The sequence below is a fragment of the Passer domesticus genome, chromosome 15, assembly GCF_036417665.1.
Source record: "Passer domesticus isolate bPasDom1 chromosome 15, bPasDom1.hap1, whole genome shotgun sequence".
NCBI lineage: Eukaryota > Metazoa > Chordata > Aves > Passeriformes > Passeridae > Passer > Passer domesticus.
The window spans coordinates 542,192-793,800 of record NC_087488.1 but is presented as its reverse complement, the minus strand read 5'-3'; the positions used below and the strand labels follow the sequence as shown (position 1 = coordinate 793,800).

At 47.6% G+C, this 251,609-nt stretch overlaps 6 protein-coding genes and 5 long non-coding RNA genes across 49 annotated transcripts; 6 read left to right on the top strand and 5 right to left on the bottom strand.

The window, feature by feature from the left end:
* Nucleotides 1-8,061: 8,061 nt before the first annotated feature.
* Nucleotides 8,062-72,393, top strand: MAPK8IP3 (mitogen-activated protein kinase 8 interacting protein 3). 32 transcript variants are annotated; one of them, XM_064390146.1, is made up of 33 exons: nucleotides 8,063-8,753; nucleotides 20,413-20,533; nucleotides 21,258-21,328; nucleotides 22,065-22,156; nucleotides 24,084-24,107; nucleotides 27,909-28,050; nucleotides 33,281-33,530; nucleotides 36,159-36,261; nucleotides 38,975-39,093; nucleotides 43,332-43,343; nucleotides 44,947-44,964; nucleotides 47,657-47,714; nucleotides 48,675-48,827; nucleotides 50,122-50,203; nucleotides 51,936-52,087; nucleotides 52,685-52,741; nucleotides 53,259-53,429; nucleotides 55,049-55,175; nucleotides 55,982-56,077; nucleotides 57,940-58,101; nucleotides 59,008-59,173; nucleotides 59,624-59,809; nucleotides 60,434-60,617; nucleotides 61,388-61,507; nucleotides 61,778-61,858; nucleotides 62,548-62,615; nucleotides 63,701-63,849; nucleotides 64,617-64,788; nucleotides 64,889-65,002; nucleotides 66,266-66,304; nucleotides 67,899-68,078; nucleotides 68,328-68,471; nucleotides 69,491-72,393. In XM_064390146.1, the coding sequence occupies exons 1-33, from the start codon at nucleotides 8,436-8,438 to the stop codon at nucleotides 69,610-69,612; spliced, it is 4,053 nt and encodes a 1,350-aa protein (XP_064246216.1). In that variant the 5' UTR covers nucleotides 8,063-8,435; the 3' UTR covers nucleotides 69,613-72,393. The 32 variants fall into 32 exon arrangements, with proteins under 32 accessions (XP_064246226.1, XP_064246244.1, XP_064246216.1 ...); XM_064390153.1 differs by having other exon boundaries at nucleotides 27,906-28,050; nucleotides 50,122-50,176; XM_064390145.1 differs by having other exon boundaries at nucleotides 27,906-28,050; nucleotides 51,939-52,087.
* On the top strand, nucleotides 36,281-38,963 carry LOC135281370 (uncharacterized). Its single transcript, XR_010348028.1, has 3 exons — nucleotides 36,281-37,130; nucleotides 37,231-37,335; nucleotides 38,296-38,963. It is a non-coding gene; the product is annotated as an uncharacterized LOC135281370 (long non-coding RNA).
* On the bottom strand, nucleotides 53,589-57,978 carry LOC135281371 (uncharacterized). Its single transcript, XR_010348029.1, has 2 exons — nucleotides 57,860-57,978; nucleotides 53,589-56,825 (listed from the first exon to the last, which is right to left on the bottom strand). It is a non-coding gene; the product is annotated as an uncharacterized LOC135281371 (long non-coding RNA).
* Nucleotides 72,394-74,931: 2,538 nt separating the features above from the next.
* On the bottom strand, nucleotides 74,932-78,488 carry MRPS34 (mitochondrial ribosomal protein S34). 2 transcript variants are annotated; one of them, XM_064390183.1, is made up of 3 exons: nucleotides 76,597-78,488; nucleotides 76,406-76,499; nucleotides 74,932-75,613 (listed from the first exon to the last, which is right to left on the bottom strand). In XM_064390183.1, the coding sequence occupies exons 1-3, from the start codon at nucleotides 76,912-76,914 to the stop codon at nucleotides 75,336-75,338; spliced, it is 690 nt and encodes a 229-aa protein (XP_064246253.1). In that variant the 5' UTR covers nucleotides 76,915-78,488; the 3' UTR covers nucleotides 74,932-75,335. The 2 variants fall into 2 exon arrangements, with proteins under 2 accessions (XP_064246253.1, XP_064246254.1); XM_064390184.1 differs by having other exon boundaries at nucleotides 76,457-76,499.
* A 137-nt stretch (nucleotides 78,489-78,625) lies between these two features.
* Nucleotides 78,626-104,543, top strand: GLYR1 (glyoxylate reductase 1 homolog). 6 transcript variants are annotated; one of them, XM_064390180.1, is made up of 17 exons: nucleotides 78,645-78,772; nucleotides 80,583-80,697; nucleotides 80,801-80,837; nucleotides 81,769-81,848; nucleotides 88,672-88,810; nucleotides 89,382-89,624; nucleotides 92,631-92,717; nucleotides 93,587-93,643; nucleotides 94,716-94,766; nucleotides 94,914-94,987; nucleotides 96,765-96,864; nucleotides 98,099-98,209; nucleotides 98,510-98,611; nucleotides 99,588-99,750; nucleotides 100,162-100,341; nucleotides 100,792-100,916; nucleotides 101,255-104,543. In XM_064390180.1, exons 2-17 carry the CDS (start codon nucleotides 80,666-80,668, stop codon nucleotides 101,327-101,329), a joined length of 1,656 nt encoding a protein of 551 aa, XP_064246250.1. In that variant the 5' UTR covers nucleotides 78,645-78,772; nucleotides 80,583-80,665; the 3' UTR covers nucleotides 101,330-104,543. The 6 variants fall into 6 exon arrangements, with proteins under 6 accessions (XP_064246249.1, XP_064246250.1, XP_064246246.1 ...); XM_064390178.1 differs by lacking the exon at nucleotides 80,583-80,697 and adding an exon at nucleotides 79,897-80,018 and having other exon boundaries at nucleotides 78,718-78,772; XM_064390179.1 differs by lacking the exon at nucleotides 80,583-80,697 and having other exon boundaries at nucleotides 78,626-78,729.
* Nucleotides 94,620-98,207, bottom strand: LOC135281369 (uncharacterized). Its single transcript, XR_010348026.1, has 2 exons — nucleotides 98,076-98,207; nucleotides 94,620-94,828 (listed from the first exon to the last, which is right to left on the bottom strand). It is a non-coding gene; the product is annotated as an uncharacterized LOC135281369 (long non-coding RNA).
* A 1,027-nt stretch (nucleotides 104,544-105,570) lies between the features above and the next one.
* On the top strand, nucleotides 105,571-118,608 carry ROGDI (rogdi atypical leucine zipper). Its single transcript, XM_064390182.1, has 11 exons — nucleotides 105,571-105,657; nucleotides 108,093-108,164; nucleotides 109,462-109,544; nucleotides 110,816-110,870; nucleotides 111,381-111,461; nucleotides 113,776-113,871; nucleotides 115,097-115,195; nucleotides 115,674-115,787; nucleotides 116,532-116,581; nucleotides 117,071-117,197; nucleotides 117,685-118,608. Exons 1-11 carry the CDS (start codon nucleotides 105,619-105,621, stop codon nucleotides 117,724-117,726), a joined length of 858 nt encoding a protein of 285 aa, XP_064246252.1. The 5' UTR covers nucleotides 105,571-105,618; the 3' UTR covers nucleotides 117,727-118,608.
* A 6,643-nt stretch (nucleotides 118,609-125,251) lies between these two features.
* Nucleotides 125,252-144,919, bottom strand: LOC135281654 (olfactory receptor 14C36-like). The gene is made up of 4 exons (XM_064390703.1): nucleotides 144,008-144,919; nucleotides 127,294-127,449; nucleotides 125,705-125,844; nucleotides 125,252-125,411 (listed from the first exon to the last, which is right to left on the bottom strand). Exons 1-4 carry the CDS (start codon nucleotides 144,917-144,919, stop codon nucleotides 125,252-125,254), a joined length of 1,368 nt encoding a protein of 455 aa, XP_064246773.1.
* A 55,381-nt stretch (nucleotides 144,920-200,300) lies between these two features.
* Nucleotides 200,301-204,643, bottom strand: LOC135281391 (uncharacterized). 2 transcript variants are annotated; one of them, XR_010348056.1, is made up of 3 exons: nucleotides 204,507-204,643; nucleotides 204,217-204,394; nucleotides 200,301-200,550 (listed from the first exon to the last, which is right to left on the bottom strand). It is a non-coding gene; the product is annotated as an uncharacterized LOC135281391 (long non-coding RNA). The 2 variants fall into 2 exon arrangements; XR_010348055.1 differs by lacking the exon at nucleotides 200,301-200,550 and adding an exon at nucleotides 203,769-203,899.
* Nucleotides 204,644-204,779: 136 nt separating this feature from the next.
* LOC135281392 (uncharacterized) lies at nucleotides 204,780-206,844 on the top strand. Its single transcript, XR_010348057.1, has 2 exons — nucleotides 204,780-205,199; nucleotides 205,310-206,844. It is a non-coding gene; the product is annotated as an uncharacterized LOC135281392 (long non-coding RNA).
* A 2,651-nt stretch (nucleotides 206,845-209,495) lies between these two features.
* On the top strand, nucleotides 209,496-216,303 carry LOC135281653 (serine/threonine-protein kinase pim-1-like). Its single transcript, XM_064390701.1, has 5 exons — nucleotides 209,496-209,687; nucleotides 213,960-214,010; nucleotides 214,199-214,565; nucleotides 215,178-215,357; nucleotides 215,595-216,303. The coding sequence occupies exons 1-5, from the start codon at nucleotides 209,496-209,498 to the stop codon at nucleotides 215,699-215,701; spliced, it is 897 nt and encodes a 298-aa protein (XP_064246771.1). The 3' UTR covers nucleotides 215,702-216,303.
* The last annotated feature ends 35,306 nt before the right edge of the window (nucleotides 216,304-251,609 follow it).

Here is a 251,609-nt window from a genome sequence, read left to right as displayed (position 1 = left end):
CCAGCAGTGCTTTGAAGAACAGGGCCCCGTTCTGTGCCAAGCTTTGTAGAGCTTCTAGCCTATGTTTGTGCCACTGCTGGTGTTTGTGTCCACTTCAGGAATCTGTGTTCGAACCACAGTTCTTATAAAAAATATGCTGGCTAGAACTTACTGTGGTGCCAAAGGGATGAATAGGAAAAATGTATCAGCATCCTGCAATGTAAATAATGGCTTGGAGTTATTTACTGGTTTTATTTGCATATTCCGTCTGGACACACACTTCCAATTTTTTCCTCCAGAAACATTTTTCTATATATCTATATCTATTTTTTTCGAAATATTTTCTGTATATATTGTGTATGCATATGGGGGTATCTATCATTATATATATTGCATTATGTTCCATGTTACATCTATGTAAATATATGGAGTTTTTTTCACATTTATGACATATTGCCCCCTCCCTCCTTTCAATCCTTGGATAACAGGCTGTGTGAATTTCTTGTATAAAATTACCTTAGTTTTTGAATTTTACTCTTTTTCCCCCTTTTTAGCACTAGCTCCTAAGTGACCTGGAATATAGATTGGTAGTGAGTTTGATTTCTAAGCCCTTAGTTAGAATGAGGATACAGGTCTAGTGATGGAGAGGTCAGATACTCATGAGGGATTTGTAATGGTTACATGAATGTCTGTACAGATTCAGACTACCTCGTGTCTAGAAGAATCCCTAGGCTGTTTTTAGTGAGGAAAGGGACAGGCATAAAAATATTTCAGGTGCTTCATCCATTAATTTTGTGAAGATGGCCAGGTTTAATACTTCCTCCTCAATTCGCACGTCAGCAACTCTGGTATCTGTACTGTTGTGAGAACTTCCCAAGAGAAAATTGGATCGAATAGACATGACTTATTAAAAACCTATGATCCAGAAACCATTTGGGATGTCAGTCTGAACCTTGAACACATCAGAGTGTTGCTATTACCATCCTGTATGTAGTAACAAGCCTGATGGAGTAGATGAGGTGTGGGCTTTTGCATGGGAAATAGAGGAAGGAGAGCAAAAAAATTAAAACCGAAGAAGCAACAGTGCATCAGAAACCTCATCTACTTACAGCAATTATGGCACAAGAACCAGACCAAACTACATAAAGGACTAGCGTACTTCTTCCATTATTGCTTCAAGGAAGGAGACTAATATTTTATAAGAAAAATCAATTAGCTGACAAGTAAGACAGCGATTCTGAACACAATGTATGGAAACAATCCTTGAAGAAACCCTTTGAGGAGGAGGAGGATACATGATGGCTTGTAAATTCTGGAGCATGTTTGTCAGAAGCTGGTTTACTCAAGATTTACCTTAGGTTCTACCTTTGTCTTGGTTTGGAAAGACAGGTGTCTGCTAAGGAAGGCAGGAGCCTCCTCTGAAATGGAAAAATGTAAAGCCCCTCCCTCCAAATTGCTATAAATTTTAAATTAAGGGGCTCTCGAGCAAAAATATGGGAGCAGGAATAACAGTTCTTTATTAGGGAAGAAAATAAGAAGATAAAATAAACAATGCAGTAAAGCAAAACAACACTGACCGAGTCAGAACACAACCTGAAACCCAGGCTGCTGGTAGCAGTCCAATCGAAATGGTTGCTGCAGTCCTCCTGGAGTGTCAGGTGTGCTTATGTTGGAGCAGGGATACTGTAGAAAGATGCAGTCTTCCTTTAAAGACCCAGTGGAAGAAGAGGCAGCTGCTGTCAGTCTGGGAAATCCAGTGGAGAAACTGTGTTATTATTCCAGAATCTCCAGATTATATCTGGGTAGAATGCTTGGCACCTCCCTCTGGGCGGAGCATCTCACAAGGGGACGCTATAGTTCTTATCAGTGACATTCAATGGCCTGTTATCAGCAGATGTCTCCCCAGAGGAAGGAGTGGTTGTGGAAGAGATAAGGAAAACTTCCCACTTAACAGAAGACAACTGCTATACAGATGGCAAATAGAATTCAATTTGCTTGGCTATCCAGGGCAACCTTGTTAGGATATCTAGTTTAGTATTATCTCCTGGCTATTGGGCCTCTTATGTTCTGTCAAATCTCATTCATTTTAATAATTAACTTGAATTTATAGATGCTCAATCATTCTGATTTTCATTTGAACTATTACCTTGTTCCTTCACTTTTGCATCCATAAATGTATCATCCTAACATTGTGCCTTGGCTGTAAATTTATTGCAAAACAATAGCACTTTTGTTATTTTCCAGAACTCTTGGGAGTCCTGGGTTTAGTCCTCTCATAAAAACTTATGCAGATAATTGTAATTTTAATGTAAGTTTTACAGAAAGCTCACTAGAAGTAGTATTCTCCTGCTACTGACCTTCTTGTGCCATTTTTTTTTCTGATTTAATATATTTAATTTTCTATCTGAAAACAGGCAATCTCTCCTGGTATATGCTTCCTCTTGTTTATCTGGATTTTCTATCAACAAGATCTCAGTCTCAGGCGTTAGGATATAGTTAGTAATTCATGCCGATAAAATATAGACTTCTATAAAGTATATGAATCAAACTGCTTGTACGGGGCGGGGCTAGAGATTTAATTCTCAGGATGGTGAAACCGTGGCAGACTGGCAAGGGAATACCATGACATTTACATACAAAGGAAACCTCGGCTGCACAGGAGATGGTCGTTCACGGTGGCATGTATCCAGTGACACCCAAAGACAATGGCCCGCAAAGATACCCATCTGAGATAACCAGAGCCATCAGCACCTACCACCTGAATAGGGATTCTGGGAATCGGGGAGAAGCATTAATCTATTCCCGGACAAAGGCTTTGTGCAGCCCGGACTGAAGAAAAGAACCAACTTGAATATGAAGAACTCTAAAAGGAGACAAAGGGACTCTGCCGTGGGCGGAATAAAGAGTATAAATACTGTCCCCTCGGAGCAGCTGGTGTGGACAGAGGGGGATTTGGTGCGATAGAGGCCAAATCCATGTTCACCCAGCCTATCTCCCGAGGGTTTTGCGCTGTCAGTTTGATTGTTGGCTGTTGGGACTGTATCACGGTCACGAATAAATTATTTTTGTTTTTCTATTAGAATTGGGCCTATTTCATTTTTACTGATAACATCAGGGATTCCTCAAATCAAAGGACTGTTCTGAACAGTCCTTTAACATTTAACTTATTGAAGCATATATCATTACTTGCATTCTGTTCCCAAGTGATTGCTTTATGTGAGAGAAAACAGCAAGATTTGGTTTGTGACATGTATTAAACCTTTGTGAAAAGAAAAATTCTCTTCAGTCATGAATAGTCAGGTTAAAGTACAGTTGTAGTATAGATAACATTTTCAGGCAGGAGGGGGATTTTATTTTTTCAGGTGTTATACTTAATTTTGCAATAAAATATGTGTTCCCTCTGAAAACAGAGGCAGCAGGAGGATTATTATGTAGTAGTTCAACATACTTTGCCATCTCCTTCTAATGGCTGTGTGTTATTCTCACTGACCAGCCCATGTCTCCTTGCAGGGTCCCCAGGGGACACTCTGCTGCCAGATCTCTCTTCGCTGCTGCTGCTGTCAGAGGCTTGTCAGTGATATGTGCTGCTGACATCGAGGCAGAAAGGGAGGAAAATCCTAAAGCATGGAAGAAATAGCAGGAAGGAGAAGTGTTCACAGTGGCAGGAAACCCCCTGCCGGTGTGTGTTTGTGCACTTCAGTGTCTGAGGGATGAGCTGTTCTTTTTGTCCTGTAATGTCTTGCTGCTGGGAGAGCTCTCTTTCATGTAATTAATAAATCCCCTTCCCTGGCATTGCTGCTCCACTTGCTGTAGATCATCCTAGCTAGCTTAGAGACCATCCCTCCCACAGGTTCAGTGAAATAAAATGGGCAGATCTTTCTCCTTTTTAATGCCTTTATTAAAAAGAATCAGCTCAGGTGGGGAGAAATCGACGGGTCGCGCCCACGCCGCCATTGCTCCCAGGAGTGGCACGGAGGAGGAGGATGATGCAGCTTTGTCCGCTGGTCTGCAGGCAGAGCTGGGGATTCTGTCCTGAGGAGAGATTAGGAGATTCCGCCTTTTTGGTCCAACATCTCGGGTCGTCTCTCTAGTTAACATCTTTTCAGGTTAGGGTGAGAAGCAAAAAGGATCCAAGCAGGCACTGGACTACGTTCCCATCCTTAGACATCACTCTGGTCCCCTAGTTCTATGTTGGCTCGTTAATTTTAGGGGTTTTCCTGGAAAACTGCAAAAATTAGTGCAATGCGTTTCTCATCTGCATACTAGCTCTGATGCCACTCCCATTCTCCTGGTGCCTGCAGGATCTCTGACAAGCATCAATGGTTAATCACCAACCATTAACAGGTAATTGAAGAAGAACTCTTAACAATGAAGCTAACTTAACAGCACTGGGCCAATTTGTTTTAACTCTGCAACCTTAAAAAAAAATAGATAACTTTTTATTCATAACAACTAATACCTAATCTGACTGGAAAGGATCATCACCATCTACTTGGGCGCCGCCAGGGAAAACTCAGGACCCCAAACCCTTCCCTCCTTCCCGAGGGTGTGTCTCCTGAGTGTGTGGGCAGCTGCTATAGAGAAGCCCAGCTGCTGCTGCCCAGCTCCTGGCTTTCTGCCGCTGCCTTGGGCTTTCTTGCTGTACCCTAACCCAACACACCGCGTCCACCCAACGCTTGCAGCTCCTGCTAAGGCTGAAGTTTTTGACTACATTTTGTTTGTCACCCTGGGGGCCCACCTCTCCAGTTCCAGCCAGTGCTCCAAGATTCCTGCTACAGCCCACTTCTCCACCTGGAGGGGCACTGGGGCTGGCTGCCCCTGTAGGTTTGTAAATGAAGCCCCTTTTCTCCCTGCCCTGCCAGCTGAGCTGCTTACCGCGGGGAAGGGCGGCTGAGCTCGTGCCACAGCGCCCCCTGCAGCCGCGGGGAACCACAGCGCCCCTGCTGGCTGTGACCAGAAGGGGCCCCGAAGGGGAAGGTGCCTGAAGCTGAGACAAGGCTGTGGTTGGATTTCTGGTTTTTTGTTTGTTGTTGCTGCCATTGTTGATGTTTATTTGCCTTGCTATACATATATATATCTACTAGTAAAGGACCGTTCTTCCTTTTATCATGTATTTTCCTGAAAGCCCCACAATTTCAGAGTTATAACAATTTGGAGGGAAGGGAGTCACATTTTCTATTCCAAGGGAGGTTCTCACCTTCCTTGGCAGACACCTGTCTTTCAAACCAAGATGATGCTGCTGAGTCAGGGATGGAAAGAAGACTCCAGTCTTCAGGTGGATCAGAAGGCAAAATCCTTTAATGAAAGTAGCATGTCTTTATGTTATGAGTAAAAAAGTTATCCATGTTTTTTAAGGCTGCAAAGTTAAACAGGTTGGGCTAGTTGCTGTTGAGTTGAAGTTTTGACTATTTGTTGTTGATAGCTTCATGTTGCAATCACCCATTTTTAATAGTTTTTCTTCAATTACCTGTTAATGGTTAGAAATCAAGCGCTATTGTCCCCCTGCTGCTTCACGGGAGCCTGCAGGTGCAGGGTGGGCGGGGGGGAGGTGTGCATGTGACATCAATCAGAGCTGGTATGCAGATGAGAATGCATTTCAGCAAATTTTGCAATTTTCCAGGAAAAAAACCCTAAAAATAACGAGCCAACATAGAATTAAGAGACGTAAGTAATGTCTAAAGGTGAGGAACTTAATCCAGTATCTGCTAAGATAATTTTTACTTCTCACCCTGACCTCAAAGGATGTCAACTAGAAAGAGGGCCTGGAATGTTAGACCGAAAAAGCGGAATTCCCACTACTCCCTCGAGGACGGAAGCCCCAGCTCTGCCTGCATACCAGCGGGCACAGCTGCATCATCCTCCTCCTCCATGCCACTCCTGGGAGCAGCGGGGATGCAGGCGACCTGTCGTTTCTCCCCAGCCTGAACTGAATTTTTTTAAATAAAAGCATTAAAAAGGAGAAAGATCTGCTGCTCTTTTTATTTCATTTTTATAGTGTGACTCACTAAGGTGATACTTGATTGGTTTCAGAAACTTCTCACATTATTGATGAACCATGAATAGCCCACTCCGGAGAACCATATCTATAAACAATGGTTACAGAAAGAGAGAGAAAATACTTATTCTTTCACAAAGAAAAGTTCCACCTGTCTAAGGGAAAAAAAACCCCAATAGTTAATTGGAGATCATATGGTTATTACAAAAGAATCCTGATTTCCCTTGCATATTCTCAGTGTTTCTATCCATTTCTCACTCCTTGTGCCTTTACTTTTCCTACTTGGAAAGGCAAGCTCTTCAGCAAAGCGCCCTTGCAGCCATAACACAATGGCATATGTATAGCACAGTCAGTTTTTAGTTTGCTTTTAGTGCTAAGCAAATAACAACTTGAATCCTAGATAAACTCCTATGCTAGATGCAATAAAACCCCAAAAGGATAGAATAAGCAAATATTTTGCTTGCCAACTTTGATCTGGAAGTGGTATTTTTAATTCTTTCTCATGCATGGCAGCACCTAGCATTCCTGCCACTTCTTGACTGATCTCTAGACCTGAAATTATTTCTGAATCTATAAATATAGCTATGTATCTTTTAATGTACAATTTAACTTAGGCAATCACTGCCTTTCAGCAGGAGCTTTAACAATGTCACTGCACCTGAACCAGTTGTAGAAAGGAGGATGCATTTCAGAAGAGTGGGTAATGCCATGAGCTCATCAGTCTCTGTGGTTCAACAGGCTTTAGTTTGTGTCATGCCCATTGTTTCAGTTTCTTATGTATGTGGACAAAATGCAAGAAAACTTTATAAATGTTTTACATGCTCTCTAGATTACAGGAGATTAGAAGTTCAGTGAAATATGGAATTAGTGAATAAATCTTACCTCTCTCTTTGCCTGCCTTGCTTCTCTGTTCACCTGTGCATTTTTATTCATAATATGTTAAATGGAATCTTGCATTTAATAAAGCACACTCTTATGTTTGTTGTGAATAACAGTACAACTCTTGATCTATAAAGTTTCCCATACAAGACAGAATGAATCAAGGCCCAACATGGATGACTTATAGGGTTTTAAATTTTTGAGCAGGAGTTTATTCACATTTGTTTCTTGTGTCTATGCACTCAGTGGCTTTGATGCACTTGGCTGGGTCTGCTCTGTGTGGAAACATTTGAAAATCTGGTTGTTACATTCAGATGCCTCACAATCTACTGGTGATCCACCGCATATCTAATTACACCTTAGCCTCAATTATTTTAGGACCCTTCCAAGTGAGCTACACCTATTTCATACAGTATTATTCTCTTCTGTTCCATTCCATTCCTTTTTAAAGATACAAATAGGTTTTTGCTATAAAGGTAGCTGTCTAAAAGCTGCTAATGATGTAACATAGAACAAAACAGTCATAAAACTTAAAATTCTTAATTACCAGTGAGATGTGATATTCCCATTGCAATCAGGCTTTCTGGGTAGGGTTAAAGTTCTTTCCCTTTGTGCAATATGAAGATTTTAGGGTCATTGGTATTCATCACCTTGGAATTACGCTCTTCAGAGCTCTAAGCAAAATGAAGGTGTGGGGAGCCTTTTCTCAAATCGACCCCTTTTTTCTCTCTCCTGCCAGGCTGTTCTCAGTACAGAGAAGAATGATTCCTGTTGGTTTCTTCCAGCTCTACAGCCCAAACTCAGCTGAGCCCAGGATGTGGCAGACTCTGACTTCTGTGACACCTGCTGAGGGTGTTGGAGGCTACCACCTGTAATTTGCTGGAGCTTCTGCCTGTAATTTGGTGTGTGTTGCTGTTTCTTTGGGAAGTCTACTGATCAAATTCGGTGGTTGTGCTGAATTCTCTTTGAAGACTTGAGGCGGCCAATTTGGCCCTCTGGCTTTCAGTTCATCCCTGACTGAACAGGTTCTTGTCTGCTTTCTCTTTATTAACTACGGCTGCCTGATCTTGGAAATACAACTACCGCGGCTGTGACGGTCTCTAACGCGCCTCCCAGAGCCAGTGCGCGGCCGAGATGCGGCGCGACCTGGGCATGCGCTGGCTCCTGCTCGGTGTCCCTGCGCGTGACGCCGCAGCGCGGGGCCTGGAGCGCGCCCATCGCGCCTTGCGTGGAGCCCCGGTGCGCGGAGCTTTGTCTGCCGCGGGGCTCGGGGCCAGCCGCGGGCGGGCTCGCTCCCGGCGTGGTGTGCTGCGCGGGCGGCTCGCCGTCACAGCTGCCGCTCCTGCCTCCAGTGCCAGAAGCATTGCGGCGCCACACCTGCTCTCCGCACGAGCAGCCCTCACTCCCGATCTAGCGGCTCTGGGCGGTGCCGCCGCGCTCCGCCCCGACCGGTGCCCGCGGACCGTGACGCCGCGGGCGGGGCGGGGCGGGGCAGCACCCGGCGGCGGCGTCAGCGGAGGTCCGAGGCGGAGGCCCGAAGCGGAGGCGAGCAGAGCGCGGTCGAGAGCTGTCGGCCGGCAGGATGCTGGAGATCCAGCTAGACGATGGCGGCGTGGGGGGGTACCCGGGCGATGATTATTGCTCGGGCTCGGTGATGTCGGAGCGGGTCTCGGGCCTTGCCAACAGCATTTACCGCGAGTTCGAGCGACTGATCCACTGCTACGATGAGGAGGTGGTGAAGGAGCTGATGCCACTGGTGGTGACGGTGCTGGAGAACCTGGACTCGGTGCTCACCGACAACCAGGAGCACGAGGTGGAGCTGGAGCTGCTGCGGGAGGACAACGAGCAGCTGCTCACGCAGTACGAGCGGGAGAAGGCGCTGCGCAAGCAGGCCGAGGAGGTGAGTGCCGCCGCCCCGCGACTGTTTTGGCCACGGCCGGGCGGGGGCCCCAGTGCAGGGCACCGGCAGGGCCGAGGGGGTGGCCAGTGCGGCTCAGGGATGCTGCCTCGGCCACCTCTCACAGACCTTCGCTCCATCGTCCCGATCGCCACCACTGGCGGGTCCCTGCTACCCGAGCCCCCGCGGTGGGCCCAGTTCGAGGGAAGGCGGTGTGGGGGGTGGGCGCCCCGGGGTACCGACCGCCGGTACCTTCTAGAAGCGGAGTGCGGGGGCGGGCCCGGGTGAGGCGAGGCGCATCCCTTCCCGCGGGGGCGCGGGGCTCCTGCCCCCGGGACTCCTCCGGCCCCGGCAGGTCCGGTCCGGCCCGGCTCCTCCGCCGCACCGCGGGGCCTGGGCCACTGCGGCTGAGCTACCCCGTGGTGTCGGGAGGGAAAAAAACGGAACCACGATAGCTGCAATCCTGTGGAATTCCTGAGAAATTAGGAATTCAGTTTTGCAATGCCAACAGCATCCGGAGGGGTCAGCATAATTTGTGGTGTAAAAAATAGTTTTTAAAATGGGTAATTTGTGCAGTCATCCAGCATTCTCAATGTCAGCTGTAAGCTGTTTCGTTGGAGGAAGGAATTGCCTTTAGAGTATAACGTTTTATTTTTGAAACTTATTTGTCTCAAAACTATGCCTTGAGTTTTAATAAAGTCGTTCCCAAGTCAGCACCTGCCATTTCCTGGAGCGTATGGATGCGCTCTCGGGAGAGCGGGGGCAGGGTTGCCCAGCTGGTGGGGTTGTTTGGAAGTGGCTCATGAGAAATCCAACCCCTCTGATGGAGAGGAAGAAGAATGCTCCGGTTACAGGGACCCGGATGTAGACAAGACAGGGGGGAGGTGATCTGCACTCTGTCGTCTTGCTGCATCTGCACCTGTCCCTGCTGAAGCACAGAGCATCCTTTCAGTCTTGAAGGTTGGGACCCATAGGGATTGCTGTTCAGCCTCTTGGAATGACAGTCTGTGAGCTGGGATGGAGCTTTGGTGCTGAAAACAGTCCATCCTCACCACATCATCCCCCCCACATCATCTCCTTTAAACTTCTTCAAAAGTGGGGTTTTTCTGTCTTTAAGGAAGAGCAGATTTAAGATTCAGTTGCTTTTCTCAGAGTCAAGTTCTGATTTTATATGGGGTAATCAATAAAATAAAAGAAATGGTAGTAATGAAATAGTTGTTGAACTGGAGAATGGTGTAAAGCAGATGCGAGATTTTCATAGACATGTTCATGTTGCTTAATAATCATGGGTGAGAAGCTTGGTAACTCAGTGGGGAGGGCACTTGTGATCCATTACTGATACTGAAAGCAGTCAGTTAAAAGTTTTAGTCCTAAGTTCTAATTATTAATGTATTAATGGACTAATAAATGATCCTAAAATTATTTTGAATTCTTGTAGGAGTCGAAAAATTAGTCTCAGTACATGATGTTTAATTATGTTGTGTAGAGACAGCATTTTGCAGCTTCTGTGAAATAATTTTTAAAGTACACTATTTATGGGAAAAACGTGGAATTGCCAATGGGGGTTGGAACAGTCCAGTTGGAATCATCTCGCATCTTTGGATTGGGGTGGATTTCTCTTCTGGGCTTACTAGGTACAGGATGTGTTTTCTGGAAGCAAATGTACTGATGGCAGTTACACTCCCTGCAAGGAAATTTCGGAACCGTGGCAGAATACCATTTGCCAATGATATTTTTAGAAAGTGAGATTTAAAAAGTACCAGTGATGATGATGAAGAAAATAGTTTGTCATCCTTACACACAGTAAGTGGGAGAAGTGTCTGCAAGGAGACTTGTTATCAAAAAGGAATAGATAATGTGTTTCTTATGAGAATAAATGATCATTCTGCCTCTACAAGCCTCTTATTACAAGGCCATACATGTAATACACGGCTGCTGTTTCCCTCAGTATATAACAAAGTACATTATTTATCTGTGCCTGTTTCCCGTGCACTGCTTACTCTGCAGTAAATTGCATGTTGTGGGGGTGAATGTCTGTATATGACAAGGAATTCTGCTGGCTACCAAGTAATTGTACACAATCAAAAACCAGAAAATTTTTCTTCCCAGAATGTGCATTGCTGCTCTGAAACAGTGCCATAGTGACATGGGACTGTCCTTCCCACCTCTTCAACACCATCAGTTTCCTGGGCTGTGCCTCAGGTCTTGGGTGGGATCTTCACTTCTAACTGGGAAGATCCTCCCCTGGAAACAGGATTTGACCTCAGTCTTGATTCCTCTCTGTGTATAGAGTCCAGTTACTAGAATTAAATTGACACTGAGAGGTTGGAGATTACAAGTGGATCTGTTATCTTGCAATATCTTGTCAAAGAACCCTGAGTTATAGTTACTTTATATTAATTTATTAAATTCAAAGTAACTGAAACCACAGGTGGTCATTGTTCTGGCATTAAAATGTGCATTGTATTGGCTGATTACCACTGTGCAGAGCCATTGCACCTTGCTGTTCATCTTTATGCAGCAGTTGTGCACAAACAGACTGTATGGGTATGGTTTGTTAAATTAGGGTTAATCGTAGAATCATAGAAACATGGAATAGTTTGAGTTGGAAGGGACCTTAAAGATCATCTAGTTCCCACACGTGTGCCATACACAGAGAAACAACTTCCTTTTCGTTAAGCCATAAAGGAATGTTTCCTTTTCAAAATCACTGTCTTAAGACAATTCCATATATTGTCTTTTAAATCAATCTTTGCCAAAAGCAAATTAATGCTTTACCTTCTAAATGGTTAGGTTGTAGAGACTCCATGTTTTTCACTTGTCCTAAAATAGGGTGGCAGAAACATCCAGGCAAGTGGATTTAGAATAGAAGTTCCTTGGTATGAGGCAGTGGTGTCAGTTGCTGTCGTTATGGGGCTTAGTGCAGAATTTTGCAATTTTCCACGATCTCCCAGCTACTGAAGAGACGGGATTGCACCAGATTTTTGGTGATTTTGTTTTCTTCCATCTGTTTCATATTAACATAGAATACATATGTGTGAACGTAGGGTCATTATTGCTTGTGTGGTGTGGTGGTCTGTGGAATCACAGAGTCCTCTTGTGTGTCTTTGATCTCCTGAGATTGAGTCCCACACCCTTGCTCAGTCAGGGGCACTTGGAGCAGGTTGTCCAGGACCTGCTTAGAGTTTGAACATCTCCATGGATGGAGACTCTGCAACGTCTCTGGGCCACCTGTCCCAGTGTCTGACCTGTCACAGGAAAAATGTACGTCTTTGTGTTCAGATGGAATTCTGTGTGGTTTCCCTTGTGCTAATTCCCTCCTGTCCAGAGAAGAGTCTGGCCCCCTCATCCTTGCTTCCTCCCAGCAGGTACTTGAGCACACTGGTCAGGTCTCCCAGGACCTTCTTGAGCAGCCCCAGCCCTCTTGGCTCCTCCTCCTGTGCTAGATGCTCCAGTCCCTTTATCACTTTTGTGGCCCTGGTATTTGCACTGGTGCATAGGATATTACTTACTTTTACTGGCTATTTGGTTTAGCTTGATCTTTTAAGGAAATGAAGCTGTTGTGATTGCTCTCTTAGGAGCTGCCCCAAATAACTCAGGAAACTAGTGGCTGCTTTCAGATGTATTTGTTAAATAAAAAGGTTACTTAAATTTTTTGGGGTGTCTTTCTGGTGAATAGTGAAAGAGAAAGGTTAAATGAAGGTCCTGCGTGTTGAAGGGATAGACAGAGTTGCCAGTGTGCAAGTGATTGGTGGCAGCAGGACAGTGGGCACCTGGGTCTGGAGCAGGTGGGTCCAGCATGCACACACTGTTCCTTTCTGAGGTCTGCTCAGGGAGCATTTAGGTGTATAGTTGGGATGAGGAAAGGGCTAGGGATACCTGCAGAAATCCCCAGGGAAAATAGGCTTTATTTGGGTCCACTCTTAATAAGACATTTTGATTTATGCAAGCTGCTTTCCTAATGTTCTGTATTCTTTCTTTCTTGCGGCAAGCATCACTATGTGCCCTAAATGCTGATTTCTGCAGTGATTGTTCCTCACACTGGGCACTGATGTCAAGATGAGTGTGAACGTGTGAATGCACATAGAAGCTTTACAGGCATGTTTGTGGTACGTTAGCATGGTTTCTTGGAGTTAGGAAAGCTGGGATCAGATGTTCACTCTACAGGTACCATGACTGCGATCACTTGAAACAGGGTCTGCTGAAGATAAGCACTTTCCAGGAGAAAGGGTGGTACTGCTTGGAGCATCCCCAGACCACGGGTCTGTCACGTCGAGGCACTGAGGAGCAATATGAGTGATAATCAGGTGAAATGCAGGGAGCTCTTTTTTACCTGTAAATGACACTGCTCTCAAGGAGCCAGAATGTTCTAAAATTCATGTTAGGTACAGCATGATGGAAATGCAAGAATATTTTTATCATGGGGGGGACGACTAATGACCATTTTTCTATTTTCTGAGGGTCCATTTCAGCTCTTGAGACCAGTAACGGAGAGTAGCTTTAAATATTTTTAAACTCTCTGTTTTCCCAAGAGAAAAACTCAATATGTCTGTACTGCGTGAGTGTTCTCATGTAATAAAGTCAAGTTAATGTTGATGTAAAGTAGACAACTAAATTTCTTAATCTTCTGTTTCATCTTTGCTAAATAAATGCCTATAGGGATAAAAAGCTGAACATAGAATGACAGAATGGTTTGGATTGGAAGAGACCTTAAAGCCCATCTTGTCCTACTCCCTGCCATGGGCAAGGACACCTTCCACTAGCCCAGGTTGCTTCAAGTCCCACTCAGCCTGGCCTTGGAAACTTCCAGGGATGAGTCAACCACAGCTTATCTGAGCAACCTGTGCCAGGGCCTCCCCACCCTCACAGGGAAGAATTTCTTCCTAATATCCCATTTAACCCTGCCCTCTGGCAGTGGGAAGCTATCTGAGTGTGTCTGTGGCCTCCTCTGGACTCGCTCCAGTGGCTCTACATCCTTGTGGTGAGGACCCCTGAACTTGAGGCATCACTGCAGGTGGGGTCTCACCTGAATGAAGTCAGGGGAAGAATACCCTCCCTCACCCTGCTTCCCACACTAAAAGGAAACCACAGCTGCCTCAAGTGAGGGGTTTTCTCCCAACACAGCTTTCACCCACAGCCCTGCATCCCCACTCGGGTCTGGACTGAACCCTAGCACTCCCTTTGCTGGGCTCCCACTGCACACACTGTCAGCCACCACAAAATAAGGTCACATAATGAGATTCCTGCATCTCTGTGCGTATCTATCTCTGTTTGGTTTCTCACTGATGTGATGTGATCATTTCTGATGATATGTTACTATTTTTAGTCATTTGCTTCCTTTGCAAGAGACAGGAAAGCAGGAAACCAAGCAATCCACAGTGGCTGTACCACTGCTCTTCAGAGGCATAGTCATTCTTTGGCCTTGGGATGATTTTGTACTAGTTATTTTCCCTCTAAAGAGCAGTGTATGAGTCATTGTTGTTTGCCATAATCCTGGATTATTACAGATCAGTGATCCTACTTAAAATCTGGGGATAGACCGTAGCAGAAAAAAGAAATCCATGTGACATTTTATATATATATATAAGTTTCATATTCCAGTTCTCTTAAATGACGGAGGTGATTAACTGTTTAATTGTTCATATCCAGAAATTATTCTTTGGAATTACACATAGAGGCTCTGGAAGAAAAAGAGATAAAGTAATAAAATATTAATGCTTTGGTCAGCCTTGCTGTTGAGAGCTCCTGGGGCTGGGGGCTGTTTCTGCTTCCAGTGTACCCACTTCTTTGTCATGATGGGAGACCAAAAAAAATGTACTTAATTTCTTTACCATCAGTGGAATTCTTGTGTCCTTTTTATTTCTCTTTTCTGAAGGTCTTTATTGCATCTCCATAAAGCTAAAGTTGGAAGCTGTGAATTCTTGAGGTGAAGGTATGAACTGAGCTCTGTGCAGTGAAGCCATCAGGGAAAAGCAGTGGTAGCACTTGGCCCTGGGAATGAGAAACCTTTGAAATCAGGGGCAGCTGCAGTAGCCGGCTCAACATGGTTTCCTACACCACCACCAGATTTTTCTCTTGCCTCTTGGCACAAGTGGAAGAATGCAGTCAACAAATTTGCGATGTAGTGTTAAAACTCAGTAGCTTTGGCATTGGGATTGTGGCAGAGTGCTTTGTAAAGAGTGTATTGGGTTATTTTAAGATGTGTTTAAAAAGTCTGTGAGGCTGTGCTGTTTGGTTGTTTCTTTGGGGTTTTTTGGTTCCCTACTTGGTTTCAAACTGACAGAGATAAGGGTTAGATTAGCTGTTGGGAAGAAATTGTTCCCTGTGAGGGTGGGGAGGCCCTGGCTCGGGTTGCCCAGAGAAGCTGTAGCTTCCCCATCCCTGAAAATGTTCAAGGATAGGTTTGGATGAGGCTTGGAGCAACCTGGGCTAGTGGAAGGTGTCCCTGCCCATGGCAGGGTGCTAGGACAAGATGGTCTTTAAGGTCCCTTCCAAACCAAACCAGTTGTGTGATTCTGTTCTCCTGTTAAATGTTTATAATGAAAGAGCAGTATTTGTAGTGTCTGCTTTCAGAAGTCATTGCGACTGTACTGTTCTGAGGCCAGAATTGTGGATTTGATTCCTCTGAATATTCCTTGCCCTTAGGAAGATTTGCTGGTTAGTGTGAGTTAGCATCCACAGAACTTTGGAATTTCATCTTTGCGCATCAAACGTCTGTGCAGCATTTAGGGAGGATTGGCTGGGCATAGACTGAGATAAAAAACATGAAAAGCAGGAGAGTAAATAATAAGGATTATTTTTCTGTTATAACTGGGTTTGATGCTTTTTGTAAATATTACAGACAGAAAATGTACTGATGGGAAGGAGGCTTACAAATTAGTGTTCCCTCTGCCTGGTTATTTTTAGAAGGTTTAAAGAGTTGGGGTGATATACTGGATCCTCTTCAAGTTACTGAGAAAGTCCCACAGCTTCAACAGGGCCAGGATTGTATAGTCCCTCTGAAAGAAATGGAAGAAGGGAAATGCCGATTGATATTTGTTTATTGAGTTTTATTCACTCAGTAACATGTACGTGCAGTATGACTGCCTCTGGGAGCCTGGTTAATAAAAAAAAGTTAAAAAAAATTAAAACTCTTTATGCAGTTTGTGTTCTCTGTTTTTCCTGCCCTGTTGCAAATTTTCAGCACCATGGGAAGGCAGAGTTTGGTGTAGAGAGCACTGTGTGACTGAGGATTTCTTGTGTGCTGGGAAGACACTTGGTACATTGATTTTGGGCAGGAGAGATGCTGGAGCCAGTCTGGCTGCTCATCTGCGCCACCTGCAGCCACATGCCCTGGGCTGTGAGCCACAGCTTGAGGGCTGTGGTCTGGCATCATGCTGGAGATGAAGTGCTGCCTCTGCTGTCTGTCTCTGGAGGCTCTCATTCACAAGAGTAACTCATATGAAGGTCAAGTGCCTGTTTTCTCTGAACTTTTGGTGCAGCTTAGTTGTACTTGTGGGTGTGCTCAGACCTCTGGCTAAAGTTAGTTAAATATCTGCTGTTTCTAGTGGCTAGTGAGGTGTTTCACTGGATGCTGTATGGAATGTCTATTGTGGCTTACTGGGAAAAAAATAAAGCCTGCCTGGATATCCTGGTAAGAGCTCACTGGTGCCATGAAGGATGAGCAGCAGTGACATCTGGACATTAGAAGCATCTTCCTTGGGCAAAGACCTGGCAGCAATTATTGTGGGTAAACCAGGACTCCTAAACAACTGACCAATATGATCAAGCAGAAGCAGTTTATTGTTTACATTACACACACTTTTATAGGTTCTACAGACTACTAAGATTACACTTCTTGACTGGTGCCTTTGTCTTGTTCCCTTGTTCTCTGCCTCCATTTGTCAGTGTCCGTGGTTGGTTACCATGCAGGTGTTTTACAATCCTCTGTTATCTAGTTCTTGCGATCCTGGTATGCAGTCTCTCAGCTTCTTTGTTCTTATTTTAGCACAGTTTATGTCAAGTAACCTTGATGAATTCCACAGTGCCCTGAGAAAATTCTGATAAGAACAGTTATAGGTGATATGGCTGGTGCACACTGAAGTCTAAGTTGTTCAGATACATTGCTACAAGGAATCCTCTCCTTGTCCTGCTGTGTTAGCTGCTCACTTCACTCTGGATTTGGGAGTTTTCCTGCTGTCAGAGCTTGTGATGAGCATGGAGAAGCTTAGGTGAAATGAATTCTGATGTCAGAGCAGGTGCAAGGTGCTGCACTGTTGCTCTTGTGCCAAGAATTACACAGGAACAGGCGAGAGGCAGGATTGTAGAAAAGGCAAAGAAGAGAACTTTATTCAAGTTCTTTATTCAAGAGAACTGCGCAGTTTTTATAGAGTGATACGATAGGTTTTATTTGATTGGCTAACTAACAAAAACATCTTCCTCGCACACTGTCCTTGAAAGGAACAGGAAAACAAAGTAGAAGAACACTACCTGCAAATGGTTTATACTTAACAAGTTATCACATCTTTCCAACTCCCTAAAATTTCTCACAAGCCACTGTGAGAAACACTTGCTGTTTCTCTCTCTCTGTCCCATGGCATCCACACTGCACAGCCAGGAACTGGGTCAAGCCCTTGGGCCCCTGCACACAAATACCATAATTTGATCTCTTCAGTAATAGGATGGGCCATCCTGCACTGCTTTTATCCAAAATGCTGTTCTGCCCTATAAAAACTTAGGGCAATATTAATTTTTAATATCATTGTCTCCATGTCTCTTTTCCAGGTGCTTAATCGATTTCTAGTTTTATGTTTCTTTGATTACTTTTGGGTTGCAAAATAGACAGGTATGAGGAAAAAAAAGGAGCCATATTTGTAGAAGAGTTAAAGTTAAGAGTGGGGAGGAGAGGGTGTTGCATGTTCCTGGGTAGAGAAATGGGAGCAGGAAAGTCATGAAAGCTGAGCCTTTGCTATGTGATGGGGATTTAGTCCTTGGGTGTAATTAAAAGGGTTCATCAGTAAAGCTCCAGCACAGAGTGTTTCCAGCAAAATCCTATGAGATAGAGATTATACCAGAACACTCTTGGAATAATTTCCATCAGCCTCTAGATGGAGCAAGTGGAACTGCTGCTTCTCAGTTTTGTTGCTCATTGTCAGTGTCTGTTAGGACTTCTTTTCAGGTTTTAATAATTCTGAAATTATATTTTTGTTCTGAAAAAGCATTCAAAAATAAGTGCACAAGTTTACAAAGCAGGTTGTTTTATAAAGTTCTCAGAATCTATAAAACAGGTTGCTGGGTGAGTGACTAAGGGATTTCAGTGTTTAATTGACATCTCAGGAAGAATCACACTTAAATATCTAAACTCTTGAGCAATCAAAAAGATAATTAATAAGTAAATGTTTAGCCTCTGAGATGACTTCTTTGTAATGGAAGAAAGGCGTTGGCATTGCTGCTGTTTCTAGAAAATTCTCTGTAAAACAGCCATAAGTGTGGAAAAAACCCCAAGCCCTTATTCAGTAAATTTGGACAAGAAGAGGAATAAAGTAAAAAAAAGCTCAGTTAGAGGTTAAAGGCACTGCACTGAGTGCAGGGAAGCAAGAAATGGTTAATGTGTATTTGATTGTTATAAATACAGATATGTAGGAATGCAAACTTGAGTCACTGCTCCCAGGAATTAGCTGAGGAGTTTTAAAAGTTTGCAAGAATCATAAATACCATGGCTTTCAGTCATCTGCAGAGAGGATCCAATTTATAATGATGGTTCCAGTGTCTCTGCTAATAATTCCAGTAAAAGCAGTAGGGAATGGGCAGAGGGTTTGCCCTGAGAGTGCAGCAGTGCAGATTGGTTCATGTGCAGAATTTAACAAAATAATCTTACTGAGCATTTAATGTATTAGTTTCCCTGACAGTCTTTGCCAAAAAAAGATTCTTACCAGTATCTGTCATTTTGAAGTAAAACAAAGCTTTACTTTGTTAAATTTAAATTCTCATTCCCCTGAGCAATGATGTTGGTGGAGAGAGCACTTCCCCCATGCAGAGGACAGGAGGAGAGGGATTTTCCTCTCCATTATCCATGCTTTTAGACAGAGGAGGTTTCTTCAGCCAGTGTGCATATCCTGGTGAATCTAATGGGCCCGGACCTAAGGAGGATTTGGCAAACAGATGGAGAGAGAGAGAGGCAGGGTCAGGAGCAGAGTCTAGTGAGCTCTTCACAGACCTCTCTTACTTCCTGTGGGCTCCTCTTGGCCCATAAACATTTCTAAGGGTGGATTAAAGCCTGCTTAGTTTAATGTCCTTCTCACTGTCATCCTCAGCAGCTCCAGATCCAGGGCTACTCCTAAACCTAGCTGTGCTCATGCAGCTCAGCTAGGTGTTCTAGTTACTGGACTGGTTGGTGCAAATAATGCTGTACTTTTGGCTTTGTTGGGTGAAACTATTCAGCGGTAGTGTAACGAGACTTGAATTTTTGGGTTTATAAGCCAGGCCAGGATATGTACTGTAGCTGGTGGGATTGCTTTGCAGTACTGTGGCCTTGTGAGCCTGGTGGTAACATTCAGATTTGGTTTGCTGGAGAGAGGCATGTATTCTCTGAGCCTTAGAGACTTTAACACCAGTTTGTGTCTGGGATGGTACTAGAAGCAGCTGTTTCTAAATCTAGATGTGTGGGCTATGGGTCATTATTGCATTAGTGTATTCTGCAGAAAACCTCTGATAACCATGTATTACACAAGAACCAGGCTGGTCCTGCAGAGATGTGGAGTTGCATTCACTTCCCAGGGATCCTCTTAGTTTAAATATTTAATAATATTATATGATATGATATACTTTATTATATGATATGATGGTTTATTATATGATTTAATGATATTTCATTATATGGAGCCCCTGTGGCTCCAGTTTCTACCATGAGTTGTGTAATATCCCACAGTGGATTGAACAGAATGTTCCACATGTTTTACTCTGCTCACATGCTGGTGTCCACAGCAGGGAGTGACTTAAGCTCTCAAGCGAGAAGTGGCAGTTTACAGAAAGAACACTCTGAAATCAGGTATTTTCCTGTTGTGTTTTCAACGTGAAATGAGTGTATCTCTAAAACCTTTCTTTTGGGCCTGTGTCCTATGCAGGAGTCACCCTGCTGCATGCAGCTGCCTCTGTATTGGCGATAAAAGGGGTGAGCAGCACCAGAGTTGGAGCTTAGTTTTCCAAAAGACTTGCATATTTCTGCAAGACTTGTCCCTCCACTGGAATTTTGGGTGGAGCTCTCTACATGTGCATCATTAGAAGAGTTCATCTGAAGATTTTTGACATAGGTATTTTTAAATACATGATTGTAAATAAAACTTTTCTTCTGTGACATCAAATTAACAGGAATCAAAATTCAGCCTGAAGATGATAAAGTTGTGCTGGTTTATCAAACTCATGTTGGACCATAGTTTATATGTTTATTATGCATTAAAGATAACAATAAGTTTCTAATATAAAATAGGTTCTTCACGTTGATAAAGTGCTGCTGTGCTACCTACAGTACTTAAAAATTCTTATTTCTTATTTTGTACTTTATATTCCCTCACTTTATATTCCCTCAAATTTCCATATTTGTGAGGAGAGGAAGGGTCCTGGTAGGGCAAACCCATTTGCATGTAATCCTCATCTGTGCCTCCTTCTCCACTTCTTCCCTATGCAGAAATTCATAGAGTTTGAAGATGCACTGGAACAGGAGAAGAAAGAACTACAAATCCAAGTGGAACACCTTGAATTTCAGACTCGACAGCTGGAGCTGAAGACCAAAAACTATGCAGACCAGAGTAAGTAAAGCTGTGCACCAGACACCGTTATACACATGCCTTCCACACACATACAGTGCTACTTTAAAAATAATCTTCATAATTTTTTGGCTTAATGTAATTTGTGCAAAGCCCAAAATATCTGGTTGCCACTTACTTTGACGTAAAGTTCAGAGCTTTCCCAAGGGTGGGATGTACCCACAGTAATTCAGTAGAGGCTACATTTCTTCTCTTTTGTGGTCAGTCTCTTCAGATGAAAGGTGTAAGATTTGGGCCTTTGAAACCTGGTTTCCAGTTTCTCCTTGTAGAATCTTCCATTCTTATAAAAATCATCACATGACTTAATCAGTTAGTTACTTAGTGTATTTATTTTTACAAATACTTCCTTAATGTATGCAGCCTCTCAGAATTTGTTGGTGTTGGTGTTTTGTCCAGTACTTCCACTCCTCAAGTAGCCAGAAGAGCCAGTCCCAGAGGACAACAAATTGTTGCGAGAATAAGATGCTTACATGGCACCAGGCTACTGCTAAAAAACTTCTGCGGTTTTGTTGCATTTGTGGTGCTGGTATTGGGAACATGCAGGTACCTATGAACTAAGAGTGTAACAAAGACCAAATCCCACAATTCTGTTTGTTTTATTCAGTAGGTGTAAATTAATTTCTAAAAAAATAGGCTTAGTTTCTCAAGTAGTTTATTTTAAGAGCCAGGCATATGTTAGCTGATAGTTGGGATCTTCTCTTGGCAGTTTCTCGACTGGAAGAACGTGAATCGGAAATGAAGAAGGAGTATAATGCTCTGCATCAGCGTCACACAGAGGTAGGATATAATCTTTCTAAATAAATTAACTCTTTGTCTATATCTGCATGACTATATCATGTCAAAGAACTCAGCTCTACAGTCCTAGTGATGACTAGAGCTTCTGAACTTTAGGAGCATCAGAAATATCGGACTGGCGGGTGTAAAGAGGATGGAGACAGGCTGTGTTCACTGGTACCCAGTGGAGACAGGTGGCACAAACTAAGACACAGAAAGCTCACTCTGAACAAAGTAGTAAAAACTACTTTCCTGCAAGGGCAATTAGCCCTGGCATAGGTTGTTCAGAGGCGTGTTGGAGTCTCCTTCCCTGGAGATATTCGTAAGCCACCTGGATGTGGGCCTGTGGCTGGCTGCTCTGTGTGGCCCTATTTCAGCAGGGGATGGACCAATGGACCGTAGGACATTCCTTCCAATCTCAGCTGTTCTGTGATGCTGTGCACAGTGCTCCGCTACCTCATCTCCCATTACCAATGAGCCTCCAGGCTTACGTTGTTTTTTCTAGGGTCTTTGATTGTGAGATTCAGCTGAAGTGATTTTGGACACTACTTGCTGACAAATTTTCTATCAGATTAGATCATTCACTTACATAATCAGCTTAGAAGGCAACAGTAAACACAAAGAAGTCTGCAAAAAAACCCAGGGGATTGGAAATGGATACCATAGAAAATTAAACAAAAGCAGAAAATGAGCTTTTCCTTCTCATCTCTTTGCCTCATGGATTTTTCTCTTCTCACAGATGATCCAGACCTATGTGGAACACATAGAGCGATCTAAGATGCAGCAAGTTGGGGGAAATAACCAAACTGAGGGCAGTGTACCTGGGAGAAGGTAGGGCCATGACCTTTCCATGTGACACGTTTCACCTGGGAACTTACACACTGAGTGTGCATGTTTGAGAGAGAAAACAGAGCAGGACCTTTCCCTGGGGACATGGATTGTAGCTGAAGCTCTGTTTTAATGGGTCTGGGTGAGTTGTGGGTACTTGATGGTGAGGAGCTTTCCATGTTGTTTTACAAAGGTGAGGCTTTATCATGCTGCTGTTGATGGGGCCTCTGGAAAACATGTTCATATTCTTAGGTAGTGTGTAAATAAATAGACTAGAAATAAATTGTCTAAAATATAGGAATCAATTGAGAAAAACAGAACAAAAGCTAGATGTCAGCTTTCTTAGGCAGATGAGGGGTATGGAAAGCTTGAGAGGACATGGTGTGAAAAGAACCAGTAGCTTGTAAGTGCTCATCTGTTCAGAAAATTTCCCTTACCAGACTATTTTTCTTCCTTATTTTCTATCCCTCACAGTCTGGAAATCCAGAGCGGGCTCCCAGAACATGATCTGATCCTAGTGTTAGAGATGGAATGGGATAAGTGTGTTAGGCTTGTTTCTCTCCCAACTTACACTCCTGGAAGTAAGAATAAGTCTGTGGAAGTGCTTACAGTAAAATCTAAAAGTACTGTAGGCAAAGGCAAACTTAGAACATCTCTTTTAAAGGGTGAGTCCTGTGTGCACTTGCCAACTTTGAGTCATAGAATCATAGAATATCCTGAGTTGAAAGGGAACCACAAGCATCATTGCAGTTCAACTCCTGAGTTGGACTGGGTAGTAGAAATCGTTTTGAATTTCTTCCTTTCATAAAAGCTTAAAAGCTTTTACTTCCCTAACTCTTAAAGAAGCTGATATTAATTGTGGCTTTATGTTAACATTCCATTATAGAGTTGCCCAGTGAAAAGTGTTGCTGGTTGTATCTGCAAGACTGCCAGTCTCAGTTGGTGAAGGGCAAAATTTTCATCAAGAATTACCTTTTCATGTCAGAAAAATTAGTCTTTTATCTTTTAAGTGTGGCATATTGCTAGTGTCTTTGGAGAGAAACACTGTGTGTCTGTGAAGAGCCCATGATGGGACTGTGATCCAAGTCTGTTGGAACTACCAGTGGGAAATGGGAGTTTCTCCTTAATTTCCAGCTTTGTGTGTGTGTGTGTGTGTGTGTGTTTGCATGCGTGCGAGTGTAGCTCTGTTTGTTGTGCTTGTGCACAGCACCAGGGCCACATGTGTTTTGATGGAATTAAACAGCTGGGAGGAGCTCCAGTGTTTGTGGATCTTAGTGCACTGGGTGGGGGGACAGGCATAATTTCTCATGACCTGTGAAACAGATTTGGGTGCATTGATTTAAAATAAATGGGGCTAGGGAGAACTTTGTGCTGCAACTTTTGTGGGGGTGGTGTGTATCAGTGGCCATCCAAGAGGTGTAATGAGTTTGTACCTGTTGCTATTGAGTAAGAAATGACACAGACTCTCCAGAAGGCTGGTTTGCATAAAGCACGTGTCTTTACTTCAGATCCTCTTTTATACATTGTTCCAATATAGATAGACCTGGTTGATCAATTAATCAATGCATTTCACTTGATTGGCTAATTAACAGGACACCTTGCATATAAAGTCTTTGATAAAAACAAGAAAACAGAGAGTAGGAAAACACCACCTGCAGGTTGTTTATGAAAATAAGCTGTCATTGTTTATCTTCAACTCCCTGAAGTCTCTCAGACTGATTCTGGGAAAACATAATTAGTTTTCTCATTCTCTGACCAGGCTGTCACATCCACAGTACCCACTTCCACATGGCATGGGGGTTGCAGTCACGTGTACCTTGTGTCTGTGTTAGGTTGCATGTTTGCATGACATTTGCTCTCTAATGGTTGTTCTTTTTGTCTCGCTTTTTGTGGAATTGCTGCTGTTTGGCTGTTATGTTTGTCACTGCAGTCATCGCCAGTCCTGGAGGAAAAGGTAAATCCTATTGCTGCATCTGAATTTCATTAATCCAAGTGTTGGAGGTTGCTGTGGAGTGGTGACAGTGTGATGTTGGGAATGCATTGTACTGGCATATTTACTCTCTGTGTCTACTGGCACCTGTGCTGGACTTGCTGGTTCAGGGGGGTGCAGAGGGAACCATGGAGCTGGGATAACACAGCAGGGAGAAGCTTGTGCATGCAAATGCAGAAGACATGCAAGTTTGTTCCCAAGACAGGATCAGATGTCTGGGATGGGATGTTTACACTTCACATCCCCTAATGTTTTAAAAAGTCATAGAATCATAGATCCATGGAATCGTAGAATATCCTGAGTTGGGAGGGGCCCATAAGGATTATCAAATACAGCTCCTGTCCCTCCACAGACACTCCAGCAATCCCATCCTCTGCCTCAGAGCATTGTCCAAACGCTCCCGGAGCTCTGGCATCTTTGGGGTCATTACCATTCCCTGGGGAGCCTGTTCAGTGCCCACCACCATCTGGGGGAAGAACCTTTTCCTGAAATTCAGCCTAAAACTCCCCTGACAAAGCTTCATGCAATTCCCTCAGGTTCCAAGAAGTTCCTTCTCTCTTATTTTACACTAGAGAGCAAGCCATGCCTGATTTTTGAGTGGAAGTAGAAGAAGTGTCAGTGTCAGTAGGTTTCCAAAGGCACTTTTGCCTAATGGTTGGTCAGGGAGTGCTGTGCTGCACAGAGCCGTCAAAGAGACTAGTTCTCCTCTTTAAATGCTGGCAAACAAACTGTAGTTTTGTTATGTTTTGTAAATTTTAGGATGTTGCTTGTAGAACATCCTAATCCCAGGTTTCGGCTACTGCAAACCTTTATTAGAGAGTGTGCTGTTCACCTGGTAACTCAAGGTGGAACTATCAGGTGTTAAGACTCACCCTGGCTGATCCTGGAAAGATTTGGGTATATGAGAACAACTGCAGCACTCAAAATTTAGACCGGGATGAATCTCAATGAGGATACTTTAAATTTATTTGCATTTAAATTTGGTAGCCAACTTCAGGACTGCAAAACTAGAGTTAGCTCTTCCTTTGCCTTTCCTGGGAAGTTTTGAAGAGGCTTGAAGGTGTTTCCAAAGAAACTCATCAAGGAAATTTCCTAACAGTCTGTGCTGAAATTCTTTCCTGAAGATTCTAAGCTTCTCATGCTGCAGACACCCTGTACCTCTTTAACAGGGACTGTGAAATTCACACATTTCCTCTCCATTTTGTGGCTCCTGTATTTCCTTGTGTGTTAAGTATGTATGTGTTGCATATTATCAAAAAAGAAAAAGTATAATTTGATGTCTCTCAGCCTCCTTTGGGGGCAGCTTTTATGTCTCAGTGCTGTCAGTGGGTTACATCAAGTCATTCCAACATAGTCACTAGGATATTCTGGCTGCATCACTGGTTTAACAAGGACTGTTCTGCAGCTATGGGAAACTTTTCTCCTGCTCCATAGACCTGTGAAAGCAAGACTCTCTTAAAACTACAATTCAGTCCTAAAGAAAATGGAAGATACAAAACTAATGGTTAAAGCATCTCAAAAATTTGCCCAATGGCCCAATTTTATTTTCCCCATAAAAGGAAAGATTTTTTTTTTGAAGTAGACTCTTAGGGACCCTTGGGTTATTTCTTAAACTGTATTACTAAGGATTTTCTGATGTTGTAGCATAAAGTGACTGATTTCTAGTTTTGAATCCCTTTATGATCTCTTGCACATAATTAACTCTACTTTTTGTGGTGCTTGTATCAGTGCCAGGGTGAAGATTTCCTAGGAGGGGAAACGTTTGCCTAGTATGTTAGTTAGAAGCTTTTGTAGAAACTTGAAACCCAGCTGTTAGAAACTTTTCACTAAACCTACAGCGATTAATTAAAAGATGCCTTTGGTAGTGGAAAGGAAAAGCTACAAGGAAACTGACAATTCCTATCACATAGAAGTCTGGGTTTGAATCTGTGGAGAATGATAGAATCATTACAGTTGAAAAGACCTCAAAGGTTATCAAGTCTGACCTTCGACTGGATACCCTCATGCCCACTAAATCATATCATGAAGTGCCACATCCACCCACCTTTTAAATGCTTCTGGGGATTGTGACTCCACTACTGCCCTGGGGAACATGTTTCCATGTTTCTTCACTCTTTGAGTGAAGAAATTTTCTACAGTATCCAACCTGAACCCACCCTGGTGCAACTTGAGGGCATTTCCTCTTGTTCTGTTGCTTGTTGCGTGTGAAAAAGTTAATGATGTTTTATCAGTGATTTGTGTTCCTCCAAAATCCAGTTACATGCCTCCTTTCTAAGAGGGTTTGTGTGTGAAACTTCCATGTACAAGTCTGGTATCTTCGGGAGACGATTTTAGTGCAGATTCCTAGGAAAAGTGCATCCCAAGCAGGCCATGCTGGAAATACCTTTCTGCCCCATCTTGCCTAACCAGGACAGGCCACAGGAGGCCTTTTTGCCTATTTGAGGTAGGCACTGATACAGCAGTGCAGCATACTGTGGTGGCTGGGCAGTGCAGTACTTGGAGTGAGAAGGTTGGGCATTGTGGTTTCTCTTAGCAAACATTGTCTCCTCCGCTGGACACTCCATCTCTGTCCTTTGTAAAAGAGCTGGCTGGTGTACCACCCCCTGTGTTAGTGTGTTTGCTTTGTCCCAGGGGCCTTGTAGCAGTTGTTTGCTGTGGTCACAGGTGAGGGAGGTGGCTGCGCTTGTTTCCCAGCCTAGGCATGACACCCAATGGTGATGATCATTACAGAAAGGCACGTGGAGGTCTGCTGTTACTAACAGTATGCTACAGAAGGGCAGGTTTCATCACACTTCCAAGATTAAGCAGAAGCCCTGTGCAGTAGATGAAGTAGGATTAAGTCCAAGTATGGGTGCACATCGCACAGAGAATCAATTTAGTTCAGCTCTGCAGGGACTGGAGATACCCTGAACCATTTTCTGATTCAATAAGCTGCTGCCACAGCCTTTCCGCCTCCACTGCTTGCTCTAGATTTTCTCCCACTGAAGCTTGGTCTCAAAATCTGTGCTAGCTTTTATGTTCAGAATCAAACCTGCAGCTAGTGAGTCACCTGCAGTTGCCAGAAAGGAGAGGATGAACAGAACACACTTAGAGACACCTAGCAATATGCATGATGCATTTATTTATATCTGTGTTTAGTTTTTGAATTGTGAGTGTGTTGTAATATGGGTATCAAGGGAGATCAAAGAATACAAATACTCTCTTCCTTGCTTAAAATTGAAAGTGATCCAAACCCTCGGGTTCTTGTTGTTGAAGCTCACCAGATTTGGGGTGGAATGTCATAAGTTTCATGTAGATGACACTTAAAAGCCTTATTCCTCACCCTGTGGTGACATCTCTAGTACCTACGAAGCTTTTATTTTTTTGCTGTGAGAGTTGTTTGCCGTGGCTTATTTTCCTCCAGTACCTTTGTTTCTCAGAAAGACTGACTTAAATTGGCTGGTGGTTCCCTGCACTTCCATGTTGCTCCAAATTTCTCGTACGGATTGAGCAGTCAGTTGTACCTGTTATGGCCACTGGCCCCCACCATCTTAGAGTTTCCCCAGGAGAAGTTACTACGCTAGCAGTAACACCATGGGACTGAGCAGCAGCACCAAGGAAGTGTGGGAGTTCAGAGTTCAGACAGCTGCCATGTGAGGGTAACAGTTGCAGTTCAGTTTCTAGTAACTAGTATTTCATATGCACTAGTGTGCTGTTGGTTTTCTATCAGAGCTTTGTACACAGCTAACACACTTTCCTCTCTCTCCCTGTTTGTCTCTTTAGCAGGAAGGAACGTCCCAACTCCCTGAATGTCTTCCCTCTCGCTGATGGCATGGTACGTGGGCAGATAGGGCCCAAGATCATCCCAACACTGGACCACTGGCACCTGAGTGACCTCGGCCAGCTGCAGTCCAACTCCAGCTACAAGGTTTTCTAGACCATCACAGAGCAAGGGTTTCCCACTCCTTCACTGTTGATAACATCTCACATTTTCATTAAGCTAGAGACAATCTGTGTCCGTAACCCTTTGCAGCCTCTCCCTTTGTGTTTGCTCCCATAGTAGCTGTGCTGGAGGTGGGAGGATATTCTTCTGCAGATCTGGCATACGGTGCAGGAAAGATTTGACGCAGCTCCTCATGCTGCTTTGTCTCAAGGATAATCTCCTTTACTTGGCTGGCCCCAAGTTGAGAGGGATGTGTGTGGAGGCAGTTGAGGGGGATTGAGTGAAGAGAAATCCTTCACTTCTTAATAGCTTGTTTGGGAGAGGGCATGGTAGAGCCTGTCCCTTCTCTCCTCTTTGGTAAGAGCAATGGTTCTGCAACTCAGGTGGGGCCAGGCATTGGGTTGCACTTGCCCTTAAGTGTTTGTCATTTTTGACTGATCTTCTGGCCTTCCTATATTCACTTAAAAGGGCTCCTTCTTATCCTGTCTGAACACCCAAGTCTTGCACTGTGCTTAAAGGTCGTACGTTCCTCCTATGCCTAGTCATTGCTCTAGACTTGCACTGTCTACCTTCAGTACATCTGTCACTATTACTGCTCTGCCTTCTGCACCAGGTCTTCCAAAATCCTCACAGCACTGCAGCTGCACTGGAGCAGCTCATGGGGCTTGCCTGATGCATCTTGTGCTCTGCTCTGCCGTTCAGGGGTCTCCTCTCCACTACTCAGAGATTGATCTGACAGATTAGGCTATGCATGGTGACCTGCATTTCCCAAGAGCTGTACATGTGAACTTGGCAAAGTCTTTGTGCTCAGGATCCCACCAAATTCTTGCCTTGAAATGATTTTCCACAAATTCCTGGTGATAGGTCTGAGAGCTACTGGTTTCTCTGCTGAGCACAGCTCAGTGTGTTCACTGGTATCTCACAGAGCTTCTGCTCTACTTCAAAAGTGTCTGATTAAATTTACCTTCACTTTGCTTGGAATTCATAGAACATCGGCTGTTTTATGTGTCACATGTAAAGACTGGCCTCCTTTTGAGAAGTTTTGAATCACTGATCCTGTAAACTGATCCTGTAAACTATCTCCTCTTTTGCCTCCGTAAAGGCAAAGAGGAGATAGAAAAGAAATCCCTAGCTTGTTCTACCCATTCTACATGTCTCCAGATTCTATGAATGGGCTTTCACATGAGGGACTCTACAGCAGTGGCCTTCTTGATGCATAGACAAATTGTCAATTTACTCAGAAAACAAAGTAGCAAGTTAATTTTTTTAAAGCTATGTCTGTAAAGCAGCCAGGCCTAGCACAGCACAAATGTCAGCACTTTGTCAGCTCTCTGCCATTGCGGAATTTGGAAATCCAAAATATCTTTGCCTAGGATGGAGGATTGGAATCCAGTCCTTACTGTAATGTTAGAGGCACAGAATTTTGGGAAATGTAGCAACTTGTAGAATGCCATTCAGATCCTAGTAATTTCTGGAAAGCTCTGCCTAGAATTAGGGAATAGCGGTGCCGCAGTACAATAACATAATAATGGATGGTGGAAATGAGGACAGAGCATGAATGTGTTTCTTCATACTAGTGCTGTGCCACCACAACCAAAATGTATGGAGCCCAGCCCACCTCTGGAATCAGTTATTCCTCAGGCTCCCCAGGCAGTGCTGCATACTTTAGTGTGAACAGACCTTCCAGTGATCAGGCTAGGCAGTGGGGGTTAGTTTTTGGAGAAGAGCTGGGTGGACACTGTGGTTAGATCCATCTTCCCCAGCCTTGCTAAGGTCTAATTCTTTCAGTGGTCCCACTGAGAACTTGCAAAAGAAGTAACCCAGCATCTGCATTGCAGGAGAATGCAGCAGCAACCCAGATAAGTGGGAAGCTTTGGTGTCCCAAGTTCAGGTAATAGAGGTTGTTCTTCTTTGGTCAGGGAAGACACCCTGCACAGGGGTTGGTACTAGGTGATGCTTAAGTTCCTTTCCAACCCAAACCATTCTGTGATTACTGACTGGATCTCTTAGTTATTTGGTGGTGATGGTGGTATCAGGCAAAAAAAATCTGGTTCCAAGAAAGCTTTCTGCAAAACTAGCAGGGATCTGCGCCAAAATGTATCGTGCTGGGATTCACGATGGTGCTTGTTAGGGAGATTCAGAGTGGGATGCTGGGATAAAGGAGGCAAGGATGGTACAGTGGACCTAAGGAGCTTGTGCTGTGGAAGACTTGGATGGGTAGTCTGTTATGGAGAATTTCCTGAGTATGGAGCAAATTAATGAATAATTAAAGGGTGCGATGGACTAATTTGCTAGTTCGGAATGGAGATTTTCCTTCCACAAGCTTCTTGCACACTTTGTGACTGAAATGCTATCTCTTAAATCCTCTGTATGACTGACTTCTCAAGAGGACATGGCTCATGCCTCCCTTGCCTCTTCTTCAAAATTCTGATATTTTGCTGACATCGCTCACACGTGACTCACCTTCCCAGTATGTACTTGACTATTCTCACTAGTTTTCCTTCTTCGTGGGGCCACGCTGTACTTACATTTTAAGTGTCCTTGTTTATTTTTTATTACTATTTTCTATTTTAGTTGTTATAATTATTTTATTTTTGCATTCAGTTTTACATTTATTTTATACAGTGTTTCGGAGATTAAAGTCCTTAACGTTTTTGTTTTTATGTACTATGCTTTCAGTGTTATAACCATACAATTGTGGCTTCTCATGGTGACATATGACTGCTATGAATGTTGGGCCTTCACAATGCATTTTGGAGGTCACTACTACACAATTGATGTTTAGGAGGTTTACAGGTATGGCCGTAGGTAAGTGGTGGCTGTGGAGATTATTCTTTGGGTGAGCTGTGGGTTTTGGAGAACACCTCCTGTGCTGGAGAGAAGTACAATATTTAGCATTAACAGAGCACTCAGACAATAGAAGGAAGATACCAGCTTCTGGGCTGTGAAGAGGAGCATGTTGGTAGTACATACATTTGGGAGGAATTTCTCCAGTGCAGGCTGGAAGGTTGATAAAGTGTGTTTTCTAGGGAAATACAAAACTCACATTTGTAACCAAAGAGTAGTGAAAGACTAGGGTAATTACTTAGTCATGTGTTCAGGGTAAGGGGCAGGTTATGTCAATAAGCAAGAAGTTACAGGATATTGCTGATACAAATATTACCCTATAGACATTGATGATCCAGGGCTTTTGAATGACATCTGGTTCATAAGAGCAAGGAATGATGGATGGAGTGGACGCACCTGAGTGTCTCTTACACAGCTAAGATGCTCCTGAACTTTGCTTATTCTCATAGAGTTAGAGTGGGTCCAAGAACATCCCTGAATTCTTTCATCCAACAGCAGTTTTGTTTGAGGAAAGGTTTTATGGTTGCACTTCACCCTTGATAATCTTTGTCCCTTTGTAAATCTGAAAGCACAGAAGACAAACTGCAGTTGAGGTTGTCTGAAGCTTACTGGAACCTGTTTATTATCAAAAATCTTATTTTACTCTTTTTTTTTTTTTCTTTACATACTGGGAAAGTAGCTCCTAAACCAGGAATATGAAGTAGAGGTGGGAAGTGTGGTTTTCACATGTAGCAGCCTAAGTGCGAAGTTCTCATCTCAGTCTTGTTGCTAAACCCAGCATATTTGAAGGGAGATGGTTTGGATATTCATGTGGGAATGTGGGTGCTATTTGGACTGACAATGCGGAAAATACACAAAATGTGGATTGCATTTAATGGTAGTGCCATTGTAAAAAAAACCTGAGTTTCCAATATAAGTGCGCAGGTGCAGTGTAAACCCTTAGACTTCCATAGTGCAGTGTGCAGCAAAGCATTCTAAGATAAGGATACAGAGGCCAGTCTAATTAAAGGAAGATCTTAATAAAATTCCAGATTTAACAAAAATAAGGCTGCAAAGGGTTAAGTCACCATTTTTTTCAGTCTTCTCACTCATCCCATGTTGGATTTTTTTTTGTCATGTTGTGAAGCTGTTCTTAGAACAAGAGAATGAGACTTCCAGATGAGCAAAGTGAAACTCTGTCACAGCTCCGAGGTTTGGGGGCTCAGAGCAGCCTCTGAGCACAACCAGGATCTCTCTAGTACTTGCACAGGAGGTGAGAGGCCAGTGGTGAAGATGAAAGCTGGGTCTGGATGTGCAGATGAATGCCACTGCACCCAATTGCAACTCACTGTCGCATATAACTCTCAGCATTAATTATGTCACCTCCCTGCAGGCAGTAATTAGAGCAGGCTGCTCTTAAGACTGGGGAAATCTTCTTTGAGTCTGAGAGAGGTCATGGTGCTGGTCAGGGCATTCCCTGTCTGATTGAAGTAGTGCTGCTTTAATTGACAAACACAGCTTCCAGTGTAAAACCCTGACAAAGCCTTGAAGCCTCCCTGTTCCTCAACAGGTGATGGTACAAGAAGTGGGGCTGTAATGTCTGTTAGAACCAAGAGCCATTTTGCACATTCTATACTGAGAATCCATCTCCTGTGTTCATTTCTCACCTTTCTGAATTCTTGGGTATTGTCATCCTGCCATTTGGAAGTGGGAGACCACACCTGTTTATGCTGTGTTCTCAAGCTGGAGCCATGTCTGCCTAGCTCTGCATAAGGTGGTTTAGGGACATAGGTCTGCTGTGTCACGACAAGCCAGAGCATCTGAGATCAGTGTCCACTCTGCTTCTGCAGTTCAGTGGCAAAACCAGTTTGCTGTTTTCTCATCCAGGTGTGTTGGTGGCTTACAGTAATGACATCAGCCAAGACTTCTAAGAGGCCACTTCAGATCCTTCCCAAGTGATATCCATGTTGCCTTCCAGCCTTGGGAAACACTGGCCTAGTTTGCTGCAAGTGCCAAAGCCCTTCAGCTTTCACTGTAGTCAGTGTGAGCTACAGGTGTTTTTCACTTGTGATAAGGCCACCTTCCTTGAGATCACATACCAGTGTGATTTGTGAAGATCAGTATTCAGTATTGAAGGGGTTATCAGCCTTATTGAAGAAGGTTATTAACCCTTTCTACAGGTGGGATTTGCTTGTTGAGCTCAGCATGAGAGCTTGCTGCTTCACTGTGGTGGTAGTGCCTGGTGTCACCAGCAAACAATGGGACATGTAACTGGTGCAATGAGCAAGAGCCATGCTCATAATGCTTTAAGGCAGACAGCAAATGAAACTTACTAAAATGTATAATTGTGCTTTTTCCTTTCTGTTCTGCCGCCCTGGAATTGCCACAGTGCCCCCAGGATGAAATGTCTGAATCTGGACAGTCCTCAGCAGCTGCTACGCCGAGCACCACGGGAACCAAGTCCAACACTCCCACATCATCTGTGCCCTCTGCTGCTGTCACCCCTCTGAACGAGGGCATCCAGCCCATCAGCGAGTATACCAATGGCACCACCAAGAGCAATAAGAGGGCACGAGAAAAGCGGAACAGCCGGAACATGGAAGTCCAGGTCACACAGGAGATGAGAAATGTCAGCATAGGTATGGCATCTGGAGCTCAGGTACTTGGTCACTAGCATAATCAACTTCCCAGTGTCTGTCTGTTACAGGGAGAGGCTAGGAGATTGCACTGTAAGTATAGAATTTGAGGAAGCCTGACTTGGAAAGATACATGAATGAGACAGGGTTAATTGGATGTTAGCAGTTTTATGCATAGTAAATTTTTGAAAACATCAGTTTATATGAGTAATTTCACAAGTTCACAGAATGGGAACAGGTGACTGAGTTCAGTTCCCTGCAGTGACATGCATTTGTGTCTTGGAACCTCTTTCATGAGCACTCAAGTCATGTCTTAGGCTGAGCTTTTGGGAAGCTGTTCCTGGATCTCATCAATATGAAAGTTAAAAGCTTATATTTAGTTTTCTCTCTGTATTTATTCATAAGTATTTTATATCCAGTTGTTCAAACGCCAAATTTGTCAGTGAGATTAAATAATTATTTTCCCTCTGTACTCTTATCCCACACACTGATTTGCTTAAAATAATTGTATCTAGCTGTTTTTCTCAGCTAAATGAGCTGATGTTTTTAGCTTCTTTCTCATATAAGAACACTCCCAAATCTGTGGAAGTTACAGTTGTTGTCTCTCAATTTTCCAGGGTCCTTTAGTAATTTGAATTCATGATTTCTTGTGAGGAAAGCCATTCTTTAAGCTTTAGCACCAGGCTGTTAAATAAATAAATGATTTAATAACATGATAAATCCCTTCAGCTGTGCCCATGTAGTGTCTGAGCAGGTCTGCCCTGGATTGTGAGACTTCCAGTGGCCATCAGAAATGAGAAGTGATCTGTTTTACAGGTCATGAACTTAAAATACAAAAGAACTGTAAGATATATCAAAGGTCATTAGGATAATCTGCAGGAGCACAGAGGTAAACTTAAGTCTATGAGGTTGGCATCTGAACCAGCTGATGATCTTCTTACCCAAGTTATTTCTTGGGAAGCAAAAATTATAACTAAGTTATTACTGAAGCAGAAATTCCTCTGCTAACATTCACAAGCTGGTTCCTAATGAAGTAAGACCATAAAGCAACATATGGCATTTTTTGCTGTAGCACTGAAGGAGAATTGCCATGACTGAGTCCCAGTATGTATTTTCCTGAGGGGGCCCTCAGGGTCACAGATGTCCATCTGTCAGAGACTAGGATAGTTGTCCATGGAAGCATATGAGTTCTGAACAGCCTGATGTTAGATTGTGGTCTGGCTGTGATCCTGGCCAAGGCAAGACCATGAAACACTTGTAACAGGAAAGCTAAACATGGATGTCAGTAGTTTGAATGCCCTATAAATACTGTGATTTTTACAGTTGCTGCTTTACAAGCTCATTAACTATCAACAGTTTTCTTGGGTCAAAATCATCTCTTTTTTGTATGTGTGCAATTGTGAAGTGGAAGCTTTTTTTTTTCCCACTTTCTTGGTGGAAGTGTGATATTGTGGAATTTGCTCAAAGCAGATAGTTATGGCTTCCTTATGTGGTCTTCATATTCAACCTTTCAGCTATTTCTCACCCCTAATATGAAATAAATTCTCCATGCTTAGAAGTAATACACATAGTTGAATTTTAATAATGTATTTTATGCATCTGTAATTAAAATGTCTGCCAGTGATGCATGTGCCTTAGAACTGAACTACCGAAAATGGTACTCAGAGGTATTTGTAGAAAAGCTTCCCAGCTTGGTAAAATAGAGCTGAGGAAGGCTGTGCTTGTGTTAGACCTGCTAGATGTGGATGTCTGCTTTCACAACAGATCCACATGACACTTTGTCTTCCAGCCTGAGTTTGCTGCCAGCTGGCACAATGCCAGCCTGAAAGAAATGAACACTTCAGTTGTCATGGACTTTGTATATTTGGCTACTGAGATCATCTGGAAAGGTCAAAAATGTCACATCTAAGTTCATTGAGGGACTAACGTAATTCACAAATTAGGTCATTAATCTTCCAGGAATTCCTTGTGTGAACAGGCACAATGTTCATGTTGCTTGTTCAGAATAGGTGCAAGTCTGAGCTTTTGAAAGTTTGGTATCCAATAAACAGGACTTGACAAGAGGAAGAAATTCCTTATTCTTTAAATATTGGCTTCAGGTTGTAGATTACACACAAACCAGATTTCATTTATTGGTTTTGAAGTCAAGTTTCACTGTAGTGGGTATCTAAACCAGTGCAGACTTGAAAATTTATATTGAAAACCTATTTCTGTTAAAACTAAATAGTGCCAGTTCCTAACAATAGTAATTTTTATGAAGCTGTACAGAAAATCGCTGTGTTACCTTCAACTCAGCTAATGCTATATAGGGATGGAGGAGTTTTTTATTGGCAGATAAAAAAGGAGTTTTAGAATTTATTTCAATGGATAAAATATTTCTGCTTATCCCATTTTAGTGAGTGTTCAGGGCAGTGACTTTAGTGATGCTTTGGAATGGGGGTGGGAAGGGGAATGCTTATGGTGTTCCTGTTCTGGAATTGAGAGACCATCTTCAACCGCTTGCTGTTCCGATTTTGAACATGGCACCATGAAGTTTTCAAATCTCAGTAGTCAAAGCTGTAAAAGTCCCTTGAAGAAATACTATTCTCTGGAAGTCCTGATCCTGTACATGGTATGTACTGTCTTACCTAGGGATGGGCAGCAGCGATGAGTGGTCCGATGTCCAGGACATCATTGATTCTACCCCAGAGCTGGATATGTGTCAGGACCCCCGCCTGGAACGCACGGGTAGCAGGTACTGATTGTGACTTTTCCCTGGGTGCTCTGTCACTTGGCTTCATGAGGAGTGACGAATGGATGCTCTGGCTCATAGTGAGCTCACAGTGCAGCTGTTTGAGACAGTCCATATATTCTGCCTAATATTAGAGGATCTGACCTGCTTTGGGTTCTCCAAAAGGCAGATGCCTGCTGGTGATCTGCAGGAGGATGTGTGCAGCTGACCCAGGACTGGGCTCATGTGCCTTACTGGTCAGGGGGTTTGGAGAGATGATAGAGCAGCAGAAGTTTTAAGACAAGAAAAGAGAACGTGGGCTTAAGCTGTCAGGAATAGGGAAAAGGTGCATTTGTCCAATAAGAGCTCAGTTATGAATTGCATTTTAAAACCTCAAGTTTCTTTAAGTTCTAATTTTTTCAGGTGTTTGAGGAGTAGAGGCAGGGCTGCCCCCCAGTAGAGGACAAACAGGTAACCTCAGTAATCCCAATCCAACAGGCACTGGGCAGGGAGGCTCAGATCACTGATAGTGAGCCCTGTCAGCAGCTCTAGACAAAGCAAGGGTGTGAATTCAGTCTCAGTGCTACCCATGAGCAGCAGGAGACAGGACTGAAGACAGGTGCATCTTAGCAAAGAACTGAAGGCATAGGCATGAGGTCAGAAGGAGCCCTGGGAGCAGTGGGTAGGTGTGGTTCCCAGGTGAGGCTGGTCAGAGCAATTATGACCCGTCAGTGCCCTGAGCAGTGGTTACAAATCCTCAACACAGTTTTCAGAAGAATCATCAGACTTTTACTAAACTATTCTGCTGCTCTGATCCCTACCCATCACCCATTTTGTTCTAAATAGGAGGCTTCCTAAAGACTATTAATTTTGGCACCACATTGTTGTGAGGTGTAGGTACCTTGATTTGTTTTTACTCAAGTTTACCTTTTACCCTTGTCCAGTGGGTATTTTGGCACTGTATCAGCAAAAAACCTCCCCAAAATGTTACAGACGTGCAGAAAATGCAGTACCCTGGCAGAGTGAAGGCAAGATTAATCTAATGGTCCCAGTCTGGACTGGATTTGCCCACCCTATTGAGCACCCCCCCTGAGAAGGGTAAGAGCAGCAATAACACCTGCATTTCTCAGCTGCGAAAGCACACACGGTTAAGCTCCCCTTGAGACATAGGATACCTGCACTATTTTTAGGGTCAGGAGGAATCTAGGGAGTTGAAACTGCTCTGTGTGGAGAAAACAAAAGCGACTGATGAGATCAGATTAAAATTTGGTCAAATCCAGGGGAAAGAAGGAAACAGAGAGTATTGATGCACTGGAGCTTTTCTCCAGGTGCACCTTTCTCCAGTTTTCTCTACTCCAGGTGGTCAGACTGGGAGCTACAGGAGACACACTGCTGACAGTGTGTGTGCTGCTCTGAAAGCAGAGTGCTTTCATGACACATGTAGCTCTGAAAGCTGGATGTTGAACAGGAAAGTTCAGTCTGAATTAGCTCTCCAGGTCAGACTGAGTGCTGGTTTCTCTTGTCATTTGTGCTGACCATTGGATTGTGTGAACTGATTAATTGCAGTGCCATCACAGCACCATTTGTACTTCCTCAGTGCTCTCAGATGTCGTAGCTACAATATCAGAGGCAGCTACTACACTCCATTTATAATCACTAGGATTGTTTATGTGATGATGAAACCATACAACTTGAGATCATCTCAGTTGATGCTGACCTTTCTGATAGGTTGCTGGAGAAATTGTACAGGTGCTGCTCATGCTGGTTGATGTTACTCACACAAGGCAGGGCACTGCAAAGTGTTTATAACCCATATTAAGACAGTTTTTTAGAGTAGACAGCTACAATCCCAGAAGTTCTCTCACCTGCACCTCCTGTAACAACTCTTTGCTGCTTTGAGCCATGAGGCTGTCAAGAAATACAAGATTCTTGATGGTATCAAAGACACTGAGAGGTGGAAATGTGCTGTCATCTGATAAGACTAAAAACTATTACCTTTGATTTACCTTTAATTAAATACATTTGGGGACATGTGAAGAAATGCTTTTCAATGCATAGGCTTACCCAAAGGGAAAACAGACTCTTCAGACTGATTGCACAAGAAGGACATGAAGCTGTTGGAGCAAGTCCAGAGGAGGCCATGGACATGCTGCAAGCCCCTCTGCTCTGGAGCCAGGCTGGCAGAGCTGGGGTGCTCACCCAGAGAGGAGAAGGCTCCAGGGACACCTCAGAGCCCCTTGCAGGGCCTAAAGGGGCTCCAGGAGAGCTGCAGAGGGACTGAGGACAAGGCATGGAGGGACAGGACACAGGGAATGGCTTCCCACTGCCGGAGGGCAGGGTTAGGTGAGATATTGGGAAAAAAATTCTTGTCCATGAGGGTGAGGAGGCCCTGACACCGGTTGCCCAGAGCAGCTTTGGCTGGAAGTGTCCAAGGCCAGGCTGGACAGAGCTTGGAGCAACTTGGGATAGTGGGAGGTGTCCCTACCCATGGCAGGGGGTTGAAACAAGGTGGTCTTTAAGGTCCCTTCCAACCCGAATCATTTAATAATTCTGTTATATGGGGAATAACACATGCTATTTTCTTTACTCAGTGTGCTTTCTGATTCAGTCAAGGGTGAACAGATGGGTTTTGATTGCAATAGTCTGAGATGCTCGGTATTTCAAAGATAAATATTTGAGCTTAAATGTTGCCAAGTAACAAGATTCCTCTGTTTTTTTTTTTTGCTTCCAACAATAGCCCAACACAGGGGATTGTGAACAAAGCATTTGGCATCAACACAGACTCCCTGTACCATGAACTTTCCACAGCAGGGTCTGAGGTCATTGGAGATGTTGATGAAGGAGCAGATCTGTTAGGTAAAATCTTGTTATTTTCTCTGGTACAATGACTCCATATTAAGCTTCTAGAAACATTTAAATTCTTTTTCTTTCAGAGCTTGGATGTTTTGGTTTTTTTAAGAATGCATGGAAATTGAGATACATGTGATAGAAGCATGTACCTACAGTACAGTAATGATTATTTAGAAAATAATCTCAGCTGTTAGATAACTTTTATTTGGGCTCTCTTTAGGGCATAAGTTATTTTTCTACAGGATTCTCCCACACAAATAATTTGAAGACAAAATTTGCTTCTTCTGCTTCTGGCTGAAAATTCCTCCCCCAATAATTATATACTGAGAGAAAAAATTTGTTTGAAATTTGTAAGAAAGTAACTTACTTGGTTAAGTTTTTGCCGTTTAAATGATGTGGAAATATTATGGTCTGTAATGCAATATTTACTGTTTTGCAGTCAGCCTAAGAGATGTAATAATTAACTTTTTAAGCTGATTTTGAAGGTGTTTGTAATGCCTGTAGCCAGGCTGTGTTCTGTGTTCCTCGCTGGGACCCTGCAGCAGTCAGAGGAGCAGCTTTGCCTCAGGGAGCACTCTGAGCCCTCTCCATACTTCTTCTATTGGATTCCTGAGTATCTAGATCTTGTTTGTTGACAGAATTTAAGCATGTTTTTAATTCTTGCTATTTTCCTGCATCAGGACGGTACAAGTGGTCTTTGAATACTCAGGTGACATGGGCAGCTGATAGAGTTTATAACAGTATAGCTCATTTTCCATGTTACTTCTTGCTTTAAGGAGCCTAAGGACACATGAGAACTCCAGAAACAAGGTGTTGTGTCTACTTAGTGGCAAGAGATCTGATCTGAAAGTGAACATTTCCTTTCTGTGATTACTGATATAGATCTGCTTATGGATAATCTTGTAAGTTTGGTTCTGTGTATGTGTCCAGAATAGAATGAGCTAAAATGTGTCATGCAGGCTTGCAGCAGCTCACCTTTGCCCAAATTACGAAGGTACTTGTATCGGCTTTGATATGTGTTGTATCAGGACCCTTAAAAAGCATATGTTTTTGCAGGGGGGATAGATTTTGCCCTATTAAACAAAAACTTAACCTTGAAGATGCAGACTGAAAACTGGAAAGGAGTTAATAAATTACTTCTTCTTTGACGAAAGACAAGTATCTGTGAAACTGTACTATTATAACCAGTAGTGTGACTGGAATTAAGAACATGAATCAGATCATCATGAGAATGCTCACGGTAGCTTTTTGATATGAGTAGGTCTGGGTTGTTTTTTTTTTTAAATCATGCAGCATGTATGAGAGCCCTCATGCCATTGCCTAAAGCATAAAATCATTTATTGTTTCACCTTCAACTCAAGATTGCCAGAATAAAAAAAATCTGCAGAATACTCAGGATGAGCGCACAGGCTTACTCTGTCTGCAATGGGAGCCAGTCTGTGCACATTTAGGAATTTTGAAGGAAAAGCAAGATTTCCAGGTTTGAGAATCCCCTGGATGCTAGTAGCCGTTTGCAGAAGGGCTGGGGCTCCTGCTTAAAGGGAAGTTTACAGTAGGAACTACGTGTGATAGTTAAAGCCGTGGAATGAATTTTAGTTAGCCAGCTTCATGCATTATCAGGAGCTCTCTTCCTGGCAGAATCAAAACACTAAAACCATGGATAATCTTGCCATTGACTATCTGCTTTATCTTGGTCCTCGTGTCCACTCATTCCTCATCAAGGAGTGTTCAGTTGATTCTGTGGCTCTGCTAATCACTTGGCCAACTGCTGCTTTCTTTCTCCCCCTGAAATGGCTGGGGTGTCAGGTATTATTGGCTTGGAAGAGTTACTATTCTGGAAAATTACTTACTCGGTATATGTACAGCTTCAGACAACGTGCTTCCCACTTTGGAAGCCTGCCTTCTGGAAATCCACTTCCCCTTGGGATTACCCTGTAGCCTGACCCAGCAATCAGTAAGAAATGCAGACTGTTGTCTTCAAAGGGCCAAAGCTTTTTTTTTGCCCAAATATTGCATGGTTGTTCACTACAGTCTCAGATGAAGTCAAACGTGCTTCACCTCTTCTTGCTATAAGGCTGCCCAACGACTTTGGTGTGGTGAGATGTCTGTTGTTAGGGAGTTACTGCTTGCAATAAAATATAAAAAGACCTTGTTGAACAGTGCCCATGTAAGTGTGGGCCCTGAAGATCACAGTATAGTTTCTGAGGACTGCAGCTTGGCTTATGAGGAGGACATTTCTGTGCTGGGACCATTTTCTAGCCTGAGCAGAGCTGCAGAACCCTTTCAGGTGATTCCATGGCAGGCCAGCAAAATAGGAAGACTGGTTCCTTTTCAAATCTGGGAGATGGACTGTGCCTTTTTTTTGTGATCAACATTGATTAATTAATCCTTTGGCTGAGTTCTGGCCACTGACTTTGGCACATAAGAGTGTTTTTAAAATGAATACAAAAGTTGCTAGTTGTACAAAGAGAGAAAGCACAGAGAGATCAGGGGTTGTGTCTCTCAACAACAAATGAGGCTGGTACTTTTTTTTGTCTTTGCACAATAGAAAGTACAAAAGAAAGTCTGGTAAAGATAGAAGCAAAGGGCTAGATCTTAGGGCTGACAAAAATCTGTCAACATAAACCAAAATTTAGCCTTCTTTGTTAGGTAGAATGTTCTCTCTTGTGCTATACCTTTGAGTCTGAAGAGACACAGAGGAAATAGTGCTTTATGAACATGATATAAGGAACAAGATCCACAAGCTGAAAGAGTCCTCTAGGTCATATTTAGAGCTCGCTTCTTTCTGTAAATCAAATTCATTAATGACTCTAAGCTCACTTAAGTGAAGACTTACTACTTCCTCCAGTCTCTCAAAACTTGGTAGTCAATCTGTAAAGAATATTCATTTTTTTTTGTCTCAGTTCCTTAAAGAAAGAGAAATTTAATTAAAGATGACCTTAAGAGCAGGACTTACAGAAATTACCCTTGAGCAATGGCTGGCAGTCAAGTCTGATTCTGAAGTGGAAAATCCCATTTATTCCTGGTACATAAATTGGCACTCTTCATGTTATATTATTTTGAATAAAACCCACAAAACATGTGGGTTTCCTCCTGCCTCTAATACTGCTTTACATACATGGGATTGTATAGGAAGTATTCTGGAGGAAAAAGGGGAGTGAGAACAATTATTTACTAATGAGCATTGAGGACCAAATTCCCTTATTTCTCCTACAGACGTGGGAGCACTAGTTGGCAGTTTTGCTGCATATTCACTTGTTAATCACAAGTGATCCTGGGTAGGTTCCTGTTCTCCAATCTCCCCTTTTGTCACCTTCCCCTTCTACCAGATCCCCCTACCTGCTCTTCCCTATCCCAGGTGTTTCCAGACACAAACAATCACAGCAGTTCAGGTGTGCTCAGTGGACAGGCCCTTTTACTGAGCGTGGTGACAGTGGTGAGCTGATTGCCCAGAGAAGCTGTGGCTGCCTCATCCCTGGAAATGTTCAAGGCCTGGTTAGAGGGGGCTTGGAGCACCCTGGGATAGTGGAAAGTGTTCCTGCCCATGGCAGGGGGTGAAATTGGATCATTCCAACCCAAACCGTTTTTTGATTCAGGTTTAGGATAACCAACTATATTTGCTTTGGAAATGAAAGAGCAGGGGGTCTCTTGTAAAGACAGTAATGCAGTGTTATTAGTGGTAAGTTATGTACAGTGTTGTGTACAGAAGTTGAAATGAGATTATCAAACTAAGTCCCAGTGTTACACTGTACGAAAAAAGGTTTTAAATGCAACCAGTTGTTTTTTGCAAGCTGAAGTGTCGCTGAAGAGCATAGTTATGGTCAGAGGATACAGCTGTTAAAATGGCAAGGTGAGGGGAAATGAGAGGTAGTGGGAATGAGCTGTACTGTATTTAGTGGTAAATGACTAAATAAAGACAAAATAAAGGTTTACCCAGTCCAGGAAGATCCGATTGCCTTAGATTCAAATCTGGAAATCTGGGGATAGCTGAGGTGTGTGGTTGCAGTTGTACTATGGGTTACCTTTCCTTGGTGTTTTTTTCTGTTCTAAATGTAGAGTCATGCCATCAACAGCTATGGCAGGTCCTGTCCTTACTATTTCATGCCTTTTGACATTGAAATGGCTGAATCATTGTTAATTTTTTTTGAACAAAATTTTGATTTTGTTGGTTTTAGTCACTGATGGATCCTTTTTCACTTCCTTTTTCCCTTGTCTCTCTGTGCTTCGCTGGACATGGCGTATAGGGGAGTTCTCAGGTGTGTATCTTCTGCTCAGTTCTCCTTGTTTCTTTTTTTCTTTTGAGGTTGGATAATATGGTATACACGTGTGATACTCCCCTGCTCTTGTCCAAACACAGTTGGCTTTGCAGATTTCTCCCACCTCGCCTTGCTTGGTTGCCTCACACTGGTGGGTCCCTGCAGCGGGAGATCCCTGCTCTGCTCACGTTCCTGCTGCCTTTCAGCCCACTTTCTCTGTTGTGGCTGTGGGCAGGTTTGCTCCACAGTGTCACACTAGCCTGTTACTCAAGGTCTTAGGGCTCAAAGGGCTTTTTTTCTGCCAGGAGGGGTATTTGTAGCAGAGGTTGGGTGGCACAGACTGAGTGAGGGTCCCACTGTCCTCTCCATGGCCTGTGCTGTGAGGAGTCCCTCCATGTGCCAGTGGCTGTGGGGGGTGTTACCTGGTGCAAACAACCCCCTTTGTGTATTGTAGCAACATTAAAGACACTTTTGTGATGGGTTAGAGTGGCAAAGCCTCTGTCTTTAGTGGAAACTTTGCCTTTCTGTCTCAGGAGTTGGGTGATGGCTCTGTCCTTTTTTGGGGGAGGCTGCTCGCTACCCTAGGGCCATGCTCTGCCATCAGGTTTGCACCTGCTTGAAAAATACACATGGGCCCTGATGCAATTTCAGTTGAAGTGAAGTCAAGGGAATCTCTCTTGATTACAATGCAAACTAGGTAAAATTTGCCCTGTAGTAAAGGTGGTGACGTGGCAGCTTTGTTAGCGTCATGTACCAACAAGCTCTGCCGTGTCCCTGTGCCCAGCACTGCTCAGTGTGGGCTCTGTGATGATACCAAGAAAGGGACAAGCATCATCCCTTCTTATTCAAACTGGTTTTACTGTAAGACACATTTTGTGTGAACATTCCTCAGAAAACCTCCCACTGAAGTTGGGTTGGAGTTTGTTGCAGTGTGGAGGTGGATTTGGGCCTTTCTAGCCCAGATGAAAGCTTTGATGCTCAGCCCCACTTTTGCTTTTTTCCCCCTGCTACTGTCCTTTCTTCACCCTCTTCATAATGTCTGTTGACCTGCCTTTGTTGTGGTGATGGGAAACTTGGGGATGTATCATACAAGGAAAATTGTGAAGATGAAGGAAGCAGATGAGATCATCTGTTGTGATGGTTTAAACAAAAGAGAAAAGATTTAGATTAAATAGAAGAAATTTTTTTTTTTGCAATTGGAGTGGTAGTGCCCTGGCAGAGGTTGCCCAGAGAAACTGGTACTGCTTTATCTCTGGGCCAGGGTTCAAGGCCAGGTTGGGTGGAGCTTAGAGAAGTGTGGTCTAGTGGGAGGTGTCCCTGCCCATGGCAGGGGACTGGAAATGGATGAATTTTAAAGGTCTCTTTCAACCCAAACCGTTCTGTGACACTCTAAAGTGAAGTCCCTGTTAGGTCAGGCTGCAGCAGAACAAGATAACTTTCTACCAAGCATCATGTGTACTGGCACCACACACTGTACAGCTGACGAGATGCTCTGTTTGCTGTTTACAGACTGGTACTTAATGGCTGATGTTTTTCTCTTCCTTTCTTCCCCTTTGTACCCATCTCTTTCTGTTCCCTTTCTCGTATGGGATGGCTCTCATAGTACGGGATGATTTCTTTGGTAAGGCAAAGGCCTCTTTTCTTTTCTTTTCTTTTCTTTTCTTTTCTTTTCTTTTCTTTTCTTTTCTTTTCTTTTCTTTTCTTTTCTTTTCTTTTCTTTTCTTTTCTTTTCTTTTCTTTTCTTTTCTTTTCTTTTCTTTTCTTTTCTTTTCTTTTCTTTTCTTTTCTTTTCTTTTCTTTTCTTTTCTTTTCTTTTCTTTTCTTTTCTCTTCTCTTCTCTTCTCTTCTCTTCTCTTCTCTTCTCTTCTCTTCTCTTCTCTTCTCTTCTCTTTTCTTTTCTTTTCTTTTCTTTTCTTTTCTTTTCTTTTCTTTTCTTTTCTTTTCTCTTCTCTTCTCTTCTCTTCTCTTCTCTTCTCTTCTCTTCTCTTCTCTTCTCTTCTCTTCTCTTCTCTTCTCTTCTCTTCTCTTCTCTTCTCTTCTCTTCTCTTCTCTTCTCTTCTCTTCTCTTCTCTTCTCTTCTCTTCTCTTTTCTCTTCTCTTCTCTTCTCTTCTCTTCTCTTCTCTTCTCTTCTCTTCTCTTCTCTTCTCTTCTCTTCTCTTCTCGCATTTTTTATGTATTCCTTTTATCCATCATCATCCATCCATATGTCTTGCATCACCTTAGTTTGTTTTGTTGTGGTGGTGGCAGCACCTCTCCAAGAAGCAGGATGCAGCTGTTCTGTAGAGGTGGTTTGGGGATTCTGGTCTGTTTCATTGTAGTTGATTATCCACTTTGATGCTTCACACTTTGCCTGGCTGTGGGAGGAATATGGTGTAAGTGCTCTGCTGGACAGGGCTTTGCCCAGACCTCACCTCCCTTTGCTCCACGCCCCAAAGAGTTGAAAACAGAAAGTTTTCTTCCCAAGAGCAGAGCTGTCCCATTACAGCCTGTGCAAGATGATCTTGTGGTGCCATTCCATGGCTCTGGGAGGCTTTCTCTAGTTCTTTATTGCCAGAGGAGCCTTTTTGACCTCTAGATTGTTAAGGCATTGGGCTGTCACTGCATCACACACAAGTAGAAGCTGTGGTGAAGGATACTGACAGAATGCTGTATGGCCTTTAGTTCTGGCATGGTAGCTCACCCTCTTCCTCAGAATTTTTCTCTCCCTAAAACAGCTGCAGAGAGGTATATGATTCAAGAATAATGCCTTACAGGCTAAATATTTAATTGCTTATTTGTAGAATCACTAAAAATAAGCAAGAAAAAAATTCAATAAACAGAAGACTTCTGAGTCTTCTGACTGATATGCGGCATGTCACAAAATTAAAAAAAAGAGCCATAGATCCTTCACCTTACCAACCCAAAATACACTGTAGTTTGCATTGATATTAGTGTTTCCCACTTTTGTGCTGTTGGAATATTCTCTGACACACACTGGCGTGAAACATCAAAGTGATTAATTATCTGCCACTAATTTTTGAAAAGTTTTTTGAAAATGCTGCTTCTTACTCATTCTTGCTGGGAATTCGCTTTTGTCATCATAAATTCATGCCATTTAACTGTGGGAAGAGGATCTGTGTGTTGGAGTGTTTTGATGTGTTCTCACTTTTCATGTGCTGCCATGTTCCTCTAACTTCCATTTAATTCAAGTTTGTGTTGATTTTATTTTCTGCAAATACTAATTAATCGCCAAATGACGTATCATGAAGACTGTTGATGTCTTTGCTATGAAGGAAGAGAGAGTTCAGAGGGCAGGACAAATACTGATAATGGGGAGACTTCTTCATACTCTGGGACCTGTGGTGAGATATGAGCTGCACCCCTCAGCACTGTCCTCCAACAGGAAGAGACCTCTCTGCCTTCAGAGAGAGATGGCCTCTGTTCCACATCCTCAGATGGCCTCTGTTCCACACTATAAGACAGAGACCCTGGGACTCAGCAAGTCCCTGGCAGCAGGAAACAATCCAGATGTGCTTTTGGTCCCTAAATTTCACTGGTTTTATGAAACACTGAATTCAACCTTCACTCTTGGCCCCAGATGTGTCTGTGTTCTTGTAAACCAGTCTGCAGACTGCAGCTGTACATTGATGCCCAAATTCAAGTGCAGAGTGTCTGCTGTAATGTTGAGTGGGGGTCTGAAGTGGTGGAACCGAGACTTCACATTTTAAACATCTGTGACAAAGCTGTTAGAGTTAGGTATAGCAAGGGACAATCTGAAGTCCTATTAAAATTGCTCTAGCAGAAGGTGGATAATGGGAAAGCCTTTCATGTGCATGAAACTTGTCACAACCATGATCCCAAATCATGCAAACAGAAAATTTGCATTATACTAAGAAAGGAAGAAAAATCACTAGTGTACAGGACAGCAACTTGGACAGTGTTCTGCTGTCCTCTGTGAAAAACCCATAAACTCTACCTTGATTCAGTGTGAGGAATGATAAAAAATGGTTGCAATAGCTCATGGCTGAACCAGGAGTTACTGCCTTGACTTCCCCTGATTTGTATTAGTGAAGCTCTCCCCTCTATCCCTCCCAAAGAGGTCTGTGAAGGTTGGGGTGAGAAGCTAGATCTGAGTTTGGATTCTCTGCAGGACACATGGGTATCTTTGCTGGTCCTGTTTGGTCATTCAGGTAGAGACACTCCACTTTGCACACAGGAGTCTAGGGAAGCCTAACAAAAGTGATTTCTTTTCCTCAAGCATAAGTTAGGCAATGCCACAAAAGCTCCATGTTTCTAGGAGAGCTGGTGAAAACTGCCTGGCCTTTCTTTTCAGGAATGGGCAAAGAAGTGGGCAATCTGCTGTTGGAGAACTCTCAGCTGCTGGAGACCAAGTAAGGAACTGTGCTTGCTCTGACTTACCTGCCTGGTTATAAACAAGATGTCACCTTGGAGAAGGTCTTGGCCAAAACTCCTGCCTACTTGTTTATCTAACTGGTTGTCCTGAATACTTGTTCCTTCTCTTGTAGAAGAAGAATTGCTCTCCTAAGCTGTTTCCTAGCTATTTCCTTTCTGCAGACACTTGGATAAAGCCTCTAGGCATGTGCTGGTAGGGCTTGCTGCCATCTGAGATCATTTGCAAGCTTTAAATTCAGTGGGAATCCATGTGTTGGTCTGAGCCTCTGTGAGGATGCTGCTGATAATAAGGTTTTATTTGCAAGATTTGTTATTAGGAAAAAAAGAATTCTCATTGTTGAGTTCTTAAATATTTTGTAGTTGATGGAGGAGAAGCAGATAATGTAATTAAGTTGGTTTTTGAGAAAAGCTGGCAAACCAGCTATTAAAGTTGAGGAGCTGGGAAGAGGAAGGCCGAGTACTCCCAGGGGTGAGCTGGAGAACCTACTATAATGGGAAGCTACCGATTTAATAAATTTAAGATGTTTTGGAGCTGATTGCAAATGCATATTTCAATTGCCATCATCTGCAGTTATCCTCAGTTGCAGATGACAGCAATTCTGAAGGGTGTATTTCAGACTTTCATTCTGCCAGAAATAGATAGATTGTTCTACACATGCCTTCTTCAGTGTTCTGTTGTCTTCCAAAGGAGAGGTTGGTTTGTTAGTCAGGATACAGGAATGGACAAACCTTGTCCTGAACAATTATGGTGACTTCTCTGTTCTTCTGGAGCTACATCTTCCCAAAGTTAATTTCCCTTGAGTCATAGCTGAACTGAATTGTTAAACACACTTGTTTCAACTCTCCTAGTAACATCTGTGACTTCAGTTAAAGGTCTCTTTTATGGACAGCTGCTAGTTGTGGGCATTTTTGCTTATTGTCCCTTTCACACCTTTAAGAAATGCTTTGAACGTTGTGAAGAATGATTTGATTGCCAAGGTGGACCAGCTGTCTGGGGAACAGGAGGTGCTGAAGGGAGAACTGGAAGCAACAAAGCAGGCCAAAGCCAAAATAGAAACCAGAGTCAAGGAGCTGGAGGAGGAGCTAAAGAGGTGAGTGATTACCCCCCTGCCCCAAGGAACTGGGAGTGAAGAGTGGTAAACCCGCCTCCTCTGTTTTACTCTGTTTCATTTCTGGGATTAGCATTAGCATTCAAAGGTACTTTAGAGAGCACAAGAAGGCAGGATTAGGATTCTGAAGCAGCAACTCCAAATCTAGGCTCCCTGGAGTGGAGCATTAAGGGTGTAAATTTGCAATTAAAAGCCAACCAACCAACAACAACCAAAACCACCCAAAGAAGGGGAGTTTCAAGACCAATAGTTTTGAAGGAAACTGCCAAGAACTTGGTCCTCCTAGCAGCCAGGATAGCTCTGAGAGAAGTGAATGCCGATTCATTTACTGAAAGAGCTCATACAGAGTTGCACAAGAAATATTTAAATGCCTATATCGGTAATTGTTTCATTGCTCATGTTAAGGGTGAGAAGAGGCAGAAGAGATTCTAAAGTCTGATACAGGAATATGCCACTTTTTATGTTCCTTTCAAACTAGAGAAACTAAAGCCCAACTGCCCAGTAAAGCCTGGGATGGTTTCACATCCATACACACAAAGCTGCCTCCTGGAGCTCAGAGCAGAACAGTTCCATTGTGGCTGGCTGTGCATAACTGCAGGTGCGCAGGGCAGAGGACAGGGCTTGTTCTCCAGCTGGAATCTAGAAGGTTCAGCAGTCTGAGCTCACAATCACCAAGAATAACACACACCGGTCTCTTTATTGTTCAGAATGTCTGAAATGAAAGTAGTCTTGCAAGCAGGGAGATTTTTTAAAATGTCTCTTGTAATGCCTCATAAAGTAGGAGTTCAAAGAAACTGAAAGCACTCAGTTAAATACTTCCAGTATTTTTTTATCAGGGTTTGGTGTTCTTTTTGGTAGACTTACCATTTTGGCAAACTGCTTTTCACGTTAGGGGCTTTTTTCACTGTATTGAATCACAGAGAATCAGAGAATCTACTGAAACCAGAAGCAGTCCAGAATTTTCCCTATTGAGAATGGTTCAGTTCTCGTGAAATATTTCAATGCAGATCCTGGTTCAGAAACAGAAACTGGCTGAATTCTTCCAGTGGTCAGTATTTTGATGCTCACAACAAATGTTTGAAAAAAAAGAGGTGAGGTCAGTGAAGCTGTTTGAATGTGCTGGAAGAGGGAGGTAAAATGCCAGAGAAGCCTCTCAGAATTTGTGCACTTGGTACACATGATGATAGATGCAGCCAGACTTCCCATAGCTGGTTCTCTCCCCAAAGCCAGCCATGGTATTGCTTGCTGTTTTTATCCCTTTCTTCCTGTTTCCTAGAGTGAAATCTGAAGCAATTGTTGCCCGACGAGAGCCCAAAGAGGAGGTGGAGGATGTAAGCAGCTATCTCTGTACAGAATTGGTATATGACATTACTAAAATGCCTGCGGGAAAAGGGGGTTGATTTATGTACTTGTAATGCTTCATGTGTATGAGTACTGATGCAGATTGATGTACCTTTGTTAGCAATGAGGGCAAGGGTGGTGAACGGGCTGTGGCTGATGGGCATGAAATCCCTTCATACAATTTTTAAACCAGAATCTGGCACAGAGGAGCAGCTGACCCAGTGGCAGTACCACTATGCAGGATGTAGTTTCTGTGGCTGGGTGCTAGAGCACTGCCCTGCTCAATACCATCCTAATTTAGAATCAAAATCTAGTGTGCAGTGTAGATTCTCTCAGGGTGTTATGACTGTCAGGCTTCTCCAGAAGAGCCTGTCCCATGTAGGCAGTGAAGATGTAGCTGTGAGGACATCATGCAGTGGAATCCAGTTTACACAGCTTTGCAAGAGTGACTACCACCATGTCTTAGTGCTGCGTTTTTCTTATTAATTCTTTTCCATAAGCCAGTACTGCTTGTTATAGTGTCCAAGCAGAGAAGGTTCGTGGGCTGTTCTGCTAGGACAGCTCTTGAAACTGTTTTGGCTGGGATAGAGGCTGTTCAACAAAGACCAACTGTAGCTGAAAAAAAAAAAAGCAAATCAAGCAGTAACAAGATTTTCCTTGTAAATCTTCCTGCTAGGACAGGGAATTCAATACATTTATTTATGTCATGTTATTGTTTTCCTTCTTACACAAAGTATCGGAGCAGGTTCAGTTTTAGCCTAGATCTCTTGATTTACTTGGAGTGAACTTGGTCTGTTGAGAATTTAGGTAGATGGAAACACTTTCAAGTTGTGCTCATGAGCTGCTGAAGAGAGTTGGATTTGTTTTCAGTTGAACGGACAGGAGTTCTGGTTCTTTTTATAATTTAAAAAATAATGATAAATTCCTTTTTGTTTATAGAGTTCTTGTTTTAAATAGTCATACAGATTCGATTCGAAGTCCAGGGAGGCTAGAGAGGGACTTGGTTAATTTGTGCTGTTCCAGCTCTCAGCAGCACTTACCAGACAGGCTGAGCTTGGGAATTGCCACAGTCTAGCACAACCATGTGCCACCTCCTAGTAATGAGTTCCCCAAACCCTTGCAGTCTTTATTTTGGCCAGATATGGTTTTAGTCATGTTGTTCTCATTTTCCACTTTTCAAAAGAGATAAAACAGACTTTTGACTTATTTTGTTCCCAACTCAAAGCTGCCTTATGCCCTCATTGGAAGGTAATTTGTGTCACCAAAGAGGAAAAGGTGTTTCCTTAGTTTCCTGTATCCTACCTTTATCCATGTGTACTAACAGAATACCTCCCGTAGCCCTCCTGAGGGGGCAGGTGGCATTATGTGGTGCTCCCTGCTGGTTGTGACTGGCTTTGCTACTGAATTGAATCTTTGGTTTCCGAATTTCTGGACCAACAGACCACTGTCAATTCTTACCATTCCTTGCAGACTATCAAGGCACCTTTCTGGCAATAGTCCCACACTGGGGTGTGTGTATGTGAGGGCTATGTGTTCAAGTTGGTGGTGGTTCTCGTTCTAGTTCCTGTGGGTTTGCTGAGCACCCAGAGGTCCATGGCTGTAGTTTGGAGCCCACTGTCTGAATTAGCTCCTCATATGGGGAAATGGGGGTGAAATCAAACAGGGCAGGAAAAGAACTAACAAATATGTGTCTGTCCCTGACGTGCCCAGTACTAACCTCAATCCCATTCCATCTTTTGTTGGCTGAAGCAGTGCTCCTCCCCTCTGCAGGACAACATTCCCATTGCCCAGCGCCGGCGCTTCACGCGTGTGGAGATGGCCCGGGTCCTGATGGAGCGCAACCAATACAAGGAGAGGCTGATGGAGCTCCAAGAGGCTGTCAGGTGGACAGAGATGATCAGGTGAGGCTGGGTGTTGGGTGACATTCCTGTTTAGGACAGAACCTGATCATGTTTTACCTTGTGGTCAATGCAACCCTTATCAACACAGAGTTGAGAAGCACTGGAAGTTTTCCAGATTGTAGATGCTTTTCTCCTAATACCAATTCTTTCTCTCTTGTTCCTGAACCTGGGCTGCAAATCTCATGTTGCCACCGTTACTTGGAGACACTGGACACTTGTTTGTCTTGCTTGTTTCTTGTGTGCTTATTAATCTGGGAGAAGCTCTAGGGAGGAGTATTGCTTCTGATTGATGAGTTCTAAAGGCTACGGCTTCAAGTGACTCTAATGCTAGGTTCTGTAGTTCCCACACTGTCTGTGCAGACAGTGTTACAGAGAGTTGATAATCATGTTAAACACACTTACTTGCCTTTCACTTTAGCCTTGATACTTAACGTGGTTGGGTGTGCTTGCATTGAAGACCAGGGCATATCTATTCCCCACTGTCTTTTGAAACACGTTGGAATGAATTCTGACTTTCAACAAGGCTTCCTTAATGGAATGACCTGATGCTTGGCAGAGATGCAGAAATTAACTTGGTTCTGCTGTGTTTGTCCATAGAGCTTCCCGTGAGCACCCATCCGTGCAGGAGAAGAAGAAATCCACCATTTGGCAGTTGTAAGTTCTTTGGTGATTTGTGCAAGATTAAGAAAACGGGGAGTGTTGCCATTTCTGCTTCAGAGGACAACTTAGTACTCTGACATTAATGTCACATACAAGTTGGCTTAACCCTTTTGCCTTCAACCCCCAGAAGGGTTGTTGGCCTTTTGCCTTCAAGAGCTTTCTTTGTCCTTAGTCAAGTTAAAATCAGATCTGACTATGCACATTGATTTTGTTTCACAAGCTGAAAAAGTTAATGAGTATCATGGAATGGAATCATTCCTGGTTTAGGAGGACACACTCACAGTCCTAAACACTCACAGTAATAAAGGGCTGTTTTCAGAAGGTACCTGTTTCTGGAAGCTAAAAACACCTTATGCCAGTCAAACCAAGGATGTAGGTCTGAGTTTGAAATAGTTTTTGTGACAGGCTTACAGCCTTTGATCCCAACCTCTTGCTTCCCCTTTTGTGTATCTATGGTGCCTGTATCCCCAGGCACCTTTTCTCTTACTTGTTGGCCTTTTTCTGTCATTAGCTTCAGCCGTCTGTTCAGCTCTTCCTCCAGTCCTCCCCCAGCAAAGAGGACCTACCCCTCTGTGAATATCCACTACAAGTCTCCCACCACGGCGGGCTTCAGCCAGCGGCGCAGCCACACCATGTGCCAGATCTCCTCCGGCAGCCGCACCCTCGAGTTCTTCCCTGATGAGTGAGTTACAGGGCTGTGTGCCAAGCCTGGCTCCCTGCAGCTCTCCCAAAGAACAGCAGTGTTTGAAATAAGCTGTTTTCCACTTTGGAAACAGTCTGTGTGATGTTAGCATGTTGTTGCAACATGACACGAAATGAACAACACTCACATGCTGAGATGTTTAAGGTGAAAAAAGCACGTTTATTTCTGGACTTTGATATTTATAGAATTCCAAAAGTGACTGTGGATTGGAGGATGAAATTGCCACTTTTCCAGCTACACTGGTCAAACCAACAGTCTGTCAATTCTCTCTTCTTCCAGAAAGGAATGCAAAACAATTGTTATTTACATGCAAAGTGCGTGAGAAACTCCATTACAAAAATGTAAACATTAGAAGGCTTACAAGAACTTTAGAAAAACAGGGCAACAGTATATCTCTGTTCTCTGAGGCTTATCTCCCTGAGTTTTCACTCATCAGTTACTATATGGATGGGTTCAGCAAACCTTGTCCTCCCAAACACAGTATCCATAGCTTTTCAGGCCATGATGGATCATCTCAGCAGGGACCACGGGAGCTCAAGGTGGCCCCTCTCTAGTTCTGCACTTGTATTTGCAGACCAGGATGAAATGAAGGAGGGTGTTTGTGGTGGAGTGTGATGGCAGTATCAGGACAAAGGGATGAAATGTCTGCACAACCCTTTTGACAAGGGGTGTAAGTGAAGATAAAAGTTGTCTCCACAGCACATTAAAGTTCCAGTACTTGGTTTTAATTTAAACCATGCTAAAATTGAGCCTCTGGGTATCACTACTACAGTCTTACCCAAATTCTTCATGTCGCAGACATGAAGGGAGAAAACTCTTCAGTGCTTTACATGACTTCACAATGTGTTCTGCCACTGCAAAGGTTGTTTGGTTTCACATGGGGGTGTGTTTTTATGGAAGGACTTTGCAGAACGTGGTGGTAACGTAGGTGTCTGGGTACTTCTCAGCAGTGTTTTACATAATGGGGCTGCTCACAGGATTAAATTTTTCAGCTGATGTTGTTTGTACCTCAGAATGATACCTCAAAAACGTTTTGAGAGCTGGAACTGACAAACAGCATTTGTTTATATTGAAACATGTCTAAAAGCTCACACATCAGTTTTTGGTTTAAGCTTTGCCAGCGCAAACCTGGAGTTGTTATATTGGAACCAGCAGTTGAGTGCATGTTTTCCTTGTCAGCAGACAAAGCTTAAAAAAGGACAGAAAAATCCATAGTTGACTATAATGAGGAGGGAAAGAACTGAAAATGCCTTTCTGATGGAGACTAGTACTAGACTAGACTAGTAAATTGTAACAGCTCAGCAAAAATTGGTGTGATCTCCTAGGTTTTAGAGAAGGATTATTCCCTGTTTTTGAAGGGCTCTTGGAACACCATAAGAGGTCATGACAATGACTTGTCTTGCCACATTGCTCAGGTGATGGGTCAGAACTGCCTGTGTCTGCTTCTCAACAGTTTTTCTGTCTCTGATTCCCTACATCTCTTTTCACAGCTGGATTTGGTTTGCTGTGTGTGCCCTCCCCGATACTGGCCACACTTCCTTCACCCTCAGCTCCTCTCTTTAACCTTCAGCTGGGTGATGCTGTGCTTCTCTCCTCAGTGACTGCACGTCCTCGGCACGCCGGGAGCAGAAGCGAGAGCAGTACCGGCAGGTCCGGGAGCATGTGCGCAACGATGATGGGCGGCTGCAGGCCTGTGGCTGGAGCCTTCCAGCCAAGTACAAGCAGGTAGGGACCATGCTCTGGACAGGCTGACTGGAAGGTGACTTTAGTCATTAACTATTTAATTTAGACATACCATGTGCATGTTTTGTTTGTATGATAATTGTAGGCACAGATCAAAATGATGTTCTGTATATCTCCACCAAAGTCACGGGAGGGACATTCCTCTGCAAGAAAGTACTGAAACTGAAAAATACCCTAAACCAAAAGTACCCTAAACCAGAATCCAGTTCTTTTAAAAATAAATATCCTTTGTTATAATTGGGCTGGAACGTTAGTTATTTCGTTTATCCTCTGAGAACTTTAACAGTCATCTAGTATGAAAAACAAATGCAGTTTATGCCCACTTCTTCCCATCAGTAACATGAAATCAAACAACATCAGCCTCATTTGTTGGCTTGTGACACATTTAACTGGTCAGAGACCTCCTGAAGGGGAGGAGCCTGGCAGCATGATTTGGAGTTTTTAAGCCTTAGAGTCATTAAGTTTGGAAAAGACTTTTAAGGTCATCAAGTCCAACTGTCAGGATGGAAAGGAATGCTAGTGTCCTGACTCTTTGCAGGGAGCATCTATTCTTTATCAGCACAGCAATGTGTAGCCTCTGTGGGCCATCACTGGGGCACTGATGATTGTGAGATGGTCTCTTGGGTGTGCTGCTCCTCTCCCCTTAAGGACTCTGTTTCATACAAGATGTGATAGGAAGCCTCAGCAGCAGCCACCTGTGGTTGGTTCTGTCACACTGATTCCTTCTCTCTTGCTGTATCCCGGTGTTTGCAGCTTTATACTGTCTTTTTTGTCTTCTCTACCCCTAGCTGAGTCCTAATGGTGGTCAGGAAGACACTCGCATGAAAAATGTCCCTGTGCCTGTATATTGTCGCCCGCTAGTAGAGAAGGACCCAACTATGAAGGTACGTTATTTCTGCTTACTCTGCAGTCCAGAAAGGGGACATGAAATAAGCAAAGGATTTGGGGCACTAAACCTGCCATTTTTACAACAGTCTATTCTTTTGACATTATATATTCCAAATTCTATCTTCCACTTCCTTTTTTTGAATGGTGGTTTGTAGTGAATGTAGGAAAAAGTATTTCAGGACAAAATACTCAGCTGGTTCTGGTTGCTAGTCCCCTGCTGCTCTCTGACATCTTTTGCTTTTTTGAGACAATTCATCAACAACAGCAACATTTTATGCTTCTAATGCTTTTGCTAAGACTCCTCAGGGTGTAATGAAAACTAATATAAAAATTCATGAAAATGACCAAGTGAAAGTAAAAATGCATTTCATCGCTCCTTAGATTCTACTGTTGACCAGAATTCATTGGTAACAGGCCAGTATTATCTGGAGTAGATTTTTGTGAAGCCATGTCTATTAATACTAGAATGTTTGAGTAGAATTGCAGTTGGGCATAAGCTGTGTAGGTGGCAGACTTACCTGCTGTGACTGGTTGTTTTGAAATAGTCAGTTTGTCATTACTTCATTCAGAGATGATTTTTAGAAGTCATCCTGATGGTTAAATTGTAAGAAAATTTTTTTGCTGTTGTTTCTAGAAGGTTCTAGGTGTGATCTTTAGATGTTCTGTGCAGCATTTTTTCTTTAAGGTTTTGGATAAATCTAGTATTTCTGTAGTCCTCTTCCAGGCATTCTCTTAAAAAGCTCCCTGGAAATAAATCATTGGAGGTTAGCTGGATTTGATTTCAGAAAATTGCTTATTTGGGAGCCAAACCAGCAGACTGTTTTTCCACACTTCCAGAGATGGGGTAGCCATCCCTGGGTAACCTCACCAGCCTCACACCCTCACAGGGAAGAATCTCTTTCTAGTATCTCATTTAACCTGTCTTCTGTCAGTTTGAACACATTAAACATCTGTCATGTCCTGGCTTGCATTGCTGCAGTGACTAAAAAGCAGTGATGTTGCTGGGTAGAGATCCTCTGCCTTACCTCTATCAATCCGGATGTCTTCTAGTAGAAATCATCAAGATCTGGCGTTTCCAACTAAATGTTTTAGATGTTTGACATTTGACAGTTCTCCACAAAGGTGCTTAAATTCAAAGAGACCACGGAACCTGCAGAATTCTGAGTTCAGATTTCTGCTTCTGTATTGGTATTACCAGTATTGTGGATGGGACGTGCCTTGGCTTGTCTAGCCCCTGTGACTAAACCAAATAGTGACAGCTGTGGTGCTTCACCCCAGAGACACTTTTGGCTAGCTGGATGTTGCAGCTGGGTGCGTGGAGAGAAGTCCAGACATGCTGGGGCTCTGGTGGCAGTGGGATGGAGCTTCCTTTCGTAAAGGGTCCGCTCCTCAGGTTTCCCTGTGCCAGAGAAGCTTTAAGGTGGTAGTGAAGGAAAGGAGTCAGTTCTGATGGAGGGTTTTAATCCAGAGCTTTTATTCTGGCCCACAGGCCTCTGAATCCAGCAACCCGTCCAACAGAACTGTGGTTACTTGAACCGTGTGGTTGCTCATCTTTTTACCAGGGGCAGGGGAGGAGGGAAGGGAGAGGGAGCCCACCAACCAGGTACAGGAGAGGAGGTCGCAAGGGACAAAGGACACCTGGATGGCCCAAAGACCCCCCAGGGCTAGAGGCCATCTTTTGAATCTGCTCAATCACTCGACACCCTTCTGGAATTCCAGGATTGACAGACAGTGCTTGGCAGGGGTCAGGGTGGGGAAAGGAAGGATGACTGACAGACCTGGGAGGGAACCTTCAGGGGAGAAACTCAGGGTTCTGGGGTAAACCATGAAGTCACACTGCAATACTTCTGTTTCTTAGCTGTGGTGTGCAGCTGGAGTAAATCTGTCAGGATGGAGACCTTTGGAACAGGAGCCTGGGAATGGGCAGAAACTAGATCCTGGGCATGATCCTCTTACCTGTGACAGGGAAGTGGAAAGTGAGAACAACAAAAGTAACCATACATCTCCTGAGAAAAAAAAGGTCAGAAAATAAAGTGGATTTTTTTCCCGATGATGTTTTTTGTCATTTCATCCCTACCATATCCCCTCTCTCAGCATCTTTGTACTATGCCATAAAATGCTCTTGTACTTGTGGGACTGTGCTGGCTCTTCTCTAGCTTTTGGTGTGATTTGGGACAAATCATCCAGTATAAAGTTTTCCAACTTTTGCTTTTGAAATGTTTGGAATTTTGAATAAAATCCTGATAATAAGGGCAATTAAATGCTTGATTGAAATTGTTGGGAAGATTTTATAGCCCTCGTCATTGTAAATTTATAAATACATTCAGGCAAAGCTTTGTTAAAAGAACATGGTCTGTGAGTCCATTTGGGCCTCTTGAGATTTAACCCAGTTGTGGTTTTTGGTAGTCTTAAGTGATTTTTTTGGGTTTTTTCCTGTTTAAAGAACCAAATTGTAATTTGCAGATAATCATACAATATTATATGCTGTCTGCTTTGTAGGGTTTTTCTCCACACCTGTCTTATACTGCTGCCTTATACTCTCCCGAGACCAGCTTGCTTAAGCTGATCAGTTGGGTGCATCCCAGACTCACAGCATTCTGGATGACTGAATATTCAGTGGTACATCTGTCAGATGTCTCAACAGAAAAATTAGTGGCCACATTGCTTTTGCCCTAAGGAGTCAGACAGGCTCTTTGGCCAGTGCTCTAGATACTAGTGCAGCAACATGAATGGAATCAAATTCATAAAAATAAAAATATAACTGATTAGACAACAATATAAAAAAGACAAGTTTCTTCTACTGTAGAATAGAATATATAATTTAAAATAAATTACACCATGTGTAAGTGTTGCCAAGCACTGTTAAGCTCAGGTTGATCCAAGAGAAATGGGCTGATCATGCCCATGTGTGTCTGCTTTCCCAAAGGCAAAGGAGCTCCATGAGATGGATGCCACATCCAGCCGTGTCTGGATCCTCACTAGCACGCTGTCAACCAGTAAAGTCGTGATAATTGATGCCAACCAGCCTGGCACAGTGGTGGACCAATTCACTGTCTGCAACGCTCACGTGCTCTGCATCTCCAGCATCCCCGGTGAGTGCAGCCCAGGCTGGAGTCTGCACAGGGTCACCTGCCCCACTGAGGAGTAATAGACATCCTCACTTGGGAGCTAACCCCTGGGCTGTGTTGTGTTCTGTAATTGTTCCCCAAAATCATAACCCAGATCTTGCCATCCTGTAGGACCTTTCTGTGGAGATCCCCCCTGTTCAGTGTTCAGTAAGTTTTTCCTTTGGTACACAACGAGTGTTTTTTGGAAGCAGGAGTGAGCTTTGTTGGGCGTGGAAGGGCTCTGTACCTGCATTGGATACTGATACTAAGGATGAGGGGATCTGCAGTGGATCAGACTGCTGATGGATGGTGTGGTGCTTCCCCAGGGTGTTGAACTCCGAAGGATCAGAATGTCCCATCATTAGGGTGACCTCAGGATACATTAAATTAGCAGCGATTGCTTGATTTACATGAGAACCTGTTCTTTGCCTTCAGCGGCCAGTGAGACTGACTATCCCCCAGGCGAGATCTTCCTGGAGGGGGATATGAATCCTGAAGAGTCAGCTGGAGCAGATGGTGTCTTGGCAGGGATCACGCTGGTGGGCTGTGCCACCCGCTGCAATGTGCCACGAAGCAACTGTTCCTCGCGTGGGGACACGCCTGTTCTGGACAAGGGACAGAGTAAGTTTTGGGATGTAAAATTTAGTGACATATCAATTTCAGCTAATCCTGTACGAGCTCATGGTGTTACATTCTCTGTGGTGTAGCCACATTCTCTTGTCCCAAAGTTAAGCACTTCAGAGGCCTCCAGAATTTTGTTACTACGTACAGGACTACCAAAGGCCCTTTTGGTACATTTCTTCTTAGAGCCCTCGTTTCTTCTCTGATTCACATGCTGCAGCCTGATTGCAGGAGTCATACAGCAGAGTATTTTGGGTATGTGAGATGTTTGCCCTGCTACCGGTGCTGCTGTTCTGATTTCTTTGTTCCCTGAGTGTTGGGAAGCCAATTAAGCTCCCATGCAAATCATACTGCTGCCCTTGCTGACTCCATACTGTAGTGACAGCCTTGGAGCCCTTCCAGTGCTGTGCTATGCTAGTCACAGATTATGCTTCACTTTAAAATAGTGTCTGTTTCCCATCCAGGCAGAAGATACCTGATGAGCTGCTGTGTCTGTGGCACAGGCTCAGGGCTTGATTGAGTTTGGCAAGGAAAGATAAATTAAAGAATTGACAGCCTGATATCTATATAGTTAACTCACCAACTGATTCTTCAGCATGTCTCACATTGTTCATTGCCCTCCAGGTGAGGTGGCTCCTGTCTGCAATGGGAAGATCAACCAGTCTCAGTCTACTGAGGAGGCAACAGAGGCTACAGAGGTACCGGAAAGCAGTGCCAGCGAGGCAGAGCTGACACAGGCCCGGCCTGGGCCCCTCACCGAGCATGTGTTCACAGACCCTATCCCAGCCCAGGCATCCAGGCAGAATGGGTAGGTGAGCTGAGGTCAGAGGAATGGTTCTGTTCTATTACTGATCCTTTTTCATAAGCTTTGTGATAAGAGAAGCAGCCTGATCTTCTGATAAAGTTCAGACCCCTATCAGTTTTGTGCCCAAGCAATTTTACAGATGGGATAGGAAAAAAATGTAATGAAAATGTACATGGTTCAGCCTGCAACTGGCTGGGTCAGCTGTTAAAATGCAAATGTTTGACCTCTCACTATGCACTTAGACCTGTGGTTAAGGCAGATCTCCCAAAGTATTTGTACACTTCCTGTTCTTACTGAGGGAGCTTACTGATATGTGTGTAGAAATGATGATTGATTTATTCTAGTAGTACCTCTGATGTGCTGTAAAAGTAACCAAGAAAGCATATTCACCACTCAAAAAGCTTAAGACAAACAAAGCTGATGTGATGGCCTGAAGAATAGGGTGGAAGTCTTGGATGCAGATTGTTCCTGAATGCCAAGGTTCTGAGTTGCTTCTGTTGAAGCTGCAGATGAACAGAGAAAATATTGTTAGTGTAATAGTCTTGCTAAACTCAGTCAGGGTCTGTAGATTTGAAGTGCTTGTTGTTTGTAAGGGGAGGAGAAAGGAAATACTGTAAATTGCAGATTTGCAGTTGAAAACTGCCAAAGAGAAGGAAGCAATTTGTGTCTTCAAGGGCTCATACCTGTCTGTGAATGCCAAGCTGTGGGCCTAGGTGGGCATTCTGTGCACTGCTGCTTGCTAAATTTCTAACACTGTTCTTTTGCCTCTTCAGGGAGAATGGGCAACTGAAGACAGAGCCCAGCACAACACTGCCAGATCAGGAGTCAACCAGAGATGCTGGGACCTGCACCAGTGCCGCCCCCACCATGTGGCTGGGAGCTCAGAACGGCTGGTGTGTCCCCCTTGGGATGGCATATCTCTGTGTCACCTCCCTGCTCTGTGCTCTATTTTTCAAGTCCACACATCTTTTGTTCACTGCTTGTTTCTGGAGAAAGTTTCCATTCCTCATTTCATTGCTCAGCTCACCATAGTCTCAGGGATTTAACATCACTTTCTTACCTTACCTCCACCTTTCCTACCAGAAGGGAAGACTCAAACCTGGGCAGGCTTGGAAGGTGTGGGGCTCTGCTGCTAACCCTCCCCAATTTGTCCTCTCTCACAGGCTTTATGTGCACTCGGCTGTGTCCAACTGGAAGAAGTGTCTGCACTCAATAAAGCTGAAGGACTCTGTGCTGAGCCTGGTGTAAGTGTGTGTTGCAAGGGACCTGAAGAAGAACGTTTAGGGCCTGAGTGATGCTTTAGACGGGGTTAGCAGCTCTTGGTTGTAGTTACAGAATCACAGAATGGTTTGGGTTGGAACAGACCTTAAAGATCCTCTTGTTTCAACTCCTTGCCATGAGCAAGTATACCTTCCACTAGACCAGGTTGCTCCAGGCCCCATCCAGATTCCCAGCCTTGAACACTTCCAAGGATGTGGCAGCCACAACTTTTTCTTTGCTTTCCTAAGTGCATTGTTTTGTGAGAGAAGTTTCCCAAGGTTTTTGTAATAGGAAAGCTTCATATAACCCATTTTTCTGCTCAGTTGTGGTCCTGACCTGATTCAGTGAATACATGTCTAGCAATACCAGGGGGAAGTAAGTGGGGAGGACAAAGGCAAAATCTCACTGAGGGGTAAATTAGGGGGAATTTGTTGAAATTGATAGTGTTTGTATTGTGAAGGAGAAGAATTCCCTCAACAGAAAACTCGCAGATGTGATGATCTTACTGCAATGAAGGCAAGAGGTGTGACCTCTTGAAGCATGTTCCTGCAATGCTAAACTGACTGGGAATCCTGGAGACTATGTAAAGGTGGTGTGTATGGATGGCAGGAAGAGCTTTTGAGTCCCTCATTTCTACTGCATTTTTAATGTATTTACTATTCTGTTACTTCAGGCATGTGAAAGGGAGGGTCCTGGTTGCTCTGGCAGATGGAACACTAGCCATATTCCATCGGGGAGAAGGTAAGAATCAATGTAATAGAGAAAACAAAATTTGGCTGAAAGTGTAGCAGCGGATTAAATGCTCTTCCAAGGTGAGAAAGTTGCTGGCTGCTGGGGTACAAACACAGAGTTAAAACACATGGCTATTTTACACAACATCACTATCCTAAACCATCTCAGGTGTACTCTAACACCACTTCTTGAGCTTTTCTGAACAAAAATGTGTGTATGTAGTGTGTAGTACATGTGGAGTAAATGTGACACTTTTAGGAATACATGTGCTGTGAAGTTGTTTGAGGTACACTTAGTAAAATCAATTTCTGGTCCTCTTCACTGCTGTGGGTTGTGTTTCCCTATGGCTTCAGCAGTCTTAGCTATGTTCACATCTGACAGCTAGCTCATGGGTATTTGCTAACTATGACTAATGTTGGCATATAAAGAACTTAGTTATTCATTGGGTAGCAGTTCATTCAGCAAGCAGAAATATAGGGCTTGTGCAATTCAGATTTTGATTCAGTCTTTGTCATGAGCTTAAGCCTGACTATTGACACATCAAAATTGTTCCCATTAGAAATAACATAAAGGTTAATGACATAGAGGCTTCCTGTCTGTGAAGGACACAATATCGGCCTGGTTATTAAAAATAAGAGTGAGAGAAGGGAGATCTGATTACTTTTCCTGGATTTAACACTTTATGGGAATTATGTCGTAGGTCTGTGATGTGAGGAAGCCTCACCACAAGGACTGTATGGCCCATTTCCTTTTATGTTTCTGCATAGTCTTGTTCAGCTGTCTTCCCTCTTCTCTCACTGTTTTTGTTGTACTTGTTAGAGAAGCCTGTTCACTTCATTCCAATAAAGGATGTTTAAATTGGCCTGATTTGAGAGCTGGCGGACATCAAACTAAACTTTATTGTTACATGTTTCATAAATGTAAGTCTGTGCCTGAAGCAGGAGGCATAGGAAGGTCACAGACCTAAGCAAATTGAGCATTTGAGTATCAGCTGAGCCTGTATACCAAGATATATGTAGAAAGCTAGAGGATTCTGTTGTATGTTCACTTGTCATGGAGAAGATGCATCTTTCCACACTTGTTTTTTAACTCAGATGGTCAGTGGGATCTCAGTAATTACCACCTGATGGATCTTGGCCACACTCACCACTCCATCCGTTGCATGGCTGTGGTCTATGATAGAGTCTGGTGTGGCTACAAGAACAAAATCCATGTTATCCAGCCGAAGACAATGCAGATTGAGGTAAGAGAGCACATACATGTCTATGTGTGCACACACTTGTGTTGTATTTATTCCTAACAGCTCTTGACCAAGATTGTCAGTCTGGGTCATATTATGATCAAATCTGCCATGGGTTAATTGTTCCTTCCTCCCTTTGCAGAGCATAATTCTATCAGTAAGTCTAAACTGACAATTTTCTTTGCCTTTGCTAGGGAGTTTGTGGGGCCATGTACTGTCCAAACATAGGTGTTTGTTTTACAGTGACTCTTCACATATAATCTGAGGCTTCTCCATCTTTAGGCATTATGGCACAAAGGAACAGTACAGTTAGCAAGCCCCTGGGATCCCATTAAGAGAAAACAATGTTTAGAGCCTTTTGGGTGAAAATCAGTACAGTGGTCTTGATACAAATCTGAGAGTGCTTGAAATAATTCTGTTTGAGGAGAGAAGAAGTGCTGGATCTGAAGTTCACATTAGTGAGCCAAAGCAGTTTGATCTTTGGAATTTATCCTAGAGTTGTGTGTTTTCCTTTTCTCACAAGTACATTGAAAGCTTTTGGCGTCTAAATGTTTTTGCTCCTGACCATCAACTCTGCAAAACTGCCAGACACCTACTCAAGCAAAGGATTTTTTTGTGTACAGTAATGAACTGCTGGGATCAGCTGACATTATACAACTTCTCCAAGATCTTTGGAACCCAAACAAGTGATCTCAGTTGAAAATTGAGTATATGTATATGTGGAGTATAGATAATGGCAAAACTTCTGTGAATTCACATTGGTATTTTAGAAATCCTTCGATGCCCATCCCCGTCGGGAGAGCCAGGTGCGACAGCTGGCATGGATTGGAGATGGCGTGTGGGTTTCCATCCGCCTGGACTCCACGCTGAGGCTCTACCATGCTCACAGCCATCAGCATCTGCAGGATGTCGACATTGAGCCTTACGTCAGCAAGATGCTAGGTGAGGGTCTGTTGCTTACTGAGCTCAAGGCAGAATTTGCCCAAAGCAGACCTTGGCCAAAGTCATCACTGACTGCCCAACTCTCTTTCATGCTTCCTAGGCACTGGAAAGCTGGGCTTCTCCTTTGTGCGGATCACAGCCTTACTCATTGCTGGCAACCGCCTTTGGGTGGGCACTGGGAACGGTGTTGTCATCTCCATTCCCCTGACTGAGAGTAAGTGACATTTATTCAAAGTATTCCTGTGTCTCCTAAAGAAAGGAAGCTTTTAGGTGTTATTTGTGCAGCATGGCAGGTGGTTCAGGCAGGCTGATGCTTTCCTGACATTTGACGTCCTTTAATCATAGCTATTTCAGGGAGGAGAGCCCAGAATATGAGCAGCCCTGGACCTTGACAGAACAGAGTGATGTGAACTGCTTCTGTGGCTACTGTGAAAAAGGAGAAACAAAGCTTTGGGAATTGTACTGAGTCTCCAAAAGGAGGTCATGGGATGACAAGTCACCAGGAAGATCTCCTTGGAAATTCCACTTTGGCCTAGTCATCTAAATGTTTCTGTAGCAGTATTTTCCAAAAACTGAGCTTAGAAAAGCTCCATTTACTCAGATTAGGGCTCAACTTTATCAGTCAAGTAGAAATAGGTATCCTACACCAAATCCAGCCTGCTGAGGGGATCCAGCAGTAAGAGTAAATAGGTGAATCTCTGGAGCTGAAAGTTTAGTTGAAGCTAAACTTTAGTTTAGTTGAAGCTAAACTTTAGTTTAGTTCCCACTGTTCTGAACCTGCCTGTCAGCATCGTATTTTGAAGGTCTTATCCAGATCACTATGGGGAAGTAGGATTTGAGACTGACTGCAATTGCTTTCAAGAGAAAGCAGCCAAATGTGTGTTTTTTCACCAGTGCTCACAGGAAAGCTGAGAAACAAATACCTCTTGTGTAAAAAGAGCAAACTTCTTGTAATCCTCCTGGAAGCCAGGCTTGGGATGGTCTCCTCTGAGGGCAATGAAGTTGGATGTGCCTGGGGTTAACACCAGGAGGGCAGTGACACAGTCCTGTTCATGCACTTTGGTCATTGCAGTTTTGGTCTTGTTTCTGAGTTCCTTTTGAAGCCCATTCTGTCTTAAGGCTGCTGTCCTTGTTCTGAGTTAAACTTTTTCCCTGCTGTAAACCAATTGCTTTATCTTTGTGTGTTCCTGTAAAAAATGTGGTAAGCAAGAAAATCTCACTAAAAATGTAGCAGTGGATCCTGGTGACATGTTCCCTCTCCCACCTCAGATACCACATATGTCCCTGTATGGTAAGAGCAAAGTGAGCAAGAACAGTGTTAGTATGAACTAATAGGAGCTTCTGTGGTGGTTTCTCTAGAATTTATACTATTCTTGTTGCCCTCAAATTATCTCCTAGTAACCACCTTTTTCTTCTCTCCCGTCCTACCCGTCACTTCCCATGCTCCTCTGTGTTCCCACTCCCTGCCTGTGTCTAGCTGTAGTCCTCCACCGCGGCCAACTCCTTGGGCTCCGGGGTAAGTCCATTGCCTCCCCTCCACAGCTGTCATTCCTTTTGCACCCATCTTCCTGTATAGTCATTCTCCCACCTTCCATTCTGCCATTCAACTTCTCTCCATCCATTTTTCCTCATCACTCTTTTGCTTTAAGTTGCATTAGAGAAAAGCAACCAGAGTCAGTCATGTAAATATCCTAATTTCCCACAGCCATAAACAATGTTTTCCATCCCATTGTTGATCCTTCTGGTTTTTTGTGTTAAGGATAATTATTCTTCAGCAGTGTGGTAGATCAGTTTGAGATGGGGACAGGAAAGGTTCATTCAGTCAGAAGCAGGAACCAGGAGTAGAGTATTCTTCCAAGGTCTCCCTTGGTCATCCTTTGTTTTCCAATGATGCTTCTTTCATCAGTTTCAGGCCAGTGGCAGGTGGTGCTATGGCACCTGTCAGCTGTAAGTTATCAAACGAGATGTTGAACCGAAGGGGACGTGATAAGCATGAAGAATTGTTTAGGTTTGTGCCAGTTAAGGTGGGATCTCAGTTCAAATTCATGCCTTTCCAGGGTCAGAAATTAAAGGGGCTTTTTTCTCTCTCAGAGACATTAATATAGCTGTCCAGACGCATTATCAACACGTGTCTCCTCCTTTTAAAGCATCTGATATTAGTTGCAGAAAAAAGCCAGATACTGTACACACATTGACTCTCATTCCTCTATCAAAGTATTTGTATTTGTCCCACTGTCCTGTCTTGAGCCTGATAGGGAAAAGTCTCTTTTGTCCAAGTCACATAACTGAAATTCATCCAAAGTTAAAACACAGAACTACAGATAATTAATGAATTCACAGAACTACAGATAATTAATGAATTCACTTTTTCACAGAAAAGTGAAAGCTGTCTCATTTAATATTGTTCCTGCTGTACTGATGTGGGTGCATGCAGAAGGAAAGCATTTCCCATCCTGAGCTGAGAGCACTGATCTCTGTTGCGTGGTTAGTGGAAATTGTCACATTCTCAGAGCCTGATCATGAAGGATACAGAGCCCTGAGCTTTCCTTGGAAGCTGTGGATGGTGAGCATCTGAAAGATGTTCATTGCTGGAGTAGCTGGCAGTCTGGTGTCATGGTTGAATCAAGAAATGAGGAAGGACATCCACTTCTGTAATGGCTCTGAGTGGGCTGAGAGGCTTCACCAGACCCAGACTGCTGTCAGCAGTATGGGTGCTCATTACTGGGCATGAGCAAAGGACTTGACTTGAAAGTTGAGTAACATCACTAATCCAGAGCAGTAACTGTCCTCCAGCTGCCTTCTGGGGACAGTAGACACTTCGGGTACCCTGCCAGCTACAAAAGACCAAGGTTGATCCTACACAGTGGCTTATTTCTGGAGGCTGGAGACGATCACTGCTGGTGACACCAGTCTAGCTTGCCCCAGGCTAAAAGAGAACGACTGTGTAATCTGCTGTGGTCTCCTCCATCACATCATTCATAAAAGACCTTAAAAGAGACCTGCACCTTTAAAGGTTTTCCTTCACAGCTCATGAGTTTTCTCTCTGATGGAGTCCCTTCTGTAAAGGGGACTCAAAGCTATCATTGATGGTGTTCTTGCTCTGTCTTTAGCCAACAAGACTTCACCGACCTCTGGAGAGGGCAGTCGCTCTGGTGGGGTCATCCACGTGTATGGTGATGACAACAGTGACAAATCTGCCAGCAGCTTCATTCCCTACTGCTCAATGGCTCAGGCACAACTCTGCTTCCATGGCCACCGTGATGCTGTCAAGTTTTTCGTCTCTGTGCCAGGTAAGCACAGCTCTCCCTCAGCAGGTGCTTGTCCTTCCATCCCTGTTGAGGCAGGGGCTGTAGCTGGTCTGCAGCAGATTAGGGTCCAGGCTGTGGCTGATACTTCCTGTGGTTCACACATCTGTATTTATACTGGAGTAACTGCCAGTTAGACTAGCAGAAAGAATTGGTCTGCACAATGTGTTTGTGTGCATGTGAACTGTGTGGGGGCTGAGCAGAGGTACCAACAGCACCTCTGTCCTCTCCTAGGCAATGTCCTTGCGACCCTGAACGGGAGTGTGTTGGACAGCCCTTCAGAGAACCCCAGCACAGCAGCCACTGAGACAGAGGGTCAGAAGCTAAAGAACGTTCTGGTGCTGAGTGGAGGAGAAGGGTATATTGATTTCCGGATTGGTAAGTCCCCTTGGTGGGAGGCATCTGGAAAGGTAGTGGGTGCATAGCTGTGGTCGTGGAGTGAGGTATTACTGTTGTGGAGAACCAAAGCAGAAAAGCCCCACACTGCTTCTCCTTCATCTGCCTGTGAGGGCAAATAAGGATGTTTCTTGCACAGCACAAGGCTGTCAACCTGTGCCCTGTGGCTGCAGTGTCACACGGCTGAAGTGATGCCTACAAAATCGGGAACAAAACAACACAGTTTTGAGATTATGTTAATATAGGAAGTAATATAAAAGAAGGTCTTTAACTGGAGGCCTCCAGGTGCAATATACGCACATGATACAGGACTTCTACACTTTTTTAAGTTAAACAAATTAGCATATTTAACAAATATTGTCCAATTAGAAGAGCAGTTGGTTAGGTAATTTCCCCCAGGTTCTACCCCACTGGAGTTGGTCCAAGAGCTTTGCCCACATTTATTACGTCTATGATGCATGGTAAAAAGCAAGATGTCCTTGGTTGACTAAAGAGGCAAGACTAAATAGTATTTCAGGAATATGTTAAAGTTAGCTTACTGTTCTAAAATGTAGGGGAAAAGGGTAGGAAAAGCACTGGGAGCTACAGCCATGCATTAGCAAACTACAAATATATTAAAACTATCATAAAATAGCATCAGTATGAATGGCTTTGGAAAGAACAAATGCATCTGTGCCACTGGGTCCAAACATTGCTGCCCTATTATGATTACCCAAGCTGCTGAGGGTGCTCTGTGTAAAAATCAGCTTCCCTGAAAGGAAGGGTAGTTTTTGTTGCTGCTGGAGCTAGTTTGTCCTGTCCGTGCAGTCCAGCTTCAGAAAAGAATGGGGTTGCTCTAAATGTTCTCCAGGCACAGAGAAAAGTCTCAGTTCACAGTGGTGATAACAGACAGTGGTGTCTGTTATCAGACTGCTGGGACTCTAAAAGGGGTATTGGCCTCTTTAGAGTATTGCAGAGCATTTTCTTTCCTGCTGTTTTTACTCTCTGTGTTCTCTTTTCAGGGGATGGGGAAGATGATGAGACAGAAGAGAATGCGGGAGATGCCACCCAGGTGAAGCCAGTACTTTCCAAGGCTGAACGGAGCCACATTATTGTGTGGCAGGTATCATACATCCCTGAGTGAGAATTCCTCTTTTCCCACAATCTAAGTGTCCCTCCTCCCACCTGAATGCCATGATGTACATACAGAACGCCTGCATTATAACTCCTGCTGGAAACTGACCCTGGACAACTGCAACGGTTCCTGCCTTGGACTGTGACCCCCTTGAACCTCTGAACTCGCAGCTTGCAACTCGGGCCCGTATGCTTTTGGCATGGTTAGGTTCTTGTTCTGCCCTGGAGCTGGCATCTGAAAGGAGAGAAATGGCAGTACACCATGGAGGGAGCTTGGAGCCAGGGCTGTGGGAAACCTTTGCCCAGTGTCTGGAGGGGCAGCTGGAGAGGCGTGGCTCAGGTTCTTGGGCAGGTTGCCTCACTCCCACCTGCATGAGAAAGAAGTGTGTCCCCAGGCATTCCCTACCAAAGCAGTGATGGTAAATCACTTCTGCAGCACCCCAGCAGAAATCCTTCTAGTTCACCAGTAGACTCTTCATCTTATCCTTATTCACCCTTAAGCACAGAATAACATCCTCTGGACTTGGAGCAACAAAGGGTCCAAGGAAGCCTCCAAAGAGCATCATGGTTTCAGCAGCACTTCAGATGTGAGGCTGGAGAAGGCAGCAGCACCCTTACTGTGGGGATCACATCCTCCATCTTTGCAGGGGGAAAGTCCCTTCCTCTGCTGCTGCTGTTGCCTCAGCAGTCATGTACTGGGTGCCTGCCTGTGTGTGTGCCAAGAGAATTGTTTGGTGAGCACAGATGGAAGATAGGTGTTTGATTGTCAAGGCCAAACAGCCATAGTAGCAAAAGGGTAACAGAATGTTGCTTTTTTAAGAAAAAGCAAGGCTTTTAACTCTCCCTTCCAAAAAAGCCATACAGAAAAGAATTCCTGAGTTCATTCTGAAAGGTTCATGTGGTGGTTATCTCTGCATTGCATTTGGTGGCTTTTAAAAGACAGATGAGGGCAGATGGTGTTGATCTGCTGTGAGTTCTGCATTAACACATTGAGATTGCCTCATCTCAAGGCTGTGTCTACTTTTTAGGACATGCTGGAAGGAGATCTCTTCTTACAGAGACTTGGAAAACAGAGACTTCCAGTTGGTTAGGACAAGTGCAGTCAAGGCTATGTCTCACCTGATGTCACACACAAAAAGAATTGAGGCTAGATTCCTGACATCTTTTACTTCATATCACAAGCACTGACTATGCTAGTAAGAAGTTTGAAAAGATGGAAATTTCTGACTCCTGGAAAAAAATGACAGCCCCCAAGAAAAGTGGTGATAGCCCTTTCTGTCCATGCAGTGCTGAGTGATTGCAGATATGAATCCTGCTTACAAAAGAAGCAGCAAAAATTGGGGCCAGGGAGAGTGGTTTTGAACTCAAAATGCAGAATATGAAAGTTCCAGGTGTAGAGGCAATAGTGTGCTCTCCCTTTCTGACACTGTCCCACAAGGACAAATTCTGTGTCCCTTGAAACATTCTTTTTTGCGTGTGCAGGAGTAGGGCAAGTAGTATTTGTTAGTGATGAATTTGGAAGCTCCTGGTCGTCCTCTTGTTTTTTTTTTTTTTTTGCCTGACCTGTACAGCACTTCAGGGTTCACAGAGATGTCCTCGTGACAGTATGGGGTCAACTGGGCAAGTCTCCATCTCTGGGAAAGCTCCCTGCTGTGTCCTGTGCTTGCTGCCATAGACCAGGCTTGCAGATCCCGGTGTGCTGCAGGGATGCCATATTCCCTGGGGATGCTCTAACATGTGGCATCTCTCTTGACACAGCAGCACCTAAACAATTTTTGTATCCACAATTCAGGAAAGGTTGTGGCATACATTTTCCCTGCAAGAAGGCAAGAGACATCTCTGGTGAACAGAGGTCTCAGCCAGCCACAGTGGTGCCCATGCTACATGTGAGCAGTGCTGGTGACATGCACCCATCACACCACTCCGCCCCAAGGCAGGAATCCAGGCAGAGGGCATCTTCCAGGCATATGCATACTGGACTCTGTGACTGGCACGAGGTTAAGGGATACATGGAACCACCACCTGCATGCTGGGGGACCTTTCACCAGGGACATTTTGCTGGGGCACTGCTGACCATGCCAGGCTTCTCATTCACTTTTGCCATATGCTTTCTGCTAGAAAGACCTCTTTGGATCCCAACACAGAGTGCTTTGAACTAAACATTATAACATTTAGAGCACAGATTCCACTGTCATGTAATAGTTCATCAGTTAGGGCCAGGCAAATTTCAGAATCTGGGCTAGTTGAAGGGAAAAAGAAGCCCTGGTAGGGTTCAGTTCCTTAACTCTGTCAGATCTTTTATAGGAAAGTCAGAATTGCAATATCTGTACCACCAACTGTTCTGTATCTGGTATGAGCAATTGAAGGGACAGCACTTGATCTCCTGTCACCCACTGGGCCCTAACAACCCATGGGAATCTCCCATCAGATTCCTTTCCAGCTCCATGCCATGTTCTCCTCCAAGAGAAGCACATGGCCCAGAGGGACAGCTGCAGGGGGGAGACCCAGCCTCTGCTGATAGCTCCTGTGTCCTTGGGTCGCTGCTGGGCATCAAGGTGAGAACTGGCTTCAGTACGCTTCTCTGTCATATCTCCACTGTGATGTATGTAAAGTATCTTGTATGTTACAAAATGATTTTTAAAAGTGTCTTAAGGCCTGTAAACTCCGCTGTTTGGTCTGAAGATGGCATTCTGTAAAGAGCCTGCTGTACTAATATGTTCCCGTGCTTTGTTCCCTATGCTGTCAACAACAAACCATATCTGTTCTGTATGTAATAAACATGTTAACATCACCTTGAGCAGCATGTTGTCTTCCTGTGAAGGCACTGGGATTGCTGCTCAGTCTTGGGAATGCAGCTCAAGTGTTCCCTGTTGAGCATTTCAGTGGCAGGAAATGAAATGTGGATGGCTTACAGGGTCGGAGCAGAAGGGGCTGGTCTAGCAAGCAACAGTGCAATCTGTAGCTTGTATCAGCAGTAAAAGTAAAAGGTGGAAATATAAGGTGGCACACTTCAGAAATAGAAGCTGGAGCAGAGAAGCTGCTGAGTTGCTGGAACTTTAGTCAGGGTGGCCCTTTCAGGTGAACCGCCAGGGATAACACATCAGGTCAGTTTTCAACACTGTACAGGTGGCACTTCACAGTCCCATAGGATTGGTGATATCAGCATAATTCGACTGCAGGGAGCCTCTCAGTCCCAGCAGCATATGGACACCTTAATAGTTATTTTGTAGAATTGCATTGATTCAGGGTCTAGACATGGCAATGAACCATGTCCTTAAGACTGGAGAGGAGCATCTTCTGCCCCAAGCAGGGAGCCCTAAGGCGAGTCACCTCTGTGATCAACACACACACTGTGGTGTGGCACAGGCCAGGGTGCAGTACAACTGGCAATGCTTCTGCAGTTAATGCAAGCACCTCAGCAATGAGATTTGGAAACGTGTGCTGTGATCCATCCTAAATCCCTGGGGCTGCACCCTTCGAAACAGCCAGGAGTAGTTTGAGCAGGGCCCTGGGTGTAGTACAGCCATGTCTGGTGGCTAAGGAAGCAGGTCACTGCCAATACCCTTCAAACAATCTGTGAGGAAATATACAAGTTTGGGAGGCTCATCAGAACTCACAGCATGTTCTGGGCATGGAATCCAACACATGGCAAACAGGCTGTGCAGCTTCCGAGAAGGGACCTTCACTATCATGATAAGGCTCCCAGGCTGCCTAGGGTTCTGTGAGAAGACACCCATTTCCCCATTTCATGACCCTGAGCTCACCAGCAGGTCCTAACTGTTGTGGTGCCACCTAGACCCCACCTGTACAGTAGCCCTTTCCTCCTATGGCCCAGGAGCATCATTGAAGCACAGCCTGAGGTCTGCAACATGTGACTGTGTAGATCTCCAGTCACTCCTGATCGACTCCTTGGACCCAGGGGGCTGGATTTTGACTACATCATCTTTCAGAGATCCTGCCTCACCCAAGCTGCTGAGTGAGTCTGTGCCTAATCAGCTCTATCTGCTTTTGCTGCTGGCTTGGCTCCCTGGTATACTTTGATCATGGGTCATTTCTTGCCTTTCTGGGGCTGCTGTGACCAGCACTTGGGTCTGCCCACTGTCATCATTGTGTGTGTCCCCTCAGGGAGACACTTCCTCTGCTGGTTCTACATTTAGATCACAGCCGTGCAGAGCAGAGGACTAAACTGTTCTACTCATCCCATCTGACTCACAACTACACCTCCCTTCAATCTCCCTTATTCTTGGTTTGTGTTCAGTAGTACCTCAATCATGGTGTTGCCAGGAAGGCAACATCTCACCTCAGTGCCCAGCAGTGGAGATTATAGGAATCAAACTACCTTTCAGCCACAGCAACTGCCATGGGAAGGCTCACAGCCTCAATCTGTGCCTTTAACACTACTCCTGATTCACCCTCTCCTTCTGAAGTCAGAGAACTAGATCTGGCGCATGCTCTGCAGTGCTCCTGCCACAAGGCAGGCTCAATTCTGCTCCTTATCACAGGACCAGCTTTTAACTCAAGAAAAGACTTCCTTCATATCTCATAGCATCTTAACCCTTCCGGAGCCTCTGGTGAGGAAACCCTATGGAAGGAAATACAGGTAGCCAATGTCAATCTCTGCACTCCTGCCTGAAGACAGTAATTTCCTGTTGGCTGGGGCCACATGATTCCAGCTTCATCTAGGCCACACACACTGGGTGGAGCAGAGTCCAGTTTGTGCTCTCCCTCACCAAATCCCTTCAGGCTATTTGTGATTTCAGGATGCTGCAGTAAATGGAACACCACCTCCTGACTACCTGTGGACACAGGAACTGAACAGCTACTTCCGCAGGGAATTGGTAATATATAAAGCTGAACAGCTCTTGTGCTCCCTCCACCTACACCCAGACCAGACCCTCCAACAGCCTTTGACACAGCAGCAGCATCCACAGCCACTGCAAGAGAAGATGAAATACCATGAATTGTGCCCAGGAACATGCATTCAAACTGCATGTTTTAATGTTCACAACATCCTACCGTGGAACAGGGGTAATTTACAATTGGCTTCAAATGGTAAGAGCCAATCCCACCTCCTTTGCATCACCAGAACTAAAATAATTTCCCCTATCTCCTGACAGCCATCTTTGGGAGTAAGAGATGGATAGCTTTGGATTATCTTAGTATTGAAGTCATGTTCCTCACTTCTTGTTCACTGCCTTCATATGCTAGTAACCCAGATCATTCTGCAGTGTTCAGAGAACCAGATGCTGTGCCTGAGCTAATGGCTCTCCATTTCGCTGTCAAGATGTCTCAGCATTGAAAAAAATAATGGGTTTTCTTAGAACTGGGCTGCAGAATTAAGAAAACATTTATTTCCATTTGAAGATACATTTTTTCACAGCTCTGTGAAATACTGTGATATTTACAGTAATTTTTCTGTGATTCATGCAGGACCCAAGTTATATAAAAAATGTTATGCTCCAAAGAACTGCAGCTGGCTGACTGAAGCTATGTATTTAGAGACTATCCAGGGAACCAAGAAGACCCCTCTGCTTACTGAAACCAAAGTTATGGAAGAAGAGTCTGAATACATCTGCATCTTCCCTTTCAGATGAGGTGACTGTACAGGGCTGAGGAGAAAGCTGGAAACATCCTAGGACAATGGTCACAGAGGGGCTCTGTAAGACCCTTTGTGCACTGAGCTTCTAACAGGCAGTGAGAGCACGTGGGATGCTTAAGACACTGAAGAAGTCTCTACACAGGTGTCCCAGTAGCTTTTTTCTTTGCCCACTCTTGGGGACAGGCCAGGACCTTCTCCAGATCAATAATTGGCTCTTCCATGATTGGTTTTCCCTCCTTCTGCCACTGTGCAAGGATCATGGCTCGGAGCAGTGGTGGGTATGGCAAGAACTGACCAGTCGCCTCAGGCACTGGGGTGAATTTCTTAAAGGCTTCCTCCTCATGTTTGGGCACTATACGCCAGTCATGGTACATGGCTTTGTCAATCTCCCTCACTTCGTCTTCAGTTTTGCCTGGGAAAAGACGATGAACACCAGTAGGTAACACCATCACATGAAACTGCCTCCAGACACAACAAATGTTGGCTCTTTGGTACCAAAAATGCTACAAAAGGCAAGAGTAAACAGAGTTTTCAAAGGGCTGGACAAATTATTCCCTGTGATACTATAGGATCTCACTTCTGTCCTTGAGAATCGAAACAGAAATAGAAACAGGTTCCAGCTGAGTGAGTGACTCCCCCTCTTAATTTAAAGTTTTGCTTTGTCTCTCTCAGGTTCCGTTTCCATGGTTAAGGAACAAGAGCAATTTCTCCCTACACTGATGAAAGCTTCCTGGAAAACTAAGTGTTAGAAGTAGTCAACAACTTAAAAACCTTTGAATGAGTCCTAGTTCAGTAATTCCAGTAAGGGAAAATTATATACTTAATACAAAGCAACTCTAAAAAGGAAAATTCACTCAGACAACTCCAATCATTAATTTAAAATTCCAGTAACACAACTTACTTGGCATTGCACTTTTTCCTTTTTAGCGACAATTTAAATTGGAATACCCTCATGCTCATACTGTGTCTTGCTTTGAAAGTCTCAGTCTGTCAGCTCATCTAATATGCTTTTAGTGCTGCTGTTCCCCCAGGTCATACTGCACTGGCTCTCCCACAGCATTCCCGGGAAAGACATTCTGAAGGGAAAGACATTCATAGATTCCCAGCCTTTGAAACGCAAGGAACTTCTTTTCCCATTAGAAGATGTGAGAAAAAGAAATTTCCCAGTCAGGGAGCCCGCGGTTTCTCTGCCACCCTCACGCACCCGATGCTCTCGAACTCTGCCCCCAGGTGTGGCAAAACGAGCCGGTTTTACCTTTGAAGGTCAGGTAGCCCCAGGCTCTTCCATGGTCCATGTTCTACAAAGGAAAGAAAAGAGGAACCTGTTGAGGGTGGGTCGCGGCGGGGTGGAGGACGGGAGCTCCGCCGGCGCGGCGGGCGGGATGGGGCAGGTACCTGGGCCGTGTGGTCCGCCTTCACCTTGGTGATGACCCAGTAGCAGGGCTCGCGGTGCGCCCACAGCCAGGACTTGCGGGTGACGGTGCGGCCCACGCCGAAGCGCGGCAGGCGGCAGAGCAGCGCCAGCAGGCGGTTCTCGTTCCGCACGTCCTCCCAGGCCCGCACGGGCAGCCGTTTCTGCGTCAGCGGCCGCCGCATGGTCTCGTAGTCCACGGCAAAGCGCTGAGAGTCCCGCGGCCGATCCTTCAGCGCCCGGTACTCGCGGATCTTCTTGGCCATGGCGGCGATGGGCCGGTGCAGCTTCTTGCGGCCCATGGCGGCGGCCGAGGGCACGGAACCGGCAGAACCGAGCGCCGCTCCTGCGCCCACTGCTCCCGCCTCTCCCGGAAGCCGCGCCGGGCCCGCGGAAGTCGCCCCTCCCGTCGGCAGGGACAAGCGCGGGCTCCGCGCGGCCAGCCGCCCGCAGCGGGTGCTGTCAAGCTGCTGCCGCGGAGCTCGCGGCGTGCCGCGACCCCTCGCTGTGGTACGAACCCGCCGGTGCCGCCTGACGGTACTATGTGCTAGGCGGTTTTCGGGGGAGCCGGGCTTGGTTGTTGAGATACATCTGAACAGTGTCTGGTTTAGAAAAATCTGAGCAGATTCAGCTATGTCAGGGAACGTTCAAAATCTGGGTAAACCAGGTTTCAGGAAGATTAAAGCAACAGGTCTGGCCCAGCTCTTCAGTCAGAGGCTGGGCCACAAGCAGCAGCCGGGTCATGGAACTCCGTAGCAGAATTAGACAAATCCTTCTGAGCTGCTCCAGCCATGGAATGTCAGCACAGTGAGGCTACACTTTTAATTACTCATTAAAGTAATTACTGAGACTTAGACTTTAAGTAAAAACTGCATAGATCAGTCCTTGGATTTTTGCTAAAGACTGCTAAATTAAATCTGACAGAAGGCTTTTTTTATTGAAATCCATATCTTAAATTAAAGGAAGCACAGCAATTCCAGTGCTGCTGCTAAGGCATTCAGGATACTGAGTGGATTTTTCCAGCAGCCAAGATCAATGTGTGAGGAGAAAGTGGTGTGTTCATGTGTGCTGCACACTAAAAAAGTAAACCATGCATTAAAAAGGCTGACAATGCTCTTAAGACTAATATGGTGCATCTCTTGAGAAAAGACCGGGTCATAGGAGTAAGCAGGAGGTACCTGATTAAGCTGAGAAACACTGGTTTAGAATAAAATACTTGATCTCAATCCACACAAATTTGAGGGAAATAGCAGAGCAGTTAAGCCACTTATTTCAGGGTACAGAGTTGGGAGCTTGTACCCAGGGGTTGTGCAGCACAAGGATCAAGCTCCTTTCCCTTTTCCCCGTCAGTTTCTGTGAGTCCACAGAGCAGAAGAGGTGACAAGAATGCTTGAAAAAATTTGGGTTTGGCTTTGTTGGATGGACAGAAATGAAAGACACCACCACACACTGCAAGTCATCAGGTAAACGACGCAGCTCCGCAACAGCCGACCACATGCGGCGTTTCCCCCTGCGCGGGAGAACGAGCGCAAATCTTGTTCCAAACCCGCCACTTCCCGGTGTGGGTCCGCGGGGCTAACGGGCGGTACGTATGCAGCCCGACGGCAGCGAGCAGCAACGGAGCCCTTCGGTTTCTGCTTCTTAAGAGGAATTCTATCAAGGGAACCGCTGTTAGAGGTGCTGCAGTGCCCTTCGGTGCCCCGGCCACACACACAGGCCCCGCCAGCGGCGGGGGCGGCAGCCACCACCAGAGCAGCCCAGCAGAGTAACGCCGCCACCTGCACTTCCAACGATGCACACGGCGCTCCTTCCGACACTTCCGACGATGCGCTCCACATCGAGCTCCCGCACAAAGGCCGCTTCAATCCACCGGCGGGGAAGCCCCGGGAGCATTCCACAGAACGCCCGGCCGAGCTCCGCTCCCGCGCGCCCCCGCCCCGCGCGCCCATGGCCCCCGGCGTCGCGGGGGGGAGGGGCGGCTGCCGCTGACAGCCCTCCCGCACACGTGACGGACCGCCTGCCCACGTGATGCGCCCGCCCAATGGGCACGGCCACCGCCCCCCTCCCTCCTGTTGGCGCTCCCGGCAGCCCCCGCGCGGCGCGGCCGGTCTGTGTCGGTAAGATGGCGGCCGTGAGTCTGAGGCTCGGAGATCTGGTGTGGTGAGTGGCGGCGCAGGCTGGGCGGCGGTCGCGGAGCATGGTGGGCCGGGCGCCTTTAGCGGAATCAGGCTGCGGCTGCGGAGACGCAGGTGGGGCTGTAGCCGGCCCCGGAGGCGACGCAGCGGGAGCCGAGCCGGGCTGGGCCGCGCTGGGCGCTGTCAGCCCGCGGTGACTTCGGAGAGCGGCTGCGGGCAGGGTGGGGCTTAGCAGGGCAGGGCAGCGCAGTGGTGGGGCTGCTGCCGGGTTGCGGGTATCGCCGCTGCCGTCCCTTGGGCGGTGTGGGAGGAGCGGCGAGAGGCAGCCAGGGCACCGGGCCGGCGGGAGGCGGGCTGGGCTGTGAGCTGGGCCGGCCCTGGGGAGGCTGGCGGGGGCGGTGCGTGACGGAAGCTGTGGCAGATGGAAGGATGAGGGAAGCGGGACGGAAGGACGAGCGCTGCGGGGTTCCCTTGTAAGCACGGGCTCACCTCCCGAGGGATGCGAGAAGGGTTAGAGATAGAAAGAGTTTAGGGAGAGCTACGCACCGTTTCTTGACAGTGCTTTAATGAAGCAACACAACAGTCCAGCGTTTTATTGCAGGTTGGGGTGTCCCTGTGGAAATCCTCAGAAGCCGTTTCCCCTTGTCACTGCGATCTTACCCTCAGATAGCCAGAGCTGTGATTTTGTGTTTCCTGGTGGAGAGAAGTGACAGCATTCCACCGTGCCCTGTAAACACCGATTAAGTGCATAGGTTTTGCTGTGCTCGATGGGCTAGGCTATCCTGCCAGAGCTCAAAGAAGTAGCTAATTTCCAACATGGGAATAAATGCATGCATTTATACTGATAACCCAGATAAAAAGAAGCCTGTGCTTCAGGCTGTGACAGCTGCAGCTCTCACCTGAAAAACTTACAGTGCTGGGAATTTGTCTAATTCATATAGCAAAGTAAGTAAAGATTAGTTACTTTTAGCATATTTATTTCAGTTGAGAGTTTGGGGAGTGTTCTGCTCTCAGTGCTGGAATGCAGATTATCCTGCTTTAGTTTTGTATGTGACAGCCAGATCCTGTTCCCAGAGCTGTCACAGGGAACTTTAACAATCAGACAGCAACAGCAGAAGGGGTTTGCTGATTTTTTTTTTCTCAGTACAGGAATGGGAGCATTGAATATGAGACATGGTCATGGTCACAGCTCTTGGCAGTGTTGCTGCCTGCCCCTGGCTTCTGAGTCCTCTGTGCAGCATTGCCATCTCAGCGGGCTGCAGTGCCACTTGGTGAGAAGTTTTGTGTCAGGAGCTGTTGGGCCCCACAGGTTCTTTGCCTGTCTCTTGCAAGACAGTTACTAATGGGGTTTTGTGAGTACTGCAGCACAAGTCAGTGACAAGGGTGAAACAAGGATAAAGCTCACCAGGAAAGCTGGTGAGCTGAGGGCTAAGACTAAGGTCTCTTCCTCCTCTGTGATTATTTCTAGTATTGCCTAGTTTTCATAATAGAAACAATTGAAAGTGTAGAAAGTAAGCTTTTTTGCCTTTCTTTTATGGCTCTTCATATCTTCAGTTAGTGCGGTGGTGAGCACCTGAAGAAAGCAATAATGGAGCACCTGTTGAGGGGATCCTGCTATTAATGCCTTCCTGCATGAATCAGAGCCTCAGCTTTCTGTGCTGGGAGTTGGTGGCTGCTCTGCTCACCACCTGCTCTAGATAGGTAGATAGAAGTTCTCAACATGAACTTTGGTCTGATTGCCTGAATCAGTGCTTTTTTCAGTTCCATGTGAAGTTCCATCAGTTCCAGCTCCAGACTTACAGTGCTGCAGTGCCTGTTACTCTTGTATCTTGCAGACAGTGTTGCTGCTGGTCTTCTCTTCAGTTCTGGCAGTCCAGCAAGGTCAAACAGACTGTCCGGAGACCTGAGTTAGGTGCAGATGTCAACTGTGTGTCCTGCCTTGAACAGAAGGTTTTGACTGCAAATTGTAACTCTTATTATGAAAAAACAGATATTGGGATAGTTAGTTTTTTCTCTAGTTCTAGTGCCTAATAATTTTTGTTTTTTCCTCTAGGGGGAAGCTGGGCCGTTACCCTCCATGGCCAGGGAAGGTGAGGTTTGTTTGTATTTATTGTTGCTTTCTTAGTTTTCAGTGGTTTTTTTTTTTTTGTTTGTTTGTTTGTTTGGGTGTGGGTTTTTTTTTGTGCTTTCCTTCTGTGTAGGGAAAGCTTTGCTTGAAAGTATTTAATTTTCTTGTTTGTTTATTTTTTTACACATCTACCCCACAAATCTGAAGTGTGAATTAGTTTAGGGCTTTATTTGTTAGATTGTCTCAGTCTGTCAGTAAGAGCTGGTTGTTCACGTGGAATGAAAAGCCAACAGAGAGCCAGTTCTGGAACTGATTGTGTTTCCCAAATTTAGTTGTTAATCCCTGCCACTTTCTGCAAGACATGTTTATTTTCTTCCATAGTAAGTTGGCTAACAGTACTGTGTTAAATGATGGAAATAAGGAGTCTGGTTCCTCAAGACACTGTTTTAGAGCTGTCATTTTTGAGAATTATCTGGGGTAGTTTGATCCTACTTCTGGTTTGGTTGGGGTTTTTCAGATGAAAGATTTTTAAAAAGCAATTTTATATTCCATTTCTATTCTTTCTATTTCTCAGAAAGACCTTTATTTTATCTTTATATGTGGATGAGGGCTAAGCATGCTGTGGTGACAGTATGAGTCAGGTAAAAGAATAGTCAACGTGGCTGACAACTATAAACATTTGGTAATTGGGTCAACACCAGGCTCCTCTACAGGTGTCACTTTGTAACTGAATGATAGTTTTTCTCCTTACTAACATTTTAAAGTTGATAAGCAATTTATTCTGTAAGTAATGACAAAGTTTAAATTCTTAAGGTTACCTAAGTGGAACAAATTTTTATTAATGCAAGTTATCCTCCTAATCAGATTTAAAAAAAATCTATAATAGCTGAACACTGGGTGGTAAAATCACAAAATTTGTCATTATGTGCTTTATGATTTCTAATCGCCTTTAGATTGTTAACCCACCTAAAGATCTGAAGAAACCTCGAGGAAAAAAGTGCTTCTTCGTGAAGTTTTTTGGAACAGAAGATCAGTATGTACCTCCTTGTTTTCATCTGGGGAAAATATTGTACCACATGATGTGGATCTTTTGTGGAAGAAATATGTACTAATATTGCAGTGCAGTGAAGCATTGTAAAGGATTCCCTTTGAACCACACGATAAAAGAAATTCAGCTATTATTGCTTGCTATAGCTGCTCACTGAGGTGTATGAAGAGTATAAAAACTTAGCTTTAGGATTTGAGTTGCTGTGATAATAGCTCACCACTTTTAGGTGTGACATGACTGTGTCAGATTTTAGCATGTAGTGAGAAGGGTACATCTTGGAGTAATTTTTTTTTTTTACTGCCAGAGAAATAAAAGTAACTATATAATAGTCATTTGTGGAAGAATATACTGTCTTACATGCTGATTGAAAACATTCTTGCTGTGCTTTTGGAAGACTTCACAGTATAAGAGAGCCAAAACTGTTTTAGACTTCCTTTTTGCAAAGCAGAATTTAATGATTTCAAATGTGAACAAAATCATAGTTGTCTTAACAGATTTAAATTATTACAAACTAGGTAAAAAAACCCAACCAAAAAAGCTCCTGAGAACTTGGATATTTCGTGAAACTGACAATGATTTTGATAATTTTTCAGTTTTCCTCTTTATTTTCTCCTATTAAGTCATTTAATAAAGAAGAAAATTGCAAATATCTGTTTAGACAGATATCTGAAAGAATATCTGAAAGACTAAAAAACCCTTTACTTTTAGGAAGAAAGGTGACAAGAACTGAGGCCATTTGATGAATGTCTCTTAAGGAAATTATTTTTCACTGCTCAATTATCTTTGCTTAATGCTAAAAAATATTTTTCCATTAAGAACTGAGGTCTAAACTTGATGGAGGAGTAGTGAATGCCACATAGTCATGGGAATGTTTGGATCCCTAATAATTTGAGGCAGGTGAAGGTTGATTTGAAGCTGAAGAACGTTTTTTGGTGGTGTTATTAAATATGATTATTTGAGCTAATAAATTCTGAGTTGAACTGGATTACTTCTGTCCTGATTATTTGTTCTCGATTATTGTATTTCACATTATTGAATCAAATACAGATTTTTTTTTTTGTATTAAGAAAAGTAGTCAAATATCTTGGCTACTGTAGCTGAGATTAATAACATGATTGCAAATGAAGAGTTCAGAGCTGCAAAATAATTGGGATTTATTACAAGATTCCAGAGCTCTGGTCAGGCCAAATTTGGTCATCTGGCACAGTGAGGTAGTATGGTTGTTGTAGTGTAGCCCCTTCCCCACATCTCCAGCTTGTGAAATTTAATAATGTCATGCTAGATAATCAATAATTAGAAATTTGCTTGCTTTGATTGGCACACTCTACCTGAAAATTGAATAGAAATAAATACTAACACCTTTCTTTCAAATAATGTTGATAGAGAGAAGAGAGAGAAGCTTGTGTGCCTCTTCTGTCCTGACTTGGAATGTCAGAAGGATGTACTGGTTAGAACCGTGCTGTTCAGTGTGTTGCCTGAGAAAGTTCTCATGTTTGAGCGTAATCAGCCAAATCAGGAAAAATAGAAATTATTTCACTTCAAATGTGAAGATGAAGAGGAAATCACTTTACTTCTTTTGTACAAGTAAACTAGTGGGTTTTGCAAATACTTTTTTCAGGTGTGTGTATAAACAGGACTTGGAAGGTAACTGAGAGTGTGTTACCACCTTATGAAAAGCCTGAGGAGCAGCGGAGTGCAGAGCTGTCACTGTTCAAGGAGAGATGAGGAGCACACTTCTCCATACCGATGGTCTAGTGCATATAGCTTCTTTTTTAGCGCCTCACTTCTTCTGCCATGTTCACACTGTGTCATGGCATTTCTGTACCATGGATCCATTGCTGCAGCTCTTGTATTACTGCCTTACCCTTTGAGATTGAACAGGAGAGGATCTGGTCATTGGCTGTTCGCCTCTTGTCCGGTGTGTATAAGGCAAAGGCCATGCTGATTACTGGGTACAGTCCCTCTTGTGAACTTCTGAGGGTTGTTGCCAGCCAGTTTGTTGAGAGGTAGGCAGTGTCAAACCCTATTTTAGTCTTACTTCCTTCTGAGGAATTCCTAGGTGCCTTCTGTGGCCAGAAATGCACCTGTTCCAGGCTGGGTACAAATTGTTCCCCACTGGCTCATGTGGCTTTGGTTTGTCATACTAAAGGTTAAGGAGAAAGATGTTTAGAATTAAAAATTGATGTATATGAGCAGAGCAGAAGGGTAAATAAAATCATACTGATGAGTTTGGCAGTGGTTTTGGTGTAGTGTATAAGTTTTGGTTATTTGTGAAATTCTGCCTAGCTTAGGATACAGCACAGGGGAAATGCATTTTCCTTTTTCTGCAAATTGATTATTACTGTGTTCTGGGCCTTTGCAATGCTGCAGTGACTAAGGAAATAAATTAACTGGAAAGCTGTGAGTACTTTTGGTCCAACATACAGAGGTGAGAGCATGAGTGCATTCAGACTGTTCTCTAAGTACTGGCTTTTGATAAATTTTCTAGAGAGCTCTGTACTCCATGTGTTGTGTTGGTGATGTTAGTTTCTCCTGTTACTTCCAAAGGGTTAGATAAGGATTCTCAACCCATGGAAGCAGATTTTGCTTATGTTTAAACTGTGAAATACATATATGCTTTACCACAGTGAAAGGCCACCTGATGTTCATAGTAGTGTGTAATATCCCTGTCCTATTCTAAGTGATTGTGTGCAATTAAGGCAATCATGTAATGTCTCTTTATTGCCTTGTTCTCCAAATTGAGAAGGAGGTTTTTCTAGTCTGCCTAGGAGTTGTTTTTCCAAGTGTCTCTTCTTAGAGTAAGTCACATTAAAAGGATTCTCTAGCTAAAATCAAGAACAGTTGATGTTTCCTGCCCATAGACCTGACAGCATGTAACAACACCCATTACAGGAATCTAAACAACAAATTTAATTTCGTTTAGAAGTGGAACTAGACCTCTTATCTATGTTTCTAACTGTGCTTCTCAGATAGTATTTAAAATCCTTTTTTTTTATTTCCGTACTACAGTTTTGTTGTAGGAAATCTTTGTAGATATTTCAGTAGTCAAGTAAGAACTTTTATTTTGCTATGTATGTACATTTATTGCTTTACTAGTTAAAACAAATAGACTGGCTGGCCCGCAAGTCTTTCTTTGTGTGTGTCATACAGTTAAAAATAGTTTTACATTTTTTGGCTTGCTTAGGAATTCATTATGGTATTTGTTAAAACTAAAAATATAATTGCTTTGAAGGTATCTTTCTACTGTGATTCTATAGAAATACTAGTGTCAGTCCTGCAGCCATCAGAGATGTGTGTACAAACACAGCCATTCACCTTTCTTCCCATTTGGTAATCCCTGATAGCCAAATGACTTGCAAGTCATGTATATCACAGTCTTAACAGGAAGCTGTGACAGCCCATTCTTCCTTACAAGCTTTTGTAGCATCAGTGTGAAACTAAATATGGTGGGGTCAAGGGGTACTTCCTGATTTTATATATTAAGGAAAAAAATGGAGGAAGCTTGCAATAAAAGATAAATGTAATAATTAGCAGCCTGTTTCCATCAGGCACAGTAATTTTAACACAGCGCTCATTACCTTTCCATCTTTCGTGTTCTGTTTGGATGAAAGCACCTACCCTTTTCTTTTGCCACTGTTTTCCCTGGTTTGAAAAAAAAGAGAGAGTAAATTCAGGATGTAGTCTTTCTGAAATGCTCTTTCAGGTCCTGACATCAGAAAACACTTGCTTTAAATTTGCGAACTGTTGGAAATACATCTTAAAAGTGTGAGGGTCTGGAGGGATAGGCTGAGCTGATGGAGTAGGTGAGCTTGTGTTCCTGGTAGTTCTCAGTGAGGCAGATTAACCCATGCAGAGCTCTATGTTGCTGTAACAGAGGCAGCTGGAATGTTGTTCAACAGGCCTGCAGGCACAGTACCATAGCTGAAAATCACTGCAGACAAAACTCTTCCATCTCTTACTGAGGAGGTATTTTATTGCACAAATTTGAAAAACCTAATACTTAATTTCCTTCAGTATTGCCCTGCTTCTGGGTTTCTCTAAATATCCCTTCTTTATTCTAGTCTGATATATTAATTTTTGTATTTTTTTTCTAGGAGTTTATGTACTATGTTGCCGAGTTTAGTTGAGTTACTTAATTGATGAGGGTTGGGATGTTCCCTTTTAACAAAGGAAATCTGTCTTGATTTGTCGTATGCTCGCACACATTGGCCTTGTAAATAACTAAGCAATTTTCTTTTGACTTTTAGAACTGGTTGTGTTAGCATTTAGTATGGGCATCTAAAGTGCTACAGTCTAAAGCGATAAATTTTTTCCCAGACTGCTAAACAGAAGTTTGGAGATACAGTGCTACTATTTTCAAAAAATGGTTTGCAAAAAGCGAAGATTGGTGGATATTCTTCCATCTAATTTCTGCAGCTTATCATTAGGACTTGGTATCTGTAGACAGGAAGAGAATGGCTGGAATGGTGAAGGTTTGAAGATCTCCTTGCTTGTGCCATGGATTTGAATCTGGTGTCTCTGCATCTCTCTGTGCCACTCTTTCCCTGTGGCTGCAGGTCACTTTCATACTTGTCTCTGCTTATTCTAAGTTTTGCTTGTTGTTCGTGTTTATAATGTGGATTTGACATGAGCAGTGGTTTTCTGAGAGTATTTTGGAGACGATGAGGAACAGTGTGGAGAAATGAAAAGAGAAAGTCATTGTTAATGGGTATTTTTATTACATCTTTTTGCTTTCCGTGCAGCCCATTCTTTACAGTTGCCTGGTGACTGTGCAGCAGTATGAATGCAATGTCATCTTAAATATGACATCTTCAGTGTCATTGCTGATGTTTTTCTCATGCATTGATTTATTGCTGAATCAGGAGAGAAACAGTACTTCATTTTATATGTTGAGTCCTTGAGACTGATCTAAATACTGGGCTTCATTGGCCTTGAGGATATTGAGATCTTGTGCATAAACATGAATAATTTTGTTTGGTGAAAAGTTATTTTGTTTTCAAGTGCTTGAAACAATGCATACAATTGGCTTGTGGACATTGGTGTCAAAAGATACTCATCTCTTACAGAAGGTTGTCCAGGTAGGTGATGCATAAACAAACTGGAAAGGAAAAGACCAATTTAATTTTTTTAGTGTTTTCTTAAAGTTTATTTTTAACTGAGGCAGCATTTAAGATTGTTTTTCACTTACTCGTTTGTCTCTGAGATATCTAGTTCTTTGTCCTGGTGGATCACATGTGCCAAGATGCACCTTTGAAGCCAGGAACCAGAAAGCTTTGTACTTCGGGCTTTCTTCATACCAAAGGAAAAGGAATGAGAAAGGAAGCTAATGAACATGTGCAGTGAGGAGTGATAGGATGTGCAGAAACCTAACAGAATGCCTTGAGGGAAAATAACTTATTTTTATTTAGACATTCAGTCCTGTAATGACATTTAACATGCTTTTTTATATTGTGGTCCAAAATTTTGTTTCCTTTATACATGTAATGAAAGGCTTCTCATGAGCTGGTGCTCTGTGGTACTCAGGGATGTTTGTCACTGTTTGTCATACAGGCAGGCTTTACAGTGTGAGATAATTTTAAGGTGTGTTTCACAGTACTGTCTGGGCAGCTGTGAGAGATTCCCTGAATAGCTGCTGGACTCAGACTCTAGTCTGAATGCAATGATTTGGCTTGTTATATAAAGTCAGTTCTTACAAAAATGATGTAAACAAAGTGAAAGGATTCAGCTTTGCATGCAGGAGCACTGGGTTCTTGGGAAAGGATGCTAGCATTTTCCAGTCAGTTCTAGCAGGTCTTGTCTCTGCAAGTGAGGCCCAAAATGTTTCATTCTACTTTCTTAAAGTTAATTCCTGATACAAGCAATTTACAAACAATTGCTGTTGCCAGTGAGGAGAAAGGTCTTATTATAGTTATAGAGTTTATTTTGTGAAGAGAGGAGAAACAATCAAGATTCAGCAAAACATTTCTATTATTTTTTGTTGTTTTAATCTTCATGTTCAGTTTAACTATATGACTTGGTGGTTACAGTGTCTGGAAATGCAGCCTTTAAATCACTTCATCTGCTTGCAGAAGCTAGACTGCACTGGAGAATATTTAAAACCTGTATTCATGGATAGTCTATGTAACATAGAAATACCTGGGGACAAGAGAATCTGATTGTCCCAGTCAGGGCAAAGGAAATAGTTTTTTTTTTCTCAAAACCAAAATTATTGTTTTCATACATAATACCTGGGTATGTCAGAAATAAGTTTAATAATGAGCTGTTGCTTTTGTATTCACTCAGTGTGGTCATCTCTGTAGTGAGAATACATAATTTTGGAGGTTTTTCCCTACAGTTTTTTAGACACCTGTGTGCTCAATATATTTGAACCAGCAATTGATAGCTGAGAATTGTTAGGTGAACTTTGCTTTCAGCAACCTCTTGAGTAGATTAGTGGTATTGCCTACTGTACCTGGAGGCGTGGGTCTATGGGTGTTCCTCGTGGTGAAACAAGTGCAGTCATTGGGCTGCCCTTGTTTTAAATGTGTCCTGTGATCACATCCAAAAGCTGTTTTGCCAATAGAGAATAATGCTTAGAGGGGGACAGTGCTAGGATGAGAGGACATAAAACAAGAAATAACAAAGCACCAGAAGAAAATTCTCAGTGAATTCAGTAATGGCAACCCTTCAATTTCTAGATAGGAAGTGAGTTTGGGCTGTTGTCATCAGTAGAGCTGGGGAAGAAAGTGTAGCTGTGTGTTTCTCAAAGCAGGAGGATTTAAAAGGCTGCAGTTTGGAGAATATAACTAGCTTCTTTTTTTGTTTCAAGTGCTTGGATCAAAGTGGAGCAGCTGAAGCCTTATCACCCTCACAAAGAGGAAATGATAAAGATTAACAAGGGTAAGCGCTTCCAGCAAGCTGTGGATGCTGTAGAGGAGTTTCTTAGAAAAACCAAAGGCAAGGACCAGGTGAGTAGGTTCTTTTTCACTGCGTGCATTGAAACAGGTTTTGGCATGAATGATGATTAGATGCCTTGTTATGTGGAAGCAGTTTGTTGTCTCTGGCAAGTTGAGGAGAATTGTGTTTTCCTTCCTGTGGTTTTTGAGGTTTATTTTCTATCCTTTATTCTTCCCCATTAAATCTTGTTTGGTGGGGAAAAGTCATTATTGGATTATTAAATGATGAAGAAACTGAAGAGGCTAATTGATCTACTTGTGATGATTTTACAGATCAGTCTTAAGAATTTGGTATCTATTAATCTTGTCTTTAGTATGTTGGAAGTGCACACAGTCCTGGCAAGTCTTCGGGTGGCCTGCTCTGTTACGTGCTTACTTAAACTGGTGTGTTTTTGCAGGAGAACTAACCAGGAACTTCACTCACCAACTCCAAAGGTCTAACAGATATGTAGTTTTCAAATTACTGTGCTGTTTTTTTACTTGGTAGTAATCAGCACAGGGTCCTTCACATCCTTGTTGTGCATGAAAATCATTCCATCTCTTCTCTTCTTTCCTTACCATCTTCTATTCTATAATCTCTCAGGCGTCTTCCCATAACTCCACTGAAGAGAAGAATCGGCGTAATTCCAGTGAAGAAAGAGGCAAGCAATCTGCTGGTGAAGAGAAACGCAAAGCCAGTTTGTCTGAAGGAAAGGTGAAGAAGGGCACAGGGGAAGGAAAAAAGAGGGTTTCTTCTGTCTCGTCAGAGAGAGGATCAAAATCACCCTTGAAAAGAGCCCAGGATCAGAGCCCCCGAAAGCGGGGGCGTCCACCCAAGGATGAGAAGGTTTGTGTTGTGCATGTCTGCCAGTGCCCCTGGACTTGGCAGCTGGACTTGAGGGCTGACTGGCACCTTGACTAACAGGCCAGCAGGAAGAATCAGTTCAGTATCCCTTTTTTTTTTTTTGGCTTTTCCATGTTGCTACTTATAGACCATTTGGCTGCCTGATACCGTTGGCAAGCACATTGTTGATTCTTCCTGTGATTTTTACCAGTTAGTTCCTGTGAGTGGCTTTGTTTGTATCTTTGAGTGGCTTTGAAAGCTCTATCAGGAGACTTCATTCTTTCGTCTTGTCATCCCTCGGGTTCAGTTTGTGAAGGATTAGCAAAGAGGTATGGGTCTTCATCTGGCTCCTGACTTCTCCCATCTCATCTACTTTGTATGATCAGGAGATAAGTAGCTGCTCAACTTCAACCTCAGTACTCACAAAGAGTGAGATATCTTTAAGGGATAGGGCTTAAAGAAGAAATTTGTAGCCTGGGGAATCCACCAGAAGAATTGTCTTCATTTCAGCTTCTGTGCTTTAGGATATGTTCCTATCATCCATTATAAAGGAGCCTTAATATTTTATTCATAGTACTTCCCTGATATTTCTCTATGTTGTGGCAGCACTTTGTCTACCCTCATATAGAGTTCCAGCCTTTTTATTATGGAGCTCACTGTTGTGGTCTAGATCTTCCTATTCCAAATGGATATTTATTTTGGTGGATTATTACAAGTCATATACTTCATCAGCGACTACACCTGAAGACAACTGGGAGACCTCAACTGAAACACCATACAGCAACGTGCTTGCTCACCTGTGCTTCAAGGGGATCACTATGTGCTTCAAAGTCTTTTCTTTCAGTCAGGATGCAAGTCAAGATGGTGGTCCTTGCTCTCTGGGATTGTGAATGGATTGGCCTTCGCTGGTTGAACAGCAGACTCTCTCTTGATGTAGTAAATGAAGCTGATCATCTCAGATTAGCTGTGGAGACATCATAGAATAGAGTCATAGAATATCCTGATTTGGAAGGGGCACATGAGGATCATCAAGTCCAACTCCTAAGGGGTTAAAGGAAATACTGGCTCTTTTTTAGCGGCAATGTCTGTGAAATTAGGCTGTGTAACAGATCCCATCAGTTTCTTCTTTTGAGGGAAGTTGGAGGAGGGGAGAAATGTATGCATATTTATGAATTAAAACTAATAATTACAGAACTTGTCTTGACTGATGCAGGAAAATGCTTCACTGGCAACATAGTTTTCACTTTTCTAAGTGTCTTCCTATAAGCATGTTGTGTCTCCACATATTTCTGTTTAAATAAGCCACAAGACTTTTTTTTTCACTTGCAAAGTGATTCTGTGTCTTTGAGCTAGATTAATTCCAAAATTAATCAAAACTAATGGCTGGGAGAATTCTGATTATGCTGACACATTGCATGCATAGGTTTTACTGTGTTATCTACCTCAGGACATCAGAGTGCTGTGAGTGAGCTAATTGTAGTAGTTGACATTATTTTACTGGCACATGGCAAGCAGACTGGTTTTAAAGTTGCCACACAGTGGTGGCCAGCTGTGTGATAACTGCCTGACCACAGACCAGGAAATTAAGCAGGATAAGGTAGGAAAGTAAGCCTTACAGCTTCTTGAAAGTGACAAATAAAATATAACATATTTTATAAAATATGAAAATATAACAATACTGCCTTAATACTGGTTTTCAGCCTATAAAATAAATTTAAAATCCTGTCTTCTTGCCTGGTTCTCATAAATTCCTCAAGTTCTTAACCCTAGAGTAGAAAACATTTATGTTGTTGTCCTGAATTAATATGATGCTAGGATTTGTGGTTTTTTTTTCCTCCATCCCAGTCCAAATTCTGGCTTCCAAGTAATAATGCATAAGAATCAAGAATCCAGTTTTTGCTGACATGTGCTCTGTCTAGAAAGGCTCTGTGGCCACACATGATCATTCACATACTCTGATTTTTAAGCTTATATGAATATATTTGAAGGAGCAGCAGAACTTTGTAGGTATCAAAGCAGGTTTTGTCCACACTTTACCAGCTGAAGTATGCAGGACTCTGCCTAGACACTACAAGGTTGGAGACTGATGTCTGCATTGTCCTGCTAACCCTCGGATCGTTCTGGGTTACCTCCAGGAGTCTTATTCTGGCCGTTTTTGCAAACAGTGTTCTTCTCTTGTGCTTCTGTATGGATACTAAGGTATATTGTACATTTTCAGGAAGTAATTTCGGAGGGGAGGTAATGTGACTTCATTTCTGAACCCTTATTTCAGAGGAAGACAGCACGTATTATGTAGAAGTCCTGTGCATTCTCTTCATGTAGCATAAAAACCTAGATGTCTATAGCATATATCTATGGCCTATAGCATAGAGACCTATTTTAACCTATGTGTTTTGAGGAAATAAAAGATAAAGTTTAATCTGCTCAACAGTAAAAGCCCCAGTATGTTAAGTACTATGATGATCCTACAAACTGTGGCCTGTGGAGCAGATGGAACAGCCCACATACCAGTTTGTCTCATGGATTCTGCAAACTTGAGCAGATGTGGCTATCAATCTTATGCTTTGAAGGTTCTCCTGATAACAGGTGGGCTATTCTATTGTTACAGGGTAGGATTAAAAGAGTTCAGACCTCTGCTTGTAATGATGTCCTTCACTCATTTGTTAAGTGTTTTGCATCCACCAGAGGAAAATACGTGATCAAGCATGTTTATTTTCTGCTCATTGCATAAGTGCACAAGTGCAATGATTCCTCTTAGGTATGAAGAATGGACTCTCCAGAAGCCATAAATCTGGTTGAAATCCTTAGCTGGCAGTTGATGCTTTCCTCACCTCACCTGTGTTGCTAATACTCTGTGTTTAAAGATGAATGCTCATGGAAAGGCCTATGAAATTGAAGGCTTTTGTAGTGCTTTCGGAGCTCTCTATGTGTGCTCGAATGATCATCGTGCTGTGACCCGCTTCTGAGACAGGTTTTAAGCTCTTTCTGATCCTCCTTCTGTCTCCTCAGGACCTCACAATTCCAGAGTCAAGTACAGTGAAGAGAGTGATGACTGGAACAGTGGCTGGATTTAAATGGCCACCGAGTGTGAGCGAGGTAAGAAGCTTTATAACATCTACATTCTGAGTTTGTGGCAACATATTTAGAGCCTTTTGTCGGGCTGTGAAACAATGAGATCTTACCTTGTGTGTGAACATACTGCAGTATAACAAAGTTGAACAATATCCCAGATAGTTCAGAAGTATGTTGGGAAAAGAGATTTGTCTCTGTGGAACTACTTGCAGATTCACACTAAACTTGCTGTACTAATGTTTACACTTCTTGTTTCAAAAGCATTTCTGTGATTGACTTCCCAGAAGTGGAGGTGATGTGGAAAGTCTCTCCCTGTCTAGATGCTATCACATGGGGTGTGATTTTCTTCACAAAGCAGCCTTTGAAAGCCTTTTGATTTTGTTGAATAAATGAGTGATCACTAAAGCAGTGTAAGAGCAATGTGATTCCAGGCTAGTATGTATGATGCTCACTGGGAAGATGAGGGATCTGGGCCTTCAGTCCTTGTTGCTATTAGGATGGGTTTGCTTGGCATGTGACAATCTCCAGTGAATTCCCAGAATGCTGTTTTATGGAATTACTTATAACCTGGAAAATAAGTGTTTTCATTTGCTTGGGAGAGGAAGAAGCAGATGAATTTTCTTTCTCCCATGCTAGTATTGCTTGTATACTTCTTTGGTTTTCCTACAGATGTCCAAAAATGAGGAATTTGGTTTCAATGGCTTTGGTTTTGAGAATGAAACAAAATGTTAACTACTTAATTGAAACAGGTTCCTTGTGACAGCTGATGCATTTTATGTTTTCCGCCTTATGCTATTGCTCTTGTGCAGCTTTAGGAGAGCAAGGGCATTGTGCTGTGGTAATTCAGTGACTCTCTGGATTTATTTCTGAGGTTGTACTTTCTCTCTTTGTAGCCTGTGAAGGACAGCGATCCACACTTTCATCACTTCCTGCTGAGCCAGACAGAGAAGGTAAGGGTTTGGCAGACAGCATCATGTTGCTGGGTGTCTTGGAGTCCTGCCCTTTGCTGGAACTGAATGCAAGGAGTATGCATAAAAAGCTCCAGAATTCTGTTCTTTAGGGGGTGGCAGTTAGATTAGTTGAAGTACTTCAACTAATCTAACTATCAAGCCTTAAGATTTAGAGTAATTTAGCATTAAGTACAGTGAATAGTTTTAAGTAATTCAAGATTATCTAGCACTAGTTTTTGACAAATCTGATGTATTAAATTGTATAGAATGAACAGGATGGACAGGAAAAGCTTTTTTTTGTGTTCAAAAATCCTGTTGTTTGATTGTTTTTGATGGTTGTCCTGTCAGTTTCTTCATCTGGATAGGCTTGCCAATTCACTGAATGTTGCAAGAGAACTTCCAGGACCAGAAAAGCTCCATGTAAAATACAGCCTGTTTATCTCCTGAGAGTCAGAAGTCTTGCAGGATTTTATATTCAGCAATGAACATCAGGAGGAAAAGGAAAAATCTAATTAAGCATAAAAGGATTTATATCTTGCTGAGGATCTGAGCAGAGCCAGAAGGATTAAGAGCTGCTAACAGTTTTATCTAAACAAGCTCACAGTAAGCAGCATGGGGAGGAGCAGTCTTTGCCTTAGCATTTGTAGAAAGCCTTCTACATGCCTTCTCATATTAACCAGAATGTTTGGTTCCACAGCTGCAGAGACGTAGTGAGCATAGATGTGAGGCTTCATGGCAGGCTTCAGAGAGCTAAGTGTGGGAGTAGGGATGGCCCAGGTTCTGGTGCCTCCAGAGGAGCCTTTTATAGGAACTGCAGAAGGGAGTTTGCAGGGAATTTCTTAGAAGACAGGCTGAATTTCTGGGGCGGGGTTGGAAAGAACGATCTTAATATCTTGCAATATATTTTAGGTTTTATTTTCTCCCCTTGAGGGAAGCCCCAGAGTTGTCCTGGTTTGAGGGTGGTGGTGGGTGGGTGAGCTGCATGCTTCTGTGGAATGAGGATATGGTCTGTTTGCTCGGCAGAGTAAATCAGCACTGTCCTTCCCCTGAACGCTTTGTCTTCTTCATACAGCCAGCTGTCTGCTATCAAGCCATCACAAAGAAGCTGAAGGTTTGTGAAGAGGTAAAGTAAATCTTCATTTTGATGGATGTTTGTTGTTAAGAGGCCTTGCAGTTCTTCCAGAGCTGTGCATTAAATTGTTTTTATTATTATTTTTCCCCTCTGTCTTCCCCACCTCCCCGCCCTTGTCCCCCCACCCCACTCCCTCAGGAGACAGGATCCACCTCCATCCAGGCAGCAGACAGCACAGCAGTCAATGGCAGCATTACACCTACAGACAAAAAGTAAGATCTGCAATACACTTCAGCCTTTCCTTCCCAGCTCACACATGCAGCCACTCTCCAGCCTGTCACTGAGAATGAATAAACCTAACATTTCCCTTTAACTGCATATTCCTTTTGTCCTTGTGTGAAACTGTTTGGGTAGCAAGGTGGGAGAGAAGCAGCTAAAAACAAAGGGGGCTGTGCAATACAAAATTTGAAGGGGACTTTACAATACAAAATTCAGAGTAAATTCTGTCCTGGATACATCTGCAATTTGGAATGTTTCTGCAGTTGCCTTTTTCAGTAGGTCCCACTGCAGGTTGTTAGCAGCAGTATTCCCAAGTGTTGCATGGGATTGGAAGATAAAAGGGGATCTGTCTCCAGTAGTGCCTGGTGGTTGACTGGGGTCATTTAATCACTCTCCTGAGCATGCAGAAGACAAGAGAAAGAGGGAGGTGTGTTGTCCCATCACAAAAACTTTGCTGTGTAGCATGTGAGCTTTCTGGTTTCTCCTAACACCTCTGTTCTCCTTTATACAGTGAGAGAAGGCTAACTTGAGCTTCCTGTAACTTCTGCTCTGTTCAGATTGAGTTCAGGCCACTCTTGCTGTTTGCTGTTGGGGCAGTTAAGATGGGATGTCAGTTCTCACTTGTACTGCAGGGGAACAAAAATAACATTAAAGCTGTTCATGTAAAACAGTCTCTCAGGAAAGTGCATCTCAGAGGTGGGTTGTGAAGGAAGGGATACCTCTGCTTGTTTTGAGACTTGAAAATAGGTAGACCTTCTTTGGCCCATGTCAGGAGCCTGTAGTGATTTGCTCTGCCCTGTCTAAGGGCAGAAGGAGAAGAGGCAGCATGGCTAGCTGGGGGAAGACAGGTGGCTTGTGAAAACCACAGTGCTGCTGTAGTGTGGCTAATTCTGCAGAATTAACTGCTGGATTTGCCAGGTATATTTTGTTGTGATGTTACCTTGGATATAACTGAATGCTTCAGAATCTCTTTGAAAACTGTGGGTTTTACGGAAAGCTGCATGATGGGTAAAAGGGTTCTTGCAGCAATACCTGCAAGAGGAATTTCTGTTGCAGGTGATTGTAGGGACTTGGTGGCATATTGTCTCTTTTTTGAATGGAGAGTGCAAAATTCTTTCCAGCTTGCAGGAGGAAGGGAAGGCTGTTTTCTGGGAATGATGGTGACCTGTACTAGCCTAATACTTTCTTTCTTCCTGTGTCTGAAATGGCAGCTGTAGAACAGGGACTAGGTCTTTATTCTGGCATGATGCTTAGCACAGTAGTCTTTGCTAGACTTTATTAAAACTAGGATACTAATGTGTCATTCAATTATACAAGCAAACATTGTATGTGTGACTTAGTTTTAAAGTCAGAAGATTAATAATTAGAGAAGCATGTGCTCATTTCTAAATGTTCCCTTTAAGGCAATGACTGTCAACAGAAAGCACACAAACAGCAATTTTAGTGAGCAAAAAATCACACACAAACAATCCACCCCAAACAAACAAAAAGAATCCAGACCATCCAAACATTTAATATTTAGATGATCTTCTGAAATAGGCCAAAGACTTTCTTCAGGAAATTGTTAGGGATGCTTGGTAAGCAAAATAAATTCTCGCTTACTTTTAAAGCTCAGTATTTGCCCATTGTAGCTGTGGTTGCAGTAGAACATGTTTGTTTGGGTATTTTTTTGTCCTGGTGATGCTCCAGTTTGCTCTTCATCATTTCCAGCATCATGAGAAACTAACACTGATTGCTTTCTCTTGCATTAATGTTTATCTATACCCTCAGGATAGGATTTCTGGGCCTTGGTCTGATGGGAAGTGGCATTGTCTCCAACTTGCTAAAGATGGGTCACACTGTCACTGTCTGGAACCGGACTGCCGAGAAGGTAAGCATGTGCTTAAACCTCTGCTAAACATTCAGTTACCCCCTGTATCCCATGGAATTGTCTGTCAATGGTATCTGGTAGGGGATGCCAAAGAAACACAAGGATATGCTTGCTTTGTTTTGTCCTGTTTCCTATGTGCTTTTTGGTGGGCATGACTAGGTGCAGCTGTGGTCTGTTCTAGTGTGGTCACTCTTGTGTCAGCAGTCTCACCCCACTGCCTTTTTCTGTGAGAGGAGAGAGTTGTCAGAAAAATTACACCCTTGTATATTACACCCTTATATGTGTTGAAGAATGGGATGTAACATGCCTCTGAAAATACTGCTGATGTGAATCACCATGGTCAGTGTATTGTGCATCTGTGAATAGCCATGAAAATGCTGCTGATGTGAATTGCATGCAGTGTATGGTGCCAGAAAGGCCAGGTGCAGGGAGTTAGCCAGGAGACTGAGGTATGGTAAGATGCACTGCTCAGCTGCAGGTTAGTCTGCATCTATTGTGCTAGTCATGTGGTAACAAGTGTTCTGTCAAAGACCTGCTGTGTCATGAGACCAGGATGGAGAAGGGCTTTTTAGGAGTATTCCAACTGAAAATGGAGCTTATATTGCACTGCACTTACATACTAGACAGTGTTACTCTTTGTAGTGGAGGAGGAAAAGTAGGTAGCTGGGGGAGATGTGGTAGTTTTAAGATGCTGTGGAATAGCAAAGCAGGAAGAGCACTGTGGTTACTTTGTTAAAAGGGGAGTAAAAGATTTATTTTTTTCAGGAACAAAACATGGCTGGTATGAGGGGGTGGGGTAAGAAGGAGCTAAGATTTTGAAGCAGCAGCCCTCTGAAACACACTCATCTCAGATGTGCATATTCCTGTTACTATCCAGTAACAAATTGCTATGTCCTTTAACCAATTTTTTCCCCTAAATCTTCCTTTTTTCCCCCTAATAATTTCTTGTCAAACCCGCAACATTCTTACCGCTTCACCTTAAGAGTTTTGTTTCTTTGTGTCTTTCTTTCAAAGTTCTTCACCTGTTCTTCAGAAAGGCTGCAAAAGAGCCCCGCACGCACACATATGTGTGTGTGTGTAGGCAAAGCAACAAAAGAAGACAAAGTTGTTGTGTAATTAACACACCTGTCTCCTTTGGAGTTGTGTCCAGCAGTGGAGATTTTACAGCAAAATGCAAAAAATCCATTTTCTCTGTATTTAATTTGTCTTACCTTTGGACTTGTGCCTTTTGCAGTGTGATTTGTTCATCCAGGAGGGTGCACGACTGGGAAGAACCCCTGCTGAAGTAGTCTCCACCTGTGACATCACGTTTGCCTGTGTATCAGATCCAAAAGCAGCCAAGGATGTAAGGATTAGCTCTTATTTTACCTCCACTGGTTAGACTTTGAGATGGCAGTCACTGAATGCCAGTTCTGATTCCTGTTAACTACAGTAGCTTGGGTTATTGTACATCCTGAGCAGTGCAGCTGTGTAAAAATAAATGTCCTAACAAAAATTAAGCATTTTAAAAATGAAGTCTTTGAGGGCAGGTTCTGATAACCCTCTGGGGGTCTGCCACTGTAGTGCCAGGCTCAGCTGGACTCCTGCAGAAGTGGAGTTTCTCTGCAGACACCCTATTGCTTTACCGCTCTTCTGTTCTCCACAGCTGGTGCTTGGTCCAAGTGGAGTGTTGCAGGGGATTCGCCCAGGGAAGTGTTATGTGGATATGTCCACAGTGGATGCAGATACAGTCACAGAGCTGGCCCAGGTAATCACTGAACTGAGCCTCTTAACAGCAGCAGGTGTTCATTCAGCAGCAGTTCTTCAGTTGCTGATGGTAATAAAACTGCTTCTAAAGGTCTTTGGGAGAGTCTCAGGTTCCAGGCAAACAAGACAACAAGTCTTAACCAGCAAACAGTGTTGGATGAGATGTTGCCTGGTGATACCAGCAGAGTTGTAGATTTGGCAGAGCTGTTACCTGACACCATTGCAAACAGCCAAATTTTGATCCCCTAAGAAATATTTGTAGACAGGTTGGTATTCTGTAGCAAACTGGAGAGTAAAACCCTGTCTGGATTTACAACTGATGAAATGCATAATCTGCCTAGTTTAAGTGCTCTGGTTGGGGAGAATTAATGCCTTCACATTTCATTCTATAGAAATATTATTATAGGATTTCTGTTCTGATTGCTTCTGCTGTGGTGTCTGTGATTTCTTTTTTGGCATCTTGCTTGTTCCCTATTGCCTTAAGGCAGCATGTGTGGTTTTACAAGGAAGGGGAACTGGTTTTGGTCAAGTTTTAAGTAGACATGTTGTTGATGCACTAGTGTGTAATATTAATTTGGAGAATGCAAATCACTTATATTAATAAACATCTGGCTGAAGAGATTTGTCAAAGGCCTTTCCCCTGTGGGAAAGAGGGGAAAATATAATGATCAGTCTTCTGGGATTCTTATGCAACATATACACCTTCAGCATTGATCCCTTGGCCAGTATAGGATGTCATGACTAAAGCATGTCAGTTCAGCTGCTTAGAACATGCACAGTAGTGATGGGTGCAGGAGGGTCTTGCCCGGACCCTTTTGGTCTTAATCACACTTTGCAGGATACATCACAACAGTGCTTTCCTCTCCTGTTGGAGCTATTTGTTATGCTTTAAATTTCTGTCATTAGTGGCAGATATGCCTTAAATTATGTTCCTGCTGCTGTTCATGCACAGCTGACCAGAGATGCTCTTCTCCCAGGTGATAGTGTCCCGAGGTGGTCGCTTTCTGGAAGCACCAGTCTCAGGAAACCAGCAGCTCTCTAATGATGGAATGCTTGTGATCCTGGCAGCTGGCGACAGGGGTTTATATGAAGACTGCAGCAGCTGTTTCCAAGCCATGGGGAAGACCTCTTTTTTCCTAGGTAATTGAAACATAGAGGGCCTGATAGCAGTTTCTTAGTGCAAGGACTGGGAATTTCAGCAAGGAGTCTGAGATGTATATGTCATCTTTTCTCTGTGGGCAGTGTCGGAAATTGCCGTGCTGCTCTGGAACTTGGCCAGTTTCAGAGCCTGCAGACTAAGGTTTATTTTTTGAATGCTGGCTCATTTTGGAGGATCTGTGATAATTTTGGTTTTAAATCTAATTTTCTTATTGTTTCTCCTTTCCTTTGAGTGCTTGGAAAATGAAAATACTTTCTGAAGTCCTTCAGGGCAAGGGAGAGATGCCAAGTGTTTGATGACAGGAGTTTAGCAGTGTTACTGCCATGTGGGCTGGGGAAGCAGGGCTGCTACTTCTCTTCTGGAGGAATCCCAATGGTGTGTCTTGCTCCCAGGTGAAGTAGGCAATGCTGCCAAGATGATGCTGATTGTGAACATGGTCCAAGGCAGCTTCATGGCAACAATAGCAGAAGGACTGACTTTGGCTCAAGTGACTGGCCAGTCCCAGCAGACCCTTCTGGATATCCTCAATCAGGGACAACTTGCCAGCATCTTCCTGGACCAGAAGTGCCAAAGTAAAGTTCTCTTACATTGTTTTCTTACGGGTCATTTTTACAATCTAGCAGCTTTTCAGATAGTGGCAGAAGGTAGAAAATAACAATCTCATCTTCATCAACCTGGGATGATGGTTATTTTAAGCATTCTGTAAATGAAGAACTGAGTTCCCATTCCTTCCTCTTCATAGCTGGGACTTTTGAGAATCTGAGTTAGAACTGCTTAGGGCTTAAGTCAGGATTTCATTGCAGCAGGGTAACAAGGTGCTTAGAAATCTGAGCTCACTTTGTCAGTGGGCAGTAGTGACATCAATCTGCTGTGGCCAGATGAAGATAGAGAATAGAAAAACAGGAGAGCTAAAAGTAGTGATCAGCAGTAGAAAGAGAGATTGGTGTTGAATTGCAGCCCCCTGCAGCATGGGCTTGGCTTACTTTTGTCATGCTTAATTTGGCATGGGTTCCTCTCTGCAGATATCTTGCAAGGAAACTTCAAACCTGATTTCTACCTGAAGTACATCCAGAAGGATCTTAGATTAGCTATTGCACTGGGCGATTCTGTCAACCATCCAACTCCCATGGCAGCTGCTGCCAACGAGGTAAGAGTTGTTCAGTGTTCAGATGTGTTCTTCAGCATTTATTCAACAGTGCCATTTGTCAATAAGAGACGCAGACCAAAGAATTATGTCATCTCTAAGACAAGGGAACAGTGATTGAAATATTTTTTACTAGGGTGGCATTGGATTTGTTTTGATTATAGAGACCCTTACAAGGTTACATCAGGAAACACAGAAAGACCTGGCATTTTCTGATCTGCACTTAGATTATTTGACATCCTGTGTGGTCCTCTGGTTGCAGTGGTCAGCAAGGGAGTTTTTCTGCTGGGAAGACGCTTCATACAAGAGCAGGCTCTGATCCTTTTTTGATTTCTCTTTAGGTCTATAAACGAGCAAAAGCATTGGACCAATCTGACAACGACATGTCTGCAGTGTACAGGGCCTACATCCATTAGGCTGCACCCTTCTTACTGTTCATACAATGATGATTGATTAATATTATTATGATACTGGGTTTTAACTCTGGACCAGTCCATCTCTTGTCTTTCCATTTCCTTTTATACACAAACTTTGAGACCTGCTGTGGTGAGCCTTCCACTGTGGCAGGAGGGGGGAGGAGGGGGCTCGGATTGTTGCAGTCTAATTAGAAAAATCCATGCCATGCACTGACAGTCATGAGACGAAACAGTGGCAATTGTTCAGAAGCTCTGAGGCAACTCTACCAGAAATCTGCTGCTTGGCTACTTTAATTTTCCTCCTTATTTGCTAGTCCAAAATGCTGTTTTTAACAATCCCTTTTCTTCTTTGCTGTGAAATAATGCAAGTGTTGGACTGTCTACATCAAGGGGACAGGGTGACATACATCCCATCCACCTGTGAATATCACTTGAGTCCTTGGTCCCAAGTAAGGTGAGGAGCATGCCTGCTAATTAGCCACTGTTAGAGAACAAAGCACCTCCCATGGAGGAGAAGGGCAGTTCCAGAGGGTAAGGGGAGCTGAGTGCAACACTGTCTTGATTCAGTTTCTTTTTAGACTTCCACTTCCCCACCTTGATGGAGGAATTCCTGTACTGTTAAAGACAACTCATTGCATCCATGTCTTCCCCTGTACAGACAACTACAGCTTAGGGAACACAAACTGTACTGAAAATAGGAGAATGCCTATGTCAGTGAGACTCCTGAAAGGCTTATCATAGCCCATCCAAAACATCACTGGAAAGTAATACATTTGCATAGAAAACTGCAAGACAAACATAGTGCCTATAAAACTGGGCTAGAGATTTTACTTGTTCCTGGCCTTAGCTTATGTTATGTTACTACTTGTTTGGTTTTTAACCCTTGTAGTCAGTAATTACAAAGATGTCTTGGATTGCAGCAGTGTCACAAGCAGAGTGGTGAGTGAAAAGGGAGAGAAGAATGATCCAAGAGATTGAGATTCCTGAGCTGCTTTCCACGCTCTCTGGCCTTTGCATGGTTGTCACATCTCTCAGCCTGTTTGCCCATCTATAAAGGTGGGTGATGGTTACCTACCTCACAGGGATACTTTGTGTACTGACTAGTGATCTTTATACATGTCAGATTTTCCATACATGTTCTTAGTGTTACTACCTTGGGTACAAGATAGCACAGCATAGGCCGTCTCCCTGTATCTGTGAACTCTGCTTGTGGCCAGATACCAACTTCTAGAGAGACCAGTAACTGAGACTGGGGAGGCTAAGACCACTGCTCAGCTTTAGTCTAGAGATGAGCGACATGAACTGCAGATGCCAAGGCTAGAGATCAGAGATACTTTCAGTGTAGATAGCAGAGCAACTCAGAGTCCAAAGGATGCCTGTCACAAAAAATACACGGAGTGTGGCTTGGTTTTTGGTTTGTTTGGATTTTTTTCCTCCAGTTCTCAGTATTAGCCTTTTGGGAGTGTTCTTGCATTTTAAATTTGAGTGTTAGGAAAATGCCAGTGAGAAACTTTGGCCAAAATCACTTCTCAAGTGGTACAATCTCCTTCCTCCCTTGGGCTGGGATTCTGAAAGCAAAGAAGACAGATTCAAAATAGGTTGTGTTCCTGACATCTGCCCCTGCCACCTTATTTTTTTTTTCTAGGAACTTAATGGCTGTGTAAGGAAATATTCCCTGGGTTAGGATTTCTTACCAGTCCTGCTTTGTGCAGCATGTGTGTATGGTTCAGGGACACCTTGTTAAGAAAGAAAGAAAGTGTCACATACTAATTTTGTCACATACTCATTGAATCACAACATCTAATGCCTTATGCTGTAAATGTTACTTTGAGTATTTCACCTCCTGTGATGACTGTTCCTTGTGGGCTAATGGTGTATTCTGCATTACTTATATCCTGTAGTGAACACCTGGCAACAGAGCTGTCAGACCTCACTGCCTGTTGGCCACTGTGTGTGGGCGATGGTAGTTCTACATCTGTGTTCCTTTGGCAATGCCACTGCCATTCTGTATGTAGGTATTCACATTAAAGGCATGGAAAATTGCCAGGATAGCTAGCCATTGACCTGCTTTGGCACACTGTTCTTCTCTACCCAGAACTCCACAATTAGCATCTGAAGTCCTTTGTTAAACATACTGTAGTAAAAAAAAATTCTCATAGAATTGTGCATTGTGGGCATCTGAGGGAAGTTGTAGGTTTGGAGGCAGGAAATGAGACTAAAAGGAAAAATCTTGTGGGAGGAAGAAGGAAGTACTGTCCCATGTGCAGAGCCAGTTCAGTGGCATCCCCCACCTGTCCCTGCCCTCTTGGGCCAGAGTGAACGTGAATGGTGTGAGCAAAGGTAATGGAGAATCTTTGTTAGTTTGTGGTGCCTCTGGATACAGAGAGAATGCCAAACGAGCTCTCAAATCCTATGACAGGTATTTCATAATGAATTCAAAGGACTGGTTCCAAGGCAGCTCACTGCTGCAGGGTTTGTTTCTAGAAATACTGTAGTTCCCAGAATGGAGATGGTTATTTCTATGGGAGTGGCAGATGTGGAGTAGTTGAACGCTGTAATTTATCCTGGAAGAGTCTGACTGCAGCACCCAGTTGTGGGTGGCTGTAGAGTGGCTGCAGTGCTGCCTGGACAGCTGTACAGTCACAGGTGTGCCCAGCAGGAGCAGGAGGAGACCAAAGAGCTCTGATGTAGCTCTGAGGAGGAGGGATGGAAATGGGGAATCCAGACTGTTCCAGATGCCAGTTGAGATTGCTGTCAGTCTCACTCAGATTCTTGTATTTATGTCTGTAGCCTCTGAACATGGATTTGAGTCTGTTCCTAGGCCTGAGATTTGAGGGTGGGAAGTGGGGGAAGCAGTGGATTGAAAGATGCTCTAATAAAACTGGCTAGTTAAATGTTGTCCTAATATTGTTGACAATTCTGTAAAGTTTCTTTTTATGAAGATTTGTTTTAGAAGTTTGCTTTTTTTGACTCCCTCCTTTTTAAAGAGAAAATGTGACACTTGTGAAAGCTTGTAAGAAAAGCAGTTTCATTTTTCCTCAATGATAGATCCCATAGTTCATTAAGGTTGTGAATTTTTATTTTCCTGCCTTGTTTTTAATTAACATTTGTCATTCAGAATAGGATGTGTGAAAATGTTTAAATGGCAAAGATTTTTTTTGTGCAATTAACAAAGCTACTGGCAAAAAGAATAAAACCTTTCTTGGTAACAGAATGTTCTTGTGGCATTTTCTAAAGCCTGTCAGAGCTGTCTTGAGGCATTAAGGAAGTATGTGTTCCTCTGAACACTAGAAACTTAGAGCTGCTGAAAACCAAGTAATCCTGAGAGCACTTCAGTCATTGCTCAAGCTTGGAGCTGTCAGTGAGGCATTACTGTGGATAAGTTTGGATAAATTCTATGCTCTGTGTGCAGAGGGATGAGAGGAGGATCCTTGGTTTTAATGTTCCGATGTTGATGACAACTTCTGTTAAGTTTTGGGCTGGGATATTCATCCTTCTGGCATTTGGGGTTTTTTTGAATCCAGTGGAGGATTCTTGTCCATCACAGGAGGGTGGAATGAGATGAGCATTAAGGATCCTCTCAACCCCAGCCATCCCATGATTCTGTGAACACTAACTCAGCAGTCAATTCGGTATTCTAAGATAGGATCCTTAACTGAAATGTTTACAAGCTCTGAATACTGCTTGTGGATAATCAGACAGTTGGACAGCTGTTCCTGCCCTGAGGATGAAATGTAGATACAGTGGTTTTCAGGTGCAGTGAATTACAGGTGCCCGAGGAAGCATTCTTTTTGAGCACTGTCATTAAAAGCAACAGACAGGAAGTCGAGAGCTGTGCTTACAGCAGGAACTGGAGCTGTTGGAAGCTTTCGCTACCCTGAAGCATCATTCCCATCTCCTACCCCTTCAGGGGCTAGTGTGGTGAAGACGCTATGCCCTCACCTCTCGTCTCGCTCGCAGTACAACCGTTGTGAAAAGGAACTCACCGACTTTTATAGAAAGGCCTCACTGCCAGGATAAATGTATTTAAGAAGTGATGAAACTTCCACGTCTTCACTCATTTGAGTATTGTGACACGCAGCTGGTTTCGAACCTGGCCGATGGGGGGCAGGCAGGTCAGAGCCGTCTCGCAGCGGGCACAGCTCGGGGGGGGCGGGCCAAGGTCCCGCCTTGCCTGACGGGTGCGCGGGGCCCCGCCCTCGGGGGCGGCGGAGGGAAATGACGCTGCCCAATCACGCGTTGCCGCGTCATGCGCATGGGGTGACGGGGGCGGGGCCGGCGGTGTCAGGATGGCGGCCATGGCGACCCAGGGGGAGCGGGCGGTGCTGGTGAGTCGGGCGGGCGCTCGGCGGGGCCAGGGCGAGCGGCAGCGGCTTCTGGCTGATGACAGCACTGCTAGACCCCCGCAGACTCGTTCTGTCTGGCCGCGCTCGGATGGGGGGGTCGCGGGATGGCGGCAAGGCCGTCCCCTGCGCCTGGGTCGAGCGCTGTGCAGGGGCTGCCCGGGCCCAGCCCTGGAGCAGCTGCCCTGACTGGAGGCGCTGCCGAAGTTCAGGCATGTTGTCGGGCCAGGCTATCGGACCGGTGCCCGACGCCCGTCGCCGTGTGGTTCGGAGGCCGCGGCCTCCTTCCGCCTCGCCCAGCGGCGGCGCCCAGGTGTCTCTGCCACCGGCGCCGCTCCTCCGATGGGCCAGATGGGGCTGGGTGGGGGGGCAAGGCCGGGGTCGTCCTGCTCCCGGCACACCGTGAATGTGCCCTTTGACCTCGGTGTCCTGCTGAAGCGCCCCTCGCATGGCGGGTGCCCGAGCCGCCCTGGTGAACTGGTAGCCTCGGCGACGGTGCAGTGCCGGCGTCACTGCGGCTTCCCTGGGACAGGATCTCCGATGAGGAATGAAATCTCCGGTATGGAGAAGGGGTTCAGAGATCTGTTGGTCTGGATGGAAAGCCACATAGGAAAACGGGTTTTTTTTATGTCATATGGTTTAGAAGAGTATGACTAGCATTCGCCAAAAACACAGATGTGCAAACTTTACTTAGTCCAAAATTAATGGGCAGGGGAAAGGAGATTTCTTGCTGTGACTAAAGGAAAGAATGATACCAATGGGCATTTTGAGTAGAAACACTTACTGGTGAGTGTTGGAGGTACTGAAGGTATTTGCTGCACCCATGGGATCACTGTTCCTTTGGGAACCTGGAGGAGGCCAAATATTACAGAGTGAAAGAATTGCATGTCCATCTTCTCTCTGGTGATTAGTGACAGGATCTGAGGGAACAGCATGGAGCTCTGTCAGGGGAGGTTTAGGCTGGATATTTGGAAAAGTTTTTTCATCCAGAGTGTGGTCAGGCACTGGAAGAGGCTCGCCAGGGCAGTGGTCACAGTACCCTGACAGATTTCAGAGAGGGTTATGACAGAACTCTCAAGGCACATGGTAGAATTCTTCGGACTGTCCTATGTAGAGCCCACTTGGACTTCATGATCCTTGTGGGTCCCTTCCAGTTAAGAATATTCTATGATCAGTATAATTCCTAGAAACGCAGAAGAGGATTAAAGTGTCAAAGTCAGTGGTCCTGCGCCCAAACTGCTTTGAAGGATAACAGGGAATCCTGCCTGGCTTTGTTGTGTGTGCCTGCCTTGGATAAATGTTTGCTGAAATAAACCTGACTTTGGCCTACTGGTTGTTGGGATGACTCTTGCATAAGGTGATGACACATCAGTGGGGGTTGTGTTCCTCATGGTAAACAGGAACCATCTAGCAGAGAAACCACAAGCTTAAAGATCTGACTTGACCCTAGCTTGCCTGTTTTTTTTTTTTGTTTGTTTGTTTTTTTGTTTGTTTTGTTTTTTTTTTTTTTTGTGGGCAACCTGCTCAGAACTCTCCCCATGGAAAATTTCTCTTTTCTTACAGGATGAAAAGTGGCAATCTTTTCTTTGTCCCATGCTTGCTTCTCTTCCCCACTTCTTTGATGACCTGCATGGGGACTCCATGGTTTAACAGGAACACTAGATGTGCTTTGAGGGTCTGCTTTATACAGGCTTCTCTGTGGCAGCAGCCAATGGAGGCTCAAGGCAGTGAGTCGTCAGATCCGAACTTGTTCATTACTGGATTTGCCCCAATGATTGGGAGTCCCCAGCCTGTGTCCCCCCCACACCCCCTTTTCAGTTTAATTGTTTTGGTTTTAGACTACTATTGCTTGGGGAAATGCTGGGGATGGGGGTGGGGAGGCTCATTTTAGTTCTTATCTTTGTTTCTCACCACTTAATTAGCAATGAATTTGTCTGCAAATTGATTCACTTTTGTCTGTGCCAGGAGTTGGTAATGGATGTCCCTAGCTTTACCTTGGCCCATGATTCCCCTTTGAGGAAGGGGCAGTGAGGGAGGCTGGTTATGTGTCTGGCAGCCAGGTAAGTCCATCTCAACAGCTTAAAAAGATGCCCCAGTTTTTGACGCAGTAGTATTTTTACTTTGCTCTGAGAGTTGCATTCAGTTCTAGGTTTTTTGGTACAGTGATTTGTGTACCAAATTGCTTTCTTAAACAAAGTCAGGGCAAGAATGAGGACAGTTTATTGGACTGGGGTGGAGAAGTGGAGATGTGGAGACTGAAGTGTTTCAACAAATCAGGAAGAAAACTTTTGTTGTCTTTTGTTTAAACAGCGCTGAAACAGCAGTACACTTAGAACTTAAATAATTTTGGCATGTGTCTGAGAGATTTGCTTGCAGTGTTTGATGTCTAGTGATTCCACTGCTATTTTTCCACGATGTAGGAAGAAGAATTTAAATGGCTTTTACAAGAAGAGGTCCATGCTGTTTTGAGACAGCTGCAGGATATTTTGAAGGTGAGGTTAATTTTGTCTGAGTTTTGTTTCACCTTTTGTGTAAGGAATGGTGATAAGTTGCCTCTGCAGGAAAAAATTCTTGGTAGAGGCTGCACAGAAAGGTATGTATGATCTGGTCACAGATCTGTCCTGTCCCTGGTGCTTGCTTGCCCTCTGCTCTTGAGGATTCACAGTAATTCTGATTTCCCCAAGATTTCTCTGTTCTTTACCCTCTGCTGAGAGCTGTTTTGAAAAGGTACATGAAGCCAGCCAGACCTATCTGCCAGGCATTTGCCTGAGATATGAATATTTTCTGGAACAGAGAATCTGAATCTGCCTGTAACTGATGTGTGCTGGTGGAAGCAAGCAACATGGCCTTTAGGTGACTGCTGCTACTTGTGCAGTAATTACTGGCATGTGCTCTCCTTGTTCAAAATCATGCTTTCCTCAACCTGCCCACTGCTCTGCTGGTACCTGCCCCTTTCAGAGCCCTGATGTGTCCAGCTGAAGCAAATGGGCAGCCCTTTTTTTGCCTTTCTCCAGCCTGAGCATGTGCTGCGGGGCTGACTCTTTCCAAGCAGCCAGTGGAGAACTGGCCAAAGGGACTTCTGTGCACCGCAAATGCACTGTGTGTCTGCTGGATCAATGTTCAACAGGCCCAGCCCCTTAACACTCTCTGGCTTTTGGAGGTTATGAAGTGATGGAAGAGCAAGGCCAAAAAAATGGAGGTGAGGGGCAAGTGCCAGAGCAGGTGCGAGTGCCATAGTGCTGATTCAGATCCCCAGGACTGGAGTCAATAGCAGGTGACAATAGACTGCAATATTTTTATATATAGTACCTGTTTTGAAGAATGTATTATGGTTTTGAGGGCGAAGTGTGTAAAGGGCAGTCACCAGCCAGTGTAACCAGATGGAGGGCTGGGAAGGGCTGATGTTCTCTCCACACTTTTTCATGTGTAAAGACCAGCTGTGATAAGGGGCAGGACCATGGTGCCTGAGGGTATTGCAGAGCTGAGCTGTCAGGTGCTACTCCTTCTGTGGGCAGCTTGGGGATCCTGCTGGCAGTGCCCAGCTCCAGGGTGTGGGATTTGAAAATGCCTTTTGCTATGGGTTGCATGTGCTGAGCCTCCTCCTGGGCTTCACCAGTCCTGCAGTAGGATGAAATCCAAGTGCTCTACTTGGTGGACTTTGGGAGGTTGGCAGAGCTGACCGCTACATGTTCAGCCACTTGATGGTGTCCACATTATCTTTGTTCCTGGCTCATGGTGTGCTGGGCCCAGGCAGATGCTCCAGCACTCACTGTGTCCTCTCTTGGGCAGGAGGCCTCCCACCGCTTTGCCTTGCCCACCAGTGGCTCAGGAGGAGCTGTCAAGCAAGAGAACTTTGTACTAAGCACATCAGGGTAAGTGGTGGTGGTCAGCAGGTAACTTCCCTCTGCAGCAAAGGGTGCAGATCCTGGAGGATCTGTGGTGAAGGGCTTTTACAGAAGCCCCGGAGTAGTGGGTTTTCCTTAACAGGAGATTCTGCCTTAAGGAAAACAAACTAGCTCTCATGGCAGGTGAAGGTAACGGTCTGTAGCTGTGCTCCAGGGCTGCATGAGCCAGCTTTGTGCCATTTTGTGCTGACACCTATAATGTAGTCACTGATTCCTGACCACATGCTTGTGTGTTGCCTCAGTGCTGCCGGCAGTTTGCCAAAGGGCATTTTTCTGATTATGACACAGGGAGTTGCAGTTACAAGACCTGAATTCTGCTCTTGGCTCAGTTCCTGACCCTGACTATGGAGAAATCTTAACCTTTTTCCTAATCTCCCTAAAGTAGCAATAGTAAATCTCCTTCACACAAAGCAAACTGAGGTTTGTGCAGAAGATGCTATAGGTGTGCAGTTCTTCTGAAATCGATATCCATTTTTTGATCCTCAGTGGTTTGAATACTAGCAGAGTTCACAAGCTTTTCACAAAGCAATTTACCTTAGTCATTTGGGCTGTCATATCATTGCAAGAAATCATGCAGTAATTCTGTACTAAATTTGAACATTATCTTCTTCAGGCCTTAGCTAATTTAGTTTTCATTTGTTGTTGTAAGGTGGATCTTGCAGTGTTGATCAAAAGAGTCTCTAATATAGTAAAATATAAGGTATGGCTCAACCACATGCTTCAGTCTTCTCCTCACACTGTTCGTTGTACATGTGAGTCATTTTGCAGGACCTTTCAAAGGGTTTGGGATGTGGGGTTTTTATTTTTTTAAGGTTGTGGGGTTTTACTTATTTAGGGTCTTTTTTCTTGGAATGGGGTGTGAGGAATCATCTGACTCTTCAATGTCAGTAATTAATTTATTGTCTTGTGCTTGTGCCTGCTAAAGCTGTTTGTAACAGCAGCCAAATTGTTGACAGGTGATAAATGGAATAAGAATGGGATCAGAAATGAAGGTAATGTTTTAGTCAGAGCAATTAGGGTGAGGTTGCTCATAAAGAATATGACTGGAGTTCACCACAGGCCAATGACTGCGGACTTGAAAGTATGTGTGGTGTTCAGCTGCTGGGCAGGAGCATTGTTCAGACCCTGGGCAGGAGGAGCTGTGCTGGCTACACAGGACGAGGAGGGGAGATGTTAGGCTGGCAATTGATAGGTGCCTCTTGTGACATGTGTTGCCCAGATGTTTCTTCTCATTCCAGCACAGACCAGGTGAAAGGTGTGATGACGCTGCAGGGAGATGCACTGTGTCAAGCTGTGAGTACTTGCAACACTTCTTGCTTTGTATGGCAAGGGGTAGTTGTCACCCTTATCAGCCTTTGATCACCTCAGGGAGGGAGGTCACCCTGGTTGTGTGTTACCAGTGATCAGTGTTCTTTGTCAGTTCTTCCTAATTGGCCTAGGTGTTTCAGCAGGCATTGAAATTTATCAAGATCCAGCATCTGACATCCCCTTCTACCACCACCATGTGGTGGTGAGTAGTTAACTTCCACTGGGATTCCTTGCCTTTACCACCTTTGTTGTGTAATAATAAGTTGTCTTGGGGACCTTCTGGGCTAAGGTCATGTGTCCTGCCAGGATCCTGATTCACTCATGCATTTCAGCCTATTCTTTGTATTAATATCATCCTGTGGAAGCACTGAGGTTCTGGCTGTGCCAGGACTGCAGATGGCAGTTTGCTAGGATGGTCTGGAAGAAGGGAATGTGACTGCAAGCCCCCATCTTCAGGCATTTCTTGCTCTCATGTGTTTGTTTCTTTTTTTCAAGGATGTTAATCTGAAAATGCCCAGAAACAATCAGCTCCTGCATTTTGCATTCCGGGAAGACAAGCAGTGGAAATTGCAGCAGGTACCTGTTGGCTCTAGATTCCCTCCCATCCACAGTCTCAGTGCTCTCTGAGCAGGAACTTCAGTCTTTTGACAGAGATTGTTATGTTTGTTATGTCCATTCCACATGAGCTACACTGGTAAAAGCTAAGGGAAGAAGCAGGTGCAATTAAATCAGTTAAATTGAGTTGGGGTGCCTGGGTGGGCTCATTCCAGACACACCAGCTGCTGATATGAAGGCTGTCTGCATAGCAGACAAGATCCTGTAAAGGACTGTCTGGAGCTGCCTGTGCAGGACTGTCCCATGTCACCGCAAGATAGCAGGGCAAAGAGCAGCTTCAGGGGCTTTGAGTAGCTTGTTCTCATTCTCGTACAGATGCATTTGTTTACACTGAGAACAAATTACTCTATTCAGTAGCATGTCTCAGTTTCCTCAGGTAAGGAGTTAAAATAATGCAGATATCCAGAACCAAAATCTTTTTCCCATCATTTTGCTGGGACATAGCCGATTTCAGGACCTGACCTAGTGTTTGAAGACATGGTTTTCCTCAGTTTGTCACAGCTGAGTAGGTTGGAGGAGAGTGGATTCAATGTATTTCCTCGTGCCATAGCTCAGGTTTTTCTAGGTGATAAGTGCATTTGGCATTAAGTGCAGTTCCCAACATCTGCTTTAGCAGTTTAAGCTCTACCTAGAAAATTTGTAGAAATCTAGAAAATTGTGTACTTAGGATATTAATGCCAAACTTGACTGTGTTTGTTTATGCCTTGCAACAAAGCAAGAAAATTTTTATGACAGAACTCAGCAGTGCCTCCTCTTTTGTGGCTATTTTGTACTGCTACCTGGTTGATAGAGTTCTACCAGCTTTTATGGAAAACTACTTCCTTTATTTACTTGCATTTTGTGTTCTAATGTTCAGATATGGAGTGTGAGTGCCTAAAGGACTGTGTGCAAAAGCATTTAAAGTGGTTATATGGTGATCTTTAGCCTGTCTGAATTAAAAATTAGCATCTCAAAGGAGTGTCTTCCCTTAATGAGTTGTGACTGTTGGAGTTTTGTTTGTCTGTACAAAGTGAAGTCATGGGTAAGAAGTTGTAGCATAGGCACGTTTTTGAGGAATACAAGTGCAGGCACATAAATTTTGAGGTAGTTGATTAGAAGACAAAGCAAAGTCAAGAGGGAATATGAATAGAGCAAATCATAACAGCAACAGCAAGCATTGCTTGGTTGGGTAGTTCTGCCAGGAGCAGTTAAGCTTGCTCAGAAGCCTCTAGGAGATTTAAAGGCTGGAGGTGGTGATATTTGGAAATGCCCAAGTACCTGCAGTCTCTGCAGTCCGACAGTGGACTTAGCATTCTCACTTTTCTCTCTGTGGCCTCCAGTGCAAGAGCTTTCTAAGAGCAGGGCTGTTCTGTATTGCCTGAGCTCTGCATTAGAAGCAACCAGAGCCAGGTCTGTACCAGGGAGGCTTCTGCAAGGGTGTAGAGCTGGGAGCTGTGACTACTGGAGGACATTTTAAATATATCAACTACAAGTACCTCATGCTGTGTAGCCTGTCTCCCAGCAGACAAGCTTCTCTGCTTAGCTGTTCTGTTTGCACCCTCTAATTTACTCCTTGGGCTTATTTTTCCATTTTCACACTGCTGCCTAAAATTGAACACAGTCAGCTTCTCCCAGGACCATTGTCTTCCTCTGGTTTGTCCTTGCTCCCATAAAAGCAAGGATACACCAATCAACCTTGCTTTTATGACTGTGTTCCTCTTGCTTGAGGGGAAGTCGAGCCAGATGTGTCCTGAGTCTGGTCTGGTCCCACACAATGGCACAACTTCTTGATGCTGGAGATTACTCTTAATCCAAACAATTTCACTTTAGAAGGTCTCAGGGATATTGGCAGAGACGTTGTATTAGAAATCAGTGCTTGGTGCTCTTTGGTGTCATTTGTTTTAGCTCTGATAGGATGAAATAATTGTTCATGGTGCTAGAGCTGACTGCTGTATGCCATTACCAGTGAGAATTCCTTCCAAGCCGTCATGGTCAGAGTGCTCCCAGGATGAGAATGTCTGATGTCACTTCAGGACAGGAGCAATATCTGTACTGACAGTCCAGGTTGTAGCTGTCAGACTGTTCTGTATCTCCAGTCCATGAGTGGAGAACCCAGTAACGCTTCAGGGGAACCAGTGGTAGGTTTGTGTTAGAGAGTATCTGACATTTAGATGTGGCATTACATTTGGGAAGACACCATTCTTAAGGTCAGTGAGATAGCTGGGGAAACCTTTACTTCCGAGTACATGTTATTACGGAGTGTTTCTTTCATAGGGCTGTATTTGTACCTTTGCAGATCCAGGATGCTAGAAACCATGTGAACCAAGCCATTTACCTGCTTATGAACAGAGATGTGAACTACCAGTTCAAAACAGGCTTGGAGGTGCTCAAGGTGAGGAGAAAGCTCTTGATGCTTGGGTAGGAACATGCATTTTTCTTCCCTCCATTTGTTGTTTTAAACACATTTAATGCAGATTACTCTCTGAGTTTCTTAGTGGAAACAGACTTAATAGTTGTACCCATACATACCATGTCAAGAAGTGTCCATATGACCTCATATTTTATATGAATCTGTACTAGTTTAGCATTAGTAACAGGGATGTACATTCTGGTGAACAGTAATCTGAGCAGTCAGTGCACTGTTACACACCGGTGACAATGTGGGAGGATATTCCTTGATCTTCTGTGGGTGATGCTGTTACATAACTTACTCTCTGTTGGTCAGTGCTGCAGGCAAGAGCAGCAGTGAGGCAGCCATCAGTAAACAGAAGATGACAGTACTTGTGATTTACTGAAAATCTGAAAGTGACTTCTCTCTTGCCAGTAGTATTTTCTGGGGTCTAATACAGAGCAGCTGCTGCATGGCAGTGAAGCTCAACCTTCTGCTTGAAAATGCTCTCTGAAGGCAACAGAATTTCGGCTTGCTCATTGGAATTCATCACAACATCAAACATGAGAAAACTCAAGTGGAAATAAGGGGAGATATTAGACGTTATACAAAGTGCCTTCATCTTAGCAGTCATGAGGTCTATTACAGACATGTTGTTTCCCGTTTTTTTCTGGAAGAGGAAGTCTGCCTGAAGAGCCTTTGAACTGTGGGTTCTGGCAGGATTGGCCTCACAATGAGCTGGATCTTTTTATCTCCTGCCTGTCATAGCTGGTTGTGAACAGAGGGAGCCCATGCAGCGGTTGTACCTGTGATGTGGGAGTGGGGAGACTGAGAATGCAGCTTGTTTTTTCCTTAAAAATAAAGGAAAAAACAAGCCTGTTCTTCTGAAGAGCTGATGATGAGTTTGTTGATGCCTCTGTAGCATCAGTCAGTGATCTTATATTGGCTTGGTATTCTTGTCATGAATAGCTATTCTCTTGTCACCTGCTGGTATTGAGCACTCCAGACCTGTCTCGTAAGTCTCTGATGGTGCGTTTATGCACCATCTTTATAAACTGCATTTATGTGGGAGCCACCCCTTCCCAATAAGTTCCTGAATTCCTGGAAGGATGGGGACTAGTGGCGTTTGTTGTTTTAACACTTGCAGAAGGCTGTAGGATTCTGCAGCACTCTATCCAGAGCTGTCCAGGAATCACACTCAGCAGTGGTTCTGTGCATTACCTTGTAGCTTATGGATGCTGTGATGTTGCAGCTCTCCAGAGCCCGAAATCGACTGACCACTCCTGCCACTCTGACACTACCAGAAATTGCCTCCAGTGGTCTCACAGTAAGTATGTGATGGTCTAGATCTCTATACAGGTTTGGCAGCACTGCAACAGTTCGGATACTGGGCTGCATCTTGGTGGGAGTGGGTTTCTGAAGTGTCTCCTGAGGCAGAACTGAAGCAAGTGCAAATCCTGATTGTTTTTGGCTGCTCTTTATCTTCCTGTGGGCATGCAGATGACTTGGGCATGAGGACTCTGGTTCTTTTGGGAGTAAGTTCTGTTCTCTGCTCAAGAGTCTTGTCCAGGGATGATTTGCCCTTGTGAAAACTGCTCCATCCTTCCTTGTCGCTGTCATGCACATATCATTTGATCAAGAGCAATGAGAGCAGCAGTCATTGCCTGCAGCTGCTCAGTCTTTGTTTCTCTCCTACTGTTTTTCTTTTGTCATAGGGTGATTGTAGTGTGGCTTGGGAAAAGGGAATGGTTTCCCAGCATTAGAAATTATCTTTTCACTGACAAAGAAACTAATTTTCTTGCCAGAAAATGTTCACCCCTGTGCTGCCTCCAGACATCCTTGTGAATTTCTATATTAACCTGAACAAGCTGTGCCTCACTGTCTACCAGCTCCATGTGATGCAGCCCAGCACAACCAAGGTGATGCCTGCTATCTCATGAGCCTTGTTTAGTTTCCTCTCCTTACATTCCACTGTGAGGAGGAGATCACACTGCTACCTGGTGCAATGTTATATTCATAAGATAATGCAGAAATAAGTTCAGCTGGTACTAAGTTTCTGTGTTTAGGTATGCTGTACACAGAACACTGGCTCTAAATCTAGTTTGGGGCATGGCTGCTTAGCCCAAAAGAACATACCAGTACTCTGGAGTAAGCCATTTTTTACCAAATACTTCAAATATAGTATGATAATTTTGTGTCATTTTGGAAGGGCATAGTTATATTAATCCAGTTTACATCTGAGTAGCATCTTGGGTTTCGTCATGGAGTTTTGACAGATACTTTTGTGCTTCACCTGTTGCATGGGTCAACTTGATGTCCTGTAAAAACAGCCTTAAACTCTTAAGCTTTATGAAATGCAGTCCTTCCATAAGGAAGATTTTCCTAAAAATCCGTATTTTGTTTTTCTTCTGGATCTTCTCATCTTATTTCTGTAGTGATAAAATTTGTAGCTACATTGAACTCAGCCAATGAAGGAATGAACTCCTTTCATGAAGGAGCAGGAAGGTTTCTAACAAAAGGGTTTCCATATTGATGGAGTGTCCAGGCTAATAGAGCATGGGTGTTTCTTGATGTCAATCTTCTGAAAGTGTAAGCTTTAAATGTCTTTCTCCTAAGTGATTTGTTTACTACATCAAAATCCTAATGACCTTTTCCTTCTCTAGAACTTCAAGCCTGCTGGAGGGTCTGTTTTGCACAACCCTGGGGCCATGTTGTAAGTACAGTCACTACAACGGCAGTGTACTTGGGTAACAGGTGTTGGTATGTCTTTAGGGTGAAATCCAAACAGCTGCGTGCAGTTTCTATTATAGCATCTCTGAAGTGGAGTAGCTGGACTGAGTCACTTGCTGTGCCTGTGAATGCTCTGTTGTGTCTCTTTAATGACTTGGTCCTAAAGGCCAGAATATATGAATTTCCAGGATTCAGCCCATCTAGACAGTACCATGAGTTTATCTAGAGATGACAGTTTACAACAAAAATTAGTGTTTGGATTTTGGCATTGCCATCTGCATTCCCTGCCTCTGTGCCTGTCTGGAATCAAGGGAAGTTCCTAACTTCACCCTTTAGTTTAACTGTAAATCTGGTCAGAGGTGGGTGCTGATTTAAATGTGATAGAAATAATCATATTCTCTCCTATGGGAATGTAGGACAGTTGAGTTCTATGCTGTTGTGTGTGAAGCTGTGCTCTTTTTCCCCCTTCCAGTGAATTTGGCAGCCAGCGATATGAAGTCAGCCATGTCCATAAAGTGGAATGTGTTGTCCCGTGGTTAAATGATGCCCTTGTCTTCTTCACAGTTTCACTGCAGCTTTGCCAGCAGCTGAAGGATAAGGTAATGGCCTTGAAAAAGGGGCTTTGTTTTTAACTCTGGATTTTGAGAGGACTTCAGATCTGATGTTATTCTGTTCAGCTTGCTGAAAATAAGGGATGAGTGAGTGTTCTGGAGCCAGGGAGCTGGCTGGCACTGCTTAGCAAGCAGCCATAGGCTAAGTGTAGTGGTGTGGCAGATGTCTCCTGAGCTGGTGACTAGATGGAAAGGAGCAAGCAGACATTTCTGTGTTCTCAGTCATGCAGTGGATGAGACAAAATAAGCAACCTAGATTCCAGTAGATCAATGCCCAGTTCCAGCTCTGCAAGTGTCACCTTGAGCAAGTAACTTTGTGCTCCTTGAGTGACGGCAGCAGGAAACCTGTCCTTCAGTAGTGCAGTGCTGAAGTGTGTAATGCTGTGAATCTAAGCCCTCCCTCACACATTATATGCTCCTTTTTTTGTGGTCCAAGGGGTATAGGAACTTACCTGCTTTTGTTCTTGCTTTCCAGATCTCCGTTTTCTCCAGTTACTGGAACTACAGGCCATATTAATTTTTTGTGGAATGGTCTAAGCCTTTACAGTACTTTGAGTGTCTCTCTCTGTTCTCTCATGCCAGCTGAGTCCAGGTCAGCCTGAGGAGTGCTGGGGTTCGCTGCCATATGCCCTGCACAGGGCAGGGTCAGTGTACCCAGAGACATAGCTTTAGTAGCCTTGTCTGGGACTGCTGCATAAGCAGGGCACCAAGTAGTGCTGTGTGTTTGGCAGGAGCTTCCATTGGTCCATCTTGTGCGTTCTGTGGCTGACACTTCCCAAGCCCCTGATAAGTTATGCAGGTCTTTTAAAAGGGATAGGTGCTCTGGACCACCCTCACTAACTAGATCTGTGCATTGTGCTGTAACTAACTCCTTGACTGTGAAGTGGCCAGGAAGGGGGCAAAACAGACTAACTTAACACACCTCTTAAAAGGTAGGACATGTGGCTCCCTGTAGTGAACTAAGTTTCTCTTGTCTGGTCCAGCTGTGCTTTTAACTAACCCTGAATGACTCCCTCTCCAGCCTGTTCTGCCATCCCCACGTTACTGATTCCTCTTTGGGGATGCTCTTACTTGCCGCTGTTTGAATTCTTTCCCCCCTCATCCAGCATCAATGTGATAATTATTATTTTTTTCCTAAGCCCTAGTTGGGCCAATTGGTCTTTTCCAGGTTTAGTATCTTGTTTTCACTACCAGCTTTTGGAGTTGCCCTGGTGTACCTTGTGCAGTCTTTCATCTTGTAATTAAATGCAAAGTGAGTACCATGTTGCTATTATGATTTGCTGCCTATGGATGTTACAATGTGTAACTCATACCTTTAGCCACTGCTAACTGTGAAATAAAGACACTCATACCTGCAGTGCTCACGTGGGCTGTGAAAGAATGAGTATCTTGAGATTCTGTGCTCTCTCACAATTGAGTGGCTGTTCTTGGTTATGCATGCTGAGTTGTCTTTTGTTTTACTGGGGAGGACAGTAGTGGAGGCACTGTTAGCTGGGCAGCTCTTCAAAGGCTGAGCCTGTTTGCATAGCCTCAGCCCAGTGCTGTCTGATACTTGAAATACTACCTGAAGTAGTTTTCCAAACATGTCTTGACAGTAGTGTTTGGAATAGGCTGTAGGCATTCAGACTGGGGTGGGTTGGCTCATAGAGTTCATTCAGAACATCTCTGGCAGAGTGGAAAGTCTGCAGGTCCTGTTCAGGATCTTCTCAGGAAGCTGCCACCTACCCACATGGCTCTGTTGCCCTTGGAAGTCTTATGCAACCTTCTCATACACCTTTTTGTGAACAGGTGTATGTAAATGCTCCCAAATTTCACTTGGTTCTGAATATCCTCGAGGAACACTGAAAGGGACAGCTGCTCTGACAGGAAGGATGATGGAGAGCATGGGCAGCTGGGTTCCTCTCCCACATCTGCTACTCAAGAGCTAGCAGGGGCAGAGACAATGTGATGAAAGAAGTAAAAATACTCAGGCATGAGATCCCAATCAGTTGCAAAGTTGGGGCTCAAGAGACCTGGTTTTGCTAATGAGAGTTCTGTAAGGGAATGGCCAAGAGAGTTGTTCCAAATATGTAGCTGGGGGGGTTAACAAAAAGCCCCAGACAGCCTTAGTAGTAGCAGGCAGCCTATCATGCATGGCAAGTATGGTGCAGGCCAGTACAGCCAAGCTCCTGAGGCAAGGGAAGGTCAAGAAAGGTGGTGTAAGGGGATAGACAGCAGTGCTGGGTGGGGACAACAGAGGCCCTGCTGATCTAACCGGAGAGCAGCAGGGAGAAGAGGGGGTGACAAGGAACAGGCAGTCTGTGCTCACTGGTGCTCCCAGGCCTAGTTCTGGTGCTGGTGGGGAGCAGAGTGCTTCTGATTTGAGCAGTAAAACCAGGTCAGTTGCTTTGCAGGGACATAGGGCAGAGTCCCCAAGCTGCTTGGGGACCTAGCTCCTGCTGAGCAGACCTGCATTGTGCTCAACCTGGGCAGCCCAAATATAGCTTCATCTTGCAGTGGGCGCAGATGTCGGGTCCTTCCTTCCTTTCTGCCTGCCTACCTGCCTCGTCGTGCTGCCAGCTTACACCAGATTGGGTGGTGTTGGCAAAGGGAATTTGCCAGCTTTTGGCTTTCTGTGCCAGCAAATTGCTGCACTTCGGCTGTGCCAGAACAGGGAAATTTCTGGATCTAGGTCCTGGCAGTGCCAGGAAACACCAGATCAGGGTGATGCTGGCACACGGTATTTGCTGGCTTTTAGCTTTCTTTGACAGCAAATTGCTGGACTTGGGCTCTATTGGCAGTGGGAAATTTGTGGATCTGGGCACTGGTTTTCCCAGCAAACACCAGCTCTGGGTGGTGCCTGTGCCAGCACCAAGAAGCTGCTGGGTTTTGGCTTTCTTTGCCATCAGATTGCTGCACTTGGGTTGGGTTGTGTTGGCACCAGGAAATTGCCAAATTGTTTTGCTTTCTATGCCCGCAAATTGCTAGAATTATGCTGTGCAGGCATCCACATAAGAGGAGAAATCCTGTAGATTGCCAGGGAATCATGAAAACATGTCCCATTCCCATCTTTTCCATCCTTGGACAGGTACATGAGCTAACTTTATTTCCTGTGTTATTTGCCTGACCACATTTCTGTTGCCATCTCTTTGCAAACAGCAGTCTGAATACTTTAATTTTCCACAAGCGCCTCTTTCTTCTGTTAATAGGTACTGTAATACTGTCAAATGTTAAAATATTGCCTTACTAATTTGGGTGGATTGGTCACCAGGAAGGTCAAGAGCTGTAGCTGTTTTGTTGGTTATTGTTTCAACAACAGCTTGTAACCCAGTTATCCTATTCAAATATCTGGCACCTGATACTAATTAGTAAGGATTCCAAGTGGCTGGTCTGTAGTGCAGTATAATTTTTTCCAGTGGCCATTCATCTTTTCCCCATTTTGGGGTACTCTCTCCAGCCAGTGCTTCATCAATTGATTGCTTTTCTCTAATTAAATGTAATAAAATCAAATAGATTTTGATTCCTAAGTGATTTCCCTGAACTTGTGGTAGGAAAAAGAACAACTGTCTATTATGTCCCATATAAAATATCCCTGAGTAGTCTGGAGGTAACCTGCAAAAAGCATGCTGGCCACAAATCCAATAATGTCCCTTCAAAGCTCATGTTCCATTAGCAAAGGGGCCTTCCTACCCTTTGTGATCAATTGGTGGGTCAAAATACAGCTTGTTTTGTGGCCTTCACCATCATCCAACAGTAGCTGCCCCACCATTAGTGTCCCAGTATTTGCATTTCCAGGCTCCCATGTGGAGTTCCCATCTACGTTTATATCTGAAAGCTGTTTGGTTGGATTTGGAGCAGAACTCACTAAAAAGGGTTCAAGTCCCATTCTGGTGTTGCCATTTCCACTGATAGTCACAAACAACATGCATTCTACTTGTGGAATTTTCTTGGGGCCAGCTTAAAAACAGGTGGTCAAAAAAACCCCTCGTCCCTTCCCACTGCTTTACAGCCTTTAAAATCTTTGCATCAAATATGGTAGGAACACCTCACCCAGCTAGCATTAGTGAGCTAAACAGGCATTTGGTTGCATTTGCATTTGCTTTGATATTTGGGACAATTTTAAGGAGGGTAATTGGGAATCCAAACCCAGTTGGTTTAACCCAAAGATAAATCAATTCACGAATGCTTTTCCTACATAGATCCCCCTGTCCTATTTAAGCTATATGTGCCTGTTTCAGAAGAATGAAGTCACCATGGACTTCCTTCTTCGTCCCCATATCCCATCCCATTAAGGACCTCACTTAGGGTGTTGACCCACCATTTAGGTTCAACTGATCTAGGCACTCATGGCCACTCTTCAGATCCTCCTGGCTCTCCCCAGACCCAGCAATAGCTGAGGTTAACAACTCTTGCTACTTCTTCTCCTAAAATTGAAAATTGATTCTACCCCTCCTGGTCTAAACTTAGCTGAGAATATAAAAGTAGAATTAGTAAGGAAAATATTCTAATATATTTATAATATTCTAATTGTCTAGTCTAATTTTCACCTTATCTTCTGCTCCACCTCTGGGGAATGATGGCACGGAAACCACTTAAGAGAAAGAAAACAGTGAAAGCAAGTAGTAGCATCCCAGTGAGTGGAGTTTCTAAAGGAGGGATATCCATACAGACTGTTTCAGCAGATGGTCTGTGGCTGGGCACAGGGGGCTTCCCCCAGTGTTGATTCACCAGTGGCTGCTCCGACCCACTCGTGCGGAGTGTCAGTCAGAGCCTGCTGTCCTTCTTTTCCAGCTGAGATGTCCAAATCTCTGAGGCCTTAGAGACCTTGACCCAAATGTGATGGGTCCACCTGTGTTCAGCTGTCTTTATGGCTGTTTCTGTGGTCAGTAACACTTGGAAAGGTCTTTGCCATCAGTGGTGCTTCTTTCCACTCCTTAACCAGAATGAAATCCCTTTGCTGGCTGTTACAAACAGCAAAGTCCAAAGGCAGGGGCTGTGCCAGCTGAATTTCCTATTGAAGGAGATTTCACAAGAGAGAGTATCCTGGAAACATATTGTTTTAAATATACATCACTTATCTCCACCCCCCACTAGGCTTAGAATTACCTGGGTAAGAATTCAAAAAAATCAATCAAAGAAAGATAGCTCATCTCTCTTCTGGGTCTGGCATTCATTCTTGCCAAAGCCAATGGCAAAAAGGGTTCCTGTGGCATCCTGTGGAAACCTGTGGCATCTTGGTTTCTGTTACCAGCTTCAAAAGGTATTTCTTTTTTTTGTTACTTTTTTTTTTCCCCTACTGAATACAAGAGATCTGGCAGTGTCAGGGGTATGGAGGATCCATTGTTCTCCTAAAGTAACCATAATCCCTTGAAGGATCTTTCCTGTAAAACAAGTTCCCCTATCTGAGTCTGTTGCTTCTACAGTCCTATGTCTTGGAATTATTTGTTCCAAAAAGACTTTAATAACTGATGCTGTAGTTGCTGAAGCTGTTGGAAATGATTCTGGCCACCTTGTTAGCTGGCATACTATTACCAGAAGATATTTAAACTTTCCCACTTGGGGCATCTCAGTAAAATCCACTTTGTATCTTTGAAAGGGACATACAGCCCAAGGTCTCCCTCCCCTGGCAGCTTTCTTTGTAGCCCTGTTACTGGCTTTAGGACAGATCAAGCAACCTTCAACAGCTGATTTTGCTAGACTAAAAAGACCCACAGCACCATACCTCTCAAGAATTGGCAGAAGAAGGCTTCTGCCAATCCTTGAGAACTCCAATGACTGCCTTCATGGAGTTGTTCCACTACTTGTAAGGCCAAAGCTTCTGGTATCTCTTCTTTGTCATCCCTTGTAAACCAGTTATCCCCTTTTTTCTTTGCCCCATAATTTTTAACTATCTCCAGTTCCTTTTGTGGAAAAGACAGTTTCTCTGGCAGTGATTGAGTCATTGGGAGCAAAGGGAGGATCTTGCAGAGTTCTGGCAAAAATGTTGCTTTCTGAATTTTATCTGCCAATTGATTACCTCTTGCCTCCTCCGAATACCCTACCTGATGTCCCCTAACGTACATTATTGCCACCATTCTGGTAAATTCACCACCTCCAGTAGACAAGTAATTAAGCTTTCATGAGCTAATGTGTGGTGTTACATTTTAGTTAAATGGTATGCTCTGTCTTACCCATTGAAAATGTACGGTTTATTCCAAGCCTGTGATCCTCCCCTGAAGTCTCATGTATCTGTAATCCCATTGGCCCAAGTCTCATTCTGTGCCCACTTTGAATCTCCCTGTTAAGATGTGCGAGGGACAAGAGCCCTCTTTTGGCCCCTTTTCTCCCTAGGCTCTCCCTCTCTCCCCCTCCCTTCCCCCCTTCTCCCTCAGAAACCATGCTTCTCCCGGGGATGGGACCCCCAGTAAACCGTCTGTAATCAGCACCCTCAGAAGCTGTGAGGAGTCTCCTTGCCTGATGGCTGTTACCAGTGAACACACAGCTTAGGGGGCCCTCTGGGGATTCCCTGGGTAGCAGCCTCAAACCAACTGCAACTGAAATCCAGCAAAGTTTCCAAATTTCTAGCTGGGCATCACATGGTCTGCCAGTGCAACTGGCTGCAAACAGAGGCCATATACAGGGGAAAAAGAAGTCATTTGCCCAGGGTCTGGGCATCAGATGAAAGCTGGTGTTTGGAGCTCTATGGACTTGCGGAATCCTAGTTTCTAGCAGCTTTAAATTTGGAGAAATCCAGCAAAATTTGGAAATTTCTAGCTTGGGTGGCCAGGGTCGGCCAGGGCGAGTGGCCGCAAAGAGAGGCCATTTTCCAGGGAAAAAGAAGTCATTTGCCCAGGCTCTGGGCATCAGATGAAAGCTGGCATTTGGGGCTCTAAGGACATGCATTGGCCTAGATTCTGAGCACTTGAGTTTTGGAGAAATCCAGCAAAATTTGGAAATTTCTAGCTTGGGTGGCCAGGGTGGGCCAGGGCGAGTGGCCGCAAATGAAATTGGGCTGCAGTGCCTCTCTCTGTCCCCAAGGCGGTAGCGCTGCAAGAAATCCCTGCTGGGGGAAGCTGCACCATTTCTCACTGTTTACAAGGGGGCGGCACTTCCACCGACATCTTTTAGGGGGAGGGACTGGGAGCGACTGGGAGGGACTTGGGGAGGTCACTTGGAGGGAATGGGAGGGATTGGGACAGACTGCACTTTGTTACTGGGAACACTGGGAGGGACTGGTGGGCACTGGGACAAAGGGTCTTTGTGCTGGGAGACACTGGGGGTCATTGGACAGAGCCTCTTTGTTACTGGGTGGGAGTGGGAGGGATTGGGAAGGACTGGGACAGAACAGGTTTGTACTGGGAGCACTGGGAGGGACTGAGACAAAGGGGCTTTCTACTGGGAGGGAACTGGGGGTCACTGGGGATTACTGGGATCAAGCCACTTTGTTACTGGGAGGGACCTGGACAGAACGGCTTTGTTACTGGGAGCACTGGGAGGGACTGGGATGTCACTCAGATGGACTGGGAGCACTGGGAAGGACTGGGAGCACTGGGATGGACTGGGAGCACTGGGAAGGACTGCGAGTTACTGGGATGAACTGGGAGCAGGGGTCGCCCCCTGCCGGTGTCCCTCGACAGGGATGGGGGTGGGGCCACTCTGGGGACACCTTGGGGACATCTTGGGGTGACCCTGGGGACATCCCACTGACACCTTGGGGACACGCAGGAGACACTGCAGGGCCATCCTCGGGGGACATTGTGGGGACACCTCAGGAACTCCCTGGGGACATTTTGGAGACACCTTGGGGACACCCTGGGGACATTTCAGAGCCACCTTGGGGACACTTTGGGGCCATCGTGGCCGCCCTGGGGATGCTTTGAGACACTTTGTGACGCTTTGTAACACTTTATGAGTCTTTGTGACACTTTATGATGCTTTGTGACATTTTGTGAAGTTTTGTGACACTTTGGGGACACTTTGGGACCCCCCATTGAGCTCAGACCAAGGCCACGCCCATTTCCCTGCCCCTTTTTATTCCCAACCAATCAGATCTTCTAGCGTGCCCGGGTGGGGGGTGGGGCCTCCTAGCCTGGCTCCTCCCCCTGCACCGTGGTGGGCGGGGCCTCCCCAATGGTGTGTGTGGCCTGCAGGCCATGGGCGGTGCTACACCAGCGCTGCAGCCAATGTGAGAAGGGGGTGTGCTCGGGGGGCGTGACCAGGGCCCACTGAGCCAGCGGGGCCCACCTGGGAAAGGGGTGGGGTTAAAAAAGGGGGCGGGGCTTGGGCTGGGAGGAGCCAGGCCCCCACCCCAGGCCCCTCCCCAGGATTGATCTTTAAGCCATGCCCCTCCCTTAGGCCCCACCCTGACCCGTCCCATTGTCACACCCCTTTGCCAAGGCTGCTCCCCCTTTCCCTCAAGCCCCACCCCCTTTCCCCTAAGCCACTCCCCCTGCAGGCCCCAACCTCACTCACCATTGGCTGACGAGCTCCTGGAGGCGGGGCCAGTCCCTGATTTGCTGCTGGCAGCTGGCACTGACCAATCGCAGATGGGGCAGCAGTTCGGCCACGCCCTGGGGGAGGCGCGGGGCTGGCTCTGGCCCCCCCCCCCCCCGGTGCGCATGCGGCACCCCCGGCGGAGCTGCTGCCGCAAGATGGCCGCCTGGGACAGCAGCGCCCCCTGCTGGAGGCGGGGCTGGTGTGAGGCCTGGCCACGCCCCCCACCCCACAGCCCAAGCCCACAATGGGCAGGACACTTCCCACCCCTCCCCCACCCTTTCAGTCCCCATTAAGCCCCTCTCCCACCCCGGGCTTTCTGCTCCACCCCCACGCTCCAAATCTCCCCCTTTTAGCCCCTCCCACTCCCCTCAGACTCCTCCCCCTCTTGAAGCCTTTCCCATTTAAGCCCCTCCTCCACTCCCAGGCCCCTCCCCCACTCCCTCTGCTTTAAAACCCTCCCCACCTTAAGCCCCTCCCCCTCATTAAGCTCCTCCCCTCTCATTAAACCCCCCACTTAAGCCCCTCCCCTTCACTAAGTCCCTCCCCCCCAAGTCCCTCTCCTTTTATTAAACCCCCAGTTAAGCCCCTCCCACTAATCCCCTCCCTCTTTTATTCATCCCCACCCCCACTCATTAAACCCCTCCTCCCCTTCAAGCCCCTCCCCCACCTTAAAGCCCCTCCCCCAGTTTAAGCTCCTCCCCTTTCAGCCCCCCATGTTTAGGCCCCAGCCCCTTTGGCCCCGCCCCCACCTGTGCTGCCCCAGCTCCCGGCCCATCCCCCAGAGAGGGGGTGGGGCTGCAGGCGGGGGGAGGGGCTCTCCCAGTGCTCCCAGCCCCGGCCCCTCCAGCGGGGGAGCGGCTGAGCCCGGCCCCGCCCAGGCCACACCCACCACCTGCGGCCAGTCAGAGAGCTTGGAGTGGGGGATTGGGAGGAACTGGGGGGAAATGGGGGGATACTGGGAGGGAACTGGGATCAAACTGGGAGTTACTAGGAGCACTGGGATCACAGCTGGAGTCATACTGGGAGCACTGGGAGGGAACTGGGGGATACTGGGAGGGACTGGGAGGGAACTGGGATGGGATTGGGGGGTGACTGGGAGCAACTGGGATAAACTGGGAAGGGACTGGAACAAACTGGGATGGACTGGCTTGTACTGGGAGGGACTGGGACAAACTGGGAGGGGACTGGGGGGGTTACTGGTCTGTACTGGTTTGTACTGGTGCAATCCCCACCTGCTCCTGCATGGGCACTGGGGGGTCTGTACTGGTTTGGACTGGGAGCACTGGGAGGTCACTGGTCTGTACTGGTCCACACTGGGCCGTACTGGTCCATACTGGTCTATCCTAGTCCCTACTGGTCTATATTAGTCCATACTGGTCCATACTGGTGCAGTCTCCACCTGCTCCTGCAGGGTCTATAAGGATCATTGGTCTGTACTGGTTTATACTGGTCCGTACTGGTGCAATCCCCACCTACTACTGCAGGGTCAATAGGGATCATTGGTCTGTACTAGTCTATACTGGTCTGTATTGGTTTATACTGGTCTGTACTGGTCTATCCCAGTCCATACTGGTCCATACTGATCCGTACTGGTCTATACTAGTCTATACTGGTCCATACTGGTCTATACTGGTCCATACTGCTCCATACTGGTCTGTACTGGTGTGTACTGGTCTGTACTGGTCCATACTGGTGCAGTCCCGACCTGCTCCTGCAGGGGGCGCGGTGCTGCCAGGCGCCCCCTGCTGGCCGTGCTCAGGAACCGCAGGCACTGCTGCAGCTGCAGCTGGGCAGGGAAACAGCAAAAATCACCAAATTTCACCCAAAATTCACCCAAATTAACACCAAAATCACCAAAACTGACCCATATGCACCCCAAATTAACCCCAAAACCACCCAAATTCACTCAAAACCAGCAAAAATCACACAAATTCACCCAAATTCACCCCAAAACCAGCCAAAATCACCCAAATTCACCCCCAAAACAGACCAGGGACCCCAAAAATGGACTCGGGGAGCCCTGAAAATCCAAAAAATGAACAAAAAAACCCCAAAATCCACCCCAAAAATGAACTCAGGGAGCCCCAAACCCCCAAAATCCACCCCAGAAGCCACAAAAACCACCCCAAAACCAAATCAAGGACCCCAAAAATGAACTCAGGGACCCCAAGTATTCCCCTCAGGATTTCTCAAAATTTTCCAAAAATCTCAAACCTTGACCACGAATCCCACCAAAATAGAAAATTTAGAGACCAAATCCCCCAAAATCCAAAATTTGGAGCCCAAATTGCCCAAAATACCAAATCTAGAGCCCAAATTGACCAAAATCCTAAATTTGGAGCCCAAATTACCCAAAATCCCTGTTCCCCTGCCCCCACAGCTGCAGGAGGCTCCTCAGGGTGGGCAGGGCCTCAGCTGAGGGGGTGGGGCCAGCCAGGAGATGCCTGTGATTGACAGGCACGGAGCCATGCCCCTTTTGCGATGGCTGTCACCATCCCTTTAGGCTCCTCCCACCCAGCCAGGCCACGCCCACCCCCTTAAGCCCCTCCCAGCCCCTTAGGCCCCACCCATCCCTTTCAACCTTTCTATGCCCCGCCCACTCCTTTCAGCCCCAGCCATGCATTTAGGCCACACCCACCCCACTAAGCTCCACCCACATTTTAGGCCACACCCCCTCCCCTGGCCTGCTTGCACCTTCAAGCACCACCCACCCCTTCAAGCCCCACCCCCCATTCCAGCCCCACCCACACCCCTGACTCACACCCACCTCTTTAAACTCCACCCACCCCCAATAAGCCCCACCTATTCCTTTCGGCCCCACCCACTGCTCTAAACCCCACCCATCCTCTTGAGCACCACCCATTGATTTAGGCCCCACCCACCCCTTCAGGCCCCTCCCATCCCTCCAAGCCCCACCCACCCCTTCAGGCCCCACCCCCCCACTCCCTCTACCCACACCCACTTCATTAAGCCCCACCCACCCCATCAAGCTCCAGACAACACTTTCCATCCCACCCGCCATTTTAAGCCCTACCCACCACCTTAGCCCCTGCCTAGTTAAGCCCCTCCGACCCCTCAAGCCCCACCCACCTCTCTAAGCCCCACACACCTCTTTAAGCCCCACACTCCTCCTTAAGCCCCACCCACCTCTTTAGGCCACACCCACCTCTCTAAGCCCCACCCACCTCCCGAAGCCCCACCCACCTCTTGAAGCCTTTCCCACCCCCTTAGGCCCCACCTACCTCCTCCTCTGATTGGCCAAGACCTCCAACGCCCACAGCACTGCCTCCGGGCTCTGGCCAATCAGCACGGCCTGCAGGGGCCGCCAAGTGTCAGGGGAGGAGGTGTGGCCTCGTTGGAGCCACGCCCCCTCCCCAAGGAAGCCACGCCCACCTGAGAAGGGTTTAGGGGGGCTGGAGGATTTTGGTGCCCCTGAGGGCATTTTGGCAGGCCTCAGCCGAGGGGGCGGGACTGGTCAAGAGATGCCTGTGATTGACAGGCACGGAGCCACACCCCTTTCGCCATGGCTGTCACCATCCCTTTAGGCTCCTCCCACCCACCCAGCCAGGCCACGCCCACCCCCTTAAGCCCCTCCCAGCCCCTTAGGCCCCACCCATCCTTTTCAACCCTTCTAAGCCCCGCCCACTCCTTTCAGCCCCAGCCATGCATTTAGGCCACACCCACCCCACTAAGCTCCACCCACCTTTTAGGCCACACCCCTTTCTGACCTGCTTGCACCTTCAAGCCCCACCCACCCCTTCAGGCCCCTCCCATCCCTCCAAGCCCCACCCACCACCTCAGGCCCCACCCACCCCTCACGCACTGTAGCCACACCCACTTCATTAAGCCCCACCCACCCCATCAAGCTCCACACAACCCTTTCCATCCCACCCGCCATTTTAAGCCCTACCCACCACCTTAGCTCCTGCCTACTTAAGCCCCTCCCACCCCTCTTTAAGCCCCACCCACCTCTCTAAGCCCCACACACCTCTTTAAGCCCCACCCTCCTCCTTAAGCCCCACCCACCTCTTTAGGCCACACCCACCTCGCTAAGCCCCACCCACCTCCCGGAGCCCCACCCACCTCCCGAAACCCCACCCAACTCCTGAAGCCCCTCCCACCCCCTTAGGCCCCACCCACCTCCTCCTCTGATTGGCCAAGACCTCCAACGCCCACAGCACTGCCTCCGGGCTCTGGCCAATCAGCACGGCCTGCAGGGGCCGCCAAGTGTCAGGGGAAGGGGTGTGGCCTCGTTGGAGCCACGCCCCCTCCCCCAGAAAGCCACGCCCACCTGAGAAGAGTTTAGGGGGGAATGGAGGATTTTGGTGCCTCTGAGGGCATTTTGGCGGGGCCTCAGCCGAGGGGGCGGGGCCAGTCAAGAGATGCCTGTGATTGACAGGCACGGAGCCACACCCCCTTCCCCATGGCTGTCACCATCCCTTTAGGCTCCTCCCATCCACGCAGCCAGGCCACGCCCACCCCCTTAAGCCCCTCCAGCCCCTTAGGCCCCACCCATCCCTTTCAAGCCTTCTAAGCCCCACCCACTCCTTTCAGCCCCAGCCATGCATTTAGGCCACACCCACCCCACTAAGCTCCACCCACATTTTAGCCCACACCCCTCCCCTGGCCTGCTTGCACCTTCAAGCCCCACCCACCCCTTCAGGCCTCTCCCATCCCTCCAAGCCCCACCCACCCCCTCAGGCCCCACCCACCCCTCACTCCCTGTGGCCACACCCACTTCATTAAGCCCCACCCACCCCATCAAGCTCCACACAACCCTTTCCATCCCACCCGCCATTTTAAGCCCTACCCACCACCTTAGCCCCTGCCTAGTTAAGCCCCTCCCACCCCTCAAGCCCCACCCACATCTATAAGCCCCACACACATCTCTAAGCCCCACACACCTCTTTAAGCCCCACCTTCCTCCTTAAGCCCCGCACACCTCTTTAGGCCACGCCCACCTCTCTGAGCCCCACCCACCTCCTGGAGCCCCACCCACCTCCCGAAGTCCCTCCCACCCCCTCAGGCCCCACCCACCTCCTGCTCTGATTGGCCAAGACCTCCAACGCCCACAGCACTGCCTCCGGGCTCTGGCCAATCAGCACGGCCTGCAGGGGCCGCCAAGTGTCAGGGGAAGGGGTGTGGCCTCGTTGGAGCCACGCCCCCTCCCCCAGAAAGCCACGCCCACCTGAGAAGACTTTAGGGGGGCTGGCGGATTTTGGTGCCCCTGAGGGCATTTTGGCAGGCCTCAGCCGAGGGGGCGGGACCAGTCAAGAGATGCCTGTGATTGACAGGCACGGAGCCACACCCCTTTCGCCATGGCTGTCACCATCCCTTTAGGCTCCTCCCACCCAGCCAGCCAGGCCACGCCCACCCCCTTAAGCCCCTCCCAGCCCCTTAGGCCCCACCCATCCCTTTCAACCCTTCTAAGCCCCGCCCACTCCTTTCAGCCCCAGCCATGCATTTAGGCCACACCCACCCCACTAAGCTCCACCCACATTTTAGGCCACACCCCCTCCCCAGCCTGCTTGCGCCTTCAAGCCCCACCCACCCCTTCAGGCCCCTCCCATCCCTCCAAGCCCCACCCACCCCCTCAGGCCCCACCCACCCCTCACTCCCTGTGGCCACACCCACTTCATTAAGCCCCACCCCCCATCAAGCTCCACCCACCCCTCACTCCCTCTAGCCACACCCAATTCATTAAGCCCCACCCACCCCATCAAGCTCCACACAACCCTTTCCATCCCACCCGCCATTTTAAGCCCCACCCACCACCTTAGCCCCTGCCTAGTTAAGCCCCTCCCACCCCTCTCTAAGCCCCACCCACCTCTCTAAGCCCCACACACCTCTTTAAGCCCCACTCTCCTCCTTAAGCTCCACACACCTCTTTAGGCCACACCCACCTCTCTAAGCTCCACCCACCACCCGGAGCCCCACCCACCTCCCGAAGCCCCAACCACCTCCCGAAGCCCCTCCCACCCCCTTAGACCCCACCCACCTCCTCCTCTGATTGGCCAAGACCTCCAACGCCCACAGCACTGCCTCTGGGCTCTGGCCAATCAGCACGGCCTGCAGGGGCCGCCAAGTGTCAGGGGAAGGGGTGTGGCCTCGTTGGAGCCACGCCCCCTCCCCCAGGAAGCCACGCCCACCTGAGAAGTGTTTAGGGGGGCTGGAGGATTTTGGTGCCCTTGAGGGCATTTTGGCGGGGCCTCAGCCGAGGGGGCGGGACCAGTCAAGAGATGCCTGTGATTGACAGGCACGGAGCCACACCCCTTTCGCCATGGCTGTCACCATCCCTTTAGGCTCCTCCCACCCAGCCAGCCAGGCCACGCCCACCCCCTTAAGCCCCTCCCAGCCCCTTAACTTACCCTTAGCCCCCCTTAGCCCCTTAACTTACCAGGGCCCTGGTAAGTTACAGCTGCACACATGCCTTGGCAATGAGAAGCAAAGGAACCCAGCCTGTGTCACTGCACCAGGGTCATGGGATGGGAACACGCAGCCCTTGTGCTGGAGCTGAGCTGCTCTGCCCAGCCCTGGTGGCTGCCATCCAAGCAGGTTTTGCTTGTCCTGGTTCCCTGACAGCTGGGGCCCTGGACAGAACCCTGACAGCCTGGTCTGAGCCCAGGGAAGGAGAAGGAGCCCCCAGAGAAGTTGTACCAGGTGGGGCTGCTGCTGCTGGGGACAGCAAGGATCACATCAAGGATGACAGCCTCTTCCTGGACCTGGCCACTGGTAAGCTGATGGACTTCAATTCTGGCACCTTCTTCAAAGCCTGGCTGCACAGCAAATTTACAGATGAGTCCACATGCAGGGGGATGCTCCCAGATTTGGGCATTGCACAGCCTGGCCTCAAAATAAAAGTTCCCACCCCACTCATTGCTGGGATGGATGCAACTGATCCTTCAGTCGGCTGCCCAGCTGCTTTTGGCAGGGCTGGGGGCATGGGCTGGGGTGGGTATGAAATGGGAGTGGGCTCCTGGCCCTGCCAACAGCCCCCAGCACCCACCGTGCCCCAGGCTGGGGCTGGGGCTGGGGCAGCCAGACCAACACAAACAAACCCCCATGGTGGGAGCAGAGGTGGGACTCCCAGATCTGTGCACAGGTGCTTTGCTGTGCAGGCAAGGAAGGGCTTGGGCTGCTCCACTGCCCTTGTTTGCTTTGGGATCACGGTTATTGTGTGGGACAGTGCAGGGGGAAGGGAGAAAACCTGGGCTTTGCTCACACATGGCTGGGTTTTTCCCTGGCTTGCAGGGCTTGGGCCTTCCTCAATCCCCTCACAGAGATATGATTTTTACCTTTGTTCTTTTTTTCCCTTTTTGTCTGTAATCTATTTTCAACAATTTGTTGTTTGTTTTTCTAGAGGAAGCATTCTGGTTGGTCCAGTCTGGATCAGGAAGTTCTTGGGAGCAGCTGCGGCGTGGATGGGTCGTGCCCTTGGAGCAGGCTGAGGACATCGTTTGGGACCAGCTTTTTTTCCAGCCATGGATGGCATGAGGTGGGTCCCCGTGTGCTTGGCAGGGTGGGCTCAGAGCTTTTGGGAGATGGCAGCGAGCACAGGAGCATCCTGCTCTGGGCAGCTGCTGAGCAGGTGGATGTGCCATGGCTGGCTGCAGGCTGGGCACATGTCCTGCCTTCCTGCCCTGCTCCCAAAGGCAGCACTGATGGGCAGCTCTGGGCACTGCTCTGGGCACTGCTCTGGGCACGGCCAGCAAGGCCTGGGCACCACGGGGAGCTGGGACAAGGGGACAGGAGCCCTCAGCTGACGGGCAGTTTCTGCTTTCTCTCCTTGCAGCCGGGCTCTGCAGATGCTGAGGCTGCTCTGGGCTCTGGCAGGGCTCTGCTGGAGCTCAGCACCGGGCCGGAATCAGCCAAAGAAGAAATGGTGTCACCTGCAGCACAGACTTGCTTGAGCATTTTGGCAACGCAGCTCAAGTTTGCAGCGTGGACACCTCCAAGGGAAAACATGACACCTCCCAAAAATTAAACTTGTTCAATACCTTCCGAAATCAAATCAATCTGGGATGACTCCAAATGACATTTTTCAGCTTGCTCAAGCTGTAGCTCAGCCCTTCTCTGAACAGTTCTCTCCCCCACCTGCCTTTTACTTCCCAAATGCTCCCTTTTTTTCCCCCCAGTGAATTCCCAGCCCATTGCTGTCTCCATCACTCTGTTGCCTATCTTGATGCCCCTGACCACAAGGAAGGCCGAGCCCCAGGTTTAGGGACTCATGCTGTCACTGGCTGAGGAGCAGCAATGTTTCAGAGGTCCAGTGGCATTTTAGTGTCATTCAGAGCCACTCTCCATCCCTCAGCTCTCCTCACTGCTGAGTTCCCACTCCCTTCATCCTTGCAGCAGGATGAGCTCTGTGAATCCCCTTGAGCCTCCCCACTCTTCCCAGCCGATGCACCCACCTCAGTGAGGCTGAAGCTGAAGCTTCTCTGTCTCCTCTGGCACTCCAGTCCCCTGTGTGGGGAGCCCCAGCCCCAGAGCACAGCACACAGCAGTGCAGTCCGGGCTGGAGCAGCTGCCCTGCAGCCCTGGCTTGGCTATTTGTGGCAGCTGAATGCTCCCTGTTTCCAGCTGTCCCTGCAGGATGGCCCCAGGGCAGAGCCCAGCCGGGCTCCCACTGCAGCCCCTGGAGCTTGGGGCAGACAGTGCTCCCAGAGCTGAGGTTGATGGGGAGCACCCGGAGCTGTGCCTCGCACTCAGTGCTGGCAAGTGTTGTGTTCTCATCTTCTGCAGCCTGAGGGGAAAACAAGCTGTGCTGCCAGGCCAGCACTGCCCCTCTGGGCAGGGAGAAGGCTGAAAGGCTTTCCCATTCAAGAGGATCCTGCACTGAGCCTTGGCAGGGCCTGGCAGGGCTGGAGCCAGGTCTGGCCTGCTGTCTGGGACTCGCTGCCCACCAACCACCCCCACCTGCCACGCTCCATCCTCCAGAGACAGAAGGGTCTGTGTGTGCCAGGGGCTCTTGGGTGTCTCTGTATCCATGGACAGAAGGGTCTGTGTGTGCCAGGGGCTCTTGGATGTCTGTGCATCCATGGACAGCAGGCTCTGTGTGTGCCAGGGGCTCTTGGATGTCTCTGTATCCATGGACAGAAGGGTCTGTGTGTGCCAGGGGCTCTTGGATGTCTCTGTATCCAGGGACAGAAGGCTCTGTCTGTGCCCGAGTTTCCATAATGTCTCTGTACCCATGGGTATGGGATGAACATGGACAGTGAAAGTGTCAGTACCGTTGCTTGCACACTCCTTCCTTTGTGTACAAGACACATCCATGCACACCCCCACATATTGGTATATTAATAGGATAGGAATGGATAGAGACTTCGCACAGAGCTCTAACTTTGGCATAACTCACCCTTTAGCCAGAGACCAGGAGATTTTTTTCCCAGCTCTGTGTGAGAAGGTGTCCAAGACCTGAAGGAGCAGCATTCAGAAGCAGTTTCAGGATTTCTACGCCGGAAGTAGAGCTCACAACCCTCCATATAACTTGCCATATTTATCGGGATGGGCTGCTGCTTCTTTAGGAATATGGCCCAATGCAGACATGAGACTTGGAAAAAGCCAGCTCTCTGTGGGTTTGTGCAAAAGGGGGAGCAGCACAAACACTTTGTGCCTGCCTGGGGACACAAGGTCCAAGGAGCTTTGCTGGCAGAGGGTGACCTGGGCTGGTGGCAGGCGAAGTTCCATTCCATGACATCTCAGAGTGGCACAGGACAAAGGTCAAAGTACCCCCAACCCCACTGATGAAGTCCTTGGAGTGCTGTACATCCTCTAGGAAAAGCTGCTGTCAGACAATCTATTGGGATTTATAACTTTCATTTGCAACACTTTAAATCCAAATTTCCAACTGCAATATTTTTACACTCAAGAGAGTCATGCACAATCCATCTTTCAATTTCCTATTGATTCAATCACAATTTAAAATAACTTAATATTGCAAACAAAACCCTGAATCTTTTAAAAAAGGGATGCTGAGGTCAGTAATATGGATCCATGCCATCAGAACATTTACAGAGTAACTGAGTTCTCTTTTTAAAAAGATCAGTTACCTCTTAATCCAAAGTTAGAGAAGATTTTCACTACACATTTTTTTTTTTGTTTTTATCTTTCATATTTTTCTTTTTTCCTTTTTTTTTTTTAACAGAGAACTCGTAATAAAAAAGGATTGTACAGCAAAAAGAGAAACATTTCTGACAAACAATGAAAATGTCGGCTCCTCCTCTGTTTACTTTTCTCTGGATACGCTGAAGAAAAAAATCTAGCAGATATGAGCAGAGGTGTGAAGTGTTTCATTTGGACTGTGCTGGAGTTCAGCACTGCTGACATCCTGATCCAGTCAAGAGCTGCAGAATTCTTTTGCAGATCTCGAACCCTGTGTTTGCAGGCACAGCACCTGCAGTGCTGATGCACCAATGCACATGAATAACTCTGTTATTCCCTCTCAGAATTTGGGCTCTACCCCAGCACGAGGTGCTGCAGCCCTTTGCTCCTGGTTCCCGTGTGGAGCAGCTCCCTTCCTGCTGGCTGAGCTGCTCAGGCAGAGCCCGGCAGCTCCTGGCCCTGCAGGGCTGAGGCTTTTCCCCATTGCTGGGCACAGACTGATGGAGCAGCACTGCTGAACATGGGGGCACACCCAGAGGGACCAGGAGCAGCTGCCTTTGGCCACCTGAGGCTCCAAGGCCCAAACTCTGAGCAGCCAGGGCTGGAAGAGACTCGCAGGCTCCCTGGTGGCTGTGCTGCCCCACTTGTGCCCGGCCCAGCTTTGCTTGGGGCAGAGGGAGAACAAGGGGCAGCTCCCTCCCAGCCCAGCCCAGGGACCCCTCCAGCCCCGGGGCTTGGGGCACTGTCAGCACCTGCTGCTCCAGCCACCGCTCCTGCTGGCCCTGACAGCAACACCCAAACTGGGGCTGATCCCGAGGGAGCAGCAGCAGGGCCTGGATCTGATCCCTGACTCTGGGGCAGGCCTGGACAAATGACCGCACAGCAACAGCAGCAGCACATGGAGCTGACTTTCAATGTCATCTTAACTTTTTAAGATTTTCTAAGTGTTCTGATGTTTGCATTCTTGTATCAAACTTTCTCACACACTTTCTGTAAACAACTTATTGTTTTGCATTCTTTTATGGAGGAGGAGAAACTTGATGGACTGTTTGTTTGTCCTTGGAGAGGTGGCACTTTCACCCTCCAATCCACTGTCACCTTTGGAAATCTATAAATGTTGGAGTAAAAAAATAAACTTCTCCTTTTTCCTGCCTTGAGAGCAACAACGTCTCTGCGTCGTGTTGTCTTGTGTCCTATAGTGACATTTCAGCACTGTCCCTGCCACTCTTCCCTGCCGTGTGCAGCGGTGTCACAGCAGCCTGAGGCACCTGGGAGCCCCCAGTGCCAGCAGGGACTTGAGATGACAGCCCTGGGCTCCTGGAGATTGTGCAAGGAACAGAGCTGGCGACTCCCTGTCCATGGGGAGCTTCCAGATGGAAGAGGCTGCTGTACCCAGGCAGCTCCAAGGCCACAGCAAGGAGGGTCTCGACCACTGGATCTGGGCCAGTCCCACAGTCCTGGGCAGCAGCCACTGAGCCCTGGGGGAACAGAGGGCACAGCAAGAGGGACAAAACCAGGCAAGGTCAGAGACTGGAGAGAGTCAAGACATGAGAGCAGGAACAGCTGCTCCATTGCACTCTTGGAGAAAGCTCCTGGCTGGTTCAAAGTGCTGAAAGTTGTGAAGGGCAGAGAGGAGGCTTCACCAAACAATGCTCCTGTTTCCACACCCTCCCCTCTCTGTGTCCCAGAAGGAATTGCATGGACTGTGTTCTTCTCTCCAAGTCGTCTCGTTCAGCATGAGCAGCTTAGCACCAGGAGCTGAAGGAGCTGAAGCCTCAGGCCACAAGAGCTGGGCAAGAGGGGATTTTCTGAGCAAATGAGTGCTGCTAACATGGACCTAGCTGAATTCAGCAGATACAATCACAGAATCACAGAATCCTTTCTGTGATGACCTCTGAGCTCATCCAGTCCAGCTGGTCACCCAGCAGTGCCAAGCCCAGCACTAAACCACGTCCCTGAAGTGCCAAGGCCTGGACAACAGCCCTGAATGAGGCCTGAACAGCAGGCCCTGAGCCAAAGGTGGCCTCTGGATGAACCTTCCAAGCAAAGGCTATCTTTGTATCTGCTCACTGATGAAATATGCATGGTCATTAGCACTGTGATAGATGTAGCCACTCATTAGTGACACTTGTATTGATCTTTTTGTATTTGCAAGGCAGACAAGGCCATGAAATCTGACATCTGGCCTTGTTTGGGGCTGAAGGATCAAAGTCACCTCCCTTGGTTCCTCCTTGGGCCCTGGACAGGCTTTGGGAGGAACCCAAGAGGAGGATGAAAGCAGATGTTCCCACACTAGAAGTGCTGTCAGTTTGTTCATTCAGCACTGTCAGAGCTGGGCCCTCTCACAGCGAGGTTGGAGCCTCAGCTGTGGCTGGAGGCAGCTGCAGGAATTCCCAGTGTCCAGGAGTGGCTCTGCAGCCCTTGGCTGGGACAGCTTCCCCCAGCTGCTGTGTGGATCTGGGGCATGGTGAAGTCTGAGGCCAAATGATGCTGGATTTTTCTTAATCACTGCTGCAATCTTTGGTGGTGATGGTTGGGTGCATTACTGAGCTCCTCCTTTTGTGATCCTTTGCTGCTTTGAGCTGCAGTAAATGACACAATTCCTTCAGTTGGAGTCTGTGTCTTTGGTGCTGATCCTGCCCACTGGTAAAACAAAACTGGCACAGTCGGGCCAGATCACAGCAAAATGTCTCTTGTTAAATGTAAATGTGAGGAATCAGTTCCATCAGAAATTCCCAGATGGGAAGCCCTTCCCTGGAGTTGGCTGGCTCTGGAGTGGGCTGAGGTCGCAGCACTGTGTGAGCAGTGGGGCAGTTGGTTAAAATAAGCTGAACCCCTGGATGTCTTAAAATGCATCCAAAAATTGCATACGGAAAAGGAAAAGAACTTGTGGGTTTGGGCAGACAAAGATGAATTTGTTAACAGTACCTTGGAAACAGCACCTTCAGAAGGAACAGTTATTGTTGGAATGCTCCCACATGGAGCAACAGAAGGTTTTAATCTTGAGCTCTGATGCATTTGTGCAAGTGAAATATTAATATGATAAATAACTATGTACATATTTATAGTATAATAAGGCCTTATTTTATATATATATATAGATATATATCTATTTTATATGTATGTCTATATCTATCTAGCTATATCTATATTTCTATATCAATATCTATACGTATAAAATAGTAATAATGTGAAATAGTGCTGACAATACTAATTTGGCAGCTTTGGCTGCTCAGGGATGTAACATTAAACACTCTACAGAAAATGATTGGCCAGGACCCTAATGTTAGAGGTAAACTTTGTGAGATTGTATACAATGAAAAAAGGAGGAGGGGATAAAATTGTCTATTTTTACAGGGTTTGCTGATACTGTGATGCAGAGTGCTTTGTCTGTTACTGTGAAAAATACCGTGATTCAGACTGCAGGGTTTTTCATGAACCAGACTATCTTCAAACTGCAGGATTTGTTGAACGGGTGAAGGGGTTGTTAAAAGAGCAGTTGAAAACATGAGGAGATGGGAACCTGTCCCCATGGAGAACCCATCTCCCAGATGTGCTCCATGCCCTTAACAATGGCCCACTGGGGAAATGGAAACCCCCTGGCTGTGCACAGCTGCACCCAATTTGCACCTACAACCATGGGCAGTGAGACTTGGACTGCCTGGGAGACTGTTCTGGGTGTGATGGCCCCTGGCAGGGCCAGCCCAAAGGTTGCAGGGCTGGACCTTCATGCATTGGAATTAATTAGGATAAATCCAAAGCAAATGAGAGCTGTCAATAGTGAGACAGGAATTCAGATTCCTCCAGGACACTTTGGTTTGGTAACTGCTCGCTTGGAGCTTGGCCTTGCAAAGGGTTCATGTCATGGCAGGAGGAATTGATGCAGAATATCAAGGAGAAACTACAATAATTTTGTTAAACAACACTGAACAAGATTGGATTATTCAACTCCATGACAGGGTAGCACAATAATTGATGTTGCAATTTTAAGAACAATTGTGAATAAAGGAGATCCGCCTCCAATCACCACCGTTTGTGGAGATAAAGGGTTTGGATGCAGCAGTCCTAATAATGGAGCCAGAGTGTGGGCCCAGAGGCCAAAAGGCTCTCCCAAGGCACGTGAAGGAAGAGCTCTGGGGAAAGACAGCACTGAATCCTGAAACCTGAGCAGGAACAATGGGAATATGTCCCTGCAGCCAAGTATTCTGTGTGAGAACAAGGAGATATTACAGGATACTGTTTTACACATCCTGCCAGACCAAATCTCCTTGTTTGCCCCAATGGCCCCTTTGGAAAATGCTCTGATCCACAGGGCTCCATGTGGAGGCTGCTGTGACACTGAGGGACTTGCACACAAATTCCATCCAGGAGCCTGGGTGCCCTCAGGGACTGGGACCCGGCCCCCTTCCAGCCAAAGGGGAAAGGGCCCCACCAAGCCTTGTTAGCCACAGACAACATGGTAAAGCTGAACAGCAAAGGACCTTGGAGGCATTCTTCTGGAATGGCACCAGCTCCATGGACAACAGAATTATTGTTCCTAACCCAAATGAGACTGAAGAAAAAGAATGAGTAACCTTGTCACTGAAGTACTGCTGATGTCTGTAAGTTGTATCTTGAGTGTCAGCCAGAAACTTTGTTTGCCACAAACACCTCTACAGTTTCACCAAGGATTCGTCATTAAATTCTTATGAGAATGTAAAGATCAAAGTAACCAAAATACTCAAAATATCTAATTGCTGGAAATGTTCTCAACCGATGCTGGGAGGAATGGGGTTCCCTTGGAGGGCCCAAGGAGGAGCCCTGGATCCATCAGCAGCCCACAGTGGGAAATGGGAAATCAGACCTTTGGTACTGGGAATGGGAGCTGCTGGGTGTGTGGACACTGCCCATAAACAGCTTCCTAAAGGATGGTTTGGGTCCTGTTTCCAGGCAATGCTGATGCCTCCCTTGAGGGTCCTTCAGCAACAACCACAAGGAAGAGTTGGGGCCAAGAGAACATTTTTCACCCAAGGAGCGCCTTTGTTCTCAGAAAACCAAAGATTCTGGTTCACACTGTGCCCCATGTGCACTGCCCTGTCCTGTGGATATTACAGTAAAGATATAAATTGATTATTAGAAAAAATAACAAATGATCCTGTTAAAATATCCAATAGTACATCCCAGGAGCTCCAACAAACACAAATGGGGCACAGCCTGGGATTATCTGCTTGCTGGCCAGGGAGGAACCTGGGCTCTCATGGGACAGGAATGTTGCACTGCTATCTGATGGGCTTGAAGACAAACAGTCAGGAATCACCTTAACAGAAAAAGCAGTTGAAGAGTGGCAGCAAGAAGAAAATCTTTCTTGGTGGCATTGGCTTTATGGCTGCCAAATTGGAGGTTGCTGTGAAATGAATTTGTGGCAGTGTCTGTTGTCATTGCAGTGTGAGCACTTGGTGTGTTATGATTTCATGTTAGAGTTGTTGTGACACTGTGCTGGAAATGGAGTATTGAGACTTGTCTAGAAAGAGACACAGTCTCAAGTAAAAAGGGACATTTGATAAAATAACAGGGAATAGCAATTAATTAGGGTTGTTTTAAAAGGAATGGGAATTATAGCTCTGAGTACTGAACAGCACTTAAATAAAGAACAAGAGGCAATGCCTTTATGACTAATACCTAAATCTAAACTGTGTTATTGAAAGAATTGTTATGAATTGTAGTTCCTCTACAGGTTAAAGGACAAATTGAAGTCCTGAGGCCTCAGCACCAGGCCCTGATTGAGGCCTGAACACCAGGCCCTGAGCCAAAGTTCAGCTCTAGATAAACTTTGCCACCAAATCTTATATTTGTATCTACTCATTAATGTATCACTATGAGGAATATGATCTCTGTATGTGTTCATTGGTGAAATGAGGATTTACCTTTCTGCATTTAAAAAACAGACAAGGCCCATCTGGCCTTGTTTGGGGCTGAAGGATCAAAGTCACCTCCTTTGGTTCCTCCTTGGGCCCTGGCCAGGCTTTGGGAGGGACCCAAGAGGAGGATGAAAGCAGATGTTCCCACACTAGAAGTCAGTTTGTTCATTCAGCACTGTCAGAGCTGGGCCCTCTCACAGCGAGGTTGGAGCCTCACCTGTGGCTGGAGGCACCTGCAGGAATTCCCAGTGTCCAGGAGTGGCTCTGCAGCCCTTGGCTGGGACAGCTTCCCCCAGCTGCTGTGTGGATCTGGGAGATGGTGAAGTCTGAGGGGAACTGATGCTGGATCTTTCTTAATCACTGCAGGCAATCTTTGGTGGTCATGGTTGGCTGCATTGCTGAGCTGCTCCTTTTGTAATTATTTTCTAATCATTATTTGATTTACTTTTGTAATTTTTGCTGATTTACCTTATATAAATAACACAATTCCTTCAGTTGGTGTCTGTGTCTTTGGTGCTGACCCTGCCCACTGGCACAACTGACCCTGTGGGCTCCACAGAACCAAGGGGCCCTTGTGACACTGCAGGGCCTCCTGTAACCAGGGGACCATGGTGACCCTATGGGGCTTAATGGAACCAAGGAGCCATTGTGACATTGTGGGACGTCATGGAACCACATAGCCCATTCTGACACTGTGGGGACTCGTATAGACAAGGGTCCATCATTTTCCTCTCCCTGCCCCTGCCCCAGCCCAGCAGAGCAGCAGAGCCAGGTCTGGCCCTGCAGCAGGAACTGCAGGCACTGGAGGTCAGGGACAGCCACTCTGGGTCTGGAATGCTCAGCAGATGCTCAGCTCGGGCAGCTCTTGCAGCCCCAGGGCCAGCCCCGCTGCCCAGCCCAGCAGCAGAGTTGGCCCCGGGGCTCCTCAGGCAGCTCCTGCTGGCCCAGGGACAGGCCAGCCTCTTGCCAGGGCTCCTCTGCACACCCATGGGCTCCTGCTCTGCTCCTGGCCCATGCCAGCTGCCCCCAGAGCCTTTCCCAGGGGAACACGTCTGTGCTGCCCCCAGCAGCTCTGCAGAGCACGGGGGCTGTGCTGCCCGGGGCCCTGGGCTGCCTCTGCTGGGCTCTGCTGCTCAGCCTGGCACACAGAGGCAGCTGATGGTGCTCCCTGCACTGACCCCCTCCCACACAGGCTCTGCGGGGCCATGGAGGGGGCTCAGAGGTGCCTGCCTTGTGCCAGGGCTGCCAGAGGGGCTTGGGGCTGCCCTGGATCCTCCTGGGGGAGTTCCCTGAGGGTCAGAGCAGGCAGTGCCCAGACTCCTTTCCCTGGGCCTGCTGTGTCCCTGGGCTGCAGAGCTCTCCTGGCTCACAGCAGACATTCAGTCCTTGATCTCGGGGTGAGCCCAGCCTGGCCAGGCCTGTGCCCAGTGAGCTCCACTCCCTGCTGCTCCCTGGCACACACTGTCCCTGCAGGTCCCCTGTGTTCTCCTGGCAGCTCCCAAGGCCTTCCAGACAAACCTTCTCCTGCCATCAGCCCTGGCACAAGCTGCAGGGCCCCAGGAAGGTTCAGCACAGACCATTCAGCATCTGATGGGCACTGGCCACCAACAAGCAAAACTTGACCCAGACCTGAGTCCCCTGAAGGCCCCAGTGAGACCCTGATCTCATCCCACTGAGCCCTGGGAGAACAAGGAACACAAGGAGCCTCTTGAGAGTCCTGAGAGTGACTCTGGAGGGGAGCAAAGCCTTCCTGCCCTGCACTCAGGAGATGCCCTTTGCTGGTGGAGCTGCTGTGCTGGAGCCCAGCTGTGTCCCAGCAGTGCCCATGGCCTGTCCCTGCCTGAGGGCACAGCACGGACACGCAGCAGGACAGTGACCAAGCTGCCAGAGCACTCCGGCCTTGCACCCACAGCAGGGCTGGGGAGTGTGGAGCTGGGAGGAGCAGATGTGGGAAGAGGCAGGGCCATTGTCCCTGGCTGTGCTGCTGTGCTGGGAGCCCCTTCCCTCCACCTTTGCTCACAGGCACTGCCCCTGCAGAGCCAGAGAAGGGCTGAGGAAATGCCTAAGAAACACAAGCCATGAAAACCACTTGTTTTTAGTGAAATGCATAAGAAACAAGCCTCCTGAAATTCTTTGTGCTGCAAAAGAAAAGTAGATATTCATGGAAAAATGCTCAGAGTAGTACTCCAGTAATTTATGAAAAATATTATACCACCAGAAAAATAGTGAGGAAAAGTCCCAATGAAGAAACGGACAAATAGGAAAAAAATCATTAAGATTGTCAAGAGTTACATTCTGAAGGTTCTGAGCAGAAAAAAAGATAGTTTATTGATTCTGAAAAGATACAGTCATTATTTTCCTCAGGGTACCCTTGAGCTCCTGGTTCCTCAGGCTGTAGATGAGGGGGTTCAGGGCTGGAGGCACCACCGAGTACAGAAGAGAGACTGACAGATCCAGGGATGGGGACGAGATGGAGGGGGGCTTCAGGTAGGCAAATGTACCAGTGCTGATAAACAGAGAGACCACAGCCAGGTGAGGGAAGCAGGTGGAAAAGGCTTTGTGCCGTCCCTGCTCAGAGGGGATCCTCAGCACAGCCCTGAAAATCTGCACATAGGAGAAAACTATGAACACAAAACAACCAGATGTTACACAGATGGAAAACACAATGAGCCCAAGTTCCCTGAGGCTGGAATTTGAGCAGGAGAGCCTGAGGATGTGTGGGATTTCACAGAAGAACTGGCCCAGGGCATTGCCATGGCACAGAGGCAGGGAAAATGTATTGGCTGTGTGCAGCAGTGAATAGAGAAAGGCACTGGCCCAGGCAGCTGCTGCCATGTGGGCACAAGCTCTGCTGCCCAGGAGGGTCCCGTAGTGCAGGGGTTTGCAGATGGACACGTAGCGGTCGTAGCACATGATGGTCAGGAGCGCAAGCTCTGCTGAGATGAAGAACAGAAAGAAAAAGACCTGTGCAGCACATCCTGTGTAGGAGATGGTGCTGGTGTCCCAGAGGGAATTGTGCATGGCTTTGGGGACAGTGGTGCAGATGGAGCCCAGGTCGCTGAGGGCCAGGTTGAGCAGGAAGAAGAACATGGGCGTGTGCAGGTGGTGGCCGCAGGCTACAGCGCTGATGATGAGGCCATTGCCCAGGAGGGCAGCCAGGGAGATGCCCAGCAAGAGGCAGAAGTGCAGGAGCTGCAGCTGCCGCGTGTCTGCCAATGCCAGCAGGAGGAAGTGGCTGATGGAGCTGCTGTTGGACATTTGCTGGGACTGCACATGGGGACCTGTTCATGGAGAAAGGACAGTGACAAGTCAGAAGAGGCTGCTTGGAGCCAAACCTGGGCCATTCCCTGCAAACTATCCCGCTGGGACTCACACACCCTTGTTCCTGCTCTGGGAAAACCTTCCCCCAGCTCCCTGCCTCAGCTCCAGCTGTGCTGGCTGAGTGTGCCAGGAGCAGCCAGGGCTGTGCATGGGGACACCCAGGAGAGCAGCTCAGAGCTTGGAAGGGCACAGCAAGGAGATCCCCAGCTGTGGCCATGATGGGATCTCAGGGAGGGGGCTCAGCTCATTCCCCTTTCCCATGGACTGCTTTGCCCACAGCCCCACAGGTCCCAGGGAAGCTTGGACAGCCCATTCCCATGGACACCCCTGCCTGGTAGGAATGCCAAGGGCAGTGCCTGACTCAGCTGCTGCAAATGCCAGAGCCTCCCTGAGAGCAGCAGATAACAGTGACAATATCAGGGCAGGGCAGAAACAAGAGAAGATGTTGTGGTGCTGTGCCTGAGAGGGCAGGGCTGAGACAGGCGGGCACTCAGGACAGTGTTCCCGTGCCCAGCTGTGCCCGGCACCTCCCACACACCAACAGTGCCCTCCTGCCCCAGCACTGCTCTCTTCAGCCCCCTCTCCTTGCCTGAGCATCTCCCTGGGCCTGGACATTCCCTCCTGAGAGGAGCCTTGTCCCTGCCAGCGCTCACAGAGCCCATCCCACCCTGTGTGCCCTGGCCCCGGCCCTACAGAAACCTGCCTGCGTGCCGGGCCCTGGCTGGGGCAAGCTCTGTGTGCAGGTGGGCAAGGGCAGCTCAGGAGAGCCCTGCTGGGCCCTGCAGAGGTGATGCTGCTCCTGTCCAGGGCCGAGGAGTGGCTGAGGGCCCTTTGGGAGGCTCCCAGCAGAGACACTGACCACCCCAAGTTACAGTTCTGGTGTCTCTGTAAATGTTCAAACATTCCTTTGATGATCCTGTGTGTCCCTTTCAACTCAGAATGTTCTGTGATTCTGGGATTACAATTCCTGTTCTGCCACTCTCATCCCTCTGTTTTCTCTAATAAAAAGAGAAGAAAACTCTTGCAAAGTTGTTAGAAACGTAAAGTAAAAAACAGACATTTATTGGAAGCTTCCAGGTATCCAAGTGGGAATTGGGCACAACTGATTTCAACAATTCATTAAGGTGGATTAATTAGGATATTTGACAGGAACCTCCAATAGGAGATCCTGTTTCCCCACTTACACACAGTTGCTCAACTCATAGGAGTTGGTCCAAGGGCTTCTTTGCCATCATTTTGGTATGACTGCTCACATTCTGGTGAAAAAACAAAATGTTCTTCTAGTAGGGCCTCTTTCTGATAATAAGACTATACAGTATCAGGAATGTATTTATACAGTCAACTTATTGTTCTAAAATCTGAGATGGGTTAGGAAATGTACCAGAGTTAATTAGGGATTATAGTTAAAGAAGTATGTAATACTTGTTTAATAGACTTAATAAGAGTTCAATAGAGTTATGTAAGCATTATAATTTTAAAACTATATAATAGTAATTTTCAGAGCTATGAATACATGAAAATGTATCAAAAGTAAAAAAATCTTTTTGTCATTACCCCAACTTTCCCATCCTTCTCCAAGCAGGAAAAGGAAAGTTCCTGATCTTTCCAGCAATGCCAGGCTTACCTTCTTTGGGAAGTGTCCTCCAGAGCTGTGCCCAGGCTGGTGTGGAGCTGGGAGCAGCCCTGCCCCACCCAGCCCCTCTCAGCAGCAGCACCTGCCCTGCTCAGGGTGGCTCCTTCCCCCCACAGCTTCTCCCCAGTGCTGGGAGCAGCTCCCCGGGCCGGCTGAGAGCTGTCCCTGGCAGGCAGCAGAGTCCCTGCCCCAGCACAGCGCCCTGGGCTGCAGGAGCCTGCTCTGCAGGACAGCCCTGGGCACCTCTGGCTGCACCCGCGGCTGCTCAGCCCTGCAGCAGAGCCTGGCAACAGGAGCTGCCCTGGGCTGTGCCTTGCCTGGGGCATCAGGGAAAGCCAGCCCTGCCCTGGGGCCACATCCCTGCCCTGGAGCAGCTCTGAGAGTGCTCCTGAAAGCTCCTAAAAGCTGTGGGATGTGCCAGCTCCAGGAGATCCCTGCAGGAACTGCAGCTTCTCTTCCCACAGCCAGAGAATGACTGTTTCAAACCTGGGATGATTTCTGCTGTAGTGAGCCCTGAGTGAGCTCTGCTCTGTGCTCCCAGCCCAGGCTGAGTTTAACCCCTCTGTGCTGTGCTCAGGCTGGCTGCAGGCAGTGCCCCAGGCACTTGGTGCACTGCTGGGCTGTGCACAGGAGCTGCTCATCAAGAGAAATGTGCTTTTGAAGCTCTTCTTGCTTACCAGGAACTGCCTCTGTGCCAGGAGCCCAGCCCAGCTCAGCAGCACAGACACAGCAGCAGGACTTTAATGACCCTCTGGGGCTTTGTGCTCAGGCCCTGAACATCAGTCCCTGAGAGGCAGCTGAAGAAACCTCTCCAGAACTCCAAGTCACAATCACACTCCAAAGTTTCTTGGACTTTTAATGGGTCCCAGTGAGGGACACGACTGAGAAAGTGTCCCCAGGCCCCAGGCAGAGCAGAGAACTGGAGGCACTGATGACAGGTGGGGACAAAGAGAAGCCAAGTCTTGGTGGCCTGGGGCACAGCAGCAGGGTCTGTGCCACCAAGGGCTGGGAGGAGACACCTTGTCCTGAGGCCCTGGGGCCTCCTGGCACAGCCCCAGCCAGGCTGGGCACTGTCAGCCCCTTGTCCTGCCCTCAGCATCCCCCCCTAGCCCACATCCCAGTGGCCTCAAGGATCTGCTGGAAGGAGTCCCTGGGGAGCCTTGCTCAGCAATGGCCCTGGGGGCTCCTGAATGCTCCCAGGGACTGCAGGTTTTTCAAAGGACTTTGGGTTTGCCTTTTGCCTTGACTTTTTGAGAAGTTTGTGCAATCATGGCCTCCAATTATCTGGTGTAATTAGTCCCTGGAGAGGCTTTGTCAGTAACAACACTCAGTGGGGCTCATTAATGCTTCAAGGTACTTCAGTTATTTGAAGGTACTTAGTGTTTCCCTTTTGATACTGACTCTGTGAGAGGTTTGTGCAATCATGGCCCCAATTATCTGCTTTAACGAGTCCCTTGAGAGCTCTGTACTGACACTCAGTGGGGCTCATTAATGCTTTGAGATACTCAAGGTTTTTAAAGTACTTTGGATTTTCCTTTCTCACACTGAGTCTTTGAGAAGTTTTTGTGCCATCCTGGCTTCCAATTCTCTCCTCCAAGGAGTCCATGACGAGCCTGTGTTGGGGATGGACCTTACTGGGACCCATTCATGCCTTGAGACACTTTGGGGTTTTCTTCTGACTTTGATTCCTGGACAGGTTTGTGCAATCTCCTCTCAGGTCCTGAGGTTCCAAGGCTCAGCTCCAAATGCACCATGGAGCTTATTAGCATCAAGCAAGTCCTGACAAACCATGGCTCTGCCTTGATTTCCCTCTGCTCTAGTGCTGTTCATCATGAAGTTTCCTGTTGGGGAAATATTTCAAAGATTTTCTAGTAAATATATATTCCTATTTTAAAGTATGTTTTTTATTATTTTTTGTTATGAATAGAAAGTTGTATTTTTTTTTTTTTAAGTTTCAGAGTTAAAAAAAAAAAACCAAGGCAGACCGAGTCAGCCTCCTTTAGTTTCGCTGCCGAAGGAAAGCTTTTCAAATACCTGTTAATGGCAGGTGATTAACTGATTGTTTCCCTGATGCTGGCTGCATGCCAAGAAGATACCAAGGGAAACCCTCCAGGGTAAAGAGATGGGCAGTGACACCAGAAACAACATGCAAATAAGAAACGCAGTGCACCCTGGATTGTTACAGTTTTACAGTTTTTATAAGAAAAACCCCTAAAATCACGAGCTAACAAGTGACTTAAAGTGACGTCTAAGGATGGGAGCATTGTCCCGTACCTGCTTGAATCTTTTTATTTCTCACCCTAACCTGAAAAGAAACTGATTAAAGAGACCCCCCGGGTTTCTAAACCAACAAACCAAGGACTCAACGACTCTCCCGTGAGGACAGAGTCCCCAGTTCTGTCTGCAGACCAGCGGACAAAACTGCATCATCCTCCTGCTTCGTGCCACGCCTGGGAGCAGCGGCGGCGAGGGCGCAACCCGTCGATTTCTTCCCACCTGAGCTGATTCTTCTTAATAAAGGCATTAAAAAGGAGAAAGATCTCCTGCCCATTTATTTCATTTTTCTTATTATGCAAGAGGTGATTAAAGCATTCTGTGACTGATATTGATCCAAGGACTCTCCTAAGAAGGTCTGGCCTGGTCAGAGAAGCTGTGCCTTGAGCTCTGACCCAGTGTCAACAACCTTGCTCCAAATTCCCCAACCCCATCCTGTCTCTCCTCACTCACTTGGGATCTGCTTTGCTTGGAGATCTGACTGCACACAGCCAAACAGCAGTTTTGTCTTTTTAATTCTTTGAAGCAATCTAAAACTCTTGAGTTACTCTGTTGAAAACATAGACCATCCTCAAGTCTGTGCCAAGCCCAAGGTGCCACCAAGGTGCCACCAAGGCCACTCCAGGCCTGTCCTGGGCCAGCTGTGAGGGTGGATCATCATCCCAACCTACACTGGGCCATTGCAAAAACCAAAATTCTGCTTAATTTGATGTTGATTTCTGTTAGGGACCAGATACCCCCCTCCCCCAGAGACAATTTTTTCTAAAATGTTCTTGTTGACCACACCAGAAACAGATTTTTGGGCCCTGTAATTGTTGCTGGGGCCCCTTAAAGGGGAATGGCATGGCCACTAGGGCTTCTGCAACTCCTTGCCCAATGGCCTGGGCTTGTACGGCCGCTACGTGTTCTGCTTTCCTGAGGCAATTACAGCCTCAATCATCTGCAGAACTGTGGGTTCCATCTCTAGTGGAAGGGCACACAGCCCTTTCTTACATTCCAGGTTGGCATTGGCTACCCCCAATGAGTTCAGTAATTCATTTTGAGTCTTTTCATCCCGGACTTGTTTCTCTACTGCCTGTTTAAGGCAATCAATCAATTTCATGCAGGGCTCTCTGGGTTCTTGCCTTATGTTTACATAGTGCAAACTGGGGGTGCTACCATCTGGTACCTGGATTAAAGCTTTCAAAGCCATCTCTTTTATATCGTCCAATACTTCTCTGGGGATACCTGCTGCTTGATCATCTGGCAGGCTGTGTTGTCTTTTTCCAGGTAGATGGTTGATTGTCAATTGTGCACTTACCTCATTATTAGCATAGTCTGCTATTAATTGATTTAGTAATCACTTCCATCCCCCTTTCCCACAGGGTGTATTCTGTAGGTGATAAAAACATGGTCATAATGTATTTTAAATCAGGGGGGGTTACATGTGCTATAAACATGGCCCTCATTAGGCCATTAAAACAAGGTGAGTCCTGCCTCTAGTCTTTAGCTGCCCTACACAGCTCCTTGATTTCCCCATAAACCTGTGGCTGACTCCTGGGATTCTGCTCCCTTCTTTCATAATGTCCTGGGGCAATGAGGAGTTTCAAGACTATTTGCCAGTCTCCTTCCTTAACTGCTTCCTTCCAGATCCTTTCCCAGGATCTTCTAGGCTTGAGGGGAGAGGTGGCTCTGGGGAGTCCAAAGTGTCTTCTGGGGAGGAAGAATAACTTGGAGCAGAAACACTTGGATTAGAAATAGTGTGACAGTTTGGCTTAGTATCCTTGACCATGGGGTTTATATTGTTGCCGGAGGGTGAGTAAAGGGCGCTGCCATTTTGTCATTTTCTGGAGCTGTGGCCCAGGGTGGAGGTGGAATGAATGACAGTGGAGGTGTGACCTGCAGGCACAGGGGTGGAGTCTGGAGGTTCGTTCAGAGTGGAAGAGAAGGTTGTGGTAGCAGAAAGTGGAGGAGCCAAGTTGGAGGGAGGATGGCCAGGCTCCCAAGCCACATTCGGGCTTCTTCCATCTTGGGTCTCCAGGGCACATTGCTCCAAGACAGCGTGGCCATTGCCATCTTGGACCATCATGGAAAGTCCAAGAAAGGCAGGTTTCGGGGGAGGTCCCGGGTTAGGAGTGACTGATGGATCAGGTTTTCGACACACAGCTTGCTCGTGAAGGGTCTCAAGGATGGTGTGGAAGATGGGGAGCATGTGGGGTGCAATGGGGTCCCTTTTGATCGAAAGGTTCTACAGTTTAAATCCCACAGAGTCACAAAATTCAGTGGTATGGATTTCATCAGCATAAGTGTCTGGAAAATTTTGAATGATCCACCTCATGACTGATTTTAATTTGTTCTTTGTAAATAATTTGTCATGATCAGTGAGAATTAACTTAAAATGTCCATATAAGCTCCTTTCTATCTTGGACAACTGGCCACCCATTTTTCTCCCTCTCTGCCTTGGGGGGAACAGCCACCGGAACACCCCAAATCAATTATGGGATATGGATCCATATTTTAAAAACACGGAGGCAAAATAGGCGATAAATGTCCTGCATTTTCCCAAACCAACCTGAAATGCTCCACAGGAGGAAACCGTCATCATCCCCACCAATGCTGGCTCAGGTCCCTCAAAGTGATGGGAAATCCACTGGTCCAGGCACAATCCACAGTCCCAGGGAGCACTGGCCTATCTCTCAGCTAACCCCAGCTGACACAACTGAATGTCAGGGTCCCTGCTCAGGGGCCAGATGTCGCAGTGAGGGTGGCTGAAACACCTCTCTGGTTCCCTGACGTAAGAGTGAAGTTGGCGAAAATGAAAAGGAGCGGGTTTAATGGAATTGCCCAAAAAGAATTTCAATAACGGGGTGAAAAACAGTAAACATGGAGAAGTTGAGCACAGTACGAAGGGCAGGATCCAAAGACCTGAGATAAAGGGGAAGCAACAACATATACACTTGGGGCTAGAGAACTAGAACAATACCCATATAGGGGAAACAAGTAACCAGTAGGGAAGCAGAACTTGGACAACTTAGCATAACAACACTAAAGGCTTATCAGGGAAGTCTCAAGCTCATCCAAAGTTAAATAAATCACTCCCAGGGCTTGAAACTCACGCCCGGTTCTACCAGGACAAAATCTGGCTGACTCTGAGTTACTGCCGGGCTAACTCCCACACTGCTGATTTGCACTGGCCCCTTGGGACCATGGGGCCCAACAGAGCCACAGTGATGTCCTTCGTTCCACGAGGCTCCACAGTGTCACAATGGTCCCTTGGATCCATGGTGCTCTGCAGTGTCACAATGCCCCTGCATTTCACAAGGCCACAAGGTGTCACATTGGTCTCCATAGGAAGGAAACCACAGAACCCCCATGTTTCAGGAGCTGATGAATGGCAGCCACCAGAGGCCAAGGCAAGCCTGACCTGTCTGTCCTGGCAGGTTTGTCTGGGAGCAACCCTTAGATGTTCAAAATTATGAATGTGGAATCCTAATTTCAGACATTTGTGCCTGGAGAAGGAGGATTTTTTCCACAAAAAGAAAAGCATAGAAGCTTTTCCAGTGTTTGGAAAACAGGTCAGTACTGGCACTCAGGAGATAAAGACGATCCAGACCTGTCTGTCCTGGCAGCTTTTCTCTGGCAGCAATCCTTGGATACACAGAAATTTGGAGGTGGAATCCTAATTTTGGCCATGGATACCTGGAAAAGATGGACAGTTCTTCTCCATACAAAGGAAAGCCCAGAGCCCCAGTGTTTCAGGGACAGATGGGAGCGACCTTCCACACTCCAAGGTCATCCAGACCTGTCAGGTGACTCCTGGGAGGCCAAGGCAGCCAGACCTATTTTGTGTTCTCTTGGTTCCATAGGGCCCTGCAGGGTCACAACGGCTCTATGCTTCCATGAAGTCTTGCAACATCACAGTGGTTCTCTTGCTTCCATGATGTCCTGTGGCATCATAATGGCCCCTTGGTTACACAAGTGCTTGAGGATCTTAAGGATCTTAAGGTCTCCATGGTTCCAAAAGGCCCCACAGTGTCATAATGGTCTTTGTGTTCCATGAAGCCCTGCTGTGTCACCATGGCCCCTTGGTTCTGTTGGGGCCCATTAGTGCAACAATGGTTCCACAGCTTCCCACAGTGTCACAATGTCCCCTTCCCTCCATGAGGCCCTGTAGGGTCACAATGGCTCTTTGGTTCCCTGGGGCCCCAGAATGTCACAATGATTCCATGGGGCCTTGCAGTGCCACAATGGTCTCCATGGATCCATGGTGCCCCACAGGATCACAACGGCCCTTGGGCTCCACGAACCCTGAAATGCAACAATGGCCTCTTGGTTCCACAAAGCCCTACTGCTTCACATTGGCCCCTTGGGACAATGTGGCTCAACAGAGCCACAGTGATGTCCTTGGTTCTGTGAGGCTGCACAGTGTCACAATGGTCCATGGTGCTCTGCAGTGTCACAATGGCCCCTGCATTTCACAAGACCCCAAAGTGTCACAATGATCTCCATGGTTCCTCAAGACCCTACAGTGTCACAATGATCCCATGGTTCCTCAAGACCCCACAGTGTCACAATGATCCCCTTGGTTCCACAAGTTCCTACAGTGTAACAATGCTCTTTGGCTCCACAATACCCCACAGTGTCTCAGTGGTCTCCATAGGAAGAAAACAGCCGAGCCCCAGGGGCAGATGAGAGGCAGTCACCAGAGGCCAAGGCTAGACAGACTTGACTGTATTGGCAGATTTTGTCTGGGAGAAAGCCTTGGATATAGGGAATTTTAGAGGTGGAATCCTATTTTAAGCCATGGAAGCCTAGACAAGAAAGATAGTTCTTTTCCATAGGAAGGAAACAGGGAGCCCCAGTGCTTCACAGTCAGATGGGAAGTGGCCCTTGACATGTCAAATTCAGTGGGACCTGTCAGACCGGCCCCAGGAGGCCAAAGCAGGCAGACCTGTTCCATGTTCCGCTGATATCATGGGTCCCCACACCATCACAATGGTCTCCTTGATTCCATCAATCTTGCAATGTCACAATGGCTTCTTGGTTTCATGGGACCCAACAGAGTCACAGTGGTCCCTTGGCTCCATGCAGCCCTGCTGTGTCACAATGGCTCCTTGTTTCTATGGGCCCCACAGTTTGATCATTGACCCTTGCTTCCACAGAGCCCCTGAATTGCACAATGGTTTCCTTGATTCCATGAAGTTCCACAGTCCCACCATTGTTTCCTTGGATCTCCAATGTCACAGTGCCCATGGCTCCATGAGGTTCCATAGTGTCACCGTGGTCGCTGTCAGGGGCTGGATGAGATCGATGTCCCGAGACACCTCGGGATGCTCGGAATGCCCGTGTGGGGCCAGGGCCGGATCAGGCCTTGGTTTGTGGTGGGACAGAGGCCCGCCCCCAGCCCTGGCAGAGCTGTCAATCACACAGCAGGGGCGGTGCTATCCCAGCTGTGATTGGCAGCAGAGCAGATGTTGATGGGACAGGAGCCCTGCGGGGCTGTCAGGGACCTGCAGCTTGCAAGGTGCTCTGCTCTCCCTCAGGTGCTCTCAGAGAGATCCAATCCCAGCTGGGCACCTCAGGGCACAAGTTGCATTGCCTGTTCATGAGCACACAGCTGATGTCTGCCTGGAAAGGGGCACAGGTTTTAATACTTGTACATTTCATAATATACCAGAAAATATTTCTTATCTGGATTACTTGAATACTTATGAGAAATGGCAAAGATTTCCCACCAGGAACAGGAGTTTCCTGTTTTTCATGTGTTCTTCTACTGATGGCAGGAGAAAAAATACTGATCTTCCCCTCTACCTTTGCCACCAACATTCAGTCTAGTATTTCACGGCCCTCTTCCTTTAGGTGTCTCCAGCTCTCCTGGTTAAATGGCCATGCCTAAGGACATCTCTACATTTAGAGTAGCTGGATCTATGCCCTTCCCCTTGCTCCCAGATTTCCTCCTGCAGCTGTTCTCTGGTCATTCCAATGTGTCTCCCTTGACTGGCTTCATGCTTTAAGCATCAGGGAGTTGCCCAATTTTTCAAAACTTTAAATACCTTCTTAGTCAGCATCTTAGTTGTGTTTTTATCTTTTATATCTTTATGCCTTTGTCTAAAATCCTTCCCATATGGCAATCCCTTGTCGATAGTGGACATGTCAGATGTTGCTGTCACAAGGAGCTGAGGGAAGAGTTTTCATGTTTATTAAATTTATTAAATTTTATCATGTTCACATTTTTTATGTTGGCCATGAAGAGAAACCCTTCTGTGCCTCTGAGTCTCACCAGTTCCTGGTCCCTCACAGGACACAAACCTGATGAGTTGTGGTTCCCACTCCAGTGCCTACACTTGGACCTCCTTCCACAGCCAGAGCAGAGCTCCTTTGTCCCAGAAAGTGCCTGGCAAAGGAGGGATGAAGGAAACAGGACAGGCTGCGGGGATCAGGGGCAGGGCAGAGCCAGGGAGAAGAAAGACTTTTGCATTTGATGGAGCTGTGCCTTCCCTTGGCTTTGTTGGCTGACAATAAATGAACATCCCTCTGTGTCTCAGGCAGCTCCTTCTCCAAGGAAAGCAGGTGGGAATTGGAGCCAAGGAGCTGAAAGCTGCAGGTCCAGCTTGGGCTGGAGGGAGCTGAGATTTGCACAAGACTGCTCTGAGTGCCAGGGCTTGGATGGGGGAAATGGTGGGGCGGGGGTAAGGACTGTGTCTGATTGTCAGCCATGAAGGGTCTTGAATTTCATATCTATTCAAACTGCATGAGGAGGTGCTTAGATTCAGTGTCAATTGGAGATTGCACATAATAATTAATTAAAAGGAAAAAAAAATTACAGGACCTAAACAAATCTTTTCTCGCTGTCTTTTTCAAGATAGTGTATTTGCTTTGAATAGGCTTCTGAAATCTTTCTAATCAACTACAAAAGATTTGGAAACTAAAATCAAATTATTCCCAGAGGCTTGGCTTGTTAAGGTGTTCTGAATGTTAATGAGCCCTGGGACACTGAATTCCTGCACTGAAGACCTGAAGGCTGAACAAGCCTCTGGAGCAGTGAAATCCAGCAGCAGCCTCCAAGTTGCTGAGGATGTCAGCAGCCCCCACTGAGGCCATCCCTGCCCAGAGACCGTGGGGGAATGGGCAGACAAGGAGAGCGTCCCTGGGGCTGGGCCAGCAGAACTCAGAGGCAGCAGCGGCTCCAGCTGGGCAATGGAGTGTGGAATGTGGCTGGGAAAGCCCTGCCTGGGCTGTGCCAAACAGGACAGACAAGGCCCTGACTCCCATCCACCAAACAACTCTCTCAAGGAGACATTTAAGAGGAATTATAGTTGTATGTGTACTCTGAGTTGGACTTCCTGGAGAAATACCAAGAAGAGATTCTGAAAAGCTCAAAAGAGCAATACAGCCTTTACTGGCAACTTTAGAAAATCAGAGAAACTTTGGCAAAAGGTTTATTATGACATTAAATCCACAAAAAACACTTTGCAAAGCATTAATTTGGCACATTCAACTTCGCAAACTCTAAGCTGTTCAATTTTAAGTTAATCAAAATTTCCAAGGGGCATATAAAGTGGAAGCAGACAGAGAGAGAGAAAAAAAGTAAGAAAGATACAGAGGAGCACACACACACCTACCGCCTCCTGGATTCCAGCAATGTTCAGAAAGAAATTCCAAGAGAAGGTAGAGTCAAGATGTGTGCTTGCCTTGTGGTCAGCCTTCAATACCCCTTGGTCTTCCTGGGCCCTTTCCCCAGGTGAGATTTGGGGTCAATTTGGTTGCTCAGGTGCTGGGCTGGGGGCTCCAGAGGTGGCTGTGGAGCATTGCCTGTGCTGTGCCAGGGACTGGCAGCCATTGCTGGGCTGGGATAGAGGCTCTGGGGGGATTGGGGTTGCAGGGCAGGGCAGTGCTGGGGTTCCCGGGCATGGCAAGGGCTGGATCTGCCCTTTCCTCCCCCACACATGAAATGTTTCCAGCCAAAAATCTCCTCCAGTCTGTTACAGTAGGGAATGTTGGAGGCGAAATCCCAATTCTGGCCATGGGCACCTGGACAAGAAGGACAGTTCTTTTCAATTGGAAGTAAAGCATAGAGCCCCAGTGTTTGGAAAGCAGGTGAGAGCCTCACTAGGCCAAGGCCAGCAGAGTTGTCAGAAATGGCAGATTTTGTCTGGGAGCAGTCTTTGGATTTAGGGAATTTTGGAGATGGAACTCCAGTCTTGGCCATGGGTGCCTGGAGAAGCAGGACAGTTCTTTCGCATAGGAAGGAAAGCACGGAGCCTTCACCAAGCTTTTGAAGACAGATGGGAAGTGACCATGAAACCACTGCCAGCCAGACTTGTCCTGGCAATATTCCTGTGCAAGGAATTCCTTGATATAAGGAAATTTGGAGGTGAAATCCGAATTCTGGCCATTTGTGCCTGGAGGAGAAGGAGAGTTCTTTTCCATAGGAAGGACAGCACAGAGCCCCAGTGTTTCAGTAGGAGGTAACAGGAGATTCTCAACATACCAAGGTCAGCTGGACCATTCAGGGGGCCTGGAAGGCCAAACCAGCCAGACTTGTTCCGTGTTCCCTTAGTTTTATGGTGCCTCATAATGTCACAATGATGCCTGGGTTCCATGAAGCCTTGCATTGTCACAATGGTCTCTGTGGTTCCCTAGGCCCCACAATGACATGTGACTCCTCTGTTCCATGAGCACTGCAATGTCACAATGGACCTTTGGACCCTGGGGGTTTTCTGTGTCACAATGGTCTCTTTTAGCTCCACAGTGTCACAATGGACCATTCATGACAGGAGGCCCCTCTGTGTCGCCCTGGAGCTTTGGTTCCATACAGCCCTGGAGTGTCACAATTGTCTCCTTTGGTTGCCCAGTGTCACAATGGAGCACTGATGGGATGAGGCCCTGCAATGTCACAATGGAACTTTGGTTCCAGCCCTGCAGTCACAAAGGCCCCTTGGTTTCACAAGGCCCCACAGTATCACAATGGTCCTCTTGGTTCTGTGGGGACCCCCAGGGTCACAATGGTCTCACTGGTTCCATGAGGCCTCACAGTATCAAAATGCTTTGCTTATTCCATAGGGCCCCATAGTATCTTCATGATTCCATGAGTCCCCTCCTTGTCACAACGGCCTCATGGTTTCATGAGGCTGTAAAGTCACTTAATGGTGCCTCCATGGTTCCACGAGGCCTTGCAATGTCACAAGGGACATTTGGCTACATGGAGTCCCCACAGTGTCACAATGGCCCCATGGTCCCATGACACCCCAAAGTGTCATAATGGTCTCCACGGTTCCTGGGGGTCCCACGATATTACAATGGACCCTTGGTTTGATGGGGCCTCTCAGTGTCACAATGATCCCTACATTCCATGGAGTCACACAGTATCAGTACAGTCCTCTTGGTTCCATGAGCCCAGCGATGTCACAGTGCTCTCCAAGATTCCATGTGGCCCCACAGTGTCACAATGGCTTCTTGGTGTCACAGGGCCCCACAGAGTCACAGTTGTCCCTTGGTGTCACAAGGCCCCACAGTGTCACCATGGTGCCTTGGTCTCACAGGGCCCCACAGTGTCACAATGGTGCCTTGGCTCCATGGGCCCTGTGCTGCTGCATTCCCCCCTCCCCTTCTCAGGCCGCCCTGCCAGCTCAGAAATGCTCCTTGGGCCTCGGCCTTGGCCAACAGCCCCTGGGCTCAGCTCCTCTGCAGCTCAGCACAAACACTGTCTGCTCCAGGCTCTGCTGCTGCCCAACCAGCTCCTGGTTGCTGGAGGAGCAACCCTGGGAACTGGTTTTGTTCCCTCAGTGGCACAACATCCCTGTTCTCACAGTGCCAAAGAAAGCTGTTGATGCCAAGTGCGGCCAGGATGAACCATTGCTGTGACTGAAGCCCCTCTCTTGGGGCCCTACAAACAGCGCTGCAAAAGGAGCCCCTTGGAGCTCTCCTGGGCCAGCGACTCCCTCTGAGTGGGGCCTCTCCCAGCCGGGAACTCTCCCGTTTGCTGCACTCGGGGATCCTGAACAACGAGGGAGACTGGGCCGATCCCCCCACTCCTCCAGGCTCAACCCTTCACCCTCTGGGGAGATGCCAAAGCATCCACAGGGAGCATTTCCTGCCCTCAGGGGAATTTCTCACAGGTGCCTTGCACTGACTCTTTGTGTCTGTGTGCACACAGGAGTGCCTGTGCTGGGAAAATGTGGCAGAAATGCTGCTCTCAGAGGGGTTGGAGTGCCTTGGATAGCTGAGTCAAGTCAGGCCTGTAAGTAAGGTTAAGTCACAAGGTCTAAGTGAAGTTAAATGCTTCTAAGAGTTGTTCTTTTGCTAACTCTTTATGTTTACTCTAAGTTAATAGCGAGTTAAATAGTATTAAATGTTATTCCCCTGTTAAATTTCAAAGTCATATATTATAAATTAGGTTAAATACTGTTAAGCTCTGTTCTTTTGCTGAATTGTGAAGTTGAAGGTATCAGTTAAGGTTAAGGTGTAAGTCAAGTCCTGTTCAGTTTGAGCTCTGTTACGCTTTTAGACTGTATTCCTTTAATCCTTGCCCTCACTGCCCTTGTGTCACACACACACACACACAAAGGGACAGTTTTCAGTTCATTTCTGGTTTGATTGCCTGGAGATTTTTTTGCTTTTGGGGTTGCTTTGTTTCTTTGTTTTGCCTGAAGTGTCCAGTCAGGAGCAGAGTGACTCTTGCCAAGGAAGTTTGTGGTGCTGTCCCTTAATATTAAATCGGGTTTTTGCTGATCCCTTGCTGAGGATTTTTTCAGCGCTCTCAAGCCTTCGTTCATAACAGGGTGAAGGAGCCCTGGCCCAGGCTCTGGCCCTGGGGGACATGGGGATGCTGCCGGGGGTCCCTGTCCCCCTGTCTCACCCCCCACAGCCCCAGCCCCCCGTCCCCGTGTCAGGCTCTGGGGTCGATCTCGTGGAACATCCTCTGGGGGAGGCTGCGGCGCCAGGGGCGGGGGGACCCGGGGGGACAGGGGACCCCGCTGTGCACGAGCAGGGTTGGACTGCTCTGGGGGAACTGTGAGGGGGGCTGGGATAGGGTGACCTCCCCAGTGACCTCATACAGCCCTGTGATGTCACACAGCCACTGTGATATCACACAGCCCCTTTGTGATGCCACAGCCCTCATTATGATGACACAGCCCTCATTATGATGTCGCAGTTAATCTTGTGATATCACACATCCTCCCCTGGGATGTCACACAGCCATTCTGTGATGTCACATCCCCTCTGTGATGTCACACAGATACCCTGTGATGGCAGAATCCATTCTATGATGTCACAGAGCCTACTCTATGATGACACAGGCAACTCAGTGATGACACACAACTGCTCTGTGATGTCACAGCCTGCTCTGTGATGTCACAAAGACCCTTCATGATATCACAGGGCCAGTGCTGGGATATCACTCTGTGATACCATAAAGCTGCTCTGTGATGTCACAGAAGATTTGATGATGTCACAAAGTCACCATGTGATGTCACAGTCTCTTCTGTGATGTCACATCTGGCTCTATGATTTTACTCAGTCACCCGGTGATGTCACAACCCACTCGCTGATGTCACAGAGCCACCTTCCATGATGGCAGAGGCTACTCCATGGCCTCACACCCTACTCTATGAAATTGCAGACAGTTCTGTGATGTCACAACTCCCTCAGTGATATCACATAACCCTCTCTGTGATACCATATTGCCACTCTGTAATGCCACAGCACGCACTTTGACCTCACAGCCTGCTCTGTGATGCCACAGCCTGCTCTGTGATGCCACACAGTCCCCTCTATGAGGCTGTAGCTGCTCGACAACCTCACACAACAAACTCTGTGATGTCATAGCCCAACCTGTGACCTCACACAGCCCACTCTGTGCTGTCACACAGCCCCTTGCTGACATCACAGCTGCTCTGTGCCTCTAGGACACAGCCACAGAGGTGCCACTGTGACACAGCCTCCTCTGGGACATCCCCCAGCCCCTGCCAGTGCTGAGCCCCTGTCAGCTCTGTCTGTGCCCTGCTGGTGTCCCTGAGCTGCCCTGGAAGTGCCCCAGCCCTGCTGGGCTGTGCACAGGAGCTGCTCCTGGCCAGAGCTGTCTCTCTGCAGCGCTGCCCTTGCCAGGAGCTGCCTCTGGGCCAGGAGCCCAGCCCAGCTCAGCAGCACAGACACAGCACAAGGACTTTAATGACCCTCTGGGGCTTTGCTGCTCTTTGTGTCTGCCATGTCCAAAGTGCTGCCCAAGTTGGCTCTGTCAGGGCCTTGCAGCTGCTGCCCATCCCTGTGCCCTGTGCAGCCCAGGCTGTCCTACGGTGTCCCTGCCCTGTGCCTCTGTCCCTGCAGGCTGTCGTCATCCCCCAGCTGCCCCACCTGGCTGGCCCCTTCCTTTGCTGACAGCTCTGCCTCCTGCCTGCCTCTGCCTGCCCACACAAAGCCTTGGGCTGCTCCAGGCTCTGAATGGGGGATGTGTTGCACCACAGCCCTGCCCTGGGAGGGGAATTCCTTTCTCCTCACGTCCAGTCTGGGGCTCCCCAGCTGCCCCTGTGTTGTGTTCCACCACAGTGAGGGGCACAACAATTCCCTCAGGGCCCAGAGTCTCAGACCTCAGGCAGGCACTGATGACCAACAGGGAAAGGAAGGCAACAGGATGGATCTTGTGTAGAAAAACCCAGGATCCTTTATTGTGCCAGGGAACCAAGACAAGAAATGAAGGGGGTGGGGTCATGGGTTTAGAGGTGAAGTTTAGGGTCGGGGTCCAATAGCAGAAGGAGCAGGGAAATGGAAATGGATCGAGGAGGACAACAACAACAAAAAATCTAAGCTGGAGCCATTGCAGTAGAATTTAAACCAGTGAGGGTACAGAAAAGGAAGAACATTCTGGGGCCATTCCTTATTTGACCAGATGGGGTGGGATATCATTTCATGGGCTTGAAGGGGCATGCCCAACAGGGTGGAGGGGTGGAATCTTCTTTAAATCACACTGCTCACCCCATGCAGTCTGTCTGGGTAGAATCCCTGCCTCATGGGGCAGGAACACGCCACACCTTGGTGCCATTATTTCTTTCTCTAGCTGCTTTTTACAAGAAAAATTCCTCTCTGAAACCACTCTTCACTCCCTCCCAGACTACTCCTGTTCTGTCCTCAGTCTCCACACCACTGAGCCCAGAGCCATCAGACTCTCCCTGCTGGTTATGTGATGAGGCCTCCAAATCCCATCTTGGGAGATTTTTGGGTCCTCTCCAAGGACTGTGAAAATGGAAGAATAGTGGTCAAAGTTATTTTCTCCCAAATCTTCCAGTGGCAGAACAAGGCTCAATATCTCTGAACTAAATGAGGGTGGATTTACATTTCTTAAAAGGAGGAAATATTTTACAATGATGAGAGTGGCAGAAAACTGCAACTGTTTTTCCAGAGAAGTAGATGCCTCATCCCACGAATTGTCCAAGAGTAGGAGCTTTGTGCAACCTGACCCATTGAAACCCCCTCATCCCCAAGCACAGAATTCCTGTTGTGTGCGTTCTCTGATGTGCTGGGTGCCCTCACAGCACTTCTGGCCAGAATGTCTGCTGAGGGCAGCCAGGCTGCTGCAGGGGCAGTGACCTCACAGCCATCACCATGGCAGCCCTGTCCCCTGGGCCTGACTCTCCCCTTTCCTCTGCCCCTGCCTTGTCTCTGCTGGCATGAAGAGTTTTGTCATTAATATCTTGTGCCCAAGGTGCTGGGGCCAATGGCTTCCCAGCCAGACTCCTGGAGCAGAAGTGGCTTTTCAGAGCCCAGGCAGAAATAAGCCCTGAGGCAGCAGCTCTGCAGTGCTGGCCACCAGGCCGGGCTGCCAAGGGAGGCTTCTGGCCATGCCCTGCAAGCAGCCGCTGCTGCCAAGGTGCCTTTGGTGCCTCAGGCTCTGCCTGGCACATCTCCCAGCACGGCACTCTGCCCTTGTGCCCGAGCCCTTCCCTGTGCTGGGGCTGGCCTGGGGCTTTTCCTGCAGCGGGACCTGCCCTGCTGATGGCACAGGAAAGGCAGTTCCTGCTGGAGCAGGAGGCTCTGCCTGCAATGGGCTCCAACAACTCCAGCAAGGCCCTGTTTGCAAAGCCCCCAGTGGGAAATGAAGGAGGAGGGTCATGCTGCTTTTGGGGTGAATAATGCTGAAAGCAGACTTCTCCATCCCAAAATCTGACATCCTGAGAGGGAGAGAAAACTGTGGCAGGGATGCAATAATTCCCAGAGAAAGGAACAACCAAGGGACAGCACTGAGAGCTTCTTCAGAGCTGCTGAGCTGGCCCAGCCTGGGCACATCTGACTGACAGGGCAGCACTTCAGACTAGAGAAGCCCCATCCCAGATTTTAACAGCAGTGTCTCCTGACATTTCCCTACTTGGGGGTGTGGTGATTCCTCCCTACCATGGGGACACCCCTCAAGGTCACTGTTCCAGGCTGAGCCAAAGGAATTTGCCCACGATCATTAGTCTCGGGGAGCGACATTAATCTCTCTTAAATAACTGGTTTTGCTTTAACAGAGTTGCTTTGAAATCACTTCCAAATACTCTATACAATATAATATGTTATAACTCTTATATATTGGTGTAAATATTTCTGATTAAGATAATTTTGTCTCATCACTGCTATAATAGATATTTATAAAAATATCTCTGGTTTGCCATCCTTAATCCTGTGAAACAAATTCTATAAAGGTGTCATGGTTTGACCCTGGCACAATGCTAGTGCTCCCATGAAAGGTATATTTGCAAAATGGTTACTGTGAGATGGGACTCGGAAACAGAACAAAGCAGGCTCCAACTTGGGAATGGAGCGGAAAAAAAACCAAAAACCAACACTTTATTAATCTACAACATAGAGACAAAAGGGGAAAAAAGGAAAAAAAAATTACACACGACAATCCACAATGGAACACTTCCAAAACACTTTTCCTCCTTCTACCTTTCTAACACTCAATCCTCTCTAACACTCACTTCTCAGTCCAATATCATCTCTCACAGAACCTCCCCCAGTTCATCAGGAGAGAGGAGTCTCCCTCTTGCACCATGGGCCTCCCCAGGAAACACAGCTGGAACCTCCTGTGCTTCCGTGTCACACGTGGCAGCCGCCCGGAGAGAATCTGCCGTGGTGACCATCTTCCTTCCATGGCCAGTGCTCTCACCACCGGCCATGGATCCAAACTGCTTCTTAGGTCTTTTTAAGAATGCTTTGCTCAGTTTCAAGAAGTGGCAGCCTCTCACTATTTGGGACACCTGTCCCCCCCTTATTTCACCCCTTGGGGCCAAAGGGCCTTGTGAAATAGAGATCTTTCTCCTCTGAAGACAGAGGGCTCCACCACACCCTCCTCATCAGTCTCTGTTCCCTCTACTTCTTCTTACAACAGCTTTGTCACTTTTGGTTTTTGGCCAACCGCTTCCCCCAAGGTGCAGACTCTACATTACAGGAAGAAATTGGTTCTGTCCTGTGGCCATGTAAGAGAAAAGTCTAGCCCAACAGTCCACCCCATCATCTCCTCCATCTACGGCGCTTCTCATCTGCTGGCATTTCTTTATTCACTCAAACCTTCTTCTCATTTGCTCATCCTTCGTTCCCTCTCAATTCTCAGCTGGGGAGGATCAGTGTTTTTACAGCTTCCATTGTTTCAGTACCAAAGGGGTTAAAACCTCAGCCATGGTCTGCCTGCGGCTGGGCACCTTGCCCCCGCCTTTTCTCCTGGCCATGGTGCCGGCACAAGATATCAAAATACAAGCCAGCACAGTCTCTATCACTCTCTCCCGGGGGGGCTGCCCAAACATCCCAGGTCTCCTCCACCCTGCACCTTGCAGGGCTCCGGCCTCCCTCCCCACAGGCCACATGGCCTCCCCTGCCCCACCCAGACGCAGCTGGGCAGGGGAGAGGTGAGATCAACTCATTGCTGGACTCAAAAGAGAGAGTCCCTCTGGGAATCTTCTGCTTTTAACCTCTGTGTGTTCTCAGAGGTGTATCCAGGTCCCCAGTGGCCACACCTGGTGGCAATTTTCAAATCTGGCCACTGATTGGTTTGACCACAACTTTCCCAGAAACTCACTTCCTGGTCAAACCACAACAAAATGTTAATTCCACCTCATTAATTTTTTACACACAAACGCTTGAAAAGTCCGGGGCTGGGATTGGAACCAGCTGCTCCAAGGCTGTTCTCACAAAAAGAGCTTAGAAAGCCTGGAGGTTCTTGAGGGTGTTTGAGTGCGGATATGACAGTCCGGTCAGAGACAGAGAAAGCAAGATAAGCTTTCCCATGAATTGGTCTGGGAACTTTTAGGGAGCTGGAGAGAAAGAATTGTAAACTATCCACAGGTGGTGTTTGGAATAAGTTGTGTTTTTTTCCAAAAAGTTGTTTAATGGAAGGTGTTTTCTTCATTAGCCAGTCATGTGAAATGTGTTGATTAAATGACCAATGAGGTGCACTTGTAGCAAACCAAGGTATAAAAGAAGAGGACTGAATAAACCGGGGGCTTTTAGCTCTCAGCCTTCTGACCTGAGTCTGTGTCATCTCTGACTCCACAGTGATATTTGGGGATCTGTGGGGGCTATTTGGGATCCTTTCTGCACCTCGTGACCTAATAGGAGCTTCTCCAATAAACTTTGCCTGAAGCTCCTGCTGTGCCCATGACAGGAACCCCTGTGAGTGTCTGGGACATCCCGGCTCTTTGGCAGCCTGGGGACTATTGGGATGTCACTGTGGAGCCCCCGTGAGTGCCTGTGACAGATCGGTGCCTTTGCAGCCCAAGGTGCCCTGGGATGTCACCATGGAATGGCTGTGACTGCTTCTGAGCACAGGGATGTTTACCATCTCCAGAAATCCCTGGGAGGCCTCCATGGAGCCCCTGTCTCTGCCTGTGACATTCCAGCTCTTGAACAGCCTGGAGACTCTTGGAAAGTCCCCATGGAACCCCTCCGAGGGCGTGTGACAAATCTGATCCTTAGCAGGCAACCATCACCAGGCCCTGTTGCTATGGGTCATGGGATCCCAGATCCACAGAAGTGGCTGAGCTGGGAGGGACCCATCAGGATCCTGGAGTCCAACTGCTGGCCCTGCACAGGACACCCCAACAATGCCAGCCTGGGCCTGGCAGCGCTGTCCAAACGCTGCTGGAGCTCAGAGAGCCCTGGAGCTGGGAGCCTTCCCTGGGAAGCCTGGGCAGTGCCCCAGCAGCCTCTGGGGAAAAACCTTTTCCTGAGATCCAACCTGAGCCTGCCCCAACTCAGCTGCAGCTGTTCCCTCCAGTCCTGTCCCTGGGCACCAGAGGGAAGAGGTTCCCACAGCCCCAGCCAGGGACCCGCTCCCAAGACTGTTGCCATGGCCAGCAGGGTGGGACCAGCTGGGATGCTCAATTTCCACAGGCTGGGGTTTAGGAATGGGATTCCCCAATGTCCTCTCCCACTAAAACCTCACTGCTGCTCTCTGCCCTCCACCTCCCATGGAAAGCACAAAAGGCACAGATCCCAGGCTGGGATAAGAACAATTTATTTGGAACAGCAAAGAGATAAAAACAAACAGGAACAGAAACAATATTGCTAACAGAAGGGTTTTAAAAAAGGGAAAACTACAACACAACAGTATCTTCCTGGCCATAATTTTATCCTGCCTGGGAAGGACACCCTTCTCCTCAGGGGGAGATAGAGAGACCTGGCAATGACCTGAGGTCGGAGTGAATGTAATGACACAGCCCTGGCCAGACCCTCATGTTCTTCACGCTCACATCATGTCATTGGCAGGAGCAGGAAAACAAACAGGTGTCTTCCCAGCATGGATCACAGTGAACACGTATCACCAGGGCCCTTACAAACATGGTTCTCCCATGGGGGATGAAGTTGGAGCAGTGCACAAAGCTCTTCCTGCAGCTGCAGCATTTGCATGTCTTCCCTTACTGGTGACTGTGTTGGTGTCTGCTCAAATGAGAGCTCTGTCTGAAGCTCTTCCCACACTGGGGACACTCGTAGGGCCTCTCCCTGGTATGGATACGCCGGTGGGTGACGAGGTGGGAGTTGCGGTTGAAGCCCTTCCCGCAGTCAGGGCAGCGGAAGGGCCTCTCATCTGTGTGAATCCGCTGGTGCTGGAGGAGATTGGAGCTCGTGTGAAACCTCTTCCCACACTCAGGACACTCATAGGGCCTCTCCCCAGTGTGGATGCGTTGATGCCTGACAAGTTTTGAGCTGCAGCTGAAGCCCTTCCCACATTCCCCACACTCGTAGGCCCATTCCCCAGTGTGGATCATCTGGTGGCTGATCAGGGTGCTGCTCTGCCTGAAGCTCTTCCCACACTCCAAGCACTTGTAGGGCTTCTCCCCATCATGAAGCTGCTCACGGACCACCAGCTCCAAGCCCTGGCTGAAGCTCTGTCCACCTTCCTGGCACAGGGTGGGTCTTTCCTCCTCAGAGCACCTTGGGCTGGGTTTGAAGCCCCTCCTCCTGCAGGATCTCAGGGAATTTTCCTCCTTTATAGATTCCTGTGCCATGGAGCCCCTGAAATCTGCCTCTTCCACAAGGTTCTGCCATGGGGATTTGTCCTCCCTGGTCTCTATTCTCAGCTTGTTGTCTGAGGAAGACAGGCCAAGGAGAGGATGGGATTTCCCTCCGTGCCAGAGGGGAGGGGAAGGAAATCCCCCCAGTGCATCCCTGGCAGGACAGTGTTGGCAGTGGGGCTGTCCTGCAGCCTTGGGCTGTGCTGGGCAGGGAGATGGAGCAGGAGAGAGGGGGAAAAGGGTCCTGACTTCCTCCTCACCTGCCTGAGTGTGTCGGGGCATCTTCCTTTTCCTCACAGCCATCTCCTCCATCTGGCGGTGGGTTTGGGATGTGAAATTCTGGTTTGGGAGGAAAACAAGAGATTAGTGCATTGAGTATTGTACTGGTTTGAAGGCAAACCAGGGGGAGATTTTAAGCCAGAATTACAATTTAATAAGAAAATTAAGATCAAGGCAATGATACAGAAACACTGTCTAAAACTGACAGAGTCAGGATATCACCTGACACCCTTTTGGTCAGGGTGGTGGTAGCAGTCCCATTAAATGGTGGCTGCAGTCCTGTTGCAGTGATGATCGTGATTCTGTCAAAGCAGTGATCCTGTAGAAGGGTCTGGTCTTCCTCTGAAGGTCCAGTGGTGGTGATGGAGCTCTTGTCCTCTGGCAATCCAGTAGGTGCAGCGGCTACTGCTGACCTCTTGGTCTCTGACTCGCCCGGCTGCACAGGCCAGCACCGCCGGCAGCAGTGAGGGGGGAAGGGCACTCTCCCGCTAGGAGACTTCCTAGGGAGAGTATTTAAGGCAGAATGCCTTCAGAAGGGCGAGAAACCCCCAGAGCCGTGAGGAGAGAAGCTGGGCTGCATCCCGCAGGAGAAAAGGCTTTGGACTGCGTCGACAGGGAAAAAGGAGGTGTTTATTGATGGTGCGTCGGGCGTGGACAAAAAGGCTTGCTCGGCAAGGTCTTATAACTAGAACACAGCGACCAATCTAAAATTTTGAGAGGAGGGAATAACACATAACAAACAGCTCGGATGTCCAGTGTAAATAAATTAGGGGTTGAACCCTGACCTCTAAACCAATCATTCAATGTCTAGGCCAGAATGTTCTGGATGAGTGGGCAAGGACCCTGAATAACAGACAGGCAGTTAGGGAGGAATTTAGGAAAGATAAAGTGTAGCTGACGGGACAATTCAGAAGAGGGAGAGAGAGAGAGCCCGGGGCAGAACCATAAGCAGGAATGGGGGGTACAGGAATAAACCAACTTAAATTAATGCACCCCAACATCTCCCCCTTCTTTGTTTAAAAAAAGGAGGAGTGGGGTAACTTAAAAACCATCTTCTGAGGATTCATCTGACCAGGGGTTGTCTTTTAACCGCTCGTCTTCTTCGGAGCCTTCTTCTTCTTGACTTCCGTCCATAACCTGTTCTTCGACTACCACTCGATTCACTTCCACAGCAGACATCGACTTAACGATAAGCCCTCTAAGAATTCTCCAAACGACAGAAATTGCAATTGAAATGACCAGTAAAATGAAAAGGACTAAAACAACAGTTTTCAAAATAGAGACTACCCAGCCCGAGAGACCCCATCCCGTAAAGATGTCTCCCAGCCAGTCTGATGTTTTCTCCTTAATGTCGCTGATCATTCCCTTCATTTGGTCAATAGATCTTCTGGCGTCCCCGGCTTTGGATGATAAATTGAGGCAGCAGAGCCCTTCGAACTCTTCACACCGGTGATCATGGAGCAGCAATAGAAAATCTATTGCTGCCCGGTTTTGGAGAGTCGCCTGCCTTGTTATTTCTTCGTCTGCTAGGAGGTTACTTAGAGCGGCTGAGGTAAAATTGGCTTGTTTGGCTACCCAACACTCTAGGTGGGCTAATTCACCTAGAGACTTCGCAATAGACACCCACGGGAGAAACACTGTCCATGCGACACCTTCTGGCTTTGACCAATGAACAATATTGGAGTCGCACTGTTCATTTAAGTCTTTAAGATCTCTTGCTACACGGGCCGAATTGTGTGCGACAATTTTCTGTTTCCAATCTTTAATTTGGGAATTGTTGGGAGCAAACAGCGTCAGCCGTCCAAATGTACACGGGCCTCCTAGAAGGCGAGGGGGGATGCCTGCCCATGCTCGGTCTCCGCAAATGAAAAATATACCGTTGGGAAGGGATCTGGGTTTATCTTCAAAGGAGAGGGCGATGGTAATATGGGAGGTAACAGAACACCAATTTCCTGCCGCGTAGTTTTGATTTGGTTCTATGATCGGTGTAAAAGAATTTTCGTCGCGGTCATGGAAAGGGAGAAATTGAACACACAAATTTGCTGATGCGGAGCCGAGCAATTTAAATTCGGTGGGGTCAGATTTAGATATGTTCAATTTGGACATTAGCCTCCTCCAGATTAAATTGGGATTGGGACTAGAGGGACGGAAAACTTTATTTTGGAAAGGGGTTTAAGGAGGGAGTAAAGGGGCTCGGGAAACTCCTTTGGAGGAAGTGGGATCCCCACAAGGCAGGTCGACAAGGGGTCTGCTGCCGAGGTGGCGGTGAGGCACAAATGATCTCTGCCGAGGGCGCCAGCGAGCATCTTCCAAACATTTTGCTTAGGTTGAGGAACAATCCATGAGCTCGCGATGGCCAAAAGGTTCCAGAGAATGATCAGCTCGATGTGGGTCATGGGGATGGGCTTTCTCGGGCTTTCTGAAAAGAACAAGACAAAAGGTCATAAAGGTAAAACATCAGGAATGGTTCTGCTCCGGGAGGTCTAAACCTCCTTCAGAAGGCCTCTTTTTTCTCCTCCAGCAGGCCTCTTCGACCTGTGCCACTTTCTTAGTTGGAACTTTACTGGAGGCGGTGTATGGCTTGACCCATTTTGAAGGGACCCATTTTGGACCCGAGGGAGTGGAAACGCAGGCGTATCCCCTCCCCCAGGTGACAAGGTCAAAAGGTCCCTCCGTCCTCCAGGTCTCGGGGTCCTTTACGAGAACTGGAGGCTTCTCTTTCGGCTGCAGTTGTTGGTGTTGCCCAAAGTGCCGAACAATTGGTGGATTTAGATTCTCAAAAGAGCAGTTTAAGAAATTGATTGTGAAAAGGGCCCTGGCAAGGCGGACCTGGGGGGACTCCATCTTCATTGCCTCACGTTGTTGTTGAAGGACCCTTTTGAGGCTCTGATGGGTCCGCTCCACTACAGCTTGACCTGTTGGGGAATAGGGGATGCTGGTCTTATGTTCTATTCCCCATTGCTGCAGGAAGTTGCGCAGTTCCCTGGACTTATATGCTGGGCCGTTGTCAGTTTTTAATGTTTTTGGAATGCCCAGCGTGGAGAAGGCTAAAAGAAGGTGTTTCTTGGTGTCATTTGCCTTCTCCCCTGCGTGGGCGGAGGCAAAAACTGCGCCGGAAAAGGTATCTACTGATACGTGAACGAATTTCAGTCTGCCAAACTCAGGGACGTGTGTAACATCGGATTGCCACACTTCGCAACTCGCCAATCCTCGGGGGTTAGCCCCTGCGTTGACAGTTGGAAGCTGGAAGGATTGACAGTGGGGGCATGTGGCCACAATGGCCTTGGCCTGGTCACGGCTAAGTTGGAACTGCCTGACCAGACCCGGCGCATTCTGATGATAGAGCTGGTGGCTGATCTTAGCCTGGCGGAACACGTCTGGGAGCGGGGCCACCTGCACAGGGGCAGCGAGGGCATCCGCTCTCCTGTTCCCCTCGGCGATGAACCCTGGCAGGTTAGTGTGGGACCGCACATGCATCACATAAAATGGTTGCTCTCGGTGAGAGACTAAATTTACTAGTTTGGTGAGCAATTGATAGAGGGCTACGTTGGACACTTCCTGCAGAATCGCTTGTTCTGAACGGGCAACTACGCCCGCTACATAAGCGGAATCGGTGACCAGATTGAATGGTCCAGGGAACTTCTCGAAAGCCCTGACGACAGCATCCAACTCAGCTACTTGAGGTGATCCTTCCACCTCCTTGATGTCAGCTTCCCACTGCTGAGTCTGCGGATCCCGCCAAGTCATAACTGACTTGTGGGAGGCGCTGGATGCGTCAGTGAAAACGGTCAGAGCCTTCAGAGGAGTCCTACTCTGAATCTGCTGAAGAGATAATTTAAACTGGACTTCCGAATTAAAAATTTTGTGAGCCGGCCGATGAATAGAAATCTGACCGGTGTAGCTGTCCAGAGCGAACTGCAGGGCCTCATTCTCTTGGAGAAGGTGTTCCAACATAGCTTTTGTAAAGTGGGCCGAATCTAATTTGAGTGGTATGTGAATACATGTGAAATCCACACCTGCCAACTCCCTGATCCGAAGGCGAGCCTTACGGATCAGCTCCGCCACCAGCTCCTGTGGCCTCGTCATTCTTTTGGACCTTTGGTGACTAAGGAACACCCACTCTATAATCAAGAGAGGGACCCTAGCCCCTTGATCTTTTTTGGTGTTCTTGATGTCCTCCCACTGGAAGATCATTCCATGGAGGTGTGGCAATTTCCCAAGAATAATGAATTTGAAGGGCAGACCCGGCTGGTAACGATGGGCTTGCCTCTCCGAGATGGACTTTTGGATCCTTTCCAACGCAGCTTGTGCCTCTTGGGTGAGCGACCTAGGAGAACTAAGCTCCTCTCCCCCTTTCAATAAATTGAAAAGGGGGGCCAGGTCTTCGGTGGGAATGCCTAGCCAAGGCCTTACCCAATTCAGAGACCCACACAGCTGCTGGGCATCAGAAAGCGTTCGAATGGAATTCCGAATTTTAATTTTTTGTGGTGTAATAGTTGTTTTGCTAATTGTAAGACCTAGATACCTCCAGGGTGGCATTCTTTGAATTTTGTCCTGCTGCAACTCGAACCCTGCAGCAACCAATGCACTGATTGTTAGGTCAAGACTGTGAGCAAGTTCGTCATCAGTTGGAGCACAGACGAGAATGTCATCCATGTAATGGAAAATTGTAGCGTTGGTTGCCTTTGCCCTGACTGATGAGAGCAAGGAAGAGACATACCACTGGCAAATTACTGGACTGTTCTTCATGCCTTGGGGTAAAACTGTCCAGTGGTAGCGCCTCCTAGGGGCCTCTCGGTTGATGGTAGGAACCGAGAAAGCAAAACGCGGAGCATCGTCGGGGTGTAGTGGAATTTGGAAAAAGCAGTCTTTTATGTCAATTACAGCTAAATTCCAATTTTGGGGAAGCATTGTTGGGGAGGGCATCCCTGGTTGGAGGGGACCCATGTCTTCGATGACGTTGTTAATTTGTCTAAGGTCGTGAAGGAGCCGCCACTTCTCTTTATTAGGTTTCTTTATGACAAACACTGGGGAGTTCCACGGAGACGTGGTCTCCACCAGGTGACCTCGCTGCAGCTGCTCTTCCACGAGCTCCTCGGTGCCTTTAATTTCTGTTTTGAAAGCAGCCACTGTTCTACCCAGACAGGTGTGTCAGCCAATTCAATTTCTGGGTAGGGCGCTCCTCAGTGACCGCTGCCCCAAAAACCTGGGGAGCTGCTGGTAGATCAATTCAGGCTCCCCATTGGGCGAGCAGGTCCCTTCCCCACAGGGGCTCCGTGTAATCTAAAACAAATGGACGTACAGACGCTAATTGTCCATCCGGCCCCATAATTTGCACAATGCTCTTAGATTGTTTCGCCAATTGGATCCCTCCTACACCTCGGATTCGTTCTGCTGCGTCCTGCAACTCCCAATGCGACGGCCAATCCCGTGAGGGAATGACCGTAACATCTGCTCCAGTGTCCAGAAGCCCGTGAACGAGCTTCTGGTCCCCACCTTTCTGTAGGCTGCAGGTGATTCTTGGTTTTTCTTTGCCTAGGGCCTGAGCCCAAGCCACCGATGGGAGGTGTGAGGATGTGGATGTTTTGGGTGGCTTGGAGTCCCAGAGCTCCTCAGGGATAGGAATGGCTTGCGCCACAATTTGACCCCGAGGCAGAAAGGTGGGAGGGCTGGCACAATACATGGCTACTTCGAATGTTTTCGGGTCTGATGATATGAGACCCGGGATGATGTGAATGTCTTGTGGTGTGAATTTGGAATCTCCAACTGTGACGAACCTACCCTTGGTCCGATGCCAGGTACCTGGGCACTCCGGGCTGACGGAGACGAGTTGGATATTTGAGTCAATAAGATGGAGAGGTTCCGCCAACTGCAACCGAAAGGGGACCGTCCTGGAGGTGGTTGTTAGGACTGGCCGAGGCACCTCCTGAAAAAGATCAGAAATAGATTCGTGAGAAGTTGAGTTTGGTAAAGTTTTAGAATCTGTGGCAACAGGCAGGTCCTGCTGGAGGTCTCCCTCCCTTCCCTTTTCCCCGCGTGATGAAATGGTGGCACCCGCCCTATTTTTATCGTGGCGCGGGGAGGAGGCGCGCTTGCAATTTAGTTTTTTGGTTGGTGTTGTGGGGTCCCCTGAGGCCAATGTTTCTTTTTAAATTCGTAAAACTCCCGCCTCAGGGGACAGTCCGGCATCCAATGCCCAGACTGGTTGCACAGATGGCACGGTGCATCCGTCCGGGGTTGCAGCTTTGGCGTGTTGGGCTGTCGGGACGGGGCAGCAGCAGCAGTTGTGGTGACTTCCTCCAGGTTGGTGGCAGCTACCCTTCGAGCCGGAGCCCTGGGCTGCTTGTCCAGCTCCTCCGCAATAATGGCGACTTTGCGGTCGCAGACGTCTAGCATCTGATCCAGCGTGGGGGGAGGATCTAACGGCAGACTGAGGATGGCGGCCTTGCAAGCTGGATTTGCATTCGTCGCTGCCACCTCAGTGAGGATTCCCCTCTTAGTTGACTCATCATGGACCTGCGTCTCGATCGCCCTGCGGAGGCGCTCAACAAAGCTTAAAAAGGGCTTGTTAGATTCTTGCATGATTTTCACATACGATGTTAAGGGGGTAGCGAGAGACCGTAAGGTGAGGAAAGCCCGCTTGGCTGCTTTGGCTCCCTCCCTTAAAGCCTCCACTGGAACAAACCACGCTTGAGCCTGCCCATCCTCCCATGCCCCTGTCTCACACAAGTGGTCGGTTGTTAACACACCCCCCTGCAGATCTGAGGCTGTGGCTTGGTTTTCCCACAGCGAGGGTAAGATGTTACTAATTTCTCTTCGCCAGTGTTTCTCCCAAACAAGGAATTCTGTGGGGTTTAAAAGGCAGGAGAACAGCCGCCTTAAATCTGCAGGGGTGACCACTGCTTCAGAGAGTGTAGCTCTTAGAATTCCCCGGAAATATTCACTCTCCCGGGAGAAATCTTTTTGAGCTTTGCACAGCTCCTTTATCGAATGATGTGGAAATGGAGTCCAATGTGGCTGGTTTCTGCCCCCCCCCCCGGGCTGGTAAGTGACCGGGGCCACCGAGAGGACTGGCGGCTCTGGAATTTGGCCTTCAGCTCCCTCCCCCGCGGCTCCGGACGGAGCGTGGGAACCGGAGCTGAGAGGGGAAGAGGGAGGGGGAGAGATAAGACTGGGGGCGGAGACGGCTGACGACTTTGTCCCCGCCTGGGAGACGTGGCATGGGGGAGGCGCTGATGCCGGAGTGGGAGTACCTCGGGGTGTAGGACCGGGAGAAGGGAGGGGAGGGGTGGAGGGAGGAACAGTGGGAGGGGAAACCGGATAAGGGAAAGAGTCGTGGTGAGAAAAAAGTGGGTTTTGGGAAGAAGAAGGAATGTCGGTGGGAAGCACCACGCGGTGTCCGCCATTTCGGGCTCCTTGTGAGCTATCCTGGAAGAGTGGGGTAGATGGCGGGGAAGGAGGAGGAGGGGGGGGGGAATATTGAGACGAACTGAACCTTTACGACTGGGAGCAATCTTATGTGGGAGAGGGGGTGGACAGGGAGAGCCCCGGGAAGTTTGGCCAGAATTTCCCGGGCGGGGGGAACGGGATTCCCGAAAGGAGCCGGGGCGGTGACCTGAGCCCCGCGCGGTGCTGTCGCGGGCTGCTGCTTTCAGGATTCCGCGCTTGGGGGAAGCGGGGGAGGGAGAAGGATTAGAACAAAAGGAAGAAGATGAACTGGGAACAAAACTGGAGTCAGACGGCTGCCCCCTCAGTTTCTTCTGGGACTTTAGAACTTTCCTAATTTGGGAAGCCCAGAAAGCAGTCTGCGAAAGCGAAGAATTTCCTGCTCGAGTTAATTCCCCTAATTTAGTACAAACTTGTCCCCAAAAATGCCAATCGTGAATTTGTTCAGGGGAAAGCTCTGGGAACTGAGTAGACAGCCAAAAGACTAGTTTTTGAACTTCTTTTTTTTCTATTTTTTCAAAACCCCGAGAAAGGATAACAGAAATAAAGTTAAAGTGCCTTTTTTGAGCTTTTGTAAAATGAGCACCCATTATGAGATGGTAAAAAGCTCAAACCCACCAACCCTGGATAATGTGAAGGAGAAGACCTTTGGGGCAACCCCCCCGGAGCCGGACTACGCCGGCAAGACGCTGGCCAGCTAGGGAAAAACGAGAAACCCGGGTGAAACCGGGGAGCCGGGCGAAACCGGCGGACCGGGCAAAACCGGCGCAAGTTACAAAGGGGGGGGGGGGGGGAGAGGAAGAAAGAAAGGAAAAAGAACTCACGTTTCCAGGGGTGGTTTGACTCCCGTGGAGGAAATCGACTCCGGAGTGCATGGAGCTCCCGACTCCAGTCCCCAAGTGGGGACGATACCCATGAAAATGGGTCCGCTCCCACACAGGGTAGGTTAACGACTCGCGAGAAACTTTCTGGGAGTCCAACGGATCGCGCCCGTCGGCTCCGGGGTTCTCTGTCGTAGGGTCCGCGGTGGTGTCGGACTGCCCCACAGCTGAGCGCCAACCTGCAGCGGCTACTGCTGACCTCTTGGTCTCTGACTCGCCCGGCTGCACAGGCCAGCACCGCCGGCAGCAGTGAGGGGGGAAGGGCACTCTCCCGCTAGGAGACTTCCTAGGGAGAGTATTTAAGGCAGAATGCCTTCAGAAGGGCGAGAAACCCCCAGAGCCGTGAGGAGAGAAGCTGGGCTGCGTCCCGCAGGAGAAAAGGCTTTGGACCGCGTCGACAGGGAAAAAGGAGGTGTTTATTGATGGTGCGTCGGGCGCGGACAAAAAGGCTTGCTCGGCAAGGTCTTATAACTAGAACACAGCGACCAATCTAAAATTTTGAGAGGAGGGAATAACACATAACAAACAGCTCGGATGTCCAGTGTAAATAAATTAGGGGTTGAACCCTGACCTCTAAACCAATCATTCAATGTCCAGGCCAGAATGTTCTGGATGAGTGGGCAAGGACCCTGAATAACAGACAGGCAGTTAGGGAGGAATTTAGGAAAGATAAAGTGTAGCTGACGGGACAATTCAGAAGAGGGAGAGAGAGAGAGCCCGGGGCAGAGCCATAAGCAGGAATGGGGGGTACAGGAATAAACCAACTTAAATTAATGCACCCCAACAAGTAGGCAAGCTGCTCCTGGGGCTGTAAGCCTCAGCTTATATCCAGGTAGGAATGCTTGGCTCCTCCCCCTGGGCGGAGCATCCTACAATGGGATGATGTCATTTTACCAGTCCTGCAGGGACACTCAATGGCCCATTCACAGAAGAGAGCCCCTGGAGGGCGTTATCAGGGCTGAGTCATGGAAGAGATAAAGAACACTGCCCTGACTGTTTATAACAGTTTATGAAGATGGTGATGGAAAACATGCATTTGGTTACATCTTGCACTGCAACCTGAAACAGTGGGGTAATCCCTGCTCGGGGGGTGAACACCACCCCCCTTACCCAAACTGGCTCAGGTGTAAAACCCCCACTCCGGGAAGGCCATGCATACGGGGGACAATGTCAAACTTGCCCCCCCCCAGGGGACGTCTCTGTCCCTGTACCTCCCTTGTTCTCCCCTGCTTTTCTCCTTCTTTCCATCTCTCTCTCTACCTCACATTGACTGTTCAATACTATCCACTTTGGATTTGGTCTCATTAGCCCCTTAACTGGGGCAGAGGCATCTCTCTAACAATTTTCTTAAGCAGATTGTGACATTATTTTGGCACAGTGAGTTTAGGCACTGTTCTCTGACCCCAAGTGCCTTTGACAACAGCATATTTCCCTCCTCTGAGGTGGCTGTGGTTCTGTCTGGAGGAACTCTTGGAAAATTGGACACCGCTTCTTCTGAGGGACTTGTGGGAGAACTGATGAGGAAAATGGCTGCTGTGGCTGGCCAGTGTAACAAAAATATTTTGTTGTCCTCCCTTGAAAATTTTATTAAAATCACTGGAGGAAAGGGAGCAAATGATACCAGTAAGACTGACAAGGTTCTTTCACCCCAACATGAGGAACGCAAGGCTGCCAGAAGTCCCACAGGAAGCCCAGCTCAAGTAGCTAAATTCCTAAATTTGTCCTGAATTCACAGGCTTGGAGACTTGGCCACCTGTCAAAATCATAAGTGTCTTCGTTGCTGTCACGTTTGTCACAGCTATACAGAGTTTTTCCTTCCTTTTAATAATCTTGGGCCAAATTTCCATTATTTTGTTTCTTTGTAACCTGCCAGCTGCCAAGCTGGAGCTGTGCAGGAACCGATGAAACTTGGAATTGCCACAGAATTGCTTCTATTGGCAGTTTATTAATGTTTGGGATTTGTTTACATTTCCATCAGAAGTGACTTGTGGCAAGAGCAAATGTTCCTCAAGGCATTTAAAGTGGTGTTAAGTTTGATTTCTGCCAAGTTTATTTTGTCCAGTGCCCAGGGGATGCTTGAGGGATGCTTGTGAGGGGCTTGGGGGGATTTTGTCCCTGTCCCTGTCACCCCAGACCATTCCTGAGGTGGTCTCCATCATTCTCATCCCAGGGAATGCCTGGGCGTCTCCCTCCCTCTCACCCCCATGCCAGGGGATGCTCAGGGGTCTCTGTCCCCTCACCCTGGGGGATGCTCGGGGGTCTCTCCATCCCGCTGGCCTCAGGGAATGCTTGTGCAGAGCTGGGGACCAGGGCCTCTGTGTCCCTCTCACTGCTGAGGGTGCTCAGGGCTGGGGGGGCTCTCCGACCTTCTCATCTCTGGGGAGGCCAGGGGGGTCTCTGTCCCTCTCAGCCCTGGTGTGACCCCAACCAAACGTCATCGGGGTCAGAGGGACAGAGACACCCCCAAACCCCAAGAAGGGCTGGACCTGGGATCATGCTCCTACCCACATTTGTCTGTTTAGCCCAGAAATTAGTTCTGCACATTTAAGGCTGGTTCTGAGAGCGAAGGGAGGGAGGAAGAAGCTGCAGTTTGTTTTAGAAACTGCATTCACTCCTCCACATTCCAGCTCCTGGAGGGACAGATGGTGGGACAGGGCTCTCCTTGGCTTTCAGGCGTTTTTTAGCTCTCTGAGGCAGATAAGTTCCCTGGACTGTGATTTTTCTTTTTGTTTGGAATTGTTTTAACCTGCTCTGGACTGAACACCCAGAAGGGCACCTGCAGCTCACACCTGTGGCCCATTGGGCTGAGCCTGGGCTGTGGCTTTTCCAGTGCTGGAGGAACTGATAAAAGACTGATATGAAACTGATAAGAGAATGAGTGAGCTGAGCTACAGCCCAGGGAGGGACTTGCTGAGTTTGTCATCTCTTTTGGAGTGGCAAGAAGTTTTGTTGTTTAATATTGGTCATTTGCTCTGCTCGTGAATTCCTTGCCTGTTAAATAACCAGGTTTTTTTCCACTTTTCTCCAAGGAAATCTTTTCCTGAACTGGTTGATGGAGGGGCCAGTTGAATTTGCTTTCTAGTGGAATCCCCTTTTGGAGGTTTTCTCCCAAATTTGCCCTAAACCAGCAGAGGGCAGTGGGGAGAGGAGAGAGCCCCAAGTAACTAGATTGGGCGGAGGCTGGAGACGGGGACCCTGGGACCCCAAAACCCCCCAGCATCCCTAAGCAGGACCCTGGAGAGGGGGGATCCCCAGGAGCTATGGGATCTTTGGCAGCCATGAGAGGGGGGTCCACCAGAACCCCAGAGAGATGAGACTGGAAGTGGGACACTCCTGGTGGCTTTTTTAGATTCACTTGTGCTTTTTGAAGGTTTTTATGGACACCAGGTGACTTCTAGAGATGGACTTGGGCAAAGGACCTTCAGCCTCACTGTGCTCATCTCTTGTTTTTCCCCAAAGCAGGTTTTCCCCTTCCCAAATCTCGGACCAATGGAGGAGGAGACTGCAAGGAAGAGAAAGATGCCCTGAGACACTCAGGCAGGTGAGGAGGAAGTCAGCGCCCCCTTCCCCCTCTCTCCTGCTCCATCTCCCAGCCCAGCATGGCTCCTGGCTGCAGGACAACCCCGCTGCCAACGCCGTCCTGCTGGGGATGCACTGGGGGATCTCCTGCCCCTTCCCTCTGGCACGGAGGCACATTCACAGGCTCTGGGGCAGGAGGGGGAACCGCGGGCGCTTTGGGGTGCGTGGCTCGGCTGCTCCCGGCGCGGTTTCCCCGAGCCCCTGGCGCGGCTCCGCCAGGCCCCCCCCACCACAGCACTGGCTGTAGGTTCTTTAACAGAAATGCTGGTAAATTGACCATATGGAATGACACTAAACACAATTTCAAGAAGCTGCTGGTTTGCTGGGCTGTTTGCCAAATTCCACATTGTTGTTTCCTTCAGTAAAACTGCACTTTAAAAGGCATTAGTAAATTCATGCTTGCATAAAATTTGTGCTGCCATGGGCTTCTCTCAAAACTAATTTACATAAAATCATGACATACTTATTACATCCTTTTAATCCCTCCAGTAATTCCTTCATGCTGTTATTTCATTCACAGATTGTTCAACTGTTCAGTGCCTTATTTCCATTTATAGCAACAGAATAAGTTAAATTTTGTTGTATGTATAACTTTTAAGGATATTAATTTTTGATTCTGTGATGTTTAATGTAATGCAAATTCAGGGTTGATAAGATTAAGCAAAGTTAAGCCTCGTTATTGTTAGATTTGAGTAATGTTAAGTTACATTTTATTAATTTGAATTCCTGTTGTTCTGGATTGAAAGATAATGTGTGTATTCTATTTGCCATCTGTCACAGGTAGGGTAGTTATCTTCTGTTAATTGGGCAGTAAATTCGACCCCCAATGGCTCCTACAGATCTCCACACACCTGCAAGGACCTCCAAGCTTTCTAAACTTCTTTTTGTGAGAGGAGCCTTGGAGCAGCTGTTTCCAATGCTAGTCCCAGACTTTCAAGATTTTGTATGTAAAGAATTATAAAGGTGGATTGAAACCTTTCTAGAATTTGTCCCACAGGATTAAGGATGGCAAACCAGAGATATATAACCTATATATTATCTATATTATCTATCTATCTATCTATCTATCTATCTATCTATCTATCTATCATCTACCTATCTATATTTATTTATTATTTATATATTTTTATAAATTATATATATATTCTATCCTATATATAGGATCAAGGATGGCAAACATATAGATTTCCGTAGATATATATTATCTATTATGGTAATGATTAGACAATACTATCTTAATCTGAAATATTTAAACCTAGGTATAACAGCTGTAACATATATCATATATAATATATAATATCATATTATATAATATACTAGTAATATACTAGGAAGTGATTTCAACATAACTGCATTAAAGCAAAACCAGTTATTAAGCAGAGGTTGATGTCACCCTCTCTTGGTTTGGAAAAACGGGTGTCTGCTAAGGAAGGCAGGAGCCTCTCCTAAAATGTAAAATGTAAACCCCCTTCCTCTGAATTGTTATAAATTTGAAATTAAGGGGCTCTCAGGAAAAAGTATGGGAGCAGGAATAACAGTTCTTTATTAGGGAAACAATAAAAATATAAAATAAACAATGCTGTAAACCAAGACAACACCGACAGAGTCAGAACACAACCTGACACCCTGTTGGTCAGGGTGTTGGTAGCAGTCCAGTTGGAATGGTGGCTGCAGTCCTCCTGGAGTGTCAGGTGTGGTTCTGCTGGAGCAGGGATCCTTTAGAAAGGTGTAGTCTTCCTCTGAAGATCCAGTGGAAGAGGCAGCTGCCATTCCTCTGGGAAATCCAGTGGAGAAAGCCATGCTGGTGTTCCAGAATTTCAAGATTATATCTGGGTAGGAATGCTTGGCTCTCCCCTCTGGGCAGATCATCTCATAATGGGGTGCTGTAGCTTTATCAGTCATGCAGTGACATTCAATAGCCTGTTATCAGCAGATGTCTGCCTGGAGGGAGGAGTGGGTGTGGAAGAGATAAGGAAAACTGCCCACTTAACAGAAGACAACTGCCATACAGATGGCAAAGAGAATGCAATCTGCTTGGCAATCCAGGAGGGTCTCCATTGTGAAACACAGGGGCCCCAAGGAACCAAGGGTCCATGGTGACCTTGTGGAGCCTGTAGTGTCACAGAAGAGCCATTGTGACACAGCGAGGGCGCATGGAGCCGAGGGGACATGGTGACACATCAGGGCTTTGTGGAACCACAAAGCAGTTGTGACATTGCAAGGCCTCATGGAAACATGGGGCCATTGTGACACTGTGGAGTCCCAGGAAACCAAGGGAACATGGAACAGGTCTGGCTGGCTGGGCCTCCTGGGGACCACCTGACAGGTCCAGCTGACCTTGGCATGTCGAGGGCTGCTTCTCATCTGCCCTTGAAGCACTGGGGCTCTGGGCTTTCCTTCCTAGGGGAGAGAACTCTCCTTCTCCTCCAGGGGCGCATTGTCAAAATTGGGATTCCTCCTCCAAATTTCCTTATATGCAAAGATTGTTTCCAGATGAAATTTGCCAGGAGAGACAGCTCTGGCTGCCTGGGCCATCCAGGAGCCACCTCTCATCTGCCTTTGAAACACTGGGACCATGTGCTTTTCTTTCTTATGGGAAAATACATCCATCTGGACTAGGCACCCATGGCTAAAATTGGGCATCTGCCTCCAGCATTCCCTATATCCAAAGATAACTCCCAGACAAAAGCTGCCAGGAGTGACAAATCTGGCTGGCCTTGGCTTCCTGAGGGCTGGCACTCATCTGCCTCTGAAACACTGAGGCTCTGTGCTTTCCTTCCTAATGAAAAGAACTCTTCTTGCTGTCCAGGTGCCCATGGCCAAAATTCCACCTCCAAAATGCCAAATGTCCAAGGATAGCCCCTAGACAAAAGGTGCCAGCAGAGAGAGGTTTGGCTGGCTTGTCCTAAGGGTGGCCACCTCTTATCATCTTCCAGAACACCTGGACTTTGCACTTTTCTTTCCAATACAAAAAACCCCATCCATCTTGACCAGGTGCCCATTGTCAAATCTGGGATTCCATCTCGAGAACTCCATACATCCAAGGATTTCCCCCCAATGAAAGATGGCAGGACAGACAGGTCTGGCTGCCCCTGGCCTCTTGGGGGCTGCGTCTCATCTGCTTTCCAAACACTGGGTGTCGGTGCTTTCCTTCCAATGGAAAAGAACCATTCTTCTTCTCAAGGTGCCCATGGACAAAACTGAGATTCTTCCTACCAAATTCCATATATCCAAGGATTCCTCCATGACAAAAGCTGCCAGGACAAACAGGTCTGGCTGGCTTGGACCGCAGGAGCCACCTCTCTCCTCTTCAGCCTTTGAAAACCTTGGGCTTTGTGCTTTCCCTCCTATGGAAAAGAACTGTCCTTCTTATCTACACAAAAATGGCTGAAATTGGGATTCCACCTCCAAAATCCCCTATATCCAAGGGTTGCTGTCAGACAAAAGCTACCAGGACAGAGAGGTCTGTCTGTCGTAGGCCTCTGATGGCTGTCTTTCATCTGCCCGTCAAACCCCGGTGTTCCGTGCTTTCCTTCCTATGGAAAAGAACTGTGCTTCTCCTCTGGTGTCCATGTGTGAAATTGGGATTCCACCTTCAAAAGTCTGCATATCCAAGAATTGATCCCAGGCAAAATCTGCCAGTACCATCAAGTCTGGCTGGCCTTGGCCTCTGGTGGCTGCCCCTGCAACACTGGGGCTTGGCTTTTTTCTTCCCATGGAGATCCCTGGGACACTGTGGGGACCTCATGGAACCAAGGGGATCATTGTGGCACCACTGGAGCCCATGGAACCAAGGGGCCATGGTGACACAGCAGGGCTTCATGGAACCCAGAGACCATTATGGCTCTGGGGGGCCTGATGGAACCCAGGGAACATGGAACAGGTCTGGCTGGCTTGGCCTCCCAGGGGCCACCTGACATGTCTGGCTGATCTTGGGATGTCAAGGGCTGCCTCTCATCAGCTCCTGGAGGGGTATCTCTCCGAATAAAACCTGGCACCTCTGGCTGGCCTTGGCCTCTGGTGGTTACCTCTCATCTGCTCCTGAAACACCAGGGCTCTGTTCCTTCATTCCTTAGGAATAGAACTGACTTTCACGTCCAGGGGCCATGGCCAAAATTAGAATTTGGCCTCCCAAATTCTGTATACCCATGGATTGCTCCCAGACAAAAGTAGCCAGGACAGGCACGTCAGGATGGCACTGTCCTCTTGTCATTTTCTTAGACTATGAGTTGAATATTTTCATTTGGACACACTTTGGACAGGGCCCAGAGATCTCCCAAAAATGGGTTTTGAGGCTTACGGCTCATGACTACTACATATGGAAAAAGGAGCTCTGTGCTCTGTGCTGTTGTGGTGGTTTTGCATTATGGAAGTGATGTTCTATAGAGAAGCTGTTAGCAATTTTGTGGGTGTGTGACAAAAAAACCCAATAAGTAATTAGCTTTGAGGACTGACAGTCTGTTAAACCACTAATGAAACTGTACACGACTCTGTGAAGACACATGTTAAAGATAAAGAAGCCGGGGAGGGTCTCTTTCCCTTCTGGCCAGCAAAGAGGTAACAAGGCTGGCCCAGCCCCCGTCTCAGCCGGGCCGGGCCGGGCGGCTCCTGCCGTGGGGCCGGGCCCCTTCCCAGGGAGCCCCCCAGGCCCCATCGGCTGCCGGGCAGGGCAGGGGAGGCCGCGGGGCCGAGGCCGGGCCGGGCCACGGCTGCGGTTGCCAACACCTGGGCGCTACCGAGCCCTGCCCCGCCGCCAGCCCGGGCCCAGCCAGGATCCGCTGGGCCCCAGGAGCAGCCCCGGGCCAGGCCGGCTCGGCCAAGATTCTGCCACCCTTGGGGTTCACCCGCAAGCCCGGGCAGGGGGAGGAGAAGCCATGGGCCCCGGCCGTGCTGCTGCTGTGCTCTGGCCTGGCTGCTGAGATCCTGGCCCTGCCCCAGCGCGGCCCATCCTGACACAGCCCCAGTGCAGCCGCTGCAGAAACCTCCATGGTAAAACAGCTCCGGCCGCAAGGACCCAGCCCGGCCAGGGTCATGGAACCATCTGCAGGCCCTGGGTGAGATATTAACTCTTTCAGTGCTTCCATCCTCCCTCGAGGGAGAGAAAAGGACAAAGTGCAGGCATACAGAGGAGCAACATGAAGACACCGAGGTCAGTGAAGGAAGAGTACAGTCCCAGATAGGAGGAATTAGGAGATACTTTGATCTTGGGGCTCGAATCGTCTTGTAAATGTATAGAGATGGATGTAATTGATACATCAAACTTTCTTTTCCCCCATAATGCATTGAAAAGAATGGGGAGATGACTTGTTCAGCAAAGGCCTCCATGCTAAAGGAAGCAAATGTTGAAGTACTTGTGATTCCAAGAGAAGTTTAAATGGAGAAAGAGAGAAGAGTGATGAGACCCTGTGCCCTCAGGGAGAGAAGAAGATCTCTGTTCCCAGAGACGAAGATGATTTCAGAAATAGATGAAGAGAAACTTTGCTCTTAAACCGCTCATGTTTAAACTAATACCCGATAAATTAACGTGGCCCATAAACAGAGCTGTGGGCAAAGCTGTAAAAAATGGCAGGGACTTCAAAATTGCAGACTTTCTGGGCAGCTGCTATTGGTGGGAGTTGAGAGCTATGAGAGAACTGTTTTCTTAAGTATAAATCTCCATAGTATGAAAGATAGACTCCTCTCCCTATGTGAACTGAAGAAAAACTATTCTAGAGGTGGTAAAATGACTGGAAACTTTATGTTTTGTCTCCTTACATTGTCAGTGGGAAAGAAAAGTTTGTAGGGAGGGTAATTGTTCTGAAAGTTTTGTTCTGATTCTTATTACTCTTTCTTGTATTAACTGTTAAAAATCTTTTCCTTGCACCCTTTTGAAGCTTTGAGCCTGCTGTGCATTTCTCCTAATCCTATCTCACAGCAGTAAATGAGTAAGACTATTCTAGTGAGTTCCCTGGAAATTGCCCAACACTGAACTCACCACACTAATTAATCCATTCCCAAGAAATCTCAAAATGGCAAACCAAAACCACTACAGAAATCTTCCTAATGAACTGCCCAGAGCAGAGGGAAATCAAGACAGAGCCATGGTCTGTCAGTACTTGCTTGATCCTAACGAGGCCTGTGGTGCATTTGGACCTGAGCCCTGGAACCTCAGGGCCTGAGAGGAGATTGCACAAACCTTTCCATAAGTCAAAGTCAGAAGAAAAACGCAAAGGGTCTCAAAGCATGAATGGGTCCCACTGAAGTCCATCCCCAACACAGGCTCCTCATGGACTCCTTGGAGGAGAGAATTGGAGGCCAGGATGGCACAATAAACATCTCAGAGATTCAATGTGGAAAGGAAAATCCAAAGTACCTTAGACATCTTGACTACCTCAAAGTATTAACGAGCCCAACAGAGTGTCAGTACAAAGGTCTCAAGGGACTCATTAAAGCAGATAATTGGAGGTTGTGACTGCACAATCTTTCTCATAAAGTCTGTATCAAAAGGGAAACAAAAAGTAGCCTAAAAAACCGAAGTACCCTGAAGTATTAATTAAGTCCCGTTGAAGGTTGCTACTGACAGAGAATCTCAAGGGACTAATTACAGCAGATAATTAGAGGCCATGATTGCACAAACCTCTCAGAAAGTCAAGATAAACCAAAACCCAAAGTCCTTTGAAAAACCTGCAGTCCCTGGGGGCATTCAGGAGCCCCCAGGGCCATTGCTGAGCAAGGCTCCCCGGGGACTCCTTCCAGCAGATCCTGGAGGCCACTGGGATGTGGGCTAGGGGGGGATGCTGAGGGCAGGACAAGCGGCTGACAGTGCCCAGCCTGGCTGGGGCTGTGCCAGGAGGCCCCAGGGCCTCAGGACAAGGTGTCTCCTCCCAGCCCTTGGTGGCACAGACCCTGCTGTGCCCCAGGCCACCAAGACTTGGCTTCTCTTTGTCCCCACCTGTCATCACTGCCTCCAGATCTCTGCTCTGCCTGGGGCCTGGGGACACTTTCTCATTTGTGTCCCTCAGTGGGACCCATTAAAAGTCCAAGAAACATTGGAGTTGGATTCTGACTTGGAGTTCTGGAGAGGTTTCTTCAGCTGCCTCTCAGGGACTGATGTTCAGGGCCTGAGCACAAAGCCCCAGAGGGTCATTAAAGTCCTTGTGCTGTGTCTGTGCTGCTGAGCTGGGCTGGGCTCCTGGCCCAGAGGCAGCTCCTGGTAAGCAAGAAGAGCTTCAAAAGCACATTTCTCTTGATGAGCAGCTGTTCTGCCAGCCCTGCAGGGCTGGGGCACTGCCTGCAGCCAGCCCGGGCACAGCCCAGAGGCACAGAGAGCTTCAATCAGTCAGGGCTGGGAAGGTGCTGAGAAGTGCCTGGGGCAGAATCCCTGCCAGCCCTTGGCACAGGAACCTCTGGCTGCAGGACAATGCAGCTGCAGCTCCTGGAGCCATCTCCTAAAGCTGGAACATCCCAATGCCTGCAGACCCTGTGAGTACAACTCTGAGTATTTCTGCTGCAGGGGAGGTGAAATGCTCCTGAATCTCTGACATGCTGGGGGCTTCTTATCAGTCACAGAATATTTCCAGGACAAGGATTTTGATAAATATGAGGAAATTTCTTGAGACTTTGCATTCAGTTTCATACTATTAGAGAATGGAAGAAAAGGGAGATCAATATTAAAGGTTTATTATGAATTATGAGTTAGGAATTATTGAATTATTATGAATCATTAATTAAAGATTAGTTATGAATTTTGACAAGTGCTTAAGACATCCAAACTGTTACTTTTAGTGATCAGTAGGTTCACAACAGATCCATAATGTTCCTTCAGCCACTCTGTCCATGGACAGCACCAGCACCACCTTTGCTGGACCCATCAGGCTCAGTCTGAGCTGTCCTTTCTCCAAGCTGCAAACAGAACCTGCCCACAGCCAGTGTCCTGCAAACAGGCAGGGTTCTGTCAGGCAAGGGAGAGTGCACAGAGATTTGGGGTCTGTGAGTGCTGGCAGGGAGAGATCAGGCACAGGGAAACACCTGCAAGAGGAAAATCTCCAGGAAGCAGAGAGAAGATCAGGGATGGGGAGAAAACAAAAGCCAGCAATGCTGTGGCAGGGAGAGTTGAGAGATGTCCACAGGAGCCCCTCCAGTGCAGCCCCTCCCTCTGAACAAGCCCTCTCCCTCCTGTCCCCCAGCCAAGCCTCTGCCCTCAGGGCCGGGGCTCCAAGGCGTGAAGCCCCTCCTGTGCAGGCAGAGCTGCAGCAGAGCCGTGGGGCAGCTCTGCAGCCCCGGGCCCAGTTCCCTCTGCAGAGCACAGGGCTGGGAGCAGCTGCCCGGCCCTGGGGGCTCTGGGAGGGGGCACAGCTGGCTCAGGGTGACGCTGTGCCCAGTGCCCGGCTCTGGGCAATGCTGTCAGTGCAGCCAGGGAAGGAACTGCATCTCCCTTCATGCAGTGCCAGCATAAGGACACTTGGAAGTCTCCCTGAGATTTCAGTCCAAGCTGCGAGCTTCAATCCAGGATGCAAACTTGTCCTAGAGCATCTCTGAGTTTAAGATTGATGGGGAAAGGCAGAGGTGTTCTGACACTGAAAATGCTGCAGGGTTGGTGAAATGAGCAACGTGAGTCCTTGGCTACAAATGTGGAGCTGGCTGTGATGGATCCATCTTGTTTAAGCAGTACCTGCTGACACTTTAGGGGGAGCATGGGAAGGTGATCAGCCTCCAGCTGAGAAAGTTTAAATTCCACAGAAATCTGAACTGGTCAGAATGAGAGACCATCTTCCCTCACTCTCCGATCATCACAGAAATTGCTCTGGTCTACCTGAGGGCAGCAGAAATGTTGAGGGTTGCTGATATCCAGAAACACCAGAAGATATATGGGGGAGCTTAAAAAGAAAATCCTAAAACTCTAAAACACTAAAGACCAGGTCTGTGTGTTCTTGGGGATGGTGTATTGGAAATGGCTTTGATTTTGATTACAGGTATCTCCTCTAACTCTTCACTGTCCTTTTCTCCAGGGAAGTACCCAATGCTAAAATACCGCACAAATGTCCAACAGCAGCTCCGTCAGCCACTTCCTCCTGCTGGCATTGGCAGACACGCGGCAGCTGCAGCTCCTGCACTTCTGCCTCTTGCTGGGCATCTCTCTGGCTGCCCTCCTGGGCAACGGCCTCATCATCAGCGCCGTAGCCTGCGGCCACCACCTGCACACGCCCATGTTCTTCTTCCTGCTCAACCTGGCCCTCAGCGACCTGGGCTCCATCTGCACCACTGTCCCCAAAGCCATGCACAATTCCCTCTGGGACACCACCACCATCTCGTACACAGGATGTGCTGCTCAGCTCTTTTTCTTTCTGTTCTTCATCTCAGCAGAGTATTACCTCCTGACCATCATTTGCTACGACCGCTACGTGTCCATCTGCAAACCCCTGCACTACGGGACCCTCCTGGGCAGCAGAGCTTGTGCCCACATGGCAGCAGCTGCCTGGGCCAGTGCCTTTCTCTATTCACTGCTGCACTCGGCCAATACATTTTCCCTGCCTCTGTGCCATGGCAATGCCCTGGGCCAGTTCTTCTGTGAAATCCCCCAGATTCTCAAACTCTCCTGCTCACACTCCTTCTTCAGGGAACTTGGGCTCATTGTGTTCAGTGCCTCCTTATTATTTGGCTGTTTTGTGTTCATTGTTTTCTCCTATGTGCAGATCTTCAGGGCCGTGCTGAAGATCCCCTCTGAGCAGGGACAGCACAAAGCCTTTTCCACCTGCCTCCCTCACCTGGCCGTGGTCTCCCTCTTCATCAGCACTGTCATGTTTGCCTACCTGAAACCCCCCTCCGTGTCCTCCCCATCCCTGGATCTGGCCCTCTCAATTCTGTACTCAGTTGTGACTCCAACCCTGAACCCCCTCATCTACAGCCTGAGGAACCAGGAGCTCAAGGCTGCAGTGTGGAGACTGATGACTGGATGCTTTCAGAAACATTAAACTGCTCACCAAATTTGGCAAATCTTTTGTAATAAAAGTCATCTTTGATACTTCTTGTTGGTTTGGTTGTGTTTAATTTTTTTTCCCCTTTGTTTTTTCATATTGTCTACAAAGTAGGGTCATTGTTTGTGCCATTTCTCATTTTGTTTCTCTACAGATTCACTGTGGCCGCAGACTGTGTCAATGAGGGGCTGTGCTCTCAGTGGCTTTAAATGAATGAAAGGATCTCCCAGCAGAGTTTTCTCCAGAGATGCCCTTTTGTTGCCTTCTCTGGAGCTGCAGCAGCAATGTCTGTGTGCAGAGCTGGGGCAGATCAGTGCTGGCACAGCAGCTGTGTCCAGCAGCAGCAGCAGCAGCACTTGGTGTTGCCAGTGCTGCTGCCGTGGCCCTGCCCCGCTGCCCTGGTGGCCCTGGTGTTGCTGCAGGGCCTGAGTGCTCTCGGGGCCGGGCACAGTCCTGGGAGTGGCAGTGCCGAGGCTGCAGCAGGGACAGGCCATGGGAACTGCTGGGGCAGCGCTGACGCCTCAGGCCAGGGCTCACAGAGGTGCTCACAGAGGTGCCGCATCCTTGCAGGCACAGCCACGGCAGCACTGGCTCAGGAGCCCCTGTTTGCATTGCACAGAGCAGGCAGGAGCACCCCCATGCTGCTGCTGTGGGGACATGAACCTGAGGGAGCACAAATGCCATCAGCCCCCGGGGCCAGCAAGGGCTGGGGGACACCAGGGAAACCACTCAGCTTTGTCGTGGCCTCTGCAGTCAGCCAGAAATTTTGTTCCCATCAGCTGGGAGTTTCCTCTGCCACTGCAGACGCTGTTGCTCAGAGCCAGATCTGCCTGGCAGCCACCCCCAAACTGCCCTGAGCATTTCCTTTGCTTCACCTTTGCTTTCTTTATTCTTCCTTGGTCCAGATTTCTTCCTCTTGCCCACCCCTGTCCCCTCCCCTGCAAACAGCCCATCCCTGTTTGCCCTTTCCTCTCTGGCCCCACTCCCCATTGCAGTTCCTGACTTGGCACCATGGGAACGTCCCTTGGGCAGCAGGATCATCCTCCAAGTGCTGCAGGAATTGTCTGCAGGCTCCTGCAGTGCCTCAAGCTGCTCCCTTGCCAGAGGCACCCCAGGCCAGGGGGGCACATCTGGGCTGCTGTGTCTGCCTGTGGGGCTCCCTGTTCTGGGCAATGAGGAGGAGCTGCAGAGGCTCTGCAGGACTGACAGGATGGGCTTTGGGGCTGGCAGGAGAAGCTGAGGCACCTGGGCTGCTGGAGCTTCTGAAGTGGAGGCCCAGGGCTCATCCTGCAACTGCTGCAAGGGTGGTTTCAGAGAATCACAGAATCAGCAAGGTTGGAAAAAACCTTGGAGATCATCAAGTCCAACCTGTGCCCTGACACTGCCTTGTCTCCCTGAGCCTCCTCTTCTCCAGGATAAACAGCCCCAGCTCCCTCAGCCACTCCTCACAGGACTTGTGCTCCACACCCCTCCCCAGCCTTGTTGCTTTTCTCTGGACACGCTCCAGCCCTTCTATGCCCATCCTAAATGGGGGGGCCCAGAACTGGACACAGCACTTGAGGTGCTGCCCAACCAGTGCCCAGCACAGGGGAAGAATCACTGCCCTGCTCCTGCTGGCTACACCATTCCTGATCCAGGCCAGGAGCCAGTGGTCTTCTTGGCCACCTGGGCACACTGCTGCCTCATGTCCAGCCTGCTGTCCATCACTCCCTGCAGGTCCTTTTCTGCCTGGCTGCTGTCCAGCTACTCTGTCCCCAGCCTGTTGTACTGCAGAGGTTGTTGTGGCCAAAGTGCAGGACCTGGCACTAGAACTTTTTATCCCTCACCTTGTTGTATTTCTTTTTAGTAACTGCTCTGTGTGTCTCTGCAGGGGAGCAATCTACACAAATGCCATGTTAACAATTTCCTCAGACCTGCTGTGATGGGGAATAAAAGCTGTAGCACCAGGAACTGGTGGATGTCTGACTGAAGCTCTTTGCTCCCTTTCCCAGCCAGGAAAGAGGTTGGGAGGTTCCTGCAATGGGTTAGTCCTCATTCCCAGCACTTCTTGGAGACCCTGGCTCTTCTACCTTTCCCAGCCCCGTGGTGCTGGCTTGGGCCACCCAGAGGTGTCAGCAGCCGTGGAGGGCGAGAGGCATTGCAAGAGGCTGCCTGGCTCCCAGTAGGAGCTGTGCTGTCAGATGTGTTAATTAATGGAGCTCTGGTAGATACTGGTGATAGTGGAGCCAGGACATGGTGCCAGTCCTGCTGCAATTCATTCATATCTGTGAGAATTTTAGTGCAGAGGGAATGCTGCTTTAAACACTCTCATTTCCTCTCCCACTCCCTGCTGATCTGGCTTCAAGCAGCCTTGCTCCAGAGAGAAATTAAAATCTGCTTCCATTCCAGGATGTTTTTATTCTCCAGCATTTTTTCCTGCTTTTCTTCAGGGCTGGAAGTGAGTGTGTGCTTTGGTTTGCTGCCCTGAGCCAGCTCAGTCTGTTGAAAGCAGAGCCCTTTGGAAGAGGGAGGCTTCTGGAAGGGGACCCTCCCCTTTTCCAGTGCTGCTCATTGCCTTGGTGGCATGTGAGGGGCTCAGGGCAGTGGCCTGGGGCCTCCCTTGTGTCAGTGCTGCCACAAGGAGTGGGCAAAAACTGTTCCATGGCTCTGACTGTGCCAGAGATGCTGCTGCCTCATCCTCCTTAACTCTGGAAGCAGGAGAAACTAATCTGCTGCATCAATCTATGAGTGAATTGGTCCTCTGGACTTGGAGCTTTTCTGCTTCTCTATCTCAGAGTTCTTCCATCATCCCACATGAGCGACATCTTTTGTGTAATTTGCCTGTGGGACCTGTGAGGAAAAAGCCCTGGATGTGACAGGACCTGGTGCTGCAGTACTCTGGGGCACAGCTAAGTGTTTCCTTTTGGAGTTCTCTTGACCACGGATTTGTTAACAGGGTTCTGTTTCCTGCTGGTTGCCTTGATCAGATGTGCCCAGAGCGTGTGCAAGGAGGTTCCTCAGCACAGCTGAAGATTAAGACATAAGGAGGAATCCTAGTTTGAAAGGATGAGAGCAAAACCAAAATAAAAGGATGTTTTAGCCCAAAGTTAGCGTGAGTCAGCAGGTAGGAATCAGCTCTTCCCTGGATCCCTGTCCTTCCTGTGCCTGCAGTGCTGTGATCCATCAGCAGTCCTGGAATGCAGGAATATACATTATTTAGCTGCTATTAAGCTGGTTGTAACACAGCTGCTAAAAGCCCTTGGTATTTGCCACATCCAAGTGAGATGAGTATTCACTTGGACTTTTTTAATGCCATCTGAACTTCCACTTGTGAAAAGTCACCCTTTCTGTCATTGCTTGACCTGTTTGGAAAAGCTGAGAGTCTCTACAAACAGCAGCACTGCAACAAGGCTATAATGCATCCTTGGAAAAACAGCCTGGAGCCCTTTGGGGATCTCACTGGGGAGCAGGCTCTGTGCAATATATTCCAATATCTCTAAGCAGCAGCTTAATGTGTTGCCTTGTGTGCTTAAATAGCAGAGCTCCTCTGGCCTAAAAGCCTCAGCACCAGAGGCTTATGGAGCGCAAATTGCTGCTGAATGAATTTGCTGCTTTGTTCACTCTGGTTTCCCCTCCCTTTTCTGTTATGACAGTGAAATTACTCATCTTCACCTTAATATCATGTTTTAGAGAAATGGTCTAATATTTTGTATATGTTCATTGTAAAAAAGCCCAAACCAACAAAACAGATGAAATCTGTTTTCTGGAACAATGTTTTCCCTTGCAATTACACAGAGCTGGCACCTTTCTCCACACGCTTTTGGCCAGCAGACATTGTGGAGTACCAAGTTTACAACACCATCAACTATTGTAAGGAAAAGAGGGAAAAGCAAAAGGCCTGGTTTGAGCTTAGTGAAACTTGTTTCTGGCTTTGGACTGCAATAATTTATTACAGCACTGTTTTACAATTAATACCAGCCTGACCTACTTAAATAGGACATCATAATTCTTGTGGCCATGTATGTGCTCATGAAAATTCAGTGCTAAGAGCATGAGCTGTGTTGGTTATGTCAGTGTGATGGAGAAAGATGTAAGTTGCATAACTCAGGTGAATTGAGTAGGAAATGGTGTGCTATAAAACTCATAATTTAAAATGCAAAAGATAAAAGGAAAAGGGAAGGGATTACTGCAAGATGAGGTTTATGGCTGGTGCTCTCAGCACCCCATGCTCATGGCCATAGCGGGGATGCTTGAGCAAGTGAGGGAGGGACTGGATTCAGTGTGGACCCCAGAAACAGCCAAAAGGGCATTGACAGTCAGAAAATCTTGGCTCTTCTCTCTTTAAAATCTAATTTGAGCCCCAAAGCAAAGCCCCAAATATAATTCCTTGGGGAGGGAAGCTGTGAGGTCTTTGACTGGGGCTTTCACAGCACGCTGGGTAAATAAAGCCTCCATCAGAAATCATATTGATGCAAATTATAGATAACCACACCAAAAAGAAGTTTTGGATGCTTGTGGAGGAGAAACAGAAAAAGCAAAGAAATAAAGGTACACCTCTGTGTTTTCCACAGGGAATAATTTCTGAAGTGCAGAACTCGCCAGGCCATGCAGGGCCTCCTGCCAAGGGGAATGATTTCAGACAAGTGCTGACTGTGTGGGAGAAGGTGTTTTGTGTTGGAGGGCTGAGTTATCACTGAAGTTTTTCACTTCTAATACTTGGTAATATCAGTGCCATTTTGTCAGTAAGGAGCACACTCAGTGCCTGAGACATCTCCATCTCCACCTGCTTCACAACTCCACTTGAAGGCAGATGAAAATTATTTCCTTGTAAATGACCTGTTTTCACCAAACTCTGCAAACTCTTACTGAGGCTCTTTGCCATGAAGTTGATTTTCTATTTATTTTTTCCTTTTTTTTTTTTTTTAATAAGAATTGCTTTCTCCTTGCAAATGTTAAGTAAATTTTTCCCCGCCTGGGATGTCAGAAGGTACACATCCTGTACAGAAACACTCCCCAACTGCATCAATAACCTTTTTGTACTGCTGAGTGAGTCCTAGAAAACTGCAGAGCAGTTTTGTGTCTCTGCAGGTTACTTGGCAATCAATTCTCCATCTCTGATAAATCCTAATTTACAAGGAGGATGTGACGAACTCCCTCCTCTGCAATCAGGAGTTGGCAGTGCCCATTCTTCTGCAAATGTATGGGTTCAGCAGAATAATATCATAGGAACAGAGATGTTCTGCAGCATTCCTGCTTGGTTTGCTCCTCATTTTGTGGGGCAGACAGCAGCCTTCTACAGCCCTAAAAAGGACAGGGAATTTTCTGGACTGGAAAGAAAAGCATCCGTGAGAGAGGCAGAATGTGATGCTGTTACCCATGGCTGGTGTTCCCACCTCTGTTGTCAAATTTGCCTCCCTTGCTGCCCTGGGGCATCTGAGTAATGGGTGGTTTGTAGTGATGTTCTCCTTATTGAAATCAGTCAAGAGTTTGTGGACTTATTTCCAGCATGAAAACAAACCCTGTTTTGCTGGTTGTATGAGGGAAAAAATTATTTCAGGCAGAGAGAGGAAGAAAGAGGTGAGAGACCACTGAATTTTTTCCATGTGGCTGCAGGGAGGGAGAACAGTTGTGGTGTGGAGATGCGTTGTTAATGTAAAAGCAACAAAAAGCAACCCAAATAGTGAGTGAGCATCACTTGAGCTGCACCTCTGCCAGTTAGGGATGGATCCCTCCTGCTCCTTCCCATGCCTGAGGCGCCTGTGTGGGGCTGGTTGTCCCTGTCATTTACCTTTCAATTGCACAACAAACAACAAGTTTCTTGGAAAACAGTTGGCTTTTCAGACTCTCCCGGGCATTCAAGTGAGTCCAGAAGATGCGGGGATGAGCTGATAAGTGGCTTTGGATGGTCTTGGCTGTTGGGTGTTGCTGTGTTTCCTGATGCTCCAAAGCAATCCCTGGCATGCTGCTTTTGTGAAAGGCAGAACAGCTCAAGAGAAAAATGTGCTTGAAATTACCTGTCCTGGGGAAATGCAATCACTGCGAATTTTCTGCTAGGAACTTCTTGTGAACAAAGATGGAGCCTGAATGAGGGATGTGCCCTTGTGGGGGTGCCTTACACTGACACAAAGCTCTCTGTGCCTCTCCAGAGGGTTGTCACCCTACAGAAAGTTGTCACTTGAGGAATCTCCTGGCAGGGCAGGGAGGGAGATTTGACATCACAGCTGCATGGCTGGCAAAAACAACGAGGCAAATTCTCCTTTTCTGGCCAGGAAAGCGAGGGTGTGTGCCTGCTGTGTTCCACGAGGAGGAAATCAATTGCTGAGGGATTTCTGCTGGGAGATTTGTGCTTTATGAAATTCATGCCAGGGGCAGAGGACTGAGGAGCTGCCAACGATAGCACTGTCTTCCTCCCCTCTGCTGCTTTAATTGTTTGTAATGATTTAATAAATTGCACTGTTCTTCCCTGCAGCAAACATAGGCATGTGGCATTTTATTATCTTTATTAGGGCCCCTGTTTGGAATTTCTTTGCTGTATTTCCTTCTTTGCAGAATTGGTCCAAAACTTGGAGGGGTTGGTGTGAGAACTGGACTTTGTGCTGTCGACATTCTGAATGTTGAGCCAGTGCTAAATCCGTGCAACTATATGGGAATGAAATAAATGACATGATTTAAACAAGGAAATGCTCCTGGCTTAGGCATTTTATCTGCACAAATGCACACTAGGAGAGGAAGAGCAAATCAGGTACAAGCTCCCCATACTTACAGAAGAATGAATGGAAGTAACTTCCTGTTTAGGCTGGAAATTAGGAGAACATTTGTACCCATCAGAAGGGTGTTGAACTGGAGCAGCTGCCTAGTGACAACAGACAAGTGGAGAAGTGAAACCCCAAATTAAAGGCTTTGAGTGTCAAGGTTTTTGGATGTTGGGGACAAACAGAAGCAGATCTTGAGTCCCACGGGCAATGCAGGCGGCTTCCCAGGGGAGCATCTCTGTCCCGTGCCAGGGCCCTGCTGCCCTGGTCCCACAGAGTGATTTGGGGGGTACCTGATGGCCCAGCAGAGCTTGGGGAAATGCCTCAATGTTTGCTGGATTTGAATGGCATTTGGGTCAAACTGAGTTTCTCCTCTGAGGGATGGAGTCTTGAGCTCTCACAGGTTTTGCTTGAACACTTCTTTAATCTGTCCCCTACCCCAAAAACCCCCAGCAGATCCCCTGCTCCTCCCTCTCTGTGTCTCCCCACAGCTGTGATCCTCAGAGCTTTTCCCTTACACAAAAAAACTGGAAATTGGCTGGGTTTTATTCCCTCTTGGCGACAAAATCGTCTCCTATTGTGCAGCTCAGGGGGAAAGGAACCTCTTCCTCCCTTCAGTTTTCTGCAACAAAGTGTTTTGTTCCTCTTTGTGAAGAACTAGGAAGAAACACTTCTTTTTAAGCTGAGGGAGCCCAATTCAATTCCCTTATCATTTTGAGCAAAAGAGCCAAGTTATTTATGTTGAAAGTCACTCCAAAATTTTGAAGAGATCTTTTTAGAAAATATTTCTCTTGGTGACTGATTATGAGTGGGTATGGGAAGAAACTCTTTGCCTTAAACCACTCAAAGCAGTAATTTCTTCCCAAAGAGTAGATGTAATTTCATTTGCTGGGTAAAAAAAATAAGTAGTAGTGGACCAAAGGAGCTTCAAGCTGATCTCCATTTGCTGTCAATGACTGAATTAAATGCACAGGGTTCCTCTCGCTGATAGGAACCAGACACAATGTTTTGTGCCAGACAAAACATTGCTTTTGGGTTATTGGAGGTTTTGTCAGAAATCTTTGTAGCATGAATAGTTCATGGACTTATCTCTGCTGGCTTCAGCCATTCCTGCTGTCCACCATATCTTGCTATTATAAGGCAGCTCTTTTCATTATGTTGTCTTTTAATTCAGATATCTGAGCCTTTTTCTACTTCTAGTCCCAGTTTTCAGGAGGACAAACATTTTCTTATCTGTGAGTGTATTCAGTGGTGGCCACACAAGTGAAGGCAAGGAGCTGGCAGGTGATAATTTATGGAACTCCATAATGGGCAAAACTCAGCATCAATTTCCATCTCCCTAGAAATATCTATTTCTTTTCTTGTCTCTTGTGCACTTTGTGGCTGGTCTGAGTTTAGTGCTTGGAAATGAAATTCTATGGATCCCAATTCTTTTGAGAGAGAATAATCTTGTACACAAAGCCAAATAAATTGAACTTTTCAATATTAGAGCAGTTTGACATCCAGGCTTGGGGACCTGGCAGTGGTTAGTGCCTGGCCAGCCTCAGAACACAGAGTTCATCTGATTTAGGTGAAATTTCATTCACTGGAGACAAAGTAAAATTGCCTCTTATTTGCTCAGCACTAAAAATCCATCTGAAGCTGATTGCCAAGACTTGCTGCTGAGTGATGGGATTAACCCCTGCAATGGCACCATGAAATGAGAGACTGGGAGAGGAATATTAAACAATGATATTTCCAACCATGGGCAGACCCTGGAGTTCTGCTCTTGGCTTGGTGCTGTCAAAGGAGCGGCTTTTGATGGTTCTAGAGGCACTAACCTGGGCAGTGAAATGCACCTCAGGCACCAACTGCATCTCTGGTGTCTGCAAGTGCCTTTATCTCCCTTCATGCTCCTCAGAACCAAAATCCTGCAAGGACCAAGTGAATCTGAGACTTTGGAAAGGCCCAATAGTGACAGATTTTGGGGAGATTTGAGTCAGGAGATGGAAGCAGCAGCAGCAGGTGCTGTAATCTTTATCCTTGCGCTCTCCTGCATGCTGATGCATGTGTGAAGGAGGCAGGGATTCCATAAAGCACCTTCTGTAGCTCCTGAGGGAAAACCAGTGGCAAGTTCTTTAATTTCTTAGAGTTTCAGGCATGTGTTGTGTGGCTGTGCTGCCCCCCAGGGCCAGGCTCTGCCACTCTCTGCTCCAGCTGGTGCTTCCAAACTGCCCTCTGTGATTTTTATTTGCAAACCAGCTCTCTGAGCAGCTTCCACTTTGCTTTAAAAATTCAGCACCACGTTTGTGGCTGAACAGGTCCCAGAGCTGGGGAGGAGGATTTGAGATGCAATTTGCATGACAGAGTTGTTACAGCGGGGAAAATGTCACATCCCTCCTGTGCCTGGAGCTGCTAATCTTATTCTGAACACTGAAAACCTCTTCAGCTGCTCTCATTATACCTCAATTTGATTACTGCTTTGATTTCACACCTCTTTCATGCAGGCTTTTCCTCTCTCCTTAGCTGGAATTGTCAGGCCTGAGGAGAGAAATTTTGTTGAGCCTTGGGACAGTTCCCATATATCCCTGCTCCTAAAGCTGCTTTGAATTATCTTGGGAACCTGAGCATGAGATAAACTGTCAGGAATTTAGTGAGAGGAAAAGTAAGGCACAGAGGCCAAAGTGTAAATGCAGAGTCTGGGGACTCTGTTGTGGGGATCTGGGCCCTGCAAACATATGTTTTTCTTTGTGAATGGCTGATTCCTTCTGTATCTCCTCCTGAAATTCGGAGCACCAGGGCTCGTGCTGGAACTGCAGCCACACAAACTCCCCACGGAGCTTTGTGGGACCCAGTGGGAATCATTGATTTGCTGCTTTTGATGAAAAGTTGTGACATGAACCTCAGTGTCGGGGAGGTGACACGTTAATGCTGCTGCTGTCAGACAGTGCCCACACACTGTGTCTGGAGACAGCTCTGGAGAAGATGAAGAAAAACCAGGATTAAATCCCATGTGCTACTGAGCTCTATCAAAAATGGCTTAGAGTGAAGTCTGTGAAGTGACTGGGGAGAGCTGGATGAAAGGGACAGCTCTGAGAAGTGTGTGGTACATCAGGGATGTCCTAATACTGATCTTTGCACGGAGATGAAAAAGTATCAGTTTCAATGGCCTGAATGTCTGGTTCTGGAAATTCTGCATTGCACAAGATGTGCTGAGCTCATCTGGCTCTGAAATATCATCTCTGCACCTTAGCTAGGAACGACATCAGAGTTCTGAACAGATTCATCAAAATCAGTCATAAGCCAGAAGCAAAACCTTGGCAATACACATCGGTGGCTGGTGAGGAGACCAAAAGCTTCCATTCTTGTTCTTGCAGAATGAATTCAGCAATAAAAATCCTCTCTCTTGGCATTAAAATACTTTAGTTGCAGCTCTGCCCCAGACTGTCAGTGTCAAGTATTTCTCTGGGTGGCTGGGGGTAGGTTCTCCCCCTGGAGCTCTCTGCAGGTTGATGCTAATGCCAGATGTTCCCTCAGGTTCAGATGTTTTGCTGCCTAAGCAGAGTGTGCAGAACAGGGATTACAAGCACTGACATTTGCTGTGCTAGAAAGTGCAAGGGACACATTTGTGCCAATGAAGGTCACACCTTGAACTAGGAGGATCAATTCTTGTTGTGCTCAGAGGAGTCTGGGGAGAGAGGGGGTTTCCAAAGGAAATCTTGGTCCATGTAGGGCTGAGGCTCCCTCCAGGCTGGCTCCAGCCCCTCAGGGTGCCCAGGAGCAGGGCTTGCCCACAGCCCAGTGCTCCCTCCTTAGCCCTGGGGCTGCCCAGGGAAGAGCCATGGCTGAGGCTCTGCAGGAGCACACAGGCTCAGCCCTGCTCCAACATGGGATCCATGGGCCAGGGCACGCTGGGCTTTGCCCCTACAGCTCCCAAGTGTGTCCAGAGAAACTGCAAGGAGAGGCTCACCTCTGTCAGTGGGACCCCCACTCCTGGGGTGGCTGTGCCAGGGACCCCCAGTCCTGGCGACCTGGAGCAAGTGGAAACAACCATTTTCCAAAATGCTGCCTGTGCCTGAAGCAAATGCAAGGAGAACTGGGGTGTGAAAAGTAAAATTTGTTTATTACAGAAAAACAGCAGCAAAAATGCAGAATACATTTACATTGTAAGAATATTTGTAACAACAACAATAGATAGAACATATATACATAAAAACCTACCTAGCAAAACTATGGGAAACGTATTTACAGATGTCAAAAATAGCCCTACAATCTACATTCTAAAGAACAACAACAAACTGTAGAACATATATACACAAGGGTGGTGTCTCTGTCTGTGCTGTCCATCGCACCTGGAAGAAAAGCAAATGCCACGGTCACTCCAGTCAGGCACAGAGGGCTCTTGCATGTGCCCCCAGGCTGGCAGACACTGGCCCAGCAGCAGGACTCTGCTACCAGGACTGAGCCTGGCTGGGTCTGGGAGGGAGCTTGTGTGGAGCAAGCAGGCACAGGACAGGCTGTGGATGGCCACCAGAATCCAGTGCCCTGGGTACAATGTCCCTGAGCAGGGAGCACCCAGCCCAGCCCCAGCCTGGCAGCAGGAGACCCACTCTGCCTGTCCTGCTGCTGGCATTGCTCTTCAGCCCAAGATCATGGCCTCTTCCTCATCTTTTTAATCAATATCCATGTCCACAATGAACTCTTCCATATCCACATCCATCTCCTCTTCCACCTTCACCTCCACCTCCATCTCTTCCTCTCCAGGGACTTCTCCCTCTGTCTCCATGTCCTCCTCTCTATCAATCTCTGTACTCACCTCCATCTCCTCCTCTCTGTCTGGGACAGCCTGCAGAGGTAGCAGAACCTCAGAGTGGGGTCCCTGTCCCACTCCATCCCCACAGAGCTCCAGCCCACCCAGGCAGGTGTGGGGTGTCCACCTCCATGGAATGGCACCATACCTTCCCCAGAACAAATGGGAGCATCCTGCGGGGCTGGATGATGAAATCCAGGCACTCAGGAGCTGTCAGGAATGATCGGGGGATCGGGGGGATAAGAAGAGTGAAAGGCGAGGGCAGGAGCAAGGTGAAGAGCGTGCAAACACAACGGCCAAGGGTTGTGTTGTGCCCTTTGCTGGGCGCTGGACGTTCCAGCTGGAGTGTGGGCTGTGACATCACAGTTCCCAGGCTCCATCTGAAGTGGACAGTGGAGACTATTGGAATGATGGAGTCCCTGAATGGTTGGGCTTGGAAGGGAGCCTGAAGAACAACATCTTGTTCCCAGCTGAGCAGTCTTCCCCCACAGCAGGCTGCTGAGAGCCCTGTTGCCAAGGATGGGGCATGCACAGCCTCTGTGCACAGCCTGGGCCAGTGCCCCACCACCTCCAGTGGAAAAGAGCAGCTTCCTTAGATGCAGCTTCAATCAACCTGCTGCAGTTGAAAGCCAATCCCCCTTGTCCTGTCAGCACGGGTCCTGCTGAACACTCTGTCCCCTTCTTTCCTGCGGGACCCTTCCAGTCCTGCACAGCCACAGGGAGGTCTCCCAGTGTCTCCTCTCTCCAGGCTGAGCATCCCCAGCCCCACTTGCCCAGCAGTCAGTCACATCAGGGCGAGTCAAGGCTGAAGGGTAGCAAATAGCATCGGGAACTGACAGATGCAAGCTTTAGACCCAGGTTTGCCTCTAAGTGTACAAAATTAATAACAGTGGAGGGGAAGATGGTGGGACACTGGTTCTGTTCTAACTGGTGATTTATTTTTCTTCTTTTCTGTCATGCTGACTCAGGTTTTTCTGTTTGAAAGGAAGCTTGGCAAAATGTCCATTGTCTTCTCCATTTGTGAAAGACCAAGTGGAGTCTGGGCAGGCTGATATGCAGAGCAAAACCTGAAAATATACTAGTGATCCTGAGCCTGGGGGATGCAGCTAAACCCAGCCAAAAGCAATTTCTGGAAAGCTGATACTCGTTTACATTATCTTGAGTTTGGCTTTGCCAACTTCACCAGTCATTTATGAAAAAGCTAACAAAGAACTCAAACCAAATCATACAAAAACCCAAACAAACAAACAAACAAACAAACAAATAAACAAACCAACCAATGAACCAACCAACCAACCAACCAACCAACCAACCAACCAACCAACCAACCAACCAACTAACCAACCCATGCAGCAAACCAATCAAAGAGATAAAAAATGCCAAATAAAACTAAAGGAAATGAAGAGTTAGTACTAGTTGTGAGGATAGCACAGCAGGCAAATGGCTGCTTCCCACAGGATCACCATCAAAAAGCCACATAGAACAGCTGCTCCAAAATATAACCAACAGGAGAAAAAGAAAAAGTGATGCATGGCAACTTTGGGGGCAGCTCCACATTCAGGTGAAGGATGAGCACGCAGTGGTACAGATCCAGCATTGCCCACCCTCCAGGCTGCTGTTTGCTCCTGGTGAAAGACCCTTGCAGGACTGTGGCCCCTCTCAGTGCAGTGTCAGTCACTGCCAGAGCCCTCAGCTGAGCCACTGGCATTTGCAGAGTGACATCCAGCTGCAATCCTACTGCCTGCTGAGCATCTGTGGAAGATCCTGAGCATCTTCATGCCTAGGACCACAAAACAGCTCAGGATTTCTCTGAACTGCTTTTCAGGGGGGCTTTCCATATCTCCGTGAGATCTGTTCATCCCTCAACATGTATGACTTGATGTACAATGATGCATTTGTGTTCCTTCCTTCCTCCTGTGTGCCAGTGAGAAACCATCCATGGGAATGGAGGATGTTGTGTGCAGGGCAATGTATTCCTGGCTTGCCATTTTGCTTCACTGTCACTCAGCTGAACATGGTCCTTATCTAAGAAGGACTTAGAACTTGCAACAAGTGGTAAATTAACCTGCTCCGCTCTCCTTAGCATGGGTGTGATGAGTGTTAAGGAAAGCAGCGAGCGCTTGCCAGGATGGGAGCTTGTTCTTTGCCAGGGAGGAGGGAGAAAATCTTGCTTGGAGTAAATAAAGCAACTCTGCTTCCCCAGGAAGAGAAGCAATTAAATATGTGAGTGCTGCATGTGATGATTTGCACAAGGATTGTCTACTATGCAGCAATGTTCCCAATAAACCATGCTTCTCCTGACCTTCATTTTTCTGGGTTTCCACCACATGATAGAAGAGACAATCAATGAAAAAAAAAGCAAAACAACTTGTGGGGAGACGTTTTTTCCTTTCTTCAGGCTTCCTCTTTCTTTTGTTCCCTCCAGAGCTCTCACTTCATTTCTGCTGTGGTTTGGAGCTCGTGCTTCCCTCTTTCCTGATGCCCTGTGCTTCTTTTGGCTCTGGGTGTCCTGGACACTCTTAATTGTGGATTTTTTCCCCTTCATCTACTTCTGACCTCCAGCCCTGGGAACCTGGAGCAAGTGGAAACTACAACTTTGCAAAATGCTGCCTGTGCCTGAAGCAAATGCAAGGAGAACTGGGGTGGGAAAAATAAAATTTGTTTATTACAGAAGAATAGCAGCAAAAATACAGAACATATTTACATTGCAAGAATATTTGTAACAACAACAATCGATAGAACATATATACAGAAAAACCTATGTAACAAAAAATATATGAAACGTATTTACAGAAGACAAAAAGCCCTAAAACCTATATCCTAAAGACAACATCAAAGTGTAAAACGTATGTACAAAATGGTGGCATCTCTCCCCATGATGTCCATCGCACCTGGAAGAAAAGCAAATGCCACGGTCACTCCAGTCAGGCACAGAGGGCTCTTGCATGTGCCCCCAGGCTGGCAGACACTGGCCCAGCAGCAGGACTCTGCTACCAGAACTGAGCCTGGCTGGGTCTGGGAGGGAGCTTGTGTGGAGCAAAGCAGGCACAGGACAGGCTGTGGATGGCCACCAGAATCCAGTGCCCTGGGTACAATGTCCCTGAGCAGGGAGCACCCAGCCCAGCCCCAGCCTGGCAGCAGGAGACCCACTCTGCCTGTCCTGCTGCTGGCATTGCTCTTCAGCCCAAGATCATGGCCTCTTCCTCACCTTTTTAATCAATATCCATGTCCTCAATGGACTCTTCCATATCCAATTCCATCTCTTCTTCCACTTTAACCTCCACCTCCATCTCCTCCTCCCCAGTGTCTTCTCCGTCTGTCTCCATGTCCTCCTCTCTATCAATCTCTATATCCACCTCCATCTCCTCTTCTCCATCTGGGACAGCCTGCAGAGGCAGTAAAACCTCAGAGTGGGGTCCCTGTCCCACTCCATCCCCACAGAGCTCCAGCCCACCTGGGCAGGTGCGGGGTGTCCACATCCATGGAATGGCACCATACCTTCCCCAGAACAAATGGGAGCATCCTGCAGGGCTGGATGACAAAATCCAGGCACTAAGGATCTTTCAGGACTGAGGAAAGTTGACAAGCAGAGTGGGCAGGAGCAGGGTGAAGAGCGTGCAAACACAAAGGCCAAGGGTTGTGTTGTGCCCTTTGCTGGGTGCTGGACGTTCCAGCTGGAGCGTGGGCTGTGACATCACAGTTCCCAGGCTCCATCTGAAGTGGACAGTGGAGACCGTGGAATGATGGAGTCCCTGAACAGTTGGGCTTGGAAGGGAGCCTGAAGAACAACATCTTGTTCCCAGCTGAGCAGTCTTCCCCCACAGCAGGCTGCTGAGAGCCCTGTTGCCAAGGATGGGGCATGCACAGCCTCTGTGCACAGCCTGGGCCAGTGCCCCACCACCCCCAGTGGAAAAGAGCAGCTTCCTTAGATGCAGCTTCAATCAACCTGCTGCAGTTGAAAGCCATCCCCCCTTGTCCTGTCAGCACGGGTCCTGCTGAACACTCTGTCCCCTTCTTTCCTGCGGGACCCTTCCAGTCCTGCGCAGCCACAGGGAGGCCTCCCAGTGTCTCCTCTCTCCAGGCTGAGCATCCCCAGCCCCACTTGCCCAGCAGTCAGTCACATCAGGGCGAGTCAAGGCTGAAGGGTAGCAAATAGCATCGGGAACTGACAGATGCAAGCTTTAGACCCAGGTTTGCCTCTAAGTGTACAAAATTAATAACAGTGGAGGGGAAGATGGTGGGACACTGGTTCTGTTCTAACTGGTGATTTATTTTTCTTCTTTTCTGTCATGCTGACTCAGGTTTTTCTGTTTGAAAGGAAGCTTGGCAAAATGTCCATTGTCTTCTCCATTTGTGAAAGACCAAGTGGAGTCTGGGCAGGCTGATATGCAGAGCAAAACCTGAAAATATACTAGTGATCCTGAGCCTGGGGGATGCAGCTAAACCCAGCCAAAAGCAATTTCTGGAAAGCTGATACTCGTTTACATTATCTTGAGTTTGGCTTTGCCAACTTCACCAGTCATTTATGAAAAAGCTAACAAAGAACTCAAACCAAATCATACAAAAACCCAAACAAACAAACAAAAAAACAAACCCATGCAGCAAACCAATCAAACAAATAGATAAAAAATGCCAAATAAAACTAAAGGAAATGAAGAGTTAGTACTAGTTGTGAGGATAGCACAGCAGGCAAATGGCTGCTTCCCACAGGATCACCATCAAAAGCCACATAGAACAGCTGCTGCAAAATATACCCAACAGGAGAAAAAGAAAAAGTGATCCATGGCAACTTTGGGGGCAGCTCCACATTCAGGTGAAGGATGAGCACGCAGTGGTACAGATCCAGCATTGCCCACCCTCCAGGCTGCTGTTTGCTCCTGATGAAAGCCCCTTGCAGGACTGTGGCCCCTCTCAGTGCAGTGTCAGTCATTCCCAGAGCTCTCAACTGAGCCACTGGCATTTGCAGAGTGACATCCAGTGGGATACCCTTTTCGGTTTGTCTCCTAATGCCACAGGGGTCCTAAACAGTATATGCCATCCCATTTTTGTTCCGTTGATATTGACTGCTTGGTTTTATTTTGTCAGCAGTTCTATTCATTATGAATTGGAATATGATGAAGATACTAAGGAAGTTAGCACCTATAATTAGTGCACATAGCTTAACTGATGCGGCAGCTCATTTAATGCTTGCTAGGAAAGAACTAGAAAGATTTAATGAACCAAACTGGTAAAAAAAGAAATGGGGGATTTGTAATAAGTAGTAATACATTTGTTCATTAATTAAATCAATAGCTAAATAACTATATGTTATAAAACAATAGTTAAATAGCCAAAAAAACTTCTTGTGCAGATACATATGGTTGCTGGTTTACTATAGTGCTTTGGGAATTCCATTGTAAAGTTATGCCTTGTGAAAGGAAAGTAATGAGAAGCAGCTGTAATAACAATCCTTAAACTTGCTAGAATTGCTTAGCTTGCAGAAAGTGTATAGTACTAGTAAGAATTGCTTAGCTTGCAGAAAAGTGTATAGTGTTCTGTATAGCTATGCCTTATAAGGCATAAGTTCACTCAGCGTTCACAAAGAGGAAGACTAAGGGGGACTAAGCCTTCATCCCACGACCACCAGAAGGCAGAAAAAGACCCCCTAGCAACTGAATGAGCAAGCGCAGAAGACAGATCACGTCATCCCTAAACCCGGAGAAGAAGGCAATAAAAGGTGGACTCAGGGGATAGGAATTTTGTGAGCCAAAGTGGAGTGGAGACTCCGGGCCGCCCAGCGCCGTCCTTGCTTATTCTTGCTTGCAAAAATAATAAAGATAATTATTTGATCCTTAAATTCAGTGGACTTGTTTATCACACTGCCCAGACCCTAAACTGCCCCAAATGTGCCCCAGAAATGTCTCCAGGGACCCCAAAGTGGCCCCTTTTACCCTGTGCGTGAAAATAATAAAAAAATATGTCAAAAGATCTAAAAATAGCACTAATTAGCATTAAGAAGGAGAAATAAATGGCCAGTAGTGGTCAATGATTTAATGAAAGGAATTGTTTTATTTAAAACCAATGACAAATAATTTTTTGATTGCTAAAAATGTATTCAATTTTTCACATAAATATCAAAGGTAATAGAAATATACAGTAATACTAATATAAATTTTAAAACTATAATTATAATTTTATAAATTAATCAATCTTATTTATTTTAAAAATGCATACTTTTTTATGTTTTGGGATGTCAGTCCCAGGTGGGCCATGTCAGACATGGTGAGGCTGGGGTGAGGAGCAGGTTGTCCAAAATGGGTCAGCCTGCAAGGGGCTTGTTCCTCTCCATGCCCAGATCTTCTAGGGAGACATTCAGCATCAAGATCACCTGGGGAATCGTTCTTTCACCTCTTTTCTGAACTGAAAAATAAAAACCCACACACGTGATTAAAACAAACCATCATGCCGTCGGTGCACTGTGAAATCTCCCTCCTTAACAGAACTCCAGACTGACTCCAAGCAGCTTCACAAGCCCTGGAGGCTTGGAGGAAAATTGAAGGAAGAGAAAGAGCCCCCCAGGGCTTTCTGTATTTTAATCAGCCCCACGGTGGATTTGGGGCTGGGTCCAGGAGACTCAGGCACTGAGAGAAGGATGAAGAAGCTGCTCAAGGAGTCAGCAGCAAAACTCCAAGTGCCTTGGAGCATGGCTGGGCCCCAGTGAGGGCAGGGAGTGCCAAAGGCTCCCCAAGGACTGGTGAGAGCAGATCCTTGAGGCCAGGAGTGCAGGGAGCCCAAGGCTCTGGGCAGGGAACTGCAATGCTGAGCAAGGCCTGGGCTGGCTGGGGGAAGCAGAAAGGCCAAGCCCTGAGCCCAGCCTGGGCCAGCAGGGCCTGTCCCTCACGGGTGGCTCGGGGCTCTCTGTGGGGCAGGGGGATGTGAGGGGCAGCAAGGACAAATGCCATCAACCTGCAGCCCCTGCCAGCCTGGCCAGGGAGGCCGAGGGAGAGCCAAAGTGCAGCCCCTGCCAGGAAAGTTCCTGCTGTGGGGCCTCCAGAGGCGCTGCCCGAGCCCAGGGCACAAAGGCCTGGGTGCCTGTGGCCCTGCCAGCCCTGCCCAGCCCTTGGCCATCTGTCCTGCAGGCTGTGCCCCCTGTGCGTGCTGCTCCTGTGCCCTGGCCGGCTGCACTCGCCCCTCTCGCTGTGCCCCAGCATTTCTCAGCCAGCGTTTCTGTGCCCTTCCTGGGCTCCCTGCACCCAGCGCTGCCGGCTCCTGGCACACAGAGCCGGCCATGGCCCAGCCTCACGCTGCCACACCTCGAGCACCACAATTCCACCCTGGCAGGGACTTTGCTTTCTCCTCAGCTCCAGCCTGAACCTTCCAAGCTGCACTTTGGGGAGGTTTCCTGCAATTCCCACTCCCAAGGAAAGCTCTGTCTCCTGCTGGTCACAAACAGAGAAGGGCTGGTGGGAGAAGTGCTGGTCAGAGGCTCTTTAGGGCACAGTGATCATGAAATTATTGACTTTTTAAATATTTGGTAAAAGAAGGAGGGACATCAATAAATCTTCTACACTGGACTTTTGAGGGCAGACTTTGGTCTGTTGAGGATGCAGATTTGGGGAGGACTAAATCAGGTATTGATTTTTTAAAAAAAACAGCCCTTAAAAACAACTAGTTCCAGGAAGGATGGAAACACTTCAAAAAAGAAATCTTGAAGGGGCAAGAGTAGGCTGCCCCCTTTGTGCAGAAAGATGACCCAGAGGGGGAAATGACTGGCCTGGCTGGGCATGGAGCTTTTCAAGGAAAAGGGGGATTCAAAAGGGATTAAAAAGGATATTTCTAGGGATTAAAAAGAGGGTGCAGCACCTTTGGACATTGAGGCAGGTAAATCAAGAAATGTTTAAGGATGTTGTTAGGTCATGCAGAAAGAAAATTAGAGAGGTAAAAGCTCAGTTAGGACTTAACTTGGATACTTCTGTGAAGGATAATTATTATGTTTTTATAGGTACATTAATGTCAAAAGGAGGGGTAAGGACAACCTGCATTTCTTACTGTGAGGGATATGATTACCAAAGATGAAGAATGGACTGAGGTACTTCACCCCTTCTTTGCCTCAGTTTTCAACAATAAGACAGGCCATCCTCAGGACAAGTGTTCTCCTGAGCTGGTAGATGGGCACAGGGAGCAGAACAGCCCCCTGGAATCCAGGAGGAAGCAGCTGGAGACCTGCTGAGCCACTCAGGTGCTCACAGGTGTCTCTGGGATCAGATGGGATCCATCCTAGAGGGATGATGGAACTGGTGGATGAGCTCCCCAAGCTGCTCTCCATCATTTACCATCAGTCCTGGCTCAGCAGGGAGGTGCAAGAGGAGTGGAGGTGCCAACGTGAGCCCATCCCCAAGAAGGGCTGGAAGGAGGAGCTGGGGAACTCCAGGCCTGTCAGCCTGACCTGGGTGCTTGTCAAGGTTATGGAACAAATCACCTTGAGAGCCATCACAGGGCACCCACAGGATGGCTGAGGCATCAGAGCCAGCCAGCGTGGATTTCAATATCTGCAGTGATGATCTGCATGAGGGGACTGAGTGCACCATCAGCAAATTTGCAGATGACACCAAGATGGGTGTGAGTGTGGATGTGATGGAGGAGAGGAGGGCTCTGCACAAGGCCCTGGACAGGCTGGATCCAGGGCCCAAATCCAACAAGGTGAGGTTGAACAAGACCAAGTGCCAGCTCCTGATCTTTGGCCACAACAACCCGTGCAGCACTACAGGCTGGGGACAGAGTGGCTGGACAGCAGCCAGGCAGAAAAGGACCTGCAGGGACTGATGGACAGCAGGCTGGACATGAGGCAGCAGTGTGCCCAGGTGGGCAAGAAGGCCAATGGCTCCTGGCCTGGATCAGGAATGGTATGGCCAGCGGAGCAGGGCAGTGATTCTTATCCTGTTCTCAGCACAGGCTGGGCAGCACCTCCAGTGTTATATCTGGTTCTGGGCCCCCAATTTATGAAGGACATGGAGGGGCTGGAGCATGTCCAGAGAAGGGCGACAAGGCTGGTAAGGGGTCTGAAGCACAAGAGCTGTTACGAATGGCTGAAGGAGCTGGCGTTGTTTATCCTGGAGAAGAGGAGGCTCAGGGAAGTCAAGTCAGTGTCAGGACACAGTTTGGACTTGATTATCTCCAAGGTCTTTTCCAACCTTGCTGATTCTGGGATTCTCTGAAACCACCCTTGCAGCAGTTGCAGGATGAGCCCTGGGCCTCCTCTTCAGAAGCTCCAGCAGCCCAGGTGCCTCAGCTTCTCCTGCCAGCCCCAAAGCCCATCCTGTCAGTCCTGCAGAGCCTCTGCAGCTCCTCCTCATTGCCCAGAACAGGGAGCCCCACAGGCAGACACAGCAGCCCAGATGTGCCCCCCTGGCCTGGGGTGCCTCTGGCAAGGGAGCAGCACCAGGCACTGCAGGAGCCTGCAGACAATTCCTGCAGCACTTGGAGGATGATCCTGCTCCCCAAGGGATGTTCCCATGGTGCCAAGTCAGGAACTGCAATGCGGAGTGGGGCCAGAGAGGAAAGGGCAAACAGGGATGGGCTGTTTGCAGGGGAGGGAACAGGGCTGGGCAACAGGAAGAAATTTGTAGAAGGAAAAGTAAAGGAAGCAAAGGTGAAGCCAAGGAAATGCCCAGTGCAGTTTGGGGATGGCTGCAGGCAGCCATGGCTCTGAGCAACAGCATCTGCAGTTGCACAGGAAACTCCCAGCTGATGGGAACAAAATTTCTGGCTGACTGCAGAGGCTAGGACAAAGCTGAGTGGTTTCCCTGGTGTCCCCCAGCCCTTGCTGGCCCCAGGGGCTGATGGCATTTGTGCTCCCTCAGGTTCATGTCCCCACAGCAGCAGTATGGGGGTGCTCCTGCCTGCTCTGTGCAATGCAAACAGGGGCTCCTGAGCCAGTGCTGCCGGGGCTGTGCCTGCAAGGATGCGGCACCTGTGTGAGCTGGGGGAGAGGCCAGGGCTGCAGAGGGGGGATGTTGTTGGCAGCTCCATCAGGACGCTCTGGGACGCTGCCCTGGGCTGTGCAGCACACTGGGGATGGATCAGCCCCTGCTCTGCTGCTCCTTCCCGTCTCCCCCAGGGCCCTTGCAGAGCCCCAGCCATGCTGTTTGCCCCCAGCCTGCCCACGGCCAGCCTGGGGCTGCTCACCCTGGGGCTTTTCTGTGCTGAGCATTGGCCTGGCCGTGTTCTTGAGAGAGCCTGGGCAAGGAGCCTGCAGCCCCCAGGGCCTGGCCTGAGGCGTCAGCGCTGCCCCAGCAGTGCCCATGGCCTGTCCCTGCTGCAGCCCTGGCACTGCCACCCCCAGGACTGTGCCCGGCCCCGAGAGCACTCAGGCCCTGCAGCAACACCAGGGCCACCAGGGCAGCGGGGCAGGGCCACGGCAGCAGCACTGGCAACACCAAGTGCTGCTGCTGCTGCTGGGCACAGCTGCTGTGCCAGCACTGATCTGCCCCCAGCTCTGCACACAGACATTGCTGCTGCAGCTCCAGAGATGGCAAGAATAGAGGGATCTCTGGAGAAAACTCTGCTGGGACATCCTTTAGTTCCTTTAAAACCTTTGAGACTGCAGCCCATCATTGTCACAGTCTGTGGCCACAGGGAAGGTGGAGAGAAACAAAGTCAGAAATGGCAGAAACAATCATCTAGCTTTAGGAAGAATATTTAAAAAGGAAATGACAGGGAAATCAAAGAACCAAACCAACAGAGGTATAAGTGATGACTTTTATTACAAGTGATTTGCAGAAATTGGCAATCAGTTTAATACTTCCTAAGATGTGCAGTGATCAGTCTCCTCACTGCAGCCTTGAGCTCCTGGTTCCTCAGGCTGTAGACGAAGGGATTCAGGGCTGGAGGCACCACCGAGTACAGAACTGACACCAACAGATCCAGGGATGGGGAGGAAATGGAGGAGGGTTTCAGGCAGGCAAATACTGCAGTGCTGAGAAATGCATTTCTCCTGCATTTTTCCTTTACAGATTCTTTCAGTCATCTCCTGAGAGGTACAGTTTGTTCTGGTGCTTTTCATGAATTGATTGTACTCTTCATTTAGATGGAGATTTTAGAATTGATTTCAGATGTAGAAGAATCTGAACTGAGCACAGAAACAAACTCCCTCTGTCAGCCCATTTTCATCTTCTAGATCAATTTCAAGATGTCCTTGGGGGTGTTGGAATGATTATCACACAGCTCTCCACTTCTGGCTGCAGGCTCTGCAGATTGTTTCTCTGCATTCAGTCAGGCTTGCATTCCCCAGGAGTTCTTGGTAGCCTGTCATGTTTTCTTAGGGTAGAACAGTAACAATGAAAACCTTACCAATGGCACAACTGCCCAGCCCACAAGGAAAAGAGAAGAACAAGCAGTCAAGTTCTTCAAATATTTGTCCTGCTTTGCTGCAAGTGTGCTGCACACACAGTGTGGAAAGCCAAGAGGAGCTGCAGTTGGTGGCACACCTTGTGACAGAAGCTGCACCTCATTCTTCAGGAAAGGTTCTTGGAAAAAGCAAACAGGACTGAGGAGAAGTTTCTGGAAAAACTGAAAGAGCTTTTAAGAAATTAAATGAAAATTGAAACAATTCAAGACATTTTTCTCTATTTATTTTTATGCTCCCCTTTTCCATCTTGCACTTTCCATCTTTCCATCCCATTAATTCCAAACAGATCTCACCTCTAAGATCCATGAGTTGGCACGTTTTAGACATTTTAAGATACCATGACCTACACACAGTTTGGCTTCCCCTGTTTTTCTTGGAAAGCAATGCTGGAGAGGTAAGTGCAGTGTTTGTGTCAGGTACAAATTCTGCATTCAGGGAATGCGCTCTGAGAGTGTTTGACCCTCAGCAGGGACAATGCACAGCAGGGACCGAGGGGATTCCTGAGCCACTGTGCAGGAGTCCAGACTCTGGCTCTTGGCTGAACTTGGCAAAGTTCCCGTGTTTGGACAGGCTCAGGGGCTGCCCTCGGGGAACGTGGGGCTCGAGGCGGGGGCGAGCGGGCAACGGACAAACGGACACGGGGACAAACTGCCCCGGAGCTTCAGTTGCAGCAGCGGCGGCAGCAGCAGCAGCAGCGGCGGCAGCAGCAGCAGCGGCAGCAGCGAGACAGCGCGAGAAGAAACTTCAGATTCCCTTCTCCTCTCCCTCTCCCTCTCCCGCTGTCCCGTACCTCTCCCGGTCTCCTCTCCTCTCCCCGCCTCCCTCTCCCCGTACCTCTCCCGGTCTCCTCTCCTCTCCCCGCCTCCCTCTCCCCGTGCCCGGCCGGGCAATGCCCCCGGCCCGCCCCCGGCCCCGGGCGGGGCTGCCCCGTGCCCGCCCCCGGCCGTCCCGCCGCCTCCTGGCCTCAGCCCGGCTCTGGCCGTGCTGGCGCTGGCGCTGCTGGGCGGGGTTCAGTGCCTGGGGCTGGGGTGCTATTGCCTGCTTTTGGCTCCGCCTGGCCCGACCCCGACCCCGGCCCCGGCCCCGGCCCCGGCTCCTCCCGCGGCCCGCGGAGGACACACGCGGCGCAGCCGCTCCCGCCGCCTCCGCTGCGGCTTGCCCGGCCCCTGCTCCGCCACTCGGCAGCGCGGCCCCCGACCCCGAGCCGCCGCTGTCCCGTTGCAGGGAGCGAACGCCGGGGGATGGCCGGGCCGGGGCGGGTGAGGGGCGCTCGGGGGCCGTTGCTGGCCCCGGGCCGAGCGCTGACAGCCGCGTCCCGCCCGCAGGGAAGGCGCAGCAGCGCCTGAAGGAGCGGTACCGGCTGGGCTCGCTGCTGGGCCGGGGCGGATTCGGCAGCGTCTTCGCAGCAACGCGGCTCTCGGACGGCGCCCCGGTGAGCGGCGGGGCCGGCGGCGGGCGCAGGAGGAGGGAGTGGAGGAGGAGGAGCAGGGCGGAGGGGGCGGGTGGAGGATGGCACTGGGCATGGTGGACAGCGAGCTGGGCCCTGTTCTGCACTTGGCTTGCAGGTAGCCATCAAAAGGGTGCCACAGAACCGCGTCCATCACTGGGGTGAGCTGGTGAGTGAGCGAGGTGCTGTGCTGGGCAGGGATGAGCCGAGGCCCGGCAGGGTGGGAGCCGCCAGGACGCCTCGAGGGAGAGCGGGCATGGGGCCAGAGCAGGGTGCAGAGCATCCCGGGCTGGCTGAGGGCTTCCTGACCCCCGGCACGGCATCAGGCCCACTGACAGCATCGTGCTCCTCCCGCAGCCCGATGGCACCAGCGCGCCCCTGGAGATCGTGCTGCTGGACAAGGTGTCCAGTGGCTTCTCCGGTGTGGTCCAGCTGCTGGAGTGGGTTGAGCTCCCCAACGACATCTTGATGGTGGTGGAGCGGCCGGAGCAGTCTCAGGACCTGCACCATTTCATTCAAGCACGGGGCTTCCTGTCCGAGGGGGTGGCGCGGCAGCTGTTCCACCAGGTGCTGGAGGCCGTGCGGCACTGCACCAGCTGCGGGGTCCTGCACAGGGATATCAAACCAGAGAACATCCTGGTTGACCTGGCCACCGGGCAGGCCAAATTGATTGATTTTGGCTGTGGCACCTACCTGCAAGAGGCAGCCTACACTCACTTTGCAGGTGAGCCTACACAGGGGTGTGCTCCCGGTTCTGGTATCTCACGGCCCAAGATCTCACAGCCCAAGCTGGGTGTGGCAGCGGGGATTCTCCCTTTTGCTGCCCTTCATGGCCCTAAGATTTCAGCTGAGTTGGGTTTGAGCAGGGCTGGGTGGGGAGCCATCTTCCAGCCCTGCTGGCAGCCTTTGCCCACCACTCTGCCCAGGGGTGGGGCTGGGGCAGCCAGCCCAACAAAAACACCTGTGGGTGAGGGTAGCAGAGATGGAGGGGCCTGGAACCTGTGCCCCAGCCAGTTTGGTGTGCAGGTGAGAAGGGCTTGGGCTGCTCCACTCACCTGGTTTGTTCTGGGTTTGTTTTTGGGGCAATACAGGCAGGGAGGATGAAGGCATGGTTTTCCCTCAGCACTAAGTGTGTTTCTGTCATGGTTGGGCCTTGCCAGGGCTTCTGCTGCCCTTTTCCAACACCGATGGCTTCTTTTCCAACCCCATGTGTTGGAAAGAGGGGCAGTGGGTTACCCTGTGTGCCACTGGGACAGCCCCTGCATGCCCAGGGATGCTGGGGCCAGCTTCTGGGAGCAGCAGCATCCCCCTGATGAACTCCATCTGTATTCCATAGGAACACCATCATACAGCCCCCCGGAATGGACCCATTTTGGCTGGTACTATGGCAAGCCAGCTACCATCTGGTCCCTGGGCATCGTGCTGCACCAGATGGTCTGCGGGGAGCACCCTTTCAGGAGGGACCAGAACATCAGCTGGGACCATCAGCTCTCGCTGCCACAACGGCTCTCTCCAGGTGGATCCTCATCTCTGGGCACGGGGGGAATGCCAGTGCTGGGAGACAGCAGCGGGCTCGGGAGCATCCCGTTCTGGCAGCTGCTGAGGAGGTGGCACATGTCCTGCTCTCCCCCAAAACCAAGAAAGTTTAGGCCCAGCTCTGAGCACATCCAGCATGGAGTGGGCAGGGAATGGTTGGGCAAAGCCAACAGGAGCTTTCTCCAACTGACCAGCGGTTTCTGGTTTCTCTGCCCAGAGTGCCAAGATCTGATCAGGCAGTGTTTATCCATGCTGGACGTGGAAAGGCCCTCATTAGAAGAGGTGTTCTGTCATCCTTGGATGCAGGATATTCATCTGCCCTAGAAGAAGGGAGAGAGCCACAGGCACACTGTGCTGCAGGGCCCTGGTAAGTTACAGCTCCACACCTGCCTTGGCCATCAGAAGCAAAGGAATCCCAGACTTTTTTGTCCTGCCTGTGTCACTGCCCAGGGCTCATCAGATGGGAGCACACAGCCCTTGTGCTGGAGCTGAGCTGCTCTGCCCAGCCCTGGTGACCACCATCCAAGCAGGTTTTGCTTGTCCTGGTTCCCTGACAGCTGGGGCCCTGGGCAGAGCCCTGACAGCCTGGTCTGAGCCCAGGGAAGGAGAAGGAGCCCCTGGAAAATCTGTATCAGGTGGGGCTGCTGCTGCAGGAGACAGCGAGGATCACATCAAGGATGACAGCCTCTCCCTGGACCTGGCCACTGGTAAGCTTAAGTTGATGGACTTCAATTCTGGCACCTTCTTCAAAGCCTGGCTGCACAGCAAATTTACAGATGAGTCCACATGCAGGGGGATGCTCCCAGATTTGGGCATTGCACAGCCTGGCTGGGAACCAAAAGTTCCCACCCCACTCATTGCTGGGGTGGATACAACTGATCCTTCAGTCTGCTGCCCAGCTGCTTTTGGCAGGGCTGGGGGCATGAGCTGGGGTGGGTACGAAATGGGAGTGGGCTCCTGGCCCTGCCAACAGCCCCCAGCACCCACTGTGCCCCGGGCTGGGGCTGGGGCTGGGGCAGCCAGCCCAACACAAACAAACCCCCATGGTGGGAGCAGAGGTGGGACTCCAGAACCTGTGCCGGGGGTGCTTTGCTGTGCAGGCAAGGAAGGGCTTGGGCTGCTCCACTGCCCTTGTTTGCTTTGGGATCATCCTTATTGTGGGGGACAGTGCAGGGGGAAGGGAGAAAGCCTGGGCTTCCCTGACATGTGGGTGGGTTTTTCCCTGGCATGCAGGGCTTGGGCCTTCCTCAATCCCCTCACAGAGGTACGATTTTTTTACCTTTTGTCTTGTTTCCCCTTTTTCTCTGTAATCTATTTTCAATAATTTATTGTTTGTTTTTCTAGAGGAATCGTTCCAGCTGGGATCCAGTCTGGATCAGGAAGTGCTTGGGAGCAGCTGTGGCGTGGATGGGCCGTGCCCTTGGAGCAGGCTGAGGACATCGTTTGGGACCAGCTTTTCTTCCAGCCATGGATGGCATGAGGTGGGTCCCTGTGTGCTTGGCAGGGTGGGCTCAGAGCTTTTGGGAGATGGCAGCGAGCACAGGAGCATCCTGCTCTGGGCAGCTGCTGAGCAGGTGGATGTGCCATGGCTGGCTGCTGGCTGGGCACATGTCCTGCCCTCCTGCCCTGCTCCCAAAGGCAGCACTGATGGGCAGCTCTGGGCACTGCTCTGGGCACTGCTCTGGGCACGGCCAGCAAGGCCTGGGCACCACGGGCAGCTGGGACAAGGGACAGGAGCCATCAGCTGACGGGCAGTTTCTGCTTTCTCTCCTTGCAGCCGGGCTCTGCGGATGCTGAGGCTGCTCTGGGCTCTGCCAGGGCTCTGCTGGAGCTCAGCACGGGGCCGGAATCAGCCAAAGAAGAAATGGAGTCACCTGCAGCACAGATTTGGTTGAGCATTTTGGCAACACAGCTCAAGTTTGCAGAGTGACACCTCCCAAAAATTAAACTTGTTCAATACCTTCTGAAATCAAATCAATCTGGGATGACTCCAAATGACATTTTTCAGCTTGCTCAAGCTGTAGCTCAGCCCTTCTCTGAACAGTTCACCCCCCCATCTGCCTTTTAGTTCTCAACTGCTCCCTTTTTTCCCCCCAGTGAATTCCCAGCCCGTTGCTGTCTCCATCACTTGCTGGCCTTCCTTGTTGCCCCTGACCACAAGGAAGGCCAAGCCCCAGGTTTAGGGACTCATGCTGTCACTGGCTGAGGAGCAGCAATGTTTCAGAGGTCCAGTGGCATTTTTGTGTCATTCAGAACCACTCTCCAGCCCTCAGCTCTCCTCACTGCTGAGTTCCCACTCCCTTCATCCTTGCAGCAGGATGAGCTCTGTGAATCCCCTTGAGCCTCCCCACTCTTCCCAGCCCACGCACACACCTCAGTGAGGCTGAAGCTGAAGCTTCTCTGTCTCCTCTGGCACTCCAGTCCAGTCCCCTGTGTGGGGAGCCCCAGCCCCAGAGCACAGCACACAGCAGTGCAGTCCGGGCTGGAGCAGCTGCCCTGCAGCCCTGGCTTGGCTGTTTGTGGCAGCTGAATGCTCCCTGTTTCCAGCTGTCCCTGCAGGATGGCCCCAGGGCAGAGCCCAGCCGGGCTCCCACTGCAGCCCCTGGAGCTTGGGGCAGACAGTGCTCCCAGAGCTGAGGTTGATGGGGAGCACCCGGAGCTGTGCCTCGCACTCAGTGCTGGCAAGTGTTGTGTTCTCATCTCCTGCAGCCTGAGGGGAAAACAACCTGTGCTGCCAGGCCAGCACTGCCCCTCTGGGCAGAGACAAGGCTGAAAGGCTGTCCCATTCCAGAGGATCCTGCACTGAGCCTTGGCAGGGCCTGGCAGGGCTGGAGCCAGGTCTGTCCTGCTGTCCGGTACTCGCTGCCCTCCAACCGCCCCCACCCACAGCGCTCCGTCCTCCAGAGACAGAAGGGTCTGTGTGTGCCAGGGGCTCTTGGGTGTCTCTGTATCCATGGACAGAAGGGTCTGTGTGTACCAGGGGCTCTTGGATGTCTCTGTATCCATGGACAGAAGGGTCTGTGTGTGCCAGGGGCTCTTGGGTGTCTCTGTATCCAGGGACAGAAGGCTCTGTGTGTGCCAGGGGCTCTTGGATGTCTCTGTATCCAGGGACAGAAGGCTCTGTGTGTGCCGGAGTTTCCATAATATCTCTGTACCCATGGGTATGGGATGAACATGGACAGTGAAAGTGTCAGCCACGTTTCTTGCACACTCCTTCCTTTGTACACAAGACAAATCCATGCACACCCCCATGTATGGATATATTAATAGGATAGGGATGGATAGAGATTTCCCACAGAGCTCTAACTTTGGCATAACTCACCATTTAACTGGTGGCCAGGAGATTTTTTTCCCAGCTCTGTGGGAGAAGCTGTCCAAGAGCTGAAGGAGCAGCATTCAGAAGCAGTTTCAGGATTTCTAGGCAGGAAGTGGAGCTCACAACCATCCACATAACTCACCATATTCATCAGGATGGGCTGCTGCTTCTTTAGGAATATGGCCCAATGCAGACATGAGACTTGGAAAAATCCCAGCTCTCTGTGGGTTTGTGCAAAAGGGGGAGCAGCATAAACACTTTGTGCCTGCCCGGGGGACACAAGGTCCAAGGAGCTTTGGTGGCAGAGGGTGACCTGGGCTGGTGGCAGGCGAAGTTCCATTCCATGACATTCTCAGAGTGGCACAGGACAAAGGTCCAAGTACCCCCAACCCCACTGATGAAGTCCTTGGAGCACTGCACATCCTCTAGGAAAAGCTGCTGTCACACAATCCATTGGGATTTATAACTTTCATTTCCAACACTTTAAATCCAAATTCCAAACTGCAATATTTTTACACTCAAGACACAGTCCATGCACAATCCATCTTTCAATTTCTTATTGATTCAACCACAATTTAAAATTACTTAATATTGCAAACAAAACCCTGAATCTTTTAAAAAAGTGATGCTGAGGTCAGTAATATGGATCCATGCCATCAGAACCTTTACAAAGTAACTGAGTTCTCTTTTTAAAAAGATCAGTTACCTCTTAATCCAAAGTTAGAGAAGATTTTCACTACACATTTGTTTTTTGTTTTTATCTTTCATATATTTTTTTCCTTTTTTTTAACAGAGAACTTATAATAAAAGAGGAATGTACAGCAAAAAGAGAAACATTTCTGATAAACAATGAAAATGTAGGCTCCTCCTCTGTTTACTTTTCTCTGGATACCCTTAAGAAAAAAATCTAGCAGATATGAGCAGAGGTGTGAAGTGTTTCATTTGGACTGTGCTGGAGTTCAGCACTGCTGACATCCTGATCCAGTCAAGAGCTGCAGAATTCTTTTGCAGATCTCGAACCTGGTGTTTGCAGGCACAGCACCTGCAGTGCTGACGCACCAATGCACATGAATAACTCAGTTATTCCCTCTCAGAATTCGGGCTGTGCCCCAGCACGAGGTGCTGCAGCCCTTTGCTCCTGGTTCCCATGTGGAGCAGCTCCCTTCCTGCTGGCTGAGCTGCTCAGGCAGAGCCCGGCAGCTCCTGGCCCTGCAGGGCTGAGGCTTTTCCCCATTGCTGGGCACAGACTGATGGAGCAGCACTGCTGAACACAGGGGCACACCCAGACGGACCAGGAGCAGCTGCCTTTGGCCACCTGAGACTCCAAGGCCCAGACTCTGAGCAGCCAGGGCTGGAAGAGACTCACAGGCTCCCTGGTGGCTGTGCTGCCCCACTTGTGCCTGGCCCAGCTTTGCTTGGGGCAGAGGGAGAACAAGGGGCAGCTCCCTCCCAGCCCAGCCCAGGGACCCCTCCAGCCCCGGGGCTTGGGGCACTGTCAGCACCTGCTGCTCCAGCCACCGCTCCTGCTGGCCCTGACAGCAACACCCAAACTGGGGCTGATCCCGAGGGAGCAGCAGCAGGGCCTGGATCTGATCTCTGACTCTGGGCCAGGGCTGGACAAATGACCCCACAGCAGCAGCAGCAGCACATGGAGCTGACTTTCAGCACAGCCCCTGCCACTTCCCTCCTGTGTGCAGCAGTGTCACAGCAGCCTGAGGCACCTGGGAGCCCCCAGTGCCAGCAGGGACTTGAGATGGCAGCCCTGGGCTCCTGGAGGTTGTGCAAGGAACGGAGCTGGGGACTCCCTGTCCATGGGGAGCTTCCAGATGGAAGAGGCTGCTGTGCCCAGGCAGCTCCAAGGCCACAGCAAGGAGGGTCTCGACCACTGGATCTGTGCCAGTCCCACAGTCCTGGGCAGCAGCCACTGAGCCCTGGGGGAACAGAGGGCACAGCAAGAGGGACAAAACCAGGCAAGGTCAGAGACTGGAGAGAGTCAAGACATGAGAGCAGGAACAGCTGCTCCATTGCACTCTTGGAGAAAGCTCTTGGCTGGTTCAAAGTGCTGAAAGGTGTGAACGGCAGAGAGGAGGCCACAGCAAACAATGCTCCTGTTTCCACACCCTCCCCTCTCTGTGTCCCAGAAAGAATTGGATGGACTGTGTTCTTCTCTCCAAGTCATCTCGTTCAGCATGAGCAGCTTAGCACCAGGAGCTGAAGGAGCTGAAGCCTCAGGCCACGAGAGCTGGGCAAGAGGGGATTTTCTGAGCAAATGAGTGCTGCTAACATCGACCTAGCTGAATTCAGCAGATAGAATCACAGAATCACAGAATCCTTTCTGTTGGAAAAGACCTCTGAGCTCATCCAGTCCAGCCGCTCACCCAGCAGTGCCAACCCAGCACTAAACCATGTCCCTGAAGTATCAAGGCCTGGACAACAGCCCAGAGTGAGGCCTGAACAGCAGGCCCTGAGCCAAAGGTGGCCTCTGGATGAACCTTCCAAGCAAAGGCTATCTTTGTATCTGCTCACTGATGAAATATGCATGGTCATTAGCACTGTGATAGATGTAACCACTCATTAGTGACACGTGTATTGATCTTTTTGTATTTGCAAGGCAGACAAGGCCATGAAATCTGACATCTGGCCTTGTTTGGGGCTGAAGGATCAAAGTCACCTCCCTTGGTTCCTCCTTGGGCCCTGGACAGGCTTTGGGAGGAACCCAAGTGGAGGATGAAAGCAGATGTTCCCACACTAGAAGTGCTGTCAGTTTGTTCATTCAGCACTGTCAGAGCTGGGCCCTCTCACAGCGAGGTTGGAGCCTCACCTGTGGCTGGAGGCACCTGCAGGAATTCCCAGTGTCCAGGAGTGGTCTGCAGCCCTTGGCTGGGGCAGCTTCCCCCAGCTGCTGTGTGGATCTGGGTGTTGGTGAAGTCTGAGGGTAAATGATGCTGGATCTTTCTTAATCACTGCAGGCAATATTTGGTGGTGATGGTTGGGTGCATTACTGAGCTGCTCCTTTTGTGATCCTTTGCTGCTTTGAGGTGCAGTAAATGACACTGATTCCTTCAGTTGGAGTCTCTGTCTTTGGTGCTGATCCTGCCCACTGGTAAAACAAAACTGGCACAGTCGGGCCAGATCACAGCAAAATGTCTCTTGTTAAATGTAAATGTGAGGAGTCAGTGCCATCAGGATTCCCAGATGGGAAGCCCTTCCCTGGAGTTCCCTGGCTCTGGAGTGGGCTGAGGTCGCAGCACCGTGTGAGGAGTGGGGCAGTTGGTTAAAATAAGCTGAACCCCTGGATGTCTTAAAATGTATCCAAAAATTGCATACGGAAAAGGAAAAGAACTTGTGGGTTTGGGCAGACAAAGATGAATTTGTTAACAGTACCTTGGAAACAGCACCTTCAGAAGGAACAGTTATTGTTGGAATGCTCCCACATGGAGCAACAGAAGGTTTTAATCTTGAGCTTTGATGCATTTGTGCAAGTGAAATATTAATATGATAAATAACTATGTACATATTTATAGTATAATAAGGCCTTCTTATATATATATATTGATATATATCTATTTTATATGTATGTCTATACCTATCTAGCTATATCTGTATTTCTATATCAATATCTATATCTACGTATAAAATAGTAATAATGTGAAATAGTGCTGACAATACGAATTTGGCAGCTTTGGCTGCTCAGGGATGTAACATTAAACACTCTACAGAAAATGATTGGCCAGGACCCTAATGTTAGAGGTAAACTTTGTGAGATTGTATACAATGAAAAAAGGAGGAAGGGATAAAATTGTCTATTTTTACAGGGTTTGCTGATACTGTGATGCAGAGTGCTTTGTCTGTTACTGTGAAAAATACCGTGATTCAGACTGCAGGGTTTTTCATGAACCAGACTATCTTCAAACTGCAGGATTTGTTGAACGGGTGAAGGGGTTGTTAAAAGAACAGTTGAAAAAATGAGGAGATGGGAACCTGTCCCCATGGAGAACCCATCTCCCAGATGTGCTCCATGCCCTTAAAAATGGCCCACTGAGGAAATGGAAACCCCCTGGCTGTGCACAGCTGCACCCAATTTGCAACTACAACAATGGGCAGTGAGACTTGGACTGCCTGGGAAACTGTTCTGGGTGTGATGGCCCCTGGCAGGGCCAGCCCAGAGGCTGCAGGGCTGGACCTTCATGCATTGGAATTAATTAGGATAAATCCAAAGCAAATGAGAGCTGTCAATAGTGAGACAGGAATTCAGATTCCTCCAGGACACTTTGGTTTGGTAACTGCTCGCTTGGAGCTTGGCCTTGCAAAGGGTTCATGTCATGGCAGGAGGAATTGATGCAGAATATCAAGGAGAAACTACAATAATTTTGTTAAACAACACTGAACAAGATTGGATTATTCAACTCCATGACAGGGTAGCACAATAATTGATGTTGCAATTTTAAGAACAATTGTGAATAAAGGAGATCCGCCTCCAATCACCACCGTTTGTGGAGATAAAGGGTTTGGATGCAGCAGTCCTAATAATGGAGCCAGAGTGTGGGCCCAGAGGCCAAAAGGCTCTCCCAAGGCACGTGAAGGAAGAGCTCTGGGGAAAGACAGCACTGAATCCTGAAACCTGAGCAGGAACAATGGGAATATGTCCCTGCAGCCAAGTATTCTGTGTGAGAACAAGGAGATATTACAGGATACTGTTTTACACATCCTGCCAGACCAAATCTCCTTGTTTGCCTCAATGGCCCCTTTGGAAAATGCTCTGATCCACAGGGCTCCATGTGGAGGTTGCTGTGACACTGAGGGACTTGCACACAAATTCCATCCAGGAGCCTGGGTGCCCTCAGGGACTGGGACCCGGCCCCCTTCCAGCCAAAGGGGAAAGGGCCCCACCAAGCCTTGTTAGCCACAGACAACATGTTAAAGCTGAACAGCAAAGGACCTTGGAGGCATTGTTCTGGAATGGCACCAGCTCCATGGACAACAGAATTATTGTTCCTAACCCAAATGAGACTGAAGAAAAAGAATGAGTAACCTTGTCACTGAAGTACTGCTGATGTCTGTAAGTTGTATCTTGAGTGTCAGCCAGAAACTTTGTTTGCCACGAACACCTCTACAGTTTCACCAAGGATTCGTCATTAAATTCTTATGAGAATGTAAAGATCAAAGTAGCCAAAATACTCAAAATATCTAATTGCTGGAAATGTTCTCAACCGATGCTGGGAGGAATGGGGTTCCCTTGGAGGGCCCAGGGAGGAGCTCTGGATCCATCAGCAGCCCACAGTGGGAAATGGGAAATCAGACCTTTGGTACTGGGAATGGGAGCTGCTGGGTGTGTGGACACTGCCCATAAACAGCTTCCTAAAGGATGGTTTGAGTCCTGTTTCCAGGCAATGTTGATGCCTCCCTTGAGGGTCCTTCAGCAACAACCACAAGGAAGAGTTGGGGCCAAGAGAACATTTTCCACCCAAGGAGCGCCTTTGTTCTCAGAAAACCAGATTCTGGCTCCCCCTGTGCCCCATGTGCGCTGCCCTGTCCTGTGGACATTACAATAAAGATATAAATTGATTATTAGAAAAAATAGCAAATGATCCTGTTAAAATATCCAATAGTACATCCCAGGAGCTCCAACAAACACAAATGGGGTTCTACAGAACCGCACAGCCTGGGACTATCTGCTTGCTGGCCAGGGAGGAACCTGGGCTCTCATGGGACAGGAATGTTGCACTGCTATCTGATGGGCTTGAAGACAAACAGTCAGGAATCACCTTAACAGAAAAAGCAGTAGAAGAGTGGCAGCAAGAAGAAAATTTTTCTTGGTGGCATTGGCTTTATGGCTGCCAAATTGGAGGCTGCTGTGTAATGAATTTGTGGCAGTGTCTGTTGTCATTGCAGTGTGAGCACTTGGTGTGTTATGATTTCATGTTAGAGTTGTTGTGACACTGTGATGGAAATGGAGTATTGAGACTTGTCTAGAAAGAGACACAGTCTCAAGAAAAAAGGGACATTTGATAAAATAACAGAGAATAGCAACTAATTAAAGCTGTTTTAAAAGGAAAGTGAATTATAGCTCTGAGTAATGAACTTGAACGGTACTTAATTGAAGAACAAGAGGCCATGCCTTTATGCCTAATACCTAAATCCAAGCTGTGCTATTGAAAGAATTGTTATGGAGGTTGTAGTTCATCTCTAGGTTAAAGGACCAATTGAAGTCCTGAGGCCTCAGCACCAGGCCCTGCCTGAGGCCTGAACAACAGGCCCTGAGCCAAAGCTGAGCTCTAGATAAACTTCCCACAAAATGTTTTATTTGTATCTACTCATTAATGAGTCACTGTGAGGAATATGATCTCCGTACGTGTCCATTGGTGAAACATGGATTAACCTTTTTGTATTTAAAAATCAGACAAGGCCCCATATGGCCTTGTTTGGGGCTGAAAGATCAAAGTCACCTCCCTTGGTTCCTCCTTGGGCACTGGCCAGGCTTTGGGAGGAACCCAAGAGGAGGATGAAACCAGATGTTCCCACACTAGAAGTGCTGTCAGTTTGTTCATTCAGCACTGTCAGAGCTGGGCCCTCTCACAGCAAGGTTGGAGCCTCACCTGTGGCTGGAGGCACCTGCAGGAATTCCCAGTGTCCAGGAGTGGCTCTGCAGCCCTTGGCTGGGACAGCTTCCCCAGCTGCTGTGTGGATCTGGGTGTTGGTGAAGTCTGAGGGTAAATGATGCTGGATTTTTCTTAATCACTGCTGCAGTCCTTGGTGATGTTGGTTGGGTGCATTGCTGAGCTGCTCCTTTTGTAATTATTTTCTAATTATTATGTGCTTTACTTTTGTAATTTTTGCTGATTTACCTTATATAAATTACACAATTCCTTCAGTTAATGTCTGTGTCTTTGGTGCTGACCCTGCCCACTGGCAAAACTGACCCTGTTGGCTCCATAGAACCAAGGGACCTTTATGACACCGCAGGGCCTTGTGTGACCTGGGGACCATGGTGACCCTGTGGGGCTTAATGGAACCAAGGAGCCATGTGACATTTTGGGGCCTCATGGAACCATGGAGCCCATTCTGACACTGTGGGCACTCCTGGGGACAAGGGTCCATTGTTTTCCTCTCCCTGGCACTGCCCAGTTCAGCCTTTCCCTGCCCCAGCCCAGCAGAGCAGCAGAGTCAGGTCTGGCCCTGCAGCAGGAACTGGCGGCACTGGAGGTCAGGGACAGCCACTCTGGGTCTGGAATGCTCAGCAGATGCTCAGCTCGGGCAGCTCCTGCAGCCCCAGGGCCAGCCCCGCTGCCCGGCCCAGCAGCAGAGTTGGCCCCGGGGCTCCTCAGGCAGCTCCTGCTGGCCCAGGGACAGGCCAGCCTCTTGCCAGGGCTCCTCTGCACACCCATGGGCTCCTGCTCTGCTCCTGGCCCATGCCAGCTGCCCCCAGAGCCTTTCCCAGGGGAACACGTCTGTGCTGGCCCCAGCAGCCATTGCTGCAGCCCCTGCCCTGCCCCGAGCTGGGGCTGCTGCTCTGCAGAGCATGGGGGCTGTGCTGCCCGGGGCCCTGGGCTGCCTCTGCTGGGCTCTGCTGCTCAGCCTGGCACACAGAGGCAGCTGATGGTGCTCCCTGCACTGACCCCCTCCCACACAGGCTCTGCGGGGCCATGGAGGGGGCTCAGAGGTGCCTGCCTTGTGCCAGGGCTGCCAGAGGGGATTGGGGCTGCCCTGGATCCTCCTGGGGGAGTTCCCTGAGGGTCAGAGCAGGCAGTGCCCAGACTCCTTTCCCTGGGCCTGCTGTGTCCCTGGGCTGCAGAGCTCTCCTGGCTCACAGCAGACATTCAGTCCTTGATCTTGGGGTGACCCCAGCCTGGCCAGGCCTGTGCCCAGTGAGCTCCACTCCCTGCTGGTCCCTGGCACACACTGTCCCTGCAGGTCCCCTGTGTTCTCCTGGCAGCTCCCAAGGCCTTCCAGACAAACCTTCCCCTGCCATCAGCCCTGGCACAAGCTGCAGAGCCCCAGGAAGGTTCAGCACAGACCATTCAGCATCTGATGGGCACTGGCCACCCACAAGGAAAACCTCATCCAGACCTGAGTCCCCTGAAGGCCCCAGTGAGACTCTGATCTCATCCCACTGAGCCCTGGGAGAACAAGGAACACAAGGAGCCTCTTGAGTGTCCTGAGAATGACTCTGGAGGAGAGCAAAGCCTCCCTGCCCTGCACTCAGGAGATGCCCTTTGCTGGTGGAGCTGCTGTGCTGGAGCCCAGCTGTGTCCCAGCAGTGCCCATGGCCTGTCCCTGCCTGAGGGCACAGCACGGACACGCAGCAGGACAGTGACCAAGCTGCCACAGCACTCCGGCCTCGCAACCACAGCAGGGCTGGGAAGGGGAGTGTGGAGCTGGGCAGAGCAGATGTGGGAAGAGGCAGGGCCACCGTCCCTGGCCGTGCTGGGAGACTCTTCCCTCCACCTCTGCTCACAGGCACTGCCCCTGCAGAGCCAGAGAAGGGCTGAGGAAATGCCTTGGACACACAGGTCAGGACAGCCACTTGTTTTTATTGAAATGTACAAGGAACAAGCCACCTGAAAGGCTTTGTGCTGCAAAAGAAAAGCAGATGTGCATGTAGAAATGCTGAGATTAGTACTCAAGTAATTTTTAAATACATTATGACACCAGAAATATTATAAGAAAATCCGAAGAACAAAATGGACAAATAGGAAAAAAAGGCCAAGATTGTAAAGAGTTACATTCAGAAGGTTCTGAGCAGAAAAAAGAGAGGTTGTTGTTTCTAAAAATATACAGTTATCATTTTCCTCAGGGCAGCCTGGAGCTCCTGGTTCCTCAGGCTGTAGATGAGGGGGTTCAGGGCTGGAGGCACCACCGAGTACAGAACTGACAGGGCCAGATTCAGGGACGGGGAGGAAATGGAGGGGGGCTTCAGGTAGGAAAATGCACCAGTGCTGATAAACAGAGAGACCACAGCCAGGTGAGGGAGGCAGGTGGAAAAGGCTTTGTGCCGTCCCTGCTCAGAGGGGTTCCTCAGCACAGCCCTGAAGATCCGCACATAGGAGAAAACAATGAACACAAAACAGCCAGATGCTAAACCGATGGAAAACACAAGAAGCCCAAGTTCCCTGAGGATGTTGGAGTGTGAGCAGGAGAGCTTGAGGATGGGGGGTATTTCACAGAAGAACTGGCCCAGGGCATTGCCATGGCACAGGGGCAGGGAAAATGTATTGGCCGTGTGCATGAGAGCATTGAGAAAGGCACTGGCCCAGGCAGCTGCTGCCATGTGGGCACAAGCCCTGCTGCCCAGGAGGGTCCCGTAGTGCAGTGGTTTGCAGATGGACACGTAGCGGTCGTAGCACATGATGGTCAGGAGGCAAAACTCTGCTGAGATGAAGAACATAAAGAAGAAGAGCTGTGCAGCACATCCTGTGTAGGAGATGGTCGTGGTGTTCCAGAGGGAATTGTGCATGGCTTTGGGGACAGTGGTGCAGATGGAGCCCAGGTCGCTGAGGGCCAGGTTGAGCAGGAAGAAGAACATGGGCGTGTGCAGGTGGTGGCCGCAGGCTACGGTGCTGATGATGAGGCCGTTGGCCAGGAGGGCAGCCAGGGAGATGCCCAGCAAGAGGCAGAAGTGCAGGAGCTGCAGCTGCTGCATGTCTGCAAATGCCAGCAGGAGGAAGTGCCTGATGGAGCTGCTGTTGGACATTTGCTGGCGCTGCACATGGGGACCTGTTTATGGAGAAAGGACAGTGGCAAGTCAGGAGAGGCTGCTTTGATCCAAACCTGGGCAGTTCCATGCAGACTGTCCCACTGGGACTCACCCAGCCTTGTTCCTGCTCTGAGAAATCCTTCCCCCAGGTCCCTGCCTGAGCTCCAGTTGTGCTGACTGAGTGTGCCAGGAGTAGCCAGGGCTGTGTGTGGGGACACGCAGGAGAGCAGCTCAGAGCTTGGAAGGGCACAGCAAGGAGATCCCCAGCTGTGGCCATGATGGGATCTCAGGGAGGGGGCTCAGCTCATTCCCCTTTCCCATGGACTGCTTTGCCCACAGCCCCACAGGTCCCATGGAAGCTTGGACACCCCATTCCCATGGGACACCCCTGCCTGGCAGGAATGCCAAGGGCAGTGCCTGACTCAGCTGCTGCAAATGCCAGAGCCTCCCTGAGAACAGCAGATAACAGTGACAATATCAGGGCAGGGCAGAAACAAGAGAAGATGTTGTGGTGCTGTGCCTGAGAGGGCAGGGCAGAGACAGCCGGGCACTCAGGACAGTGCTCCCTGTGCCCACCTGTGCCCGGCACCTCCCACACACCAACAGTGCCCTCCTGCCCCAGCACTGCTCTCTTCAGCCCCCTCTCCTTGCCTGAGCATCTCCCTGAGCCTGGACATTCCGTCCTGAGAGGAGCCTTGTCCCTGCCAGCGCTCACAGAGCCCATCCCACCCTGTGTGCCCTGGCCTCAGCCCTACAGAAACCTGCCTGTGTGCAGGGCCCTGGCTGGGGCAGGCTCTGTGTGCAGGTGGGCAAGGGCAGCTCAGGAGAGCCCTGCTGGGCCCTGCAGAGGTGATGCTGCTGCTGTCCAGGGCTGAGGAGTGGCTGAGGGCCCTTTGGGAGGCACCCAGCAGAGAGACTGACCAGCCAAAGTTACAGTTCTGGAGTCCCTGTAAATGATCAAACATTCTTTTGATGATCCTGTGTGTCCCTTTTGGCTCACAATGTTCTGTGATTCTGGGATTACAATTCCTGTTCTGCCTCTCTCATCCCCCTGTTGTCTGTAATCAAAAGAGAAAAAAACCCTTGCATCAGTGTTAGAACAGTAAAATAATAATCAGATATTTATTGGAAGCTTCCAGGTGTCCCAGTGGGGATGGGGCACACCCAGACCCTGATTTCAACAATTTATTAAGATTGATTAATTAGGTTATTTAACCGGAACATCCAATAGCAGGTTTAGTTGCCCCAGTTACACACCCCTAGCTCAACCCATTGGAATAGGTCCAAGGGCTTCTTTGCCTTCACTTTTTGTTATGGCTGCTCACATTCTGGTCAAAAAACAAAATGTACTTCTTGTAGGTCCTCTTGCTGATAATAAGAGTATACACTATTTCAGGAATGTATTTAGACAGTCAGCTTATTGTTCTAAAATCTAAGACTAAGATTAGCAAATGTACTATAGAAACTTTCCTAAATTTAGGAAGGATTACAGTTATATAAATATATAATAGTACTTTAATCAAGTTAATTAAGAGTTTAGTAAAGTAAGAATTATAGATTTATAACTATATAATAGTAATTTAAAGAGCTACAAATATATGAAAAAAATGTATAAAATGAAAAAATCTTTTTGTCACAATCCCAACTTTCCCATCCTTCTCCAAGCAGGAAATTGAAAACACTCACAGGAAAGCTACTGATCTTCCCAGCAATCCGAGGCTTACCTTCTTTGGGCAGTGCCCTCTGGAGCTGTGCCCAGGCTGGTGTGGAGCTGGGAGCAGCCCTGCCCCACCCAGCCCCTCTCAGCAGCAGCACCTGCACTGCTCAGGGTGGCTCCTTCCCCCCACAGCTTCTCCCCAGTGCTGGGGCAGCTCCCCGGGCTGGCTGAGAGCTGTCCCTGGCAGGCAGCAGAGTCCCTGCCCCAGCACAGCGCCCTGGGCTGCAGGAGCCTGCTCTGCAGGACAGCCCTGGGCACCTCTGGCTGCTCTGCACCAGAGAGAATCAGAGAATGTACTCACAGGGTCTGCAGGCATTGGGATGTTCCAGCTTTAGGAGATCAACCCAGGAGCTGCAGCTGCATTGTCCTGCAGCAAGAGGTTCCTGTGCCAAGGGCTGGCAGTGATTCTGCCCCAAGCACTTCTCAGCACCTTCCCAGCCCTGACTGATTGAAGCTCTCTGTGCCTCTGGGCTGTGCCCGGGCTGGCTGCAGGCAGTGCCCCAGCCCTGCTGGGCTGGCAGAAGAGCTGCTCATCAAGAGAAATGTGCTTTTGAAGCTCTTCTTGCTTACCAGGAGCTGCCTCTGTGCCAGGAGCCCAGCCCAGCTCAGCAGCACAGACACAGCAGCAGGACTTTAATGACCCTCTGGGGCTTTGTGCTCAGGCCCTGAACATCAGTCCCTGAGAGGCAGCTGAAGAAACCTCTCCAGAACCCCAAGTCAGAATCCAACTCCAAACTTTCTTGGACTTTTAATGGGTCCCAGTGAGGGGCACCACTGAGAAAGTGTCCCCAGGCCCCAGGCAGAGCAGAGAACTGGAGGCAGTGATGCCAGGTGGGGACAAAGAGAAGCCAAGTCTTGGTGGCCTGGGGCACAGCAGCAGGGTCTGTGCCACCAAGGGCTGGGAGGAGACACCTTGTCCTGAGGCCCTGGGGCCTCCTGGCACAGCCCCAGCCAGGCTGGGCACTGTCCTGCCCTCAGCATCCCCCCCTAGCCCACATCCCAGTGGCCTCAAGGATCTGCTGGAAGGAGTCCCTGGGGAGCCTTGCTCAGCAATGGCCCTGGTGGTTCCTTCATGCTCCCAGGGACTACAGGTTTTTCAAAGGACTTTGGGTTTGGCTTTTACCTTGACTTTCTGAGAAGTTTGTGCAATCATGGTCTCCAATTATCTGCTGTAATTAGTCCCTGGAGAGGCTTTGTCAGTAGCAACACTCAGTGGGGCTCATTAATGCTTCAAGGTACTTCAGTTATTTGAAGGTACTTGGTGTTTCCCTTTTGATACAGACTCTGTGAGAGGTTTGTGCAATCATGGCCCCAATTATCTTCTTTAATGAGTCCCCTGAGAGCTTTCTACTGACACTCTGTTGGGCTCGTTAATACTTTGAGGTAGTCAAGATGTTTAAGGTACTTTGGATTTTCCTTTCCACATTGAATCTCTGAGATGTTTATTGTGCCATCCTGGCCTCCAATTCTCTCCTCCAAGGAGTCCATGAGGAGCCTGTGTTGGGGATGGACCTTAGTGGGACCCATTCATGCCTTGACACACTTTGGGTGTTTCTTCTGACTTTGACTCCTGGAAAAGTTTGTAAAATCTCCTCTCAGGGCCTGAGGTTCCAGGGCTCAGCTCCAAATGCACCATGGGGTTCATTAGCATCAAGGAAGTCCTGACAAACCATGGCTCTGCCTTGATTTCCCTCTGGTCTAGTGCTGTTCATCAGGAAGCTTTCCTGCTGGAGAAATATTTCAACGATTTTCTAGGAAATATGTATTCCTATTTTCAAGGATATCTTTTATTTTTTTTTTTTCTTATTACACAAGAGGTGATTGAAGCATTCTGTGACTGATATTGATCCAGGGACTCTCCTAAGGAGGTCTGGCCTGTTCAGAGAAGCTGTGCCTTGAGATCTGACCCAGTGTCTACAACCTTGCTCCACATTCCCCAAATCCATCCTGCCTCTCCTCACTCACTTGGGATTTGCTTTGCTTGGAGATCTGACTGCACACAGCTAAAGAGGGGTTTTGTCTTTTTAATGTTTTGAAGCACTCTAAAACTCTTGAGTTTCTCTGTTGAAAACATAGACCCTCCTCAAGTCTGTGCCAAGCCCAAGGTGCCACCAAGGTGCCACGAGTCCACTCCAGGCCTGTCCTGGGCCAGCTGTGAGGGTGGATCATCATCCCAACCTGCACTGGGCCATTGCAAAATGAGAAATTCTGGTTAGTTTGATGTTGATTTCTGTTAGGGACCGGATACCCCCCTACCCCAGAGACAATATTTTCTAAAATGTTCTTGTTGACCACACCAGAAACATATTTTTGGGCCCTGTAATTGTTGCTGGGGCCCCTTAAAGGGGAATGGCATGGCCACTAGGGCCTCTGCAACTCCTTGCCCAATGGCCTGGGCTTGTACGGCCGCTACGTGTTCTGCTGTCCTGAGGCAATTACAGCCTCAATCATCTGCAGGAGTGTGGGTTCCATCTCTAGTGGAAGGGCACGCAGCCCTTTCTTACATTCCAGGTTGGCATTGGCTACCCCCAATGAGTTTAGTAATTCATTTTGAGTCTTTTCATCCCGGACTTGTTTCTCTAGTGCCTGTTTAAGGCAATCAATCAATTTCATGCATTTCTTATGTTTACATAGTCCAAACTGGGGGTGCTACCATCCGGTACCTGGATTAAAGCTTTCAAAGCCATCTCTTTTATATCGTCCAATATTTCTCTGGGGATACCTGCTGCTTGATCATCTGGCAGGCTGTGTTGTCCTTCTCCAGCTAGATGGCTGATTGTCAATTGTGCCCTTGCCTCATTATTAGCATAGTCTGCTATTAATTGATTTAGTAATCACTTCCATCCCCCTTTCCCACAGAGTGTATTTTGTAGGTGATAAAAACAAGGTCATAATATATTTTAAATCACAGTGGGTTACATGTGCTGTGAACATGGCCCTCATTATGCCATTAAAACAAGGTGAGTCCTGCCTATAGTCTTTAGCTGCCCTACACAGCTCTTTGATTTCCCCATAAACCTGTGGCTGATACCTGGGATTCTGCTCCCTTCTTTCATAATGTCCTGGGGCAATGAGGAGTTTCAAGACTATTTGCCAGTCTCCTTCCTTAACTGCTTCCTTCCAGATCCTTTCCCAGGGACCTTCTATGGTTGAGGGGAGAGGTGGCTCTGGGGAATCCAAACAGTCTTCTGGGGAGGAAGAATAACTTGGAGCAGAAAGACTTGGATTAGAAATAGTGTGACAGCCAGGCTTAGTATCCTTGACCATGGGGTTTATATTGTTGCTGGAGGGTGAGTAAAGGGCGCTGCCATTTTGTCATTTTCTGGAGCTGTGGCCCAGGGTGGGGGTGGAATGAATGACAGTGGAGGTGTGACCTGCAGTCACGGGCGTGGAGTCTGGAGGTTCGTTCAAAGTGGAAGAGAAGGTTGAGGTAGCAGGAAGTGGAGGAGCCAAGATGGAGGGAGGATGGCCAGGCTCCCGAGCCACATTCGGGCTTCTTCCATCTTGGGTCTCCAGGGCACATTGCTCCAAGACAGCGTGGCCATTGCCATCTTGGACCATCACGGAGAGTCCAAGAAAGGCAGATTTCAGGGGAGGTCCCGCATTAGGAGTGACTGATGGATCAAGTTTTCGACACACAGCTTGCTGGTGAAGGGTCTCAAGGATGGTGTAGAAGAAGGGGAGCATGTGGGGTGCAATGGGGTCCCTTTTGATCAAAAGGTTGCACAATTTAAATCCCACGGAGTCACAAAATTCAGTGGTATGGATTTCATCAGCATAAGTGTCTGGAAAATTTTTAATGATTCACCTCATGATTGATTTTAATTTGTTCTTTGAAAATATTTTTTCATGATCAGTGAGAATTAACTTAAAGTGTCCATATAAGCTGCTTTCTACTTTGGACAACTGGCCACCCATTTTTCTCCTTCTCCGCCTTGGGGGGAACAGCCACTGGGAATACGCCCGAAATCAATTATGGGATGTGGATCCATATTTTAAAAACACGGTGGCAAAATGGGCGATAAATGTCCTGCATTTTCCCAAACCCACCTGCAATCCTCCATGTGAGGAAACAGTCATCATCCCCACCACTGCTGGCTCAGGTCCCTCAAAGTGATGGGAAATCCACTGGGCCCAGCACAATCCACAGTCCCGAGGAGCACTGGCCTATCTCTCAGCTGACCCCAGCTGACACAACTGAATGTCAGGGTCCCTGCTCAGGGGCCAGATGTCACAGTGAGGGTGGCTGCAACAAACCTCTCTGGTTCCCTGACTTAAGAGTGAAGTTGGCAAAAAGGAAAAGGAGCGGGTTCAATGGAGTTGCCCAAAAAGAACTTCAATAACGGGGTGAAAAACAGTAAACATGGAGAAGTCAAGCCCAGTATGAGGGGCAGGATCCAAAGACTTGAGACAAAGCAACAATATATACACTTGTGGGTAGAACACTCTAGAACAATAACCATAGAGGGGAAACAAGTCACCAGTAGGGAAGCAGAACTTGGACAACTTAGCATAACAACACTAAAGGCTTATCAGGGAACTCCCAAGCTCATCCTAAGGTAAACAAATGACTCCCAAGGCTTGAAACTCACGCCTGGTTCATCTAGGACAAAATCTGGCTGACTCTGAGTTACAGCCAGGCTAACTCCCACACTGCTGCTTTGCACTGGCCCTTTGGGACCACAGAGCCACAGTGATATCCTTGGTTCCACGAGGCTCCACAGTGTCACAATGGTCCCTTGGATCCATGGTGCTCTGCAGTGTCACAATGGCCCCTTCATTTCACAAGGCCACAAAGTGTCACATTGGTCTCCATAGGAAGGAAACCACAGAACCCCCATGTTTCAGGAGCTGATGAACAGCAGCCGCCAGAGGCCAAGGCAAGCCTGACCTGCCTGTCCTGGCAGGTTTGTCTGGGAGCAACGCTTAGATATTCAAAATTTTGAATGTGGAATCCTAATTTCAGACATTTGTGCCTGGAGAAGGAGGATTTTTTCCACAAAAAGAAAAGCATAGAGCCCTTTCCAGTGTTTGGAAAACAGGTCAGTGCTGGCTCTCAGAAGTTAAAGACCATCCAGACCTGTCTGTCCTGGCAGCTTTTCTCTGGCAGCAATCCTTGGATATACATAAATTTGGAGGTGGAATCCTAATTTTGGCCATGGATACCTGGAAAAGATGGACAGTTCTTCTCCATACAAAGGAAAGCCCAGAGCCCCAGTGTTTCAGGGGCAGATGGGAGTGGCCTTCCACATTCCAAGGTCAGCCAGACCTGTCAGGTGACTCCTGGGAGGCCAAGGCAGCCAGACCTATTTTGTGTTCTCTTGGTTCCATAGGGCCCTGCAGTGTCACAACGGCTCTGTGCTTCCATGAAGTCTTGCAACATCACAGTGGTTCTCTTGCTTCCATGATGTCCTGTGGCATCATAATGGCCTCTTGGTTGCACAAGTGCTTAAGGATCTTAATGGTCTCCATGGTTCCAAAAGGCCCCACAGTGTCATAATGGTCTTTGTGTTCCATGAAGCCCTGCTGTGTCACCATGGCCCCTTGGTTCCATTGGGGCCCACTAGTGCAACAATGGTTCCACAGCTTCCCACAATGTCACAATGACCCCTTCCCACCATGAGGCCCTGCAGGGTCACAATGGCTCTTTGGTTCTCTGGGGCCCCTCAGTGTCACAATGATTCCATGGGTCCTTGCAGTGCCACAATGGTCTCCATGGATCCATGGTGCCCCACAGGATCACAACGGCCCTTTGGCTCCATGAGGCCCTGAAATGCAGCAATGGCCTCTTGGTTCCACAAAGCCCTGCTGCTTCCCACTGGCCCCTTGGGACCATGTGGCTCAACAGAACCACAGCGTTGTCCTTGGTTCTGTGAGGCTCCACAGTGCCACAATGGTCTCTTGGATCCATAGTGCTCTGCAGTGTCACAATGCCCCTGCATTTCACAAAACCGCAAAGTGTCACAATGGTCTCCACGGTTCCTCAAGACCCCACAGTGTCACAATGACCCCATGGTTCCTCAAGTTCCTACAGTGTAACAATGCCCTTTGGCTCCACAATGCCCTACAGTGCCTCAGTGGTCTCCACAGGAAGAAAACAGGCGAGCTGTTGTTATGATATTTTAGTGAAAAAGCCTCTGCTAGGATTTTTCCTGTCCTGAGGAGCTGAGAGCCTCAGAAAAGAAATGTAAACAATAACTATCTGCTGCTGTGGAGTGCCACAGGTGCATCTTCCATTAGTCCATGTGGATTTTTTTCAATCAGTGACCAATCACAGCCACCTGTGCCAAGGCTGTGAGCAGTCACAGGATTTTTGTTATTCATTCCTATTCTATTCTTGTCTTTGTAGCCTTCTGATCTTCTTCTCTCTGTTCTTTTAGTATAGTTGTAATGTAGTATTTTAGTATAATATATAACATAATAAATCAGCCTTCTGATGAAAATGGAGTCATACCTCGTATCCTCGCACCAGGGATCTCAGTCTAAACAAGAGCGAGCCCCAGGGGCAGATGAGAGGCAGTCACCAGAGGCCAAGGCTAGACAGACTTGACTGTATTGGCAGATTTTGTCTGGGAGGAAGCCTTGGATATAGGGAATTTTAGAGGTGGAATCCTAATTTAAGCCATGGGAGCCTAGACAAGAAAGATAGTTCTTTTCCATAGGAAGGAAAGCATAGAGCCCAGTGCTTCACAGTCAGATGGGAAGTGGCCCTTGACATGTCAAATTCAGGGGGACCTGTCAGACAGGCCCCAGGAGGCCAAACCAGGCAGACCTGTTCCATGTTCCGCTGATATCATGGGTCCCCACACCATCACAATGGTCTTCTTGATTCCATGAAGTCTGGCAATGTCACAATGGCTTCTTGGTTTCATGAGCCCCAACAGAGTCATAGTGGTCCCTTGGCACCATGCGGCCCTGCTGTGTCACAATGGCTCCTCGTTTCTATGAGCTTCCACAGGGCCCCTGAACTGCACAATGGTTTCCTTGATTCCATGCAGTTCCACAGTCCCACCATAGTTTCCTTGGACCCGCATTGTCACAAGTGACCCTTGGTTCCATGAGGTTCCGTACTGTCACCATGGTCGCTGTCAGAGTCTGGATGAGATCGATGTCCAGAGACACCTCGGGATGCTCGGTATGCCCGTATGGGGCCAGGGCCGGGTCAGGCCTTGGGTTGTGGTGGGACAGAGCCCCGTCCCCAGCCCTGGCAGAGCTGTCAATCACACAGCAGGGGCGGTGCTATCCCAGCTGTGATTGGCAGCAGAGCAGATGTTGATGGGACAGGAGCCCTGCGGGGCTGGCAGGGACCTGCAGCTTGCAAGGTGCTCTGCTCTCCCTCAGGTGCTCTCGGAGAGATCCAATCCCAGCTGGGCACCTCAGGGCACAAGTGGCACTGCCTGTTCATGGGCACACAGCTGATGTCTGCCTGGGAAGGGGCACAGGTTTTAATACCTGTTAGTTTCATAATATACCAGAAAATATTTCTAATCTGGATTACTTGAGTACTTATAAGAAATGGCAAAGTTTTCCCACCAGGAACAGGAGTTTCCTGAATCTCATGGATTCTTCTACTGATGGCAGGAGAAAAAATACTGATCTTCCCCTCTACCTTTGCCACCAACATTCAGTCTAGTATTTCACGGCCCGCTTCCTTTAGGTGTTTCCAGCTCTCCTGGTTAAACAGCCGTGTCTAAGAACATCTCTCCATTTAGAGCAGCTGGATCTATGCCCTTCCCCTTGCTCCCAGATTTCCGCCTGCAGCTGTTCTCTGGTTATTCCAATGTGTCTCCTTTGACTGGTTTCATGATTTGAGCATCAGGGAGTTGCCCAAATTTTCAAAACTTTAAATACCTTCTTAGTCAGCATCTTAGTTGTGTTTTTATCTTTTCTATCACCTCTTCCTATGTCTTTGTCTAAAATCCTTCCAGTATGGAAATCCCTTGTGGATGGTGGACATGTCAGATGTTGCTGTCACAAGGAGCTCGGGGAAGGCTTTTAATGTTTATTAAATTTATTAAATTTTATCATGTTCACATTTATTATATTGGCCATGAAGGGAAACCCTTCTGTGCCTCTGAGTTTCACCAGTTCCTGGTCCCTCAAAGGACACAAACCTGATGAGTTGTGGTTCCCACTGCAGTGGCTGCACTTGGACCTCCCTCCATAGCCAAAGCAGAGCTCCCTTGTCCCAGAAAGTGCCTGGCAAAGGAGGGATGAAGGAAACAGGACAGGCTGTGGGGACCAGGGCCAGGGCAGAGCCAGGGAGAAGAATGACTTTTGCATTTGATGGAGCTGTGCCTTCCCTTGGCTTTGTTGGCTGACAAGAAATGAACATTCCTCTGTGTCTCGGGCAGCTCCTTCTCCAAGGAAAGCAGGTGGGAGTTGGAGCCAAGGAGCTGAAAGCTGCAGGTACAGCCTGGGCTGGAGGGAGCTGAGATTTGCACAAGGCTGCTCTGAGTGCCAGGGCTTGGATGGGGGAAATGGTGGGGTGGGGGTAGGGACAGTGTCTGATTGATTGTCAGCCATGAAGGGTCTTGATTTTCATATCTATTCAAACTGCATCAGGAGGTACTTGGATTCAGTGCCAATTGGAGATTGCACATATCAATGTATTAATAGGAAAAATAAACCTAAACAGGACCTAAAATATCTTTTCTCACTGTATTTTTAAATAGAACATATTCAGTTTGAATACACTTCTGAAATCTGCCTAATTAACCACAAATGATTTGAAAACTGAAATCAAATTATTCCTAGAGGATTGGCTTGTTAAGGTGTTCTGAATGTTAATGAGCCCTGGGACACTGAATTCCTGCACTGAAGAGCTGAAGGCTGAACAAGCCTCTGGAGACATTTAAAAGAAATTACAATTGATTGGACGCACTGGAGGAATACAAACAAGAGGTCCTCTGGAGCTCAAAACAACAAAACAGCCATTGCTGGCAATTTTAGAAAATCATTGAAACTTTGGCAAAATGTTTATTATGACATTGTAGTGATTTTGGTTTGTTAATTTAAGATTTTTCTAATTTTGATATTTAATTAATATGTTGATGAGTGTGGTGGATTTTAGTGTCCATTAATTATTTTTGTATTTGTTTTATTGTGAGATAGGATTTGGAGAAAGGTAAAGTAGGCTTAAAATTTTATAGGGTATAAATAAAATGTTATTATAAGTAACTAAAAGAAAAAGAGTAGTATGAATTAAAATACACTCTTTAGAACACTTTTTCTTTACAACTTTTTTTTTTTTTACTGACAATGTAAAGAAAGTAAAATTAAAATTTCTAGTTAGTTTGCTATTTTTAGAAAAGTCTTTTTTTAGTTCACTAAGGGAATAAAGTTTTTCCTGTTATGGTTATGGAGATTTTTTTTACAACAGGAAAAATTTTTTTGTGGCTCTTAATTTTGTCGTGGATAACAGTTGTCTGGGGAACTTTGTTATTGTGAAGTTGTTTTTATTACTACAAGTTTTTTTACAGCTTGTTGATGGGCCATGTCAACTTATAGGGTATTGTTTTAAAGCTGAGTTCTTTAAAAGTAAAAGTTTTTATTACTTACTTCTAAAATTATTTTTATCTCTGGGAATAAAGATCTTCTCTTGTGGGTAATGGATTACTTTCTTTTTCTGTTTAAACATTTGATGAAATTACAGTTATTTTAATTTTTTATTTTAGTGTGGTAGTTTTTGATATTAATTTTAATTTTTTAAAATAGTTTTATGTAATTTAAAGAAAAAGTTTTTTCTTTATAATTTATAAGAGTATTTTAGTTTTCAGATTACGTTTTTTTTTTCCTTTTTAAATTGGGATTTAATTTCTTCTTTACTGAGTTTAATGGCTTCGTGTTGTTCTTTTATATGCTTGTATTTTGCTTTTTTCTTTTACTCAAGGGAGGATTGAAGAATTGAAAGGGTTAACACCTGACCCGCCAGTAACTTGTGGTGGGAGTTGTGGTTGGGATGTGTTAGGATTGTTTTTATGGTTGGTTTTTGGGGTTTTTTGTGTTTAATTTTAGTTGTTGAGTTATTTTGTATGGGTTGTAGGTTGTAGGTATTTTGGTTTTAGTTGTTTTGGGGGAGGGGACTTGATGGTAAGATTTTAACAGCTGTGGCTGGCTTTGTTCTGGTTAGGGTGTTGTAGCCTCTTTTGTTTTCCTGTTTGGTCGTTGTTGGGTTTGGTTTGGTCAGAATGGGGCCCATGGGGGGGCAGCCTGGGAGGGGGGAAGGGGCTCGGCCCGGGGCAGGGCTGCTTGGTTTGGTTTGGTTCAGATAGGGGCCAGGGCTGGGTCCTGCTGCTTCTTTGTTGAGTGGAAAAGAAAGAGGAGGTTCCTGGGTTTTGTCATCTTTAACATACATGTTTCACAGAGGTGTGTTCAGTATCTTAGTGGTTTAAGACATTGGTGGTAAGACATTAACATGTGCCTTGCACTGCCTCTTTGTGTCTGTCTGCACACAGGACTGCCTGTGCTGGGGAAATGTGGCAGAAATGCTGCTCTTGGAGGGGTTGGAGTGCCTTGGATAGCTGACTCAGTCAGGCCTGTAAGTAAGGTTAAGTCACAAGGTCTAAGCTAAATGCTGCTAAGTGTTGTTCTTTTGCTAAAATGTACGTTTACAGTAGAAGTAAAGGTTAAGATGTAAGTTAAGAAATGTTAATTTTGAGCTCTGTTCCGCTTTTAGGCCATATTCCTTTTATCCTTGCCATCACTGTCCTTGTGTCACACACACACATATTTCTTGGTTCATTTCTGGTTTGATTGTCGGATTTGGTTTGGTTTTGTTGTGTCTTTGTTCCCTCCTTGTGCCTGAAGTGTCCAGCCAGGAGCTCCCTACTCTATGATGTAACAGACAGCTCTGTGATGTCACAACCCCCTCCGTGATGTTACACAATCCTCCCTGTGATGCCATACTGCCACTCTGTAATGTCACAGCACACACTTTCACATCACAGCCAGCTCTATGATGTCACACAGAATCCCCTCTGTGATGCTGTTGCTATTCAATGACCTCACACAACAAACTCTGTGATGTCATAGTCCAACCTGTGACCTCACACAGCCCACTCTGTGCTGTCACACAGCCCCTTGCTGACATCACAGCTGCTCTGTGCCTCTAGGACACAGCCACAGAGGTGCCGCTGTGACACAGCCCCCTCTGGGACATCCCCCAGCCCCTGCCAGTGCTGAGCCCCTGTCAGCTCTGTCTGTGCCCTGCTGGTGTCCCTGAGCTGCCCTGGCAGTGCCCCAGCCCTGCTGGGCTGTGCACAGGAGCTGCTCCTGGCCAGAGCTGTCTCTCTGCAGCGCTGCCCTTGCCAGGAGCTGCCTCTGGGCCAGGAGCCCAGCCCAGCTCAGCAGCACAGACACAGCACAAGGACTTTAATGACCCTCTGGGGCTTTGGTGCTCTTTGTGTCTGCCATGGCCAAAGTGCTGCCCAAGTTGGCTCTGTCAGGGCCTTGCAGCTGCTGCCCATCCCTGTGCCCTGTGCAGCCCAGGCTGTCCTACGGTGTCCCTGCCCTGTGCCTCTGTCCCTGCAGGTTGTCGTCATCCCCCGGCTGCCCCACCTGGCTGGCCCCTTCCTTTGCTGACAGCTCTGCCTTCTGCCTGCCTCTGCCTGCCCACACAAAGCTTTGGGCTGCTCCAGGCTCCTTCTGGGGGATGTGTTGCACCACAGCCTTGCCCCGGGACAGGAGGGAAATTCCTTTCTCCTGGTGTCCAGTCTGGGCTTCCCAAGCTGCCCTTGGTGCCATTATCTCTTTCTCTGGCTGATTTATACAATAAAGAAAAACTCCGAGATGTGTGAAACCACCCTTCAATCCCTCCCCAGCTACTCTTATTCTGTCCTCAGTCTCCACACCACTGAGCCCAGAGTCCTAAGCCTCTCACTGCTGGTTATGGGATGAAGCCTCCAAACCTCATCTTAAGAGGTTTTTGGATTCTCTCCAAGGTCTGTGAAAATGAAAACAGTGGTCAAAGTTATTTTCTCCCAAATCTTGCAGTGACAGAACAAGGCTCAATATCTTTGAACTGAATGAGAGTAGATTTACAATTGTTTAAAGGCGAAAATATTTTACATTTATGAGAATGGCACAAAACTGCAACTGTTCTTCCAGAGAAGTGGATTCCCCATCTCAGGAATTATCCAAGAGCAAGAGCTTTGTACAACCTGACCCAGTGAAACCCTCTCATCCCCAAGAACAGAATTCCTGTTGTGTGGGTTCTCTGCTGTGCTGGGTGCCCTCACAACGCTTCTGGCCAGAATGTCTGCTGAGGGCAGCCAGGCTGCTGCAGGGGCAGTGACCTCACAGCCATCACCATGGCAGCCCTGTCCCCTGGGCCTGGCTCTCCCCTTTCCTCTGCCCCTGCCTTGTCTCTGCTGGCATGAAGAGTTTTGTCATTCATATCTTGTCCCCAAGGTGCTGGGGCTAATGGCTTCCCAGGCAGGCTCCTGGAACAGAAGTGGCTTTTCAGAGCCCAGGCAGAAATGAGCCCTGAGGCAGCAGCTCTGCAGTGCTGGCCACCAGGCCGGGCTGCCAAGGGAGACTTCTGGCCATGCCCTGCAAGCAGCTGCTGCTGCCAAGGTGCCTTTGGTGCCTCAGGCTCTGCCTGGCACAGCTCCCAGCATGGCACTCTGCCCTTGTGCCCGAGCCCTTCCCTGTGCTGGGGCTGGCCTGGGGCTTTTCCTGCAGCGGGACCTGCCCTGCTGATGGCACAGGAAAGGCAGTTCCTGCTGGAGCAGGAGGCTCTGCCTGCAATGGGCTCCAACAACTCCAGCAAGGCCCTGTTGACATCAAAATTGCTTCCTAGATCACTATATGCTAATAATTGTTATAGCTCCTATACTGTGGAGTAAATAACTCTTTTTAAAAATTTAATCTGTGGTGTAAACAAACCATTCTGTCTAATCATGATCAGAATCCATCAGAGCTGTATTTATATCAATTTATCTAGTATTCCATCGATAATCCTGTGGGACAAATTGCATTAAGGTTCAATTCTACCTGTCTAATCTTTTACAGCTTTGACAAAGTCTGGGGCTGGGATTGGATCCAGCCACTCCCACTCTCCTCTAATAAAATAAATTTTGGAAGTCTAGGGGTCCTGCAGGGGTTTGAGGATCCATGGTGTCTGTTGGGTGTCATTTCTCCATCTCATGACTCATCAGGAGTTTCTCCAAAAAAGAAATAAAGCTTTTGCCTGAAGCTCCCACTGTGCCCATGACTGGAGCCCCTGTGAGTGTCTGGGACATCCCAGCTCATTGGCAGCCTGGGGACTCCTGGGATGTCACCGTGGAGCCCCCCGTGAGTGCCTGTGACAGATCGGTGCCTTTGCAGCCCAAGGTGCCCTGGGATGTCACCATGGAATGGCTGTGACTGTCTCTGAGCACAGGGCTCTTTACCATCCCCAGAAACCCCTGGGAGGCCTCCATGGAGCCCCTGTCTCTGCCTGTGACATTCCAGCTCTTGAACAGCCTGGAGACTCTTGGAAAGTCCCCATGGAACCCCTCTGAGAGCCTGTGACAAATCTGATCCTTAGTGGGCAACCACCACCAGGCCCCTCTTGCTATGGTCAGTTTCCATGGCATCCATCACCAGGCCCCTGTTCCCCCAGATCCACAGAATTGGCTGAGCTGGGAGGGACCCATCAGGATCCTGGAGTCCAACTGCTGGCCCTGCACAGGACACCCCAACAATGCCAGCCTGGGCCTGGCAGTGCTGTCCAAATGCTGCTGGAGCTCAGAGAGCCCTGGAGCTGGGAGCCTTCCCTGGGGAGCCTGGGCAGTGCCCCAGCAGCCTCTGGGGAGAAACCTTTTCCTGAGATCCAACCTGAGCCTGCCCCGACTCAGCTGCAGCCGTTCCCTCCAGTCCTGTCCCTGGGCACCAGAGGGAAGAGGTTCCCACAGCCCCAGCCAGGGACCTGCTCCCAAGGCTGCTGGCATGGCCACCAGGGCTTGGTTTCCACCGGCTGAGGTTTAGGACTTCGGGTCCCCAGTTTCCTGCTCCTGCTAAAACCGCGCTGCCCTCACTGCCCTCCTGCCTCCCATGGAAAGAACAAAAGGCAAAGATCCTGGGCTGGGATAAGAACAATTTATCGAGAATAGCAACAAGACAAAGAACAAACAGCAACAGAAACAATATCGATCACAGCAAGGAATAAGAGAAAGGATTTGCAGGAAAAGCTACATTACCACTGACTGCCTCTACCCAACCATGTTTATCCTCGCTCCTGGGAAGGACACCCTTCTCTTCAGGGAGACAGGGAGGCTCTTTCGTGCTCCTAGCACTGACTAGAGATGGGAGTGAATGTAATGACAGGGCCATGGCCTGACCCTCATGTTAGGCCCACATCATGTCGTTGGCAAGGGTAGGAAAAGGTACAGGTGTCTTCCCAGCATGTATCACAGGGACCATTGATCACCAGGGCTCTTCCCAACATGGGTCTTACAGTGGGGGATAAAGCTGCAACTGGGCATGAAGCTCTTCCTGCAACTACGGCATTTGCAGAGCTTCCCTTACTGGTGCCTCCGTTGGTGTTGGGTCAAGTGAGAGCTCTGGGTGAAGCTCTTCCCACACTGGGGACACTTGTAGGGCCTCTCCCCAGTGTGGATGCGCCGGTGGGTGATGAGGGTCGAGTTGTGCTTGAAGCCCTTCCTGCAGTCGGGGCAGCGAAATGGCTTCTCCTTGGTGTGAGTCTGCTCATGCAGGAGGAGATTGGAGGTGGTGGGAAACTGACACGATCCGTCCTAAGGACGTGATTCGTGTAGGTTCTTTTTCACTGATCTCAGGGTGCAAAAAACTGACACGACAAGGGGATTTGCAGTAAAATCAAAATACATGTACTTTTATTAAATAGCCATAGAGAAGATGCGTTAGAGAGAAGGGGAAAGAAGAAAAGGGGAAAGAATAAGGAAAAGAAAAAGAAGAGAGGGAGGGCAAGGAGGTATATAGCTACCAGACGTGCGGATGACAAAGTCCCTCGAAGTCCGGTCGACGAAGAGGCCTGTCGTCTTCACGTCAGGGGAGATCTCAAAGGTATCAGTCAGGTCTAACCTTTTTTATAGTCCTTTTGAAATGGGGAAGGGGACCCATTTCAAAATAGTCTACAAGGAGTCCATCAGTAGTCCATCAGGAGCAGGTGTCGTCAGCAGCAGATGTCATAGGCAAGAACCATTGTCTTCTCGGCCCAGTGGTCGCTTGCAAAACTTGCTTTGGCCCCCACGCATACCTTCCCTCACCCTACGGTGGGGATTTCAGTCTTAGTCCTTTTGGGAAGAAAAGGGGAACTTTTCCATGTAGGGGTCGCATGTCTCAGTCCTTGAGGGAGAACCTTCTCCCATCTCAGTCCATCTGTCACGGTGGTTGATGTACGGTGAATGGAGGGTCCTTTTGTGGTGACCCCCGGGAAGGTCATTCCAGAGAGAAAGTCCAGCCAAGTCAGAAGGGTGGAGAAATTCCAGCACTAGCGTTGCTAGGTGATGCAGGTGAAGGAGAGCACACTGCCCCTTCTCGGGTGCAGTGTTCCATGAGTTGAGCAAACACACCCGTAGGCAATAATCTGGCTTGATGGACCAGACAGACCTGGATTTTCAGAACAGGATCTTTCCCTTTCCCCGGTGGTCTTGGCTTTCATGACGATCGAGAGGCAAAAAATGAGGGAAGTTTTGGACAGACACTCACACGACCCCGTGACTCACGATTGTCTTGAAAGGGTCTTCATCAGCAGGTCTCAAGTCTCCTTCACGCTGGTAGCATACCTCAGAAAACGGACAGTATGACAGAGAGAGAGGAAAAGAGAAGGAAAGATAAGAAGAAATAAAAGAAGGGCGAAAAAGAGAAGCAATTAGCAAAACAAAATCAAAACAATTTTTTAGCAAATAATTAAATAATAATTGAAAATTATCAAAATAATATTATAGCTTGAATAATTGGAACAAACTCACAAATTATTATAATGGCATTATAGCTTAAATAATCTGAAAAATCACAAATGGTAATAATCAAATCAAATAATCAAAATAAAATCACAAATGGCCAAAAGTAAAAGCAATAATTAAGTAATAAAATGAATATAAATTTAACAAAATCACAAGATGGAAAGTAAAAGGTTTTTCAAAACACATCTACTGATTCATAATCGCCTTGTGTCAATTGTCTTGGGGACGTCCATAGTAAAAAGGACATCAGCCAAATTGTGTGCATTAATTATGGACGTCAGTCTTGTTAACCGTTTCATCATTCTCCAATTCATGACAAACAAGATTGCTGACAAAACAAAACCAATTGAAACCAGGATCAAAAGCACAACAATAGGATGACACATGGTGTTCAGGACACTTGTGGCAGTTGGTGACCACCCAAAAAGAGTATCCCACCACTTGTGTTCAGCATCTCTCTTTACTCTTTCCATGACACGATGTATTTGTTTTACATTGTGATGAACAGTTACCAGGGTCTTCTGCCCATCTTTCTTGATCTTTCTCAGAATCTCAGCCAGGTCCTGGTGGAGCAGCAACTGCCTTACCAAAGTGAGGTTCATCCCAATTGGAGTAGGTATCAATTTGTGAATCAGGGTGTAATTGGATTGCAAAAGCTGGTGAGAGGTAACTGGAGCTACATAAGAAAAATCATATCCTACAATTCTGGTAAAATTACAAGCGCAGAAATTTGAATGATTCCTAGTATCCACTACTACATTTTCTACAAATACAAGATCACAGGCAGTTCTAAAGCATGCACATCCATTGCCTATGTATATGAGAACTGTTTCAGAAGTCTCGTTAGGATGTATTTCAAAGTGACAGATATTCTGCTCTGTGTCCAGACAGATATCCTGGGCTATGATTGCATTGCTTTCACAGATGAACCCTTGTTGTTCACGGACAATACAAGATTCCAGATTGACAGTTTGCCATTTGTTGTTAATCTGACGGGCCCATTCCCTATGCTCCGAAGGATAGAGAATAGCTCCGTCATGATTTATCCCTAATGCTATAATAGGAAAAACCAAATGCACTGAAGCACTGCGTATGGTTAACACAAAAGCCGTGGCCACGTTTGAAATGGGGTCATAAGTGAAATTTACCAAATTCCACCAGGATTGGAATTCTCTTTCAAAGTCAGTAGCACTGTCCCAGACTATTTTTCAAATTTCAGTGGGAAAAGTGCCTTCTTCACCTTCTTTTATAATTGAGGCAGCAACTGACTGCATCCACAATTGAGCCCGAACACAGCTGAGAGCCAAGGAAACATTATTTTGTGTGGCATTGAGTGCATCAATCACCAATTTGTGGTTGTTTCCATTTACCTTTTCCCAATTTGGTAGTATGTTTGATAGCAGCCACTGATGTGTTAAGGATGATTGCAGTGGTTGCTGTAATTTGGTCAGATTTTTACTTGTAGCAGCCAATTTGTTCATTATTATTTAATTTACTTGTTAAGTGTAATGTTATCACTTTGTGTTACCATAAAGGGAAGGGAAAACATTATATTTGTTGTACAATGCTAGTGTTATCATGGTTTCTCAGGTCTCCATGTCCCACGGAGTTCTTCTGTAAAAATAAGCACAACAGAATCTACTACGAAGAGGCAGAAAGAGTTAGAACAATGGGGTTGTCAGAGAGGTTTTTAACACCAGTGGTACTTCCCCTACAATAGGGGGTGGTCCACCAAAAAGAGGTTGTCCAGGGTAATGTGCTGGGTTCTTGAAATCATCTGGTCCGTGTAGTGAAGGAATTATGCTTGGAGCTGTCGGGCAAAAAGCAGTGATTTTAGGACACCCATCTGCCCCCCATCTGTCGTAAGGGGTGTGAGAAGTCCATTCAATCCCTTCACCTTTTGCCCAATCCTGCGCACTTTTGACAGTAAAGTGAGAAACATTATCAGATTGAATTTCCTGTGGGCTTAGGAAAATTCCAAACCATCCCTGTATTGCTTTAACAGTATTATTTCCTGTAGTTCTTTTAAAAGCATTGGCCTGAAACAACACAAATACAAGTGCGGCATAGGACTTGATGTTAATACAGACAAGAAAATAATTCTGTCCCTCACACTGGAAAATACTACAAATGGTTAACAGTTCCTCTGCCTGAGCACTGCCTTCTCCCTCTCTGTTAGCAGAAGCAGGGAAGAAAGGAGGGGTTGCTTTAATCACAGAGGCAAGTTTGTTTTGGCTGCTACCCAAGCTCTCAGTTTCTTGTATCGCTAAGTTTTTTTCTACTTCTATGAGAGTTAAGCCAACCACGGACAAACCTCTTTCCCAGGTAGAGTATCTTCTCTCAGCATCTTTGAAACCATGGGAATAAAAACCAACGGGCCTTGTTGGACCCTCGGGAGCCCGCTGCCCAATGTGTACTGATAACCCTGAGGAGGCAAATCCCCACTCTACCTGAAAGGGATCTGTAGGATGGATAGGGTCCAGTGCTTGGTGAGCTGTTGCTTCAAAAATCAGCGATTGCAGTGCTTTCTCTTGAGAAAGACTCCAATCCCATTTTATCCCTTTTCTCAGCAAGTCATAAGAGGGAACAAATGGGTTATTCTGGTTACTAAGAAGTTTATCTGGTGTTTCTATAGGGGACATAGCTGCTATGGGTTTTTGAGGGAAAATTGCTATAGGTTTAAGTGTTTCTGTAAACCTTTGAATTAAAGAGGTCATAATTTTAGACTTTACAGGTGATTGCATTGGTGACTCATAGCTTGTAGTTGGTTTTCTTTCATGCATTATTTGCAAGCAGGCAGCTTTTTGAATGTTTTCCAGGAGTTGGTCAGGGGTACCGGCTATGGTTAAAAGGTTTCCCCTTTCCAAGGGGTTAAGCCCCTCTGCCCAATAAGCTATATGCTGAATTAGGGACCATGGGATGCGTCTGTCTCCCGTTGTTAAGAACACTCCATGTTCCCAGTACCCACCGGCTTCTTGTTCTGACAAATGTGTTTGAACTTTCCCAGTGAGAGATTTTGTTTCAGTTTTGTGGGAGAGAAGCCCATACTGCTTTGCAAGTTTTGTTAATTCAGTAGCAGTGTATGGGATTTCTTTAGTGATTATATGTGGGTCAAAATCCTCATCATTAATATAGTTGCATTCTGTTTTAATTTGAGGTTTCATGCTATTGCAACAACAGTGTTCCCCAAAATTTTTCATCAGAACTAATTCTCTTTGGGGGTAATTTTGATTAAGGTGAGAAGTTTCCTTCTCCTCTGTTTCTTTTGAGGAATCAAAGTTCTGTGAATTTTTAACATGCACCTCTCTCAAGGCAGCCCATAATAAATTATTTTCATTTCTTTCTTCATTTAATTGTTTTTGCAAAACTCCAACTAAGTTTTGAAGGGAGTCTATTATAGCATTTTCCTCACTTCTTCGCTTAGAGCGAGTTTCTATGGCTGCTGTGAGGCAGGCTCCCAAAACTGAGCAGAGGATGGTTTTATCTTCACCAAGTTTAAATTTTGTTTCATGTTGCAGAGAACATATTCTACCAACAACATTTTCTAAATTAAACCAATTGCTCTTTGCCCAGGCCTCTCCGCCTGGTGAAGGTTTTGCATTGTGTTTAGCAAGTAGTGTGTAAAAATCAGTTTTTGCCTTGGCACCAAAATCTTCATTCATCTTGTGAAGGGACTAGGGACCACAACAGGGAGGTGTTTTCGGTTACACAATCACACACTGTGTTTTCCCTTCACTCAACTTTTTCCCTGGGTGGCTGAAGAGACAGAGTCAATCTGGGAGGCCCTGCTTAGTTTCTTCAAGGTGTCTCTTCCTTCCCAGACAGTTAAACACACACACACAGTTGAAGAGACAGTATCAATCTGGGAGGCCCTGCTTAGTTTCTTCAAGGTGTCTCTTCCTTCCCAGACAGTTAAACACTCTTAGAACAGAAACAGTTTTTTTCCCCCTTTTGCACCAAGAGATCTTTTGTGATATTCTGGAGACAGAACCCTCAAAAAGAGTTTGGAGAATGCTTTTTCCGCCTTGGTTCGTGCAGTATGCGGGAAATTCGAATCACAGCCCTTGCTTTCTAAATCCGTTCAAACCCTTTCGGGAAAATTGACGGTTTCGGTGTGGCTGCCGTGAAACGTCCTTCCCCTGTTACAAACTACACGTAACCTGCAGACTCCTCCGTCCCCAGAACCCAAGATCCGTGACGCCAATTTATGACACGATCTGTCCTAAGGACGTGATTCATGAAGGTTCTTTTTCACTGATCTCAGGGTGCAAAAACTGACACGACAAGGGGATTTGCAGTAAAATCAAAATACATGTACTTTTATTAAATAGCCATAGAAAAGATGTGTTAGAGAGAAGGGGAAAGAAGAAAAGGGGAAAGAATAAGGAAAAGAAAAAGAAGAGAGGGAGGGCAAGGAGGTATATAGCTACCAGACGTGCGGATGACAAAGTCCCTCGAAGTCCGGTCGACGAAGAGCCTGTCGTCTTCACGTCAGGGGAGATCTCAAAAGGTATCAGTCAGGTCTAACCTTTTTTATAGTCCTTTTGAAATGGGGGAAGGGGACCGATTTCAAAATAGTCTATTGATAAAGGGTACAAAGAGTCCATCAGTAGTCCATCAGGAACAGGCGTCGTTAGCAGCAGATGTCGTAGGCAGGAACCATTGTCTTCTCGGTCCAGTGGTCGCTTGCAAAACTTGCTCCGGTCCCCACGTACGCCTTCCCTCACCCTACGGTGGGGATTTCAGTCTTAGTTCTTTTGGGAAGAAAAGGGGAACTTTTCCATGTAGGGGTCGCATGTCTCAGTCCTTGAGGGAGAAACCTTCTCCCATCTCAGTCCATCTGTCACGGTGGTTGATGTACGGTGAATGGAGGGTCCTTTTGTGGTGACCCCCGGGAAGGTCATTCCAGAGAGAAAGTCCAGCCAAGTCAGAAGGGTGGAGAAATTCCAGCACTAGTGTTGCTAGGTGATGCAGGCGAAGGAGAGCACACTGCCCCTTCTCGGGTGCAGTGTTCCATGAGTTGAGCAAACACACCCGTAGGCAATAATCTGGCTTGATGGACCAGACAGACCTGGATTTTCAGAACAGGATCTTTTCCTTTCCCCGGTGGTCTTGGCTTTCATGACGATCGAGAGGCAAAAACTGAGGGAAGTTTCAGACAGATTCACACAATTGGCAACATTCACATTATTACTTACTGCTTGGTTAAGGAACAACATGGGGAAAAAAAGCAAGAAACAAAATTCAGTCAATCAAATGAGAAACATTCTGAGAAGTGTGTGTGTGTGTGTGTGTGTGTGTCTGTGCGTGTGTGTGTTTAGGTGCATTTGAGAAAGGGACAGAAAGGACAAGGATCAGAAGGAATACGGCCTAAAAGCTTAACAGCACTCGAGCTGAGCAGTGGTTAAACTGGAGCCTCCAGGAGTGGGCTCTTGGCCCAGGATCCATGGCTGCTCAGTCATGCTGCCAGTGCAGCAAGCTTGAGAGCGCGCTGGCTCTGCGAGGCCCCACTCAGAGGGAGGTTGCTGCTGGCACCTCTGGGCTCCAGGAGAGCCCCAAGGGCCTCCTTTGGGAGC

Excerpts from the sequence above, each read along its gene's own strand:
- LOC135281653 (XM_064390701.1), top strand. The coding sequence starts at position 209,496 with ATGGCTGAGGCATCAGAGCCAGCCAGCGTGGATTTCAATATCTGCAGT. Across the intron at positions 209,688-213,959 it reads CAGGGCCCAAATCCAACAAG|GTAGCCATCAAAAGGGTGCC; the intron begins GTGAGGTTGAAC and ends CTTGGCTTGCAG. Across the intron at positions 214,566-215,177 it reads AGCCTACACTCACTTTGCAG|GAACACCATCATACAGCCCC; the intron begins GTGAGCCTACAC and ends TGTATTCCATAG.
- MRPS34 (XM_064390183.1), bottom strand. The coding sequence starts at position 76,914 with ATGGGCCGCAAGAAGCTGCACCGGCCCATCGCCGCCATGGCCAAGAAG. Across the intron at positions 76,500-76,596 it reads AGGCGGACCACACGGCCCAG|AACATGGACCATGGAAGAGC; the intron begins GTACCTGCCCCA and ends TTTCCTTTGTAG. Across the intron at positions 75,614-76,405 it reads GCAGAGTTCGAGAGCATCGG|GCAAAACTGAAGACGAAGTG; the intron begins GTGCGTGAGGGT and ends GTCTTTTCCCAG.
- GLYR1 (XM_064390176.1), top strand. The coding sequence starts at position 78,654 with ATGGGCACGGCCACCGCCCCCCTCCCTCCTGTTGGCGCTCCCGGCAGC. Across the intron at positions 98,612-99,587 it reads CAGTCACAGAGCTGGCCCAG|GTGATAGTGTCCCGAGGTGG; the intron begins GTAATCACTGAA and ends CTCTTCTCCCAG. Across the intron at positions 99,751-100,161 it reads GAAGACCTCTTTTTTCCTAG|GTGAAGTAGGCAATGCTGCC; the intron begins GTAATTGAAACA and ends TCTTGCTCCCAG.
- MAPK8IP3 (XM_064390144.1), top strand. The coding sequence starts at position 8,436 with ATGCTGGAGATCCAGCTAGACGATGGCGGCGTGGGGGGGTACCCGGGC. Across the intron at positions 21,329-22,064 it reads TGCATCAGCGTCACACAGAG|ATGATCCAGACCTATGTGGA; the intron begins GTAGGATATAAT and ends CTCTTCTCACAG. Across the intron at positions 24,108-27,905 it reads CGCCAGTCCTGGAGGAAAAG|CAGGAAGGAACGTCCCAACT; the intron begins GTAAATCCTATT and ends TTGTCTCTTTAG.
- ROGDI (XM_064390182.1), top strand. The coding sequence starts at position 105,619 with ATGGCGGCCATGGCGACCCAGGGGGAGCGGGCGGTGCTG. Across the intron at positions 108,165-109,461 it reads AGCTGCAGGATATTTTGAAG|GAGGCCTCCCACCGCTTTGC; the intron begins GTGAGGTTAATT and ends TCTCTTGGGCAG. Across the intron at positions 115,196-115,673 it reads TTGCCTCCAGTGGTCTCACA|AAAATGTTCACCCCTGTGCT; the intron begins GTAAGTATGTGA and ends TTTTCTTGCCAG.
- LOC135281654 (XM_064390703.1), bottom strand. The coding sequence starts at position 144,919 with ATGTCCAACAGCAGCTCCATCAGCCACTTCCTCCTGCTGGCATTGGCA. Across the intron at positions 127,450-144,007 it reads CCCTGAGGAAAATAATGACT|CTGCAGCTGCAGCAGTGCCT; the intron begins GTATCTTTTCAG and ends TTCCCTGCCCAG. Across the intron at positions 125,412-125,704 it reads TGCTGCCCCATCTGCGATTG|GTGGGCCCCGCTGGCTCAGT; the intron begins GTCAGTGCCAGC and ends CCCCTTTCCCAG.